Source organism: Rhineura floridana, chromosome 2 (genome assembly GCF_030035675.1).
Source record: "Rhineura floridana isolate rRhiFlo1 chromosome 2, rRhiFlo1.hap2, whole genome shotgun sequence".
Classification (NCBI taxonomy): domain Eukaryota; kingdom Metazoa; phylum Chordata; class Lepidosauria; order Squamata; family Rhineuridae; genus Rhineura; species Rhineura floridana.
This window is the reverse complement of record NC_084481.1, coordinates 218,959,055-219,223,674: the sequence shown is the minus strand read 5'-3', so window position 1 is coordinate 219,223,674 and position 264,620 is coordinate 218,959,055. Positions and strand designations below refer to the sequence as shown.

The 264,620-nt window shown below is 41.4% G+C and overlaps 5 protein-coding genes, 1 long non-coding RNA gene and 1 pseudogene across 21 annotated transcripts; 3 read left to right on the top strand and 4 right to left on the bottom strand.

The window, feature by feature from the left end:
* Window positions 1–41,272: 41,272 nt before the first annotated feature.
* PPP1R13B (protein phosphatase 1 regulatory subunit 13B) lies at window positions 41,273–131,397 on the top strand. 4 transcript variants are annotated; one of them, XM_061612253.1, is made up of 18 exons: window positions 41,273–41,759; window positions 69,839–69,986; window positions 72,562–72,681; window positions 80,535–80,599; window positions 110,064–110,165; window positions 111,560–111,734; window positions 113,060–113,256; window positions 115,199–115,339; window positions 116,110–116,290; window positions 119,627–119,728; window positions 122,599–122,768; window positions 123,012–123,513; window positions 124,997–125,754; window positions 127,134–127,271; window positions 127,368–127,501; window positions 127,641–127,807; window positions 129,596–129,795; window positions 130,998–131,397. In XM_061612253.1, exons 1-18 carry the CDS (start codon window positions 41,751–41,753, stop codon window positions 131,037–131,039), a joined length of 3,351 nt encoding a protein of 1,116 aa, XP_061468237.1. In that variant the 5' UTR covers window positions 41,273–41,750; the 3' UTR covers window positions 131,040–131,397. The 4 variants fall into 4 exon arrangements, with proteins under 4 accessions (XP_061468237.1, XP_061468236.1, XP_061468240.1 ...); XM_061612252.1 differs by having other exon boundaries at window positions 41,274–41,759; window positions 115,199–115,366; XM_061612256.1 differs by lacking the exon at window positions 119,627–119,728 and having other exon boundaries at window positions 41,279–41,759.
* LOC133378557 (5S ribosomal RNA) lies at window positions 67,900–68,017 on the bottom strand (annotated as a pseudogene).
* A 1,663-nt stretch (window positions 131,398–133,060) lies between the features above and the next one.
* ZFYVE21 (zinc finger FYVE-type containing 21) lies at window positions 133,061–153,165 on the bottom strand. Of its 6 annotated transcripts, XM_061612277.1 has the most exons (9): window positions 152,473–152,560; window positions 151,740–151,841; window positions 150,290–150,340; window positions 146,373–146,541; window positions 144,465–144,540; window positions 142,309–142,400; window positions 138,745–138,798; window positions 134,278–134,420; window positions 133,061–133,788 (listed from the first exon to the last, which is right to left on the bottom strand). In XM_061612277.1, the coding sequence occupies exons 3-9, from the start codon at window positions 150,326–150,328 to the stop codon at window positions 133,753–133,755; spliced, it is 609 nt and encodes a 202-aa protein (XP_061468261.1). In that variant the 5' UTR covers window positions 150,329–150,340; window positions 151,740–151,841; window positions 152,473–152,560; the 3' UTR covers window positions 133,061–133,752. The 6 variants fall into 6 exon arrangements, with proteins under 6 accessions (XP_061468261.1, XP_061468256.1, XP_061468257.1 ...); XM_061612272.1 differs by lacking the exon at window positions 151,740–151,841 and having other exon boundaries at window positions 152,464–153,165; XM_061612273.1 differs by lacking the exon at window positions 151,740–151,841 and having other exon boundaries at window positions 152,473–153,162.
* On the top strand, window positions 152,767–156,591 carry FANCF (FA complementation group F). Of its 3 annotated transcripts, none has more exons than XM_061612267.1 (2): window positions 152,767–153,020; window positions 155,203–156,591. In XM_061612267.1, the coding sequence occupies exon 2, from the start codon at window positions 155,400–155,402 to the stop codon at window positions 156,495–156,497; it is 1,098 nt and encodes a 365-aa protein (XP_061468251.1). In that variant the 5' UTR covers window positions 152,767–153,020; window positions 155,203–155,399; the 3' UTR covers window positions 156,498–156,591. The 3 variants fall into 3 exon arrangements, with proteins under 3 accessions (XP_061468251.1, XP_061468250.1, XP_061468253.1); XM_061612266.1 differs by having other exon boundaries at window positions 152,767–153,186; XM_061612269.1 differs by lacking the exon at window positions 152,767–153,020 and adding an exon at window positions 153,297–153,387.
* Window positions 155,137–167,886, bottom strand: LOC133377716 (uncharacterized). The gene is made up of 3 exons (XR_009760781.1): window positions 167,608–167,886; window positions 166,310–166,360; window positions 155,137–156,493 (listed from the first exon to the last, which is right to left on the bottom strand). It is a non-coding gene; the product is annotated as an uncharacterized LOC133377716 (long non-coding RNA).
* Window positions 167,887–167,896: 10 nt separating this feature from the next.
* XRCC3 (X-ray repair cross complementing 3) lies at window positions 167,897–185,952 on the top strand. Of its 2 annotated transcripts, none has more exons than XM_061612270.1 (8): window positions 167,897–168,442; window positions 169,958–170,038; window positions 171,120–171,257; window positions 172,703–172,915; window positions 176,322–176,476; window positions 179,565–179,777; window positions 182,443–182,492; window positions 184,821–185,952. In XM_061612270.1, exons 2-8 carry the CDS (start codon window positions 169,984–169,986, stop codon window positions 185,086–185,088), a joined length of 1,092 nt encoding a protein of 363 aa, XP_061468254.1. In that variant the 5' UTR covers window positions 167,897–168,442; window positions 169,958–169,983; the 3' UTR covers window positions 185,089–185,952. The 2 variants fall into 2 exon arrangements, with proteins under 2 accessions (XP_061468254.1, XP_061468255.1); XM_061612271.1 differs by lacking the exon at window positions 167,897–168,442 and adding an exon at window positions 168,544–168,646.
* Window positions 185,953–190,203: 4,251 nt separating this feature from the next.
* KLC1 (kinesin light chain 1) lies at window positions 190,204–252,206 on the bottom strand. Of its 5 annotated transcripts, none has more exons than XM_061612258.1 (16): window positions 252,012–252,206; window positions 225,159–225,420; window positions 224,742–224,972; window positions 222,791–222,869; window positions 221,548–221,773; window positions 220,789–220,876; window positions 219,752–219,853; window positions 218,391–218,564; window positions 217,723–217,822; window positions 215,540–215,589; window positions 215,390–215,457; window positions 214,248–214,356; window positions 212,224–212,358; window positions 202,968–203,098; window positions 195,574–195,640; window positions 190,204–192,091 (listed from the first exon to the last, which is right to left on the bottom strand). In XM_061612258.1, the coding sequence occupies exons 2-16, from the start codon at window positions 225,417–225,419 to the stop codon at window positions 192,026–192,028; spliced, it is 1,887 nt and encodes a 628-aa protein (XP_061468242.1). In that variant the 5' UTR covers window position 225,420; window positions 252,012–252,206; the 3' UTR covers window positions 190,204–192,025. The 5 variants fall into 5 exon arrangements, with proteins under 5 accessions (XP_061468242.1, XP_061468241.1, XP_061468245.1 ...); XM_061612257.1 differs by having other exon boundaries at window positions 212,197–212,358; window positions 252,012–252,205; XM_061612261.1 differs by lacking the exon at window positions 195,574–195,640 and having other exon boundaries at window positions 212,197–212,358; window positions 252,012–252,205.
* Window positions 252,207–264,620: the final 12,414 nt, after the last annotated feature.

Here is a 264,620-nt window from a genome sequence, read left to right as displayed (position 1 = left end):
AAAGTTATTATGTGTGCTTGGCTTTGCAAACAGGTTTGACCTTCAACTGTTTGGCATCTGTATTAAAGGCACCAGATAAATCTGAATGCAAAAGAAACAAAGCCCATGTTCAAGCATTGCATAGCTATAGTGCATGAAAGTAAATTATACTGTTGATTCACTTAGGTATTCCCCACCACCACCACCCCTTGATTTAGCACTGCTCTGGTTGTGTAAGATGCTGAGCTGATGCAGATTTTTGCCTTTTATACTAAATTAAAAAAGAAAAACTTCTGAACTTTCAGCATTTTCTTAAAATATATTTGGACCGTTCTAACTGGGAGTATTCCAATCTGTCAAGTTTCCCTCTCCCCCATAGTCAACTGGATAAGGTAGACTTAATTTCCTTTCCTAAGTTACTGGGAGCATTTTGTGCAGCTATTAGCTTCTCATTCCTGCACGTTTCAGGATGTAAAGCCATTATGTAAACAGACTGTGAAAAGACTATCTGATGAAACCCCTAGGCTGTGCATCGTACATTAACCCCTGCATACCTTTGAGGATAATTACTCTACCACCTGTCAGCTGATATGCAGGGTTTCATAGGGTTCAGTTTTGTCATCAATATTGTTTAATACCTACAGCAGGGATGAGGAACCTGTAACCTTCCAAATGAATCCAATGATAATCAGCCCAAGCCAACACAGCTAGCGGTGAGGAATTATGAAATTTGTAGTCCAACAGCATCTGGAGGGCCACACATTCCCCATCCCTAATCTATATGAAGCCACAGAGAGGGATCATCTGGCCCATTGTAGCATGGTGTTGCAAGTATTCTGAAGACACACAGTACTATATTGTTGTTGTTGTTGTGTGCCTTCAAGTCGATTATGACATGGCAACCCTATGAATCAGCGGCCTCCAATAGCATTTGTTATAAACCACCCTGTTCAGATCTTGTAAGTTCAGGTTTGTGGCTTCCTTTATGCAATCAATCCGTCTCTTGTTTGGCCTTCCTCTTTTTGTCTCCCTTCTGATTTTCCCAGCATCATTGTCTTTTCTAGTGAATCATGTCTTCTCATGATGTGTCCAAAGTAGGATAATCTCAGTTTCATCATTTCAGCTTCTAGTGATAGTTCTGGTTTAATTTGTTCTAACACTGTATTTTTCGCAGTCCATGGTATGCTCAAAGCTCTCCTCGAACACTACATTTCAAATGAGTTGATTTTTCTCTTATCCACTTTTTTCACTGTCCAGCCTTCACATCCATACACAGAGATCAGGCATACCATGGTCTGAATGATCCTGACTTTGGTGTTCAGTAATACATATTTGAATTTGAAGCCTTTTTCTAGTTCTCTCATAACTGCCCTCCTCAGTCCTAGCCTTCTTCTGATTTCTTGACTATTGTCTCCATTTTGGTTAATGGATGTGCCAAGACAAGTTCAATGTTCTCATTGTCAACTTGATGACTATTGTAAGATGTCTCAAAACATAAGGGTCTTCTTTCCAGGACAGGCTGGGAGATAAGAACATCTACAACCTTGATTTCAAGGTGTTGGCTTTAACTTTTAAAGCACTTCATGGACAGCAATTGTATATATCAGACACTGTTAACATAATGTTTCCTCCTCCTCTGCAAAAAAGCTGTATAGGGCTTTGTACACCAAAACCAGAACCTTGAACTTGGTCCAGTAGCTAGTGGGCAGCCAGGGAATTCTTTCAGCAGTGGGGTGACATGCTGGAGATACCCTGCCCCAGCGAGCAGTCACACTGCCACATAATAAATAAATAAATAATATTAATATTAAAAAACCTTGCAGCCAATCAGCCAAGGTCACAGATATCCCCATGCAGCACAACCTGACCCAAGGGCTGCAGTTAGTGCAGAATGCTGCAGCACGATTGCTGACATGAGTGAGACCCTGTCAGCACATAATACCTCTGCCTTGAAATCTGCACTGGTTGTCGATTTGCTACCACTGAGCCACAACCCTTACCCTTAAAAATATTTTCTCCTAGAACTCATTTTTCACAGAAATACAAGAGTTAGGGCTTTGAATAATTGTTTCCACTTCTTTATCCACCTCCAGACTCCTTTTATTGAACTGAACTTCAAGCATGTGTAAGCACTGTCTTTTACACAGTAGAAGAGGTCAGGTGGAAAATTGTGTTTGCTTTAAAATTCCAACCCCGTTGATATTTTTTTTAAAAAAGGAAAATTGTACACAATCCCTTTAGCAAGCTTCCAATCAGCCCAGTCCTGCTGTATAATCCAGCAGAAGGAGTTTAGCTAAATTAAAGTCAAGTGGTACTCTCTAAATTACATGTTCTTTAAGGTAACCAGTCATATCCTCCTTGAATACAATCTGGTACTGTAAATAGTTGTTCATTTAGGGCCCAAGAGATAAAAATAGAAAACAGAGATAAACACATCTATGGAAAGGGAGTCTGTGTGCCAGTGTTGATTAAATCATTTTCTCTATTCACTTGGTGCTGGCAATTACAGCACTCTGCCTTATAGTGCAGAGGTGTCTAACCTGTGGCCCTCTAGAAGTTGTAGAAATCCCAACTTCCATCAGCCACCCCCCCCAGCCCGCATGGCCAATGTTCAGGGATGATTCGAGTCGGACTCCAAATACAGCATCTGGAGAGCCATAGATTGTATTTTATTGTACATTCTGTATGGACTGATCCTTGACCGTAATAAATAAATACAATATAATGCAGTAGCTGAAAAGCTAGTCACAGATGAAGCGAAATGGATGTCAAGTGGTAAAAGCTTAAAAGGATATGGAACAGGGAATAAGAAAAAATGCAGTTGCACAAGCAAGGGGACAAATTGAGGGCCCGTCCATCCGACAGTATAATCTAAAATGTTACAGCTTTGTGTCCTCATTAATTCACCGTCATCCATATGGCGTTGCAAGCTAGTACAGAGTTTTTCATTCACAAATCTGCATTAGAAGTACCACCAAAAAACCAATATGTTTCCTGTACCAATAATTACATTAACATCCGTGCGCTTGGCCGCAATGCTGCAGACTTTCCTGCAATAGGTGGTCCATGGGCTTTCCTTCATCATAGGCCAAGCCCCTTGTCTCCTTCCCACCTAATAGCACATCCACAAACCTGTGCATGTGTAAGAATTTTTTTAAAAAGATATATGTTTCTGCGCTCTTCTGAAAAAGCATGTGAAAAACAAACAACCATTATGGACCAATCACTGAAAAGGGGTGGGCTTAGGGAAGAGGCCAATGCTAAAGTAAAACAAAAAAAGCCCATACATATGAACACTTGATACTTGGGTTTTCACAATAATCCGACCACAAACAGGACATGTATGGATCTCGAGTCCACCAAATAAGTATGGAAAACGTGGATTTTGCAGTTAGATATGGATGGGCCCTTTGCTGGAGAAGGATACTAGAGGAATGAAGAGAACTAGAAAAGGGGGAGGCAGATAAGAGAGTAGCCAGGTAAATGGAAGCAAAAGAATGACAATATTTGAAAGGATGTTGAATCAGATCTACTGTTCTTTCCTATCCAGGATCCAACTGCATATTAAATAATTTTCTGTGGATCTCCAGCAGTGAATGCCAGCTCCATTTATGCATGCAGAACAAATTGTGTATAATGCTTGCTTCCCTGCATCCATGCAGTGGTAAATAGTCTTTCTTCTTCTTCTTCCTCTTCTTCTGTGCATGGGTGCACAGTCCTTCTCTGGACCGAGTCAAATTACTTTATGTGGTGTTTAGCTGATTAATTCATCTGCTTTAAAGTGGGATTAGTCAGTTTGCATTCAGTGCACCTGCTAAGATTTATATTGCATTAGTACCATTTTCTAGGTTCCTAATTCAGGCTTATTTTGGAAAATTATTTTCAATTGCAACAGTGTTTTTTGGCTTGCAGCCTAGGCCTGAAATTTTGCATCCTTTTAAAATTAGTGAGAGTTTGCCAATTAACTTTCACAGAGGCAAGATTTCGCATTCATCTTGCAGAGCTTTCGGCTTTTGCTCTCTCTCTCTGTCCATTTGCCATTTACTTTTGAGATGGTGATGTGGTGCCTTTTTTACCCAATTATATAAAAAGGGAGGAACAAGTTAAAAACTGTGTTTATGTAACACCCCACAATAACTCTCTTACACACAGACCACCTACTGCACATGTTGATCATTTCCCTACCAGGCTAACGGTCTTAGAAGTCTGTAAATCTAATATAGGGATTTCCTTTGTTCTAAATTCATGTTTTCAACATCACATGCCCAGGATTATCCACACAATTGACTGTATTCATAGGAATTACATCCCATTGCCAATTAATCCAGAAAGTAGGGTCATAGTTATTAGAGAGAGTTGTGATTGTTGCACTGGTCTACAAAATACATGTTGATGGGAAGGGGAGAACTACTTCACAGCTGCACCTCAGTATTTAATATTTATACATGTCCTCCCAGGACAAGTGCTGGGTTACCAGGAACAATATAGTTCTTGCTAAAAGACTAGCATCAGATGGAGACTATTCTCTTAGGAGTTGTGTGTGTGCTCTCTTCCTCCCAGACCTGAGGAGGAAATCTGCAACTTTGTGTGGTGTGGGTGTTCCTTTCCTTAAAAGGAATACCTAGGGCAGCTGGGCAGACCCAGGCTGTTACTACACCAGCTATTAAGTATGTGTTTGGCACACCTCTAAAACAATATGCTGACATACAGCAGAAGTGCTGTGCTTCTACATTTGTTTCTTGGTAGTGATTTTGCCAAGTTGATTGGTCTCAACTCCCACATCACACAATGGTCTGACACATTCTGTTTGAATAAAGCTATTTATACACACATACATCTAATTTTCCCCTTGGGATTATAGAAGATAGTAGAAAAAATGAAATGGACTGCCTTCAAGTCGATTCTGACTTATGGTGACCCTACGAATAGCGTTTTCATGGTAAGCAGTATTCAGAGGGGGGTTACCACTGCCTTCCTCTGAGGCTGAGGGGCAGTGACTGGCCCAAGGTCACCCAGTGAGCTTCATGACTGTGTGGGGATTCGAACCCTGGTCTCCCAGGTCATAGTCCAACACCTTAACCACTACACCACACCAGCTCTCATTGAAGACAGTAGAGATATACTCTTATTATCAGAGGCAGTATGCCTTTGAATATCAGTTGCTTGGACAGGTGCAGGCGACCACTTCTGCTCTGGACCCTTGCCCCTCATGGCTAATAAAAGCTAGCAGGAATGGAACGGCCGGTTGGGCCAAGGAGGTGATTAATGCCTCTTTACGAGAGGGAGTGGTCCCACCCTGCCTGAAACAGGCGGTGGTGAGACCGCTTCTAAAAAAGCCCTCCTTGGACCCCGATAATTTCAACAACTATAGACCAGTAGCAAATGTTCCATTCCTGGGCAAGGTTCTAGAGCGCGTGGTCGCTCACCAACTCCAAGCTCTCTTGGATGAAACTGATTATCTGGACCCATTTCAATCGGGCTTTCGGCCGTGGTTTGGTACAGAAACGGCCTTGGTCGCCCTGTATGATGACCTCTGTCGGGAGAAAGACAGAGGGAGTGTAACTCTGTTGGTTCTCCTTGACCTCTCGGCGGCTTTTGATACCATCGACCATGGTATCCTTCTGGGGCGACTCACGGATTTAGGAATTGGAGGCACTGCTTGGCGGTAGCTGCGTTCCTATCTTGGGAATCGTCTCCAGAAGGTTATGCTTGGGGAGCACTACTCGAGTCCCTGGGTACTCCAATATGGGGTCCCGCAGGGTTCAGTTCTGTCCCCCATGCTCTTTAATATCTATATGAAGCCGCTGGGTGAGGTCATCAGGAGTTTTGGAGTGCGTTTTCAGCAATATGCTGATGATATGCAACTCTACTTCTCCTTTTCATCTTCCTCAGGTGAGGCTGTCGATGTACTGAACCGCTGCCTGGCCGCGATAATGGACTGGATGAGAGCCAATAAACTGAAACTCAATCCTGACAAGACTGAGATGCTGTTGGTGGAGGGGCACTCTGCCCAGATGGTTGATGTCAGACCTGCCCTGGATGGGGTTACACTCCCCCTAAAGGAGCAGGTCCATAGTTTGGGGGTCTTATTAGATCCGCTCCTGTCACTTGAGGCTCAGGTAGCCTCGGTGGCACGGAATGCGTTCTACTAGCTTCGGCTGGTAGCCCAACTACAACCCTATCTGGACAGGGAGAACCTCGCCTCAGTTATTCACGCTCTGGTAACCTCTAGATTGGATTACTGTAATGCACTCTACGTAGGGTTACCTTTGAAGACGATTCGGAAACTTCAGCTAGTGCAGAATGCTGCGGCCAGAGTTCTTACTGGGACAAAGAAATTCGACCATATAACACCTATTCTGGCCCAACTGCACTGGCTACCAATATGTTTCCGGGCCAGATTCAAAGTGTTGGTTCTTACCTATAAAGCCCTTAACGGCATCAGACCGCAATATCTGATGGAACGCCTCTCTCGCTATGTACCTACCCGTTCACTGCGCTCGACATCTAAGGCCCTTCTCCGGGTCCCAACTCATAAGGAGGCCCGGAGATCAGCAACTAGATCTAGGGCCTTTTCAGTGGTGGCCCCCGAATTATGGAATGCCCTCCCAGATGAGATACGCCTGGCGCCTTCTTTGTTATCCTTTCAGCGCCAGGTAAAAACCTACCTCTTTGCCCAGGCATTTTAACCTTAATTTAATTTTAATTTTAAATTTAATTTTATTGTATTTTTTATTTTTAATGCTGTATTTTAATTTTGTTTTTAATATGTTTTATAACCTACACTTGTTTGTATTTTAATTGTGGTTTTATCTTGTTGTACACCGCCCTGAGAGCTTGTTGCTATAGGGCGGTTTAGAAATGTAATTAAATAAATAAATAAATAAATAATCACAAGTAAAGAGAAGGCTGTTGCACTCAGGTCCTGTTTGTGGGCTTCCCATTGGCATCTGGCTGGCCACTGTGAGAAAAGAATCCTGCACTAGAGGGGCCACTGGCCTGATCCAGCAGGGCAGTTCTTAGGTTCCTGTTTTCTCTGTGCACTGCAGATCTAGCTGCCTTGCTAGACAACGTGGCTCCTTCACCCATCCATCCCACAGACTCATCAGGTAGGACATAGTGAGGGGATAGCACTAACCTCAGCCAGTTTCTCTCTCCCCTCTGTAGTCACACATGTGTAGTGAGTTGTCATCCCAGGGCTGCCTGATGCCCATTTCAGCTGGAGAAGAAAGGCAGGGAGACCAGCAGAAGGTGCAGCCAGAGCCAAAGACAGGTAGAGCCAACCAATTTTAACGCTATCCTCCTCCCTGCTGAGTTCTACTAGGGGCAGCACATCCACACCATACATTTAAAGCACAAAGAATCCTGAGAACCGTAGTTTGCGAAAGATGCTGGGGACTACTGCTCTGTGAGGGATAAACAATCCAGTTCCCAGGATCCTCTGGGATAAGCCATGTGCTTTAAATTGACTCTTTGGGGGAAGCCACGTGCTTTAGAAGTGTGGTGTGGATGTGATCCATCAAAGAGGAAGTGGACAGGCAGTGCCTCCCGTCAGTAATTAAAACAGGCGGGTAGGGACTGCCTGGGAGCTGGCTGAGGACAGACTAAGGTTGATGGGGCAGCACACCCATTTGTCCAAACAGACCAGCCTCCACTGACTCATGCCTCACTTCAGCAGAAGTCTTGCTCAGTATTCTGCTGTCTTTCTACGTCAGAAAGCATGACTTAACACCAGTCACCCAACAGAAACCATTGTAATACCCCTGGATGCCACTGCCATCCATCCCTTTGGATTTACTCAAGAGGCAGCATTTGCAACACCCTTGACACACTTTTTAAAGAGGATCCCAGGAACCAGAACCTGCCCATTACTGGCTTCAATGAGGGGCGGGAAGGGGGGAGAATACAGATGTACCAACATACAATCACAGTATGGAAAGATTTGTCAATTTAGGTTTTCTCATTTTTCCACTCTTAAATTCAGTTCTCCACATTTCTGCAGCAATTAGTGATTTTTTTAAAAAGCCCTCATAAAAATTCTCCAGCATTTTAGTACAAATTTCTCCTAATAAGTACATTTTTCTAGGCAGTTTTGACTAAAGTTAGATGTTTTTGCAAGACATTTCTTGACATATCATGAATTTTTGGATGTTATTTTCACTCATATTCATTTGCATGCACACGTTCCCCATATATATATATATATACGCATTTTTGTAAACACTGGTTAGAATACTACATTGCAAAATTCAGACGAGTAGGAATTTCGAAGGATGGCTGTGTTTCGGTTCTCATATTGTTCCAGAAAGTGCGAATTTGATAGATTCAGCTGGAAATGTGAACTGCATCAAAATTCTTGCCCATCCCTACAATACACTGAAGCACATTTTCCCCCATTGAGGCGCCCCCCAGTTTCTTCCAGTATTTGGAAAGCGAATGACAGACCTACTAGTATGTGAATCAAATGCTGAGAGTCTCTTGTCCTTTTTTCTATTCCTAAAGCACTGCATGAACACTGATTAAATGTATTTTCATCTACTACTGCTTTTGGGCTGCAATCTTATATGTACTTACCTGGGACTAAGCCCTTCTTAAACTCAAGGGGCTTACGTCTTTGGATAGGATTGCACTTTTTTAAAAAAAGAACAGTAGCATTTCAAGTGGTTGAAAACTCATACTGGAAAAGGGGCTTGGGACTGTCTCTCTGCTATTTTCTTGCTCAAAATCAGCCACTCCCTAATTGCTGATTACTCTAGGGGGAGCAGCTTGGTGGCAATATTTGTAAACCACTTAATATTTAAGAAAATTCCATGGCAGTGTATAGATTTGTACAACTACAATATACAACAGGAATGCCAACAGGATATCCTGGATACCTGAACCCCCCCACCCCAATCTATTGGCAAGAAGTGCTGCTTATATACATATATTAACTTAGCCTAGCCTACCTCACAGGGCTGTTGCAAAGATAAAAGGCAGGGGAGGGAAGGATAATGCACACAGCCTTGAGCTCCTGGAGGGAAAAATCGAGATAGAAGTATAAAACAACCAGCACAACAAGCTAAAAAAATGTTTTTACCATATTTGCAATGTCACAATTTTTTCTCAATAGGAAGGAAATCTCATTTATTTCAAGGGAGTTACTTATGAGTGAAACACACCAAAGTCAGCCAATTATGTTTTATTCTGTAAAGGTAGTGTACTTGGGGAGTGAATGAAATAACACGGACATAGAGAAAGGTGCTTAAACAAACATACCCCACAGTGTCCACCTCCATCCAGCATCAGGCTAGCAGCAACAAGGAGCTTCTTCATTTTTTTCCGGCTGCACTGGGTGCCACCCTCTCCTGAGCTGCAACTGGTGGTAGTCAGCATTCCTTCTTCTGATTGCTTAGCAACAGGGATTAAATGATTAAGTGCTCTCAGCAATGGGGCTACCTGCCAAGAGCCAAAGCCTTAGAGCTGCCTCTGAGTTTTGCTGTCTAACTTCCTTTAGAAATGTCTGATTTACTTACTTAAAAAAACAAAACACTGCGACTGTGGCCTCTGCTGGCTTAGGGCCCAGTGCATGTATATCTCCCATAAACGCAATAAAATAAGACACAATTTCTGAAATCCTTATTGACTATATGGCAGCCGATGTTGCTATTATGGGCTTGTGCAAACAGAAATGTCTTGAACATGCACACTAAAGATAGCCATGTCTAATGTCAGGAGGGAGAATATTCCACATAGCGGGACACCACTATGCTAAGTGCTCTTCTCTGAGGAACTGCAGAGTGGACCTCAGGAGCATGTGGCACCACCAGGAGGGCCTCCCCAGATGACTCAGTGATTGAGCAGGTCTATAAGGGAGAGGACAGACCTCTAGTAACCAAATCCAAAGTTGTTTAGGGCTTTATGTACTAACAACAAAACCAAATTGGCCGCCAGTGCAGCTCCTTTAACAGGCATCTTAGGACATCTCCAGACTGTCAGTATTTTCTGGGAGGGCTTCAAGCACATGCCGGGAAATTTGGGTTTGTGTAGTTAAAGTGTATTAAAGCACTCTTCGCCCTAGTGGAACAAGTCCTCTTTTAAAAAGAAGCAAGCATCTCACGGTTAGGAAAGTGACGTGGAAATGCACTGAAAAATGTGGAGTGAATGAAAGATTGCCAGGAAAATATATAAACACCCTGTAAGCAAATCAGAATACAATCTAACATGCATGTAACTCTGTGCAAGCAAATCAAGATGAATGCTCAATAAAAAGATCATCTAGAAGAGTCCTTAAATTTCGGCAATAGGTTGTTCCACTCAGCAGCCTAGCTAACCACAATATTCTGTACCAGCTGCAGCTTCTGGATCAACCTGAAGGGCAGCCTCACAGAACATGTTGCAGTAGTCTAATCTTGAGGTTACCAATGCTTGAACCACATTTAGTGGGGAATTGAAAAGGGTAAAGCAGCCCGTCACTTTTCTCTTTCTCTACACTCCCCCCCAATTCCTAAGCTTAAAAAAAATGTAAACGTAAAGTTGCACCCAATTGCATATAACATCTGGTTTAAGTTTGAGTCACTTTTACTTTATTTTGTATATTACGTAGCCAAATGCTTTACTCCCACACTATAAGAAAGAGAGTAAGTTTTAAGACATTAGTGGTCTCTCCTAGTAAACATGTCATTTCCTTCTGTGTTGTCTTTTAAACACTACTTTTTTTGTTGTTCTTCTACTGGAAAACTACAGAGCCGGTGACAAAATGCTTCCTTTTCCATGTATGTTTTTGTTGAGCTAACTGGGCAGGGGTCTAATACAAAGGCAGGCCAAGAACAGATGATAGATTACCAGTGGGGTAGTAACCAAATTCTAGTAGATTCTATAGGACACAGGTGGCCAACCTGTGGGCCACATACGGCCCAGGTTTTCATCCCATACTCCCTTCCAGTTGACCATCGTAGGCAAATTTGCCACCCAATGAAAGTGTACCCCCCCAACCCACCACTGCAAGAAGCCCTTTTGGCCAAAAAGGTTGCCCACACTTGCTTTAGCATCTGCCTGGATCCTAAGATTCTTACAAAAAATGTTGACCTGATGGGCCTGCTCTCACCCAGCAAGGTCCTAAGTTATTAAGCAAGAGGGATCATGTGGTGTCACAGATAAATTGTATGTCTCATCTCTTCCCTTCAAATGAGCACTTGGGAAATATAGAATTTTAATTCTCACATTAGGATTTGCTATCTCTGATTATGAAGCCCTCTGTAATGATGCCATACTCTTCCTTACATCCATCAACATCACAATGAGCACACTGGGTCCTTCTCATCCACTCAGCAATTTTTGTTATATGTTTGATTTCCCAGTTCCCAATGTTATTGGCAAACCCATCTGCCTCTTTTCTTTTTGTCTTAAAACAATGAGAAGATTTACCTAACCATTTTATTTACTTAAGGAGACCAACTCTGACATACACCAAGAACCACAGTCTTAGGGCGCTTGCAGACAGTCACTATTTTCAGTTGAGATTCAATCACAAAGCAGCAAATTCACATTGTACAATTATAGTTGATTGGGAGGTCTTGCACAACAACAAACCTTCTTCTCCAAAATAGACTGTTATACGTATCTTGGCTGCCAACCAAAGAAGCAGACTAAGGACCACAAGACTGGTTTCTTTTCTGCATGAAGTTTTATTCAGGAAGTCAATACAGGAACACAGCATCACACTCTAGGCATGAATCAGAATACCAGAATATGTTTCAGGATACCAAACAGTCTAGGCCTATCTCAGGAACAGGAGTTGCCACAACAGCACTAAACAGACATTACTAAACTTTTATATCAAAGAGGGGTGGGGACTTACATCTACAGGTTAATTCTAGGCCTTTCTTGCCGTTGCTACAAGGAAAAGGCTCTTTCTAGGAGCTAAGAGCATCTTCCAAAGCCATCTCATCTAATCTCCTTGACCATGACAAGAGTGTAAACTCCGGCTCAGATTGACTGCTTTTACTTTGCTCTCTCAGCTGTTCATTGAGTTATAACTCAATGAAGTTATAAAAGTAGAAGAAGGAACAAGGGGATCGGCAATCCTGGACCTGATCTTAACTAACACGGACAAATTGGTCACGGGAATTAAAGCGGTCGGTACCTTGGGGGAAAGTGACCACGTAATGCTGGAATTCGTGATTCTGGGGAAAGCCAAAGAAAAATATAGTCAAATATGGACCTTGGATTTCAGGAAAGCCGATTTTAGCAAGCTCAGGGAAAGATGGGTACGATCCCGTGGCTAGACAGACTAAAGAAAAAAGGAGCCCAAGAAGCGTGGGAGTTCATGAAGAACGTATTACAAAAAGCGCAATCGCAAACAATTCTGAAGAGGAAGAAAAACGGAAGACATCGGGAAAAGCCAATGTGGCTACACGGAAGACTAGTGGAGGAGGTAAAAATAAAAAAGAGCATGTATAAAGAATGGAAGGAAGGACACATCTCCAAGGAAGAGTACCGACGAGCGGCTCGGGCTTGCAGGAATAGTGTAAGGAAAGCTAAAACCCAGAATGAGCTGAGGCTGGCGAGGGAAGCGAGGAACAACAAAAAGGGGTTTTTCAGATATGTTCAAAGCAAGAGAAAGACCAAGGAAACGGTGGGACTGCTGCTCAATGAGGAGGGCAAAATGTTGACAGATAACAAGGAAAAAGCAGAACTGCTCAACGCCTATTTTGCCTCTGTTTTCTCCCAAAAAGGGAACAGTGTGCAACCTTGCATCGGTAGCAATCTCAGTAAGGGGTCGGGATTGCAGTTCAAGACTGATAAGGAGATAGTCAGGAAATACCTAGTTAACCTAAATGAGTTCAAATCTCAAGGGCCTGATGAACTGCATCCCAGAGTATTGAAGCAACTTGCGGATGTACTCTCGGAACCTCTTGCCATCATCTTTGAGAAATCCTGGAGAACGGGAGAGGTGCCGGACGATTGGAGACGGGCAAACGTCGTCTTGCTCTTTAAAAAGGGTAAAAAAGAAGATCCGGGGAATTACAGGCCGGTCAGTCTGACTTCAATACCGGGAAAGATATTAGAACAGATAATAAAAGAGTCCATTGGCAACTATCTAGATGACAATGCTATGATTAGTAGGAGCCAGCATGGGTTTGTGAAGAAAAAATCCTGTCAAAATAATCTCATCTCTTTTTTTGATCGGGTCACTAGCTTAGTAGATGGTGGAAATGCTGTAGATGTCATCTATCTAGATTTTAGCAAAGCGTTTGACAAAGTCCCCCATGACCTTTTGATTAGCAAACTGGTCAAATGCGGACTAGATGGAAATACTGTCAGGTGGATTCACAACTGGTTGGAAAACTGTACTCAAAGAGTGGTCGTCGGTGGCCCTGCTTCGGACTGGAAGGAGGTTTCGAGTGGAGTGCCACAGGGTTCTGTCCTGGGGCCGATACTCTTCAACATTTTTATCAATGACTTAGATGACAGGGTGGAGGGAAGCCTTATGAAGTTTGTGGATGATACGAAACTGGGAGGGATAGCTAACACAACAGAAGACAAGAATAAAATCCAAAGGGACCTGGATAAACTAGAAAATTGGGCTGAAATTAATAAAATGAAATTTAATAAAGACAAAAGCAAGATTCTGCATTTAGGCCACAAAAACAAAATGCACGGGTACAGGATGGGAAATACCCGGCTTAGCAGTAGTGCGTGTGAGAAGGACCTTGGAATTGTAGTGGATCGCAAGTTGAACATGACCCAGCAGTGTGATGCTGCGGCAAAAAAGGCAAACGCAGTTTTGGGATGCATAAACAGAGCTATAGTTTCCAGGTTGAGGGAAGTAATAGCCCCACTATATTCTGCATTAGTCAGGCCTCATCTGGAATACTGTGTTCGGTTCTGGGCGCCTTGTTTTAAGAAAGATATAGACAAGTTAGAGTGGGTTCAGAAGAGGGCGACGAGGATGATAGCCAGTATGGAGAACAAGTCTTATGAACAAAGGCTGAAGGAACTTGGCATGTTCAGTCTGGTGAAGAGAAGGCTGAGGGGTGACATGATTGCACTCGTTAAGTACCTGAAGGGCTGTCACATAGAGGAGGGTACAGATTTGTTCTCTGCTGCCCCAGAGGGTAGGACTAGGTCTAATGGTTTTAAGTTGCAGGAGCGTAGATTCAGATTGGACATTAGAAGGAACTTCTTGACAGTAAGGGCAGTTTGGCAATGGAACCGACTGCCTAGGGAGGTGGTGGGATTCCCTTCGCTGGATGTCTTCAAGCAGAGGCTGGACAGCTATCTGCGGGAGATGCTCTAGCTGTGGATTTCCTGCTGTGAGCAGGGGGTTGGACTTGATGGCCTACAAGGCCCCTTCCAACTCTATGATTCTATGAACTATTCCACAGCTAAATCTGGGCTGGGTGCCATCATTAAATGGTTCAGAAGAAAGGGCAAGGGGTTCTGGGCTTTTCTCACTAATTCTATTAACAAGCCCAGACACTTTTAAAGACCTTTCCCCTGTGTGTCCTTCATTCCTTTCTGCAGTACTAGCAACCCACTCCTCAAGATATGTACCCCACTCTTCATCCTCCCACTCTTGCCAAAGATCCTCCTTGGGGCCCATGACAATAAGGAGAGTGTTCTGGCAAGTGTACAGGGAACATGCACTGGAAATTGTGGGATAACACTTGCTTTGATGCAACATTATCTAACCTCCCTGCAAATACTTAATACACAGATCATCTGGAAGCAACCCAAAATTATCTATCCCAAATTTCACCTTATAATTAGGATACAATGAAACACATAACCCCACATGTGGACACATCAATTCTGATTAAGATTTAATTCACCAAGCAAAGAATCCCAAAACAGCCCAGTCTGGACTGAGCTGGTCACATGTTGTTTGGGAGAGGGGGGGTAAGACAAAAAATGTAATGGAATATTCTGGAAGTTGGCATGGCTGGCTAGTTGGAAACATGAACAAAAGTACTCTATGCTGCAACATTTTGTTGCAGATCCCACGTATACGATAGATTGCCTAAACTCCCCTCAGATTCAGAAGCAAACTGCAATGCTTGTAGACAAAAAAAAATTCTCCTGGGTTCCTGCTATTTGTCTGGGCTGGCTCTAGGTTAGAGGGGGCCTTCAACAAAGAGCCCTGCTGGTGGGCCCTTTCCTATGTTGGTGGGCTTTCCTTGCAGTAGCGAATATCCCAATGCACCATTTAAATTTCCCAGAATGGCTTGGAGAGATGCTACATTGGAAGCATTGTAGGAGACTAGATGAACACTCCCAGACCACTACTGGAGGCTGCCCAGTGCTCGTAGTGTGTGTATGAGAGGGAGGGGAGACACAATGCAGTCAACAGCAAGCCTAGCAGCTATCCAAGGATGTTGTCATGTGTTGAAACAGGGCCTGGTAGTTCCAGGATTCTTTTGCCTATACATTTTTAAAAACCCATTCAGCACAGAGAAGTGTAGTATACTCGCAGAGCTTGGAAAAGTTACTTTTTTTGAACTACAACTCCCATCAGCCCAATCCAGTGGCCATGCTGGCTGGGGCTGATGGGAGCTGTAGTTCAAAAAAGTAACTATTCCAAGCTCTAAGGCAGCCTTCCCAAACCTGTAGCCCCTCCCCCACAGTGGTTTGAATGAGCAGCTGTGCTGGTTAAGGTTCATGGGTGTTATAGTCCAAACGTCTATCTGGAAGGCACCAGAGTGAGGAATGCTGTTTTAAGGTATATTCATTATGGATAAGTAATATGTTTAATTGCACAGAGAATTTACATTTCAATAAATCTTAACTTCTTTCTAGCATCCTATCTTGCCCCTTCATAAAAATATGTTCTAGGTGCATTGGGATTATATTTTACCATAACATTTTTATTAACACATGTAACATATTGGATGGGATCCAAATAGCTATTTCTAAGCACGTCCAAGAACTTGGGTGTGCCTAGTTGAAATCTTTTGACATGTTTCATTTGAACAGTGATACTCAAATCCATATTATGTAATACCTTTACCTCTTTAGGATAGAAAGCAGCTTACATGGCCAGTTTTCAGCAGAAAAATGGACTACCGGGGAAGTGAGGAAGGTGCCTTACATAGTCAGTCCATTGGGCCATCTACCTTAGTATTGTCTACACTATCAGACAGCGGTATCTCCCAGCCTTATTTGGAAATGCCAAGGACTGAACCTGGGACCTTCTGCATGCAAAGCAGATGCTCTGCCACTAAGCAATGCTCCATCCTTTCTCACTATCTTACAGCTGTTCCTCACTTAAGCCTGCAGCCTTCAAAAGCCATATTTGGATTTTAGAAGAGCACACCATGGGAATAATTATTATTAATTATATTTATTAGTCACATTTTTGGACTAAGACATCTCAAAGCAACTTACAACAATAAAAACAGGAAAAACAAAGACATTAACATCAGATATAGAAACTGCATTAAAGAAAAACTAAAATACTCATCCAAAAATATATTTAAAAGGAACAAGTCCTATCCACCCCCCTTAAAGGATGAGCACAAAAAGGCTACCGACACAGTTAACTACACACCCAATTAAAAACCAAAGCCCCAGGTAAATAAATATTTTTTTTCCTTGTGCCTAAAAAAAACCAGACAATGATGGGGCCAAGTCTGCTTCCTTGTGGAGAGCATTCCACAAATCGAATGACTGACAAGCATGTCATGATGACTTTTGATGCAACTATTCCCTGATTAATCTGTACCTGGGCTACAAGGAAATCCAAGCAAGCTCTGACTGTTTAGAACAAGGAGAAAACTATGAGGAACATGGGGGCTCCTTCAACAGACTAAGAACATAAGAAGTGCCTGCTGGATCTGGCCAATGCCCCAGCACTCTGTTCTCACAGTGGTCAACCACATGTCCCAATGGGAAGCCTACAAGCAGGACCTAAGCGAAAGAGCATTCTCCCTTCCTCTGGTTTCCAGCAACTGATATTGAGAAGTATACAGCCTCCAGCTATGGAGGCAGAACATAGCCACTATGCCTAGTAGCCTAGCCAATGCATGACACCATCCAGTGTTAAAAGATCTGCAATGGCCTCCCATCTGCTACCGGGCCAGATTCAAGGTTCTTATACTAGTGTACAAAGCCCTGACAAACTAAGGGCCAGGATACCTCAAGGTCCACCTTACCCTGTCCGTCCAAAGTCAATCAATGAGATATAAATACAATCAATCAATCAATCAATCAATCTGGGAGAGCTCTATTAGTGGTTCCCCATAGACCAGAAGCACAACTAGTGTTGCCAGGTCAAAAGCATCCCAAACCCTTTCAGGGGTGGGCCTTAGTGATGTCATGGGGTGGGCCCTAGTGATGTCATTAAGCATGATACATTAAGCATCAACCACAGTTGCTTGGACCATACTACTCAAACAAAAAAAATTCTGACTGGAAATTAAGATAGAAATCTTAGCTAAATGAGGGTATTTCCAGGTCCAGCTGAAGTGACAGGATCATTCCTTCTCACCTGCTCAGACAGCTTGTGTAAGGAACATTTAATCTAGCCTACTTGCTTCTGGCAATAAGGGTTTAAGTGCCCTCAGGCCAGGCCAGTCACCAGAAGGCCATTGCAGGAAGAAAGCCTAGTGTTGTGGAGGTGTTAGATGGGAGCACTCAGGAGTAAAGATGAATGCCCCTGAAGGCTGCGATTCTAAACACACTGAGGGACTAAGCTCCATAGAACTCAACAGCACTTACTTCTGAGTAAATATTGTTAGGATTGTGCTGTTAGTAAGGCTTGACTAGTGATCCTCTGCAATGATATCCATATCAAAGCAGGGTTGGCAACTCCCTGCCTGGAATGCCCTGCCTGCTTTTTAATGTGGCTGCTTCAAACTTGACCCTTCACTTCAGAAAGAGGTCTGAGAAATGAGTAGGAATAAGAAGATTCTCTACCTTCTTCTGTCTACCCTGTGGGCTGCTATAAACTCGCTTTGATAGCCAACCCAATTCCACTGAGTAATAATTGACAGAGAGAAAATGCACATGGTTTGGTCTATCTTCACAGGCAGCAGCTTAGGAACAACAATTGCAGCCACACTTCCCAGTATGTGAATTCTCTTTTACAACTAATGGGCATGAAACAAACCATCATGCAGAGCTTGGAAAAGTTACTTTTTTAAACTACAGCTCCCATCAGTCCCAGCCAGCATGGCCACTGGATTGGGCTGATGGGAGTTGCAGTTCAAAAAAGTAACTTTTCCAAGCTCTGCCATCATGCAAATAACAAGGTGCATCATCAGTGGGTTTCAGTGGGTTGAACTGACCACATGGAACCACTGTTGTTGCTTCTATGGATGTAAGGGAGTAAGGTCAGAGGTAACTGAAATGCAAAAAGAAAAAGAAAAAGACAGTGAGGATTTCCTAAATGGAATACCATACCAACCACAACAAGATTCCTATGAGTAAGACAGAAAACTCAGCATCCCACAACCAGTCAGGGTTCCTAACCAAAACTAAAAAAATCCTGGCAGCCAGTCGGCCAAGGTCACCGAAATCCCCATGCAGCACAACCTGACTCTGGGGCTGCAGTTAGTGCAGAATACTGTGGCACGACTGCTGACATGAGTGAGCCCCTCATGCTGAATTTCTACTTCTTACAGCTGTTCAGCAACTCTGTTGCTGAAGTCATTTGACAACTCCAGGCTATTAACAAGGGAGAGCAGCACCTATTATGCCGTCTGTGTTGGAATTGCTTTTAAAGATTTTTTAATTTTTTTAAAAAGATGTTTTGTTCTAATATGTTTTAAAGTCTGTTGTTTTTAAGATGATTTAAAGTGCTTTTAGTGTTTTTTGTTTGCCCTGGGCTCCTTCTGGGAGGAAAAGTAGGATATGAATTTAATAAATAAATAAATAAATAAATATTTTCTACTGTAGTAATGAGTCCCCCTTCCTCACATGACATATGCGCAGAGCTTGGAAGATTACTTTTAAAAAGTAATAAATTACAGTTACAGTTACTTGGCCCAAAAAAGTAGTAATTACCGTTACAATTACAATTGCTCTGAAAGTAACTGATTACTTTACTTTTTCTCAAAAGTAATCACTACAGTTACATTTCAGTTACTTTTTTTTAAAAAAACTCCTACAAAGTGCTGGCCTTGGCTGCTGCACATCTAAGTAGCCTAAAACAATATTAAAAATAAACACACACACACACACACAGGGGATAGTAGAATAAAAAAAATTATCCATAAGATTAACAGAATGGCATAACAGAATCTTACATCCCCCCACCCCGACCTCACATTTCAGGGTAGTTGGGTTGATCCAGTGGGCTGTTACCCCAAAGAGGGAGAGAGCAGAGACAAATGTGTCTCCTCTCTCTCAGACAGTCGAAGAAGAGAAGAGGGGGAAAGGGTGGAAGGAGGAAGGACAGATAAGCTTCCCTAAGCATATCAGTCTGCAAGGGAAGGAAGTCAGGCAGAGCATCACAGGTAAAGGCAGGCAAGCCTAGCCAGGAGTTTTATCTAAGAATTATGGCTTCTAAGAGCTGGTTGTTGGGAGAGCAAGAAAAGTTATATCTTGGAAGCAAGCTTTGTTGTTGTTATTATGTGCTTTCAAGTCAATTATGACTTATGGCGACCCTATGAATCAGTGACCTCCAAGAGCATCTGTCATGAACCACCCTGTTCAGATCTTGTAAGTTCAGGTCTGTGGCTTCCTTTATGGAATCAATCCATCTCTTGTTTGGCCTTCCTCTTTTTCTACTCCCTTCTGTTTTCTCCAGCATTATTGTCTTTTTTAGTGAAACATGTCTTCTCATTATGTGTCCAAAGTATGATAACCTCAGTTTCACTATTTTAGCTTCTAGTGACAGTTCTGGTTTAATTTATTCAAACACCCAATTATCTGTCTTTTTTGCAGTCCGTGGTATGCAAAATGTGTGTGTTGTACCAATCTTTCAGTAACAGTTCCACAAAGAATTTTCTGAAGCTTGCTTGCTTTCTTTTGACAGATGCTCATTCACTTGAAGTGAATTTTTTTAGTCAATAGATTCCTACAAGTCTGAACAGAAGTGAGAAATCAATACATCTTATTGTCAAATTAACATTGTCACAAGGTCTTCAGCTGCAGTTTCCCATAATAAAACCTCCATATGAGGAGGGCGTGGAATGAGTTTCTCCTATGAAATACTAATTTTATTTAGCACAGAATAGACTTAAGCTCAAAGTTCTCTTGCTGAATAGTATCTTAGATCCAGGCAGCAGTGTGGGGGTTTGTCTCTAGCTTCGCAAAAATGCTAGTCATGGTAGTTGGAGGGAAAGAGGTGCAGGTAAGGGTAGAAACAAAGCAGAACTAATCTTAATGATTTTAAGACAGCAGGTGCTAATGACTTACACCTCAGGGTGCTGAAGGCACAGGCAGTGGAAATATCTAAACTGTTAGCAACTATATTTGAACATCTGTGGAAGACAGTATAAATCTCTGATGACTGTGAAAGAATGAACAATATATTTTTTCAAGAACAAGATTTGGTGATTTACAAATCAATGCATATAACTCATTTGGAAAGTAGTTTGAAAAACTGTTTTAAGAAACCTAATCATTAGCTTATAGAGGGAAAACAGACAATCACTAGAAACTCAGGGAGGTTTGAAATAGTTACAACTTGCTTTGGAAACATTGACACATCATGTACACGCTGATCTTTCCCTATATTCTTTCCTTATGACTTACATCTTTAAAAATGTATTTCTGACCAGTCTCAGGGCATGGTCTGAGATCACATGATGCAACAACCTGAAGCCTGGGGTCTGGTCACTGCCTGAATGGGAATCGTTTGTGAGATCACTGAAAATATTTTTAAAGCTATTACAGGATAAGCTTGCTGTATATTTTAAAGACCTCTGGAACTGTTATCTAAAGTGGCACCCTTGCTTTTCCCATTTTGGTCCAGCCAAAACTCTCTGGAGATGGAGCCAGGAGCTATGCCCATGAACAAAATTCTAGTTTGGGACTGAAACAACCTATTGGGCATATTGAAGATGACTTTGTTGAGTGGGTGGGAGTTTGTTGATAGCTTGAGTCTTCAGACAGAGATTCTGGCTTCATACACAGACTTGCTTTGTCATGCATTAAAAAGTCTTTTTAGCTTTTGGGAGTGACAAGAGTTTTGACAGCACAATCCTGTGCATGCTACTCAGATATAAATCCCACTGAGTCCAATCCTGTATATAAGATTCAGCCTAACTACACAAACCTTGGAAATCAGTCTTGTTTTCTCCAGTGGGTCTTACTTCCTAGTAAGTGTGTTTAGGATTGCAGCCTGAGCGTAACTATTCAAACAGCTAACTGGTCAAGTGCACAAAATTCTTCGCAACATAATCAAGCTGATCTTACTGATGAATGCAGGTGTTGTGTTGGAACCAGAAAATGTGGGGGAACACTCTTGATCTTAGCTTTCAAAGCAGACACATGAAAAGGTAAATGCAGAAAATCCTCATATTACATGTTCCCCAATTTGTCAAGTCATGGAATTTGCCAACAAAAATGGAAGCCGCTTGAGTGTCTTTAGAAGGTATTTGCCCAGTTCATGGATGTGTGTATGGATGATACCCAATGCTGATGACACTCAGGTAGACCTATTGAAATCAGTGGACTTAAGGAACTTACATCTATTCATTTTAACTCCTCTGACACACACAGACACACACGTGTATGTAACATCCAACATACAAACACACATACCCTGATTAAAAGTCTGCCTTCCTTATCAACAAAGGTCAACTTGGGTCAAGTTGTGTCACTAAAAGAATATGATTCCGCTTCCACACACACAGAGCCACCCACCCACATCAGTAAAAAAAAAAAATCCATCTGTGAACAGGGGTGTACAAGAACTAGGATGAAGCGGACTCCTTGGCACACCCACAGACCGGCCACCTGCCTTGCGGCGGAGACTGCATGGGGTGGTGGCTGTCTGCATGTGTTCCCTCGCCTGAGAAGAGAGAAAGGTGCACTCTGGCACAGCAGCTGTGAGGCAAGCCACCGTGGGGAGCTCTGACTGGGCGAGCTGGGGAGTGGAGGGAAAGCATTGCCGTCGCCCACTGTTTGCTCGGCCGGCAAAAGAGACTCTGCGGAGGAGCGTTATGCAGCTCTACATGCCTGGGAGCCGCAGCGGGACAAGGCACAGCCGGCTTGGGTTGTTCGAGGCACGTGTTTCGGCGGCAGCAGAAAGTAGTTGCCGAGCGCCACAAGGGGAGACGGCATGAAGGCTGGTGCCCCAGGATGCCCTCCTCAGCCTTCCTGAGAAAGAAGGGGAATGGCGGCGGCGGCTCCAAGAGGAAGTGTGGCGCAGTGGCGGCGGAGGGGCGCACGGTGGCAGGGGCAGGAGCAGGACACGCGGTGGGGACGGCAGAAGCTGCGGGGGTATGAGCAGTGGGGGGGCGGCAGGACACATGGGGCACACGCGCACACACCATCCTCACTCACCTCCACAGCTCTCTTCCCCTCCATTCTGCTGCCGCCTTCTCCATCCATTTTTTTCTCTCTCCAGCGCTCCAGCTGCGGAGACCTCCAGTGTGAGGCACATGTCTTCTGTCCACCAATCACATGAGCAGAAGACTTGCTCTTCCTCTCGCCCCTAGTAACGTCCAAATATAACGTCAGAAACATTACAGTTACTGCTAAAAAGTAGGGAAATTGCTAGTTGTTCTATTACTAGCAAAATGTAGTGAAGTTACGCCCTCGTTACTTAAAAAAGGAACGAATTACAAGTAACTCGTTATTTTTAACGAGTTACTTCCAAGCTCTGCATATGCGCCATAGATAGACCAACAGAAGGGCCTGCTTCATAATTTTTGAGAAGGGATTGAAAGTCCTGTTGGTGTTCTTATATGCCTTCAAGTCGATTACGACTTATGGTGACCTTATGAATCAGTGACCTCCAAGAGCATCTGTCATGAACCACCCTGTTTAGATCTTGTAAGTTCAGGTCTGTGGCTTCCTTGATGGAATCAATCCATCTCTTGTTCGGCCTTCCTCTTTTTCGTCTCCCTTCTGTTTTTCCCAGCGTTATTTTCTTTTCTAGTGAATCATGTCTTCTCATTATGTGTCCAAAGTATGATAACCTCAATTTCATCATTTTCGCTTCTAGCCATAGTTCTGGTTTAATTTGTTCTAACACCCAATTTTGTCTTTTTCACAGTCCATGGTATGCACAAAGCTCTCTTCCAACACCACATTTCTACCAGCACATAATACCTCTGCTCTGAAATCTGCACTGGTTGCCGATTTGCTACCAGGCCAAGTTCAAGGTGTGCTTTCCATGTTATGGGTTCCACATAGTACTTGTTCTGCTCTTGTAAGAAATCAATCCTTCAGTGTGGCAATACCTATGCTTTGGAACTCCTTGCTGATTTACATTAAGCAGGCACCTTCATTGTACTCATTTTGGCACCTGCTAAAAACATTTTTGTTTGGGCAAGCCTACCCAGGCATGTAGAAGCTATTATGTTTTTTATCTGTTTTTAACTCATTGTTGGTTTTATTATTTTGAATGTTTTTAAATGCCTGTCTGTTTTTGCCAATACTTTTATTGTTTTAATTCCTTCTATAAACCGCATTGAGGTTTTTTCAATAAAGTGGTATATAAATGTTGTGAATTAAATACATAAATAAATTTCAGAGTGACTATGGCCCTTGGGTCTCTTTCCTCTTTTATACCAAGTCAGGCCATTTGATACCATCTAGCTCAGTAGTTATGTGACATGGACTGGCATTGGCTCTCCAGGATTCCGGGCAGTAGTCTCTTCCAGGGATTGAATTTTGGACTTTTGCATGCAAAGCATGTACCCTACCACTGAGCTACAGCCCTGTTTAAAAAAGTATCTTTTAAAATGGTTCTTTTCAATTCACTAATGAATGCACAGCGATGGGAACTATAACTGTGAGGGGGAAACTACACTTCTTGGGATTCTTTGGGGGAAGCCGTGCTCTTTAAGTGTGAGTTGGATGTACTTTAAATGTATTGTGTGGATCTGCATTACTTCATAATCTTTGCCTGCTTACAAATCATTTTAATTAAATTTTAAAATGCAAACCAGCTGTTATGTTTACTGGGTGACCATGGACTACGTACCGTCTCTTAGCCTAATCTGCCCCTCAGGGTGAAAACAACAGAGGGGGACCATGACCACCCCAAGGAAGAAGGGCACACTTCAAATGTAGAGGAAATAATAATTTGTAAATAATAATTTACAACTGTAGTATGAAATCAGATACATATCAAGACATAGTATGAAGAAATATTTATATAAGCATGAATGTCAAAGATGTTTATTATTTACACAACCTGTAAAGATATTTATAGTGCAATCCTATGCATGTTTACTCAGAAGCAAATCCCAATGTATTCAATGGGGCTTACTCAGACAGGGAAGCATGCACAGGGCTGCAATTCAGTGATAAGGAACTTCACTCACCTAATTCAAAATTCAGAATCATGCCACGTTAAGCTGTTTTGCAACTGTTTATACTTGTTTTATGGTTACTGGATTTTAAATGGCTTTATTTCTTGTTGTGAGCTGCCTTGGTCTCCAACCCTATCTTGCAGAGTTGTTGGAAATATTCCATATATATACACACACACTAGAGATGTAAAAATACATACATCCCATAGAATAGTTTATTGTCAAAACCAGTTGGCCATTGCAGAATTTTTTTTAAAAAAATAAGTATGAGTTTCCTGCCAAATAAAAGCAGTGACACCTAAGTAAGCCCTGCCTAACTGCTTAAAAAATGATTGGAGGAGAAGAGCAAGATTTACAACACAATCCTTTTCTATGTTCACTCAAAAGTCCCATTGGTTTTCAGCACAATCCTAACCATGACTACTCAAAAGTAAGTCCTACTGAATTCAGTGGGGTTACATCCCAGGTATGTGGAATTAGCATTGCAGCTTTACTTCCAGAAAAGCTTCATATTGGGAAGATTTTCAAAATAGGTTATAAGACAAATAGACTGCCCTCTTCAACAGTCCAGTAATATTTAAACTTGTTTGACTCCTTAATTAGAAAAGTATAACACTGCAGCATGTACTTTTTAAACCTTCTGTTCAAAAATTGAAAGATAAAATGTATGTTACCAGCAAGACTACCCCCTTGCCATTGTATGCATAGGGTCAAGGGTTCTTGCTTTCTCCCTTCCCCTGTATCTACACAGAGTCCTTGTATGTCGAATGTTAAGTCACTTAAGCTGACAGGTTATCAATAGCAGTCGTCTAGTGTAGGCTGAGAGTAGAATAGAGGAGACCCCACTCAGGAATTCATGAATCTTGGGAGGCACCAGAAATTTTCTGTTTGAGAGTCAGACTTCAGACAGCATAACAGTCTTTATAATATATGCTATTTATTCATATCTTGCACACTACAAGTAAAATGCATTCCAGGCAGCCTTAGCCATCAATGCAGAAACAGAAATATAGAAATATGTATATATATCAGCATAAAATAAATTGCTGGATATCCATTTAACATCAAAGTATAAAACTCTGAAGGCACATCTTATTTAAAACAAGTTACAATAATTGAAGGACTGCGTTAAACTCTAAGTCATATCACAGAGCCAAAGTACAAAGGACATAGGAATATAGGCGGGCCCCGCTTATATGGCAGGTTCCATTCTGGACCCCCGCTGTAAAGAGGAAATCGCCGTAAAGCGGAACCCCATTGAGTATAACGGGGCGCGTCACATGAAAATGATGCAAAAATGCCACAAAATCGGCTTTAAAATGGGGAATGAAAGCCACTGCATTAGCGGAATGCCGGGAAGCGAAGCACTGGTAAGCGGGGCCCTACCGTACATGGTATGATACATCACCCATCAGATGATATGGATGGAACAGATGGAAGGTTCTCCTGCTTTCTTCGACCCCCACTCTAGCAGAGCTGAGGGGGCCCTGAGTGCTATGAAACCTGGCTTTTTATGTACTAGCTGTACTATAGGAAGGTGTGCTCCTATGGTCTTTTCTCATAAATTCATTCCCACAGATTTGTCATAACCATTCTCATGTGACAGTTACAAACAAACACCTTTCCATTCTCACAGATTTCTGTATTATAAACACAGATATTCTCAGAGGTTGCTATCAATTCATAGATGTATTGGCCTGGTTACTGCTGGCCATCCAGAAAATCTTACACAGGTCTTTTCTGTTCTGTTCACTGTTTATGTTCTAACAGAGACTTGTTTATTTGGAATCTACTATCTTGGTTGTACACCCAGACTTCCTGAAGGTGGAGAGTGGGTAGAGAAGCTTGTCTTTTTAAAATGCTTTTTCTCTGACAATTTCAAGCTACTTCTGTTTTACTGTTGACTCTTGTACCTACAGCAAACTTTATACACTAATTCAATATGTCTTAAGCATCTTCTAAGACAATCTATGCATATGTAAATGATTTCAGCACATTACATGCATATTTTAAGCCATTATCTGGATCTTCCCATTACATGAATAATATACAATTTTTCACAAGTAATTAAAAAAACCCTGTATGTACACTTTTATGCCTACCAAGATCCCGCTGTGATCTTCTGTTGTAGTGCAATCCTATGCATGTTTACTCAGAAAATAATCCCAATCCTGTACAGAGAAAGTACTCTTTATGCTATTGAAAACTGTATACTGTATTTACTGAATTGCTGATGTGAGACAAGCAGGAAAAGAAAACTGAGTTTAACTATTGCCTGGGGGTCAACTAATCTTGTCAATCACAACCCTGACTTCACTTATTGGCTACAAACCTGAAAGGGCAGGGATTAGAGCAGCTGGTACTAACAGAAATTGCAGGGGGGAGCCTGACATTTTGGTTTATATCTTTTGAACGAGACCTAGAAACCTATTTTTTAAAAAAATTGAAATCTAAGAGTCCGGAATTAAGGTGACTCACCTGGAGACCCAGAGAGGACTCCCAAAAACTAGAGTCGCCGGGCAAAAACAGGAGACCTGGCAACCCTAAGCATAACTCATGTTAAGAAGTCATGCCTTCAGTGTCATGGGCCCAACTCTATGGAACTCCTTCCCACTAGAAGTCAGACAGGCACTGTCCTTGCTGAATTTCAGATGCCTCATTATTTATTTATTAATTTATTATTTGATTTACATCCCACCCTTCTTCCCAGTAGGAGCCCAGGGCAGCAAATATATATAAATGTATATATATTTAAGGAGGCCTTTCCATTGTGAATGCTTCTCTGCTGTTTTAAAATTGTCTCATGTTTGCTTGTTTACATTTTTGATATTTTAAATTTCTGAGGTTTAATTTACATTTTAAATTTTGTATATTGTCCACTTTTGTTGTTGGAAGCCACTTTTCAGTTAGATAATGGAAAGCAGGATAATTTTGTTTTAAATAAATAAACCTTCCATGAAAACTGACAAAGGTATTAGCTTAGCATACCTCAAAAACATAGTAAAAACGAAACAAAACTTATGAACCAACAGTCAAGGCGACATGAAGATTCTCACATAAGTTCTGCTTAACCAAGTGAGCTGCCATTTTTTTCTCTCCTAGGGCTCTTGTGGAGTTAACAGCTGTGTGACAGGCAGAGGTTCAACAGATGAAGACAGTGATACAGTTGGGAAAGTGTTACCTCTTAAAACCCCTCATGCAAGGAAACAATTTTAACTATAGGAAGCCTGCACAAATATACACACAACATAAAAATGGGAGCTATATAAATCACATCCAACACACATTTAAAGCACATGACTTCTCCCAAAGAGTCCTGGGAACTGTGGTTTCCCTCTCACAGATCTGCAGCTTGCCAGCACCCTTAACAAACTACAATTCCTATGATACTTTGGGGAAAGGCATGTGCTTTAAATGTGTGTTGGATGTGCTTTAAATGTATGGTGTGACTCTGCCCTCACAGTATATGCTTGCGTATTTATTGTCACTGAAAAACGGTTCAGACTAGTTTTTTTTAATGAAAACATGCAAGAAACACTTTACAAATCATTTTTTTGTAATTCAATTTTTTTTTTTACTATTTTCCAGAACTTCACATTTATTCATTTATTATTAAATTTATATCCCACCTTTCCTCCCTGTAGAACCTACGGCAGCAAACAAAAACACTAAAAATACTCTAAAACACCATAAAAGTAGACTTTAAAATATATTAAAACAAAACATCTTTAAAAATATCTTTTTTAAAAAAGCTTTAAAAACCATCTTAAAAAGCAATTCCAACACAGACACAGATTGGGATAAAGTCTGTAGTTAAAAGGCTTGTTGAAAGAGGAAAGCCTTCAGTAGGAGCTGAAAAGATAACAGAGATGGTGCCTGTCTAATATTTAAGGGGAGAGAATTCCAAGGGGTAGGGGTAGGTGCCACTACACTAAATGTCTGCTTCCTATTTTGTGCGGAATGGACCTCCTGATAAGATGGTACCTGCAGGAGGCCCTTGTGATGTTCCTATATATTAGTGTATTATGGTAAGTGCTGGTTATTTAGAGTATACATGGTAAGTAGTGAAAGAGGAGGGGGAGTGAATGGGCAATAGAATGCTTGATGATTGGCTGAATGTTTAAAATGGCTGACAGTATAAATGAAAGGATGACAGGTAAATCTGGGTGAATGTGAGGTGGTGAATTGTGGAATCTGGGGGGAGAAGAGAAAGAGTGGATTGCTTGGTGGGGTTTGAGAGAGTTGTTTGCCAGGAGAGAGTGAAGAAGGAGGGAGGTGGAGTTCGGATTAGTATTGAGTAAAACCATATGCTTATGTGCCTTAAGAAGAAATCTTGTTAATCTTGTTAGCTTTGTTATCTTTAATAAATACTTAATTTGGTTTACCAAAGGCCTGATCCTTGGCTGGAGTTTCACAGACCAGAAGGGAGGGTAAGGTAATGACCAAGGCTGAAGGGAAACTGTAACAAATGGTGGCAGCGGTGAAGAGAATAACAATACCAGTATTCAGAGTCTCTGGGAATACTAGTATTGGGACGTTACTGGTGGTTGCCTAGCAGGGGGATCTGTTGAGATCTGTGCTAGAGCGGATAGGTAAACCATAAGAGAGTGCGGTCCGGACTGGTGGAGTCCCTGGTGGTGCCTAGAGACAGGCAGTAACCACGAGCAGGAACCTGACAGGGAGAGCCAGGGAAGGACGCATCACATGTGGTGGCAGTAGCGGTGGGATACGAACAACAGAGAATCCAGATATGAACCAAAGAGAATCCCAAAGACACGTGGTGACAAAGGAGACTACGTCACAGGTGTTGGCTGCAGCAGAGATACGAATACTAGAGAATCCCTAACACTGGTGTGGCAAACAGAAATAACAAAACAAGATTACTTGTGAGAGTGACTGGCAAAGAGTGTGTGGCAAAGAGTGAGTGACCATGGCTGAATATATAAAAATGAAAAGAGAGGAGCTGGTGGAGAAGTGCATAACATTCAATTTACCTCACGCGGGTAAAGGTGTAGATGAATTGAGGGTAGCACTTATAGGATTTGCAACTGCCCAGCAAAAACAACCTGTCAGGGAAGAGACCCCAGAAGGATATTTAAGCAATCCCGCTTATATAGAGTACTTGAGAGAGAAGTTAAGACGGGAGGCTGAGGAAAAAGACAAGCAGAGGGAGTTGGAAGCTGAGAGATTGAGGATGGAAGCTGAGAGATTGAGGATGGAAGGTGCAGAGAAGGAAAAACAGAGGGAGTTGGAAATTGAGAGAATGAGATTGGGGTTTGAGGAGAGGGAGAAGCAACGAGCATTGGATGCTGAATTACAAGTAGAAAAGTTAAAATTTGATAGAGAGAAATTTCACTCTGAGGAGACAAGGAAAGACAGAGATGGAGCAAAAATAAAAATTACTCCAAAGGACTTTGCTGTCTATGAGCCTGGTCAAGATCCTCAAATTTACCTCAGCACCTTTGAAAAAGCAGGTCAGTTGTGGGGGCTACCTGAAGATAAATACATGCAGTATTTATCAAACCTGATTAAAGGGGAATTGGCTGAGGTATACCAATATTTCCCCTCAGACAGTCCCGTCACCTATGCTGAATTCAAAGAAGCAGTGTTTAAAAGATTCAGACTGGGGCCTGATCATTTTAGAAAGCTTTTCAGAAACTGCCACATACAGACAGGGAGGTCTTTTGTGGAACTGGGAGCAAAGTTGATGGATATATTTGGAAAGTGGATGAGTAGTGCCAAAGCTCAGTCAGTGGAAGAGGTGAAAAGCCTCATGATACTGGATCAATTATACCATCAGTTACCACCAGAAATAAGGCTCCTGGTCAAAGACCGTTCCCCTACATCTGTGCAGGAGGCCGCAGAGATGGCGGATCACTTCGCCTCCAGTAGAACTGGCTGGGTGGGGAAAACATCAAGAGAGTTTAAACCCAGACCATATAGTGCTGGCAGAAGGGATGTGGTACCACAGCGAGTGAGTCCTCCATTAAAATCTGAAGGGCACAGGACACCCCAGAGTGGATCTGTGTACCCTAAAAGTGAGGAGAAATTATGCTACAAATGTGGTAGACTGGGGCACCTACGTTTTCAATGTGAGGTTGCCAACCCCATTAGTAATCCTGCTCAGACAAGGGCAGTGAAAACAGAGCCCAAGGCTTTAGAAGCAGCGAAAAAGGTTCAGTTTTGCCAGATAAACTGGACAGAAGTAACAGACCTTGATTCAAGTCTGAGAGAGGAAGTGAGTGTACAAGGGGCAACTTATTGGGCATTGCTTGACACTGGTGCCGCTCAGACTTTATTGAGGCCAGATTTAATAAAATCTGAAGAAATATTACCTCAGGAAACAGTGACTATCCAAGGAGTGAGGGGTCAACCAGAGAGTTTGCCTGTGGCCCTAGTGAAAATGGAATGGAGAGGCCGAAAGGGCCAATATAAAGTTGGTATTAATGCCCAGCAACAAGAACCAGTAATACTGGGAAGAGATGTTATGGGGGCACAGGGGAAAATATATGTAGTGACCAGACAGCAAATTGGCAGAGAAAAAGAAGCCATATTAAGGGGGGCTGAAACAAACAGGGTGGAATCTGTTAACCAGCCTCAGGTCACCATAGCAACCACTAGCAGGCCTGCTGAAGAAGACAAACTGTATCAAGTGGTCTCTGGGGAAGAAGCAGATCAATTCAGGGAAGAGCTGCATAAAGATATAAGTCTGAAGCAGATAAAGGAACAAGCGCTGACCCAACAGATTCCTTTCACTGACAAACTGAGGAATCAAGTTGTGTGTGAGAATGGGATTTTATATAGACTGTGGATGCCCGCTGAGAGAAAGGATGAATGTGAACCAGTGAAACAAATGATGGAAGTGGTGAAAGAGAATCTCAGTCAAGCTCAGCAGAAGCAAAGTTACTGGTATGACAGAACAGCCAGAGAACGTGTGTATGATGTGGGAGATATGGTTATGGCGTTCATACCCAGGAAACATGACAAATTACAGGCTAACTGGGAAGGACCATATACCATCAGAGAAAGGCTTGACACAGTGACATATGTAATCACCACAGACCAATTAAACAAAAGCAAAGTGGTTCATGTAAATATGTTAAAGCCTTACCATACCAGGGATGCAAAGGTGTTGCAAGTTACCTTATTCCCTGAGGGAAGTGGGCCTGAACTTCCAGATTTGGTACAGGAAAGCAAAGACAAAGGAGGGGTAGATCAAGTGGAATGGTCAGAGGAGGTGAAGGAGGAAGTAAAAGAAGAGATTCTGAGAGTTTTGAAAACCTATAGGAATCTCTTTAGCAACAAACCTGGCCGAACCAGTATAGTTATACATTCCATTGATACTGGAGATCATGCCCCAATCAGATCTGTTCCGTACCGTGTGAATGGGAAAGTTTTGAATGAGATCAAAAAGGAGGTGGAAGATATGCTGGAATTAGGAGTGATCAGGGAATCCATCAGTCCCTGGGCCTCAAGTATTGTCCTGGTTCCGAAAAAAGATGGAACGACAAGGTTTTGCATTGATTATCGGCTAATCAATAAAATTACTGTCCCAGATGCGTATCCTATGCCTATGGTAGACGCTATGTTAGAGTTATTGGGGGCAGCAACCATTATCTCTACACTAGATCTCTGTAAAGGATTTTGGCAAATGGAACTAGACGAGCAATCCAGAGCCAAAACTGCCTTCAGTACACCAGATGGGTTATATGAGTTTGTGACCTTACCCATGGGACTAAGGAACTCACCAAGTTCATTTCAGAGGCTAATCAATACTGTGTTGCGAGGCATGTCAGATTTTGCAGTGGCCTGTATCGATGACGTGGCCATTTTTAGCAAGTCGGTGCCTGAGCATGTCCAACACCTGACAACAGTATTGGAGGCCTTAAGAAAAGCAGGCCTCACAATAAAAGCTAAGAAATGCCAGTTTGGACTAAAGGAAGTAATCTATTTAGGACATAAGGTGGGGAGTGGGAAAATCACCCCCTTATGGAGCAAGGTGGAGGCAATACAAGCGTGGCCGATCCCCTTAACCAAAAAACAAGTAAGGGCATTTCTGGGTGTGGCTGGATTTTATAGGAAGTTTGTGAGAAATTTTGGGGAAATAGCAACCCCCTTGCATGAATTAACAAAGAAGAAGTGTTCTGAGCGTGTGGTATGGACGGATGAATGTCAGAAGGCTTTTGATCTACTGAAGCAAGCCTTGTGCCAAGGACCCATATTAATAGCACCAGACTATGAGAAACCATTCATCGTGGCTACAGATGCGTCGGACCTCGCGCTGGGAGTCGTCTTGCTGCAGGAGAGAGAAGGCACCAGACATCCAGTGGCGTACCTGAGTCGCAAGCTGACGCCGAGGGAGAAAAACTATTCGTCGGTCCAGAAGGAGTGCCTAGCGGTCGTGTGGGGACTGAACAAGTTGCGCCCATACGTGTGGGGACGAAGATTCACAGTGACTACGGATCATCGGGCCTTGTTATGGTTGCAGACTATGAAAAACCATAACACTATGCTGCAGAGGTGGTCCTGGGCCCTACAGGACTATCAAGTGGACTTCCAGTTCATCACAGGCAAGGACAATGTACTGGCTGATGGACTTTCCAGGCAAGTGGCTGGGACTGCAGTGACGTGACCAGACAGAGGAACAAAGAAAGACATTTTCCCCATAGAGACTTTTATTTGTTAACGCGACGTATAAATCCTGGAACAGGAATAATACTCTGCCGTTGTTTAAGGGGGGGGAAATGTGATGTTCCTATATATTAGTGTATATATGGTAAGTGCTGGTTGTTTAGAGTATACATGGTAAGTAGTGAAAGAGGAGGGGGAGTGAATGGGCAATAGGATGCTTGATGATTGGCTGAATGTTTAAAATGGCTGACAGTATAAATGAAAGGATGACAGGTAAATCTGGTGAATGTGAGGTGGTGAATTGTGGAATCTGGGGGGAGAAGAGAAAGAGTGGATTGCTTGGTGGGGTTTAGAGAGTTGTTTACCAGGAGGGAGGTGGAGTTCGGATTAGTATTGAGTAAAACCATATGCTTATGTGCCTTAAGAAGAAATCTTGTTAATCTTGTTAGCTTTGTTATCTTTAATAAATACTTAATTTAGTTTACCAAAGGCCTGATCCTTGGCTGGGGTTTCACAGACCAGAAGGGAGGGTAAGGTAATGACCAAGGCTGAAGGGGAACTGTAACAAATGGTGGCAGCGGTGAAGAGAATAACAATACCAGTATTCAGAGTCTCTGGGAATACTAGTATTGGGACGTTACTGGTGGTTGCCTAGCAGGGGGATCTGTTGAGATCTGTGCTAGAGCGGGGAGAGAAATCATAAGAGAGAGCGGTCCGGACTGGTGGAGTCCCTGGTGGTGCCTAGAGACAGACAGTAGCCACGCGCAGGTAGGAACCTGACAGGGAGAGCCAGGGAAGGACGCCTCACACCTCCCTCTGAGGCTGAGAGGCAGTGACTGGCCCAAGGTCACCCAGTGAGCTTCATGGCTGTGTGGGGATTTGAACTCTGGCCTCCCAGGCCATAGTCCAGCACCACTACACCACACTGGTTCTCAACCATCCCTTGGTGTGTGAGTGTATATCGAAACTAGCTTATTGTAGAAAGCTACAAGGCCCCAGTGATATTGGCAGTGGCAAAAAAGGAAAAAGAAAAAGAAAGGAGGCACTGGGATGGTTGGAAAAGTTGCAGATCACACCTCCCTGGTCATCAGAGTGATCATTTGATGAGGGAGAAGAGGCGACAACCCCCCCAGCCTGTCTTCACAGATCACCTGAATGGGGTGTTCTGTGTGTTTGTGTGTGTATATGTGTGTGTGTGTGTGTGTGTGTGTGTGTGAGAGAGAGAGAGAGAGAGAGAGAGACTGTATATCTCTGATGTCATGCAAGAATGTCCAGTGTGTGCATGCAAGAGTGTGGGATGGCCACACATGACACAGGCATGTGCCCCTTGGAGGCTAAGATAAGGCTGAATGTGGCTTCTGGGCCAGAACCGTTATATCTCAGTTCAATCACTGAGATCATCTGCCAGAACATCATTGCTCATCCCCTGAGTTGGTGAGGCTCATCTGCCAACAACAAGAAATCAAGCCTTTAGTGACATTGGCCCAGCCCTGTGGAACGCTCTGTTCTAATTTTTAAATGACTGCTGAAAACTTTTCTATGGCTCATGCAAGCAACTGAGACAATATCTTTCTGCAATAGTTAACTGAGGACTGATTTTAAATTTTTATATGGTTTTATTCTTTGTTCCTATATGTTGTAAACCACTTCAATTTTTTTAAACAAACGAAGGGAAATATATAAAAATATTTTTATAAATAAATAAATGTAAATCACTTTGTGAGGTCCACCTGAAAAGCAACATATAGATGTCATAAATAAATAAATAAATAAATAAGGTTAGCTGCCCCTTGCTGTAGTTCAATCCTTTGGCCAAAGTTTGATGCATCACTTACAATCAGTGGTCTTCAACCGTGGGTCCCCAGATGTTGTTGGACTACAGCTCCCATCAGCCCTCACCATTGGCTAGCGATTATGGGAGTTGTAGTCCAACAACATCTGGGAATCCAGTGTTGAAGAACTCTGACTTAGATCACAGCTTCAGGACCTGTGGAGGGTCTGTGTCATCTTACCAGCTGAAGTGCAACAAGTAGAGATGTTGGAGAATTCCGATGGAAACAGAAAAGGAAGAGGAAATTGTGGAAACTAAGTTCAAGCTCCCAAGGACTTCATATAGATGTTAAACAGCAGTACCCTGCGGCATCCCACAGCACAACTGCCAGGGGGCCTCACCCAATGCTATTATCTGAAAATGACTCTGGGGATAAGATCAGAACTACTGTAAAACAGTGCCTCCAAGACTCATCTCACTAAGTCGGCTCAGAAGGATACCGTGGTCAATAGTATCAAAAGCTGCCAGGAGATCAAGTGAGAATAACAGGGTCACCCTCCTCTTGTCCTTCTCCCGATAAAGGTCATCCATTAGGGCATCCAAGGCCGATTCATTCCCATAACCAGGCCTGAACCCAGATTGGAATGGGTCAAGTTAATCTGTACTTGCAATTGCTGTGCCACATCCAACACAAGGGGCAATATCCCCCACAGAAAAGAACGGCAATTCAATGTTCGTTGATCAGAAGTCCCTTCAGTAATACATACATAGAAGGTAGCCAGCAACTTCTCATGTCCTCCACTTTATTAAAGAGCAACCTTAGCTTAACGCTGTGTACTTGTTCCCTCTTAAAACTTTTTTGAAAAACTGTCCTCCAGGCAGTTCAAACGTCATTCTCCTTGTCACCTCATAACCTCCGCCTTAAAGGGAACGCCAAGTAGAAGGCTTTGCAGAGGAATCTGCATTTCATACTGGAAGGAAACGCGGTGACAGGAAACCCAGGGAAGGGGGCGTGGCCCCCGCCATCTGCATTCCATGCATACCACAAGTCAGTGCAGAGCCTGACAGCTGTGGTGGAAAAGCCCTTTTTAAAAATGGCTTTTGTCTGCCATCCAGAGGGAATGAAATGGACGTAGGGGTGAGGAGGAGGAGGAGGAAAAGGAAGAATGTCCTTACTCTAGCAACCCTATTTTTAAACCACCATTATATATCTCACCAGGAAAAGCAGCAGGAGAGGGCAGGCCCAACGAAAAGGGGAAACTGTTTTATATTTTTTACAGTGCCTAGCAATTATAAAGAGTAATATGCAGTAGAGCAGTGGCAAATTCAGAAATACAGCATTTCTTCATGTTAGTCACAGCCCCTCCCCCTTTTTTTGCTGTGGGTTTGAGAATGAGATCCTCATTAATACCTTCTCCCACAAAAACAGACATCCCTAGGTGCCAATAAGCTTGAAAGAGGAGAGTGTCAGCTATTGAAAAGAGTCTTCTCAGTGGCTGACTCACCTCCTTTCACTCTTGACAGACTCCAATCAGCAAGAAGGTAGAAGGAAGCATGTTAGAAGACTCTTCTCAGTGGCTAACACATCCCTTTCATGCTGATTGGCTTGTAGGATGCTAGAAACATAGGGACCCTGCTCCCAAAAAAGTAAGGGATCTAAGACCCCCTGAGACCCTGGACGACTACACCCCAGTAATAAGAAGGAGCAAACGGCAAGATGGAAGTCTGAATCATTAAGGATGCAATCATTACAGCCATGGTGGGTGCATGCAGAAGTCCCAGGTCCAAGCTCTGGGATCTCTAGATAGGGCTCGGAAAGTCTCCTGCCAGAGACATCGGAGAAAAACTGACCATCAGAGGAGGCAGTCCTCAGAAACATAGTTATATTTCTGTAGAGCAGCCTGCTGTTACCGACAAGGCTTGTTGAAAAAGAAAGGTCTTCCACAGGATACCATATGATAGGGGTGGGCATGGCCAGAGGCAAAAGTGGGTAGATCGGCAAATGTAAAATTTGCCTTTGTACAGTAGGCTAGTTTCTACACACACTCGCACATCCCTTTCTATCCTTCCATGCAGGCAAGCAGGGATGGCATCAGGAAGGCTAAACCTGAGAATGAGCTGAGGTTAAGTGAGGGATGCTAAAAGCAACAAAAAAGCTTTTCTTCAGGTACATGCACAGTAAAAGACAAGAGAAAAATGGTGGTACAGCTACTCCGTGAGAATGGCAAAATCATAGCATGACAAAGAAAAGGCAGAAGTGCTCAATTCCTACTTTGGCTCAATCTTCTCCCAAAAGAAGGTCTATGACCCTCCTGGGAAGTGTGAAGTACAAATTGAAGGGGCAGGATTGTAGCTTGATAGACAAATGGCCAAAGAATATCTAATAATTTTGAACTAGTTCAAATCGGCAGGGCCCGATGAACTGCATCCTAGAGTATTGAAGGAACTGGCTGAAGAACTCTCAGAACCACTGTCTATAATCTTTACAAAATTGTGGAGATGGGTGAAGTGCCAGATGATTGGAGGAGGGCTAATGTTGTCCCTATCTTCAAAAAGAGTGAAAAGGAGGAACCTGGGAACTACAGACCAGTCACCCTGACATTAATCCCTGGGAAAATTCTGGGCAGATTATAAAGCGGTCAGTCTGTAAGCACCTTGAAAACAGTGCTGTGATCACTAGGAACCAACATGGATTTATCAAGAATAAATCTTGCCAGACTAACCTTGTATCATGTTTTGATTGTGTAACCCCTCAGGTAGACTGTGGGAACGCTGTGGACATAATACATCTTGACTTCAGCAAAGCTTTTGACAGAATGCCATATGATATTCTGATTAGCAAGCTAGCTAAACGTGGGCTGGATAGAACAGTTATCAGGTGGACCTGCAGTTAGCTACCAGAATCGTACTCAAAGAGAGTTTATGAATTGTTCCTTCTCAAACGTGTGTGTGTGTGTGGGGGGGGGCACGGCTTGGTCCTGGGCCCAGTGCTCTTCAACATTTTTATTAAAGACTTGGATGAGGAGGTGCAGGGAATGCTTATAAAATGTGCAGATGATACAAAATTGGGAAGGATAGCTAATACCCTGGAGGACAGAAGCACAATTCAAAGTGATCTTGATAGGCTGCAGCATTGGGCTGAAAACAACAGAATGAAATTTAACAGGGGTAAATGCAAAGTTCTACACCTAGGAAAAGGAAATTAAATGCACAGTTATAAGATGGGGGATACCTCGCTCAGCATACCCCAGGCGAGAAGGATCTTGGAATAGTTGTGTTCACAAGCGGAATGTGAGCCAACAGTGCAATGTGGCTGCAAAAAAGGCAAATGCTATTTTAGGCTGCATTAACAGAAGTATGGTTTCCAAATCGCATGAAGTATTAGTCCCCCTCTATTCAGCACTGGTTAGATGTTTTTAGAGCTTTTAAAAATGTTTGTAACATTGTTTTGTTTTAATGTATTTAAGGTCTGTTTTTATGATGTTTTAAAGTGCTTTTAGTGCTTCCGTTTGCCACCCTGGGCTCCTGCTGGGAGGAAGGGCGGGATATAAATCAAATAATAAATAAAATAAAAATAAATAAGAATGCAGATAAACTGGAACAGGTTCAGAGGAGACCAACAAAGATTATCAGGGGACTGGAAACAAAGCCCTATGAGGAGAGACTGAAAGAACTGGGCTTGTTTAGCCTTGAGAAGAGAAGACTGAGGGGAGATATGATAGGACTCTTCAAGGTTGAAAGGTTGCCCCGCAGAGGGCCAGGATCTGTTCACGATCATTCTAGGGCACAGAATAATGGTCTCAAGTTGCAGGAAGCCAGACTCTGACTGAACATCAGGAAAAACGTCCTCACTGTTATGAGTGGTATGACAGTGGAACCACTTACCTAGGAAGGTGATTCCAGCCAGCAAAAACAACTCAAGGAGGGTGTGAAACCAGGCTAGAGAGGCACGTGGCCTAGAGACAGTCCAAACAGCCAGGCAGAGAGGCCTGGAGGACCACATTTTCCCACCAGGCCTGAGGTTCCCCACTCTGCAGTATAAATTTCATTTCCCATCAGAATTGGAGCACAGAACTGAATGTATGCCTCTGAATGTCAGTTGCTGGCAATCACAAGCGGGGAGAGCGCTGTTGCATTCAGATCCTACTTTGAGACTTCCCATGGGCATCTGGTTGGCCACTATGGGAAGAGGATACTGGATTAAGTGGGCCATTGGCCTGATCCAGCACAGCTCTTCTTATGTACTCAACTGGCAAATGGAGAAAGCCGTCCCAGGAGTGCACTTTCCCTCATTTTCTGCCGCTATTCAGTGCGGAGACTGATATGGAACATAGGGAAGATGATGCTCAATTGAAGCACCTTCATTCTGTTAACTGATGTGGATCTGAAAAGAGGTACTGCAAGAGGGAAGATCCAACACCAGGAAATACTGGATGACCCTCCCTTCTGAACTGCATCCAACGAGCTACAAAGGAAATTGGGGGAGGGGGGATGACAGCGAGAATCACCCTTGTTAGCATGTTTTTATAAAAGGTAAAGGTGATGTCTTGCGACATTTACTAGGCAGACCGTATATATGGGGTGGAATTGCCAGTTCCTTCTCCGGCCCTTCTTTACCCTCCAGCATATGCCGGGTACTCATTTTACTGACCACGGATGGATGGAAGGCTGAGTGGACCTCAACCCCTTTTACTGGAGATTCGACTTCCTTCCATTGGAATCGAACTCCGGCCGAGTAAGAGGGAATGGGAGGAAAAGGAAGAGATGAGAGGGAGGGAGAAAAAGACACTGTTAATCAGAAACAAACAGAACTGGATGAAACTACTGCCATGTGTTATTTGTGGGGCTGCCTTTGAAGACAGTTCGGAAACACCAGCTAGTGCAGAACCCGGTGGCCAGATTGCTGACCAGGGTAGCTCACTTCACACATGTAACACCAATTCTGGCATGACTGCACTGTCTACTGATTAGTTTCCGGGCTTAATTCAAAGTGCTAGTTTTGACCTATAAAGCCTAATGTGACTCAGCACCTCAGTATCTCAAGAGCCACCTCTCCCCGTACGAACTGACCCGGACCCTGCTTTCGTCATCTGTGTGTGCCCCCTCCAAGAAAGGGACTTGGTGCCCCCCCCAGCTGTGGAATGCTCTCCCCAGGGAGGCACACCTGGCACCTTCTCTATCCACCTTTAGGTGTCAGGCAAAAACCTTCCTTTTCCCTTAGCCCTTTTTGTTTGGGTTTCAATTTTTTATATATCGTATAAATTTGTTTTACATTGTATGTTTTTAAAATGTAAATCGCCTTGAGGCCACAGAGTATGAGGCGACTTAACAAATTAAACAACAGCAATTCAGGCTTTCCTTCAGGTAGAGTGGCCAGATTTTTTTGGGGGGGGGAAGGGGAAGAGAACAGAGCTTCAATCTGCACCTTTAATAGTTAAGAAAAACAGAGCAATGTCCTCTTCTGCACAACTATGAAAGGTTTAGGAACATAGGAAGCTATTTTTATACTGAGTCAATGTAGCTTAGTACTGTCTACACTGACTGGCAGCAGCTCACCAGGATTATCAGATAGGCAACATTCCTACCCTACCTGGAGATGCCAGGGATTAAATTTGCGATTCCTCCTGCATTCAGAGCAGATGCTCTAGGGCTCTTTCCTCTCCTCTAAGAACATAAGAAGAGCCTGCTGGATCAGGCCAGTGGCCCATCTAGTCCAGCAACCTGTTCTCACAGTGGCCAACCAGGGGCCTGGGGGAAGCCCGCAAGCAGGACCCGAGTGCAAGAACACTCTCCCCTCCTGAGGCTTCCGGCAACTGGTTTTCAGAAGCATGCTGCCTCTGACTAGGGTGGCAGAGCACAGCCATCATGGCTAGTAGCCATTGATAGCCCTGTCCTCCATGAATTTGTCTAATCTTCTTTTAAAGCCATCCAAGCTGGTGGCCATTACTGCATCTTGTGGGAGCAAATTCCATAGTTTAACTATGCGCTGAGTAAAGAAGTACTTCCTTTTGTCTGTCCTGAATCTTCCAACATTCAGCTTCTTTGAATGTCCACCAGTTCTCGTATTGTGAGAGAGGGAGAAGACCTTTTCTCTATCCACTTTCTCAATGCCATGCATAATTTTATACACTTCTATCTATAAAAATTCTATAAAATGTGGGGGTGGGGAAAGTTGCCTCCCCACTCACGCAAAGCCCGTAACAAAACCAGCAAAAACATTCCGCCCGAGACAAGAAAATTATTAATTCTAACAAATTTAACAAACAAATAAAACGAATGCATCCAACCAATAATAATAATTAAAAAAATCGCTGCCACCCGCTCGCTAAAAAGAGAGAAAGAAGAAAAATAATTAAAATCCCTGCTCACTGGCTTGGATCTGTGCATCACGTGGGGAACCAAAGACCAGGCAAGCGCGCGCCCGCTCCCAACCCACATTCCATTCTGTGCTCTCCCTCCGCCCCCTTCTTATTCCATACAGTATACGCTCGGGGAGCCCCTCCCCCTTTTCGCTCCTGCCTCGGCCAATGCGGAGGTGCCATCATTAACCCCTGGCAGAGCGGAACAGAGCCGAGCTGTGTGAGGGCAGAAAAAAAACTCTGAGGAGAAAAAGAGGCGGCGGCAGTAGGAGCAGCAGCGGCGGAGGAGGCCGCGGTTTGGTTTGCCCGTCGTCGGCACTAGCGCTACCACACCACCACCGACGCTGTCGCCCGGGTGGCGACTAGAAGGGAGGCCACCACTATCACCACCACCACCGTCGGGAAGGAACCGAGCGTGTGGAGAAAACGAGTCTCAGGCTGGCTGCCGCCGCCGTCGGAGTCACCCTCCCTCCGGTCGGGATTGGCAGCGCAGCCTTCAGGCCTCATCCGTGGTCACCGTGTGCCCGTGCCCCGTTTCCTTCGTTCCCTCAGAGCGGCGGCCTGGCTTGACCGACTCGGGCGGCAGCGCCGGAGATGATGCCGGTAAGCTGGACTTAAGGGGGGCGGCAGAGGAAACGTGGACGGCTTCTCTCTCGCGCGCGTGTGTGGTGGGATAATCCTTTCCTGTCCCGGCCGTGGCGGAGAAAGGGCGCTCAAAGGCAGCCGTCTTCGCAACAGCAGCAGCTATCGAGTAACCTCATGCCTCTCCCCTTCTTCTTGGCAGATCCTGATCCGATGGGGGGGGGTAGAGGAAGGAAGGAGATGGCACAAACTGTTCTCTCTCTCCCCCCCCCCGAATATAAAATACACACCAGGAAAGCTTGCCTCTTCTAATTCTGCTTTTCCCTGCCCACTAGCCCAGCTGGTTGTGACAGGGCCAGGCAAGCTGCTGAGGGTTTTTCCTGTGGCTGTCAGGTTTGGATAACCTCTTTTGCTGGAGACAGGAAAAGCTTACATCTGCTCTGTGCGTGTGTGTGTGTGTGTAGGTTAGTTTCTCTCTTTCGATCTCTTTCACTCCCCCCCCCACATCCCTAACCCTTTGATGGGTCAGGCTGGGAGGAGGATTTAAGCGGTTACTCTAAAAACACAAAAAAGACTAATCCTTTATGATTGCAAGCACGGGCCTTTGGGATCTATGCTTCGTTAAACGTTAATAATGACACTATTTTAATGTCACTGTGATTTGTAGAATGACCTGTTTAGTTACTTAAGTATTTACTGACACTGTCATTTTTTGTGGTGTAATCCAGACGAAGCAACTGTGAGGTGTGTAAGCTTTTTGGCCTTCCCTCAGGCATTGTCTCTGTTTCTGAATGTGCACCAAAGAAGCACCTGGAGATGAATGATGAAAAAGGCCAGAGTGTGACGCTCACAGACACTGCAATTCTATGCATACTTGTGTGAGAGTAAACCCCACTGAGCATAGTTAGATTGCTACAGTATGTATAAACATACATAAGGGCAGGGTTGCAGAGTTGCTTGTTAACCCTTCTATGCATGCTTTATTTATTTATTTAAATGTGTGTTGTGTGCCCTCCTCTGGGAGACACATCTTGTGCTTGCAGCTTGTGTTGCTACTGCTCATCTCATGATAAACAAATACAGCCTTGCTTTGACTTTTGTTAGATTGGTAGAATATTTTATTTTAAAATGGTTGTTTTTCTAATGACAGGCATGCTATCTGTGGTGGTGTAAATTTTGTTTTAATGCAGCGGGGGAAAGAATGTACTGCTTCATAGTCATATGTGGCTTATTTGTAACTAGTTCTTAATATTGGTTAATGCATTTTTCATTTGTTTGGTTCAAAATATTGTTTTCCTGAATTCCTTCCCAATACTTGAAAGAGAACTAGGAGGAAATGTACCAAATTAAAAATTCCAAAATAATTTGCCCTCCTAAAACTAAGGGTGGGATTCCCTGCAGTGCTTAACCATATGGAAGCAAGGTAATGCTTGGAAATGAGACGATGAAGCAAAGAAAATCAGCCATGAATGAGTATTTTATATATTTTTTTCTTCATGCTGGGAAGGATGCAGGAAGTAATATAAAGGGGATTTGTGTGTTGTGTTTTGCAGTGATAATATATGGCTCAAAATGCCCCTTTCAGCATACATTGTAGGACAAATACACATTCCCCGCCCCCCTTGTTGGAAATCTTTTAAAATAATCTGTTAGAGCTGGGAGAAATAGAGACACTACAATTAATGGATTTAGATAACCTGTTTATGACCTAGGCCCCTGAAGTGGAAAATATATACATGTACGTCATCTGACTATAGCTGCAGTCCATTAAGTACTTCCTTTAAAAGAATATCTGCCATGATTTCACTCAGTCTTTTCCAGTATAAGGGTTCTGGGGCTTTTTGTACTATAAGATGTAAACCAAGACAGGATACAGTTCTAGTATGCTCATATAAGAATCTTTGCTGTCAAGACCTTAGTTTATGAATTTAAGACCATTGTGTATGTCTTGGGGGTTGGACTTGATGGCCTTATATAGGTCCCTTCCAACGCTATGACTTTATGTTATTAGAAGGTAGCTGTAAAACGGGCATAGTCAGTTTTACAGGCATAGCATGCAAGCTGAAATATGTCTTACAATCCATAGACAGTGCTCAGAAGGTGTATGTGATTTTTAGGCATAACTCATAAGACAGTGATTCAGTTGTTATTTTGCTCCCCATTTTAAATTAGTGATTTATTATTGTCTATGTTTTGTATTCATTTCATTCCAGTATTAAATATTGTATTGTTTCTTGAGGCCATAAAAGACTGAATTTACATCAACAATTTTTGAATGTTACTTCAATACTTTTCAGAAATATTTTAGTAGTAATGATCAGTCTTTGTAAAATTGATGTAATTGCTTCTTAAACTGCATTTTCAGTTATATTTTGTTTCAGCCAAGTCCTAAATTGGGTTTGTTTTCCTTACATTATGTGAAGTAGTAAAACAATGTTCTTAATTTTATTCTAGTTTTATATCTGTCATAATTGCAGAATTGTGCATAGAAAGCTTGAAATAGTTACTATGAATCTCAGTCCTGATCTGCAGACCATGATTCTCCAGTTCTAGGTTTGAGCATAAATGGCGCATGTACAGAAGTGTGTCCAATTGTTTGATGCCTAGCTTTGTGAATGAGGAACTGAATACAAACAGAGTTACTTTGAATTGACCACAGCAGTTTTAAGCCTATGGCAGCAGGCCACAGACCACATAAAATGATTTAATCCCATTCAAGCCACTGTGGCAAGCTTTATTAAGTGCATACACTTACGTTCTGTAATAAAAAGCTCAGTATCGTCAGGTATTGTGATTGTTAGGGCTAATTCACATATACACTTCAAAGTGCCTTCAAAGTGGTATTTGTACCACATAGAAATTTGCCTACTAGGAGGGGAATGGGATTGAAGGGAGGTTCTGCACAGAGCTCCGTCCTGCTCATTTCAGTGTGGTTCCTTTGAAAGGTACTTTACTACCAGCCGTCCAGTCAGCTGCAGCTTTCTCTAACTAAGACCCCCATCCACCCAACTGCAGCGCTCTCCAGTTCCTTGCCCATCCCATACCTTACAGACCTAAGGTTGTGGGATTCACATAAGGTGGGACTGAGACTGGAAGGATGCTGGGGAGGAGCAGAGCTGCAATGGATGTTTACTGAGATGAAAACCCTAATAGATGCGGATGAGATTTCCAGGAGAGGGAAACTGCAATGAAAGAAAAAAATCCAATTTTGTCCAAGCCCTTTTTCACGTAAGGCCTCTCCTACTAGTCTGAGGCTATGTCCGTATGGGAGCACATTGGAACTGATTGAGTTCTCTCCCCCCTCCCCAGTGAGGAGATATGAATGCTGATGTATTGCTGTTGAACGATAGGTAGGTGATTTTTCAGTTGTTCAGAATGTAATTCCTCTCCTCTTTCCCCCTGCTTTTTGCTGGCATGTTATCTAGCATTACAAATCTGGGGAAGCCAGACAACTTTAAAGTGCTAAGGGGGAAGGAAGTTGTGGATGCTGTCATTATGAGTGCTGTACCCAGTGTGGTATAGTGGTTAAGGTGTTGGACTAAGACCTGGGAGACCAGGGTTCGAATCCCCACATAGCCATGAAGCTCACTGGGTGACCTTGGGCCAGTCACTGCCTTTCAGCCTCACGCTACTATCTTTTCGGCGCCAGGTGAAAACCTTTTTATACTCCCAGGCATTTTAAAGTGTATTTTAAACAGCATTTCCGTATTTTGGATGTTGTTTGGTTCGTTATTGTTTTTTTTAAATTATTATTATTATTATTTATTGTATTTATTGTATTTATATATTGTGCTTGTTTTTATCTTTTTGTACACCGCCCAGAGAGCCTTCGGGCTTAGGGCGGTATATAAATTAAACCAAATAAATAAATAAATAAATAAATGAAAACCCTATTCATAGGGTCGCCATAAGTCGGAATCGACTTGAAGGCAGTACATTTACATTTTTACCCAGGTTGTATGTTATGGTTAGCAGATCATAGGGGTTTCAGAACACTGAGAGGTAACATGGGGATAAACCCAAAAGGGACAAACTTAATTTTGTGGAATAGTTTTGGAAAAAAATTGTAAATGTTATCAGAACAGTATTGTTTGAGGTACTTGTCACTGTGCTTTATTGATTTGTATTTATAAAGCATGTGCATTAAAGGAAATGCAAACGTCAATTCCTACTCTAGTATCATGTCAGCAATGGAACCCAGAGGGTGGAGATATGCAGGTGAAGGGTGAGCTGTGGTCAGTAGTTCAGTGGAGATAAATGAACAGGCTGCCATTTGGGACATTGCTGAGTGGGGAAAACTTGCCTTCTGGCACAGACATTGGTGTTGCCAGGAGAGGGGCAGGATTAGTTCTTGGCTCAAGGGCTACCACATGTACCCTACTGGTTATAGTCATAGGCATCTTAATAGAACAGAGAACTGTTTTGTTTTTAATCTTTGTACATATATATTTTTAAAACTCGTCTGTGTTTGTCACACCCCAACATTTACATTTTTGTCATGCCAAACTATGACAAATGGGATCTGCTTCAACTCTGTGCAGAATCCACAAATCCACAGTGCCTGCCTCCCTTTTATTAGCTTTATTTTTGTTTATCCACCACTTCATCATCCACCACTCCGTTGCTTCTTCCCTTATGGATGGGAAAGGCTAGACAAGATAGCACCAACTTTACCTAGGGCAAGATAACATCTTAAACAAGATGGTGCCATCTTGTCCAATACCTTATCTTGAACTTCATGTTACAGTATTTGTTGTTATGTGCCTTCACGTCTGTTATGACTTATGGCAGCCCTATGAATCGGCGACCTCCAATAGCATCTGTCATGAACCACTCTGCTCAGATTTTGTAAGTTCAGGTCTGTGGTTTCCTTTATGGAATCAATCCATCTCTTGTTTGGTCTTCCTAAATTTCTATTCTCTTCTGTTTTCCCCAGCATTATTATCTTTTCTAATGAATCATGTCTTCTCATGATGTGTCCAAAGTATGATAACCTCAGTTTCATCATTTTAGCTTCTAGTGATAGTTCTGGTTTAATTTGTTCCAACACCCAATTTGTCTTTTTTGCAATCCATGGTATGTGCAAAGCTCTCCAACACCACATTTCAAATGAGTTGATTTTTCTCTTATCCACTTTTTTCACCGTCCAACGTTCACATCGGACTTGATCATGTGGTCACTACAGTAAGTTTGTTTACTACCAGTTACTGGGGAACATATGGAGGAAGAGTGCTATTGCACTCATGTCCTCTTGTGTTTTTTTCGTAGTCATCTGAGTGGCCTCTGTGGGAACAGGATGCTGGACTAGATGAGCCTTTGATATTGAATTTCAAAGCACTAAATCTCATTTTTTTGACTTTTCAATACAGTATGCTGGTATTTGGAAGTAGTTTTCTTAAAAGTAAAATTACTATTGACTTTCTTAGTCATTTTTTCATGCGTTGGGTAAAAAGCAGAAGCAAAGCTATTTTAGATTAAATTTACAATGCCATTCTGTCCACCTCTTGGGAAGTAACAGTACCTACCTATTTATTTCTAGGTTGACCTTGTGAGTAATACATACTGTAGTTTGGGGGGTCAAATTTTTAACAACAATGTTCACACACCAGAGGGGATTTAGAAGCAATGAAGATGATGGGTTTCAGATGGAAGTCACATCCAGAAAAATAGAAGACACCACACTGGTTGCCTTTTGAGCTGAGAGGGTTGAGGAAATAATTACAAGTCAGTTTTTAAAAGGCATGAATATTTTTGTTGGTGACACTGACGTATGACAAGACTAAACAAATTTACTGCAGGAAGATAAATAAGTCAAAATATTGCTGAGCTGTTTTATAAAAATGACCATCTTGACTGCAAGAGTGGTAGAAGAAGAAATTAATTGCCAAGGGAAGCTTTAAATGTCCTTCATTTGAGTATTTCTTTAACAGGCCTGTATAAAAGTGATTCAACCATTTGGACTACATTGCCCATCAGGTAATGCTCTGTATTGCTGCCATACCAAAACAGGAATCCAAGAACCCTAGATTCTGGGTTTATAATCTTGATCCATTCCAATCTCAGTTTAGGCCAGGCTATGGGACTGAATTGGCCTTGGTCGCCCTAATGGATGACCTTTATTGGGAGAAGGACAGGGAGTGTGACCCTATTATTCTTGATCTCTCAGCAGCTTTTCATACCATTGACCATGGTATCCTTCTGAGCTGATTTAGTGAGATGGGTATTGGAGGCATTGTTTTACAGTGGTCCCGATCCTATATCCAGGGTCTTTTTCAGATAATAGTATTGGGTGATTGTCTTTCAGCCCCATGGCAGTTGTACTTTGGGGTGCCACAGGGTACCATCTTGTTCCCCGTGCTGTTTAACATCTATATGAAGCACTTGGGAGCGGTCATAAGAAGATCTGGAGTGAGGTGTCAGCAGTACGCTGATGATACCCCATGCTATTTCTCTGTAACATTTAAATCACGAGAGGCCATGCAAGCCCTGGACCAGTGCCTGGACAAAGCCAAAAAACTGAGTCTGAATCCTAGCAAAATAGAGGCGCTGTGGGTTGGTGGTTCCTGAGTTTGGAGAGTTGGTCAATTGTCTGCTTTGAATGGGGTCATACTCCCTCTGAAAGAGCAGGTTCATAGTCTGGGGGTGCTCCTGCATCCATCTTTGTCGCTAGAGGCCCAGGTGACCTCAGTGGCTAGAAGTGACTTTTACCAGCTTCGGCTGGTAAGACAGCTGCAACTGTTTCTGGACCAGGATAGCCTGACTACTATTGTCCATGCATATTGTAATGTGCTCTATGTGGGGCTGCCCTTGAGGGCGCTCCAGAAGCTGCAGCTGGTGCAAAATGCAGCAGTGTGACTACTCACTGGGGAGGATATCACCAACATGTCACCCCACTGCTGAAAGAACTACACTGGCTGCCCATTAACTACTGGGCCAAGTTTAAGGTTCTAGTTTTGGTGTAGAAATCCCTATACAGCTTGGGACCAGGATACCTGAAAGATTGTCTTACCCCTTATATACCCAGTTGATCACTGTGTTCTGCAGGTGAGGGCCTCCTGAAGATACCATCTTATCAGGAGGTCCGTTCTGCACAACATAGGAAGCAGACATTTAATGTTGTGCCATCTATCCTTTGGACTTCCCTCCCCAAATATTAGACAGGTACTATATGTTATCTTTTTGGTGCCTACTGAAGACTTTCCTCTTTCAACAAGCCTTTTAAGTAGAGACTTTATCTCAGTCTGAATCTGTGCCGGAATTGCTTTTTAAGATGTTTAAAGGTTTTTTAAAAAAAAGTTTTTAATATGTTTTTAAAGATGCTTTAGAGTGTTTTAAGTGCTTTATTTGCCACCCTGGGCTCCTTCTGGAAGGAAGGGCGGGATGTAAATTTATTAATAAATAAATAAGCAAATACCTAGTAAGCCTAAATCTTATTTGGACTGATTAAAATGGCCACAAATAGTGAGCAAACTTCTAAGTTCTGTAGTGCTCTTTTGTCCCCCAGAATGTTAAGCACAGAGAGAGAGAGAAAGAGAGAGAGAATACTTTATATACTATTATTATATGTTAATTTTATATTATTGTTTGCTGCCTTTGAGGAATTTTCTAAAAGGCAAGATTTAAATTTATTACATAATTAATCAAATAATAATAGACATTAAGGAGGAACGCAAACAGTATTTGCAATGAGCATATGAAGCAAGTCAGAGAGCAGTAGCCATGAGAGACAGGGGGTCCGTGCAGATGTAACACTACTGATAATCTTGATAGAAGATTGGAAGCAGGTCTCACAAGATCATGCATTTTCCTTCTCCCCAAATACCAACCCTTTACCAACTTTAACCACAATTAAGGGTTCCTCAGCACCAATGTTAATGATGACTAATGCAAAGTAGAGTGGAACTAAACATTATGAGGGTAACACCATTCCTTTTCTGACCCTTTGTTTCCCTTTTGACATGAATGTAGTGGTGGGGATATTAGCAGAAAGAAATTGGCAGGTCTGAGGGGAAAGGGAGAAAATAGATTCTTGCACATGTATTCAAGAGGTGTATTTTTGGACATGTATAGTGTCTTTTTAATGCATTTTCACTCTTCTTCCAGGAAAAAGTGAGTGAGCAGTGTACTAAATGCCCTCCATGAGTCATTCATGGAGTTACATATAGGATTTCCCCCCAATATCATCAGCCATTGTACCAGAGTTGGCTGGCCAGCCATACGAAATAAGGGCAAAATTCAACAGTACGTACTGGTTGTACAATGGGACTTTCCCTTCTTCCCCTCCAGTAAACAACAAAACCTGTTCCAGAGAGTTGGGGGACCCTTTGGAGCACACTTGTGTGCGTAGCAGGAGACCACAGTGGGGAAAGAGAAGAAGGGGAAAATCCTGTTGTGCAAGTAAGGGTAGAAACACACTCATTGTTCTGCAGGTTCTAGTGCACCACCACCTCTCTCTTCTGAAAATGGGGCACACACAACACTAGTCAAACCCTGCCCCTTTTTACAGTAAAACTGGTAGGAGTAGCTTGAGTATTTTTTTATTCAGCTTCACAGAGATTTCACAACTGATCAGCAGATCAACGTGTTTCCCCTACAGATGTGGCTAATGGAATTCTTCGCTCTGGCAACTAGTGTGTTCACAGCCTAAGAGTCTGCTTGTGTGACACTGGAAATTGCCTTATGCTGATTTATCATGGGTTACTTTTATGAATAGTGTGGGCTCCTCCTGGGGAAGGGCGCATTGAAGACACCTTGTTTTGTTGGTTTTCATGGGGAGTAGGCCCTAAACATGAGTCCCAAATTATTTTTATTCCATTTTATTTATTTATTTATTTATTACATTTAATACCGCCCCATAGCCGAAGCACTCTGGGCGGTTTACAGCAATTAAAAACATTACCACCACAATCAATAGATGTGCAGCAGGTCTAACCTTATTGAAGTTTTAGCACTTACTACAGAATCCCACTCCCATCCCCCTCACACCACAAGTCTAAATCCCCATACATGAAATCACAACAAGTCTTTCTCAAGGCCTTTTACCTGTACTTGGACCTTACTGGGGTTTTCTCCTGAGATACCCTGAGTTCCAGTTGTTTCCCACTTCTTTGGTGGGCTAGGGTTGGGGTTTCCTTTATTTCTGAGTCATGTGACTTCCTGGTAGCCACATTCTCATGGGTATATGGCTTAGAAAGGGTTAAGTCCAGAAGTCTTCTGTCTCGCCCTAGGATCACTCTCAGTGGGCCAGTCTCACGGTATCCTTGCCCAGAGAGTTTGGGTAGTAAGGGAAGCTTCTTCTCCAAGTTTCCTGTACCTTCCAGTTGGCGGAAGAAGTAGTACCAGTAGCTCTTCAGGGATTCACTCGTTCTTCACAACAGCCTGTATCCTGACTGCTCGCTCTGGACTGCAGTAATGGCCACCAGCTTGGACGGCTTTAAAAGAAGATTAGACAAATTCATGGAGGACAGGGCTATCAATGGCTACTAGCCATGATGGCTGTGCTCTGCCACCCTAGTCAGAGGCAGCATGCTTCTGAAAACCAGTTGCCGGAAGCCTCAGGAGGGGAGAGTGTTCTTGCACTCGGGTCCTGCTTGCGGGCTTCCCCCAGGCACCTGGTTGGCCACTGTGAGAACAGGATGCTGGACTAGATGGGCCACTGGCCTGATCCAGCAGGCTCTTCTTATGTTCTTATGACTATTTATGCTCAGTAGTGCCAGGAGATCTTCATCAGTCCCAGGCATTAGCAGTTGCTCCCTTCCCACTCATCTCTTGGCTTGGATGATTGAGATGCTACCTTGGTTCCTACAAAAGTGAATTGGGACCCTCTTAAAGGGGCCATGCTGCCAGGAGGCCTTTGCCCCAAGGCGATTCCCTGTGGACCTTCAAAAATACATATTCCAAACAATAAGCTTGAACAAGCACCTGGACAATTCTGTAAAATTAATTGGTAGTTAATGCCAGAAAGTTCATTTTTCCACAATCCTAAAGATAATGAAGTAATTACCAAAGTCTTTCTAATGAAATGGGGAAATTCAGAGTATTAGGTTTTTGAGTGGTTTTATTTGCATGATTAAAACCTGTTATAAGCCACTTCGATAATTCATTCAGTTGAAAGGTGGAGTATGAAAGGACAGCTTGACGTTCAGAAATTGGCAGGTGAAACTTTTTATAGTATGGATAAAAACATTATCTAATGTCCACACAGCTGGAAAAATTGGCAGTCCTGTTCACAATCACTTTGAAAAGTGTGCCCACCTTGCTGATTGAAAAGTAACATCCATGACATTTATTTATTTAAAAAAATTACTCTTTTTTACTGCATCTGGGTCTCAAAACAGTTTACAAAATAAAAAGCATATAATATATTTTTGTAGAAAGAATGGAAGCAACTATTTACGGCAAAAGTAGACAGACAAGCTGGGAAATGGCTAAGGATAGGTGTAATTATTAATGCATGAATCTCTGACTTGATTTAGGACACCTGTTCATAACATTAATTGGGAAACCCTTCAATCAGGGGTGTAGGGAGCGAAGGCAGAACTAAATTTGATTACATCTAGGCTCAGGAATTGGCATTGTCAGGTAAAGAGCCTTTGATCAGAGCTTCAGGGCATTGCACAAAAAGGGGCTCTGTAAGCTAAGTAACTACCCCCACCACCTAAGGGCAAGATATCAGTATGAAGGGAGCATGATGCAAGTAAGGCCTAAACTGTTGTTCAGGTAAAGTCCTAGCATGATCTGGAAACATTTATAGCTAGTCAGTCTCAAGACAAGTCAATGAACTATCTAGTGGGTGAAGCCGTGCTAGAGCCTGAAGGGGATAATACTGTACTGCCCTTTAGCCTTCCATTGTGTAGCCTTCAGTGTCTAATCATAAGGGGTGTCGGCATGCAAAATAACAGACTCCTGGTTGATATGACCCCTACCCTGTCTGACCATAATTCTCCTTTTACTTGAATAGAGCATTTGGGGCTTGTTCACAAACATTTATCCTGAGATGAAAACCCCTTATCTTGTTTTACTCTGGAATTTGCTTAAAGTATCAAGGGATTACATAAGGTCTTAAGCGAGCTGACATTGAGGTAGTGATATATAGAAGTTTTTCTCTTTCCTGAGCTTCGATAACTGATGGTGTATGCAAAGGTGGATGAAATTCACAAATGACCTAGCAGTGAGATAATGAGGAAGGATGTACAGTTGAAAATCTCCTGTCTTGGGATACAACACTTGCTGATTCATGGTAACAATCCCGAGTTAACAACCATCGGGTATCCTTGTTTGTGTAAACAAGCCCTTAAAGTTGGTGAGTGGATCCTGTGGTTAACTTTAACTGAACTCATTTTTTAAAATGTTGTGCAATACCTCTTTGTGGCTAAATAATAGCCCAATGAATAGATAGATATTTTCTATATACTTATCTAAGAAATACTAAAGGAGATTTATATGTTGCAAATTTGTGTTCATAGAGTGAACAACATAAATGCAGTTTGAGGTATGACACCAATATATGAAGGTATTATGTTTAAAATATCCTTCTCCATGGTTACAAGCTTTCATTTTTAATTCTATAGACTGTTTCAGTCATGAGTGTGAAAACTAGTGCTTGGACTCAAACCCAATATCATTTTTCATTTAGTATAATTTGCTGCCATGCTGTGTTGAAGGCACTAATGTAAATGCCTTGAACCATTGCTTAAATAAACCATGAAATCCACTTCAACATATGCCTCTGAATGTCTTGGAAGGTTTGCAGCTTCATTTGTTCATTTATATATCTACTTTGCCGCCTTCTTTGTCTGCAAACACAATTTTAGACTCCTTGATGCAGAAAAGGACTGTAGTAGGGGACAAAGTCTGTGGGGTGAGTGATTGTGTATGTACATCTCAGCTAAAGGGAACTGTGTGCATATAAAATCTTTGTGCATGTATAATTTGCTAGATTGGGAATCACAGGTGCAAATCCTATGCCCATTCAAAGTGCAATCCTACATACAGTATATCTGCTCTGAAGTAAGCTTTTGATTTCACTAGAATTAGTGATTAGATTAGAATTAGATTTAGGTAAGTATGTACAGGTGTAGTTTTAGACGCACCCAAGTGAGGATATGCATTTTATCCATAGTGTGTTCCTTTGAATGGAAGCGCATCCACATTGTTGTACAAATATTAGCATGTTTTCAGATTACCTGTGTATGACCAGAGTTGGATTATGGCCAATATGTTCTAGGAAAATAAAAAATACTGAGGGACTGCCCTTGGTGCTTGATTCAACTCTTGTTTGCTACCATTATCACCAAGGAAGCAACTAATGTAACTATTTTGCAGGATATATTAGACTAGCATACCACCCTACCCTTGGTATGTATCACGTGGTTCCACTTTAGGAAGTGTGAGGAAACATTTTGTGGTTTTGTATCTCTCAGCCATCAACAGATCAATTAGTGTGTCAGTGTAGACCTGCTTTCTAAAAAGTGTATGAAAATGTTCTTATTTCCAAAACTTTAACTTAATTATAAATTAACAGATCAATCTTCTACATATTACAGAAGTAAGTTGCATGAGTTCAGTGGGGCTTATTCCCATATAAATGTGCAAAGGATTACAGCCTAAGTGTAACTCTTTGCGTTTCATGTCCAAAAGTGTGGAGAAAATTGGAAAATAAAACTTTATTGCTTGTGTAAAATAAGTAGAACTTGGTATCAAGTAAAATGAAAAGACCTGCTGTACCAATAATGTTGTTCAGTCTTTTACTATTTTTATAACACCAGCCTCAGTGTAGATCTGTTTTTGAGTGAGATCCATAGGCATTGCAAGCCTTAAAAAAAAACACCACTAAAGTGTTTCTAAAACATTACATTTTTAAAAGCCTGTTTGAAGCTGCTTAAGGAGCGACTTCCGGGAAGGATTGCTTCGCTTGTGCTGCCTCTGAGGCGAGCTCTCGTCTCAGAGGAAGCTTTTTCAGTTTTAAAACCAATCAAAAGGTTTTTTTTGACTGGTAAAAACTTTCTCCCAGGCAAGGGAGAAACGAAGAGATCATCCACAAGCTTTGTTGTGTTTGTTGGGGGACTTGAATTCATTAGGATCGCCTATGAACGAAGGTCCAGCCAGCAGCATCGGACGGAGCCAGGGAACTTCAAGCAAGCTCAAACTGATTAAGCGAGACGTTTTTCTTTTCTTCAAAGAAAAACAGATTTTAACAGGCAAGCATTCTTCTGTCTATCCTTATCATTTGGCTTAAATTGTTGCAGTAAAAGAGATTTGTTAAAAGAACCAGCAGTAAAGAATCCCTGGGTGAGTTATAACTTTTCTCTTTTATACACGGAATTAAGGCGGAAGGAAATCGAAATAGCTTATCTTTGTTTTTATTGCAAAAAGCTGGCCTGGAATTGAGCATTATAAAGATATAAACGGATGAGGGGCATCTAATCTGAAGAGAAAAATTTTGATTTATATGAACTTTTGAGTATTATATGTCTGGGACTATTTTTTCTGGTCTACTTCATTTTGACGAATCTGCTTGTTCTTTTATGCCACTAACTATTTGGACGCTGTGAACTAAATTTGTTTTGCATTCTTGGACACACAAGAGATAAGGCAGTTTGTGCTGTCTACATTATGATGACAGCAGGTTTGGAATATTAACTCCTTTGTTGCTGGAAAAAGAAATAAATTGCTGTTTGCTTTGGAATAGTGCTATATTGGAAATTGAAGGGGTTTTTTTTCTTCTTGGTTTTAAGAATGACAATCAAGAAAGTGGCTGAGACCCTGGATGTAAATATGTTTCAGAAAATAATGGATGAGATTGAGATAACGAAACAAGAACTGAGACATGGCAATCAAGAGATGAAAATTGAATTTGGCAAAATGAAGCAGGAGGTGAAAGAAATAGGGGATTTTATGAGAGAGGAGGTTGATGAGATCAAAGATATAACTGAACAAGCAATAGAAGAAGAAAGAAAAATTAAAGGGAAGATGCAAGTCCTGGAGATTGGAACAGATATATCAAATGTGGAACTGGAAAAAGATTTGGAGTTTATGGATCCTAGAGATAAAGATTACTGTTTGGAATTCAGCGTTGTCCCTGAAGAAATTGATGAAGATATCAGAGATAAAGCTATCAATGTTTCGATAAAATTTCTGGACTGGAATGATGTGATGGAGCTTGAAATAGAGAAAATTTATAGAATTAATTACAGATATGTGACAATGGAAAAATTCTCAAGAGATGTGCTAGTGCATTTCGTAAAAAAGAGGAACAGAGATATGACTTTACAACAACATTTCAGTAACACATTCAGAATTGATGGCAAGGAAATATCTGTGAGGAAGGAAATTCCCATTAGACTCTTATTATATGACTATGACAGCAAGATTATTATGGGTGCAAGGATGGAAGATGGAAGATGGAATTAACACTGATAATGGAAGAATGGCTATTGAAATTACTGGACCTAGCAGACTTGATGAGATGGATTAATTGACATGTTTATTTGGAGAAAAATTGATGGATATATTTCTCAAGGAGTGGAAACCTCTCTTTGATTTTTTGCGGAAAGAATAAAGTGATGTTAATGAGATTTGATGATTAATTAAGATAACTACTGGAGGAAAGTGATTTTGTAATATATTAAGAGACAGGTTTGTTATATATTATAGACCTATAACTGATCTGCGACAAATCGGAAGTCAACATTTTATTTTATTGTATTAGTTATTAATTTGTTTTTGTTTGTTTGTTTGTTTTTGTTTTGTTTTGTTCTGTTTTGTTTTTTGAAACTTTGAATAAAAATTAATGATAAAAAAAGAAGCTGCTTAAGGAGCAGGAATGCAAAATATAAACTATTAGTCCTTGGGGTGAACTGTGTCACCTATTCATTTATGGTACTAAATGAATCATAGTATAATATTGCATGGTAGGCTGAGTGGCTATGAAGCTTCCTACTTTGAGAATTTTTGCATCAACTCATGAACCTGGCTTTCCTTTGTCCATATTTTTCTAAATGATTTTTAAACTATGGTTGAACATGAACAAACAGCACACTGTGCATTCTGCTCAAGACTCCCCACTTTGTTCCTGTTGCCACTCCTGGCTATGCCGCAGCAGGAGCAACAAACCGTATGTCTGTTGTCTGTTGTGGGCTTGTGGTTTGTGTCTCTCCAAAACACGAATGGTAGCCAAGGTTTATTCTTGTCTTAACGCTTGTGGCTTGTTTAAGAAAAAACATACCATGAGCGGATGACATGACAAGCCAAGACTTGTTGTGAAATTGAGACTTTTGGGCAGCTTGCACCAATGTGCCTCTTATTCATGTTAAACCACAGTTAAACATTTATGGTTTAATGTGAGCACAGCCTACCACTTTTGAGCAAAAGTAATCAAAGCATGACTGAAATGCAATTGCATTTCTATTTTGTTTTTTAAAAACCTAAAATCTTGAAAATCTGGTATTCCCATCTGTATGTATGGATGTGAAAGTTGGACAGTGAAAAAAGCAGATAAGAGAAAAATCAACTCCTTTGAAATGTGATGTTGGAGGAGAGCTTTGTGCATACCATGGACCGCGAAAAAGACAAATAATTGGGTGTTAGAACAAATTAAACCAGAACTATCACTAGAAGCTAAAATGATGAAACTGAGGTTATCATACTTTGGACACATAATGAGAAGACATGATTCACTAGAAAAGACAATAATGCTGGGAAAAACAGAAGGGAATAGAAAAAGAGGAAGACCAAACAAGAGATGGATTGATTCCATAAAGGAAGCCACAGACCTGAACTTACCAGTTCTGAACAGGGTGGTTCATGACAGATGCTCTTGGAGGTCACTGATTCATAGGGTCACCATAAGTCGTAATCAACTTGAAGGCACATAACAACAAAAGCAACTATTTCCCCCTTCAACAGATCACTTTCAAGAATTCTGGTTTCCTAATAGTTTAATGTGGTCTTTTGGGGCATATGTACTGAAATAAATTGATACTGTCCTAAAAATAATTACTTTGACTATATGTGCAGCATACATGAAGGAACCGACTGTTCCTAAGTAGATGTCAGTAGTATTTTGTTATATGTTAGTAGTATTTGTTATTCACAGGCAACTTTCATTTCCCATTCATCCCCATCATATGAAGCAGATTAGTTCTAGGTTTTGCAAATATTGTTCTTGGGGCAAGAGAATATTCTTAGGTAGTCCTTACCAAGTGAGTCTGTGGTTAAGCTGAAGTTTAAATCTAGGTTTTCTAGTTCTGTTCTCCAGTCTTTACTACATGCCTGTACCTTCTTGTTGGGTTGTATAAAGCACTCAAAGTGTACCTTTAGAATCAACAAGGAATAGGGTAGATACCCTGTGCCAATAAGTCTTAAAATTAGGGCTGGACCCTAATGTAGGAGCCTCTGCTCATGTTCCATGAAAGGTTGATACAGGTCTTACAGATGAGGTTGATGTCATACTAAAAGCAATCTGATACAATTTAATAGGTACAGATCATAGGGGGAGGGATTGCTTGAACCTGTGTGGAAGTAAGGAGAAGAGCTAATTTGTGCGCTGAGATTTCCTGACCTTTGTATAAATGCTTACCATTGCTGCTGTTCCATTGTCACTGCAGAATGTTAGCACTTTTAACCAGGGAGATACACTCAATGATTGCCACGGGAAATAATTACTGCTGTTGGTATTCTATTGATTTATGTAACTGGTAGCCTGAGCTATCTTGTACACAGCATGTAAAACTAGGCTAAATGATTCAGAGACTTTTCCAAAGAGGGGAAATATTTTAGTTTCTCTACTTATGTATGCAATTATCACTTCAAAATTTGCCAATTGTTACAAATGTGACACTTCTTAAATGGAGGCAGCAGTTAGTACAACTACATACTTGATGAACTCCTGTGTAAGCTTACCTAAGGTGAAACTCAATCCACCATATCTACTTGCTGTCACAACTGTGCTCTGTCTTGTTTCATTAGGTTGTCTTATCTTGACATGTCATTACCTCTTGTATTCATATAGCTGGAGACCAGAGCAGAATATCCATTTAAGTAGATTCTTGCACTGTAGCCTGTGCACAGAAACTATTTTAGATTCCAGCTTTCACTTTGTAAGTTCATTATTAAACTTACTGTGTGTGTGTGGCTTTACACATGAGAAACGTTTTAAGAATGGTTCTTCAAAGTGTTTTAAACACATCAAAAGAGAACATTTGGCAACTGGGAAGGAGTGGCCTGAAGCAGAGAAATAGGAAAATGGGCAAAATAATGAAAAGAAAGGTGAGAGCAAATTAACATAACTCTTGTTTTATTATTGTGTTTCTTTTGTAGCATTCTTTTCTAGGAGTGAACCAGGGCTGTGGAGTTGGTATGCCAAACCTTCGACTCCAACTCTTATATTTTTCTACTGTCCGAATCTGACTCCACCCAAAATTGCTTCCGACTCCACAACTCGAACTCCAACTCCACAGCCATGGAAAGTGCTGTAAATGTCTTTTTACATTGGAAGCTCTCATAGGAGCATTTTTATCGCTGCCTGAATATGCACTGATCTTGGCATCACAGCATTTGTCTTCATCTGGGTCCTGTGTCATCATACACTGACACACAAAATGTTTTCCATCTTGAGTTATGGTGAAATGCTCAAATACAACTGACTTCATGGGAAGCTTCTTTGACATTGTGAATTTATATTTTTAAAAATTTGTCAATCAAAATTTATTTTGAAGTCGGAGTTGGTACATTTCTACCGACTCCGACTCCACCCAAAATTGCTTCCGACTCCACGACTCTGACTCCACAGCCCTGGAGTGAACATTATTTTGTGATTCTGAGCTTTTAAGGGAACAGCACTAGTTTCATCTTTGATGTTTACATCTCTCCACTGATGCTATCTTTGTATATGTACTCATTTGAAATGTTACTGCACTTGCATGTTTGCGTTATGTGCTTTTGAATTTCTTTAAGCAAAAGCAAATTTTAGAATTTGCTTACAATCATATCTTTTCTTACTGTTCTCCTAGCTTGCATGTTACAGAATTATATTTCAAATATTATGCAGAAGTTGGTGAGAAACAGCTGTCCTCAGCATACATCTGTATATGTTTCTCCTACTTATAGCAAAGTCATTCTGCAAATGAAATACCTTACAATTTTCTTGGTGGGAGTAGTTCAACCTTTTGCTGCTGTTCATAAAAAGAAATTGCTGCTATTAATCCTGTTATTGATACCTGTGAATAAATGTTTTGGGGAAAATACAGTTGCCTAGTGTAGAGGGACCTTCATTTATTGTACTGAAATTGGTGCTTATCTGGCGAATTTAGAAGTGACCTTGGCAGTTGCTTTCTGTACAAGAAAAGACTCAAGAGATCACTATTAGCTTTGTGGGTTTTTTTTACAAATATTTGTAAGTTGAAAAAGCAGTGCACCAGGTTGCAGTGAACAAGAAACTACAGCTGAGAAATTTGAAAAGTTAGTTTGCATAGTTTAACCTTGCAGCACTGATTTCCAAGGTTATGCCTTAGGCTCTTTTCACAAGTGATAGTCAAAACAATTTTTGTATTTCCTGTGTCTATAAATGGAATAAAAGATTTGTATTACCTAGAAGAGTCATTCAATTTTAAAATGGTGTCTCATTTTTAACGCCATATTAACTGTTACAAGTGTCACATTTCAATGGGAAAGTCACCCTTTTCCTTACTTGTGAAAACACCCTTAAGGTCATTTCATGTGATAATTGTTTTGTGTAGCTGTTACTAATTTGTTGTGTGTGATTCATGTTCTCCCTTCCATAGATTTTTCTAAGTAAATATTTCTATTCCACTTAGTGAAACGTGTACCAAATTGTATGGGGACACTATCTCGGGCTTGATTGGGAATGTGTTATCCTTAGATGACCTAATTAGGGCTCCAGTTGGCTCCAGTTTGAATTAAAGTTTTAAATTCAGCCATGTTCCAAGCTAAGGGGCCGTCATTTGTGATGGGGCTTTCATCAGTATGGCAGCATATTAGGTGCAAGTACCATAGAATTGTTGGTAGCAGGAGATATAGTTCTTGTGCATCATGACATCCTAGGATCCATGATAACTATGTCCCCATGGATGTTTGTGTCCAAGATGCTACCATGACATCTAGTAACCCTACTAGGATATTAGGATCATCAGGCTTACATGTGTCACAAATCTTGTGGCTGGGATGCTGCCATGAAAGTGCTGAAGATCTGGTGGAAGTTCTAAGCAAGACCTCCCTGTTGCAGCTGCATGATAAATTTGAATGGAAAAAGGAAGTGGTGGCAGTATTGGGGAAGACTGACATTAACCTATGCCAGACTTTTGAAGGATGGCTCTTATATTAGCTTGAAAGTGGGGAAATGTTTATTTATTTATTAAATTTATATCCCACCCTTCATCCCAGAAGATGGTACCCTGCGGCACCCCACAGCACAATGGCCAGGGGGCTGAAAGACGAATCACTCAGTGCTATTATCTGAAAATGACCCTGGAGATAGGATCAGGACCCAGGGCTGTGGAGTCGGTACACCAAACCTTCGACTCCGACTCCTCTATTTTTCTACTGTCCGACCCCGACTTCACCCAAAATTGCTTCTTGTCAATCAAAATTTATTTGGAAGTCGGAGTCGGTAGAAATGTACCTCCCAGAATTGCTCCTGACTCCGACTCCACCCAAAATCGCTTCTGACTCCACAACTCCGACTCCACAGCCCTGTTGGGACCCCTGTAAAACAGTGCCTCTGATACCCATCTTGCCAAGTTGACTCAGAAGGTTATCATGGTCAATGGTATCAAAAGCAGCTGAGAGATCAAGTAAGAATAACAGGGTCACACTCTGCCATCCTTCTCCCAATAAAGGTCATGGGCGCTTAAGGCCAATTCAGTCCCATAACCAGGCCTGAACCTAGAATGGAATGGGTCAAGATAATCTGTTTCATCCAAGAGTGCTTGCAATTGCTGCGCCACAACCCTCTCAATCACCTTCCCTAAAAAGGAGGTATTTGGGTGGGCTTTTTCAGAAGTGGTCGGATCACCGCCTCTTTCAGGCCAGTTGGGACCACTCCCTCCCCAAAAATGTGTTGACCACACGCTGGATCCATTCGGTCAGGGTGTTCCAAACTTGGACACTATCATTAGTGGAAATGTGTATGGAAATATGGCCATAAAAATGATAGCCGTAACTTCACTTCCCAGATGGCTTTGCCAATATTTCACCCCTCTGGCAGCTGCTTCTTTCCTCGCTCATGCTGGAATCCTGTGCATGCTGACTTGGGAATAAGCCCCATTGAATGCAGTGGGATTTACTTTTGAATAGATATGCACAGGATTCTGCTCGCCAGTCTCCTTTCCTTCTTTTTATTTAGCTGCAACATGCGTCTATGTGAAGTGTACAGTATTAATTTTTACACAGTCCTTTGGATATCAGAAATGGGAATAGGTTTGTAATAAAGATGGGCATTGGACTAATAATTTCTGTTGGTACTGAAGCATGCCTAAAGAAGAAGAAAGCAGTGCTTATCTCCTGGGTATCTTAGGGAGCACCTCCTCACATGTAATCCTGCCCACTTCCTAAGATTCTGATGGAGAAGCCATTCTTTGTTTCCTGCCTAATATGGAAGTGTAATTGGGTTGCACAAGAGAGAGAGTCTTCTTCATAGTCACACCCAGGTTATGAAACACCCATAATCCCATGCTGTTTTTTCCTGATTGTTGAAGACCTTATGAGTCTAACAGGTCTTTTGTTCGGGGTGTGTGTGTGATGGTTTTTGCCATTTGGTTTTAATTGCTGGCCCCTTTTTTCATTAGATGCTTTACAGAATGTTTTTATGGAGTTGTGATTTTCAACTGAGGAATACTTTTGCACTACAAGGAACAGGATATAAGTAGCTAAATAAATAAAAACTCCCCTTTATAGGTTCTCTCTCAAGTAAAATTTTGCATGTCCCACCCACTCTAGTCTATTACCTTCTCCTCTCTCAGCTTTTCAGTAGTACATAGTTCAGGTGGAGAAGGTGGGCTACAAAATTGCAGAGGTGTGGAAAACAAAAATCGTTGTGGATCGTTTATACGTGCTTAAAGCATCTTCTATTTGTGTAGTACTGTTCTGCAGCAACCTAATGGATGCTTGTGACCAGTGCCTCATACAATAAAATCCACATTATCCTTCCCTTCCTCCTTTTTTGAGGACAAGAGGCAAGAAGCAATTGTTCTGTTTTTGCAATCTAGAAGAATACTGGGGCAATAAGTGAGGCAATTCACTTTGGCAATGAGAAGCTGGCACAGAAAAGTGTTGACTCCATCTGGTGCCCAAGACTCCCAAGCATCAGGACTGCACCTGATGCAGGACAGAATAGAGAATGGAGTAAGTGATTTTTGTGGGCAGTGAAAACCATTTTATGTGAAATGCACCATATCCAAGTAGCAAACCTAATTCATCAGAGATGGTTTCTGGGAGCAGAATTAAATATAGCTACGACGAAGTAGCTTTATTGTTCGTTACAAGGAAGCCTGATTTTCATGGTTTTCTGTAAACATTAAGCCATAGAAAATGTCTTCTTTCCTAGCAATCCTAATAACAAGGAAATCTGTTAAAAGTTCAGGAAATCTATTTAAATGTAACTGTCAATTTATTTTTCTTTAAGCACTGTTCGTGGAAAAGAGTTATTTCAGAATATTTCTGTTGCTTTTTGATAGCTTGTTCATAAGGAATTTCTTTTTGCTGATAATAAGGACATTGTAAAGAAGGTATTTGGATTGAAATACATTGAAGCATGAAAACCCAGTCCTCTCCCAATCAGAAAGGGTGTAAGACGGGTACATTTTATCACCCTATTTGTATAATCTATACTCAGAACATATCATATGGAAAGCGGGATTGGACCAAGATGAAGGAAATGTGAAAATTGGAGGGAGAAATATCCATAATTTAAGATATGTAGATGATACCATACTACTGAAACCAGTAATGATTTGAAACGAATGCCGATGAAAGTTCAAGAGGAAAGCACAAAAGCAGGTCTACGGCTGAACATCAAGAAGACTAAAGTAATGACAACAGAAGATTTATGTAACTTTACAGTTGACAATGAGGACATTGAATTGGCAAGGATTATCAATACCTCGGCACAGTAATTAACCAAAATGGAGACAATAGTCAAGAAATCAGAAGATGGCTAGGACTGGGGAGGGCAGCTATGAGTAAACTAGAAAAGGTCCTCAAATGTAAAGATGTATCACTAAACACTAAAGTCAGGATCATTCAGACCATGGTATTCCTGATCTCTGTGTATGGATGTGACAGCTGGACAGTGAAAAAAGCGGATTAGAGAAAAATCAACTCCTTTGAAATGTGGTGTTGGAGGAGAGCTTTGTGCATACCATGGACTGCAGAAAAGACAAAGTCATAATCGACTTGAAGGCACATAACAACAAACATTGAAGCATGAAAACCCAGTCCTCTCCCATGTGAAGTCAGAGGGAAATTGGGGGGAAGAGATAATAAATTATTATATCCTTACTAAAGTTGGAGATAAAGTTTTCATTTTCCCAAATACTAGAAGAATGCTGTTTGTGTTTGATTTTTTTCTTTTTAGATGAAGAAGTGTTCTCCTTTGAAAATTGTAATGAAAATGGCAGTCCCACTATAAAACTGGAGCTAGGTCTGAAGTGTTACAGATCCAAATAAATTAATTAGGTGTACTTGAGGGCTTAGACACATGCCCAAGGATATTTTTTACTCTCCCTGCTCTTCAGGCTCCCCTAGCCAGATCACAGAGTGCTTTTCAAAGACCTCAAAGTTTGAAAGAAGCTTGTCATGTGGCACAAGGAAGCTGCTGTTCAAGAAACATCATCCCCAAGTCCTCTTGGACATGCAGAAATAGTTATGTCATTGTCTGGATTTTGGCCAGTGTCTGCTTTTTTTGTTCTTGGTAATAAAGCAATTATCATTTCATTAATACTGGGACAGTGGCAAGAGAGAAGGATTTCCCTCTGAAGCTAAGGTTTGTGTTTGCTTTTGATTATTTTTGGAAAGTATACCATCCATCAACAACACTTTCCTTCCTGCCTCTTCTAGATTCCCAATAAGCACAGTTCCACCAGGCTGTATTATGTGGCATACGTTAAAAGATGTACCATTAACATGTGCTTGATTATACCTCATGTTGGTAACACCTGTTCATTGTGTTAATTAGCTGAGACCAAGCCTAGTGTTGCATAGTGATGAAGAGCATGAACTATGAACTGGAAGTTCAGGTTCAGCCATGAAGTTGCTTGGTGGCTTTAGTCAAGTTCGCTGTCCCTCATTCTCACCACTCCATCTCTAGAGATAATGTTGTCTTAACTTGAAGGCTGTTTTAAGTATTACTGATGGCTGACAGGTGTATACATAGGAAGCTGCCTTACACTGAGTCAGCTCATTTGTCCATTTAGCTCAGTATCATCTACACTGACTGGCAGAGGCTCTCCAGGGTTTGAGGCAGGAATCTCTTCCAGCCATATCTGGAGATGCTGGGGATTGAACCTGGGACCTTACGCGTGCAAAGCAGATGTTCTACCACTGAGCAATAGCCCTTCCCCTAGTAGATACTAGTCTATGCATAATACAGTCCTTTCTGGACTCTAGAGCTTTAAATAGCAGGAAGGTGGGTGGTGGTGAGATGCATATTTGAATGGCCCCTTATGTATTACTGTGTTGCTATGGTTATGCCACCATGACCAAGAGAAGGTAAGGCTGAATGTTGGCTTTTTCATTTCAGTTGACCTTGAGATACTGAATGTGAAGCATTTTGAGTACTAAGTGCTGCATAACTATGCTGTGCCCAGGATCAAAAGGACAATGTGAATGTGTACATCAGGGCTCTTCTAGTAACACTTTCCTACTGCAATTCTTTGTACCCCATGAAAATCTGATCCTGGAGCAGCATTCGATACATAGTAAAGGGACAGAGCCAAAAGAAAAAAATTGCAACCCCCAATTCCACATGATTTCTGTTTGCACATAAGGTTTTTTGGATCCCAATCTAATATAGTGCATGCAACTAATATATATTGCAACACCTTTCCATCTACACAAGACTTTAACATGCTTTTTGCTATTGTTTGTAAGCATGCCTTCCAACAACATTCTCTGTAGGTATTGTATGCCATTCAGGATTGCAGAGTTTTAATAAAGGAAAAACATAATAATGGTCCCATCCTGAAGAGTCCAAGCATGTGGTTTGGCGCAAGAGAGCAAATTCCCTTTCTCCCATTACTAGATAATATTATAGGTTGGGATAATATTAAAATGTCTCCTCAGGTTCAGAAGCCCAACCTATTACTTAAAATGGAACAAGTACAAGTTTTGGAGTAGGAGCAATATGTTTGGTATATTTTTGTGATATTCTGTGCCACTTTATTTCCCATATCATGCAATTCATAATGGTAATTTCCATAGCTTTAGAGTGAACCATAATGGTTAGGAAAAAGAAACGTATTCACACATGCAGTAATTTTGCCACTGTGAATATGTACTAGAATTAATAGCTTCTCCATGTTCAACCTCTCTGTTAAGTAGATTTTTATTAAGATATAAAATTAGCTGTGGGCTTCAGCTATGCTTTTCTAACAACAAAAAATTAATTCTCTACTTTGAAAACAGTAGTTTTGACAAGGCACATGCTTTCTTCCCAATGAGTCATCTGCATAAAAACATATTTGCCTCACATTTTAATACTGCAGTAGCCTCAGCAGTATTTTCATCAATACATAATTAGAGCCTGAATTTTGTTGACAGAATGAAAGTAGCTCTTACATATAGCTCTAGCTCAGACTTGCCCAACCTGCTACCCTTCAGATGTTGTTGGACTCCAGCTCCCATCAGCCGCAGCCACCGTGTCCCATGGTTGGGCATTGTGGGAGTTCCAAAGCATCTGGGGTCACCAGGTTGTGGAAGGCTGGGGTAGAACATTCTAACACAGCTGTGAGATACATCACTTTAAACAATAATAAAAGATATTAGTATGGAAAAGAATGCAGATCTAATCCACAAAGTATGTCCCTGCGAGTCTTTCTGAAGTCATACAAGTTTCTGCTGATGCCTGCCCACATAAATATTTTTTAAAAAACTTGTGAGGCATGGCGATTGAGGTGGCACTCCCATCAGCCCCAGCTAGCATGATCTGTGTTCAGGGATGATGCAAGCTATATTAAAAAACATCTGGACGGCACCAGGTTGGGGAAGGCTACTCTTGCCCAAGCTGCACAGCTTGTTAGCCATGTAATCTACTACAGCCCATCAACCTCTTCATAAACCTCTGCTTTTGCTGTCTGCCAGAGCCTACAAAAATGGTGGGCAACATTACACGGCTGATGGTAGCATTTGGCCTGGTGAGTCACAAGTGGGGGCACTGTTTTGCACTGGTTCTGATCCTATCACCAGGATTGGTTTTAGAGAATAGGATTGGGTGATTATCTTTTGACCCCCTAGCAGTTGTGCTGTGGGTGCTACAATGATTCATTTGGTTCCCACTGCTGTTTCACATCTTCATGAAATTGTTGGAAGTGGTCATTAGGAGATTTGGGGTGAGGTGTCATCAGGATGCTCTGTTTCTCTGTAATATCTGAATCGGGAGAAGATGTGCAAGTCCTGGACCAGTGCCTGGACTTGGTGGTAGATTGGATGAGGGCAACAAACTTGAGTCTGAATCCTGTCAAGGTTCAGCAACAGTATTCGTAGTCTGGAGGTACTCCTGGATCCATCTATACCACTAGAGGCCCAGGTGACTTCAGTGGCTAGGGGTGCCTTTTATCAGCTTCAGCTAGTAAGACAGCTACAGACCAGGATAGTCTGACCACTGTCATCCATGTATTGGTAACCTTCAGATTGGATTACTGCAATATTCTGTATGTGGGTTTGGCCTGGAAGCTGCAGCTACTGCAAAATGAAGCAGCTCAACTACTCACTGGAACAGAGCATTGGCATCATGTTACACTGCTGCTGAAGAAATAACACTGACTGTCAACCAGGTTCAGGGCTAAGATCAAGGTGCTGGTTTTTGTTGTTATATGCTTTCAAGTCGATTACGATTTATGGCGACCCTATGAATCTTTTTATATATATATATTCATAGGGTTTACATGGTAAGAGGTATTCAGAGGTGGTTTTCCATTGCCTTCCTTTAAGCCTAAGCACCCCGTATTCCCAGGCAGTCTCCTATCCAAGTACTAACCAGGTCTGACCCTGCTTAGCTTCCGAGATCAGACACAGTCAGGTGTGTTCAGGGTAGTATGGCCATAGGCAAGGTGCTGGTATTGGTGTACAAACCTGCATACAGCTTGGGTCCAGGATACCAGAAGATTTCTCGCCTCTTATATATCCAACCTGTTACTGGGTTCTGTGGGAAAGGAACCTCTGCAGATTCCATCTCAACAGGTGGTCCTTAATAGTTGGGATGCACCACGGTCCTCCAGTCTGCAACAGCACTCCATTGGAAGACGCTTGCTATTTCTGCTTGCTGCAAGAATTGCACTGGCTTCCCATTAGCTACCAGGTCAAGTTCAAGGTTCAGGTTTTAGTGTAAAATGCTCTGTGCAGCTTGGACCAGGGTACCTAAAATATCATCTTATCCCTTGTATACCTAGTCGATCACTGTGCTTTGCAGGTGAGGGCCTCCTGCAGATACCATCTTATCAGGAGGTCCGTTCCACACAACATAGGAAGCGGACATTTAGTGTTGTGGTATTTGCACTTTAGAATTCCCTCCCCTTAAATATTAGACAGGCACCATCTCTTAAATATTAGACAAGTTATTTTTGTGGCGCCTACTAAAGAGCTTCCTCTTTCAACAAGCCTTTTAAGTAGAGACCTTATCCTAGTCTGTGTCTGTATTAGTATTGCTTTTTCGATGTTTTTAAAGTTTTTTTTAAAAAAATGTTTTTAAGATGTTTTAGAATGTTTTTAGTGTTTTTGTTTGCTGCCCTGGGCTCCTTCTGGGAGGAAGGGTGGGATATAAATGTTAATAATAATAATTGCAAACAAGCATGGCCACTGTCAATCCTCAAGTCCTGAGTGTAAAGCAAGCATGGTTTTCCACTGAGGAGCTGTTTGCATTCCTGCCATTCCAGCTTACTTTTGTGCTTTGGGATTTAGAGTGGCTTGCTTGCATGCAAGCAGAGCTTGGAAAAGTTACATTTTTTGAACTACAACTCCCATCAGCCCCAGCCAGCATGGCCACTGGATTGGGCTGATGGGAGTTGTAGTTCAAAAAAGTAACTTTTCCAAGCTCTGCATGCAAGTGGCTGCTGCGAGCACTTTACAATATGAAACTGTGTCTAGGTATTAGGGTTTGCCAAAGGGGAACTGCATGCACCCCATGTACGGACATGTAGTTGTGCGATCTCTTCACATACTCTTATGAAGCTCCAAGTACTTTTTTTACATAAAATCTTCCACTTGTGTTGTGTTGTGGAACTTGTTCTACTCACTTTTTTTATTCAACCCATTAGTTATTTTAAGGCCCTACTGTATTTTAAGAGGCTACATTAATGCTTATATTTTTATGAAGGTGTTTTGAAATGTAAGGTTGTCAATAGAAAAAAAATCTCTTCAATTTTTGAAAAAGTGTTTTCTGTTAAAGTTGTTGAAGAGCAGGCAATGTGGCATGTTTTGGTCCCTTGATTATCGGTATAGTAGAATTATCTCCCCTTGCTGTTTACAGTTTACTTTGGTAGTGGAAAGAAAATACTTCCAGTCCAGCCATGCTTTAACCATGAATTACCCATGTTGCCAGTGTGTGGGTATTTATAAGGTACTGGTGAAAACAGATGGGGAAAGTGATTTATTGTTTCTGTTTGTCTCTGGGCAGATCTTTATCTGTTATTGTTTTAGTTCTAAGGCAATGTATTTTCTAGTTTAAAGTTTCGCATTATTCAACTACTGGGAGTCAGAAACCCCTGCAGATCTATTGCAAATCACCCAGGCCTATGAGTAGATTCTGATCTGTCTTGTGCCTAGCCCTCATGAAAAGGCAATGTACCAAATTGTGTTTATGAGACTTTATGCAAACCAAATCTGTGCCACATTAAAAGGTTGGCTCTACATAGTGTTATCTTGTTTTTCAGATGATATTAACTGTGTTCCTGAGTAACAATGAACAGATTTTGACTGAAGTGCCAATTACACCTGAAACAACCTGTCGAGATGTAGTGGAATTTTGCAAAGAACCTGGGGAAGGTAGCTGCCATCTTTCTGAAGTGTGGCGTGGAAATGGTAAGCAATTTCTTGGTATCCCGAACAAGTTACTTTATACTGTAATTTTTACTTTTGCATTAATGTAGTATTATGCCAGGTTTTTATTGTTTCATTTTCACTTCAGACAGATGCAAGCTTTCTGGCTTTCACCCGCTCTAGCACCCTCAACCTTAGGGAAACACTTTCTTATGCTTTCACCTGCAGTCCCCTCCTTAGACTCAAAAGGAGGAGGAGTTATTTACAGGATGTAGGGAGTTTGTTAATAATATGAAAATTGGCAAATTAATACAAATAGGATTTTAGTAAAAAAATGGTTTCTGTATTATGTGAATATTTAATATTTTAATCTTTCTTTATATATTTCAAATAAAAAACATATTTTAAAAAATACAAGTAGGATTTTCAGACATGTGGGCATAACTTTAGGATATTGTGCTCTCCCCTCGGTAGTCGTTATATTACCTCTTCCTCTCTAATTGTTGTTAGAAGAGGCATGTATTCAAAATTGGTTTAGTAGCTTCTGTTTATGAAGATGGTGTACAAATAACATGGACTTGCATGTAGTTAAATGTGCACATTTAGCCTTAAACCTATGGCTAATAAAATATATGAGTTTCTCGGAATGGAAGAAGTTGCCCACTCAATTACTTTTGGCACAAGGAAAAGGCTTAATTACTATAAATTAGCTCTATCTATGGGAGTACATTGTAGACTGGCATGATCCCAGGAAACTGGTGAAGAGCAAACAAATAATTAAAGACCAGTATACCTGAAGAGGATTGATTGATTGGTTGATTGATTGATTGCATTTGTATACCGCCCCATAGCTGAAGCTCTCTGGGTGGTTTACAATTAAAAACATTAAAAACAAATTTAAAAACATATTTTAAAAAAACAATTTAAAAACACATGCTAAAATGCCTGGGAGAAGAGGAAAGTCTTGACCTGGTGCCGAAAAGATAACAGTGTTGGTGCCAGGCACACCTCATCAGGAAGATCATTCTGTAATTTGGGGGCCACCACTGAGAAGCTTAGAGCAGATACTGAAGCAGTCAGAGAGCTAATGTAACAAAGAGCCTCATTTAACCAAGGTTAAGAGATTGAGAATGCATATTAAGGGGTATATTAACTTCAACTTCAACCATGATCAAGGCTCACCAGGTCTTAACCAGAATTCTAGATTCAGCTTCAAATTTTTGTTAACACTAGTTAAATGGGAGATCTGTTGGTTAATGCCAGTGTCATCATATCCATAACTTGTTAAAGTGGGAGAGGGGGGAGAGGAAGGAATACATCAGGAGAGTGGAAATAGAGCCCGCTCCCCATTTGTTACATCAGCAGCCCAGAATGATTGTTAGAACTCATGAACTATAAAGAAGAAGATGTGTCATCAGACCAGCTTAGTTGCCTCTTTGGAAAAATTGAAAAACAGAACTGTTAATACAGTATGATACCTTTACTTTAGCACAGCTCTTGACTAAAGGTGTATTATACCCTTTTCTATCTTGTTTTTTGAAAGCTCGAGAAACATGGAATAGAAGAGTAAGTAATGTGGTACCTTCCAAATGTTATTTGACTCCATCAGCCTTAGCCAGTATGACCAATAGTTGGGGCTGATGGGAGTTGTAATCCAATAATGTGTAGGGCACCATGTTGGCTATCTATCACTGGAGATGGCAATGCAATGAAGAGAAATAATATTGCTGAGGGCAGTGATTAACGGTTTGGTATTATTCTGCAGAAGTCATTTCTTAGTTTGGTGTTATTTTATATCTTCATCAACTTATTTATTTCAGCAGTATATATGCTGCTTCACACCTTGGTTCACAGCAGTGACTTGGATGAAGTAGTAATATGCTTACTGTCTGGGCTAACAGAACTTGTGATCTATCATGGTAAGCACCTACCATGTACTGTGACCTACCAGGACCATGACATCCCCCATGTTTTTGCAGTGTTCAGCAGGCAGTAAAAACAGGAGACTTAATGAGCCCCTGATGGTCTGTTGTACTTGGCTGGTGGGCTGTGTTGAGTTTTTTGGCTCACAAGTTGTTCATCTTTATAATCTGTTGGACTATAGCCAGGGTAGCCAATATGGAGCTCATCGATGTTATGGACTACAGTTCCCATCAGCTCCAGCCTGCATGGTCACTGGTCAGGAATGATGAGAGTTGGAATACAACAACATTTAAAGGGCACCACATTGGCTACCCCAGGCTGCAGCATTGATATGTAAAGCAAACATATATGCTAATGACTCAGTGGTATGAAAGCCTGGCCGTTGTCAAAACCCAGAGCTAGTAAGACATTGTTTTGAGTAGTACTTCAGAAGGTTGTAGAATCTTATTCCTTGAAGATTTTTGCCCTCAAAAAAGCTGGTAAAGCAAATGTTTGAAAAACCTTAAGAAATTATATTCTGGGGTTTGGGGAGCAAGGGGGTGTCTAGATAATCCATTTAGACCCCATTAACATTGTGATTTAGAAAAAAGTTAATAGGTGACAGAACAGTAAGTTAAAGTGTAATATTTTCTTAGTGCAAATAAATGTCCAATGAGTTGCTCCAATAAGAAACATTTGATTTTCCTATATTTAGAACGGCACATACCCTTTGATCACATGATGTACGACCATCTACAGAAGTGGGGACCCCGTAGGGAGGAGGTAAAGTTTTTTCTTCGGCATGAAGAATCCCCAACAGAAAGTAGTGAACAGGGTGTGTATACTTTACTCTAAATTGTTTGTTACTCTCTTAACAGCTCTCCTTTATGTTACTCAGTTTTTGTAAAAACAAATAAAAGGTGCCAATATGATGATAAATAAATGTTGTATTGATGACTCCATAGAATTGATGGATAAAGCCACATATAAGCATTACTATAGGGGAATACCCCCTGCCAAGGCCTCTACCACTGCTGCTTATTCCTCTCCATTTCCTGTCCAACCCTCTACAGCATTATTTTGCTCATTCTTACAGATGCTGTTTTTGTCTGGTCGTTATCCCAGTCCCCACTCTGTCCCCTTGTTTCTTACCCTCTTTGTTACCACCCAAGTCATAAGAAGAGCCTGCTGGATCTGGCCAGTGGCCCATCTAGGCCACCATCCTGTTGTCACAGTGGCCAACCAGATGCCAATGTTGATGTGTGTGCGTTGTTGCGTGAAACAGCATACGTTACGTTGGAGTTAAGTTGCTCAAGAAACTTCTCAGATGCATTAGATCAGGTTAAGAGTCTTTTATTAAGACATTATGGCTTAAGGCTTTAAGATCCCCCCCTCTAGGAGAGAAGTTCTCAGTTCAAAGACATTACACAGAAGACACAGCTCAACACAGATAACTGCTAGAACTCTCCCAGTCTATCTTGATGCTGCCATGACAACGGCCTTGGCTATCCGTTCCCAGACTGGGCAAAGACATAACTTCTCTTAGCTACAGATTTCCACACTTTCAGACTTGATGGAAAAACACTCAGTGACAGTGTGGTTCAATGGTCAACAGCCAAGTCCTTAGACTTTCCTTTTCTGCTCTCCACCACTTCCTTCCATCTACCCACCCAGCTAGGCTCATGAATGGTAAGAACCTCTTACCTTTAGGCACTATGATCATTTTGCCATCTCCTCCTGTTCCCAAGCTCTGCCCAATAATAATCTCAATTTTAATTCTTAGAAGTAAGCTGTTGGTTATCATGGCTGCAGAGTAAATTTCAAAAACTGTTGGAAATACCTTGAAGGCCAACCCCCCCCCCCCAACCCTGTATTAATAATTTTAAAATAATGTCAGGATTTTGTTGGGGCCTGACAATGATGTGTAAAGTAACTGGGTTTGCAAACACCCCAAAACAATATCCTTAAACTGTCTTCCTCTAGCTGAGTATTTTTCCTTATCCAAGTAAGCCCCACTATTCTGTACAGTTATTTCTCTCTTTCTTAATTGTGGTTGCTTTGGCACTGAAGACTACATTCAGAAGATTTGCTTTTATACATTCCTCTCCACACCAAGACTTTTATGCTATCTGATATTTCCCCATTATATTTAAACAGCCACTTGGGCATCAGTGTACTCTCTTAGCCCTCCTGCCGGTTAGCCCTTTTCTGACAACCTAATCTGAAGGGAATACAAAGGAAGGCTTTTGTTTTTTGTTTGGCTATTTTTTTGGTATGCGCGTTTGCTGTTTAAGGCTGGGAGAGACTGGGGCAGTCACAAAACCCTTTTTGGCATCACAGAATTCATTCATTGGCGATCACTTGTGGCTGAGTAAGATTGTCTTCCAGGGTAAGGTCTTTAACAGTGGGTCCGTACGTGACTGTGAAGGCCAATTCTGGATCCACACAGCCTCCCACAGTGAGGACATAGGTTTCCAGATGGAAGATGGTCACGATGAGGATTTGCTTGACGTGCCTTCCACTTAGCTCGTTTGTCCCTTTCGCCCTGTACTTGTGCTTCTTCAAAGTCCATAGCACCTTTGATAATGGCTGACTTCCAATTGGGACGCTCATGGGCCAAGACTTCCCAGTTCTCAATGTTCATGTTACATGTTTTTAGATTAGCTTTGAGAACATCTTTAAACCTCTTTTGCTGTCCACCGATATTCTGTTTTCCATCCTTAAATTGGGAGTAAAGTAGCTGCTTTGGGAGACTGTGATCAGGCATTTGAACAACATGGCTGCTCCAGCGAAGTTGATGTTGGAGGATCATTGTTTCAACACTGGTCTTTGCTTCTTCCAATACGCTAACATTAGTCCGCCCATCTTCCCAAGTAATTTTCCGAATTTTCCAGAGACAGCGTTGGTGGAATCTTTCAAGAAGTTGGGAGTGGCATTTATAGATGGTCCATGTTTCACAGGCATACAGTAAGGTCGGTAGTACAATGGCTTTGTAAATAAGCATTTTGATCTCCCTGTGAATATCCCAATCCTCGAACACTCTATGCTTCATTTGGGAGAATGTGGCACTCGCAGAGCTCAGACGATGCTGAATTTCAGCGTCGATGTCAGCTTTTACAGAGAGATGGCTGCCAAGATAAGAAAAGTGATTGACATTCTCCAGTGTCGCACCATTAAGCTGGATTGATGGTGCTACAGAGGGATTGGTTCACACTTGCTGATGAAGCACTTTGGTTTTTTTTATGTTAAGCGAGAGGCCAAGCTTTTCATATGCTTCTGCAAAGACATTTAGGATAGTTTGAAGATCTTCCTCTGAATGTGCAGAGACTACATTATCATCGGCATATTGAAGTTCTATGACAGAGGTTGACATTACCTTACTTTTTGCTTTCAGCCTACTGAGATTAAAAAGTTTTCCAACTGTTCAATATGTGATTTCCACGCCAGTGGGAAGTTTCCCCTCAACAAGGTGTAGAATCATGGCGATGAAAATAGCGAATAAAGTTGGAGCAATGACACATCCCTGTTTGACGCCTGATCCCACTTTGAATGGATCACTTTGAGAGCCATTGTTGTCCAAAATTGTTGCCATCATGTTGTCATGGAGGAGTCACAAAATATTCACAAATTTATCAGGGCATCCAATTTTCAGAAGGATGGTCCAGAGAGCAGTTCGATTTACAGTATCAAAGACCTTAGTCAGATCAATAAACGCCATATACAGAGGTCGGTTTTGCTCCCTGCATTTTTCTTGAAGCTGTCGTGCAGTGAAGATCATGTCCACTGTCCCCCTGGAAGGGCGGAAACCATTTTGGGATTCAAGGAGGATGTCTTCTGAAATAAGTAGGAGGCGATTTGCGAGGATCCTTGCAAGGATTTTACCTGTGGTAGCTAGAAGAGAGATGCCTCGGTAGTTTCCACAATCTGTTTTATCACCCTTCTTGAAAAGAGTGATAATTATGGCATCCCTAAAGTCTTCTGGGATCTCCTCCCTCATCCAGATTTTTTCGATGAGCTTATGAAGTTGTTGTGTAAGTTCAGGCCCACCTTCTTTAAAGACTTCAGCAGGAATCCCATCAGGTCCACTAGCTTTGTTATTCTTCATTGATTAATGGCTTTACTGACTTCATCCAAATTAGGGGATACTGCAAGCTCATCTCTAATTTGTTGTTGTGGGATTTGCGAGAAGACCTCATCAGCCACAATCGAGTTACGATTAAGGAGGTTGTGGTAATGCTCTTTCCAACGCAGTGCAATAGACTCTTTGTCCTTTAAAAGTTTGGTACCATCTATTGAACATAAGGGATTTGTACCATAATTTGTTGGTCCATAGATGGCCTTTGTGGCATTAAAAAAGCCCCGTGCATCATGAGCATCTGCGAAATGCTGGATTTCTTGAGCTTTCTTTATCCACCAGGCATTCTTAAATTCTCTAGTTCTTCTTTGGACCTCAGCCTTTGCACTGGCACAGATTTTTTTTCTTAGCAGCACAATTAATGTCTTTTTGCCATATCTGGAAGGCTTTCCTTTTCTTGTCAATGATATGTTCAATCTCACTATCATTCTCATCAAACCAGTCCTGATGTTTCTTAGTTTGGTATCCAATAGTTTGTTCATATGCTGCAGTAATGGAAGTCTTCAGTTTAATCCAGTGTTCCTCAACGTTTTCAGGGAGTTCCATAGGTAGATGCTTCTTGAGAGTTGTTTGAAAGCAAGCTCGCTTAATAGGATCTTGAAAGGTGCAGATGTTCATTTTACGCCTTGGTTTTCTTCCTTGGAGCCTACATTGAGGAACTATATTAATGGCTATAGTGGATCGAATTAATCGGTGATCTGTCCAGCAGTCATCGGCACTCTTCATGGCCCTGGTGAGGAGTACATCACGACGATCTCTGGCACGGACAATTACATAATCCAGGAGATGCCAGTGCTTCGACCGAGGGTGCTTCCATGATGTTTTAAATTTATCTTTCTGGCGAAAGAGTGTGTTTATAATAACAAGATTATGCTCTGCACATTTAGTCAGAAGTAGAATGCCATTCAGGTTGCTATTGCCAACTCCTTCTTTCCCAATGGTTTCATGCCATAAATCGAAATCACGCCCAACTCTTGCATTGAAACCGCCCAAGAGGATAATTTTATCCTCCTTAGGTATTGTGACGTCCTTCCCTGGTTCTCCCTGTCAGGTTCCCACCTGCTTGTGGCTACTGCCTTTCACTAGGCACCACCAGGGACACCACCAGTCAGGAACGTCCTTTATATGGTTTCTCACTCCGCTGTAGCACAGATCTCACTAGATCCCACTGCTAGGCAGCACCACCAGTCACTTCCTGTAACCAATACTTCCAGAGACTTTGCCTAAGCCTCTCTATGGCTTGTTACTTTGTGACTGTGTGCCTATGCTGTTCCCAACCCCCTTGTATCTGTATATATAAAGCATACAACTCTGGGTTGCTCTGGATACTTGACTTGTTACAATATCTCCCTTCACCGCTGCCACCATTAGATACAGTTTCTGTTCAGCCTTGGTAATTACCTTGCCCTCCCTTCTGGTATGTATATCCCCCAGCCAAGGATCAGGCCTTGGGTAAACCAAATAAGTATTTATTTACTAACAACAGGAAATAACAAGATTACTTTAGGAATGTTTCACAAGCGTATGGTTTCATATATGGTCACTCTTTATGTTTGTGTTCATATATATACTCTTTAAATATCAGCCAAATACAATCCAAACTTCCTTCAGAACTCTGCCAACCACTCTCACCAAACGACCTCACTCCAACCAACTCAACAACTTCTCTCTCCCTCATCACTCACAAACCTCCATTTATACCTTCAGCCAGCCAGCCACTCAGCCAATCATCATCCAGCATACTTCAGCTTCTCACCCATGTACTCCCCCTTTCTTTCTCAGTCAATTACCATACATCACCTAATAGACCTGCACTTACCATATTTACAGATGCTTAACCTACAGGAACATCACAGGTATCTCTGATAAGATGGTGTCCAGCTGGGTGTAAAAAAATTTCCTTGATGTCTTCATCAGCATCTAATGTTGGTGCATAAGCACTTACAATAGTTGCCTGCTGGTTTTTGGCAAGTTTTAATCGGAGAAACTTCTGACAAGAGCTTCACAAGATCATTTTTAATAGCAAAGCCTACTCCATGTATTCGTCATTCTTGTTCAGGCAGTCCTTTCCAGAAGAAGGTATAACCTCCTTTTTCTTCCTTCAGTTGTCCCTCTCCTGCTCTTCGAGTTTCTTGGAGTGCTGCTATGTCAATATTAAAACGTCTCAACTCCCTCGCGATGATGGCAGTCCTGCATTCAGGACATTCACTATCTATATTGTCCAGCAATGTCCGTATATTCCACGTTCCAAAGTTAATTTCTCTTTTGCGACCGCTAAGTGGTGACCCCACTGGACATGGTGATCCAGTCGGGGAGAGAGATGAGGCAGACTATGTTTAGGGCACCTTTTCTAGCCCCCTCCCCATACGGGGTGAGCAGAGTGGATCCTGAATAGGACTGCTCAGTCGTGGATACAGCTGCCAAACTACTCAACTGCCTCAGTCCTTGAGCCAGGACAACTGAGTCTGTATCCACCGCCCATGTGCTGGTCCATGACTAGTAACTTCTGGATTTCACAGTCCTGCCCTCGATGCCATTCGCCGATCGCCATGGGACTTTTGGTTTGGTTTGGTTGGAAGACGCCTGTGCGTGAATTTGTTTTGTGTGGGGAGATCGGTGGACGACGATCAACACACAATCTTGACAGAGGGGACCTGCTGGGGAGTGTTAGCTATCCCAAGAGATGCAAACATTTCCACTTCAGACATTACACCCAAAGTGCAAAAAGCCAGTACATAAATCACCCTCTTGCATCTGTTTGCCAGCGCTTCTAACATTCAAAGCCACCGTTAGGCTCCTTCCTGAACTAATTATCTGGCCCTTTCTTTGTCCTCCTCATCCCAAATACTACTTGTATGTACTGTTGCCTTTACAACAGCATGCTGTACTTGGACTTTTCTGCAGTTATGCTTTCAATCCCTGTGTTTTTGTATGCCTTTGCTACTTGTTCTTCTCTAAATTGCACATTCCTTCTTCCCACCCTACCTCTTCTTCCAAAGTCATTACTAGGTCAGTCACTCCCAGTGTTATTATAGAGTGCAGCTGCATCCCCAAGCAGCTTGGCTGCCAGTATGTGGCAGCAATAGCCAATCAAGCTGGGTTTCATTTACATTCATATTGGTGTTAAAATTAAGCTCTCTCAAGCTTAACTATAAATAGGGATACACAAGCTAAAATTGGAAGAAAGTGTTTCAAATATATAAAGTTATATCTGAGGCTAGTGCTTAATGTGCATTTGCCTGAACTCTGCTCTTAAATGCCTAATAAAGAGATAATCCAAACAGTCTTATTTGGAAGCAGACTCCATTGGGAACCCATATCAAACCTGGGTTTGTTATGGAGCTGTGTTCAGTCACAACCCTCAACAGTAGTTTGTTTAGCTTAACTGTGGCTTGTTTGTGCATCTGAATCTGCCCCAGCCAACTAACCATGAAATTATTACTTAAGTTGACTTGTGAATCTTGGCTTGTGTTAACTGTGGTTTCTCAATGCATCCAGTTAAACTAGAATCCTGACTTAATTCTAGTTTGTAAGACTTCTCTCTTCAAATCCACAGCTAGTCCCATTAGAGTGGGGGTGGGAACCCTCTTAGCCCAAGGGCTTCATTCCATTGCAGGCAAAGTCATAGGCCCACATGCTGCGGGGGGGGGGGGAGGCAAAAGCAGACAGAGCAAAGAATGTGAATTTTACCTATGTACAGTAGGCTACTCTCTGCACACACTCACACACCAGTCTCTAACCTCCATCCAGACAAGCAAGAGGCATTTTCAGAGTTCATAGCCAACATTCCAGCCAAGACAGTGGGCACAAAGCAGGAACAGTGGAGAGTATGAACTGACTTGGTGGGATAGGGGTGGGGTGGGGTGGTATGGGAGAGTTTTGAGAGCCAGATAAAGAGACCTAGAGGACTGCATTTGGCCCGAGGTTTCCCATCCCTGCTCTAGAGTTTCCAAGGAAAAAAATTGTTCAACTTATTAAACCTCTCATCAGATTCAATAGATTTGTTTTCTTACTCCATGGAACACCACCAACAATGGTGGGTGAGTTCTTACAGGTGAGGGATGGGCTGGCACAGTTCCCCTAATGGCTGGTGGAAATTCTAGTTAAAGGGAGCAATGGCTTTACTCCCTTGGTCAAGCAGCAGTGACAGTGGTGAGTGGTCTTTACACAAAGTGGGATGCTGGTTGAAATTCCCTCCAGCAGTAGCAGTGGTGGGTTGTCAAGGGAAGGGAACAGTGGGTGAAGCTATCTCTCCTATATTTCTGTGCAAAGCAAGAGGATAATTACTAGATGTTTACCCCAGAGTAGTATTCAGATTACATTGGTTTCAGCAGTCATTATGTTGCTCTTAACTGAGCTTCAAATAGGCTTGGAAAAACAAACACCTGTACCACCAAAACATTTACTCATCTGCTCTTCAACATCATACATTATTTTGACCAAATCAAAATGAGTTGTTCTTGTTTTGAGGAAATGTTTTTTTAAAGCTGTCCAAGCTTTTACTGATGCTATTTCAGTGAAAATATATTTTAAATTGTAACTATTTTCCTCAGGCCGTCAGACTCAAAATCAGAGGAATGGAATCAGTATACCTGGGGAGAAACGTACTGAAAATGGGGTATGTGGCAAATTGTGGAGAAAAGATTTTCCCCCCAGTTTATTTGTATCTCTAAAACATTTATCTATACACTTTAAAAAATGTTATCTATACATTTTGAAACACTGCTGTGTAATTCTGAGCCCTAAATATTTTATAATGTTTAATGTTATGGGGGATAACTTTTTCATAGGAAATTGTACAAAGGACTTCTTTTATGAAACTTAGAACATTATATTTTTTCCCAGATTACTCACTCTTCCTGATAATGATCACAATTGTAAAAATGGATAGATAATATAGCACATAATGTGGAATGGGTTGTTTGTCTGTTGATCAGTTATGCCTGTCTTATTAACTTTATTAATAATTTAAGTCAGATTCTGTTCAGTTCAGATTGTGAGGAGCTTGAAAGGGATCTCTCTAAACTGGATTAATGGGCACTAAAATGCCAAATGCAATTCAGTGTAAGCAGTGTAAAGTGATGCACTTTGGGCGAAAAAATTAACAGTGCCATTATATAAATCTGTGGTGTGGCTGCACTTGGAATACTGTGTTCAGTTCTGGTTGGTGCACCTCAGAAATGATATTATAGAAGTAGAAAGGAGTAACAAAATGATCAGGGGCAATCAAAACGATCAAGAGGCTGGAGCAATATTTCTACGAGGAAACACTACAACATTTGGAGCTTTTTAGTCTAGAAAAAAAGGTGAGGGGGAGACATGATACAGGTGTTTAAAATTATTCATAGTGTGGAGAAAGTGGATAGAGAGACATTTTTCTCCCTTTTTCACAATACTGGAACCCAGGGTCACTGGTTTTCTGTCTAACATGACTGTTTCAACACAGACCCTAGTTCTTAGTTTAGGTCTTTCTTCATTCTACAATACCTGTGAGGATTGAATGTGTTGATATGTCCATGTTAGTAAAATGTTGGGAAGTGTTCAGTATATGCTACCCCAAAAGGGCATATCTTCTGAACTGGTATTCAGAGCACTTTCTGATAGCTGCAATTGTTCATTAATAGAGTCACTTTTTTCAAACAAGAAAATACACTTTTTTGTACTCTGTGCTAAACTGTGTTTTTTGTGCTTGTCATTTTACAGCAAATTACCAAATTTTATATGTTGCAATAGAACTGTTGTGTTTGGACTGTATGGTATCTGCTTTTATTGAATTCCCTGTAGTCTTCAGTTTATAATCCCTTGGAAATGCCACATGTTTCTGCTGTATACCCAGAATGAAAAGACATGCCGCTACCTTACACATTTACATAAGGAGGCTTGCTGGATCAGGCCAAAGACCTGTCTAGTCTAGTTTCATTAGTTTTGGCAGTCGGATGACCCCCCCCCCCCAATTTTAATCTTTGTGAACCTGGTGGATTTTAAGGGTGATGGTCTTATCTTAAAATAGGAGGTGGACATGTTTTTACAAAAAGCCCATTTTTTCTTGCTTCTTTCTCCAAAAGCCTTGGCTACTCAGTCACATTTCTGGCACGTGTTCCCATTGAAGTAGTCATAAAAATGCCCCTGTGTACAGACATGCTACGTTGGTAGTAGCCAATATGTTGTTTTCCAGATGTTGTTTGATGGCAACTGACATTAGTCCCAACTACAATGGCCAGTGGTCAGGGATGTTGACAATTGTAGTCCAACATCATCTGGAGGGTGCAAGGTGGGCTACCAGTGTGCGACATCATGACATAGTGGTGTTTGGGACTTTCTGTCCCAGGAACATGGTAGAGCAGCCAAGCCATTGTTTGAAGTGGTAGTACACCTTTTGTGTGTGTGTGTAAAAAAAGAAAAGAAGAACTGTTATTTACTTCATACGTTTAAGGCAAGACCTCCCCAATTCTCAAACTTTTACACCACCCCAAAACGTCTCTGAATATCTGTCCCACTTTCATAGGGAACTATTGGCTCTGTGAAACGGTGGAGTGAGGAGGATTTTCATCCCAGCTTTTCTAGACTGACTTTAAAGCTAAGATGAAAATCTTCCTCACTCTACCCTTTCACAGGGCCAATAGTTCCCTGTGAAACTGGGACACATATTCGGTGGCCAGCCAGATGTCACTTGGGATGGTCACAAGCAGGATATGAGTCCTCTCCTGCTGGCGTTCCTAGAGGGCAAACACATACTTGGAAGTAAGTACCATTGAATAAAGTGGTAAGAGCTGGGTTATTAATCTTCAGTGGATTCTAGTGCATCCTGGAAAGCAGCCCATTTGTAGGGCTGGGCTAAATTGCTGCAGTGCATTGAAAAGTAGGCAGGCTAACATTTAATTATTTGAACATGCCAATTTAATAAGTTTGTTCTCATCTTCTGGCAAGAAGGCAAACGTGGATTTACAGACTTAAGTAATTAATCAATTTACAGTTGTGTAATTGATTAGGATTATTTATTGTTAATGGAATGCTGAATATTTTGCTAGTACAAGAATAAAATGTAAAAAACAGTATTACTTCCAAATGTTTTTCAAAGATAAATATTAAAAACCATTCTGTAAAATGTATGTGATCCATTCATATTGTATGGAGCAGTAAAAAACATTGCAGTGAGTATGTGTGTAGAGCTCAGGGGCTTTGTGGGTATGATTATAATAGTTTGTTTATTTATTAAATTTATATCCCGTCCTTACCAGAAGGAGCTGTGTGGCAAACAAACATCTAAACTCTAAAAATATCTAAAAAAATCTTAAAAACAAAGCATCTTTAAAAAAATCTTAAAAACAAAACATTTTAAAAACAGTTCCAACACAGATGAGGACTGAGATAAGGTCTCCACTTAAGAGCTTTGTTGAAAGGCCACATTGGTGACCTATTATTATTATTTGTCACTTGACACCCAAAAGTCTCCAAGCGACTTACACAAAGTTAAAACAAAAAACAAAAAGTAAAGTAAAGGTGTCCTCGCACTTATAGTGCGAGTCATTTCTGACTCTTAGGGTGACGTCTTGCGACGTTTACTAGGCAGACCGTATATACGGGGTGGGATTGCCAGTTCCTTCCCCGGCCTTTCTTTACCCCCCAGCATATGCCGGGTACTCATTTTACTGACCACGGATGCAATAAACAACAACAAAACAATAGCAATAGCACCCCCATGCAGCTACAGGAAAGTTTGGCAGCATATTAAAACAAAATATCATCTCAACATATCAAATGGGAGAAAAGGTACGCCTTTATCTGGCAGTGAAAAGATGACAACGATGGCGCCAGGCTAACCTCAATGGGGAGCATATTCCATAGATGAGGAGCCACAACTGAAAGGACCTCTCCCTTGTCACCACCCTCTGAGCTTCCCTCAGAGGGGGGACCTGGAGAAGGGCCTCAAAGGAAGATCTAAGGATCTGGGTGGCTTCATATCGGGAGAGGTGTTCCAAAAGATATTAGGGTCCTGAGCCGTAAAGAGCTTTATAGGTCAAAACCAGCACTTTGAGTTTGGCTCAGAAGTATAAATTACAGGGCCATAGGACTGATTACAGGGTCATCAGACTATAGGAATCTACCTATATCAGGTCAGACTGAAACAACTACATATTCCTTCCCTCGCCTTCTTCTGTTGTAGGTTTATTCAATGTGGTGCCCTCCAGATGCTATGGATCACAACTCCCATCAGCCCTAACCATCATGGCCATGGCCAGTGGTCAAGGATGATGGGAGTTGTATGCCAAACATCTGCAGGGCACTACGTTGTCTGTCCTGGACTGGTGTTTCCCCAGTGCTGAATTTTAAATTGTTACCTGGAAGCAGAGACCTAGCCCTCTCCGCTCTATAAACCACCTTGTGTACTGATGGCATTGGTGTCATAATAAGTAAATAATGATAAAAGCCAAAGGCCCCGTGCAGTAAAATTATCTTCTTGTCCTGAAGGCCAGTAAAGATGGAGTCAGGCCTTTCTTGAAGGGGTGTTCCAAACACTCACTGCACTGACACAGAAGGCCCTGCTTTTTATGCCCACCCACCTCACTGATGATGATGGGGAAAGACTGGACAGGGCCTCAGATATGAATCTCTGTGTTCAGGCAGTGTCACATGGGAGGAGATTATTCTTAGTGTAGCTTGGCCCCAGGCCATTGAGGGTCTGTGTAAAAAAAACAGCACTTTGAATTAGGACCCAGAGCTTGATTGCTGTAATCTGATCTGCTAGTCTGAGATAGTATTCTGCTGACCACATTTTGAAGTTTTCACACCATTTGCAAAGGCAATCTCACACAGTATGCATTACAGTTATCTGCTCTTGATGTTACTAGGGTATGAACGATTGAGGCCATCATCTCCTGAACTGTCAGAAGATCAAACCTAATGATATAAGAAGAAATATTTTCAATATTTATATGGTACCAGGTTTGTCGGTGAAAATTGGGGTGGCTTTCTATGTATTTCTGTGGTTTTACCATGGTTTTGCTTCAGTTTTTAGTCTTATTTAGCCTATTTATTTTAAAACCATTTCTGTAGTATTTTAAATTTAAAAATGAATTCCAAGATAGTTTATAAAAATAAAATAATAATCTAGAAAGATTTTAAGTTAAATATGATACCCCATCTTGGAAACACTTTACATTGTGTTTTGCCATAGCTTCATGGGTAAACACTCCTTTAGATGGTAACATCAATGGAGAAGAGGGAAGCCTCATAAGAGCAGGAATCTGATGGTCTGGTGTGCATAGAGCTTGTCATGATAATCTTCATATAATGAATGGGGGCAGGGTCTTACTAAAAGAGACAAAGATAGGGAAGAATGTCTTAGCTTTTTGTTGTTTGCATCTTTGATTATTAACAGTCAAGGCAATAAAATGCAAATATTGGCAGTAACCAGGTTTAAGAGAGCATATACTACTTGCCCAAAGAATTTGCACCACAAATTCTATAATCATAAATAATATAAAAAAGCCACACACAAATCTCTGTCCATCCCCACTTTTCAGTAGAGGTGACTGAAATGAGTAGAAAATAAGATGAGCTGGGAAGGGTAATAGTGAACAGAGAGAAAATGAAGGATGGGATTGGGGTGGTGGAGGGTGGTTCAGACATGGAGTAATTTAATGCAAATTACTCTAAAAGGGGCACCCATGTTTCTTTTAATGCTTTACTGATCTTGTAGACTTTCTGTAGGAAAAAATAGTTCTGTGGTTTTTTATTTTGATTGACAAAGAACATAACAATGAAAAGTTTAATCCATGATGGCACACATTGCCTTGCCATTTATTTGGATATAAATTCCTTCTGTAAAAATATAATTAGGTTCACGTACTAATAAAATCAAAAAGCTACATATTTTGAGGCGCTCCGTGTCTGCATCATCTTTTTCTTTTTAAAAATAAATGGAGCTGGATGAACACTACTGGCTTTCATTACTACAGCACTGGCTGATTAATCTTCGTTTATTTTGTTGCTTTGTTCACTGAACTATTAGCATAAATTGTGGAATATGTGCAGTGTTAGAGGCCTTTAGCAGAGCAACGATGCTCAGGTCTTTTGCCATTGGTACAAACATGCATAATTTGCTCAGTATTGTATCTACATTGAGAAGTACAATATAACATTTGCACAAAATATTTGCAGTGGTAACAATAAAGTGAGATATACTTGAATATTATAAATTGTTGCCTTCTACTGGAGACTCTTTATTTTTTAGGAAATGTGATGTTAACTGAGTGAATGCGATCTGAGTTTCTATTTCCCCCCTTCCCTGATCCCCGGCACATGCTCATGCAATTGCATTACTTTGTACCTAGATCCCAATTTGCTGCACCACTGCAAGCTTTGGAATGAGAGCTGGCATGGGAAAGTTGGCCATATAATGAAAACAGCATCTGGGTCACACTTCCAAATGTCCAAAGAGGAGAGAGAACTTGAACTGCATTTATTCAAGCCGTATCTTACCTAGGCATGGACAAATCAATGTTTTTCTTGTCTATGTCACTTTCACTTGTATTTACTCATATCTGTTCTCTTCTGTTTACACATTAATCTGTAAGTTTTAGAAATCTGGATGAAAGTTCACACTTAAGCAAGTATATTTGAATATGTTTTTCTCTCAGTGTAGCAAATCCGAACATATTTTGTCTCTAAATACGGATTTTAATTAATTTTGATGATGACATTTTAGCAAAAGTTGCATCGCAGTACTTGTATGCATTTGAGTTTGCACTTCTACATTAGTCTGTATGCATCATGCAGTTTTGAGGCATACATTAGTCCAAGCCGTGCAGATCACACCAGCTAAAAATGGTCAACCTTGCCTAATAGTGTCAAAGTTCTCTCTAACTCTTAGTCCAGACTTCTTATTTTGTAAAAGAGGGACGGAGAACCTGTGGCTTTCTCAGATGATGTTGGACTCCAATTCCCTTCAGCTTCAACAGTTTAGTGAGTGGTCAGAGATGGTGGGAGCTGGAGACCAACATCTGGAGGGCAACAGGTTGCCTGTCCTGTCTCAAAATGTTTATATCTTCAGAAGAGCTCAAGGTTTCTGACAGAGGTAAAACTAGATTTTAAAATATCATTTTAAAGCAGCAGCAAGAAAATAACAAAATACAGCATCAATAAAACTATATAAAAACCAGAAATGGCTAAAACCAATTACTAAAGCAACCATATACAATCAAAAATCTTTCCTAAAAGGGAAAATTCTTCCTCAGTTTTATTTAGTCGAGTTTATACAATAATTAGAATCAAGTGAAAAAGTTTTTCCTGGACTGTTAAGGCTGTGAAGGAGGAATAGCAGGCAGAGGGATGCATACATGCTCCTTTCTATTCAAAAAGAAAAAAAATCCCTTGATGTAAGAAAACAGTATGTTAGAGAGAAGGATGAGCCCTTCTGCTTCATATGCATATCTTCTGTGTGCAGGAGTCTCGTCCCCCCATGGATGTAACCATACCATCCTTCAACCTGAAGTACTATAGTCCAGCAAAATCTTTTCCACTTTATTCTGCTGTTTGAATAATCTAGTTCTCAAGAGAGATTCTGGGGATTGAACCTTCAGCCCTGTACATAACAAAGCATGTTCTGTTTTGCCCATCCCTGTTCTGATGACATAAGTCTGCAAACAATATGCCTATAACCCATCATTCTGATGGAAATGGTATAAACAGATGAAGTGTTTTGTTTAAAAGCAGCGTGGAGGTATGAGGGAAATGGAGTCTATTTTTAGGATGTTGAAATGAAAGTATGCCTTTAGCTCCACTCTTTGATACCGAAGGGCCTTTTCTGTCTACAAAAACTGATGTTTTCCTTTCAGTGTTGTATTCTTACTAGTGTGGAACCAGATCCAGTAACATGATGCTGTATCACTACTGCAATCCTCGTCATTGTTTTTTAGAATGCAATGGGGGCAGGAATTCACAGTGTTCAAATAATATAAAACAAAACAATCACCCTTCTATTTCCAATGTTCAGGCTGAGTGTTGGTCCTTCTTTAGCCAAAAAAACCACCAATCCATACACAAGAGGAAGGTATCAGCATACTTCAGAGAACCTCAAGGTTGGCAGAGCTACAAAATATTTTTTGGGACCTCCCCCAATACCCCATTGAGGGCTGGGCATGCTTAGTGACCATGGAATGTTGGGAGGAAAACCAAAAACCAAGAGGAGTGGAATCGAGAATCTTGAATCCTGAACCCTAAATTGAATCCTAAATGGTTTTTAAAAAAATGTTTTTAAATTTGTATATTTGTTTTTAATGTTTTAATTGCTGTAAACCGCCCAGAGAGCTTCGGCTATGGGGCGGTATTTAAATGTAATAAATAAATAATAAATAAACAGGCATACTCCACATTGTTTCAGATCCCACTTGTATAAATGTAAAAATAAATAGTTCACAGGGCAGATGTATGCAGATGAAGGAGTGGAGCTGGTTCAAAGTGGATTCTGTGGGCAAAAGAGGCTTTGGTATGGAACACAGTTTAGAGGGGACAATACTTGACCTTCACCTCAGATATTAGGCCTCTTTCATGTAGCCAAATTCTGTATAGTGCTCACAGATGCAAAATATGTTACCTGGGAGACAATAGGATAGCTCCAAAAATGTCTTCCACTCATGAAACTAGCTTTCAAGGGAGACTGAAAAATGGTCATCTGGAAGAGGCATAAGCACATGCTGTTCGTATACTAACAATTGTACTTATTTTGTTTGCATCACTCAATATAGTTGCTATCTGTAGGCTATACTATAGTATGCAGTAAAAGCTATTTTGATCAAATTGCTTGAACCTGTATAGCCTATTGTATTAAAAGTTATTTGTTATTACAAGGCTCTGTATTAGCTTGTAAACATGTAAAATAATTGGTTTTTAAATAAATGAAGAACCCACTGCAAAGATAGTTGTAGCATCTGAAAGGTTGTGATACACTAAGGATAGAAAAATTTAAAATAAGCAAAGCATTCAAGAGGAAAAATATTTAAGAACTTAGCTCTGTACAGACAGAGATAAAGATAACATGGTTCAGCCACAAAGTTGTCAGGAATAGCAAGTGAAGAAAATAGATTGGGGGAGAGGCAAAGGTGAGTGGTATAATAATAAAGACCCTGAGATTGATTGATTGATTGATTGATTGATTTATATCCCACCCTTCCGTCCAGTAGGAGCCCAAGGCGGCAAACAAAAACACTAAAAACCACTCTAAAATATCATAAAAACAGACTTTAAAATATATTAAAATTTTATAAGATTTTATATAGAAGAAGATATCTTACAAATTTGGCTTAAAGCCAAGCTGGATCAGACAAAAGGCCTATCTAGTCTAGAATCCTGTTTTACACACAGGTGAACCATATGCCTAAGGGATGTCCACAAGCAGGACATAAGTGAAATAGCCTTTACTCTCTGTTCTTCTCCAGTGACTGATATTTGGAAGTATATCGTCTCTGATCCTGGAGGGTAGTACACATTCATCTTAACTAGTAGCCATTGATAGCCTTATCCTCCATGAATTTGTGTGATACCCTTTTAAAGCCATCCAGGTTGGTGGCCATCACCACATCCTGTGGTAGCAAAGTCAGCCAATGAACTCAACAAGACTTGCTTCTGATAAAGCATGCATAAGATTGGGTTGTTATGTGCCTTCAAGTTGATTACAACTTATGGAGACCCTATGAATCAGTGACCTGTAAGAGCATCTGTCGTGAACCGCCCTGTTCAGATCTTGTAAGTTCAGGTCTATGGCTTCCTTTATGGAATCAATCCATCTCTTGTTTGGCCTTCCTCTTTTTCTACTCCCTTCTGTTTTTTTCCAGCATTATTGTCATTTCTAGTGAATCAGGTCTTCTCATGGTCAAATATGTGTTCTCTTAGGACAGAGTGCATTATATTCGCAGTGGTCCCACAATCCTCAGTAACACATTTCTGAGGGCTGCAGAGGTAGGAAAGCCCCATTCTCTGAACGCAACTCTTTTCTGAGAAAATAAGATCAATGCCATTGGTTGTAAATGATGGAGAATAGAATGTGAAACACTTATCATCCAAATGGCAATCACTTAGAGACTTTTTTATACTTGAAAGTAATGGGATAGTTTATATGTGTGGTTGTATGGTCTTAAGCAGAGAAATTACTGTTCTTATTTTTAAGATTCTTTTGACAATTTTAACTCCCTTTTTCTTTTCAAAACACATTAGACTTTTAAAACATGTTATAGTTTTGTTATGCTGCTGGAGGGGAAGACAGTTTCTTGAAAAAAAAACCCCTATGTGTCAGATTTTGTGATTCAGAATTGAATGTGCTTTACTAATTCTATTCATCTTTTATCAGTACTATTTCCAGCTGCATCTCTTTTGCTAATACCTCTCCACCACACTCACACCTGCTTACAAATACAGTTAAAAATATCTATGTAGAGCTCTATTTGCTGGTTTGTAATTATTAGGCACCACATGCCCTGCTTTATTTTTTTAAGATGACCAGAAGTATTCAGTTATAAGTCATTCCTGGGTGTTATAAATTTACCATTGCCTTTTTATTTATTTTTCCTCTTCTGTTGTTTGAAAGCAAATAATTCTAAAAGACAAGCAAGATTCAGAGTTAGGATACGGATGGGTGGGAAATGAATTTATTGAAACTGACTGATGCTTTTGCCTCATTGTATCTCAGTGACACATCCCTTTGGGTTTAATATTATTGCTTGTGTGCTATATCGTTAGCTGGTTTATGTGTTGTTCTGGTTCAGTTTGAAAATGTAGCAGTGTCCTTCAGTTAATAAATATTTTTCTATTTTATATTTATCTTGTACAGTCTGCTTCTCTGATAAGATGGCTGGTTTCAGTGCATGCCAGTCAGCATGGCTCCCTGTTATTCTGAACAGCAAAGATTGGTGCAGTGTGAGAAGGGGATGCAGTAATGGCCTCCTACTTTGTTTTAAAAGTAGTTTCACACAGCTAGTTAATATCACAAAAAGAGACAAATTTAAAGCTTTCTCTTACGGACTAAATGCAAAGTGTTTGTATTTTGAACTTAAATCCATAATCAGCTGCAAAAACCTGCTCAACATTCTTCATTGAATATGAAAAGTGCAATGCATCATGCTGATTCAACCTGACAGCTGGGTTGATCTTGTCATGATTAAGTATTTCACTGCTGGCAAAATCCACTACCCTTTTCCGTTTGCTGATTGCTGATGAATGCAGAGAGACAGCTTTCCATATCGATAAATGATTTTTGTGATGGGGGAGGGGGATGACGAGGGGGGTTCTGTGCATGGTAGAAAAAGGTACAAAACTTACCTGATATTGATTAGTTCTTCACAAATTGAGAATGAGGGTTATTCTCCTGTAAATATTGAGGACTATGTGCCAACTTGGCTTGTAGAAAGCAGTTATCACAGTTGTTGTAGTTGGGAAATCCAAGGGGGGAAATGAAGTTGAAGCACGTTGAAGCAATGCAAGAGTTTACAGCTGATGGGCAATGGAGCAAAATAAAAGTATGCTCTTTTACAATTACATGGGAAAATTGCCAGCAGGTAATTACTCTTTTTTTAAAGTAATAATTTATTTTCACTCTTGACATATTGTGTTGTTTCCTGTTGAATTTTAATGGTATAGAAACAAATTGTTTTACTAACAATAGTTAACTTTGGAAATATGTGCTAAATACAGAAGTTGGGAGCATATCAGTTGTATACAAGATTAGGGTTGCATATTATAAAGTTTTGTATCATTCTTTATTAGCTCTCAGCTAAACTGTTGAAAGAGAGCTGTGTTGGTGATGTGTATGGACCTGAAAGTTTTATAGTGCCTCACAGTAGCGTCTTCAATTGCATGTTGTTTTCAGTGTCTTTGTTTGTTTTCTAAAATACCTTTATGGCTTTCATGCATTGCATCATCTTCATTAACATTTCCTTAAAACAGCCATGTCAGGAAAAAGAAATGATAAAGTAATAACTATGTTGTTTAGGAATCATGTAATGAATCTTAACCTTAGTGGGCTAGAGCATATCAAGGTATATAAGGCGGTATTGTTTCCTTTTAAAATCCAGAAAAATCCAGTTTCAAAGGTCTCTATTTAAAGAAATGGTATCTGTTTGTAATGCTTGATGAGACATCTCTGTTATTCATATAACTCCTCTTGAATAAAGAATCATGGTAAACAAGTCAGAACATTCACATCTTTTGGTCTGTGCTTTTTCTAAAGTTAGGTAAATTGAGAATGAAAACTACATATTTTCCAGTTTCAATTCTCAGTACCTTTATAAATATCACTTTACAAAGCAATGTAAACAGCCCACATGCAGTCTGTAAATGAACCTCTCTCTTCAGATGTGTTAGAACAACTAATTTGTTTACATTTTTTTTAACCATTGGAACTGATTACCGGATATTCTTCTTTGTCTGTGCTGTGGACACTTGTCAGAGAGACATTCTAGTTTTGTTTTTTTCAAAAACTTTATGCCCTAGAAGCTATAGTTCCCCCTTTCAAAAGAGATGGGGAAGGGCCATAGCTCAGTGGCAGAGCATCTGCCTTGCAAGCAGAAGGTACCAGGCTCAATCTCCAGCTGAGAAACGCTCCTGCCTGACACCCTGGAGAGTTAGTTAGTGTATAGACAGTACTGAGCTAGATGGTCCGATGGTCTAATTCAGTATAAAGCAGCTTCCTGTTTTCCTAAAAGACACTGTATTTACAACTTTTTATGCTGAACAAAAGCTGTAGATGGTAAGATATCTGAAGGATGGAATCAGAAGACTTCTGCTTGTTCTCAGTGGCTCTAAGTTTTTATTATGTAGACAGATCTAAGAGTGTGGTAGGTGATGCTAATAGGATGGCTGCCCTTAAGGAGATTTTGTGACTTGATTCATATAAGGAATTGCATAGCTTGCAGATAAAATCTGATATAAGCAGGAATGGGTTGATGTTTTTCTGAATAGTAAAGAGTCCAAATTAGCTAGCACAAGTTAAATAATTGCATATTTCTTGTTATAGTTTTCTAAATAAAGTGGCCAGTCTAGGTGTAAAATGTTAATATATGACAATAGTTGATTGGATTATACACTGTGTGTAATATTTTTATTTTTAATTCCAAAAACTGTGCTTGATTTATTTGAATTTAATCAGCCTGTTTCTTTCTGTGAATCTAAGAAGAAGCCATTGATGTTATCATTGGCTTTCCAAATGGATTCTGCTGCTGGCATTTTCTGACCTAATTAAAAAAATGAAAGACAGAATTGTGGATGAAACCATTACGCTATCAGTGTCATGTATACAGAGATCAGATAGCGTCCTAGTTCCAGCAGAACTAGATATTCCTTCCATAAGATTTAAACACTGATAGCATGGTCTGCTTGCTATAGGAAATGCAGCTGGGGAGTTACAGAAGATGAAATTCTAGTTTTGACCTTAAAAAGGAATTCTTCGTTTTTTACTTGGTGAGGTCTCCTTCATTCAGTCTGAAGGGCAAGGCTTAATTTATTCAAGAGTTCAGTCTGTTTTGAGTATCAGTATATAGTTCCAGGAGTGGAGAGAGAAGTCATAGTACATGAGCTTTGAGCACAGTCAAAGTAAATTTTGTGCAAAACAGAGTGACCGTGAAGAGCTCCCATACTTTCGAGATAAGCTTTGTAGACACAGAGTGTGTTTAAGGCCCAGCAAATGTCTGCCTTTTTAGTGGCTTGGATCCTACAAAGCCTTGATGGAGTGGAGGCTGGAAATGTGTTTCTGATTTCTGTACACCAGGGGTAGGGAATCTCAGGCTTGGGGGCCAAATTGAGGCCCTCCAGGCCCATCTGTCCAGCCCATATCCCTCACCCCAGGTCACACCCTTGCTCACAAGCCCTGCTCTGCATCCTCCTTGAGTGCTTTTGTCTGGCTGGACTATCTTCAAACTGTGATAATGTCTTTTGCTTGCCTCTGACCTTTGTGTGGATGAAATGTAACCTACTGTACAAAGGTAAAAGTTATATATTTTGCTCCACCCACTTTTGACTGTGGCCCTTTCCACCACTGACATGCAGCCCTGAAAGATTGCCCATGAGGCAATGTGGCCCTCAGGCTAGAAAAAGCTCCCTACCCCTGCTATACGTGCTGGAACATAGGAGCTGCTTTATGATGATTCAGACAAATTGGTTCATCTAGCTTGGTACTGAATATCTTCCCTGACTGGCAGTGGCTCTCTAGGGTTTCAGAAAAAAGGCTTTCCCAGCCCTACCTGGAGATGTCAGGGATTGAAACTGAGACCTTTTGCATGAAAAGGGCTGCATCTCCAGTTTCTCTGAGCATCTCAAAGGATGTTCTGGAGGGGAACCCAACTCTTAGGAACATCTTTTGGGGGTTTGAGGGACAGTCTTTGCTTATGGTTCTTAAGATCTAAGCAGACATTATTCACTACTGCTCCAGATACTGCAGAAAACGTAAATGAAAATACTGTTTTAGGATGGTGCATCTCCACCACAAGATTCATCTGTTTTTCATTCCTATTTTGCTCATAGAGAAGAAACCAGTTGCATCTCCCAAATGAAAGCTTGAATGTAGCTCTGCACCACTTGCATAGAATGGAGAACCTAAATGGCATATTTAGAATAAATACCTGTTTATCCTTCCATGATCCCTTAAAGAGTAAAGGAGATTTTGTTTTTTTTAATGTTTCCTTTCTTCAGCTACTTCAAGTTGTTGTTAGACTTGGCAGCATCTCTGTCTGTTTCCTCAAACAAGGAAGGCTGAAGCTTGGAAGAGAGCGGTTGCTTCAGCAATGAAGCCGCTAGGTTTAGGAGTTTATATAGGAGATGAAGACTCCACCATTCCCAGCTGAGCCAGGCCCTTATCCAAGCAGCTACTTCCATACATTTCCTCTCCTCCTGAGTAGCTTCATGTGCAAATGCTTTTGTGGTGGTTTTGAAGCTCCTGCCTGTCTACCTGTTTCCTTTGCTTTGTCACCCTGGGGGAGATTAGGTGGGGTCTGAGAGACAAACAGGAACCCAGGCTGAGGTATTTGGACCTCCATTTCTGGGGCAGGGATATCTAGATCCACTAGCTCTTCAGGATCACTGGCAGTGTAGAGATTTACTGGAGGGTCCTGCTCCACTGGTTCCTCCTCTGAGGAGCTTAGGTTTGTGGTTTGGGCAGGAATCCTGGCAATCTCATAACCTTGGCAACTAGGCCCCTTGAAATTTAGTTCTTAGGAATTAGTAATATAGTCACAAGTGCTGAAACCTGCTTTTATACAGGGCTTTAAAAATATTTTTATGATGGCATAAATATAGAACTTACTATCCTTGCATCATTTTGTATTATGAAAAAAATATTTCTGATTTATTTATTTTTTTAAAAAAAATTGTATCTAGAGAATAGATTTTCCATATTTGTGATTGCAGAAGCCGGCTTAAAATACCAGTGTCTGTTGAAGGTTTCCAACCAGAAAAGAATTGAACTTCCAGTGCAGGGCTTTTGGATCCTGAACAGCTCTGTCTGATACTCCTCTCCCATCATTATTAGTAGACCTGTCTTGCCTCTACCCTGTTGCATTCCATTCCTTTCTGCCACCATTTATGTTATTCTATTTTTGTAAAGCAAACAATCCTATTAATTGGTAATGCTGGGGTTTGTCACAACAATGCCTCACTTTTAATGTACATATTTTTAATGAGTTTTGTTCTCAGGAGCCCCCCATCCTTATCTTAGATACATGTTCTGGGCTCACATGATAACACTAATGTAGTCTGCCAGTTTCCAGACATCGGGATAAGCAAGTAAATGACAAGTTCAGTAGCCCTCTTTCCTAAGCCATCATTAACCTCAGAGAAATTTAGGATGGTTCCAGATGGGGGTCTTATATGATAGACATGTCATAAAGACCTGGTTTTCCCCATATGTATGTTTGATGTGTTAGCTTCCAACACATTCCCATATTTTCATTCCTGGATATTCATTGCTATTCTGGTGCCACACCAGTGGGCAAAGCATTACAGAATGTGTCTGTGCTGTGTTGTTCTGCCCCTCGCCTCAGTCACTCCTCCGCTGCCCTCTACTACCTTTTTCCATTCTGAGCATGCAGACAAATATTTCTGTACTGGTGTGTACACACATAAAAAAGAATCCCAGGAGGTGTGCAAGACTACATGTTACCAGTAATAGGGTGGTATTCAATTTAGACCCATTGAAGGTAATAGACATGTCTAACTTAGGGTCATTAATTTCAGTGTGTCTACTCTGAGTAGGGTGTAGTTGACTATAATCCTTAGTTGCCATGTGTTGTCTTTTTTGGGGGGGAGGGACAATTTCAGTTTTAATGCTAAGGTCTTGCACAACAGTGATATTTATATGACTTGTATAAGGCTTGCACAGAAGTGCTTGTTGTTGTTATGTGCTTCCAAGTCGACTACGACTTATGGCAACCCTATGAATCAGCGACCTCCAAGAGCATCTGTCATGAACCACCCTGTTCAGATCTTTCTGTTTTCCCCAGCATCATTATCTTTTCTAATGAATCATGTCTTCTCATTATGTGTCCAAAGTATGATAACCTCAGTTTCATCATTTTAGCTTCTAGTGATAGTTCTGGTTTAATTTGTTCTAACACCCAATTATTTGTCTTTTTCACAATCCATGGTATGCGTAAAGCTTTCCTCCAGCACCACATTTCAAATGAGTTGATTTTTCTCTTACCCGCTTTTTCCACTGTCCACCTTTCACATCCATACATAGAGTGCTAAAGATTAAATTTTATTTTGTTAAAAAGTCCAATTCCAATTACATTCGCCAAGGTAATTCCTCACATGCACTATGTAGAGACCATTTCAAACATGACTTCAGCATGTCGGTGGAAATAGGCATGCCATATTGTTTGGGCTACCAGAAGCAAAACAGTTAGGTTGTGCTTGGGTGAGGAGCAAATGGATGTAGGGGTGTGGTAATAGAAGCCACTCACTGAAACGTCACTATATGCATACTAAACAAATTGTACTAACGAGCTTTCCCACCAGCAGAGGCAGTGGATGTTTAATGGGTTATTTTACTTATTGGATGCTCTACATTAAGAGGAAAATCAGATGAAAAAAAATTATGAAAAGGACAGGCTGACATTTTGATGGTGACAATGTTGGGCAGCAATTGTGGGGGGAAATGTGCATGAGCACAACAGACTGTCGTCTGGAAGTATCCTTAAACTGCTTCCTTTTCCTTAACACAAGTTCTACACCTATTCTACAGATGTAGAAGCCTGTGACACATTATTTGTGCCAATGCCATGCATCTAGTATGCGGGTCATATCTGCATTTTGTCAGGAGCTATACTGTTACTTGGTTGTGTGGCGAGACATTATTCCTCTGTGAATGGGCATGTTCTGTCATGTGATGCTTCAACAGCACCAACACAGCTGCAGGGGGAAACACGGCCTGAAAGACCTGTATGAGAGGGACAAAGAATTATGATTCATACTTTATATGACACGGGTGTTTGCTGCATATACAGTGTTATCTGGAAAGGCAAACATTACAAAGCATGAAGCAGGATTACATATTTATAAACCACATGGACACATGCCAGGGAACTGCTTATTTGTGAATCCACATTTCCACTTCAAGTTATGTTGTTTGCTGCTCCAAATGCTGGCACATGCTTAGCAAGCATATTTTTGGCAAACATAACAAGTGTAAATCATCCCTTAGTGGGGTTCTCCCCCCCCCCCGAAAACAAATATATGTACAGGGCATTCTGTGGCAGCCCTCTGTTGACTCACAGTTTAGCAGATCCTTCCTCAACCTTGGGTCCCCAGGTATTGTTGAACTAGAAACCACATCATTCCCAGGCAGCATGGCCAATGATCAGGGATGGTGGATATTATAATCCAACAATACCTGGTGGTCCAAGTTAAAGAAAACATGGGACATGGATAGTAGGCTCAGTGACAGCATAACTATTTTAATAATTTCTATGAAAAATGGAAATGGACTGCCTTCAAGTTGATCCCGACTTATGGTGATCCTATGAATAGGGTTTTCATGGTAAGTGGTATTCAGAGGGGGGTTACATTGCCTCCCTCTGAAGCTGAGAGGCAGTGACTGGCCCAAGATCAACCAGTGAGCTTCATGGCTGTGTGGGGATTCAAACCCTGGTCTCCCAGGTCATAGTCCAGCACCTTAACTACTACACCACACTGGCTCTCAATAATTTCTATAGCACTCTTCATTATATAAAGTCCAGTCCTTTTTCACGAGGATATGTTGAAACTCAAAAAATGTGAGGTTTCATTGGATATGCTCTGAGCAAATGAGGTATACATCATCTAGGAATTTTGCCTAGATGTAGTGGCAGGCAGAAAGAAACACTTAAAAGCTTGGGAACAATTTCCTTGTGGGATCGCCTTACTCCGTATGAGCCCACTTGATTGCTTCAGTCTGCGGAACTGGCACCGTTACAGATGCTACATAATACTCATTTTGCACTTGTAAGAAATCATTCTTCTGGTGTGGCAGTACCTGCACTTTGGAACTCCCTGCCCATTGACATCAGGCGGGTACCCTCGCTGTACTCTTTTCAGTGCCTACTTAAAATATTTTTGTTTAGACAAGTCTACCCAGACATGTAGGAGAATAAAGCACATGTCTTTTTAGCTGCTTGTTGTTTTTAATTTCTTTTTAATGTTTTAAATATCTGTTTTTAACAGCCTTTTATTGATAATGTCAAATGTTTTTTGTAAACTGTTTAGAGGATTATTACAGTCAACTGGTATATCAATTTGGTTAAATAAATAATAAATACAATTTTTATAAAAGGGCTTTCTTAATTGCTACCAAACTAGTGTCATTTTATGTTTTCTGTTGTGGAGCAAGATTTCTAATATTTCAAAGAAAAATGAAATTTGTATTAGTCATTAGAATGTTAAGCCCGGAGTGAATTTGTGGAATCTGTGGGAGTAGATATTTTTGCAGAAGGTCTTTTGTTTATTTTAAGTATATGTTTAAAAGTAGGAGGTTCATTTTTCTGTTGGTGGGAGGAAGGAGAATGTTTTATGTCTTGCATGTGATAGGCTCAAATTTGTTGTGAAAGGTGAGTGATGTCATTTGGAGAGCTACTAATAGCCAGTGTGAGTACAGTGGGAAGTTAGTTACCAAAGCTCTGAAAAGCTAACATCAAGAAACATTTAGTGCTGTTCTCATTGAGCATGATCTAATAGAAAGCTTTAGTTGGATTAGCAGGATTGCAAACTTTCCTGGATTCTATCAGCATTTTTGTTTGAATTTATTTGCGAATTATAATGAATGAGATTAAAAGCCTGAACTTCAGTGATTAAGTAGACCTTTCAAGAAAGAGCTGTCGGCTGGAGAGTGCTTTCATAACAAGTTATCTGATCTTTAAAAGCTTAGCTGCCCTTCTTTGGTGGCCTAAAACAGTGGCTCTGATCTCAAAATCACAGTTCAGAGGCTGAACTTGCTTGTTCTCCCTCAACCATCCTTTGCCATGTGGATGAGAAAGAAGCAGCCAAGAGCAAAGCTACAGGTTTAAATCTGTTTGTTTTTCCTCTCCCCCCCCTTCCACAGTACTGAATAATCATTGTGAAAGGCACTGTTAAAGATTTGTTGCCAAAATAAATAATGTTATAGAATTTATGTTTGTAAATAGCAGCAATTGTCATGGTTTGATGCTTTGATTTATGTTGACAAGAGTGTGAAATTGTGCTGTCTGTAAATTGTTCAGGTTAGCTACTTTGTATTGTGAAGAATTTTACAGTATAAATTAATTCCATAGACAAATATTGTGAAGGTATTTTTAGCCAAACGCTGATGAGTTTTGTTTTGCCCTTCTGTTGTACAGTATATAATGAAAGTTATATAATAGTAATATGATGTTTATTAACATTGTACAACTTTTATTATATACAACTGGAGAGTGGTACTGGAAGAATTAAAGAGAATAACTTGATTCATTGAGAACTTCGTAAAAGAGATACTTGATATGAGACTAGCACTTAGAATAATTTTTTAAGGACAGAATGGTACTCATTTTAAAAGTCAACATTCCTGGCTTTCAGTGTATATAACATGATGCTCTTCAGCTGCATCTTGGTTTGCTAGAATCCCATCAATATTTCCTAGTCTGACTGTAACTGGTGATCTATACTGAAAGCCTAGTTAGCAGTCAGATGGCATCAGGACCCCACCATGACAAGCAATGGAGCTCTGAGTATGGCCTATGAGTAGTCAAGCAGACTTGCAGTGGAATATGAATATCAGATTTTGATAGTGTGCATGAACTGCTAGAAACAGTTTGTTCTTTAGGCATCTCACATAAGAATATCTTGGTTTTTGTTGATGGAATTTGTAAATGCTCCATAGCTTTGCTTTTGGAAAAAGAACACACAATTCAAGCTCTGCTTAGCAGAAACATTATAAGATTTCAGGTAGTAGTGAGGATTAACTGTGTGAGCTCCTTGTAAAATGGTAACTGTAGGAATAACTGAAGGGGGAAAGCCTTCATTACACATAACTTAACAATAAAAGCAGACTGTGAGGTTTCTCCCACCAGATTTTAGATCCTTCATGACAGATGCTCATGGAGGTCGCTGATTCATAGGGTCGCCATAAGTCGTAGTGGACTTGGAGGCACTTAACAACAACAAACTTTTCTTATGCTTCATTGGGGGGGAGGAGGGAGGTTTACTTTAGCTGTTAACCTTTGTTAATTGCATGATGGGTGCCTAAGTTAGCCGACTGTCGGGTTTTAACACCACCCACTACTTATTTTTGTGTGAGGAATGTGTGTAGTCCGGTGTTGTAAATAAGTCCACACAAGTGAATAGCCCTCAAAAATGTTTTCTAGCCAGCTGAGAGCTGACAGGAGAGGGATGGAGAGGTTTGCCTCTTGTGCAGCAGCCTGCTGCATTTCTGTGTTAAGAGGGGAAGTGGTGGCTTACCTCCTGGGGCAGTCCACTTGGTTTATATGCCGGGTGTAGTGGATGCACAGAGCACTCTTGCCCACTCACTCTCCTGCATGCAGTTTCATGCACTCGATGCCTGTGGAAATACATCTCGTGGCACCTGGGAGGAGGGCTTTCTCTGTTCTATAAACTGGATGCCACAACAATCTCCTCCTGGAAACAACTGGGCACCAACCCTGTTGAGTCCTTGGCGCCTCCTGGAAACAGATTTATTCACTTTTGGGAGTTATTGTCGCATGGCCTTGAGAACTATATAATGTATAGTTGCATTTAATTTGTATTTATTGTAATGTGTTTACTGGTTTAAAAATTGTTTGATGGATTGTATGTTAAGGTTGTAAACTGCCTTGGGATTGGTATATAAACATTTTTTAAAAATAAATATAAAACCACAATTCTTGATTTGGATGTCAAGGACAGACAAAAGTTGTAGACCACTGCATAAGACTTCATCTGAAGACTAAGGCAGCAATCCTAACCCCCACATTTCACGGTTGGGAGGAGGTTAAGATGGGGCAGTGCCTCTCTGGTAGCAGAGATTAGTGGCACTGGCAGGGAGGTGGCAGTTACACCTGAGGAAAACTCTGCAAGCATAGATGTACCACCAGCTCTGTTTCCGCTGGCAGTAAGCCCAAAATTGGAGTATCCCAAAGGTGGGATAGAGGCAGTCTTGGATCTGCTGGATCCAAAGGTCCTTCATTACCCTGAAGGCCCCTCACTTGTGCTAGTCTGGAGCTGCTGCAGTTAAAAACTAATGCGGGTGGGAATTTTAAAAAAGAGCTGCTGGGAGAAAAGGTGTGGGAATCACCATCTCTGCCCTGGCTTATGACAGCTCACAGGTTTTGGAAGTGGCAGATCATACACACTTCACACCCACACATGCTTGGTAGGATAAGAGAATAATCCATCAAGCTTCACTGCAAGTCTCACAACTGTGGTCTTGTATCATGGCCATTTTATTTCATTTTTTTAGCAGGTGCTGGCAGCATGATCTGCTTAAATTTAAGAATGAAAATCAGAAACATTGAGGGTTTTAACTTTTGGTGTTGTCTTTAATCAGATATATAGCATTATACAGGTTTGGTTTCATTTCAGTTGTGCATTCCATCCACAGAAGCCCAATATGTATAACAATATTATACCAAAAATGCAAGCACAATCATGTCAAAACAATATGATACTGTTTTGGATTTGGTTGAGAATTGATGTGTGAAAAACAGTAAAAATAAAAACACTTCCACTAAAATACCTAAGAACGAAAAATAGTACACTCAATAAATAAAAAATAGTGTCCAAGAATGATCCTTCAAGAAAAGGGCTACACAGCTCTTTAGCTCACACCTGGCAACAGAAGTCAATCTTATAGGTATGAGTGGGAGGAGCAAACAGCTACCTCGGGTGCAATCAGTCTTTGCAATTACTTTCTCCCTGTTTTGTGCTGCTTTTCTGAGATGGGAAATTCATATAGTAGCAGGTCCTATGCATACATGCAGCCCTGTAGCTAGGGTGGGGCAAATGGGTACATGGCTCCTCCCCAAGCTGTACTCCCCCTCCCCTGGATTTTTTTTGGGGGGGGAATTGTCTTTTTAATTTGTGACATTATAGGCAATGACAGCCTCCATTTATAGAATGGAATTGCTTTGAGAACAGGAGCAATTTAATAATAGGAACCTCTGAAAAAGTCAGTGAATAAGGCAAGGAGAATGCACAATAAAAGCCTCATCTGAAAGGCCCCCCCAAAGTCTGCTTACTCAAGACTTTCCCTAAAACAGGGTGGGTTTTTCATTATCACAATCACCCTGTAATTCAGGGGTCACCAAACGATTGCTCACAGGCATCATGGGACCCACAAAGGCCTTCAGAGCTTTCATTTTTTAAAAAAAATAAGTCTCTAGTCCTCCTTGAAAATACGTTATGGAGCAAAATGTGAAGCTATCCTTCTAAGTAATTTGTGTGAAGTGAGCCAGCCTGGCGGTTCCTACTTGTTACTGTTATTAGCCAAGGAATGAAGTAAGAGCTGTGATTGATAAGTAAGTTGTTTGGACAGCAGGCAATAGGAATCCCTGGGGTGCTAAAGAGCTGCTGTTTTACCCTCCCCTTTAGTGCACTTTTCCTGCTTCTGTCTTTTTTTTCTAGTCCTTGAAATTGCCATAGTTTGCCCTTCCTTTTTTCTCTTTTCTAGGTTGGGTTCACCTGAGATCAGGTAGTGCCTAGCAGGGATGGGGTTCGCTGCATGGTGCTGATCCGCATGCAGTTCGATAGTCTGTCGTTTCTTTACCGGTCCATTCTTTTTTTGTTTCTGCTTTCTCTGGCGCTTGCCGATTTGATCTGCTGCTCGCATTTTTCAGCTATTCGATCTGCAGGGTTTTTTTGGGTTCCCCCCCCCAAAAAAATTACATAATTATTTTCATACATACTTATGTAAATTACAGCATTCAACATAGTTTTCTGGTGGCGGGAAAAAAATTGCATAATTTTCAGGTCACTGACGTGAATGAATTGATCACAGCGTTCCACATGATGGTTTTTCCTATTTTTACATATCAGTGAGGCAGATAATTGCCTTTGAGTCTGTCTTGCCTCAGGCTTACTCTCTTTTGGATATGGTCTGTGCCAGTTTGGAAGCACTGATATCTCATAGAGAAGAGAACAGTACACCCACCGCTTTCCCGGGATGAATGAATGATTGATTGCTACCTGCACTGAACTGAGCAGTTGGTGGGCAGCACAGTGTGTATGTGCGTTGTTCATAATAATTATTTTTTACAAAAGAACAGGGGTCCTGAAGAACCCTTTGGGAGAAGAGATAATAACGATAATGCGATAATAACAATTTTTTTTGTAATATATAATGGACAAATGGAAATCCTGTGGTTGACACAACATCTTCATTATGGAAAAAATTACTTAAAATAGGGAGACAATTTCAAAAAAGAAATTCATGCCGATTGCAGTCGTGGCCCCAAAGTCTGTGTTGCTTACAGCCGCGACTCGCCACAAGAGATCTGTGCCTCTTCAAGGGAATAGCAAACTAGTAAATTCAGTTAGGATCCAGTACTAGGTTTGATTTTTTTCAAATATTCTCCCCCATCCCTAGTGCCTTGCAATAATTTTAAGTGTGGGTGAATGTGAAAGAATTCCCTTCTTCTCAAAAGCATGGCTCCTGCTCTGCAGAAGCTAAAGACTAGGGACTCATTAAGAAATCACAGTATAGTTAACTACAATGATATACATGCCTACTCAGAAGTAAGTCTTTTTGTGTTTAATGGGCTTACTTCCAGGTCATCAAAATGACGGGGAGCCGGTGGGAGAGGGGCCAGCAGGTGGGGGGCTGGCAGAGGAGGAGTCAGAGGAAAGCCCTGCGGCATGCACTCACATTTGAGAGCTGCCAGCCTGGCTGAGCATAGGCTTAGTTGGGAGCTGTGCACAGGAGCTGGAAGGGAAGAGCTGGCTCCCATAAACAGGCCTATCAGAGAGTAAGTGATCCCCGTAGGCTGCCATGGGAATATTTTTACTCCATCAGCCTATTAGCTGGTGGAATTTTTGTGGGGATCAGGACCAGCAGGAGTGCTCTCAGGGGGACTTGGATGTCATGTAAGTCCCCCTGTGGCTTCACCCCTGCCACGCCCCCAGAATGTGTACACTAAGTAGCTGGCTACCTAGACTGTAGCTCAAGCATAATTTCTGATTTTCCCCAATGTGTGCTGCTCATGCCTTTCCAGAGCTTCTGGGCAGAAAAAACACCAATCCAGCAACCAGCTAAAAGCATTCCAGTTGCTTTCCACAATTAATTTCCAGTCTCTTAGTTAGTCCTTTGTATAGCAACCAGTTAAAATTTCCCCCCCTTGATTGCCCAACAGGAAGGCAAATCTAAAGGTCAGGAATAAGACTAGATGGAGGGACCTTCAAGGAGGAGTTAACAAACACATCTTGAAGTATTTATTTTCTCTCTGACCTTCCCTAAACTTGTAGTATAAACCAAGTTTGTTTTTGGGTGGAAACTAAAACTGAGATCATAGAATAGTAGAGTTGGAAGGGGTCTGTAAGGCCATCAAGTCCAACCCCCTGCTCAATGCAGGAATCCAAATCAAAGCAAAGATACCTAATCCAACATCAAAGCTATGCTCAGGAACTCACTCTCATTACCAAAGTAGTTCAGTTCATAAAGAATTAGAACACACCACAGGTAAAAGAGGTCTGTAGCTATAGGCAAAGTCAGCTTTTGAATCTGGTATTCCTGGGGATCTCTCAACAAAGAGTAAGACAATTCAGATTAAACTTCATCCATGTAAATTAGCACACTCTCTGCATAGAGAAATAGTGGCTGGAGAAGTCACTGCCTTTCCTTCCCCCTGGCCTGGCCCTCACATACTCTCCACCAGTGTGTGTGGGGGGGGTTGGATGGTGCTATGCACCTCCCCCCCAGTGCCCCACCTAGAAATGTGGCTGACCCACTTAACAAGGAAGGCTGGCTATAGTGCTGCCCCCATGCTGTGCTTTAAAACACGAAGCATCCCTATATTTATGTGCACATGATTATGGGCTATTAGTAGATTAAGGGATTCTGGAAGTGATGGGTTGGGACTCCATTGCTTTATGCACCTCCCTCTAAGGGAAAGCTTTATTTTTCTACAGCTGTATCTCCTTTTGAAAATCCAAAACAAAACCAAATGATTAGCTTTTATCAGACTTGACCCCAACCCAGCTCCTGGGTCAGTGCTTAAGCCTGGAGCCTTTTGAACTTGTGACGTTCCAAGACCAAGTCCTGCTGTACTCCTGCTTGGAATGGATTTTGGCTTGAATGCACTAGATAACCTCCAAGTAGCACTGCAGTGTCCATTGGGGGCCCACAGTGATACTTTTTATTATTTTTTGGTCTCTCCTCCCCAATCTTTATCTCGCTTTCTTTCTGCCTCTTTACTATCTTCCATAAAAGCAAGTGCTCCAGCACATCGTGTGAGCTTCAGGAATGAAAAATGTCAGTTCTGCCCAAGATTTTCCTTGGTGATCTTCTCTGCTCATAGTACCTTTTTGTGTATTTCCTAATTTTGTTAACTGTTGTACGTGGGTTGAAATTCCAGTGCCTATTTTATTTATTTACTTACTTGTGTATTTATGGGCTATATAGGAAACTGTTCACAAAGCGCATTTGCCATCAGAAAATTACATTTCCCTGCATGCTCCTTAATCATTGAAAAAATGGAAATGGGCTGCCTTCAAGTCGATCCCGACTTATGACGATCCTATGAATAGGATGTTCATGGTAAGCGGTATTCAGACACGAGCAGGGATTTGAACTCACAGACTCTGGACTCCCAGCCAGGCTTTCCTCCCCACTGTGGTATACCAGCTGTCCTTAACCATTACATATTTTTAATTTCTAAAATTTGGATTTGGGGGAAACATGATTTGAGGCCTGCAAGTACAATATCAATTGCTTTTAAACTATTGTTTAACTCCTGCTTTTTTATTTTTACATTATGTAAAATGTTGTCACACTATCTTGAGTATTTTATAGCAAGTATATAGAAATATAAACAAAACTCTATAATGTCCTGTATAGTTCATTTCTACTATTTGTTTTAATTTAACTCCACATTTTTGTCCTTTTATTTGTCTGTATTTTATCCACTCACTGTTTTCTTCCACTTACATTGTTGAACTTTCTTTTCCTTTTAGTAGAAATTTCGAGAATGGGTTGGGGGAACTTGTAAAGGAACAACTAGCTTTTTCTTGAAGAATGGGATTTGCTGTGATCCTTATTAGAAGCTGCATTTTGGAGTCCTGTTGTCTCAGTAGTGAACTGTCTCTAACAGCTTGCAAGGAAGCTCATGCCATTGGGACACTATTTGTGAAGGCCCCAATGGCTCTCTGATAGAATCAGTTCTATAAGAAATTCCTCACTTGAGAAACTTTTGCTGTCAACTTTAAGAGTTTGTGTTTTTTCTAGGAATTGTGGAAGTAGAATAGAAGGAATCTGGGGTTGTCAAGACAGTATATATTAAATGTTAATCACTGGGGGACACACCAAGAGGAAATTATACAGTCCTGAGAGTGGCTGTATACTATAGCCAGCATGGATTTTTTGCACTCTGCAATGTTAAATTGAAAATACTCCCCAAGCCATTCTGATGCTTCCCATAAGCTCATTTCAAAACAAAACTTTACAAAACGTATAGTCCTGAACTGAGAAACCCTTGCTTAACAACCCTTTAAATTTTCATGGTGATACACAAAACAGTCAGAGAGAATCAAGAGTTCAAAGTGTAAAAAGAGAGGGGGGGGAATAAGACCCCTTTTGGATTTTTTTCTGTTAGAGTACTTATAACATTGAAATTAATAAAAAATGAGCCATGTTCACAGAATACCTGTAATCCTATTACTGACCTTGCCCCATACTCTGACCTTCATCTTCGGCAGTTTAAAAGTAAAAAAAAACAACACCTGGCTGATTTATAATTAATTTAAGAAATTTAGTATTGAACTCAGTCATAATGTCAGGCATGCTCAGGAAGAACCAACTGTCAGTGTTCTAAAAGCCAGACTCACAGCTGCTGGGCTTGCCTAATCAGGGGGCCTTTATTTCACTTTAGACAGTCATGGCTTCCCACAAAGAATCCTGGGAAGTGTAGCTTGTGAAGGATTCTGAGAGGAGACTTCTATTCCCCTGACAGAGCTCCAGTGGCCAGAGTGGTTTAACAGTCAGCCACTCTCATTGAAGCTCTGTAAGGGGAACAGAGCGTCTCCTAGCAAGTCTCAGCACCCTTCACCAACTGCACTTCCCAGGATTCTTTGGGAGAAGCCATGACTGTCTTAAGTGAAATAAAGGTCTGATGTGAATGTGGCCAGTGACTGCTTTGGTTTAAATTTGGGTGGGAGACTATATGTGCCTGCTGTAGAATAAAAAGGTGGGGGAAACACTGAAAAAGAATGATACTGTTCACAGTGTTTTCCTTATGGAAAGGAAAGGGGCTTCCCCTCTGCCCAGTGCCCGCCCACCCACCCAAATTCCTCCTGTCCTGCTCCCTCCCTCTTCCCCCCTCCCTGCCCCCCCAGGTTAGTTTCACCTATCCTAAGCATGATTGCACAGAAGTAAATCCCATTGAACTCTAACAGCATGCAAATGATAAAACCTGCCCTTCCCTCCTCCTCACTCCTATCCCCTCCCTCTTGCCCCTCCCCTCCCCTTCTTTGCCCCCCTCCCCTTCCAATCCCCTCCTTCCCCCTCCCCATCATTCCGCTCCCCTCTCCCCTCCCTCTTTCCCTTTCCTCTTCCCTCCCCCATATTCAGTTTTACCTATCCTAACCATGATTTTACAGGAGTAAATCCCATTGAACTCAAGCATGCAAATGATCAGACCTGCCTTTCCCCTCCTTCCCTTCTCTTCTCCCTTCTTCCTCCCCTCCCCTCTTCCTCCTTCCTCCTCCCCTGCACACTCCAGCCCGCCCTCCCTTTTCTCCTCCCCCCCCCATGGTCAGTTTTACATATCCTAAGCATGATTGCACAGGAGTAAATCCCACTGAAATCAGTAAGCATGCAAATGATCAAACCTGACCTCTCCGCCTTCTCCCTCCCATCACCTCCCTTTTGCCCCTTCTCATCTCCTTCATTTGCTCCTCCCCCTCCCCTTCCAATCTCCTCCTTCCCCTCCCCTTCCTTCCACTCCCCTCTCCCCTCCCTCCCTTTCCTATCCCTTCATGTTACCAAATTATTTTCCAAGAGATACATATTACCAAATTCCTTCAAACTACACAGGAAACAAATTGGACTGTGAAAGACCAATCCAAATTGTATTTGCACTTTTACACATTTATAGGGCAGTACAGTATCTCAGAGAGGAGGTCAGGTCTCCTGCTCCCCCAGTGCATTCGCTGTAGCTCCCCAGTTTCCCTGCTTTTTAAAGTTTGATAGGAATATCTATTGGCTATAGGTACGTTCTTAAACTGCAAGGGTTTTTTGCCTATTAGTGAATAACCTCTTAATACAAAGACAAAAAAAGTGTGCACGTTTAGGAACAAAAACTGTGAGAACCTGAATATATTTTGAAACAAATTACACTTTGTGAAATGTTAATATTTTCAGTACTTCCTAATGGCATCTTTCTCTGTAATATATAAAGGCCAATTCCTTGGTTTTTGTGGCCTGGCCACGCTGGACTCCTTGTGAGGTGTGTTCACCTACCCCTCTAGATTTGTAAACACAATTCTGCTTTTCTTTTTCCCCATTGAATTAAATAGCAGATGTTTACTTAAGTGGCAAAAAGTAAAGCATTGAATTCAGAGAAAATATTGAGGCAAATATGCATTGCACCAATGACTCCAGTGTTGGGGAGAAGCAGAATGTGCTCCACCTACAGTATGTTGCTTCAGCGGATAAGACTTGGACATTCTGTCCTTGGAATACATGGCTCTTTCTGTCTGGCCTTCTTCAGTACCAAGCACATAATGACAAGCATTCCACTAGTGTGGTATTTCATGAATGTTTGGTAGCTAAGGCTTAGTGTTTTTCTAGATTAAATGGAGGAACATTTATCTCTATGCTGTTATGGCCACAGGTTGCCCCAGTCAAAATTGCCTCATTGCTTTCCACCTTCACTGTGGCCCAGTCAGCTAGGGTCCTGGATCAGGGAGAGAGATGTGCTTTCTGGGCAGTGATGGTTGTATGGATTAAATTGCTTTCTTATTTATTGTAATCTACCCAGATAATTTTTTTGTTAAGCAAATAAATTCTGGGTCCCCTGTGCCCATCAGCTGTAGTGTGGGCTGCATTGAGTAAGTCCAGTGTTTCTTTGCTTGGTCACTGGGGATGATGCCTATAACTATGTATTAGCAGAAAAGGTGGGATCAGTACTGCATGGGACTTTCCTGCTCTGAGAGCACCAGATGCATCCTCCTTCAGCCTCTGCTGCAGCACAGTAGCACAATAAAACACACTTGTTAGACTAACTTACTGTATATATTGAAGAATATGCAAAGAGACAGAGAATATGCTGCTTTCCAAACTTTATTAAGGACAGTTTATTATAGAGCATGGTAAACAGTTGAAAAGTGGCATCTAAAATGTGGAAAAATTATGAGCATTCATAGAGGAATAATAACATTATAGTGTTGCACTTCTTCATTCTCTGCAGGTTGGGAATCCACGTGTTGAACTAACACTTTCAGAACTTCAGGATATGGCTGCCAGGCAACAGCAGCAAATTGAAAATCAGCAGCAAATGTTGGTTGCCAAGGTAAACTGCACTTCCAGTAATAACGAAAGGAAGGAAAGAACTGAAAATGTGCTGTTTTCACAGAAGACTCTAAATCCCAGCAGTATAGAAAATTTGCTAATTGAGAATTTATATGGTATTAATCCTGTGTGATGCCCTATTACCCTAGATTTGTTTTATCAATCCATCCAATTCTGTCCTATCCTATTTTTTTAAAAATAGTATAGTTTATAGTATAGTATAGACAAAAAATGTTGTCAATAGGGAGACACAGTCTGATCTTATGGCACAAGTTGGGTTTTTTTAAGTGGACCAGTTCTTTCGCAAAGAGTCTAGCATGAGTGGAGTACCAGACTTTTGGTATTATACTACTGCTGCAAAGCAGAATATTGCACTGTTGCAGCAACACAAGACAGCACAGCCACATTGTATGAGGGGTGTTTTTTGTTTGTACAATGTCATCAATCTTTTGCACTATCCTATTGGAGTGGACTGCCCAGCTGATTTTCATTTTTTTAAAAACAACCACTACCATGTGGTCTCACATCTAGGCTCACATTGTCCACAGTGATTCAAGCTTTCTTGATATCAACAGTTTCATCTATTTATTTGAACAGAGTCAAAATTTCAGTGCTAGTATTCTTAACACTTCTGTAATAACAAAATATTCAGTGTTGATAACTATAATGATTTTTTTTACCCAGTAGAGTCATTACATAAATGCCATTTGGGTGTGTTTTTATGAAGTATTTAATCAAGCATCTTAATAAAACAATATACACAAGGTGAAGTCTCTCTTGAATTAGAGGACAAAAGTGAATTGGGGAGGGTTTAGGTTATAGCAGTTGATTTTTAAAAAATCTTCCAGAGAAAAAGGAAGCATTTCCCGTATTTGTTCAGTCCATAGGCTGTCATTCTAAAGAAGTGGCATTTATCTTGCTCTAGATCTCCTTATCTTTGCCTGTTTGTAGTCCTCTGCTGGTCATTGTTTCCTTTCGGAAATTATGTAATGGAGGGTTGGGAGCCATTTTGCTGAAGGAGGAAGTATGTTCGAGGAGCAGGAAGTACAAGTTGCAGGAAACATCACAGATGTGTTGGAATGAATGTTTCAGCTGCAACTTGTTTTTGTGTACACGAGAGGTTAGATCTTGCAGCTTCAGAACTGAAAGGTCTAGTATCTTTTGGAGGAAACAACCTAGATGCACACAAAACTTTACATAATAGGTTCTTAAAAATAATTTCATGCTATTGTTTAATTTCCAGACTAAAAAAAAACTATGCAGGTACGAAACCATTACTCATGTAAAGACTGACTGTCTCGCTGTGATTTTTTTTGGAGAGGTAATAGGCAAGTGAATGGTAATGCTTTTCTAAAAATAAAACAGCATGATTACATGTTCTGCTTGTTTTGATAGGAACAACGTTTACGTTATCTCAAGCAGCAAGAACGCCGTCAGCAGCAGTCTGTGTCTGAGAGTGAAAAGCTTCAGAAACTTAAAGAGCGAGTGGAAACCCAGGAGACAAAGCTGAAAAAAATCCGTGCCATGAGAGGACAAGTGGATTACAGCAAGATTATGAATGGCAATTTGTGTATGAGTGGTTTCTTCCCCCTTTTTTAGCTCTTCTCATTTGAGCTTCTTGAACCAGTAGTTGATTCTGGGCTTGGGCACACAGTATGATGCCTCATAATTCACAGTATGAATTATTGCTGTCTTCCAGTTGTATGAGGAAACATTAACATGAGGCATTCTGAACATGGAGTCATCTGGAAGCCATTTTCACTTTTGTGACTGCACTTTTTCTGGCTGCCATGATGAAGGGAACAGCTGCAGTTGTATCCATGTATAGCCTGTTTCACACTAATGTTTCCCCATGTCATTCTGAGTATATGTTAGGCCGAGAGAGTGATGTGGCCAACCCTCACCAACCTGGTGCTCTCCAGATGTTTTGGACTACAACTCCCATCAGCCCCAGTCAGGGAGGCTGTTCACCACCTCTGGAGAATATTATTTGTCTGTCTTTAAGACTTAACTTACAAATGTACATGACAGTCTTCTGAAGCCTCTCTAGTAGAAACAGGTTGTGGCCTAATAAGCATCCTGCGCTAGGCATGTGGGCAGAAACATGCAGTTCTGTAGCATTTCAGCTGTTTTTTTAGCTTTCTCTTCTCTCATGTTTGCTCCTTATTAATGTGAGTTGCTTCTATAATGTTGTGCTGACTGTAGGGAGCAGAAATTCATTGACCTCACATTCTGATCTTTCAGGGACTCTGGAATATGATCCAGGAAACTCATAGCTTGAGCCTATCCTTGTTACTTACCTGAGATTGTGTGAGCTAAGGCCTTAGAACCTTCATCAGTTGCAGAAGGGAATATGTGTATTCAACTCTGTCCCTGCAGTTGACTTGTGCTAGATCTGGTCAGCTGACCAGTGCCTTCTGCTTGCTACACTTCAAACTCCAGCAGCTGATCCTGGGAACCGTGGGCTGGACAACACACAGTCTAAGTCCAGATTTAGGTGTAACCATTCACAGCCTTATCTGGATAAGAACATAAGAACAAAAAGAAGAGCCTGCTGGATCAGGCCAGTGGCCCATCTAGTCCAGCATCCTGTTCTCACAGTGGCCAACCAGGTGCCTGGGGGAAGCCCGCAAGCAGGACCCGAGTGCAAGAACACTCTCCCCTCCTGAGGCTTCCGGCAACTGGTTTTCAGAAGCATGCTGCCTCTGACTAGGGTGGCAGAGCACAATCAACCACTGCCATAGCTTCTCCCTTCATCCCTCCAAACTATTTTGCTCTTAAGTTCGAATGTGCAGAGGCTGAGAGAAAACACTGGAAAGGCATTGCTTATGGCCTCTCATGCTTATTTCTCTGTGTGTGTGTGTTTGCATTTCATTTAGTATTTTTTAATTGCAGCTACTGAAATTGAACATATCAGTGCCATGTTCCAGGAAAAGCAACAAGAGTTACAAGCTGCAGTGTTAAAGGTTGACCAGCTTACTCAGCAGCTAGAGGACCTGAGGAAAGGGAAGTTGAATGGCTTCCAGTCTTACAATGGACAGATGACAGGGCCTGCAGCTGTAGAATTAAAAAAACTGTACCAAGAGCTACAGGTAACAATTAAGACATGCATTTTTCATAGTGTTTATTAACAAAACTGAGGTTTCCCCCTTTTTAGTTCCATTGGTACATTTGATCTTTTTGAAAACTCATTCTCCAAATCAAAATGTTTAGGATCCACCAACAAATAAGCTATGCTTTAATGATAAAGAGCAGTGTACTAGTACACCCACCTAATCCAGTGTTTGTTCCGCTACTCCCCCACTCCTGCTGTTTCTGTCCTGCTGGGAAACAAGCCAGAGTCTGGCTTGTCACGATGTCCGAACCTGGACTTGTGGCTTATTTCTCACCAAACAAATGGCAGCCAGATTTGGAAGCCATTTGTTCTTGGCTTACTGCTTGTGGTTTGCTTGGAGAAAACAAACCATGAGCTCAGCTTCAGACATCACAACAAGCTAGACTTACTTGTTTCCTGGCAGCAGCAGGAGAGCAGCAAAGCAAGTGCTGTATTAGCAGCATGCGCCAACATGCAGCTCGTTCATGTTAAATCATGGTTTATTTTTCATTTTAGTTAATTAAAATTTGGCTTTATTATACAGCCACAAGAGTGGCTGTATACTATAGCCAGCGTGGATTTTTCACATTCTGCAATGTTAAATTGAAAATACTCCCCATGCCATTCTGATGCTTCCCATAAGCTCATTTCAAAACAAAACTTTACAAAACTTATAGTCCTGAACTCAGAAACGCTTGCTTAACAACCCTCTCAATTTTCACGGCGATACACAAAACAGTCAGAGAGAATAGAGAGTTCAAAGTGTAAAAAGAGAGAAAAAAAACCCAGAGCCCTTTTGGACATTTTTTTCTGAGAGTTCTCATAATCTGTTGAAATTCATTAAAAATCAGCCATGTTCACAGAGGACTTGTAATCCTAATACTGACGTTGCTCCATATTCTGACCATCTTCTGCAGTTTAAAAGTAAAAAAAAATGTGTGGCTGATTTTTAATTAATTTAAGAAATTTTGGCTGGAACCCTGTGATAACGCAGGACAAGCTCAGTAAGAACCAACTGTCAGTGTTCTAAAAGCCTCACAGCTGCTGGGCTTGGCTAATTGGGGTCACACCCACACCAGACTCTGATCTCACGTGAGACAGTCATGGCTTCCCTCAGAGAATCCTGGGAAGTGTAGTTTGTGAAGGGTGCTGAGAGGAGACTCCTATTCCACTGACAGAGCTCCAGTGGCCAGACTGGTTTAACAGTCAGCCACTCTGATTGAAGGTCTGTGAGGGGAACAGGGCATCTCCTAGCAACTCTCAGCACCCTTCACTAACTACACTTCCCAGGATTCTTTGAGAGAAGCCATGATTGGCTTTGAGCCATGGCTTTGAGAGAAGCCATGATAAATTATTTTAAATTGTTTTTAAAAGATGTTTTTAAATTTGTATATTTGTTTTTAATGTTTTTAGTTATTGTAAACCACCCAGAGAGCTTCAGCTATGGGGCGGTATATAAATACACTAAATAAATAGATAAATAAATAATGATTGTCCAAAGTGTAATAGAGGCCTGGTGTGGATGTGGCCAGGGACAGCTTTGGTTTAAATTTGGGTGGGAGGCTACATGTGCCTGCTGTAGAATAAAAAGGTGAGGGAAATGCTGAAAACAATGATACTGTTCACAATGTTTTCCTTTTGGAAAGGGAAGCGTTTTCCTTTCTGCCCAGTGCCACCCACCCAATCACCCAACAGAGCTTTGGGCTTGTTTTTATTATATAGCAGTCCTTCACTAAACCTCTTGAGTTTCAAGGCAGCTTGTGATATAGCATGACACTCTGCTATTCAAATGAAAAACAATTCCACAGAGCACACCCATCCCCTTGGGCATAGCTAAAGTTGCTCTTTGCCTATGGATGCTTATGTTTTTTACCTTTTAAGAAACAACTGCAACTTGAAGTAGTGTCTACTTTGAATGATAACCGCTATGTCCTTTACAGATTCGTAACAGGCTTAATCAGGAGCAGAACACCAAGCTTCAGCAGCAGAAAGACCTTCTGAATAAACGTAACATGGAGGTAGCCATGATGGACAAGCGTATCAATGAGCTACGTGAGCGCCTATACAAGAAAAAAGTTGAGGCACGTCAAAAAGAAAACATCCCTGCTGTAAGATAAACTATTAAAAGGATGCCACATTTCAGTGACTTTTACAAAGCTCATCAAGCTTCTTAAAGTTTCCATTTCCTCCACTCCAGACCCATAGAAATCTTAAACTAAAAGTGCATTACTTGTGTTTTGCCAAAATCTGCTGGTATTTATGTTCCGGTTGCCATAGAAGATTGCAACAGCTGCTGTAATGAGAGTATAAAATGAATGTAGGGTCACGCAGACATAACTTGAAATTTAATGGCAAAATATTATTTCCTGTACAGGAATACTATGGTGACCAGGCTAGGAATAGTAAAATGTTGATTTAACGTTTTTTAATTGAATTTGCTGGATCATATTAGCAGTTGAAACTGCCTTAATTTCCTAGTAATCTCATGAGTTGCGTGTTATGCAAGCTTTACAGCTCTTTTGCATGGAGCCAATAGGGAGAAGGGAGTGTTTCAGATAATGCTTCCCAAAGCCTTCTGAGATTAAAGGGACACTCAGTTAGTTGTTCATGCTTTCTGTCATTCAAGAAATCACAGTAGTTCGGAATAGAAAATCATAAAAGGGAACTGGGATGATCATTAACATGGTGTATGAACGCAAACAGAAAATGTCCAAGGCAGGAGAGCAGGAAGGGCTAACAGGTTTTGAACTGCCGAGAAGCATACTGTAGTTGGTAATTGTTCCTTTAAACATGTTGCAAAAGTGTAGATGGATATTGATGTTTACACACCTTTTGATATGTCATTCTTTAGTTAAACCGGATAAATGGAACATCTTCACCTCAGGCGTCACTGAATGCTTCAGGCAGAGTTGCAGCAGTGGGGCCATACATTCAAGTTCCTAGTTCCAGCAGCTATGCTATGCCAGTTGACCCAGTGAAACCACAGTCCCTTACCATTACTACTAGCGCAACTCACGGAAGATCCAAATCTGGTAAGCAGTTCACAATAACAGATACTGTTGTTTTGTACAGCAGGGTGACAGAGGAGTAGTCTTGGAGATGGTCCTCTGTCCCTTCTGTTAAACTGGAATGGATTAGGATCCCCATAGCTCTCTTTCATATTGAACAAATACAACAAAAGCATTTGACAAAATGTTTGGCAAAAACATGAGTCAAGATGCTTTCTCCTTTGTCCCACAGTTACTATTAGATGTCTTTGTGGTTTGCAGCTCTTACATTAAATATGGTTTTGATTAAAAGTTCATACTTAATCTCAAGACAATCAGTTCAGATGTGAGTATCATTTCTGGAGATGCAAAAACAGTACAATGTGCATTTTCACATGTATTTATGTGAATACTTCCTGCAGCTTGCTATTTCATTTCACATAGGTTATCTTTAAAAAACAAACAGTTGGCACTTACTAGTCATAACAAACTCTGCTTGCACTTTCTGCAAAACAAAGTCCTTCTAAATATTTTGTTGACTTCAGCCTTGTACAACTTTTGGCTATCTAGCTAATAGTTTGTGTTTGGTTATGAGGCCTTGGCTGTAGCAACCAAGTACAATATATGCTGAATGCACTTTAGTCATATACATATGCACATCTTTTAAAAAGTTGACCTTTTCTCCACAGGAGCTTAACTTGAAAATTGTTTCCACCCAGATTTCATATGAGATACAGCATGAGGGCTCTTGTTTAATATGTCGTGTCAAACTTTTATCCCTGTATTTTTTTGTTCCCTTTTACATTTTGATATCTCTCTGGTCATTTATGTTGTAATTTTTTCCCCATATCCTATGTTTTTCTTTTCTTTTTCTGTGTGACTGGATCTGATTGTCTCCTGTAGATACAGACTATGGGTGTGTGAAAAAATCTCCAGATCCCTGGAAGATTTCTGATTTAGACATTATAGTGGATCCTATTCTGTCACCTCCCTCTCTTCAATCTGCTGTTCACACTGTCATCCATTCATCAGCTACTCTTTCTGAGATCCTACACTGTGAGTCCATAGAAGATCTCTGGCAAGCTAAGAAATCCCATTTTAATATGGTCATCTGAGCTCTAGCATACAGATGCATATTAAACAGGAATTTTTAGAACCTGTGTATCTGTATTGTAGATACTTGCATGTGAGTGTGTGTTTTATTGTATTTGAGCATTTTAGCAAGTAAACAAAACTTTAATGCTCTCCTTTGCATATCTAGAAAAAGCTACATATTTATCTAGTAAATAATCAGTTATGCTGGTACCTTGAGTCAAGAAAGTTCATACAAGGCCACACTGTATATATTTTGGCTTAAGCAGGTATTGTTTTTGGTGATCTCTAGTCTTGTCTTTCAGTTGATTTACTGTGGAGCTGTGAACAAGTCACTTAGGCTGCAATCCTGCAATTACCTGGCAGTAAGTCCCACTGAACTCAGTGGGACGTTCATATGAGTAACATACAGTATATAGATTTATATGGTCAGGCTGCATTCCTAAACACACTTATTAATGAGTAAATCCTATAGAACACAGTGGGACTTACTTCTGAGTATACAGAAACATATACAGACCCCACTGTTACCTCTTATCCAGTTTTTTTTCCAAAAAGAAATTGAACTTCACTATCACATCATTTTCATCTGCTTAGAGCAGAGGTGGGGAACTGGATTTATTCCCTCACCTGATTGACATGTGTCAAGGTTCAGGTTATTGAAATCTGTCTCCTGATTGACACCTGCTGACGTTCAAAAGAGGTCACAGTAATTGTTGATCAACTGATGGGTGGTTACAGCAACTTCCTTTAATGCATTTTCAGCACCAATCAGCTGATTGTCACTTGGAGCAGGTCTTCAAAGGGGATTGCTGTAACCACCAATCAGATGATTGGTGTTTATGGACAGCACCTTCAACGCCTGTTTGGAGGAAGCAGTTTGGATTCAACTGCTTTTTTCGAATTAAGCATTTCTCTCTCTAGACATCTGCAGAGGAAACGATGTGTTTGGAAGAAGTGGTTTGAATCCAAGCTGCTTTCTCCAAACAGAGAAAGTGAGTCTGTTTGGCTGCTAGTACAGCCAGTCCTATCCAGGATCCCTGTTAGAGCCGATCAGAGACAGGGAGCCCTGCTTGCAAAGTAACAGGCAAGAGCTCACTTTGAATTCAGAGTAGTTTAAGGAGCAGTTTGGGGAAAGTTTTTGAAATGGAAACAAAAATAAAATGAAGTGTACATATGCCATTCTGGATCCCAGTTTGCCAGGAATCATACAAATAATTCTGCATGCTCAATCTGACTTTGGTCTTGTGGGCTTTTAACAGCAGTTTTTGATATGGCTTTGGGGTGAGAGGCATGTGTGCGTGCACGTCTACGCCTATTATTCAAGGGTGGGGGGAATCAAACCACTCAGGCATGCTCTTTGTATCATGGCCTATATAATGAAATTGCATCCTAGAAACAGATGTTGCTGCCGATGTTTATTTTTAGATTAAATGCTTTCTTTCTGTTTGCAACTAACAGTAGCAAGTGAATCAAACTGGGTATCTTACTTCTGGTTATAACTTTTATGTAATACTGGATTCTTGCTGTACTTGTAACTACGGAAACTGAAATGCATGAATAGGGAAAGCAGTCACAAAAGAACCTCCTTTTTACACATATAACAAAGGACAATATTTCTCTGTTTGAAGAGTAACCATTATTATTCATGAACAGTTAATTCTTCAGGACTTTGATAACATCTTCAGGAGGTGGTTTGGTTCAAAAAAGAAAATGTTTGGTTTTTTGAGCTTCTGGTTTTGTGTTACAATATTCTGCTCTTTGAAGTCTATTTTTATTACTAAATGGTGAGAATGTTTCTATACAGGGCAGGTTTTGTGGCACTTTGAAGAGGATTCTTAAAGTGTGCATGCAAACAAACCCAGCTACTTCTGTAGTCCCCTGACTGCTCCTCCCCCCTCCAAAATTGGGAAAATCACAAAACTCTAAAACTAAAGACGCCTTCCAATATTAAAGTGGACTGTGAAACTGCAGCATGGATACGTGAGCTAGAGGTTCAAAATGAATCTTTCAGATGAGTACTTCAGCTCAAAACAATCTTGTCAGCCCAGTTCAAAGAATCACACGACTAGCAGATCCATCTGTGGAAACTTGCTCCTAAATGCATTTCCTTGATTGGTGTGCTTATGAACACAAAGTGCATTTGCTTGATTGGGGTGTTTTTCATATAATCTACAGAAAAAATCGCATTTAGAAAGTTTACCCTTATTTTCTAGGTGGGCATGAAGTCTGGGTGTGTTGGGGAAATAATGTCTTCACTTGACTTTCTGATCCTTTGTACTACCCCAGATGATGGTAATAGAAGGTCATGGACAGTGTCAGACCTTGATGTCGGGCCTGAAGGCTGCTCTTCACAACATTCAGGAAACAAAAAACAGCAGTTTTTGAACTGTATGTTGCATAAACCACAATGCATTTGCAATGATCATAACTTTCTAATCAGAAATCAAAAGGCATTTTAATCTAAACTAATTATCGTTAAGCAAATACATCTGTAGAATTCAGTTAAAATTGAAATGGCATGTTTAATTTACATTGCAATGTATTTTTATTTTATTATACTTTCCCTATCCTGTGGGCTCAGGACAACATATAGAAATAGGAACATAGGAAGCTGCCTTATACCGAGTCAGGCCATTGGTCTGTCTAGCTCAGTATTGTCTACACTGACTGGCAGTGGCTTTCCAGGGTTTCAGACAGGAGTCTCTCTCAGTTCTGCCTGGAGATGTCAGGGATTAAACTTGTGACCTACTGCATGCAAAGCAGATGCTCTACCAATGAACAACCTTTCCCCATATGGGTGATATCCAGCTGTGGCATCCTGATTGTGCAGCAGATGTCTGTTTGTATGAACAGGAATTTCCCTTCCACCCCTGAAGTCCCTGTGCACCTCCAAAATCTGTTGGAGGATCCTCCAGGGCAGATAGGAAACACAGGGGTCTGCAGAGGGAAGGAGAAACGTCAAACTTCACCAGGAAGTGATCTGACCATGACAAGGGGGTGACATCCACCAACCTCATTTCCAGACCAGCCCCTCCTCCCATCTGGAGCAAAAACCAGATCGAGGGTGTGCCCTGCCCTATGTGTCAGAGCAGTGACAACTTAAGATAGCTTCATGGCTGTCATGGAGAACAGGATGCTAGCCACTGGCCCAATCCAACAGGCTCTTCTTATGTTCTTATAATTCTGGGTCCTCCAACACCACAGTTGAGATGGCCTCTGCAAGCTCGGTAAGAGAAGCTGCTGGCAGCAGAGTGGACGGTACACCAGTAGCAACCCTAGTTTACTGTCTCCTGTGCCCAACACCAGATGCAGGCCCTCACAGCCAGCTCTAAGAAAGAGAGGTTTCCTGGTGACAGAGATGGAAGTTCTGTGGACCCAACAACCCCTCCTCATGTCCCTGTAGCACATGCTGATGTTGCACTGAGTATCCAGGTGGGCAAAGCTGGGTCAAATCAACTCCCCCCAGCTCATCCACCCAGGTCTCAGTAATACATATCTGATCGGCCTGTTTAATAACAAGAAGCTCTAGCATGTTCCATCCTTAAATGTACAGTATTTCTTTAAAAGCAGCAACAGGAACAACAATTATACTGAGTGACACATTTTGAGTTTCTTCTTTAGCAGAATCTTTTTTAGAATTTTGTTGCCATATAATATAATTCTGTTTGTGATGGTGAGTTGCAGCCCAGGTAGCTTGCTTCAGCATTCTTGTGACTCGATGGTCTGGTAATAAACCTTGGTTTATTAAGCCAATATATGCTTGAGCCTTGTACCTGCACATTCTGTCCTCATGCCACCCCTTCCCTCCTCCTTTTCCTGGTACACCATGATTCAACACTTCCTCTGTTAATTAATTATTGTTTTCCAAAATGTCCAAACTAGCCAGGATCTTAAACCATTCTCGCTTTCTCTGATTCTCATAACCATACCTTCCACATTTGGAGACCATGGGAAATGATGGTTAATTAAACCAATAAATGTTGGTGCCAGAAAAAGGGGGGAGAGAAGGGTGGCACCAAAAGAGCACATAAGCACAAGGCTTGTGCACATCTTGGTTAATAAGCTAAGATGTGTATACCCAAATAGGACTAATGGCACTATACAATACTACGCCTGTGATCAATATATAGCGCAGCCTTTCCCAACCAGTGTGCGTCCAGATGTTGTTGGACCACAACTCCCATCTTTCCTGACCATTGGCAATGCTGGCTGAGGTTGGGAAAGGCTGATATAGGGTGTTCTTGAGCAAGTTAGACAAAATGCATTAGTTGGGCCTCTGGGGCTAAACTGGGTTGTGTTTTCTAACATATTAAAACAACCACGTGTCAAGGATGCTTTATATATTAGGCATTGAGATGGCTCAGATGTGAAGTCATTTTCAATTTTTCATGATATGAAAGGGAAGTCCCTTTCTAATCAGCTGGTCCTATCATAATTTCAATGTGTAGTTTTCTTTTTAAAAAAAAATATATACATGTGTTCACTTTTCAAGTCAAGGGATGGTTAGATTTTACATCTAAGTTTTCATTTATTTTTTATATTTCTCTGTTACTTTTCTGTTATCAAAATACTGAAAGCAGTGCCACTTCTAAACATGCTTGCCCAAAAGTCTCACTTTTTTTCTATGGGACTTTCTTCTAAAAGCGCACTGACCACATGTGATTTTTCATATGGCAGACCGTAAGCAGACTTTTCCTGGCATTCTTTGTTTTTCCAAAATACAAAAATTAGATCCTGAAAAAGAGATGCCTTTTAATTATGTAAATTTTGTTAGCTTTTTATATGCAAAATAAAATGTATAATTGCATATAAAGAATAATGATGACTTGGCGGTGCAATTTTCACATGATTTTAAAGTGAAGAAATTTTTTTGAAGAGAATACACTGTAATAAGGGCAAGGGACCCTCAGTGACCCAGTGAATTAGTAATTGCTTGCATGTTTGTGTATCTCCAAATAACTTCTTTTGCCTTATGGATAAGCTTGTGATTCAATCATTGTAGCTCTTGTGATTCAATCATCTTAGCCACCTTGGGGACCTAGTTCAGAAAGGAGGGGTAGAAATTTAAATAATAAAATATATAAATTATAACTCTTTTAGATTAAACACATTTAATCAATTTTGGCATCTCTGATCCTACTCTGATTTCATTAATCTGAATAATTAATTTTGCTTCATCTTTTAGTCAAAATTTTGTGTTCTCTTTACAAATGTAGGCATCCATAACCTTTTAATAAAACGTTTTCCTTTGTTTCAAGCTAATGATGGGACCTGGTCAGCACTTAAGCAGAGCTCTGCTCCTGTGGTGAAGCCACCACAAATCTCCAATGCAGACTGGAAGGAATCAAACATGGATGCAGCTTTAAAACAAGGAACTATATCGAGTCAGCCTTTGTCGTCTTCAGTATTAGGAAGCACTGATAAGCTAGTAAGTTTTAATCCTCCCCCCCCTCTTTTTTTTTGCTGCTGCATGCAGTATCAAATATCCCTTGCTTTTGCATGTTTGTATACATTGTTTCTGTATATGCTAAAATGCTGGACCGTGCTTTAGGCCCCTGGCAAGATTTTGTGTATTTCATCATTGGCTTCCAGGGGATTTTGCTTTCTCTACAGTATAGAAGAGCAGCCTTCCCAGCTTTTCAAGCCTTTTTTTCTATTTTGCTTTTTTCAGGGTCTTGATGTGGGGAAAATACCACCAACCATCCCTGGAGTAAATAAGCAGTTGCCTCAGAACTATGGGACCTATCCAAGCTCTATTCCACTAGGAACAGGTTCTACCAATTCCCTGGAAAGGCGGAAAGATGGCAGCCTACCAAGACCTGGCTCCACAGCAGCAAACCGGCAAAGGCCTGTTCCGTTACCACCAGCAAGCAGCATTCATCAGCCAAGCTCCTCCCAACAAATACAGCAGAGAATATCTGTGCCTCCAAGTCCCACATATCAACCTTCTGGTGCCCCATTGTTTCCAGGTGGAGACAGTAGGCCTGATCTCCCCTTAACTGTGGCCATCAGGCCTTTCTTAGCTGACAAAGGCTCAAGGCCCCAGTCTCCAAGGAAAGGGCCCCAAACTGTGAACTCCAGTTCCATCTATTCCATGTACCTTCAGCAAGCGGCACCACCAAAGAACTACCAACAAGCTGTATACAATACCCTAAATAAGTCTGTTAAAGCAGGTAGAACAATTTGATGTTTCCTTTCTCTTTTAAACATGTTTTAAGAGCTGCTTTATGCTTATTTAAATTAAGTTTGAGCTCCATTAGGCTTTTGCTCTAAGGTGCTGTTTATTTCAGTTGGTAGAAAAGAACTTGGGCATTCTGCTAACCTAGGATTTCTTACTTAATGACAGTACTTTACAGGTTTGCAGCATTGCATCAAATTGGGAGGAAGCAACTCTCAGAAGAGGGGTTATGCTTTGCTTCAAATCTAAAATTAAGCTTTGTGGTCTGGAAATGTTTGAGTGTGTCTCATCCTTTCTCCTGACTAGTCTGAGGGGGGTGAGCAATATATGCTTACCTTTAAAAACAAAACTTTTTAGAACCACTTAGAAGCGGCTTGCCAAAGCAGCCTGGCAGGTGCGTCTGTGTTGCTTACTAGGAGGGAGAAGGGTGAGGCGGCAGGCCAGCGTGGTGGAGGCATACTGGTGGAGCCAATCTGGCACGCTTGTGCATCCACAGTGTGCCAGCCTCACCATCCCAGTAAGCAGCAGCAACACACCTGCTGGGAAGCTGATGTTGCAGCTCCATCCCATCCGAGCCACCTCAGAGATTACTTTTGGGACCTGTTCTAATCAATATTTTCATGGGTGATTGTGTGGAATAAACTAGTTCAGATTAGGTTTATTAGTGCATTTTTAGAAGAGACATGGAGATTTTAGCATAGTGATAAAAGGCATTATAGAAGGATTAAAACCCTCTTGACCTGTTTAGCCCCAGAGTGAGACGGAATACAGTTGCACTCTGCAAACATTAGAGAAGGCCAGTGAGAGAATGACATTCCATGCATTTATGTTGAAAATTACAGTAGATAGAAGAACTAAGAGCTGTCAATTTACCACTAATAAATTCATGGTGCAAATTGGTGTGCAACAAAATTCTAAATTATCCTTAATTCTTTTGCCAATTCTGTTTTGAAATCTCTAATGTTCTTTGATCCCTCAAATAAATTGATCCCATTACAGAATTTTATTCTTCAGTTGCCAGTTAGCTGTCACTATATCTGCTTAGTGGGTACCTTTGGTGTGGTACCCTTCATTCTCTTTTATTTGCTGTTTAAAGCACATCGTGTCTATATTTCATAAGGGGGCTTGCTTGCTTGCGGGGAATCTCACACAGGAGGGATGGTTAGGCTTCTTGGTGTCGTGTCCTTCCTTTTGTAGACATCTGTCTGTGTTTCTGGTAACTTGGTATAGATACCCAAGAACCATGACCCCTCTTCTGAATCACCTCCATGTTTGCAGTGTGTTCACAACTGATATATATATGAAAATATCTGTACTTGCCAAAAAAGATTGGTTGCTCTTTTTGTAGTTTTCTCTTGCACTGGAAGCTACAAAATTAACAACTGCCATCATTTAGCGTTTCATGATTTTAAACAGACCAGTAACACTTACACCATGTTACTTTAGAACCATCCCTCACTACTACTTTTTCCTCTCAGTTTATGGGAAGCCTGTTGTGCAATCTGGGTCAACTTCTCCTTCGCCATTGCCATTCCTTCACGGCTCTTTGCCTGCCAACCCATCACAGCCCCCGCCTCTGAATGACTATAGTGAAAAAGATCAAGAACTGGAAAGCATCCCGCCCTCTGGGGATAACAGCAATGTGGAAAACATTCCTCGCCCCCTCAGTCCCACCAAGCTCACGCCCATTGTTCATTCGCCCCTTCGCTACCAAAGTGATGCCGATCTGGAGGCCCTTCGCAGGAAATTCGCCAATGCTCCCAGGCCCTTGAAGAAGCGAAGTTCGATCACTGAGCCGGAAGGCCCCAATGGACCAAACATTCAGAAGCTTTTGTATCAACGCTTTAATACCCTGGCAGGAGGAATAGAAGGTGCTCCTTTTTATCAACCAAGCAACTCACAGGATTTTATAGGCACCTTGGCAGATGTTGACAATGGGAACACAAGCACCAATGGGAATATCGAGGAACCCATATCCATTCCCCCCACTGCTCCTCTTCCTGATGAGCCTTCATCAGATGCCAATGATAATGAACTACCTTCTCCTGCAACTGAAGAACTGATCAATGAAGAAACAACAAATCAAGCCCCAGAGACAACCGAGGACGATAACAACAACAATCCTCCTGTAGCCCCTTCTGTTGAGCGGCCACCTAGTCCGACACCAGAGGGCGATTCCCAAGAAGATGACGAAGTGCAGCTGCCACCTGCTCTTCCTCCTCCTCCACTTCCTGTGGTAAGTGATCTGGGAGGCTTACAAGTAATGCTTCTGTATAAATGTATCTCTACCACATCATGGAATTTGCCAGTCTTTGTATCCAGCTTAGGATGAGCGTCTCAGTCCATCCTACAGCAAATCCACCCCCTATGGGCCTTCCTTAGTATATTCTGAATTTTTCCTAAGCAAATGGCTAATTAATCTAATATACATTTTGTATATAGGACAAAAGTGTTACTTAAGGCAGGTCTGGCAGATACAAAAACAAGATTTGGATGTGTTCTGATGTGTATCTGTCTTGGTCAAGCGCACTTTTGCAAAACTTGTGACCCCCCAAGCTGAGAGCAGCATAGCAGCCAGATAGCGTGGCCTTCCAAGTGCTTGACAACCTTTCCAGTTTTGAATTCCCAGACATGCAGATAAAACAGGTGGTTTATCAAGCTGTTGGTGGCCTGAATTTAGCTTTATGTTGTGCAGGTCTTTCTTTTAAAGCCTTGGTCTTCAGTTGGTGGGTTAGAATCATGCCACCCAGGGCTGGCACCAGAAGGCAGCCAGCTCAGGCCAGCTCAGGGTGGGTGGGTAGTGCTCTCATACCACGATCCATGGCAGCGTCTGCTCCCAATTCTGCTCCCAATTCTGCCATGGATCAGAGGGAGATCCCAGGCACTCCCCCTACCACCGTGCAGGCCTGCGACGCCCGCCTGTATGCCCCACCTACCTCTCTTATTGTGGTGAATGCTGGCCACACGTGCGCATGCCTGCCATCAACCAAGATGGCGGCAGAGGTATTAGCACCTTAGGGAAGCCTCGGCTGTCATCTTGGTTGACGCATAGCACCCTTGCGTGCCGTCAACCAAGTTGGTGGCGGAGGCATCAGCCCCTTAGGGATGCCTTGGCTGCCATCTTGGTTGATGGCAGGCATGTGTATGCAGTGCAGCCAGGATTTACCGCAGCAGGAGAGGTAGGTGCCGCCAGTTAGGTGCCCAAGTGCCCAGTCATGCCTAGTGCCAGCTCCGATGCCATCAGCACTGCACATTTTTTGGGAGGGAGGGAGGGAGCTGGACATGTACAATTAAAAGTTGGATCTTGGGTCTGAAAATATTGAAGCCTATTGTCCTTAAGTACAGGAATACACCTAGTAGATTCCCTTTTGGTTACATTATGTAAGGGGAATGGTGGTGATAGTGTGAATGTTACATACATTAAAGGAAAGCCAGAGATGAAACTGGGACAGTTCTCACATTTCTGCTAGTACCGGAAAACATATTAAGTTTAGAATGAAAATAGCGAGCCATAATTAGCCCCAGAATAAATTTTACTTGGATAAATCAGTTCAAAATCTTCTGATGTTGATTGTATTGATGCAGTTTGAAATTAACTGTCACCTTGTTACTCAGACCAAAAGGACTAACCTGAAGAAACCGAACTCAGAGAGAACTGGTCACAGCTTGAGGGTCAAGTTCAATCCCTTGGCTCTGCTGCTGGATGCCTCACTGGAGGGAGAGTTTGACCTCGTGCAAAGGATCATATATGAGGTGAACTTGGAAATACAGTTAAGACCCTCCTACTATGTTCTAATACTGGAAAATATTGAAGTTAATGCAGTCAGTTCTTGTTTTCCCTCAACTTAGGTGGATGATCCCAGCAAACCTAACGATGAAGGAATCACTCCTCTGCACAATGCGGTGTGTGCTGGCCATCATCACATAGTTAAATTCCTGCTGGATTTTGGTGTCAATGTGAATGCAGCAGATAGTGATGGATGGTAAGAGACAAAGCAGAGCCCACCTTTCTGCTGGGTGCAGAACAAAAGCTAATAACCAATTACTAGTTTAACTCCATCTTAGCATGTGTGATTGCATATTTTGTTTCACCTTATGTTGAGTCTTCTGCTTTGTTTTCAGGACTCCTTTGCATTGTGCTGCCTCTTGCAATAGTGTTCACCTCTGTAAGCTTCTTGTTGAATCTGGAGCAGCAATTTTTGCTTCAACTATAAGTGACATAGAAACTGCAGCGGACAAATGCGAGGAAATGGAAGAAGGTTATATTCAGTGTTCCCAGTTCCTGTATGGTAGGTTTCAGGACTGCTTATCTAGACGTTTTAGAGCTTTGCTTGAATTTGCCCTTCTGAATTTGTTTCAGGGTCTACAGCATAGCAGTGCTTACCTTACAATGAAAATCTATGTGTTTGATTTATTATGAAGATTTATACCTCACCTTTCAGTTGATTCTCAAAGCACCGTACAGAAACTTGAAAAATACTGAAACAATAATTGCAAAATTACATATATTTGTAAAGTCAACAGCAACTGTGGATAATCTTTCAGATTACTTACCTCATTATTTGTCTTTCTACAGTAGTATCAAATTAAAAGTGCAAGACATGCAGAGTTGCTAGTCCTCCCCAAATCAGATAATAAAGGGGAAAAAACTAAGGCTGTAGTCTTTGAAATCTCATTATTGCCAAAGCTCTTCCAGCCAGTAAGTTGACTGAAATGAAAAACACCCCTTTTGTCCATTGCCCCAACTATTGAGAAGATATGAAGTACCCCAACTGCTCGGATGTTTTTTAAAAAAATGTTGGCCTGTTAGGCCGTGGAATTGGGCTGTGTGCAGTTAGTAGAAACATTCTGTGGGTGGTGGGTGTATTCAAGTGGCATGTCAGTGTGAAGGGATGGGGGGATGGAGAAGGTATTAGACGCAAACACCTGCAGATTTTGTCTTCATTTATTTATTTTATTATTATTATTTATTTTATTTATTTATACTTTTCTAACTTGCACCTGATGAAGTCTGGCTTTGGAATAGTTGCTTTTCTCACCATGAGCACTGGGACTCATTTTAGGCTTCTTTGGAGCAGAAACAGTTGTGTTACAAAAGGATAGTTGGGTGGTTCTGGTAGAATCCATAGTATAGTAGCCTACTAAGGCCTTTCCTGGCCACAGAAGCTGTAGAGATGTGCACTTATCATATTTTATTTATTTATTATTTGATTTATATCCCGCCCTTCCTCCCAGCAAGAGCCTATATCAAATAATAAGGGAAGGAATAGTTGTTTCCTATTGATTATGCTCAAGATAGTGCAATATAAATTAGTGCTTGTGCTGCTGTAGGTTAAGCTAATTTATAAAATTCACTCCCCATAGCTTGATCAGGACCACACTGAGCTGGGTGTCTATTGGCTTTAGTCAAGTTTCCTTTTTTCATGGGACCTGTGCTTCTGTACCTCAGCCAAGTTGGCCTCTTTCATATTAGTGCTGGTAGAGCAGGGTACTCAGGACAAATATATAATTGAGCATAACCTCCAGTATTGGCGGGGTGGTGGTGGTAATGTAACTATTTTTTGCCTTTTCCTATGACTAAACTAGGAATCAAGCTTTGATGACTGTGGTGGGATTTGATAAGAAGCAGGACCTTCTTGCTGAGGATGGACAGATCAGTTTATTTCTGGTCCATGTCAGTTTTATATGTGTTTATTCATATGTCTGTTCCATCCTGTTTTCATAACTAAATATTTTATCATGATGTACACATTCCCAAACATTTTATCAAAAAATGCACTTTTAAAAACACACATTGGTACATTTCTTGAGCTGAGAATTGTATCACAAAATTTGGAGAACTGCAAAATCCAAAGGATAAATACATTCTGATCCATAGATTAGTCTGGGAGGTGCAAATTAGATCAGTTTGCTTAAACATATGAACCAAACAGAATTACCCTCCATATCTATCTATTACTGGGACAAGCTGTATCAAGTCTCCATTGCACATGAGGGCCAGGAGTGCCATGATCACAGGATTCATTTTCCATATTGCTTATTCATGTCATGTAAACACAGTTGCTTCTTGGTAACAGGTGTACAGGAGAAGTTGGGAGTAATGAACAAAGGAGTAATATATGCACTATGGGATTACGAAGCTCAGAACAATGATGAGTTGTCATTCCATGAAGGAGATGCAATTACCATTCTGAGGCGCAAAGATGATAATGAGACAGACTGGTGGTGGGCTCGTCTCAATGACAAGGAAGGCTATGTGCCTAAAAATCTCTTGGGGGTAAGTCTGACACACTTCTCATCTTGAACCTGTATCTGATTCCAGCATAATACAATGATTTTCAGAAATCTTCCAAATCACTCAGCTAGGAATAATTAGACAGGGATACTGATTGCTTTGCAATGGGAGGGGGAAATACTAGACTGTATAACTCAGAGTGCAGGATGGACTAAAAAGCAAGAACAATTTAAAAAAAGTGGCTGATCATTTTAATCTCACAGACAGTGTTGCAGACCCCAGAATAACTGTTCTTAAGGTCAAATCATGTGGATGTATATAAGATAGACAAATAAGGAATCATACAGAAATTTGTCTATTAATCTGGAGCTCAACAGAGAGAATTATTTCTTTACACATTATAAAGACTATATAACCTGTACTGTTACCATCCCTATAAGCTTTTAACTGCTTTCCCCTGCTCCACTTTAGCATTGGAAGTAGGTTGTCACCTACAAAAGCTCATCATTTTGAAATGCAAAGCTTAAGAGGTTATGTTCAATAGTACCTTGAGCATAATGTATCTTTTATATTGCATAATTATGTTCAATAGTACCTTGAGCATAATGTATCTTTAATATTGCATAAATTTGCACATAATGAAAACAAGTGTTAACCTTCCATTTTATCATACTTGAAGTTTGAGTCAAAACTTTCCCAGCATGTTGCACAGGATGCTGTTGGATCCTTTCCTATACATGTTAAGTACTTGTTCATGGTGGGTTATCAAAAATCAGGAAGATGGAGGGCTCAAATAATGAAAGAGCAGTCTCTTTTGTAGAGTGGGTCAATACGGAGTCAGAAGATAGTGTGCCTTGTAGCCCTCAATAGATTTGAAAGTAAATTCAACTGATGGCAGTAGAATTTGCTTCCAAATTTGTGTATTAAGTTCAGGATGTTAGAATTAGTCCAACGCATGAAATTATGTGGAACAATCTGTTTTTAAGAGAAACATTTTCTAATACAGTGGTTTGAACAGTTATTAATGTTCCTTTTGAGAACTGAGTATTGCCATTGTTGAAGATTAACTATCACCCTAAAACACAGCAGCTCAATTGAAAAGATTCTAGCAGAGATCAACAGAAATAACTATGTATGATAGTTCTGCATAAAAGCTGCTTTTGAATGCATTAGTAGAGTTGTACAAACCTAGTAATTCTTTAGCAATTATAAAGCCTATGTTTAATTTTATTATTTTATTGCAGTTATACCCAAGAATAAAACCTAGGCAACGAACTCTTGCTTGAATACCATCATTTGGCAATACAGTATCTTGCTGGCAACTGGAAGTATACACTGGACACATTTTCAATCACATTTCAACAGAAGTAAAGTTGTACTTGTTTTAAATGGTGCTCTTGTTTAATATGATGGACAGCATTTGAGATGTTTGATCTGCAATTTGTGAGATCTCTTCCGTGTTAACCCACCCAGTCATTGGAACAGATACTCAACACAGCCTACAGTATTTTTGCCAAATCAATTAAAAGAACAAAAGATGTGCTAGATGTTAAAAACTTTTGCAAAATGCAGATACGCTGTCTGATCTGTTCTAGTCCACAGTAACTGTCAAGACCTTTATTAAAATTGCCAACTGAATGTTGAGTTTGCTGTGTAAATCCTTAAACATTGGTAAGAGTTGACATGTGGAAAGTACCAACAATCCTCAAAAAAAAGTGTTACTGACGAGAAACATTAGTGCTGAATGGATTTTTGCACATTTCTCAAAACCGCACTTGTTCCTTCACTTGGATTTTTTTTATTGATATTCTGTTTACAGCACCACTAACTTCCACATTATTCCATTACACTTTCTCAAACACACACACTAAATTCCATCTTCTGAACAAACCTGCATTCATATTTAACGGATCTGTATGTCTATATGAAAGAAAAGTGCAATAGTTGAGAAGGTAAGAGTCAGGTTATAAAAAGCTAAGAGGTTCAACTTTAATGACCTTTAAATCTTATCTGTGAAAGTAGGAGGGAGTCTGAAGGACTGAATAAAGGCTCAGCTGTTTATGTGTAGAATGAAGGGGAGAAAGGTGATGACGACTTGCTGATTTGACTGGGAAAGCATTTGTGGTTCTTGCCAGCCCTGCATTGTGTGCCAGGGTGAGTTATGCAATAACTTAATCCGCTATCTACTTTCAAGCAAAAAAACAAAAAGCACTTCACTGGAATATTGGTTGTACATGATTTTATATACAGAAGTCTATTTTGAACTTCCCATTATGTTGTAGCCATACGTGTTTTATAAGTTCCTCCCAGTAAACTGTAGGCCATTTGGCTTTATTCATGTACACGGTGTGCATAATTTATATATCCATTGATGCAGTGCTGTAACTTGCTTTTACCACTGTTTAGCATTAATTGTATATATTGTGGTGACAAGAAGTGGAAGGGTATTGTAAAAGAATATTTGCTAAATGAATGTGAGTTAAAAGCCTATGATACACTGCTAATCCAGTGTGCACAATAAAACTACTGCTAAAGTAGAGTTGTGTTTGCAGGTGCTTTTTTTTGAAAAACATTTTTTAAAAACTGTCTTTGTAACTAAAGCCCCTGAGACACTTATTGCACATGTCGTGACTGTATGCTGGTTTTTTTTATATATGTTCAGTATACTATGTATATTTCCTATAAGTAGGCAGGCTATCTCACTGAATTCCTGAGGGGTTCTTACTGGTATTCTGCAGAACTGAGGCCATGTGTAGCCAGTGGCCTTAAAGGATGAAGTATGAAGTCTTAGCTTACAGAAGAGCATTAAATTCATTTCTGTAGCACAGTGTTTTAAAAACTATGGTCCTAGGACTCATGGCAATCCCCCTTGGAAACTTAAGAGGCTTCCTCAGTGAGAGGATCAGCAGTGGTGTACTAGTTTCCCATAGTGACAAATGACCCACTCTGCTGCATTGGGGGGGGGGAGCATTCTAGACTGTGCCTTCAACTCATGTAGGGTAACAGTGAATAGAACACTGTGCAGGGTTCCTCAGCAGACAAGTCAGTGTGGAAAGAGTTCACAGAAGTAGAACATTTGAAAACTACTAATTAAGCTCAGTGTGGTTGCTGTGTAACTTTACTGTGAAGAAAAGGCCACGACAATCTTGTAACAGTCCTGTGCCCTGCTGCTCTAGTACAATCCTTCGTGCTTGTCTTTGTTTCATATCTACACAGCAGCCAATCTGAGCATGGCATGAAATCTAGTGCCAACCACCAGCATGGTCATTGCTCTAACTAGTCAACTTCTAGCACAGACAAGTCTATATAGTATTTAATCAGGTTTTATTAGCCAAAGCTAGAATTACCACAAAATGCATGAATACAAAACTTCAAAAATCAATCTTGAGCTTCATTCAAAAAGATCAACTTATTACACAGGACAATTTGTGGTATTTGGTAAATTGTATTTTACAAAAGAAATTATCATGATACAAATCCCCCACCACAAGAAAGAGTGGCTTCTATAAAATGACACCTAAGGCAGATTTTCATAGATCATTTGGATACGAGGAGAGAAAGAACCTGAGATCTACACACCTGAAAAGCTATTACTTGCTGGAGCATTAAATAAAGTTGGTTTTTCCTTTTTTTTTTAAATGAATTACATAGTATACATAATTTGTACTACAAAAAAGTTGTGCTATACACTTAGCAGTAGTGCAGGTCACACTTCATTTTACGTATTAAGTGCAGACAAGATTTAACAAAATATAAAGTCATGGATGCAAGGCTATATTTAAAGCATTAATAAACTGTTTACATATTGCACACTAAACTGAATACTTATAGGTCAAATACTCACATTGTAGTTGGCCAGTGCTCACATGATGAACCACGTTTAGGACAGGAAGGGGCAGGGGGATCCCTATTACCAAATACTTATTACCATGTGTCAACTAGCAAGTAGTAAGAAGCTTATTCTTAGAGCTGATCTTTTCCCTCAAGTTGGAGAAGCTGTTATTGGTCCCGAGATTCATACAGAAGTTTTGCTGCCTACAGTAAGACAAAACAACAAGGAGAAATGCTGATAGTGGAAAAAGTGCTGCTTAACTTGAACTAAATTCTTACAGTCTAATCTTACTGGAAGGTATAAATACATTAGGTATAAAAACTATTTCTCAATGTATTAGAAAGTGCCACAATATGGAATGAATGCAATCAGACATCTAGATACGCTAAATACAAGATTTCACAATTTGGAAAAGGAAAAATGAGCTGTTCTAGAATATTTTGTCCTAGGACAAATAGTTTGCCTTTGAAAGTTTTTCCTATTCCTTTCAAACAACAAAGATACACACTGCATGAACATGCTACACACCTATCCATCTTTTGTTTTCAAAGAGGTAAACTAGCTTTCTCTGTTTGTGTTGATCTTGCTACAGCTGGACAAGGTACCAGTTAACCTGGAGGGCAATGATCCAGCAAAATTGCTCTTATGGAGACTTGAGGCACAAGACTTGCTTTAACATTTCATCTAGTTACCTTATGCATGGCCGCTAGCCAAGTAGCTGATAGCTTCTTGTTGGAATTGAAGTCTTCACCAGCAGTAAACTTGAACTGTCTGAGTTCCTCCAGCCCTGGTACCTTGTACTGAAGGAGCATACCTGTAGCACGAGCATTGCCTCCTAAGGAAGAAAAGTAACAATTGAAGAAAGGGTTTGTTTTTGTAGTGCAAATACTAGGTCTGACTCCAGTCTACTCTTAACGCATGGGTGCTATAAATCCATACATTATTTGTCTAGTTAATTTACCTCTCTTCCTGTCCCCAAGCAGTGATATATGCAGCAAAGAACATTGGACACAGGTGGGTAATTAGATTCAAGTAGTAATATGGGAAAGACCACATGCCAAAAGCCTGTGGCAAAACAAATATGCAGATCTCCTAGCTCTGGGTTGCACATTCTGTTATGGGGGTTGTAATTAACATGTTTAATGCTCAACAGAAAGGAATTCTGTATTTCCAATATTGTGTACTGTGGAGAAGTTATACACTGTACAGAGCATTCCTTTTGATGAGGTGGGGTTGGGGAGTCTAGAGCCTTGCACTAAACTGTGTTGGGCAAATAGCAGCCACCTGACTCCACAGCATTATTTATTAAATTTATATGCTGCCTTTCCTCCCAGAAGGAGCCCATGGCAGCAAACAAAAACACTAAAAGCACTTTAAAAACATCTTAAAAACAAAAGACTTTAAAACACGGTAAAACAAATAATCTTAAAAACATATTTAAAAAACAACTTAAAAAGCAATTCCAACATAGATGCAGACTGGGATAAAGTTTTCTCTACTTCAAAGGCTTGTTGAAAGAAGAAGGTCTTCAACAGGTGCCGACAAGGTAACAGAGATGGTGCCTGTCTAATATTTAAGGGGAGGGAATTCCAAAGGGTAGGTATCGCAACACTGAGTCTCCTTCTTATGTTGTGTGGAATGGACCTTCTGATAAGATGGCATCTGTAGGAGGCCCTCACCTGCAGGGTGCAGTGAGCAACTGGGTACGGGGTAAAACAGTCTTTCAGATATCCTGGTCCCAAGCTATATAGGGCTTTGTACACAAAAACCAGAACCTTGAACTTGGCCTGGTAGCTAACGAGCAGCCAGTGCAATTCTTGCAGCAGTGGGGTGACATGTTGGTGATACTCTGCCCCAGTAAGCAGTTGCACCGCCGCATTTTGCACCAGCTGCAGCTTCTGGACCAACCTTAAGGGCAGCTCCACATAGAGCACATTATAGTAATCCAGCCTGGAGGTTACAAGTGCATGGACAACAGTGGTTAGGCTATCCCGGTCCCGAAACAGCTGCAGCTGGTAAAAGGCACTCCTTGTCACTGAGGTCACCTGGGCCTAGCAACAAAGATGGATCCAGGAGCACCCCAGACTACAGACCTGCTTTTTCAGAGGGAGTACGATCCTATCCAAAGCAGGCAATTGACCAATTATCTGAACTTAGGAACCATCAACCCACAGCACCTCCATCTTGCTAGGATTCAGACTCAGTTTACTCGTCCTCATCCAGCTCACCACTGAGTCTAGGCACTGGTCCAGGACTTGCACAGCCTCTCAGATGTTACAAATAGAGCTGGGTATCATCAGTGCACTGTTGACACCTCACCCCTGATGTTCTGATGACCACTCCCAAGAGCTTCATATAGATGTGAAACAGCATTGGGGACAAGGTGACATCTCACAGCACAACTGCCAGAGGGCCAAAAGACAAACATCCAAAGCTGTTCTCTGAAAACAACCCTGGAGATAGGATTGGAACCACTGTAAAACAGTGCTGCCAACACTCATCTCACCAAGTTGGCTCAGAAGGATAGCCACTGAGAAGCCACTGAGAGATCAAGTAAGAATAACAGGGTCATGCTCCTCTTATCCTTCTGATAAAGGTCATCCATCAGGGCAACCAACGCTGATTCAGTCCCATAATCAGACCTGAACTCAGATTGGAATGGGTCACGATAATCTGTTTCATCTAACAGTTCTTGCAATTGCTGTGCCACAACCCTCTTGATCACCAACAGAAATGCTATATGCAGACTAGGTGTTAGTTTTCAGTAGACTTTTTGTCGCAGATTAACAAAAGGGACGAGGCCTACTCTGCACTATATTCTGTATCCCAAAGATAGTACTGCTTGAAAAAGAAATGGGGGCCTAAAGGCTGTGGCTCACAAAACACCAGCACTATCACCCTCTTCTCTACCACACTCTCAATTCTGTAATAAGCACAATGCAAGTTGACCAAATGTATTTTGGAGGGTTAATGTACATGATTTGGAATCCTGAGGTCAGGTTTATTTTTTGCGGCTGGGGATTCAATTGAAGCTAGTGAATTCTTTCATCCAACATCTCTTTCCACAGCCTGCATTATACCACAAGAACTTACACAAAGCATTGGTCATGTCCCAATGCTAGATAAAGTTACACTTCATTTGTTTTACTTCAATCTTGCTCGGATCAGTTTTTCCAGCTTCTGAAAAAACATGCAGTTCCAAGGCCTTAACTTGTTTCATATTGTTGCAAAATACAGACAGTCTGACCTGATTCAAGAGCAAGCAAGCAAGCAAGCACATTCGGCAGGAGGTTGCATAAGCCTCGTGGAACCAGACAAGACAAAAGAGTGGGATAGGAGGGGGGAGCAGATGCGGTTGCCACTGCCTGATTAGCTCAGCAATGAGCAGTGATGTGGGGTTGGAACTCTTCTTGAAAAATTTTCCGTTGCTGTATTTTTCTGTGGAAAAAAAATTCTATTTCCAAAAATTGTGTGCTTCGTAACAATTAGTAACATGATACAACCGTGGTCAAACAGAGCAGCTTTTAAATTCTAACTAGCTTTTTTCAGATGGCTATACCCAATGGATATCTACATATCTAATCCACAGTTCCTTGGCCATGCTAAGATTAGTATCCCTTCAACTATTTTCTTTTAAAATTTAAATGGCGTGTGATATGCAATCTTGTCTCAATCGTATTTGGGAAGAAATTGGGGGGAGGGGTTAGGATTGCCAACAACTGCCTCCCTTGCCCATTCTGCTAATGGATGAGTTCCAGTGGAAGACGGATACTTGACACTACCCAGAGTAAACCAAGTACATGCTACTGAACAGGCATGTTTTTAAATATTTTAAGTATTTCAATAAAAATAGGTTCTTAATATGATTCAAACTTAAAGCTTCCCTTAAGCATGCTTTATTAGATTTCTTCAGCACAGCACAAACTACCAAAGACCTGGAAGTGGTTTTCTAAATAGCCTCTAGCAGGACTTTGGAACAGCAGCTTAGTTTACAGCACTACATTTGGATAAAACACACACACATGACAATTCCTTACTTACTGCACTGCTGAACAACAGCCAGGAACCTCTGCTGGTTTCAATAAAATCTCTCAAATATATGAAACTGCATCACTTTTAAAGTTATTTGGACTTACTAGGTTGGGTAAACCCACCTAGCTCCTACAAATCCCTGGATTAAAAAATCTATATTGATTCACTGCATTAAGCGTTGCATTTTAACACTTAGAACAGACTTCCCCAACCTGGTGCCCTCCACATTATCCAGGACTCCAATTCCCATCAGCCCCAGCCAGTATGGGCAATGGTGAGGGATGTTATGAGTTGAGTCCAGCAACCTCTGGAAGACACAAAGTTGGGGAAGGCTGACCTAGAACATCAGCTCCATTTGCTCTTCTTCACGTGGGTAGTGGCAGCCATATGCTACTGGGCCTCATAATGGGAGCTTAGCTAAGTAGCCCACTGCATCCCTCTCTCCTCCCCACAGCAAGCGAAAGTTGAAACTATGAGGGTAGCAGCTATGATACATGCATCCTTTGCAGGACTAGTGACATTCATCCAGTGAACAGGCCTGGCCTATTCAATGAAGCAAGCTTTCAGCTTTCACCATTCCATCTCACTTGCAATTACAACCGAAAAACCTTGTCTTACAAAAACAACTGAAGAAATGTAAGTCGCATAGGCCCTTTTCACAATAGTTTGGAATATGTACTTAGCTTTGGAAGAACCCTGGAAAAGGCATAGACTCCTTGTCAGTAGGGAGGTCCAAAATGTACTGACGTGCACAGGGCCTCTGTGATCCATGGGAATACAGGGACAGAACCCACTGTTTGTACCCTATTCCATCAAGCTCAAGCCATGGGTCTTCCCTTCCCAGCACTACCTTTTGTCTGATAGAATCTCTCTCTGCCCAAGCCTGGCTGACACAGGATGAGAAGAATATGCAGAGGTTAACTGCTAGCTGGTTCAGGCTCAAACTGAATAGAAAAAATAGAACTTGACCTTCCCCAGAACATCAGGCAATGTACAAATTTCAAATCTAGCACTAAGCAATTCTCCACCTCACCCAGGTACATTCGCACTAAAGCCTGCAGGAGGGAACATGCATTGAACAGGAGGTACAAAAAGCATGCTTAGGAGAACTGAGCTGCAATGCTGACCTTCCATAATGTGTTCATTTTCCAAGAGGCTCGTGTAAGTATGAATGTCTTTTTCTACATCAAGGAGGCAGGCAAGCAGTGAGGAGAAAGATCAATCAAAAGAAATGAGTAAGGAAGTGCTCAGTTTCAAAATGAAGATTCAGAATACAGCCAAAGTATTAAGGGACTTACAAATTATGTTACAAATAGGATTAAAGCATTTGGAAGAAACATACAGCAAGCTATAAGTCAGTGATGTGCATCAATGCAATCAAAATCCATTGAACAAGACACTGCTTGTTCCAGATTTTAGTACACGTTTGCTCATTTTCCCCCCTCCGCTTCATTCCTCTATAACTAAAACTACTTGAGTTTAAAAGTTCAGCCAGGTCCCAAAGGAGTTTGACATGCTTCTGGGCTAGCTAGGTTTCGAGCTTGAGAAAGTGGCAATTGCCCTCATTTAGTAGCCATCTAATCATACTTCTTAAGAGCCAGTAATGAGCAGGCTACCATTTCATGAAGCAGTGGGTAGCCTGTTCCCTGTTCAGGGCAGCATTCCCCCAGGAGTAATATGTTGAGGACTGCATGCCGGCAATGAATGGAGCCAAAGCCAAAAGTCGACAGGCCCAACTCCCCCCCCTCTTTCTCTCTGCCAGCCCCTTTTCTCTACCTTCTTTTTCCTTCACACCCAGCAGGCTTAAACCACCCCCAATTTCAAACTTGTTTTAAAAAATCAATTTCTGTTAATAATGTTCTATCTCAACATCTGTTTAGAATTAATCACTACGTTAGCCCAAGACCCAACAAAATGAAACTACATCATGAATAGAAGCACCAAAGATTTTAGGTGCATTATGACCAATATATTTTTCATTAACATTGTCAACATTGTCATTAGCAAGTAACCCTGTTGCTACTGGCAACTAGAAATAGTTCCGAGGCATCCAAATGGTGACTCAGAGCTCCTGATTTGCAGCATATTTTCAAGCACAAGTCCAGCCTTTTGTGAAACCCATTGGACATGCTCAGTTAATTGTTTATTAAATCATCAAGCTAGCAGTATCATAACAAACCTCCTGCTTTAGGTTTGCAAAACTCCACTGTTTGTATATCTTTTTTAAAACACAGATCAAGACCTAATAAATTATTATGAGTCATCAGCTATGTCAATGTGCACTGACAGGAGTGCTTATCGTCAATCTTTTATCTTTTTCCTTGCCCCAAGATTATAGTAAAGGAGTCAAAGTAAACTCTAATTAGTTGTTTGCCTTTGATGCAGAAGCTGCCACTGCTTAAAATAAACTGTTTTTTATGGAGTTTCTATGAGGACTATGTAAGGATGCTTATAGTTACTTGGCAAATAAAACAAAAAGGCTTTACTAATGATCAGAAACATGTGATTACTTCAAAGGGGGTGGGGAATGGGGAGAAAGAGAGGGGATGATGACGTAATGATGTTCACCTCCAAGATCCTGTAGTTTTGTAAATAGGTGCCAGTTTGGGCAAATAGTGTTTTTGCTTTGTCTCTGGACCGTTAAGAACAGGGCTGTGGAGTCGGTACGCCAGACCTTCGACTCCGACTCCTCTATTTTTCTACTGTCCGACTCCGACTCCTTCATAAATGGCAAATGTATATTAACTAGTAATAACAAATTTACTGTAGTAAAATGGTAGCACAAGGCGTTTCATCATCACCATGTGAATCCAGAGCTTGGAAAAGTTACTTTTTTGAACTACAACTCCCACGAGCCCAATCCCTGGGGCTGATGGGAGTTGTAGTTTAAAAAAGTAACTTTCCCAAGCTCTGGATTCACGTGGTGGTGATGAAATGCCTTGTGCTACCATTTTACTACAGTACATTTGTTATTACTAGTTAATATATATTTGCCACTTATGAAGGAGTCAAAGTCGGAGTCGGTACATTTCTACCGACTCAGACTCCACCCAAAATTGCTCCCGACTTGACTCCACAGCCCTGGTTAAGAATCTATGAATCAGTACCAGCAAGAAAAGACAAACTATGCAACAGGGCCATGTTTTTAATATGTTCTTTTTAAGTCATTGCAAGGAAAAAAAGATAGTTCTTAAATTCATCTATATATAAATAAATACATACATACATACACAGGCTACTAAAAATGTTGTAGGTTTGTAACTTCTGTGAACTTTTGCAATGTCTAGCATGGCAGACACTACATCGGGTAAACAATGCATGTATTCTGCAATACTCTCATCACCCACAAATGGGAAAACCACAAGTTAACAGATGAATATATCTTGATGTACAGGCAACTCAGAAGGGTTGAAGAAAAATTCCTGGTCTCCAATCCTTTCGCTTCAGTTGGCATCATATTAATCTGCCATCATGAGGGCTAGAAACATTTTTCTAAATAACATGAAAAATAAGTTGCTAGCAACCAGTCAGACTGCAGACAAATGCCCTACATGCTCTCTGTGACTCTATAATTGCCTACCATTGCGTTAACCACTGCCAGCCAATTACATCTCATACTTCTCAGAGTAGATGCTTCAGGATTATGATCTACATTTACAGGGCCAACGGCTGTTCCCAGCCTCCTCACAACAAAGGTGCCTTCTGAAAAGAGACTAAGAGTTCTTCTCCAGAGCACTTGCCATCTGTATTGTTTTGTGCTTGTGGTGGTGAAGCCTCTAGAACTGATTAGATAACGCTGTGTGATGGCTTGAATTGATTGAGTAGCTCTCTGCAGTCCAGTTTATGTGAGGGAAAGGAGATTGGGTTGTGGGGTTTTTTTGGAATTCAGACTTCACAACAAAGACTGGAAAGAGTCCCAGAAGGTACAGAATGGTAGGGACATGGAACTCAGAAGCAAAAGGGTTAATGTACAGTTGAGAATGGACTGAGAAAGAACCTAAAAGGTTAACTAGAGAAAGAGGCTAGAGGAGACAGGAAACTAAAGGCAAGAAGGTGATCTGGAGAAACCTGACAGTGCCTGAAGGGGCACAACTAAAGGGAAGAGAAAACTAGGAGTCCTAGGATAGCTGATGAAGGGAGAAGATAGCTAAAGAAAGTGGGACAAGGGAGGCAGTGACCTGAAAAGCAAAGGGGAAAAATAGGTGACAGAGTTTTAAAAAAGGAGTCAAGGAGAAAGGAGGAGTGAGACATGTACTATCGGCAAGAAGGGCACAATGAAGAGACTTAACAGTATGCAGCGTTGCTAAGTCTGGAGTACAGACCCTGATAGGGGGATTCTGCTTACTTGTGGCCTCTACTGTCACTGGAGCATTGTGACCTGCCAACCCTAAGGCAACCAGGAAATCCAAAAAGGAGTGGAGTGGATTGTAGGGTCAGGGGCAAACTTCATATACTGATTTAGATTAACCAGTCATTGCCTGCAGGCTTCTAGGTTTCATTTAAGTTAACATAGAATCCCACTGAACTAGAGATCACTCCCAGGACTGAGTTTCCATTCTATACTCACATCTACAAAAAGCGCAACCCAGGCTCCCAGAATTAAGTTAACAGAGACACAGCCCTGCCTTCACTGTAGGTCAAAACAGTACCAGCGGCTACATAAACATAACTTAATTCAGTGCAAGGTTTACCTCCAGGAGTAAATCCCTCAGTAAGTATCTGGACTGTTGAAATCTGTGCAATTTCAATTTCATAATGGCTCTCCCCATCCAGAAATAGGTATCTGAGCACAAAAGATGAGAACACCGCTTTTACATATGTCAATTTACAAGTCTCGTAATACTAAGATCCACACCGGAAATACACATGTTTTTAGTAATACAGATTCCTTAACTTTTTAAGGCGTGGTCGCTCATTAGATCAACTGTTAGCAAGGTGGCTATCCTATATTTGGGCTTCACCTCTTCAGTACACAAATACAGGACTTGTGATGTAATGTTCCTTCCTTTGACACAACACATCCCCCACATACAGAAACTAGATGTCACTGAGAAACATTCTAGCTTAGCAAACTAGCAGGCCAGGGAGAAGGCTATGTGCAGGGGCTTTGCTTATACAGAGGAGCAGTGAACTTGCGAGTCCCCACTTGACGCATAAAGTAGCATTGCTGAGATCTCAGCAAGTATTAGGTCACAGTTTCCGCACATTACTCACTGCTGTGCTTCTGGCCAGCTCTGAAATATGAAAAATGGTTGAAAGTGGATGGAAAGCCTAAGAAATATAGTCAAGTCCCTCACAACTATTTCTTCCAGGAGGAAGGCACAGAAATGTTGCTACTCACTATCACTGCCCACCAGAAATTATTCTAATGATTATCTTCCCCCCCAAATATCTAAAAGCATAGATAAGATTCCATTGCCCAATATGATTCACACACACCCCCAAAAAGTTCTATGTAACTATTAGTTAATTATTCACTTTCTGGCAAATGCATTTCTAAAAACAGTCATGATCTGCTCTGCAAGGAAAGTCTTCTCAGCTTTCCCACAATAATCCCACACTTGTGAACGAATTACTACAACTAGTTAAAGATGCTGTACTATAAAACAAGGAATGGACTTTATCCATGCTTAGTGGGACTGTCCCTGAGTGTAAAATATTGGTTAGGGGTCATTAAGACCATTTTTGAAACACTGACTCCACTAGGTCCAGTATAATTTAAGAGTTAAATTAATGAAAAATCTGTACAGTGCGAATATTAGAAGGTGATACTGTACCCATTCCCTATAGCAAGAATGGTGCATGGGAGACATGGGAAAGATGCAGCCAAATACTCAAAAGAAGGAAGAATGTGGGAGATCATGAAACTGGTTAAATTGTTATGAAAAAAAGCAGGGGGTGGCTAGCATCCAAAAGAGAAACCAAAAAAGGGGTCAAAGACCAAGATGCTGGAAAATAGGAACTTTTATTATAGATAAAACCCAACGTATTTCAGCCTATTATCTGCAGGCTTTCATCAGGGGCTATGGTAAATCAAACAAGAGGGACAAGTTAACTCTACACACATATAAAATCATAGACACATACATAGTACATATAAGTCTTTAGGACAATCTGATACTCACATGATGGCTTATAAGATTATAAGACCAGCAAATCGCTTTCTGTACTGTGTCAAAGTCAAATGTCTCAATGAGTAATGCAACTGGATTGTCTGTGTATATACACAAGCAGTCCAAAGCGAAGTACGGGTGAATGCAATAATGTTCCCTGTAGCATGAGGAACAGCTAACACCTGGATGCAAGAAACAAATGAGGGACTGAGGGAAATTTTCAAAATTTACAGTAGGGGGAGAAGCTCAAAATCTTCATTTAACCCACTGGGGTTATAAGCCATCATGTGAGTATCAGATTGTCCTAAAGACTTGTATGTACTATGTATGTATCTATGATTTTATATGTGTGTAGAGTTAACTTGTCCCTCTTGTTTGATTTACCATAGCCCCTGATGAAAGCCTGCAGATAATAGGCTGAAACGCATTGGGTTTTATCTATAATAAAAGTTCCTATTTTCCAGCATCTTGGTCTTTGACCCCTTTTTTGGTTTCTAAATTGTTATGAAAACAGCTTATAGATGTCAATTAGGTTGGGAGACTGGCAATTCAATACATTATAAGAAAATAGAACTTGTTTTGGTTGGTTGGTTTGAACAATGCTCTCATATTACTGAATTACAAATGGTACATTGTAATTTCGTTCTTCCCAGTTTATGCAGCAGCTGTAACATTACGGAGACTGAGATTAAACGATGAGCAAGTCCTAGCAACCAACATAACACACTTTTTACCTCTGGTTGTTGGAAAGCCGGCAAACCATCGTCTCTGACTTTTCTGATGTCCCTGGAGTTACAAAGAATGTAGCACCTTGATATCCAGGAAAGGGGAAGTGGAAAGAGAAGGACAAATATGTATTTAATATGCCTAGAATTTATAATGAAGAGAATCACCTTGAAACGTTCTGGTTCATTAAATATTCTCAGACCTACTTTAAGTGAAAAAGTAGCAACACCATGGTCTATCATGATAAATCAGATACAAGAATCCACATTTGCTCCAGCGACAGAAAAAAGGACACTGCAATTGACCTATATTATCTTTCATTCTCATTATAGAACAGTGAATGTGAAGGCTGCTGTCATACACTTCAAATTAAAAGTAATTAGAAAAATCACTGAAAAAAATATTTCTACAGCTGTTTCTATACAGCAGCGCAGGACAAATGACTTTCTGAAGGTGGAGCTAAGCATTACATGATTCCACCAAAACTAGCAGACCTAAGTTCCTCATCCTCAGCTTCATCACACTTTGAGTTCCTCCACCTCACTTCATTGGCTGCTCCTTACAGATGCAGGAAACCTAAGTGACTTCCTTGATGGCACAATACATATTAATATTTGACACCGCGAGGGTGTAGTTTGTGGTGGGAATAGTGGACTTCCAATTTTGTCATAAAACAAATTTTGGCACAACATAGGAGAGAGGTAGGCTCATTTAAATGAGTCCCAAACACCAAAAGGGAGCTCCGCCTGTCAAGGTCTAGGAGAGCTGAGCACATAAAAAGCAGAATGGAGCTGTATTGTTGTGAATGAAGTTGTAAATCAAACTTTAGACACACTGTATACAAGGTAACCGTCACTCCAAGAAACACAATACACATTCAGATATGTATGAAATTATCTCAAGGTAAGAAAAACTTTCTAGAGAAGGCATCAACACAGTATGAATCTTTCTTTCTCACACTTAAGTCACTGGTCCCTTGTAGTATCCTGCAAGTTATGCAAGCCTCAGATTGACACCTAACTTGTAGCCTTCTTACTCAATACTGTTATCCCTTAAGTTTGATTGTCTTTATAGTTAATGGCACATACCAATATGAAGTCAATTAGGAGTTTAAGCTACCATTCAGACCAACCAGGAGGTTTCTGACTACGCTTAAGGTTTTATATATTTGTATTGAAAAGAGTGCCTTCTAGGCTACATTTCCAATATTAATGAACAAGAAATCCCTTAATTTGTTTATGCTGAAAATTCTTCAGTTATTAAACTAAATATTCTGAAAGAGCTGAAACAAAATACTGCACAGATTGAAAGAGGTATTAAAATCAGATAACGCTCTTTAAATCTATTGTGCATGTTACAATTTGGGCAAGAATTGTAGGTAATAGATACTGGGATGTGAATGATGTAGAAAGTGACACTATTACATAAGAATAATCTTTCAAACTACCATCATAGATGTCATGTTTACTGTACTTATAACTGACTTGGTAAGGATTCCTGAATGTCAAATTAAGCTGAACACACAGAACAGGCATTAGAAAGTGTCAAAGAACAGTTCCAAGAAAAATAATCTTGACAAAACATGGTAGCTTCCACTATAGACAGACTGAGGTTTGCCATTTAATTTTCATAATCTGACAACATACGAAGATTTCCAAGCTGAAGCAATGCATATGTATTTAGCACAATTTTTTTTTAAAAATGCCTTTTTTCTAATTCTTAAAACAATTTATTGAAAAAGCAGCAGACTATTAACTGCCCAAATTAAACACAAATTCTATAGAATCAAAAAGCAAACCACATCGTCACTTCTATGCTAGATTTAATTCACAACTCCAAAGTCAACTTTTCTATCCCCATGCCTACTGACAATAGTGAAAAATTTGATCTACGGACACCCCATGCTCAGCACTTACCATTCATAAGCACTTTGAGCTGCTTGTCATAGAACTCAGTTTCCTTTTGAGAAATGAGAGCACATTCGGCACACTGGCGCACAGGATCAACAAAGTACATACGAGGCAGAGGCACTTTCTTGCTGCAGCATTTGTCACAAAAGCACTTTCCACATCTCCTGCAGTGGTGCTAGAGGCAGGGCAGGGAGAAACAAAGAAAAAATGTTTCAGCAAAGTTGGAGCTTTGGGTTAAAAACTGATGGCCCTGGCATACGACTGAAATGCAGATGAGAGATAAATGTAACATATGTTTGTTGGAGGTGGTAGCAAACCTTGAGATGGCTAGTCAGAGTGCCAGACTGATAGTCTAAATGAATACCCCCGAGAAAAAGGAGTTTTGATGGGTGGGTTTCATATGACTTAGGAAGCTCTAGCTTCTCCCTCTTCTACTTACTGTGTTGTCCTAGTAATCAGCTCAGCTTCTTAGACATTGGTACTACAAGCACATTAAACTCTTCTCCCTTTTCCATTTTGATATAGCATGCAGCATTGAGTATGTGTCAACACTGTGAAATTCATATTTAGGCATTCAACTTCATTACAAGGGTTATATTTTATGACAATTTTTTTAAAAAAAGATGTACTAAGGATCACCGGTTTCCCACATTTTTACTTAATACCTTGGTCCACCACAGAACTTCTATAAACTGTTCTATTTAGCTCTTTTTTTCATTCCTCTTAAACAGTAAAGCACTCTGCTCAGCCGCAAAGAGCCTTGCTTCTGTTTCACAGAATCATTTCAACATAGACAGTTGGAACCAATCTTCTTGGTAACCTTCCCTTCCATCAGGATTCCTTCCCAAGCTATCTTTGTCAAACCAAATCTCCTCATATCAATTGATGGGCACACCCTTATATCTAAGGGGTCTCCGATACAGTTTGGGCAATAGTCACACAAGAGATCAACAAGGTATAGCCTTTGTATTACAGTAACATTATTGGGTCTCGTGGCTCATTCACGTTTTACTAAATGATGCCCAATGACAATGGCGGTGACTGAAACATGTACATAGTGAGAGGCCTTCAATACAATTCACAATGCAACAGCTCTAAGAGTAAGATGGACAAGTCTGTCGGGAATGCTTTGATTTAGATTCCTGCACTGAGCAGGGGGTTGGACTTGATGGCCTTGTAGGCCCCTTCCAACTCTACTATTCTATGATTCTATGTCATATTTACAGTTAGAGACGGGATTTTAATCCCTGGCTATTAGAAATACTCTGTCAAAAACTATTCTTCTCACCCCACAAAAAACCCAACCCAGTTGTACCAAGGATCACTTAAGAACATAAGAACATAAGAGCCTGCTGGATCAGGCCAGTGGCCCATCTAGTCCAGCATCCTGTTCTCACAGTGGCCAACCAGGGGCCTGGGGGAAGCCCGCAAGCAGGACCCGAGTGCAAGAACACTCTCCCCTCCTGAGGCTTCCGCCAACTGGTTTTCAGAAGCATGCTGCCTCTGACTAGGGTGGCAGAGCACAGCCATCACGGCTAGTAGCCATTGATAGCCCTGTCCTCCATGAATTTGTCTAATCTTCTTTTAAAGCCATCCAAGCTGGTGGCCATTACTGCATCTTGTGGGAGCAAATTCCATAGTTTGACTATGCGCTGAGTAAAGAAGTACTTCCTTTTGTCTGTCCTGAATCTTCCAACATTCAGCTTCTTTGAATGTCCACGAGTTCTAGTATTATGAGAGAGGGAGAAGAACTTTTCTCTATCCACTTTCTCAATGCCATGCATAATTTTATACACTTCTATCATGTCTCCTCTGACCCGCCTTTTCTCTAAACTAAAAAGCCCCAAATGCTGCAACCTTTCCTCGTAAGGGAGTCGCTCCATCCCCTTGATCATTCTGGTTGCCCTCTTCTGAACCTTTTCCAACTCTATAATATCCTTTTTGAGATGAGGCGACCAGAACTGTACACAGTATTCCAAATGCGGCCGCACCATAGATTTATACAACGGCATTATGATATCGGCTGTTTTATTTTCAATACCTTTCCTAATTATCCCTAGCATGGAATTTGCCTTTTTCACAGCTGTCGCACACTGGGTCGACATTTTCATTATGCTGTCCACTACAACCCTGAGGTCTCTCTCCTGGTCGGTCACCGCCAGTTCAGACCCCATGAGCGTATATGTGAAATTAAGATTGTTTGCTCCAATATGCATAATTTTACACTTGTTTATATTGAATTGCATTTGCCATTTTTCCACCCATTCACTCAGTTTGGAGAGGTCTTTTTGGAGCACTTCGCAATCCCTTTTTAACAACCCTGAACAATTTAGTGTTGTCAGCAAACTTGGCCACTTCACTGCTCACTCCTAATTCTAGGTCATTAATGAACAAGTTGAAAAGTACAGGTCCCAATACCGATCCTTGAGGGACTCCACTTTCTACAGCCCTCCATTGGGAGAACTGTCCGTTTATTCCTACTCTCTGCTTTCTGCTTCTCAACCAATTCCTTATCCACAAGAGGACCTCTCCTCTTATTCCATGACTGCTAAGCTTCCTCAGAAGTCTTTGGTGAGGTACCTTGTCAAAAGCTTTTTGAAAGTCTAAGTACACTATGTCCACTGGATCACCTCTATCTATATCCTTGTTGACACTCTCAAAGAATTCTAATAGGTTACTGAGACAGGACTTTCCCTTGCAGAAGCCATGCTGGCTCTGCTTCAGCAAGGCTTGTTCTTCTATGTGCTTAGTTAATCTAGCTTTAATAATACTTTCTACCAGTTTCCCAGGGACAGAAGTTAAGCTAACTGGCCTGTAATTTCCGGGATCCCCTCTGGATCCCTTTTTGAAGATTGGCGTTACATTTGCCACTTTCCAGTCCTCAGGCACGGAGGAGAACCCGAGGGACAAGTTACATATTTTAGTTAGCAGATCAGCAATTTCACATTTGAGTTCTTTGAGAACTCTCGGGTGGATGCCATCCGGGCCCGGTGATTTGTCAGTTTTTATATTGTCCATTAAGCTTAGAACTTCCTCTCTCGTTACCACTATTTGTCTCAGTTCCTCAGAATCCCTTCTTGCAAATGTTAGTTCAGGTTCAGGGATCTGCCTTATATCTTCCACTGTGAAGACAGATGCAAAGAATTCATTTAGCTTCTCTGCAATCTCCTTATCGTTCTTTAGTACACCTTGGACTCCCTTATCATCCAAGGGTCCAATCGCCTCCCTAGATGGTCTCCTGCTTTGAATGTATTTATAGAATTTTTTGTTGTTGGTTTTTATGTTCTTAGCAATGTGCTCCTCAAATTCTTTTTTAGCATCCCTTATTGTCTTCTTGCATTTCTTTTGCCAGAGTTTGTGTTCTTTTTTATTTTCTTCATTCGGATAAGACTTCCATTTCCTGAAGGAAGACTTTTTGCCTCTAAGAGCTTCCTTGACTTTGCTTGTTAACCATGCTGGCATCTTCTTGGCCCTGGCGGTACCTTTTCTGATCTGCGGTATGCACTCCAGTTGAGCTTCTAATAGAGTGTTTTTAAACAACTTCCAAGCATTTTCGAGTGATGTGACCCTCTGGACTTTGTTTTTCAGCTTTCTTTTTACCAATCCCCTCATTTTTGTGAAGTTTCCTCTTTTGAAGTCAAATGTGACCGTGTTGGATTTTCTAGGCAATTGGCCATTTATATGTATGTTTAATTTAATAGCACTATGGTCACTGCTCCCAATCGGTTCAACAACACTTACATCTCGCACCAGGTCCCGGTCCCCACTGAGGATTAAGTCCAGGGTTGCCGTCCCTCTGGTCGGTTCCATGACCAACTGGTCTAAGGAATAGTCATTTAGAATGGATAACTCTGGATCACAGCCAGTGACCTTGCCAAGGACATTTCAATTGTTTAATATTTCAGTTCGCGTTATTTTCTTACCTTTCTGGTTATAAAGTCAAACTTTGTACTGCACTGCATGCATCTGGGACACTGGAAGATAGTAATGCAAAAGATGGGAAGATCTGACAGTCTGTGCCAAAGACTGAAAGAATTCACCACATACTACATAATGCAACTCTCGCTGCTTAATTAACACAGTTATATATATCCTCCTCCGACCTCTGCATTTGGACTGACTCCCTCCTGACTGCCTGTCTTCGAGCATTTCGGCTGTGAAATTCTGCCTTTCAACGTGACTCCTTTACACATGTCCTACTCTTCTCACACTGGCTTTTGATCCTTTCATGATTTCAGGTAGCAGCTATCTCTGATGCCTTGTCTGCTCTTCTGTGACTTCTGCCTACTTCTGAGACTCTGCAGCTTCTACCTTCAATTTTCCTTCAGTCTTGACTTGATCATGAGTCAATAAAACATAAAATAATTCATTACCTAAACCGGATGATGCCTACACATCTCCTTAGATCTTTGCTCTGGCTTCCCATCAGTTCCTATATCCAGCACAAACTCCTGGTCCTTACCTTCAAAGCCCACCATAGCCTTGACTTTCCTTATCTCTCCTTTCCAGTAGCGGCTGTGTGGCAGGCAGAGCCACAGAGCTACACTCTCAACACTGGCATCACTACAGCTGGGGAGGATGGACAGGGCAGCGTCAAGATTGGGGCTGCACAGACACACCAGCAGAGGCAATCTGTTACATCCAAGAAGAAACAGCAGAACCAATCTGGTACATCCACACAGCCCTCACCTCACCACTGCCACTCACCACTCTGTAAGCTGCAGTGACGTCAGCATTGGGAGGGCAGCTTTGCAACTCTGGCTCACCACACTGGCCACTATTGCTATCCATGTATCCTGAAATATCCCAGACTGTGACCTTGACTCCTCCAACTCCAGCACTTCCAGCTATCTGGACAGCTCATGTAGCTGTTACGATTCCACATATTTTCCCTTGCTGCCCTTTATACCTGGAACCCCTTCCCAGATGCTTTCCTTAGATCAGTGTTTTTCAACTTTGGGTCCCCAGATGTTCTTGGACTACAGCTCTCATGATATCTTGCCCAGTAGCTAAGCCGGCTGGGGATGATGGGTGTTGTAGTCCAACAATATCTGGGGGCACAAAGTTGAAGAACAGTGCCTTAGATGATGCCCCCCCTCAGGTATGCTTTAAATTGGGTTCCTGCATTAAGCAGGGGGCTGGACTCGGTGGCCTTATATGCCCCCTCCAACTCTACAACTCCTCCAACTCTCCTTGAAATTCACCTATTCTGTGAGGCCTCTGGCTTAACCCTTAGCCCCTAGTGAAACAAAGCCTATGTGCCTGTAACTGAACTAAATGTCTATTCTTCCCGGGTCTTTTCTCCATTTCTCTGCTGACTCCGCTCTTCCAATATCACATTTTGACTGCATGCTACTTATGGTAGGGACTTGCCTTTTTATTTGCTATTCTACGTAAAACACCATGCACATTGATGGGGCAAAGTTGAGAGAGATGCAGAGAGGGAGGTGGTATGCATGATCTTCAGAGCTGGTTCTGGTGAGGATGGGGCCAGACAAAAACACATTGCAGAGTAAGGTGGAGAAAATAATAGACTAGGTTACCACCACAACAGACTTCAGATTACAGGTGAGATATACAGCTTTTGAATACTCCTCCACTAAAACACGCAGGCACACACAGATTTCTCCCCACTCAAAAAAACCTGCAGACAAAAAGCTAGCACATCAGTTTCAAGTCCAGGAATGAGAAATCTGTGGCTCTCCAGACGTTGCTGAGCTCCAAGTGGCTGGGGATGACAGGAACTCGAGCCCAACAACACTTCGAAGGCCATATGCTCCCCCCCCCCAGCTCTAGCACAAACCCGGCATGCAGTGCTGTTGGCTTTCTACTTGCGGGGAGTTAAAACGCATCCAGATACGCGAATATTCCGAAAAGGGCTCCTACGCCAACAAATAGAACAGGCCCTTCTTTCCAGCCGAGGAAGGGAAGAAACCCGGGACGAGGAAACTCTGAGGTGGAAAACCCGGAGATAGAGAGCGCAATTAGGGTCGGGGGGCTCCTCTCCTTTCTGGGAAAGCTTCGGCGGGAGACAGGACATCAGTGAGGGGAAGGAGAGGGTTCGGTCCCTCGCTCTGCCCCAGCTGCCCTGCCCCACCTCCGATACCTCCTTGTCGGGCACCCACGGCGGCTCTTCCAATCCAAAGGGGCTCCGCGCGGCCCGGCTCTCGGGTACCATCCGGAGACCGCTAGGCGAACGAACCAACTTCTTGCCATCGAGGGCCTCGCGGCCCGACATTTTCGCCTCACAGCCACCGCAGCCGCCCCACGGCGACTTGCCCAAAGCCACTCGCTCACAGCAGCTACCCAATAGGCGTCGCCTCGGTTAAGGATGAACCAATGAAAGCAGATGAGACTTCCTCCCCTCTCATCTGTTGTTCTTTCCACCGCAAGGTGGGGCTCAGGAACATCTCCTCCCTCCCACGTTGATGTCAGGCGTCTCAACCAATCCCGTTATCCGTGTGCCGCACGTAAAACAGGAACGTGAAAGGGGAAGAAAGGAAAAGGGGACAGAAGAGTGATAGCGGGCGCAGCTTTGGGTAGGACGTCCGTCGGTCCCAGGACTCGAGCGAGGAACGTTCTTCAGGGGCGGGGAAGAGAGGGAGAGCCATTTCCTCGTTTCCGATTGGCTGCGAACTCCGCTATGCACGTTCTGTGAGTGGCTCATTCCTTGCGCGGGCTCTGCTGTCTTCTGGCCAATGGGTTGAGCCCGTTTCGCTGTGGACGTTGCTGAGCGCGGTACTCGCGCTCAGTGGCGTTGCGTGACCGAGGCTGCAGTTACAGCGTAGTAGGTCGTCGCGTGTGGTAACGCGGTTGTTCTGTAAGTACAGAGGGACAAAAAGCCATTTAACGTTGTTTATTCATTTATTATATTTCAATATCACTTTTCTTCTAAGGAGCTCAAGGAGGCGCATATGGCTCTCTCCTTCATTTCATCTTCACAACAACCCCGTAAGGGAGGCTAGCCTGAGAGACAGAGACTGGCCCAGGACATGGCTGAGTTCGAACCCTGGTATCTCAGGTCATAATCCGCCACTCTTAACTGTTGCACTACACTGGCACTTGGATTTCTCTTGGTGGGGCGTGAGTTTGCTGGCTTCTGCGTGGCTGCCACGTTGTTCATCTTCACTTTGTTTTAAATAAATCCTTGATATTTGCGGTTGTTCATGCATGCTTAAATTATATTCCTGTGCTGTGGGGACTAACAAATGGATAACAAAAGTGAAGTTCGTGAACCCTTATCATGGCTAAGAGATTTTGTATTATAAGGTTGGGAGGACAAACATCTACAACCTGCCACTTAATAGTCAGAAGATCTCACTGCTCTTTCTTTGTTCAAATGTATGGCTTCTTGTTGTCGATCTGAGCCTCCCACTTTGTATGAATTCTCTGCTGGTCCCCTTTCTGGATCAGTTGAATAAAATGCAACTTTGGATGGAAAAAGGTGAACCAGAAATAATGTCACATGAGTTGACATCCAAAAAAAGTATGTCATTCTTGCTGGCTTGCAAATCACCTGTCAATGCTGTTCTTTCTCTTCTGAATCATTTTAGTGCTTCATTTATTCTAAGACAAAAACTACAACACTTTGCAATACCAGAAGCTAAGCCTAGTTTTAGATGGCATTCCCCTTACTGGAATTACTGAAATTTCTGGGAAAAGCCCTGCTGGGAAGACCCAAATTGGTTTGCAGCTCTGCCTTTCTCTGCAATATCCGTACAAGTACGGCAGACCCAATTCTGTTGAGAAATATACTTCTACGCATGTGTTTCATGGGTCTCTAGGAGATGTGGAGTTTATCCATGGCTACATGCATGTTGAAAAATATGAGCCCCAATAAATCAGTTCTGCAAGTGGTGCATCTGGTTTCTCTAATTTTGCATATTTGTGCACTACACTTATTCCGCAAAATTTTAATTCTGATTTTTTGGGGGAAGAGCAAGATGCTCCGCTTCATGAAGCTATGTCTTTGTTGGGGAGGGCATGAGGCTCCAGTGGGCGTTGCTAACCCACTTTGAAATGTATTGTCAGTCCCTGCCCCCTCTCTCAGTCCCAAGGACCGTCAGACCCTCAGAGGGTATCTTACTTTCTGAGACCATCTGGCCGGTGCCTTGCTCTCACATGGCTGGGCGCTCATTTCACCATTGATCCTGTCAGTTTGTATTCTTTATTCCCTCCAATAAGTACTTTTACCCTTCCCTGGCTTTTCTTTAGCCTAACTTCCCTGTTTTATGTAATCCATTCTCCACTCCCTGAAGCCCACTGCTGCAGGCTTCCTAGCCTCCAGAGTTCCTTACCAACTCCTGATACTTCTGTTCTCCCCCTCTGGGGTAGAGCTTCCCACCAGCTTTCCCCTCTGTCTCTGTTTTCTGCTTCTCTTCCTTCCAGACTCTTTCTTTTGGGATATCTCTCCCCCTCCCTTTTCTGGCTCTCCCCTTCCCAAAGCTATCCCCTCTACCTGCTTTCTCTCTCTGTTCAGGAGCATCCCTGGAAAGGCCGTCAGGTGCCTTTTTATTCTTTAGTTGTGTGCCTTCCTCAGAGAAGGATTCCTCCCTTTCAGTAAACTAATTAATCCTGCTGGCAGCTGCCAAGTCAGCTCGTGACATGTGTCTTTTTACTTGAAATCTATTTTGTACCCCTTGCCTTACCCATAAAATCCAAGTAATCTTTAATGTTGCAAATTCCCATATTTTGATATACCACTGCATACAATATCCAAACTGATTTTGAAGTCTCTGTGCAGTTACCCCCATGAAAACCAACACTGTTGATATAGCCTTCAGCCTGGTTGCCATAAGAAGCCTGTCATTCCAGAGTTCTCTTCTTTAATTTGCAGGCATTGCTTACATTTGCACAGAAGATGCTTTCCCAAGTAAGTGCCTGTACTGACTGATAGAGCAGCAGCCCAAACTGAGAGCTGACGTTTCACCCAACGTGGTGCAGAAGATAAAGTTTGGATTTGACATTTTTGTGGAGCATGCAGCAGACCTAGTGAGCATCGGAGCAACTTGCTGTCTGGGGTTCACTGGAAACATGAAGGTTGGGCCTGTTGCCATGGAGACGCTGCTTTCACAAGCCGAGCAGTTGCCCAGTCTCTTGGCGGCATCTCGCTTGGGCCTGGTGCAAAGCTGGGACCCGGCAACTCTGAAGCGAGCTCTGAGCTGGGGGCGCTTCTTCCACCAACTCCACAGCCGCCTCCCTGCTCAGCCCGGGCTCCAGGCAGCTTTGGAGCGACGCCTACGCCGGGCAGGCCCTCTCAGCCTCAGCCATTTGAAGCGCTGCCCAGAGCTAATGGGATTGGCGCTGTTGGAAAACCGGGCGCTGCCCTCCACTGCCCGCTACCAGCTCTTACGCATCCTCTTGCTCCCAGCAGCAGGAGGGGAGGAGCCCTTCATCCCCCTCTTGGCAAGGCGGAGGGCTGCCTCCCAGCTTCTCCTCTCTTTGGTGCCTCCTACTGAGGCATCCACCGCTGAGCAGTGGAAATACCTACCAGTTAGATCCCAGGCTCAACTGTTGCTTTCACGGCTGCAGGAGGAAGGCTATAAGGATGGTGAAGGAAGCTGCAACATTTCTCCTTCTGCCTCGACCCTCCTGGAGCAGCTGCCCTGTGGTCCCACTCTATATAAGGCTGTGGCAGTGGCGCTGTTGGAGCCCGGAGGGGAAGTGGAAGCCAAAGCAACGCTGCTCCCATGGCTGCTGCTGGGAGGAGACCCAGTCCGCCTTGCTACTTTTTGCCGCCTGCTGCCTGCCACGTGGGTGGCCTCACTTTGTGGCCGTTACCCTGAGCTGTGCACCCCCTACTTGACCCTCTTATCCACCTGGGGAAGCCGCCTCAGTTATGACCCACTGCATGGGGAGTGGAGGGCCAGCGGCCTAGAAAAGGATGAAGTGCCTTGGCAGGAGATGAGGGAACGTATTGGCTGCCTCTACCAGGAGTCGGAGCCTCTTAAGAATACAATACTGACCCAGCTAAGACACCTGAAAGCTCAGGATGGAGATTTTGAAGTCCGAGGCTTGAGTGTTTGGACTGACCTCCTCCTGGATGTGGAGAAGCCTGCATCAGAGAAGAAGCTCAGGAGAACTCTTCCCCAGTCATTTGTGAGGACCCAGCCAACAGCATTGAAAACCTAGAAGGAAAAACGAAGATCTAATTCAGCATCTTGTTTGTGGCAATTTATGGCAAGGCTAGAAAAATTAAAAACTTCAGTACTGGATGCAGAATTTAGTTTCTTGTGAACTTGAGTTGTCCTGGTTTACTGTTTTTCTTTCAAAAAACAAATGTCTCTGTATGTCAGGGCTGTGAAGATGGGCTTGGAAGTGTGCAAGTGTTCTTGCTGAAGTCTCAGAAGTCAGGAAGTGATTGGTTGAGGCTTCTGGTGTCCTACATAACTCCTTGCTTCTCCCTGGGACTAGCAACATCAGAATAAATTGTTGTAAAAGAAATTAGGATTGCATGCAAAATTTAAAACAGAACTGTTCAAACTTGCAGAATTTCAATTGCAGTATTTTTTTAATGTGGAGTCTAAAATGTCTTGAATTAAAAAAAAAACCTCTGGACATTAGCACTCAAATTCTAGTCTCCCCAGTTCTAGTTAGCATTAAACTTCCCAGTCCCTCTCTTCTTTAACATCAGGCCAATTAAGTCCAAAGCAGGCTGCTTCACCATGTTAGAGTAGATTATCTACTCACTGCTGGATGATATTGGCTGCTTGTGGGCTGTGATTATGCAAAGCTGCAGATTTGTTTGCCAGAATAAAGGCTACAGCAAGGCACCTGTCAGCTGTGGACAGAATCATAGAGGCTTAGGTCATAAAGGGAATCAAGTAAGAGAAAACAAACATGACATAATACATTAATGCTGCTTCAGTAATACCACTGATCTAGGTGGGACTTGTTATAGTCAATACTAATTCAGTCCCATTGCTCATAGCTCAACACTGGGAGGGCCACAGGTTTGCTCCCCTCCTCTGTCCACTTTACACCCAGGGGTGGAACTTGTGGCCCTCCAGGCATTGTTGGGCCTAAACCAGCCCCAGTCAACATGGCCAATGGTCAGGGATTATGGAAGTTGACGTCTAGCACCATCTGGATGGCCACAGGTTTGCCATTCCTGCTTTAGACTCATCTCTCCCAACTCAAAGATCATGGCAACTTGGGGACTATATTTTAAAAAGTATAGCAATGGCCAGATTAACAGCAAAATTCCTCTTCCTGGTCACTAGAAAGGAAATACGGGTACTGAATGGCTTTACCTTTTGAACTTAGATCTGCAACCCTGAGGACTAGGACATTTTTTTTACCCCCAAAAGCAGAAAGCTCTGATTTTTAGGAATGTAATGGGTATACAACTTAGTGGCCATTATAAGAACTTGTCTTCCCCTTCCCACCTTGTTCCTTTTTCTTTGGGTCCCATTTCTTTTAGAACATAAGCCTGAGGGCAAGGGCTGCCTTGTTTGTTTTTGATCTTGTGTAAGTTGTTGTGGGAGCCTTAAGAACATAAGAACATAAGAAGAGCCTGCTGGATCAGGCCAGTGGCCCATCTAGTCCAGCATCCTGTTCTCACAGTGGCCAACCAGGTGCCTGGGGGAAGCCCGCAAGCAGGACCCGAGTGCAAGAACACTCTCCCCTCCTGAGGCTTCCGGCAACTGGTTTTCAGAAGCATGCTGCCTCTGACTAGGGTGGCACAGCACAGCCATCTTGGCTAGTAGCCATTGATAGCCCTGTCCTCCATGAATTTGTCTAATCTTCTTTTAAAGCCATCCAAGCTGGTGGCCATTACTGCATCTTGTGGGAGCAAATTCCATAGTTTAACTATGCGCTGAGTAAAGAAGTACTTCCTTTTGTCTGTCCTGAATCTTCCAACATTCAGCTTCTTTGAATGTCCACGAGTTCTAGTATTATGAGAGAGGGAGAAGAACTTTTGTCTATCCACTTTCTCAATGCCATGCATAATTTGATACACTTCTATCATGTCTCCTCTGACCCGCCTTTTCTCTAAACTAAAAAGCCCCAAATGCTGCAACCTTTCCTCGTAAGGGAGTCACTCCATCCCCTTGATCATTCTGGTTGCCCTCTTCTGAACCTTTTCCAACTCTATAATATCCTTTTTGAGATGAGGCGACCAGAACTGTACACAGTATTCCAAATGCGGCCGCACCATAGATTTATACAACGGCATTATGATATTGGCTGTTTTATTTTCAATACCTTTCCTAATTATTGCTAGCATGGAATTTGCCTTTTTCACAGCTGCCGCACACTGGGTCGACATTTTCATCGTGCTGTCCACTACAACCCCGAGGTCTCTCTCCTGGTCGGTCACCGCCAGTTCAGACCCCATGAGCGTATATGTGAAATTAAGATTTTTTGCTCCAATATGCATAATTTTACACTTGTTTATATTGAATTGCATTTGCCATTTTTCCGCCCATTCACTCAGTTTGGAGAGGTCTTTTTGGAGCTCTTCGCAATCCCTTTTTGTTTTAACAACCCTGAACAATTTAGTGTCGTCAGCAAACTTGGCCACTTCACTGCTCACTCCTAATTCTAGGTCATTAATGAACAAGTTGAAAAGTACAGGTCCCAATACCGATCCTTGAGGGACTCCACTTTCTACAGCCCTCCATTGGGAGAACTGTCCGTTTATTCCTACTCTCTGCTTTCTGCTTCTTAACCAATTCCTTATCCACAAGAGGACCTCTCCTCTTATTCCATGACTGCTAAGCTTCCTCAGAAGCCTTTGGTGAGGTACCTTGTCAAACGCTTTTTGAAAGTCTAAGTACACTATGTCCACTGGATCACCTCTATCTATATGCTTGTTGACACTCTCAAAGAATTCTAATAGGTTACTGAGACAGGACTTTCCCTTGCAGAAGCCATGCTGGCTCTGCTTCAGCAAGGCTTGTTCTTCTATGTGCTTAGTTAATCTAGCTTTAATAATACTTTCTACCAGTTTCCCAGGGACAGAAGTTAAGCTAACTGGCCTGTAATTTCCGGGATCCCCTTTGGATCCCTTTTTGAAGATTGGCGTTACATTTGCCACTTTCCAGTCCTCAGGCACGGAGGAGGACCCGAGGGACAAGTTACATATTTTAGTTAGCAGATCAGCAATTTCACCTTTGAGTTCTTTGAGAACTCTCGGGTGGATGCCATCCGGGCCCGGTGATTTGTCAGTTTTTATATTGTCCATTAAGCTTAGAACTTCCTCTCTCGTTACCACTATTTGTCTTAGTTCCTCAGAATCCCTTCTTGCAAATGTTAGTTCAGGTTCAGGGATCTGCCTTATATCTTCCACTGTGAAGACAGATGCAAAGAATTTATTTAGCTTCTCTGCAATCTCCTTATCGTTCTTTAGTACACCTTTGACTCCCTTATCATCCAAGGGTCCAATTGTCTCCCTAGATGGTCTCCTGCTTTGAATGTATTTATAGAATTTTTTGTTGTTGGTTTTTATGTTCTTAGCAATGTGCTCCTCAAATTCTTTTTCAGCATCCCTTATTGTCTTTTCTACTGAAGAACAAAATTTAAAGGCTATAAACAAAACAGGAAACTATTGTATTAATTCATACATAATTCATGCATTATTAATTAATATATACACTGTTTCATGAAAGTGTTTTTTACAATTTCTTCTGCGAGTTTACTAGCACAATTTAAGATGCCTTTGAGGAGAGACTGTAGGTAGGCCGCGTTTGCACGCCACACAAAGCCAAACTATGGCTTAGGACAAATGCCTTGAGGAGATGGCACCCACTTTACTTCTCCCTGGGCTTTTTGGTGAGGCAGCTAAGCCAAGGTAGCAAACGTTTGTCCTGTGGTTACAGGTGATGGCAGCAGACACTGGTTCATGTCAGCTTCCTCCTTGGTTTCAGTGTTGCCCTTGTAAAACTCAGCAAGGAAAAGAATGTAGACAAAACTAGAATTAGTTCACTTTGCCTGTTAACAGTAGAGGGAAAGTAGAGGAAGTATAACATAAGATGGAACTTCTGTATTTTATTTATTAAATTTATATCCCACCCTTCCTCCCAGGAGCCCAGACATCTCACATGAAACTCCCTGATGAAGAGATGAAGAACCTGAGAGGTCTAAAATGCATTGGATATTATTATTTTTTCCCTACTCCTTTGCTTCCTGCTCTCTCTCTCCCCTCCCTATTTTGCCCAGGGTTCTCCCATTTTGCTGCACCTTGTAGAGGTCAGCAGGGAAAAGAATGGACAAAACTGGAATGAGTTGGCTCTGGCCCTACCTACTGCTTGGCCTCTCTGCCTTCTGCCCTACCAGCCACCCCTGGCCATGGTTAAGGAGGAGAGACTTTAACCACAATCCCAGATTTGGATGATACACTGGGCTTAACTTTGGCTTAGCTGCCACTCCGTATTGTCCTAAAAATCCCTGGGAGGACCTAAGTGGAGGCAAACTCCTCTCAGGAAGCCAGCACATTCACACAGTCAAGGTAAGCCATATGTGGTGTGAACCAGGCTTGCACACTAAAGGTCCAAGACCCAGACCCTGGAACTGGATCCAGGATCCAGATGGATCAGAGTTGGTGTACGTTGAGCTTCATATGTTCAGTTTTCCAAAAGGCAACAAGAGAACCTAGCTAATCCCTGGGCTAAACTAGGAAGTTACTCCAAAGGAGAGAGCTTTGGTAACAAAGAACAATGTTGTGCAGGGCAGTCCTGCCTGCTGCTGCTTCCAAATAACATTCTGTTGTCCCCGCTTGAGGTGCATTTAAGCACAAGGTAAAAACTTTTCTGTTTGTATTTTTTAATCTATTGGCATTTTTAAAAAAATAATCCTATGGTTTTTGCCATCTCTACTATTGTTACTCAGTTCCGCTTTCATATCTAGTTATGATACAACGCTAACGGTATTTTGCTGTTGAGTGCTATTTTGATATTGTTAACAGCTCTGTACTCCTTTTGAGAGGAGGGGCAGGATGCAAGAATTAAGAAATAAATTCTACTATGGCATGTTCTAACTCAGAAATTAAGTTCCATTGAGTTAAGTGAGGCTTATTCCAAAGTTAATGTCCATGGGCTTGCAGCATTACAGTCTCAACTTGCTGAGTCAATCACTCGCTCCTTGAACACTGCTTTGGCATGTTGTTACACTGACATCTCAAGCAAGTGCAACCACAGAAATGCTTCGGCTCAAAATGGTTTCAGCTATTGCCTAAAATACAATAGAACAGACCCAATGAGGTTACAGGCAAATCTCCTGCAATGGTACAGGGCTCGTCCTCCACCTTGATCTGGTTTTTGACGGTTACTTCTTATTGCAGGACACTTTCCACGAGTGTTGTTACTAAGAGGAACCAGCCTTCTTGATTACCTTTCCTTCCAGCAGGATTCCTTCCCAAGCAATCTTTATCAAACCAAATCTCCACACAGCAAGTGATGGGCACACCCTTATATCCGAGTTTTGGCAATAGTCATGTAAAGGATCAGCAAGGTACAGCCTCTATAGTACAGTGAGATTATTGGGTTTTACAAGGCTCAGTGGAAAAGCAGAAACCTGTACGTTAGTGTCACAATGTAACATGCTATGGTGTGTGCTGTATCTCAGCCTCTGCACATCTAGTTATCACACTATAAGGGAGGGGTCACTGCTTCCCAGGGTGATTTAAAAGCAACAACTTATGTGTTGCAAGTCTTAAAAAAAGCTGATTAGAGATTAATAATAATAATAATAAACTTTATTTCTACCCCGCCCTTTTTCCAATAGGACTCAGAGCGGCTTACAACTAAAAACAACACCATTAAAACATACAGAAATATACAATTAAAATAGAATTAAACTATGAGAAAAATTAAAAACCATAAAACATACGTTAAAAACAGCGGACAATTTAAAATAATAAAATCATATACTGTAGACACCAATCCTATGCCATTTAATCTTGGTCGTTCTCTATCCCAAATGCCCGTTGAAATAAAACAGTCTTTACTTGTCGCCGGAAAGACGGCAAGGAGGGAGCTAATCGCACCTCACTTGGAAGGGAGTTCCATAGCCTAGGGGCAGCCACCGAAAAGGCGAATTCTTAAGAGATTAAGAATGTACCAAAGTTACCCACTCCACAATTTTTAAAAAAGCCAAAGATGTTGTGTGACAATACTTACTAATTAATGTGGTCTGGCTAGTGGTCACAGTTGTGAGTCACCCTAAACAATAGCTTAACAATAACATATTGCAATGTGCTTCTGACTCATGCTTGCCACTCTTCCTTTCCCACAGATGGGAGTTGGAAAGTTTCTGTTTTGTTTAACCACATTTTGTCATTTGGTCTCAACGAGCAAACTATGCTTAAGAGTAATTACGGTTTCACTGAACCAAACCCTAGTTAACGTTCACCACAGTTTGTCCAGATGAAACAACAAACTGCAGTTAAAGAAAAGTGAACAGTTTCCAAACTCCTTCTCCTGGCCACACAGGAAGTGATTTTGGGTAGGGCAGGGAGATGGGAATAACAGCACAAGTTCAAAGCTCATTGTGGTTCATTCATGTTTTGCTAAAGGATGCCCACTGACAATGGCTGTGACTGAAATGTGCACACAGTGTGTGGGGCTTTCAATATAGTTCACACTGCAGCAGCTCTAAGAGTAAAATGGACAAGTCATATTTAAAATTAGAGAGGAGCTTCTATCACTGTCTATTAGCAGTACTCTGAAAAACTGTCATCGTCGTCCCCCCCAAAAAACCCAGCCCAGTTGTAGCAAGGCAGACGCCGGAGTGGTACTGAGGGCAGACCATGCCAGATTAGGGGAACGCAGGATAGATGCTTAGTACCCATCCCATGTTCCGGGTCTGTCCAAAACCAGACGATAACTGGGGGAGGCACGTTTCCTACCAACCTTCGACTGTTGTTGTGTAATGCCAGGTCTGTGGTACAAAAAACATAACACATCCATGATACAATCTTGGATGGACAGGCAGACCTGGCATGTATTACGGAGACCTGGTTGGATGAGGCCACAGCTGCCATTCTTGAGGCCATGTGTCCACCTGGTTTCCGTTATGCACAGCAGCCGAGGGTGGGAAGGCGGGGAGGGGGTGTGGCAGTCATCTACCGGGAGTCTTTAGTTTTTACCAGACCTCCTCTACATAGGACTAAGTTTGTTGATTGCATGTACTGGAGGTTGGGCCCGAAGGGCAGTTTGGGGATCCTGCTGGTGTACCGCCCACCCCGCTGCACAGCAGACTCCCTGGCCAAGGTGCTCGAGGTGGTCTCGGCTGTACGGGCGTTGTCCCCAGAATTATTGGTGCTGAGTGACTTCAACGTGCATGCCGAGACCACTCTCACTGGGGCCCCTCGGGATTTCCTGGAAACCATGGCTTCCTGGGAACTGCACCTTAGTAATACTGGGCCCACCCATGTAGCCGGTCATGCTCTCGACCTTATGTTTGTCCTGAGAGGGGAGGGAAGTGCTCTGAAGTTGGGGGTTGCTTCTTTCACCCCTGTGTCATGGTCAGATCACTACCTGGTAAATATAGACTTCTTGATGCCTCACACCCTCCGCAGGGGAAAAGGACCTATTAGAATGGTCCGCCCCAGACGCCTGATGGATCCAGAAGGATTCCTGACTGCGCTTGGGGAATTGGAACCTGCTGAAGGCCGCTCGGTTGACTCCCTGGTGTTAGAGTGGAATGAAGGGATCACCAGGGCTCTGGACCGGGTGGCACCGAAACGTCCTCTCCCCCTGAACAGAACTCAGTTAGCACCATGGTACACACCACGGTTGCGTAATCTGAGACAGGAGGTGAGACAACTAGAGCGCCGGTGGCGGAAATCCCGTTCCGAAGATGTCCGGACACAGGTTAGAGCAGCAGTAACTGCCTATCAAGTGGCAATAAAGGCAGAAAAGAAGTTCTTTGCTACCTCTATTGCGTCAGCAGAGTGCTGTCCCAGGAGGTTGTTCCAAGTGGTCCGAAGCCTGGTCGGTCCAGTTGCTCAGGAACCCTTGGAGCAGTCCAAGACCTCCTGTGACAAGTTAGCAAAGCACTTTGCTGACAAAATCGAACATTTACGGAGCTCGATCCCGTACGCCGTGGATGCAGTGAGTGAATCAGAGTTGGCCAGTTGCAAGCCAGTCAAGTGGGATCGGTTTCGGCCTCTCCCTTCTGAGGATGTGGACAAGGTGCTCTCGACTGAAGCCTACCACCTGTCTAAATGATCCTTGTCCATCGTGGCTCCTGGTGAGCTGCAAAGAGAAACTGGGCGAGGGGATCAAGGCGGTGGTCAATGCATCCTTGAAGGAGGGTGTAATGCCATTAGCCCTCAAGGAGGCAATTGTAAAGCCCATCTTAAAGAAGCCCTCCTTGGATCCCCAGGTTTTGAATAACTTTCACCCAATTTCGAATTTACCATTCTTGGGCAAGGTCATTGAGCGAGTGGTGGCTAATCAGTTGTCGACACACTTGGATGAAACGGATTATTTGGATCCATACCAATCGGGTTTCAGGACTGGACATGGAACTGAAACAGCCTTGGTCGCTCTGGTTGATGATATGAGGAGGGCATTAGATAGGGGAGAATTCACCTTTTGTTGTCCTCCTCGATCTTTCAGCGGCTTTTGATACTGTTGACCACAGTATCCTTTTACATCGCCTGGAGGGATTGGGAATGGGAGGCACTGTATTACGGTGGTTCCATTCCTTTCTCTCTGATAGGCATCAACAGGTAGCATTGGGGGAGGAGGTTTCAGACCCTTGGCCTCTCAATTGTGGTGTGCCACAGGGCTCTATCCTCTCTCCCATGCTATTTAATATCTATATGAAGCTGCTGGGAACAATCATTAGGAGATTTGGGCTGCAGTGTCACCAATATGCGGATGACATTCACCTCTATCTCTCGTTTAAATCTTCGCCAGAGTTGGCTGTGGAGACCATGTCCAAGTGCCTGGAATCCGTGAGTGGATGGATGGGAAGGAACAGGTTGAAGTTGAATCCCGATAAGACTGAGGTGCTGCTTGTGGGAGACAAGGGAAGGTTGGGAGATGTTGACCTGATGTTCAATGGGGTAAGATTGCCCCTAAAGGACCAGGTCTGCAGCCTTGGGGTTGTTCTTGATTCCAGGCTGTCCATGGAGGCTCAGATTTCAGCAGTGAGCCGGGCAGCCTGGTATCAATTACACCTCATTCGTAGGCTGCAACCCTACTTCCCTGCTCATCAGCTCCCACTGGTAGTACATGCCCTGGTCACCTCTCGTTTAGACTACTGCAATGCGTTCTACGTGGGGTTACCCTTGAAAACGGTCCGGAAATTACAACTTATACAAAATGCTGCGGCTCGACTACTTACAAATTGTCGCCGCCGGGAAGACATCACTCCAGTGTTATTCGATCTACACTGGCTTCCAGTTATTTTCCGGGCTCAATTCAAGGTGTTGGTACTAACCTTTAAATCCCTACACGGTTTCGGACCAGTTTACCTGATGGAGCGCCTCCAGCGTCACCAATTATGCCGCCCGACAAGATCAGCCACTCAGGGCCTTCTCTCAGTCCCACCAACTAAAACAGCTAGGTTGGTGGGGACTAGAGACAGGGCATTCTCAGTGGCGGCCCCCACTCTCTGGAACTCCCTCCTGTACGATCTTCGGCATGCCCCTTCCCTGAATGTATTCCGCAAAGCCTTGAAGACCTGGCTGTTCAGACAGGCCTTCGGGACTTCCGGGGAGGGTTAATTTTCAGGACTAATTGCCTATTACTCTGAACTGTTATCATTTCTATTTATAGTTTCTTTGTTATATTGTATTTTATGTATATTTTATTGTGCTGCATTTACTGCAACTGATTTGTACGTCGCCTAGAGTGGCCATTGGCCAGATAGGCGACACATAAATTAAATTATTATTATTTTATTATTAAGGATCACTTCATATGGATCACAGCCTTGCCAAGGACATTTCAATTGTTTAATATTTCAGTTTGCATTCATTTTCTTACCTTTCTGGTTATAAAGTCAAACTTTGTACTGCACTGCATGCATCTGGGACACTGGAAGATAGTAATGCAAAAGATGGGAAGATCTGACAGTTTGTGCCAAAGACTGAAAGAATTCACCACATACTACATAATGCAACTTTCGCTGCTTAATTAACACAGTTACATGTTACTTCAACGGTATCCTAATCTTTTCTCTAGAAAAACAATCCAATGAGCTCTTTCTGAGAGGAAGGGTGGGATATAAATTTAATAAATAAAATAAGCTCTGTTGTTATTTTTGACATTTAAACAACCACCTCCTTTCTGTGACTTTTGAAACAGAAGATTTCATAGTACATTGAAACTGTGGCCCTCCAGATTTGTTGAACTACAGCTCCCATCACCTCTGACACTGGTCACACTGTCTGGGGCTAATGAGACTTGGGAGTCCAGTCCAACATCACCATCAAGCTCAGATTCCCCACCCTTGCTTTAGAGTATATTCCAACCATGCAAAACAGACTGCGAACATGCAAACAAACATGAAATTTATCTATGACTCTCCTTTCTAGAAGAGTCCCCTTTTCATTGCGAGCTGTTAATATGTATTTCGATCACAGTGATGCAGAGAACCAGCATTATACCGTCTCATGGTCAAATGTATGAGATATTGAGAAACTGTGATAACCAAGAAATACATTGCACCTGCCCTTTTGTCTCTCACACACTTGAAGGTCCTGGAGAATCTGCCTCCCTTCTTTACATAGTATTGTGAGCAAGAGAAAAAGCCATCTTTCTTCCAAGCAGGTGCAGAAGACTCGAAGCTCATGCCTACCTTACATTTCTACAGAATATGGGACAGCATCATCTGTGACCCAGCCTTAGCTCCTCTTCTCTCTCCCATATCATCCAACCACTGCATTTGGACTGACTCCCTCGGGCACTGCCTTGAGCATTTCTGCTGTGAAATTCCCTCTTTCAGCTTGACTCCTTTACACATGTCCTACCCTTCTCACGCTCTGGCTTTTGATCCTTCCATGATTTCAGGTAACAGCTATCTCGGATGCCTTGTCTGCTCTTCTGTCACTTCTGCCTACTTCTCAGACTCTGCAGCTTCTACCATCAATTTTCCTCAAGTCTTGACTTGATCATGAGTCAATAAAACATGGCCATTCCTTCCACCTTCTTGTTGAAAATTGGTATAGGCTCCGGTCATCTCCCATCTCAACTACAGCAACTGCCTTCTCCCTGGCCTTCTGTTAGCACACCTCAAACTTCTCACCTCTATCCAGAAATCTGATGTCAAAATAATTCATTACCTAAACTGGATGATGCCAACACCCAGTAACAGCTGGTGGTTCTGATGTCAGTGGGGAAGTGATCCACTCCTGGGTTTAGTCTGAAGTTTCAAGGAAGTCCCCAAGATGCTGAAAGATATTTCCAAAATATATGAAATGAAAGTACCTTGACAGTTTCTTGGAAGTTCAGACTAAAACCTGGAGCGGATTCACTGCCCCACTGACATCGGAGTCACCAACGTCAGCTACCAATTTCTCTCCTTAAATTTCTGCTCGTCTTCCCATCAGCCTACTGTCTAATTCCGCCCAATCGGAAGCCGCTGGACCGCACCAGCTGCCCAATCGACGTCGTCTCAGTTACAGATGAACGTCCCGACCAGCCAATTAAAGGAGATGAACGATCCACATTTCCCACCTCTTCTTAACCTTTGCTGAGGAACGTCACCTCCCCCCACTGACGTCAGTCTTCTCAACCAATGCTGTTATCCTAAGGAGTTAAAGGGGGAGAGAAGGATAAGTGGACAGAAGAATGATATTGGGCGCAGTTCAAAGTAGGACGTCCGTCGGTCCTAGGAGACGAGCGGAGGAACGTTCTTCAGGGGCGGGGAAGAGAGGGAACGCCTTCCTGGGATTGGTTTTGGAAAACCATTTCCTCGTTTCCGATTGGCTGCGAGCTCCCCTATGCACGTTCTGTGAGTGGCTCATTCCTTGCGCGGGCTCTGCTGTCTTCTGGCCAATGGGTTGAGCCCCGTTTCGCTGTGGACGTTGCTGAATTTGCTGCTGGCGCTCGGAGGCGTTGCGTGACCGAGGCTGCAGTTACAGCGTAGTAGGTCGTCGCGTGTGGTACCGCGGTTCTGTAAGTACAGGGGGACAAAAAGCCATTTAACGTTGTTTATTCATTTATTATATTTCAATATCACTTTTCTTCTAAGGAGCTCAAGGAGGCGCATATGGCTCTCCTCCTCTCCATTTCATCTTCACAACAACCCCGTAAGGGAGGCTAGCCTGAGAGACAGAGACTGGCCCAGGACATGGCTGAGTTCGAACCCTGGTATCTCAGGTCATAATCCGCCACTCTTAACTGTTGCACTACACTGGCACTTGGATTTTTCTTGGTGGGGCGTAAATTTGCTGGCTTCTGGATGGCTGCCACATTGTCAAGAGTTTTGGTGTAGCATTGCTGACTGGCTAATTTTGGTGTCTATGGCCACGGTCCAGGGGTAGCCAACATGGTGCCCTCCAGATGTTACTGGACTGTAGGTTCCACCGTCCTTGGCCATGCTGACTGTGGCTCATGGGAGTTGTATTCCAACAGCACCTGGAGGGCACCACGTTGGCTAGCCCTGCTGTGGTTCTACACATCCTTGCAGCTGGATAATCTTAGAAGGAAGTCATCCCTGTTAACTTCACTAGGACATCTCCAGAGAGGAGTGTTTAGGATTGCAGACTTACTTGAGTTAAGTAGAGTAGGGAGCCTTTTTCAGCTCAAGGGCGACATTCTCTTCTGAGCAACCTTCTGAGACTACATGGTAGTGGTGAGCGAGGCCAGAGGTAAAAGTGGGCAAAGCAACACATGTAAATTTTGCCTCTTTGTATGGTTTGTTGTTTCTACACACACCTCTCTGTTCTCCATCCGGGCAAGAAAAAGGCACTGTCAGTCCAAGGGCACATTGCAGCCAGGAAAAGTACTTAAGGAGGGTGAAAGTAGATTTGGTGAGGGGTATAGCCTGGGGAGAGGGAGTGGATTTTTTGGCTATCATTGAACCCAAGGTGACATACATGCTGCTCCCATGAAGTCTCCCATCCAGGCACTGACCAGTCTCAGGCCTGCTTAGCTTCATCAAGGTGGTGGACTCATCTGCCTTCAGACCGTGCACTGTGCATATGTGTATTCACTAATAGGCCAAAAACCTTGCGGTTTAAGAATGTACCTATAGCCAACAGATATTTCTATCAAACTTTAAAAAGTGGGGAAATTGGGCAGCTATAGTGAATGCACCAGGGGAGCAGGAGACCTGAACTCCTCTCTGAGATATTGTACTGCCCTACAAATTTGTCAAAATGCAAACACAATTTGAGTTGGTTTTTCGCAGTCCAATTCACTTTCTGTGTACCTTGGAAGAATTTGGTAACATGGGGGTATTTTCAATTTAACATTGCAGAATGCGAAAAATCCACACTGGCTATAGTATACAGCCGTTCTCATGGCTGTATAATAGAATCCAGTGTTCGGTCTCAGAGCAAAGGGCAGTGATGTTCAGATCTGGAAATGATGCTGACAAGGAAGGTTATTGTCACTTTCTGGTGGTATCTTTCTAACTTACCTCTTATTCATATTCTTCTCCACACATCTGTGTCTGCCTTGTTGCAGGAGATTGGCTCAGTATTTGCAAAGAAATGGACTGGGATCAACTTGACATGAACCCCAGAGTGATTGCGGCAATTAAGAAAGGTAATTTGTCTGTGTATCCCTGTTCTGCATTTGGTGATGGGAATTGCCCTCAGAAGACTAGATAGAGTATTGTTGTTGCTGCCGGGTAAATACATTATAACCTGTTTAGCCCAAACCTCTTAGAAACGTTCCACTGACTTTCAATAGGACTTGCTTATAGGTAGCTGCGTATAGGATTACAGCTTTGCAGCCCAAATCCTACTGATTTCAATGGGATTCAGCATACCTAGGTCTATATTGGGTTCTTGATAAAGCAGCCTTCCCCAGCCTGTGCCTTTCAAATGTTGTTGGGCTATTATTGTCATCATCCCTAGCCATTGGATGTGTTAGGGGGAGGGGGAGTCCAAAACATCTGGAAGACAGGCTACTGTAAAAAAATGCAGATTGCAGTCCTCTGGATTTTCTGAGAGTAAGCTCCATTGAACACATGGACCCTTACTTCTGAGTAAATAGGCTCAGGATTGAGTTATAACACTAGCTAATTGACATCAGGGAGGCACCTTTGCTGTATTCTTTTCAGCACCTGCTTAAAACTTTTTTGTTTAGGTAAGCCTGTCCAGATGCATAAATGCTGATGTGTTTGATGTCTTTTGTCTGCTGTTGTTTTAAATTCATTTTTAATTGTTTTAAATTCATTTTTAATTGTTTTAAATTCATTTTTAATTGTTTTAAATTATTTTATTGATAATTTTAATGTCTCTTGTAAGTGCTTAGAGGGTTTTTTTTTACAATCAAGTGGTATATAAATTAATAAATAATGTGTAGAAAAGGGGACTAAAGTGGCAAATGCAACTTTCTGTCAAAACAATAATTGACAGTGCAATCCTATAAATGTCTTCTCAGAAATAAGCCCTATGAATTCAGTGTGACTTTCTCCCAGTTTCGGCTGCAATCCAATACATGTCTACTCAAAAGTAAACTCCATTGGGTTCAATGGGACTTAGTTCCAGGTAAGTGTGTGTAGGATTGCAGCCTTGTGGCCTAAAACGGAACACATGTACAACCCGTGTTCTACTGCTACTATATTTCAAGGGAGGCAGGGAACTAAGCAGGTTATATTCAATCACTTTTCTCCTTTCAGCAAACATAAAATCTATCAAAGAGATTTTGAGTCTTTCCGGAGCAGATTTGCAGAGGCTGACAAAACTATCCAGTATGGATGTACAGTACCTTCTCAGAACAGTTTCTGGTGCATTGAGAAAAAATTCTGTCCTCACAGGTAAATGCACTCAGGGGGGGGGGAGTACTGTGTAGTGTAGATGTGGGGAACAGAGGAAGCTGCCTTCTACTGAGGCCCCATCTGCCCCATACATTTAAAGCGGTATCATACCATTTTAAATAGTCATGGCTTCCCAAAGAATCCCAGGAAGTGTAGTTTGTTAAGGATGCAGAGAATTGTTAGGAGACCCCTAGTCCTCTCACAGAGCTGCAATTCCCAGGGTTACCTGGGAAGAGGGATTGATTGTTAAATCACTCTGGGAACTGGAGCTCTGTGAGGGGAATTGGGTTCTCCTAACAATTCTCAGCACCCTTAAACTACACTTCCAAGATTCTGTGGGGAAGCCATGACTGTTTAAAATGGCATGCTTTATCTGCATAGTGCAGCTGAGACCTGAATCAGACCGTTGGTCCGTGTAGTTCAGCATTGTCTGCATGTCGACTGACAGCACTTCTCTGGGATTTCAAACGGGTCTTTCCTAGTCCTACCTGGAGATTCTGGTGATTGAACCTGGGACCTTCTGCATGCAAAGCAAGTGCTCTAGCACAGAGCTATGGTCTTCCCCATGAGGAATAAGGTTTTCCAGAATTTTGTTATAAGACTTGATCGCCCATTTAGTTATTGTCAGATAAAAGATATTTAACTTGTTTTAAATAATATACTTGCATCATAACAGGTCAACAAGAGTTTAATAAAAAGGGTGATGAGAGTTTAAAGCAGGTTAATGAGAATATCAGACAAGCCTGCTTGGTCAGGCCAACGGCCCATCTAGTCCAGCATCCTCTTCTCATAGTGGCCAACCAGATGTTTATGGGAAGCCGCAAGCAGGACTTGGGCACAAGAGCACTCTCCCCTACTGCAGTTTCCAGCAACTGGTATTTGGAAACATGTTGCCTCCGACTGTGAAGGCAGAGCGTAGCCATCAGGGCTAGATTGAGTGAGGGGGAAAGCCCTTGGGAGGGTGGGGTGGGGTCTTGACATATTTTTTCAGATTGGGACAGATGACTGTGTTCCCCATCCCTGATCTCCAGGGCTCCTTGCTGTGTTTAAAAAACTCTTGGAATATAACTATAAATCTGCAACCACAAATAGCAAGTTGTTAAAAACAAACAAACTACTCCTTAAACACCTTTTTGGTATCGTTGCATTACAAGGCTGAGAGTACAAACACCCACAATCTGCTACTTTGTGGGTCAGAAGATCTCACTGCTCTTTATCTGTTTGAATGCATGGCTTATAATTGTTGATCTGAGCATCCCCTTTGGATAAATTCTGTGCTCATTCCCTTTCCAGATCAGCTGCATAAAATGTGACATTGTTTGGACGGAAAAGAGCGAACTAGGTGTTATGGCTCATGGATTGACATTTTTTTAAAAAGTACATCATTCTTTGATTTCTTGCAGATCAGCTGTCAAGGCTGTTCTTTCTCTTCTGAATCCTTTTAGCACTTCAGTTATTCCAAGACAAAAACCACAACACTTCCCAGCACCAGAGGCTAAGCCTGGGCTGCCCAGTTCTGGACAGCTTGCTACGAGGGGGCATTCCCCGTACAGGAATTACCGAAATTTCTGGCAAAAGCTCTGTTGGGAAGACCCAAATTGGTTTGCAGCTCTGCCTTTCTGTGCAATATCCGTACAAGTATGGCGGACTTGAATCTGGTGAGAAATATACTTCTACACTTGTATTTGGTGGGTCTCTAGGAGATATGGCGGATTATCCAGAGCTGTGTGCATGCTGAAAAATCTGTGCCCAGATAAGTCAGTTCTGCAGCTGGCACATCTGATTTCTCTAATTTTGCATATTGGGGTACCAAATATATTCTGCATAATTTTAATTCTAATTTTCATTGGGAAGAGCAAGATGCTCTGCTTCAGCTACTTTTTTTATCGGAGGGGGGGAAATGAGGCTCCAGTGGGCGTTGCCAACACACTTTGAAACATCTTTTTCCATTCTGCTGTAAATCGGTTGTGTACCCCTTGCTGTCCCCATAATATCCAACTAATTGTGTTTAATATTAGCTGCCCCAGAGCTTGGAAGATTACTTTTTAAAAGTAATAAATTACAGTTACAATTACTTGGCCCAAAAAGTAGTAATTACCGTTACAATTACAATTGCTCTGAAAGTAACTGATTACTTTACTTTTTCTCAAAAGTAATCACTACAATTACATTTCAGTTACTTTTTTAAAAAACTCCTGCAAGGTGCTGGCCTTGGCTGCTGCACATCTAAGAAGCCTAAAACAATATTAAAAATAAACACACACACAGGGGGTAGTAGAATAAAAAAATGTATCCATAAGATTAACATAATGGCATAACAGAATCTCACATCCCCCCAAGCAATGAAGATACCCCAACTCTTGAAATCAAATTTTACACTTGAAATGCTTTTATAATATGTTTCTGTTATCTCTCAAAAGAACAAGATGCTCAAAGAGCATGTCAGACAAGGAATGTCTTTTTACAGTCATTACGTTGCCACCAGTACTGAACAGGCGTTCTACTGCGGTGCTTGAAGGCATGCCTGTGTCGTGCTGCAAAAAGCACCGCAGCACACGTGGAAAGCCATGGAGTGATGACACTTCCCTGCTGGGAGACCTCAGGGTACCTCACCAGTTCCTCCTCAGCAGTGTCCACTGCTGACTTCTTGCCCTGGGGCAGAAAGTTAAAGAAGTCATCTTCTAAGTCATCTCCTTCCTGGTCTTTATCTGAAGACTGATCACTGTCCTCATTAAGTACACCCATCTTTATTTCAGCTTTCAACAAGGCTTCCATTGTGTATCTAAGAGAGAGGATATGTTAACACATATATGTTCAAATCCCCACATAGCCATGAAGCTCACTGGGTGACCTTGGGCCAGTCACTGCCTCTCAGCCTCATGAAAACCCTATTCATAGGGTCACCATAAGTTGGAATCAACTTGAAGGCGGTACATATATTTTTTATTTTGAATATGATGATTATGATAATAAATATGCAGCATTTCAAATTAATTCTGTATGAGAAGCATTCCATGCCAAGCTTGGAAAACCAAGGATGAGGTATAAAATGTAGACAAAAATACTTTTGACAAAATGCCGTTTATCTTTTATATCTATATATATAATTAGCAATACAGCTGAATGATGTATGTAAAGTATTTTTTCTTTCCCTTTTCTTTTTTATTAATATTTTAGTACTACTGCTAAAGTTCTGATGAAAGAATAAAGCATTCATTAGCCAAATTCAAATGATTAGAACACATCACATAAATTCCACTGAAGTTGGAGTTTTTGCCATAGAAAATGAAAAAAACATATAACCTATGATAGCCCAATAGACAATCAGAACTAATATAAAACCCTATTGCTTCTCATTTGCAAATCTTGCAAGATCTAAGGTAACTCTAGATCATGTGAGTTCAGGTGATGCATGTTATGTACATTTGTATAGATATTAGCAGAGATTGTCAACAGTCTATTTCTCTCTGGGACTGGGAATCTCTCTCTTTCTCACAGAACATGAGTTTGAGAGCTGGGGGACTGAGAGGAGGAGCTGCAAGGACCCTACTTCTCACCTCATCTCTGCCAAGAACAAAAAAATCAGCCTTAAGCCATTTATTATATGCCTAATGATTTTTTATTATTATTATTATTATTATTACTGAGACAGTTTTTGTCCCACATACAATTCAGTCTTGTGATTAAACAGGACAAAAATACAAATAAAAAGAAAGATGGAGTTCAAATAAATATACAATAAAAAGCAAGCCGGCATTTTAAAAGGCAGGAGTGCTCTGTCTGGATAAATACAGTACACAGCTATGCATGGGAACAAGGGGGAGAGTTCAAAAAGGGGGGGAAGGAAGAGAAGTAGGCCGAAGTTTCAGAAGTGCCTTGTGATTGATGGAGGGGGCAGCAACGAGGCAAGGAGAGGCAGTGGGGGGGCAGAAGGGGCCGCGGGGGGGCAAAAATGCCACGGGGGGGCACACACACACAAATAAATCATCGTCACTCACCTCCACAGCTCTTTGCCATTCTGCTGCTGCCTTCTCCTCCATTGTCCTTGCCCTGGCTTTTTCCTCCAGCGTCCATTTTTTCCTCTCAGACGCTAGCAGTCCCTGCCTATTCACCTCTTCCCTCGTGCCTCCTAACACAGATCACGAGGGAAGAGACAGTCTGCGCAGAGGTCCAATCAGTGTGAGGCACATGTCTTGTGTTAACCAATCACAGCCAGGAGCTGACTTCCCCTTGTTCCCGCCCCCAAGTAACATCCAACCTAACGTGGAAATGTTAAAGTTGCAGCTGAAAAGTAGGGAATTTACTAGTCATTCCGTCACTTGCCAAATGTAATGGAATTACCCACTCGTTATTTAAAATTGTAACAAATTACAAGTAACTCGTTAAAAATAACAAGTTACTTCCAAGCTCTGAGCTGCCCATTAGCTACTGGGCCAAGTTCGAGGTTCTAGTTCTGGTGTACAAAGCCCTATTCAGCTTGGGACCGGGATACCTGAAAGACCGTCTTACCCCTTATATACCCAGTAGATCACTGTGCTTTCCAGGTGAGGGCCTCCTGCAGATGCCATCTCATTAAGTCTGTTCTGCATAAAATAGGAAGTAGACCTTTAGGGTTGTGGCGCCTACTCCTTGGAATTCCCTTCCGTTAAATATTAGACAGGCACCATCCGTAATTTTTTTGGCGCCTACTCTTTCAGCAAGCTTATTAAGTAGAGACTTATCCCAGTCTGCATCTGCATTGTAATTGCTTTTTAAGATAATTTGTCAAGCTTTTTTTTAAAGATGCATTGTTTTAATACATTTTAAAGTCTGTTTTTAAGATGCTTTAGAGTGTTTTTAGTGTTTTGTTTGCTGCCCTGGGCTCCTTCTGGGTTGAAGGGTGGGGGTATACATTTAATAAATAAATAAATAAAATTTCAAATTCCCATAGTTTAATATGCCATTGTTCATTCTGATTGTCTTTGTGTAGTGGCCCTTGAAAACTAACCCTGTTGATATATTCTTCAGCCTGGCTGGCATTATGAGAAGCCTGTTGTTCCAGACGTTTGCTTCTTTATTTTGCAGGCGCTGTATACATTTGTACAGAAGATGTTTTCCCAAATAAGCGTCTGCAGCAACTGATCGAGCAACAGCCCACATTGAGGGATTATGTTCCACCTGACGTGGTGCAGAAAATAAAATTTGGAAATGGTATTTTTGTTGAGCATGCAGCAGACCTGGTGAGTAGCAAAGCAACTTCTGTTTGGGGTTACTTGGAAATATTGGGTTGGATCTAGATAGGAAAGCTGAATTTGAATCCTATTGAAGTCAGTGGTATAAGTTAGTTATGACTTGATTTGGTTCTCATTCAAATCAATGGCACTGAAATTCAACTGATCAGATTTACATGGATGTAACTAAATGATGGAGACAGCCCAGTTGCAATAGGAGAAAAGGCTGTAAATAAAATGTCAGTTGTTTCTTATGTATCTGTTATATTGTCTTGTGTAAACTGTTTGCTGAATACATAAAACCAGTTATTTGTATATATTCTCCAATATCCTAGCACTGTCTGATCGGTCTCCATAGTTACCATCTCATAGTAAATATCAGTGAGAAAACTCAGGAGATCTTTTCAGAATGTATTATATTTGTATTTCCCAAATTCCACCAAAACTATCCTCATGTCAAAAAGGCAATGGTGCACAGTGTTTACTCCAGGGGTGGGGAATCTGTGGCTCACCAGATGTTGCTGGACTATGACTCCTTATCATCCATGTATATTGGCCATGTTCGCTGGGGATAAAGGGAGTTGATCCAGCAACATCTGGAGGCCCACAGATTCCCCATTTGTGCTGTGTGCAACTCTCAAAAAAGCAGTGTTGCTCAAATGCCTACAGCTGGGTGACAGTACTTCTGCAACTTGGTTGGGGTGGTAATTCATGGCAAGGCTAGAAATGTAAAAAGTTCAGTATTGGATGCAGAATTTAGTTTCTTGAGAACCTGAGTTATCATTGTTTACAGTTTTTCTTTAAAAGAAAGACAAGTTTCTAGACATCAGGTCTGGAAGATGTGCTTTGGAGTATGTAATTGTTCTTGCTGAAATCTCAGAAGCCAGGAAGTGATTGGTTAAGGTTTCTGGTGTCCTACATTAACTCCTTGCTTCTTTTGATTTTGATAGCAAAATCATAATTATTTGTGCATTTTTTAATTATACAGAAATTTTCAAAATTGCAGAATATCAATTGCAGTTTTTTAATGCAGAGTTTACACTGTCTTTAATTTTTTAAAAAGCTCTGGACATTAGTACTCAAATTCTACAGTCTCCTCAGTCCTAGAAAGCACTAAACTAAATTAAGCCAAAAGCAATCTGCTTTGTCATGCTATATTAGAGTAGATTGTCCACTCACTGCTGGATGACATTGGATGTTTGTGGGCCTCTGCAAATCTTTTTGCCAGAATCAAGGTTGCAGCAAGGCACCTGCCAGCTGCGGATAGAATCACAGAGGCTTAAGTCATAAAGGGAATCGAGCAAGAGAGAGCAAGCATCTGTATGAAAGGTAAAGAGAGAGCAAGGGAGGTGGGGGCTGAATTGTATTACAATCCGCTCCACTACAGTAACTGCACAGCTTTTCTTTCCTATTGTAGCTGTTGTATTACATCATCCTGCTTGCAAAGAGAAAGCGATCTTGCATAATCAATTGCTTGGCAAAACAACTTTCCCTTTGGTGTGTTCAATACTCCCTTTTCGTAAGCACAACAAAGAGATCAATTTGATTTTCCAACAGTTTTATTTTTGCCTAAGCTTTATAGCTTTTGTTCTCTGTTTACAAAATGCCATATTGTATTTTTACTGGCCACAGGTTTAGTATAAAATCTGCATGTGGATTGATGTTGTTTTTGTTTTTAAAAATATTCAGGCGTGAAATGCAGCAAGGGTATATGTACTTGAAATAATCTGGCCTGGGACTGTGGAGTAGATGGGGCTATAGACTGTAATTATGTTAATACATTCTGAATTTCATTTAAATCTGTTTCTGTGTTAGCACTGATCATGGTGGGGCTTGTTAGTCAATACTAATTCAGTCTCCTGTTGCTTTCAGAGGGGCTTAGTCTTGACTTACCTTAGCAGATGTTGCTGGAGTCCCAACTCTCATCAGCCCAGCCTGCATTACTGATGGTCAGGGATGATTGGTGTTATAGGTCAGCAACATCAGGAGGGCCATGGGTTTGTGCCCCCATCCACTTTAGACCAGGAGTGGCGAACCTGAATTAGTTGGCTCTGGCTTCACCTAGTTTTTTCTCCCTTCCTGCTGCCCTACCAGTGCCAATGGGCACCAGCCACCACAGGCTATAGTTAAGGAAGAGAGACCTTAACCACAATTCTGGATTTGGATGACACACTCACACAAACCTTGGCTTAGCTGCCATTCTGTGTTGACCTACAAATCCTGGGGAGGAGCTGAGCAGGTGCAACCTCCTCTCCGGGAGCCAGCACATTCACACGGTAACAGGAAGCTACACTCTGGCACAAACCAGGCTACACAGTGTACATTTTGATCACCAAAGGTCCTAGGCTTATTCCCTAGAATTGTACCCCTGCTGGAGAGATGCTGCCAGTCCAAGAGTCAAGAGTAGATAGTTCTGGCCTAGATGAATCAATGTTCAGTATTAATGTACATTCAATTTCGTATATTCAGTTTTCCAAAGTGCAACAAAAAGAGAACCTACCTCATTCCTAGGCCTTGATAACATTCTGTTGTCTCCCACTTGGGCTGCATTTAGGCACAAGGTAAAAACTTTTCTATTTGCATTTTTTTAATCTGTTGGCATTATTTTAAACCCAACTATAGTTTTTGTTACTCTATTCTACTTTCATATCTGGTTATGATATGATGTGAACAGTATTTGCTGTTGAGTACTGCTATTTTTGATCTGGTCTTGTTAGTTGCTCTGTGCTGTCTTTGGGAGGAGAGGCAGGATGCAAGTAAGAGGAAACAAATCCTTCTATGGCATGTTTAACTCCAAAATAAGTCCCATTGAGTTCAGTGAGGCTTACTCCCAAGTTAATTAATGTCCATGGGCTTGCAGCATTACAGTCTCAACTTGCTGAGTCAATAACTCGCTCTTTGAACACTGTCTTAGCATGTTCTTATGCGGACATCTCAAGCAAATGCAACCACGGAAATGCTTAGGCTAAAGATGATTCCAGTTATTGCCTAAAATGCTACAGATCAGACCCAGTGAGGTTACAGGTAAATCTCTTGCAGCTGTGCAGGGCTTGACCTCCACCATGATCTGCTTTTTGAAGATTCCTTCTTATTGCAGGACACTTTCCATGAGTGTGTTACTCAGAGGATTAACTTGCTGATCTCCAGAGGCATGGTGCGCCTGGTCATTGTCGATTCCATTGCTGCCTTATTCAGATGCGAGTTTGGTGCTAAGGATTCCGTCCTGAAAGCAAAATATTTGCAGATGTTTGGAGCAAAACTTCGCAGGCTAAGCAGCAAGTTCCGGACCCCAATAGTATGCATTAATCAGGTAAAGCATAGGATTTATTTGGCTTAGCTGTTACGGCCACTATTTCAGTTGATCTAAATGTGTCCGACTGCATTTTGGCTTATGTGTGGGCCTGGGCTAGCCGTCTGGAAGTTCTGGAAAAGCTAGAGCAGCAGTTGCATTCAAAGGCCAGTTTTTATGAAAAATAATATATATATTAGACGGGTTGTGCGAGAGGATGGCATGTCTATACATGCACACAGTCCTTGGTTTTGTTTCTTGCATTTTTGGCTGGTCTTTTGGCAAATAGCAGGTAGAGGTGAGATTTTTTCCCCTTACCCATCATTTACTAACTATGGAAATTATAATATTTAGTGCATGCTATCCTAGCTTACTTGGGACAATGCTTATATGGGGGGAAGACTGAGGCATGAGGGAAAAGGGGGTTTCTTTGCTGCAAATTCTAGAGCAGGTGTGGGGAACCTTTGGCTCTCCAGATGTTGCTGAACTACAACTCCCATCAACTCTGGCTGTTGGCCATGCTTGTTGAGGCTGGGAGTTGTAGTTCAGCAACAACTGGCCAAAGATTCCCCACACCTGTTTCAGAGAACTCTAGAGAGAGAGCACAGAGGTGATGTTGCTGGGTATACTATACAAAGCTACAGTTAAATGGAAGCACTCATAGTTAACTTTTATCATCTGATCTTAAATACTACTGATTTAGGAAGAAGCCCCATGGAACTTTCTTCCAGCATAATCTCCTTAGTATCACAGCCTCAGTGGTCTTGAATTGAAATGGTTTGACTTGATTGGAGGTTGCTAGGAGATTAAATTCCTTCCTTGTCTTTTATTCTGGTTGGAGGCAGCAAATAAACTGATCATTGTGAGAGTTCAACAGAAGACAACTTCTCTTCCTCCCTTCCCCCAACTCAAATTCCTTTATTTGCTAAAACACACACATTTGCAATTTCCCAAGACAGGTCTAGGGAACCTTTGGTACCATTTGGCTATGTTTGCTGGACCTGATGGGAATTGTAGTTCAGCAACTGGAGAGCCAACAGTTCCCCACACCTGACCTAAAATTAGGAAGCTGGGGCTGGGAGCTCAAAGTTTGCTAGATAGTGCCTGGGGAAAAGGTGCACCCTCGGTTTTCACTTGAAGTTAAAAAAAGGGGGGGATGCATAAAAAGAGCAATAATCAACATGCACAATTTTAGGGGTTAAATTGTAGGCAAATGTATTCATTATCATATGCATCACAAAGACCACTTCTTAACTGTTTGGAAGGGACAGAATCTTTTCTTTGCTTAAATCAGGAGAAAATGATTTGAAGTGCAAACTTCAGGCCCCACATAGTGGGCTTAGAAGGGGAAACCATATGCAGCAGTTTTCCTGTTTCTTCTTATGCTAGTTCTCAGTGGAGTTTTGCAAGAGTAGCATTAGAAATTGGTACAACCAATAAAAATAAAAAGTGGGATATTAAAGGATTGATTGAATTAATGATTACATTAACTAGTTAATTGCTATGCAAGTAAAGGCTCATTTAAGCCAGTGACATGGAACTAATCACCCCCTCTCCCCCTCCATTCTTTTCTTTTTTTAAACACCCATAATTTTTATTTAGGATGCAGAGCCTTTTGCATGTTCATTCAAAAGTCCTACCAGTATGATTGCACCTGCATCACTCACTTCCCTATGTCACTGCAGTCTCTTACTGCCACGTGGTCTGTTTAGGAATTGAATGAGCTCGTTTACTTTGAAAGCAAGTCTCAGTGATCTTCACGCCCCATGTCAAAAGTGTTTAAGTGCAACTAGCCCCATCTAAACATGCACCACGGTACATTGATCCCAGTGAAACTTGCTTCAAAAAAACTTGCCAGTATGTACAGGAATACCCCGCATTAACGTACGCAATGGGTCCTGAGCGAGTACGTAAACCGAAAATGTCCTTAAAGTGAAGCACTACCTTTTTTCACTTGAGCCGCCACTGTGCCACCTCTCCTTCACACAGAGCCTCAAAGCCCCGCGCTAAAGCCTCTGCTGCTGCGCTGCGGCACCTCCCAGCTGATTCGCAGTCACGCGATCACGTCTCTTTCCACCACCACCCCACGCACCGAAAGAACAGGCTACAACCAAAGGTTAAGTGTCCGTTCTTGTGAAGCGAGCGTACGTAAACGGGAATGGTGCTACTGTATGTCCGTACTCGCGACTGTCCTTAAAGTGAAGGTCCGTTTAGCGGGGTATTCCTGTAGAGGCTTTTTCCCAATACTTCAACTGGGACTGTGGCTCAGAAGTGTTCCATAAAGGGAAGTTACACTCTCTATATAATTTCTTGTCCTATGGACTAACTTAAGGTGCAATCTCTCAGTATTTCTAGCATAGCCTGAATTTGGGCCAGTATATTTTAAACGCCAGGGATGATTTGTAGTCTTAGTACACCACTGCTTATGTGCAAACCTTGTATTTAAACATTTCCTTAGTAGCCATAGGAAACTGGGAATAGAATGCAGATACTAACATTTTGATATGGGCTGCGAGAATTGGGTCTTGTTGCCTGCCACACGTGCCCCATCCCTCTAGCGGATGGGGACATTTTTTACAGCCTGTCCAAAATCCTTTATTGCAGAGGGAATACTTTCTTCCCCATCACTTCTTCTCTGACAATGTGCTCTGTAAACCTTTTGCTTGCTTTCTCTTTTGCATTCTAGGTCACTGACACAATGGATGAGAGAGGAGGTGCTGTTCAGAATAGTCTTGGGTGAGTACAACACAAAATAAAACATGCACACCCCCACGGGGAGAAGAAGGCTTTAGACCACACACCCCAAACCACATACTTGAAGAGCACATGAAGGCTAGTCTTGCCCCTACCCTGATAAGCCCGGCAGCCACTCATTTGGCACATAAATGCCAATGTACACTGTGACGTCTCCACCCACCTATCCCTGCCTTCCTGCAGCAGATGCGGGGAATGTCTGCTTTTCGGCGTTCCGCTAATACAGCAGTGCCAGCTGTTGCGCTCCAGCTGGCAGCGATCAGCTGTAGTGTGGGGAGCTCGTGCGCTGCAGCTGATTGCTGTCAGCTGGAGTGCAGCGGCTGGAGCTCCAGCTGATCAGCTGTAGCGTGTAATCAGCTGCAGTGCGGGGAGCTCACGTGCTACAGCTTATCGCTGCCAGCTGGAGCGTGGCAGCTGCAATACGGTAGGGCCCCACTTTCCGGCGGGGGCCTGGAACGTAACCTGCCATACGAGTGAGGAGCTACTGTATACTGTAAAATCTACCTTTTACGCATTTGCAGAGGCTATTCAGCAACTGCCAATCTTTATGTGCAATATTTTCACTCACAGCCTGGGCACTCCACAATATCCCACCCTTAACTTTGAGTGAACCTGGATACCCCAAACCCACTGTGGTTATATTTATTGCTAGGTTATGGTATAACTTAGCATGGTATAAATGGCATGGTATAAAGCTGCCACCAGTTTCAGAATGAAACAAGTTTAAAGTATTTACCAAGAGACTGAAGATTGTATTAGATTCAGTGTCATTTGTTATTATACCTCCTCCCTGACTGATATTTATTTGGTATACTGTAATCAAGCTTAGGCATGAGTATGGAACAAGACAAACCAAATGACACTTTATTACTTACATAAGAGTGTGGAATTAAGATGGAATTAAGCTCTGTATACAATATCACTACACTAACTCACTATCCTCCTCAGACCAACTTCCACCCTCTGCCCCAATTCCTATTCTAACTATCCTGTCCCCAGAATAAAACCAACTGACTTAGCTGACACAACCTCCCCTAGACAGCAGGGCCCCACTCATACGGTAGGTTATGTTCCGGACCCCCGCTGTAAAGCGAAAACCACTGTAAAGTGGAACTCATTGAATAGAATGGCGCGTGATGCCCGAAAACTGCCGTAAGAGCGGAACAAGCGCCGTATGAGTGGGGCTTTAGTCTAATTGAGACCGCTGTATTAGCGAATCGCCGTAAAGCAGGGCCCTACTGTATTTAAAAACAAACCCTCACTCATTCCCTCCTCCCAACCAGAGAATCCAGTAACCAATCGGAGACATTCACGCCAAAAACTCATTCCCTAACATTCCATTTTACCCCTCCACTCTCTACTTATCAAATAAGGGCATTTATTAACAAATAAACAGCAACTTGGATACCATATTTACAACGTCTTGTAATGTCACATACAAACCAAGAAGAGGTCCCGATTGGGCTCTACAGCCCCTTTTTGCAAATCCCAAATGCATTGGGGGGAGGGGTCATCTGTCACCAAGGTGACATATTTTGAGTGCATGTTTTGTAGGGGGCTGTTTTGGCCTGCCCAAAACCCCAGTCAAGGTTACATACCTGATGTTAAGCCAGAGCTGGGGAACCTGTGGCTCTCCATATGCTGTTGGACGCAAGCTCCCAGTGGCAAATGGTCAGTGCTGATGGGAGTTGCAGTCCCAACAACAGGAAGGCCATAGGTTCCCCATCCCTGATTTAAATAGGCTGTTCCACAAGGGCAAGACCCTAGCCCCTCTCTTTTGGGTTAGGAGTTCCTAAATTTAGTGACATTTCCCAGGCTTTTGCCAAGACAAGCAACTCTAACAGTTTACCATTTTAATATTGGTATGAGGGTAGAGTCTGCTTCTTCCTTAATGCTGTGTTTGTTTTAAAGACACTGTCCAATAGTGGCTGTGGTATCATCAGCGATGTGCTCACTACAGATTATTTTAAGCTTGTTTTCGTTAATCAGTTGACAGGTCACAAGAAGTAAAGGCTGTTTTTATTACTTGTTCCTTTTAGAACACCTTTTAAAAAAAACAAATGAAGCACTTTCCCTTGCTTCTTGGTCAACTCAGACTTTACCATAGGGATGGAGAACTCGCATCCTCTAGTGCTGTTGGACTCTGCCTCTCATCAGCCCCAGCCAGCATGACCAATGGTAAGGGATGATGGGAGTTGGTCCAGCAACACCTGGAGGGCTACAGGTTCCCAAGCCCTGCTTTAACTGGTGGATGTGCTGTCTCAAACATAGCAGAATCTTTTGTGAGATACTGGCTTTATTGTGTTTCAGCTGCACAACCAAGAGTATCGTTCCAGCACTTGGAATAACTTGGTCCAATCAGCTGTTGATGAGGGTGATGGCCAGCCGCACGATAGACTTATTACCAGCTTCTGAGGATGCATTACACAGTCATGGAAGTGCATTGCGGACGTTGAGGGTTATATTTGCTCCTCATCTGCCCCAGTCGTTTTGCTACTACACAGTAAACTTGGAAGGTGTAAAAGGAATAAAGGAGGATATGCCAAATGTGTTTGCGAAGAAACCTGTGAAGCACTAAGTCTTTTCCTTCTTGATTACTGGCATGTTTAAAAAAATCTCTGCATTTATTCATGCCACAGTATTACCCAATTTAGCTGCTGCATCGCCATAGCAGAATCAGCAGCAAACCTTCTATCATGTTACTTGGTCTGGACTGCATTCCTGGTGAAAAGCTGGGAAATGTCAACAAAACAAGGGAGAAAGTATAGGACGAGACCAGCACCGTTTTAAAGTGAATGCAGAGTTAAAGCTAGAGCGAAGAACTATCGGAATCCTTTGGAGAATTAATTCATTAAAATTTGTCAAGAGGAGCTCTAATGAATAACAGCCTGAAGCTAGCAAGCCTTATATTCTGTGGTTGTAAAGTAAGAATGTCCTTTGGATGTGTGGGGGGGGCGCGGGGAGAGAGAAAACATTGACAGAAGTGTATTTTTCCCTTCTGAATCAAGTTCTCTTTGAAGCTGGACGTGAGAGGCATCTATAATGGTTGTTTTAAATGTCAGCAGCTTGGTTAAGTGTGTCTAGATTAGTGTGCAGATGCAACTCCCATTGTCCCTGGCCACTGACTAAGCTGGCTGGGGATGATGGGAGTTATAGCCCAAGAACATCTAGAGAACCCAAGGTTGAAGAACACTGATCTAGATTGTAGTGTTGCGATACCCAGCCTTGTAGAAAGTAGGCGGCATCCAGTCTGCTGCTGTAAACCTAGAGGTGTATAGGAGGCTGCTCACACAATCTTGGGCCCTTCTCTGAGTTCTCCTGTCTTGGATGTTAAGGTGGCAGATTTTGGAGAGACTTGCTGTCCATTCTGTTCACCCAAGCTTTTAATACTTTTTCATCTGCTTTTAATGCTAATTTATAGAACAACATAGACTACCCTGAAGACTGGTGTAGTTCTAAGTTACTTTAAGGAAAGCTCTCCCACTGGTGGTTGCAAGTGTCTTTACAACCAAATGAAAAAAAATCACTGTCATGCTTCCCATAAGTCATGTGTTGTAAGAACCATACCCAAGTGCAGCAGCTGTAGGCAAAATGTACTGTTTGACGCTAGTACTGTTACTTAGGTGCAGGATTCTGTTTATTTAATGCAGAATATCCAGTTTATGTAAGCCTCATACTTAAGCTTCATTGAACACCCCAACATCACAGTATTATTTCAGTTCACAAATACTAGCAACCACTTCAACAGGGGAAAGAAAAGTTGTGTTACAAAACAACAAAAGTTACGCACTTTTGAGCCTCTTTGCTTTAAAATGGGAAGAGTTAAGAATGTTTAAATATTTCCCATTAAAGTCAGTGGGACTTAGGAGATTTAACAATGGCTGGAGTGTTCCTCTAAAAAAAGAGTAACCTATAACTTGTAGTATTACCAGATATACCTACATGTGGAGAGATTTAACTAGTTTTATAAATCAATCTTTAGTGGTTTCATCTGTTGAGGCAGAACTTAAGAGTTGGTACAAGAGACACTATTCTAAATCCAACTTAAGTCTCATTAGCTTTGGAATTGTGTACCCACTAAGTAGCCCCTTTTGTAGTTTCCTTGCATGTCCAGGGGAACTTATCAAAGCCTTGTCTTATATGCTGCTATCTATATGATATCTGATATCTATCTATATGATATCTAAAATTTGCTTTTCAACATAGAACTACTTTTGTAACACTAACATACATAAAGAAGCCACATTTGCACAGGTGTATATTTCAGTATTTTATTTTTACACTTTGAAAATATCAAGGAAGCTTTACATGTTAAACACTCTCCTAACAGACCACAACTCTGTAATAGGCTTAAAAGAGAAAGTTCAGGAATTTCATGGAAATCTGCTATACACAACTGGAACAAGATTGCTGTTTTCCAAATAGCACAACATAAGTTTTATCTTTTGTACTACATTCTAATGCTGCTTTCTATGAAGAGACATGTATTTAGAAAAGTAAAGTGGCAATTTGAAAGCACAATAATTCTAGTTAGAAATCTTGAATATTTGAGCTTTTAAAAAGTCAATGAGTTAGCTATTACCCTAATCTACAAATTTTGTAGGTCTTGGAAGAACAGGATTCAGAATTTGGAATCTGAGCAGATGACTCAAATCCAGCTAAACTCAACGTGTAAAATTCTTAAATCATTCTTTAAGAATTTAAACAAATTGACTATATTGGTTTTTAAAGGATATTTCCAATTTAAAACTGAAGTGCAACTTAACATGTCCAATCAAAGACTTCCCTTTTTTAAGAAACATATTGCTACCTTGTGAACCCCTCACTGACCACAGTTGCCTCAGTGCTTTAAAGTGATTTTTATTTTATTTTTTAATTTAACAATATTTATATACCGCTTGAATGTAGACCTCTAAGCAGTTTACTCAGCTGTCTGTTTAGACTGAACATCAAACGGTAAGTGATCCAGCTATTCCACCCTGCTCTAATCAAAAGGATAGAACTTCCTATTACAAGAAGCACAGGGCTGCCATCAAAACAGCAGCCCAATGCCACATTCTCCATCCTAATTAGCAGCACAATTGACCCAAATAGCCTGATGTTACACTAAGCCTTCATCAGCTGCACCACCAAGCATAGGAGAGGAGACCAAGCATATGTATATATGTTTGGACTTTGGGTAAGCTGTAGAAGGAGCTGGACTCTGCCCTTTTGGGCAGCAGCCCTATGCTTGTTATGTGCAGACTGAGAACAAATGTGTCCTTAGTTTAGTACAATAGGACCCTTCTTTTCGGCAGCCCACTTTTCAGCGTTCCGCTAAAACGGCAGCTTTTAATTACAGTAGGGCCCCAGTCATACGGCACTTGTTCCGTTTTTACAGCATTTTTGGGGTGTGGCACCATTCTATTGAACGAGTTCCGCTTTTAGGCGGGGGTCTGGAACGTAACCCACTATATGAGTGGGGCCCTACTGTACTTCAAAGTTTCTCTGTACACTTTGTCTAGAAACGCCACAAAAACAAGTTCCATATTCTTACAGGGCAGTATTTTGGGCTTTTCTGAAGTATGCATAGGATCAAGTGGTGAGATATTTTCATACCAGCTTGCTTTATTTGCATGTTTCATAGGCCTTGAGGACAACATAGCAGCATTCAGGTAGAAATATACACGTGGCCTAGTAAACAAGTTTGTACATTTCAACTCAACATTGTAAACCATTTCAGTAAAGCACTACACATTCCATTTTCAGCTCGTGTACAAAATAACCATATTCATATAGTATAATTCATATACCAAAGTCAGTGGAATCTTTTTAGTTTTAACTCCAAATAACCCTCAGTTTTTTCCAGCTTGATTATTTGCATTCATCTCATTGCCCTCCATTATCCACTGGTGTGTTCTAATTCATCCCTGGTCAAACTATATTTTGTAAGCATCAGCAGAAATTAAGTACACGTTGCAGCCCTACTGGCTTCAATATTGTTTGTCCACCAGACCAGAGCTTGCACTGGAAGAACACTTTAGTCTTTTATAGATTTGATCTTTATGTCCACGGAATCTCTCGTAAAAGGAATGCTTGCATGAAACTTTGTGAGATTCATCTATGTGGATTGTCTGGGAAAAAAGCAGATTTTTGCTGGCTCCTGCTTAAGGAACCATCCCACAACCTACATATTAGTGACCAATCCCAGTTTGCACATATTCTGAGTTATAAAGGCAAGCATTCTGTCCAGGAGTTACTCCACTTCCAATTCCCACTTCAAGGAGCTTTGCACCAAAAGTAGGTCCTGTGATATTAACGGCATATTAAAGCAAATAATGTGCTTTAAAGAAATGACCGTATTTCATATTGTGAGTTGAGCACTTGTTTAAATTATTGCCTAGATGACACATCACAATAGGTAGTCTGTGATTGCCACCACCTGTATAGTTAATTTGAAATGACAGAACATGGATTTTCATGGACTTAATTTACAAGGTTACAGTTTTGTGCACAGGAGGCAGATCATTATTTAGACAAGTCGTTATTCAGACAAAGATGCTTACTGCAAAGAGGGCAACCACATTAGTGTTGCCATTTGTGCTATTTTGACTAATCCCCGATACAATTGCTTGGGGAAAATGCATAAAGCTTCAGAGTATTGTGCTCACTGGGAATATCAATTAATACTTCTAGGGGGCATGATTTAACCAATCAGCATAAATAAAAGCTATCAGATGAAGTCTTGTGGGAAGGGAAGGGCAATCATGTTTTGAAGTTGATGCGGTGCAATGAAAGTTTATTTATTATTAGATTTATATCCTGCTCTTCCTCCCCGTAGGAGGAAGGAGTTATAACTCAACTGCTTTTTCATCTGATAAGAGCACTGTGGCTTACCATGGGGGGCTTTTGCAAATGGTCAAGGATCACAGTCCATCACGCATATACTGTATTTGCACAACTTCAAATGGAAATTACTCCTGCACCCAACACAAGACCCTGGTGAAGGGAATGAAGCATTTAGTAGATGGCATGTTTATATTCTAACTATGGCCAGTTGTACAAATAAAAAGGCTGAACTGAAGCTTGTTTCTTCATATGCTGTATTCTTTCGGTCATTTCAGTGTTGTGCATATAGTGACCTATATTTGCTACCATTTTGCCATTTTCAGCTGCCTTGGTCTGTTTTGTCCACTCACCTAATAGTATTCTTCATTTAGTGCCTGGTGACTTTTTTAAAAAACACTAATTTGTATATGCCATTGTTTTTCCCGTTATGCTTGAGTATATCTAGAAGATCATTGTTGAAGGCACTAAAGGATTTTTCCCTATACACCTCTGCGGCCAACCACACACATGTTCAGTTTACCACCCCAAGTCTGTTTCATTCTTAAAGTGCATGGCAAATTGATCAGCTGCAAAATGGTACCAATTTAAAAGTGAAAATATCCCATTTGAAAACAAAAGTGATGTGCAACAAAATAATCCCCAACCAACACAAACAAGGCTCCATGTTTTATTTCACTTGAAGCTACGTTTCTGCAACTTCCCATCCTCAACCCCCCCCCCCAAACAATTCATCTGAGAGGAGTAAAGAGATAAGCAGACTGAAGGAATGGATTCCCCACCACCACCGCCATTCCTTTGTAGCAGATACCTTGTAAATATAGAATAGACTAGCCAGCACTAGCCTAAATGAATTTCATTCTGAAGAGAATATAAAGAACTAGTTTTACTTTAATGTTACAACCAGGTCATAACATATTTTCTTCAAAGTGTAACGCTTTTCAGATGTGTGACATTTCTGCCGTTGTACCACATGAACCAAACATCTCAGCTACAAGAAAGCATAGGCATACTGGAAATATCTGTAGCCTTCAGAGGCTGGAATGCCAAATGGAGACATCAAAGAAAAAATTGGGGTGATTAATAATCCAAGCATACTACATTTGAAATTTAGGGATGGAATGTTTGTATTAGACAATAAGTACAATTAGTTTGTCCCATTCCACCAACTTTCCAGAGCCAATTTAAACTATATGCAGAACTAGAATGGTGAAGAATGGAAGAATCTCCATTATGAATGTGCACATACAATTCTCTGAAGATCACAAATGGTTTGCAAAAATCTGCCCCCAAACTCTACCCATTTAGCAGCACTGGGTCTCAGACCATTAACACACAGCTACTGTCATGTAAAGATTCAATATTCTTCAACACACAAACCTTGTCAGATGCGCTCTGTGTAGACAACTTAAGTTTCTTGCTTATAAAAACAAGAATTCTGCAGAATAGGTAAGCACTTTTAGTGACATCAAATCTCTGCAGCTCAATCTAATAAAATTGCTTCCTTTCCTCTTCTCCTATGACCAAAGAATGCTAATCTTGCTTTATTACTCTTACTGGCCAGAGGAACTTTTGCTACCATGTAGCCATGACTTATATACTCTCTCTCCATTCTGCCTTTAAGTAATAGCTTTGCAAAAGGGAGACAGACTTAAAAATATGCATTTTATTGGACTGACTAAAACTGAAAGGCTAAAACATTTATTCTTCCCAACCTGGTCCCCTGAGAATAGTGCATCACCTAAGTGTTTATCAAGCAACTGGATGCTTAAGGAACAAACAGCCTGCCAGTAGCAGCTATCCAGGACAACATTCACTTGTACATTGCTTGTTGCAAGTTTCTCACGAGGCCTCTAGGCACTGCAGCTACTTCACAGTGTAATAGTCCAGTAAGCTTTATTTTCCTCCTATTTCTATTCCAAACATGGCATAAGTTGAAACTCAAGAGACAACAGTAACAGTATTTCCATCTTAGAGAAAACGGGAACGCTGTGATGATGGAAAAGGCTTTCCAGCCAGATTACTCCTTGTGCTCCTCCCTTCCCAGTTTTAAAATAATTGCACCGCTTCCATTGATTTTTTTAGGCCAAGACGGCTATCAAGTGCAACACTCTGAAGTCTTCTCTTAAGTTTCTCCTTTCTGTTAGTAACTTGTTTTATTAGTTAAAGAACCCTGAAGTCCAATCACAAGTCAGACAAACTCCATGCAAATTCTGATAGCCGATGGTGCAAGGCTAACTATACACAATCCTGGTTTTTATACAGTGATAAACTTGATTTAGCTCTATTTCATTCTATCAACTTTTCATAAAGTCACTAAAACACCCTCCTTGTAACAGTTTTTAAAACACCCTATCCAAAGACAATTTGCACTCCTTTAGTTTTCAATATATTTTCAATTGGGGGAGACGGTTCCCCTGTTTTTGGGCGCTGCAATATGTGGATCTGTAACACAACTCCAAAGAACTAGCAACATGCTCTGTATTTGACGAAGATGCGAGTCAACTAACTCCAGGTTCTTTTAAAAATGCCACATTTTAAGGCAGCCTAGAAGCAGCAGTTCATTCAACGATGTCTCTAACCTAAATGGTTCTAGAAAGACAATGACGTAAACCAAAACCTTTGAACCTCAGTGCTTTGTAATTCGCAAGGGATTTTTTTTTTTTTTAGCTAGCATCTGTCCCAGAACCTCAGTGGGCCAAATCAGTGTGACTGGCACTCAGAACTCTTGAGTCTGTCAGACAATTAGCTCGTCCCTGCATGGGGAAAGAGAATGGAAAGAGTTTATGCACAGTTTCAAATCATTCCATCACTTAAAATACAAACATTGGAGAAAAACATAAAAACAATGAATAATAATCAAGAATAAAAGCATAACAGAGATTGGTAAGTACTCTGTATTTACAATTAGTTTTAGAATTTTTAAACCAGGTTTCCAAGTGGTTCATAGTTTAATATATAAGTAGGAAACTTTGTTCCAGTTCGCAATGGGAATATTTCCTACCACCTCTATAACTGGCTCATCCCAGTACTTAAGCTGGAATATAAAGAGCCCCCAACATGAGCAGAAAGCTTTTCTCCTCGCACTACCACCACAGCAGCAGCCTGGTTTAGACATGCTGAGTCATGGTTTAGCATGACATACACACTCCATTTCCTTTCCCTCTGCCAGTACAGCAACACTAGCATCCACTTCCATTTTCAACTAAGGGTAGTTCGGTCTAAACCAGAACTGTGGTTTGTCTTTAACTATGGTTTACCTGAATAGGCCAGGATCAAAAATTATAGTTAGAAATTGGCTTGTCTGGACAGGCCTTAGAATTGTTTGATCTGGCTTGGATGAAACAAAATGCTGTTGGTTGAAAATGTATGCTTCTGATCTCATGGCCAGACTAAAGAGAAGAGGGGAGAAGGAGATGCACATGCCCAAGACAGCATGTGCACATATGAATGAGAACAGTTTTTTTCAAGGTCTGGAGGAGCAGTAGAAGAGCCCTACTACACACAGCCCTTTGTGTCACAGCCTTTATGTATAAACGATTTCCTGCTATGGGATACTGATGCCTTCCAAGTGGTGAAATTTAGGGCAACCTTGGCTCAGTTAAGACAATACAAAATGTTGTATTCTGAAAGTAGTAACAGCTGACACTCAACCATAGCAAACATTGCAATAAATTGTCTTGGGTAAGTCACAAATATATATATATATATATTTCTATGTGGTGCAATGTATAATGTATTAGATCCAAGAAGTGAAATAGTGTGTCCATTCGGCATAAGGAGATGCATGTTGACTGGAATATGTGAAGAGTAGCACTGATTTCATCCATACCATGAGATCAGGCTGCCCCAGTGGTCACTTTCTGCGGGCAGGAATCCTTCCTATTGTGCCATTCTCTGGCCTTGTATTACACACTGATTAAAATGTTAAAAAGAAACTTCCCTTAATCTATTCTCCACACTTTACCCCTTATGCTAGTCTAGTCTATAGATGTTTCTTTTGTAATCCTGGAAGATAACCTGAAGAACAGAAGAATTTCTGTTCCTCAAAATATTTGGATTTGTGTTTTATACAAAAGTTTTAAAACTGTAGAGTTCAGGGTCTTAGTGGATATATTTTTGGACCTCATATTAATGCAAGAATATTTCGGACAACTGGAAATGCTGCTTTACAGACTCTTCCCTTTCTTTGTGTAAACTTTTTGACAAGTACAACAGGTTAGTACTGAAGAAGCAGTTGTTACTTCTTCACATGAGTTAGTTGCAGTTATTTGTTAGTTAACAGGCACAATACAGAACGCTGGTGATTTAGGTGAAGATGTTATATGAAATACTGGCAAGGATCACAGCACGTGAAGAGAACATTTAATGCAAACGATATGCAAGGGCTACTGTTTCATAGCCTTGGCTTCCCTAGCCTCAGCCTAATATGCCTTTTTATGAGCAACTGCTCAGTAGGCAAACTTCTAAAAGCAACTTTTTATTAAGATTCATGGCCTGGTTTCTAAAGATGCCTGTGTCAGCACAGAGTGTCTTCTGTATTCACTCAAGGAAGCAGCTGATATTCCCTTCCATTGATAGACTCTTGTGCTGAATCAAATGCTCTGGAGGATCAGCTTTTCAGGTGCAGGAAAGGGGAAACTGAAAAGCCCCAGTACCCGCATAGAATCCCAGCAACTGTCACTTAGAACAGCGGTTCCCAACCTTTTTTCCTAAGGACCACTTGAAAATTGCTGATGGCCTTGGCGAACCACTTAGTGTCATTTCTGCCTTTTGCAGCAATTGTCATGTGCTATGCTACACGTATCATTTTCAAATGTATTTTTACTGCTTCTTTTATTTCTTATATTGTACTGTATTACAATAAAATACAACAAAAGATGCAATAAAAATACAATAAATAATCAATATGAATATTTAATACAATCAACGTGCCATCCAATCTACAACCACAAATCCACAGACAAGCTGTGGACCACCCGAATGAAGCTCATAAGCCACTGGTGGTCTGCAGACCAGAGTTTGGGAAACCCCGACTTAGAACTTATTTTAGTTATTCAGCTCTTTAAGTCCCTGTCTATACTCTTATTTGGGAAGCTCGCAGCAACTATTGCTATTTGACATGTATTTAAGTTGCAACAATGTTCTGAGTGCTGTTCAGAGGCAGCATTTAATGTCATACACTATGGAAGAATATAACCAAGTGAAGCTCCAACAGCCACTAAAATTAAGGCATACCATCTTGCAACACCTTCAGAAAGGTGCTCATCTTTTCACAAAATTGAGAGGATATTCATTTCCTAAGTAGCCAAGTATAGTTTTCCATCTGTGCTTAATATTCAAAGCTGGGGACGGGGATTGTATCCTCAAGTGGGTGTTGCTGACTATCCTGAAAGGCCACAGCATGAAGTGAGCAATGGTGGCCTGGCATACAAGTGGGACTCAAGCTTTCAAGAGCTTCATAGGTCTCTGTGAGCCCTTTTAGTATGCTGCAGGCCATACCAGTAACACTGGTATGGTGCATCCCATCTGCCCCAATTTTGAGGAGACAGATAGATACTTCTATGCCAATTATCAGTCTCTGATCCCTTATTAAGGGCAGCTCCATGCAGAGCACATCACAGTAGTATAGGCTTAGGGGGGGAATGAATGCACAAGGAACATGTGTATTGATTCATGTGTAGCTGTTCACCTCCATGGGGTCTTTTTCAGAGTTCCCCATGAGGACAGGCAAAAAATGCCTATCCACAGGGTTTTCTCATCAGCAGGGGGTAGTAGATAAGAAGCATTCAACCATGCAACTCCCAGTTGTAGTATGAAGTTGTTCAGGGACAGTTTTGCTAACTTATCCACTATTTTTGTGAATAAGGTCAAAGCGTACCATGCATCCACCGATTTCTATGGGACTCTTAGGACAACATGGTTATAGGTGAGCAGGAATAGCTTTTAATTACTTGTAACATCAGTACATAACAAGAACCATTCACACGTGCAAGCAGCTGTTTAGAGCAGTCACTTCAAAAAGGAAAATTAAAGGAGTTTGGCTCCCATAGACAAGACTGCACAAAGCAGTTCAACATAGTGTCAGGGCAAACCGTCTCCAGACAGCCATGTGCATGTCTGAAATCAGATCCATTAATAAACCAAAACTACTGCCATACTATTGACAGATAAAACTCTTCAATCCAAGCCCTCCTAGTACCATCTACTTGCGTAAGAATATTATAGGGCTTCTTACTTGAGAGTGATCTTCAGTTGCCTTGCCACCCATGTTAAGAACATTCAATGAGCTGGCACGCTTCATGCTGGACAGTGAACATGCAAGGATAAACCAATCAGAAAGGCTGAAAATGGAGTGCTTTGAACACATGTGTATACAACAAGAAATTTATTGTAATGTAACTCCTAACATGTTTTATGAGAATGCTATTTAGATAATAAAGTTTATTACACATGCCTTTTCCTCTCTCTAAAATTTATCAAGATTAAGTCACCGAAAATATTCAACGTTTGCACAGGAAACTTTAAATGCCATCCCATCTGCAGAATGTCATACACTGAATCCTAACCTAAGAGTTCTTTTTAAAAAAATATGCAGTAAACTACTCAAGATATAGCTGTTTTAAGTTGCATTATCACCAAAAGCAGCATTTTACAAGTCCTTGGTGGGCTTCCATAGAACTGAGGCTTGGATTTTTAAAATTTTGGTATGATTACTCATTTTAATGGGACATGAGCCAGATAATACCATCTCTGCCTCACCTGGATTGTGGGTTGCAACTTGTACAAGGCAGTGAAAGCTGTGCCCTGATGCCCTAACAATAGTCAATTGAAGCTCTTAATCTTCAAAAGGCATTGTTAATAAACTGTCATATCAACTACCAACAAATTTATAGCTGCAACATTTGTGTTATAAAATATGTGAAATTATTTCCATGGTGGCTCAAGGTTTTTTTTAAGTTATCCAACGCTTAACCATAACATATTTTAGAGTGCCTCAAAATTAGCCATATTGTGGAGGAACACAATACTGTTTCTCCACACCATTCCAAGATTACATCACAATGCTTAATTGTTACTATTAAAAATAGCAAAATACTCACACTAATTCAGAAATGCATTAATTGCAGGCAGACCCTTAGGGACACACAGTGTATTATTCCCATATGCATTAGATCAAACCAGCCGTCCTAACTGAACAGCTCTGGGAAACAGAACCGACAATCTTGTAAAATGTAGGACAGAGACCTTTGCTGAGACACCTAGACTGAAATCCCATCCCTCTTTCACCATGAATTGGCAGAGCTAGAATATGGCAACCCATTCTGCCCATCTGTATCATACTGCAGGATGTAAAGCTCTAATCTCATAACAGCAGCCCTCTATGCCATGCAGACGACTCTTACAAGCCAGAGGTGAACAGGAGTTTGCTGTTCAAAGTAAAAATGCTCATTGGGTCTGCTCAGTTCGCTGGGTGCTTCCAATACAGTAGCTCTTTGATTTTGTCAGTGAGATCTCTCACCCTTAAATATTATGCAAACATTTGACTATAACAAATCTGAGTACTGGCAATCAAAATAAAGATTATACAAACTTGTATAACTTCAATCATAACTGGGCACAATCTGTATGACAGTACCCACACAGTGTCAGTGCCACTATGCAACCATTTAAGCAATATCTATTTTAAAGTCTAGAAAAACTACAAAGCATACATTTTAAAATACAGCACAAGTGTTAGCAAGGCAAAGAAGCAGTAAGTCATGCAGCATTGACATCTGTGTTATTTATTTATAACAAAAATACAATAAAGCATACACATTAATCTAAAAATACATAATACCACAAAGAGGATAAACACAAAACTAAAACTAAGCAAATAAAAATAAAAATTAACATACAATGCTGAAATATTAAATAATGAACAAAAAATACATGCCCATGAATTGTCTTCATATACATTTAGTAATTTTAGAACATAATTAATTAATTAATTATTGCACGTGCACATTTTTCAAGTTTGAAGCAGGACTGCAGAGAATCAGTTATTTATGATTTTCAGCATTTCCCTTTGCATTAGAATCTACAATTGGTCCCACTAGATGGAAAGCGTCTGCATTTTTGCCTTAATTGTTCACTAGAAAAGTGATCCAAATGTTACTTGTGAAACAAGTTCCAGCTTTGGTTTGAAAGATTAGTAGATAATCAGAAAATTATAACATTACAGCAGTGATAGTAGTTAAAAGTTAATTGGGTAATAGTTGATTATAGACATGAAGGTGCTGGGAGAGACAGCTTATCTGGCTACTCATTCAATTCAAGCAATTTCCCCTCTGCAATAATATGGCTTGGGTCCAAAGAACCATACAGCTTTTTATCATGCCCATGGGCATGGACTTGGGTTGTTCACCCACGGCCACAAAAGCAGCAGTAAGTCCCCCAAACAGCCAGCTGCTTCCAAAGCAGTTTGTATGATATGGCTTGGGAATCTGCTGATCAAACCTCCCAGCGGGAGTGTCTACATGCTTCAGATATGTGTAGGGTGGCTCTTCGTATTCCAGGCTATAACTGAGCATGTTGAGAAAAGTGTGAAAGCCTCAGGCTGCCCAAGGGCAGCCACGGGTGGGGGCTCGATAATGTTTAGTTACAATTCTTCAGAGCAGCACAAATGTGCATCTGTTCAGATAATAATTGTAGTAGAATGCCACCTTTATTAGGACAAATCAATATTCACAATGCAAAGTGCAAAACTAAAGTTACACACTGGATGATATAGAACTGACCCATCCAACTTTTTCCCCTTATCAAAAACTAAAGATTTTTCATTATCTTTAACAGATATACACAACTATAAATTAGAATGAAAACTCAGAAATTTTGGAAAACAGACCTATCCCTTTGGGTGGTACAAAACTCTAGAGGAGGCTTCTAAATTGTTTAATTATGTTCTCATGGTTACACTCTTAGCCTCTGACCAGTTATTTAAAAATCCAGTCAGATAAAAGAAGATGTGGAACAAGACGGGGGCAGGGGTGGGGCACAGGGAGAGGAGATTCAGATTCATGTCCACTGGCTGAAATTTTGGAAGTCAAGCACTATCAAAACGAAAATTTAATCAGTTATAAAAACTGAGGACAACCAAGTTGTTCCAAAGCAAAGAGGACATTATGGGCCTTGAGAAGCATTTTTCTTAAGTGCCATCTCAAACTCCAGCAGACAATGGGGACCTAGGGGAAGAAGAAGCACATCCAGGTCACTACCAAGTAAAGAGCGTCACCTGGTTTGGTTTTGCTACCTGGCTTCGTAGTCAGTCTGTAATTTTAAAATTAACCTTCAGCTTTGCTAACATAGCCAGAGAGAAGCGCACTGAAGAGGGTCAGTGGAAGTGGACTTCCTGCCCCAGGCAGCCCACCAGCACCCCCCTGCCGCAAAGGGCTGGGCAATATGCAAACACTTGGGTCTACTGGCATGACTTAACTAGATATCAATAGTCAGGGGACCATGTCAATGGATAAAGATCACTCTTCCACCCCATCCAACAGGGTTGTCTGACACTTGGTAAAGGCTTTGAGGTAAGTCCGCTTTCATCAGTATCTCTGGAGTCAATATTCTTATTTATTGCTAGTATTATGGGTTTGGGGGCTGAGATGGATGATTTCTATGAGTCCCTTTCCAGCCTCTGATTTGGAACCCTGCACCTGGAGGTGGGCTCTGCAGCGGAGAAACCTGCTCCGCTGGTCGGATGAGTCTCTTTTGTTAGTCTAATAGAGTGGCCAGCTGAGCTATCAAGGTCCATCAAGTGCCCATTTACTGGGTCAGGGAGATCCCACTGTTATTGAAACTCTTCAGGAGAGCCCCCCCCCCCCGAAAAAGAGGTTTGTGTTTTTGAGTTGAGTCAGAAAAAAGGCTGGGAGCTGGAGGCAGGCAGAGAGTCTGGCTCTCTGCACCCTGGCTTTAGGGTGCCTCTTGTAAGCCTGATGGAAAAGAAAGATCTATTGGACTGCTGATGCTTTGAACCCCTCCAACTTAAGCTCAGGTTGGAATGTGTGTAAATAAACCATATTTCATAAAGACACCACAGACTCTGCTGACATTCTTTCCAAGGAAACCAACCACCTGGTTAAGCACAGGGACCCCTGGAAATCTCTCACCGCTCAGAGACTGGGGTGACGCGCAACACTATTATCAGTCTTATAAAGGGACCTGTGCACTCTAATCAATGCTACAGGCAGACATGGCTCTACTCGTTTTTGTATTTTCAAATATATGTGTACATCTGGGTTTGCTGCTTGAGTGTTCTCTCCCACTCTCCCACACAGGTATTTGTTTCAGCTTCACTCTTGTGGGAGATGCAGGCCAAAGTGCAAGGCGGCCCACCCTTCTTTGCATCTCAGACAACAGTACTGCTCAAACGCGGATGCTTGGGACCACTTAGATATGCAGCACTGAAATGGGGGAGGACTGAGCTGACAGTGACATTTGGAGTAATCACTGGGGGGGGAGGCAATCTTGATGTGTGTTTTGTGTTTGCGACCATATGTCTGTGCCTGTTTGTTTTGTGGATACTGGTTATTTGTCATGTGGTGGGTTCCCAATTTTGTTGCTGGGAGTTACTGGAGCAAAATCGTTTTACCCCCCACCCGCAAGGTGAGAGCCTGCTCTGATACAGAGGAGAACAGAGAGAACCTCGCTTCAGTTGTTCATGCTCTGGTAACCTCTAAATTAGATTACTGCAATGCGCTCTACATGGGGCTGCCTTTGAAGACGGTTCGAAAACTGCAGCTCGTGCAAAATGCAGTGGCCAGATTGATAACAGGGACCCGGCGGTCCGAACATATAACACCGATTCTGGCCCGCTTGCATTGGCTGCCTATATGTTTCCGGGCCCGGTTCAAAGTGCTGGTGTTAACCTATAAAACCTTATACAGCTCGGGACCACAATACGTGATGGAACGCCTCTCCCGATATGAACCAATCCGTACACTACGCTCAACATCGAAGACCCTCCTCCAGGTCCCTACTCATAGGGAAGCTCGGAGGGTATCAACAAGAAAAAGGGCCTTCTCAGTGGTGGCCCCCGAATTATGGAACAATCTTCCTGATGAGGTACGCCTGGCGCCAACATTATTATCCTTTCGGCGCCAGGTTAAAACTCTCCTCTTCTCCCAGGCATTTTAGTATGTGTTAAAATTGTTTTTTAACTTTTTAAGAATTTAAAAATTTTAAAGATGTTTTAAATTGTCTAAATATGTGGTTTATTGTATTTGATGTATGACTGTTGTGAACTGCCCAGAGAGCTTCGGCTATGGGGCGGTATATAAATTTAATAAAATAAATAAATAAATAAATACAGAACCAGGCCCTTCCCAGGTGAGAGTATTTGATAGTTCAGTGGGTGTCTGACATGAGCCCATTAAACCTGTCGAGCGCAGATCCTATGGAAGGAGGACACAAACGTGTATGGGTTGTAGTATTGTTGCAAGTGGTTTGGGTTATGAATGGTTGTAGTGGATGGCAAGAGCAATATTGCACGAGTGGCTGTGTGAATAGCGTGTTTAATGTTGGTTGGGAGTTTGGTAGTAATTTTCTCTGATCATAATTACACACATACGGATATTGTGTATTTAGGTATTTGAATTTTTCTTAATGTAAATCATATGAAATTGTGATTATTGTATATCTATGTATTTTTGGTTAAGTATTTTCGTTTTCCTTATTGTAAACTGATTAAAGATAGATGGATACTAATATGTCTATAAATGGACATAATAATAAAAGTGAGGGTCTCCATTGCTCTTGTTCCAACTTGATTTTCTGTAACTTAAGACCTAAACACTTGACAAAATTCTAACCTAATGAAGTCCCCACTTGTGTTTCCTAGGTGTAAAGGACCAGCTAAAGATCACCCCCACAGGGAGTGGCTCAGAGATAACGTGCCCTGCCACCTGTGCAGCCATGGGCAAGTTGCATAGTCCCAAGGAGCCCAGTTGCCCCCCAGTTGGCACTTGCGGACAAGGAAGGGGCTGGCTTGTGCAGCTGTGGCAAGCTGAGCAGACCCCAGCCAGCTGAGGAGGACTAGCCTCAGAGGGAGGCAATGGTAAACCCCCTCTGAATACCGCTTACCATGAAATCCCTATTCATAGGGTAGCCATAAGTCGGGATTGACTTGAAGGCAGTCCATTTCCATTTTCATAATGGCCATCTTCAAATGCTTGAAGAGCTGTCACACAGATGGACCAGATTAATTTTCTGTTGCTCCAGAGGTTCAAATTACAAGTGGATTTGGGCTAAACATTAGGAAGGACTTCCTGGCAGTATGAGCTGTTCAACAGAGAAATAGACTGCCTTAGACGATAGTGGACTCTCCTTCATTAGAGGCTTTTAAATAGTGGATGGATGGCCATCTATCAGATATGCTGCCATACTAGGTTTCCTACATTGGCAGGGGGCTGAACTAGATGACCTTCAAGGTCCCTCCAACTGTATGATTCTATGAACTTCCATTACCATAAAGACTGAAAGTCTGCAGATGTGGACTGAACACCACAACCCATCTTAAAACAATTTTTCCCTTTTAGAAGACCCCTCCTCCTCGAACGTTGAACCTGCATTAAGTTCTGTGTAACTCTAGAACTTGCACACTACATTAGGAGCATCAGTTTGTCATCAAGCAGTTATTTTACTGCGCGAGTTATTTTACAAGTACACGAGTGATAGTTTTAATGCTTGTATGACACACTGGAGTTTTTCAAGTTTTCTGAAAAAGTTTCATATTAACACTGATAAGCCACCTAAAACCTGATTCCAGAGAATAGTGGTTATTTACCCTGCTATTGCAGTTCTTCAGAAATTAATCTATGCACATACACATTTTAATGGAAAAACAAAACATGGATAGTTGATGCTCTTGCACAACAGATCTAGTCACATGATCCATGCATGATAATAAGCAAAGGTTTTAAGAGGACCTATTAGTACTAATACTAACTAAGCACATCTACTGTGTATCTATGGCAAGGAGTGGCTAATGTATTCTGTTCCATTTTCATTAACAATAGTTTATTCATAGGTATTCTAGGAAGAAAGGAAGTAAAATGGCTGGTATTAGTATGTAAAAACATGTTTAGTGAGAAGTGCAAATGTTTATCCAGTTAACTAAACATGAAGTTTTAATAAGCTAATGTAACTGCATTTTATGCATATTTGTAAATGTATGTAATTTCTCCTGAACCAAATATGACCTAATCCTGTTCCCAGAACGAATGTATTTATATTTTATTGTTCAAGAGGAAACTGCTGAAATTCAGCCAAGTGTATCAATAATTTCCCCGTGTGGGAAGACAGAACAAGTATTCCTGGGGTGACTCTTTCTGGAGTTTACAAGTTTTGCTTTTACAAAGCCGCTACATTGTTTACAATCAAACTGTTCAAATACAGAGATCAAATTTTCCAGTTGTTAGGACTATCTTTTCACAAGTGCCATTAACATCCTTTGTATTACAATTCTGTGAGAATTGCTGTCAGGTTTATGTTTTGCAATTTACACACCATATAGTTATACAGCAGAAAAAGGCTATTACACAGCACGACGGGGACAACACCAAGCATTCCAGCACATCTAGAAATAATTACCCAGGGTTCTTTGGTTCACTCTCTCGTGAACTTCCTCCCTTCAGCTTTCTCACCAGCTTCTCACTGCTGCGTCTAATTGAAGCACGGAGTTTGCTAAAAGAGCCACTGCGTTTTAGAGATCCAGTGCCATCCTGAAAAAAATGAGCACACTTAAAACTGCAAAGCTTTTGCCCTTCTGTCACAATTTAGCAGTTAAACAACTACCGAGACAAAATTCTTAGTTTGCTGCCATTAAGTGATAACAGCAAAATTATATCACTTAATTCCAAGCAAAGTTTAATTTAGCGTGCTTGTGTAATTATTACTACCCTCCCTAGTACTCTAGGATGAGCACTAGAAATCCATTATTTAATCAAATATTCCTCTACACCCAGTCCAGGCATGATCTTCTCCTACACCAGCTGCACTGACATAAGTCGTTATGCAATTCCCTTACATTTCAATGAGACATACTCAGGAGAAGGTCCTGATGGACTGTGCCCCCTCCTCCCTCAAAGAAACAACTGAGCTAAATACTGCTTAGTCTCCAACAGTAAAGGTAAAATAAACAAATGTATACCAAAACCTTATGGACAGGTGCAGTTTCTCGCAGAATATATGAAATTTCTCTTAGCAGGATAGATAATTATGTAGACCACCACACCACTCCATGCTATACATGATGCAGTCATAGGAACACAGTAAAAGACCACCACCAAGCAGTAGCATTATACATTTAATAAATTTGTTCCATCTAACCTGGGCAATACTAACAGACATGCATAGGTTATTCAAGAACAAAAGCGTATGCAATCACTAAATGCCATATTGAAAGTTCTTGTACTTTGTGCCCTTAATTGTGTTCCAGAAAGATACCATGTGAATCTAGAGCTTGTTTCATGTTACGTTAATACATTTTATAGCACAGTATTTGGAGACAGATTTGTTGTTTTAGTTCTTGTTTTTACAGAAAGTCAAATTTGCAAAACCTATTATCATCATTGTTTCTGAAGGGAAAAAACCCATGTGTACATAACTGCAAGTTAATCATGCCTTGCCGTTTCTAGAAAGCCTTCTTTACTGTAATAGTTACGCAGAATTGAAAGCACTACTCAGCAGACAGAGACAGGCATCAGTTGGAGTGAGTTTATTAGAATTTAGAAAGACAAATACACTAAGTCACCCAACACCGAGATTAGTAGAGAAAAGCATTACTGCGGAGGTTTCACATGAAGACTAAACAGCACTGCTACTTTAGAATAAGCATAAGTGAAGACATCCAGAGTTCCATATTGATGTTAACCCATGTTATAGGTCTCTAAATATACTTTAAAGCACTGTGAGCACATGCCTTACTTTTTTTTTAAAACTGTTCATTCTGTAAAGGTCACCATCATGCCATTTTAATAATACCTTGTGTGATATTTTAACTACCTTTCATCATAGTGAAACAGCTACTTATAAAGTTCATTCTTAGTTTTATTAATTCTCATCTGTTACACAGCAAATGGTTATTAACACCACATTTTGAAAGACTAGATACATATCTGGCAAAGCTACACATGTACAGGAAAAAAGAGGAATCCCTGTCCCAAAGAAAGAGAGACACCAGCACTGAAGAAGTGGCCTTTTTACAAGAAGTGTAGCTCTGACAAGGATCCTAAGGGATTGCTAAATACACGGCAGTCAGTAGCGGAGAGAAGTTAGAGCTTGAAGATGGTGCACGCCCGCCATGCAGGAAGGAGACAGTGTAAGAATCAGAAAAGGCAGCTAGGCCTGTCAGACAGAAATGGAGAGAGAAAAAACTGAATGAAACTGTTGTGGGTAGAAGTTCAACAGTTTTCAATTCCAAGCTCATTAGTCTTTAACAGTATTTCTAGGTCACACAACAGTGTTGGGTATAAATCCTCAAAGTCAACAGAGACAACAGCTTAAAATTTTCAGTATCCATAAGGCAAAACAATCCAATGGAGGATGGCAAGCCTTCAGGCCAGGTTCTCTTGTCTTTTATTCTATGTTCTATATTGCACAGCATTTTGTACTTTTAAGCGCATAAGTAATCAGTATCTTTTCCTTAAAAACTGTCTTTAAAAAAACACCTATTCCTGTGCACAACAAAGGCAGGCAGATAGATACATTTTAATTGAAAACAAAGATGTATATTATGGCAAGTGAGATTTTAGTTTTAAGAAACACACAAACCAAAATAAAAAGTGATGAAAAGAAATAAATCAGAACAAGGTATATTAAGCTTTAATGTCTATGAAATATGTGAGATGTGCCCATACAAAAAGCATTGTTAACCAATCCACATTACCAAACTTTAACATTTTATTAGAACAAGCATTTTCAAACCTTGTTCCTAGGATACATGGGGTTCCTTAGAAACTGATCGGGGGTTCTTTAATGAGATTAGTAATTGCAAACAAGCTTCCCTGCTCACCATTACTGATTTTCCCCTGCATTGTGCAGATACAGAACACAGCTGGTATAGCACAGTGGGGAGGACAGCCTGGCTGGGAGTCCAGAGTCTGTGAGTTCAAATCCCCACTAGTGTCTCCTGGGTGTCAAGGGCCAGCTAAAGATCACCCCCACAGGGAGTGGCTCAGGAGTTATGTGTCCTACCACCTGTGCAGCCGTGGGCAAGCTGCATAGTCCCAAGCAGCGCAGTTGCCCCCCAGTTGGCAGTTGTGGACAAGGAAGAGGCTGGCTTGTGCAGCTGTGGCAAGCTGAGCAGGCCCTAGCTAGCTGGGGAGGACTAGCCTCAGGGGGAGGCAATGGTAACCCACCTGTGAATACCGCTTACCATGAAAACCCTATTCATAGGGTAGCCATAAGTCAGGATCAACTTGAAGGCAGTCCATTATTCATGTAGATACAGGAGAGTACTGAATGTATTCTGAGCACATATGAACCAACAGTGAGTTCTAATGGGCCTGTCCAGTGCTTCTCATTTAACTGAGGGTGCATCTAAGAACATGCCACATAGTTATCTAGTGCACAGGTGTTTCTTTGTGGAGAAGATCTTTTGAATAGCATACTGAGATGAGATTATCCAAGATCATAAAATGATGGATGTCCATGAAGAGAACTGTTATCTACGGCTAGGATCCCAAGAGCCTTTTGAAAACAGCTGAGGCTCTTCCACCCATACATGGAAGGTTCTATACAGTGGTTATCAAAGCACTAGCAGTAATCATTAAACCTGGGGTAGCCAACATGATGCCCTTTGTGTTGTGTACTCCAACTCCCATAATCCCTGAAGACTGGTCATGTTGGCTGGGGATCCACAAAATCTGCATAGCACCACGTTGGACTGGCTCTGTGAGATGGGAGTTGGGGGCCCTGTACTTCAGTGGTTCTCCTTCCTACCTGCAGGGTTGATTTTAGAGAGCAGCATTGGGGAACTGCCTGTCAGCCCCCTGGCAACTACGCTATAGGATGCCACAGGATTCCATCTTGTCCCCCATGCTGTTTAGCACTGATATACAGCTGTTGGAATCAGTCATTAGGAGATTGGGAAAGAAGTTTGATCCAAATACTGACAACACTCAACTATTTATCTATGACACCCACATTAAGTGTGGCTGTGCAATCCCCAGACTAGTCTTTGGATGCAGTAACAGGCTAGATAATATCCAGGTAACAGACAATCCTGGCAAGACAGAGGCCCTGTGGGGTAATGGCTCAAGTGTCCAGGATATAGGCCACTGACCTGTTCTGGATGGGGCTGCATTCCTTCTTGAGGAACAGGTACGTAGTTTGAGAGTACTCCTTGATCCATCATTAGAGGCCTTAGTACCTAGGAGTGCTTTTTACACAGATTCAGCTGGTACGCCAACTACAGCCATTCCTAATAGGGACAGCCTGGCTTCAGTGGTCCATGCTCTGGCAACCTCAACACTGCATTATCGCAATGTGCTCTATGTGGGGCTGCCCTTATGCTTGGTCTGGAAGCTGCAGCTCGTGTAGAATGTGGCAACGTGGCTTGTAGCTGATGCTTTTCCACAACACTTAATGCTGGTACAGAGAGAACTGCACTGGCTGCCAATATGTTACTGAGCTGAGTTTAAGGTTTTGTTGTTTGCATACAAAGTATACAAAATCCTCAAGTGATTGGGCCCCAGATTCCCTATATGCCTGCCAGATCACTACAGTAATCTGTGGGGGCCCTCCTTGTGGTGCTGCATTTGCTGGAGGTTGGCGGTGTGCAGCGGGGCTCCTGTCCTGTGGAACATGCTTCCCTGTGACATTCAAAGGCATCGACGATCTACACTTTTTGTTGTATAGTCGCAATATATATACACATTTCTGCAGGCGTTCCCAGAAGGATGAGCCTATTCATTGATAGGAATGCGTTGGCAGCTTTTTATGAAAAAAAGTTTTACTGTATTTTATTATTGTATTGATCTTTTATTGTTTTTAACTGTATTTACAGCTAGTTTAATACTGCAAGCCACTTTGTGAAGGCTTTTCTCTCTCTTTTTGCTTTGAAAAGACCAGAAGTTACTAAATAAATCAAAGTGGAAAGGGAGAAGAACTGTTAACTAAGTTATCAAATACTTACTTGGAATTTTGTCAGTAATCCTTTTTTTAAAAAAACAAGTGGCATTCCTGAAACACGGCGTGCTTTGGATTTAAAATGTACACACTAAGTAACTCAATGCTGTAGCAAAGAACTGTGTGTGCAAGAAGAATTTCTACCCTTTCCTCCCCGCCGCAGCTTCCTGCGCTTCCCAAAAAGCCTCTTCTGAGGGGATAGAAATTCCTGTTTCATGAGTGTCCTTCAACAAGTGCATCTTCAGATGCAATCCCTTACATTTCGGAGATACACACACGTACTTCTATGCATATTTTAAAATTTATTCACTATTTCAAGCAAAGGCAGCACTTTAAGAGAACACGGTTTAGTCTCCATGCTTCAGCAAAGTGTGTTTGACAATTGTATAATGAATACACAGGACACAAAGACCTAATGAATTCTACCAATGTCTTCTGGGCCGATTTTAAGAAGGCTTTATATGTGTAGAGCCTGCACCTGGCAGGGAAGCAGGACTCCACCCATCTTATTCACTGGGTCCTATGGAGCTATCCACTGATCTACGCCTGGTGTGCAGTGTTTATATGTAGCCTGTTTGTATGAAGTCTGCTGAACCTCAGCCCTTTGCAAGTAGTTTGTAAGGCTGGACCAGTGGCAGGGCAGGTGAAGTCAATGAAAGTAATACTGCTTTACAACAATTGAGCCCTACGTCACATTTTAAAATGCTGACAACTACACATATTTGCTTGCTCAACTCCCATATTTTGAATCTTCTGTTCTGGCTTGGCTATCAAATTTTATGTGATAGACCCAAGATGGGAGGAAACTCTATCTCTGGCAGCCCAGCCGAGCCCCTGGAATGAGAAGGCAATTTGTGAAATGCAGAATGTATCAGCTGGTGAGACAGCTGTGGCCGTTTCTGGATTGGGATAGCCTGACCATTGCTGTTCACGCACTGGTAACCTCCAGGCTTGATTACTGTAATGTGCTCTATATGTGGGGCTGCCCTTGGGGTTGGTCCAGAAGCTGCAGCTGGTGCAAAATGCGGCGACGAGACTGCTCACTGGGGCAGGGTATCGCCAACATGTCACCCCGCTGCTGAAAGAATTGCACTGGCTGCCCATTTGCTACCGGGCCAGTTCAAGGTTCTAGTTTTGGTGTACAAAGCCCTATACAGCTCTGGACCAGGATACCTGAAAGACCGTCTTACCCTTATATACCGAATCGATCACTGCGCTGTGCAGGTGAGGGCCTCCTGCAGATACCATCTTATCAGGAGGTTCGTTCTGCACAATATAGGAAATGGACCTTTAGTGTGGTGGCACCTACCCTGTGGAATTCTCTCCCTTTGAATATTAGGCGCCATCTCTGCTATCTTTTCGGCGCCTTTTGAAGACTTTCCTCTTTCAACAAACCTTTTATGTGCAGACCTATCCCAGTCTGCATCTGTGTTAGAATTGCTTAATATGTTTTTTAATAATGTTTTTAACCCTTTTTTAAAGTTGTTTTTTTGAAAATATTTTTAATGCTGTTTGTTTTAATGTATTTTAAGATCTGTTTTTATGATGTTTTAAAGTGTTTTTAGCGCTTTGTTTGCCGCCCTGGGCTCCTGCTGGGAGGAAGGGCGGGATATATATATATAATAAATAAAGTTAATTCAAAATCTGAGTTAAACACTTCTGGAATCACATCTCTACAAACAAAACAGCATGTTAAATTTGTACTGCCATTTCCAATTTAACAATTCACCTAGACTATCTCAAGTCACTCAGACAGTAAGAACTTCCATGTCTTCTATGATTTTTTCCCTAGAAACCAAAGTAGCTGACTGCTCTGCATCGATAGCAAAAAGGCATATAGAAGTTTGCAACATCTTCACTGGAACTTCTACTTATGTAAATTAGGACTGCAAATAACCACTCAGCTGTGGCAAGTTAGGATTGCTTCCAGGTAGAGAAGTTTCTGTACTTGGCTGAGAATGTCTGAGGGTGTGCCATGCCCAGCTGCTGACATTTTATCTTGCTTTTTCTCCATGGAAGTCACGCCAGCACGCACCAGATTCCCGGGCTGTCTGCCACCCAAGTACTGACTGGACCCAGATCTGCTCAGCTCCAGCAAGGTAGCTGCATCACGTGCCTTCTGAACAAGCCCTCAGATCAAATAGCTGACACTTCTATGAGTTTAGTAAGTTTCATGGGCTTGGATGGCTAGGCTGCTCTAAATATTCAAAACTCAAATGAAACACCAGTCAATGAGAGAGTGGCCAGCTTACCTGCTGCTTGTTATCTCTAATCACCAGTTTTACCAAAGTTGAATTGTTCCCTCAGCAAAGTGTAGCTGCTGAAACCCACACGAAGTCTGTGAACTCCTATAGATATTAATGGACCAAGTATGCATCCTGTTCCTCAACAAAATTTACTGAGAACTAGATTTCACTGACTTAAAACAAACTTGCATGTGCTTACTTAGGCTTTGATCCTAAGTAATGCTGTCTGTGAAAAGCAATAATGCCTGGATGAGAGTTTGTATGCTGAAGTAGATACCGGATAAATTATCAGTCTTGGACTAGGGAGACCAGAGTTCAAATCCCCACTCAGCTATAATTAGCTTTTTGAGACCTATCCCAGTTTGCGTCTGTGTTAGAATTGCTTTTCATATGTCTTTTAATATCTTTAACCCTTTTTTAAAAAGATGTTTTTAAAGTTTTTGTTTTTAATGTTTTATTTTAAAGTATTTTAAGGTCTTTTTATGATGTTTCAAAGTGTTTTTAGTGTTTCTGTTTGCTGCCCTGGGCTCCTGCTGGAGGGAAGGGCGAGGTATAAATAAAATAATAAATAAATAATTAATAAATAATTAAGATCACTTGGTTATCTTGAGCCACTCTTTCACGCACAGTCTAATCTACCTCACAAGGATGTAACCGGGTAACTCACATGAGCTCCTTGAATGAAGTGTGGGACACAAAATATTACTCAATAATTGTTGGTAGATTATTATTGTGGTGAAGAAATGTAAAGTGAGCACCTGTAGAATTATCAAATTAAGAATGTCAACATGATATGGAATGCTGTGGAAGAAAGAAAAATCATCCGCAGTTTAGAACTTGAACATAAAATAACTAACCAAAAAAGAGGATTTGAGATTCAGCCCTTAAGTGAACAAGAAAACTCATTAATGCCACATGCTTCTCAAAGTGGAGGATTCCACTCTGGAAAAGTTCACTTTTTTATCTGAGTTTTATCAAATGTGAATGTCACTGACCTAGAAATACTGTTTAGTTATTGTCTTGAGTGTCCCAATCAACTCCAAACCTGCATGCTTTTAAATTAAAAGACAAATCAAATGGAAAAAATGCTTCCCACCCCACCCCACTTGAAAATTTGAAGGCATGCCAACTACAGAAGAAAAAGAAAATCAGGGAAGAGTACAGTACACAGTTCCAGTACCAAAGAGACAAATCAAGGCAGTATTAAGGAAATAATATTTGCATTATATGCTGATTGACTGTCTTAGCACAACAAACACCAAAGCCAACCTAATAAATAGCAGAAACAGAAAACATTTCCCGTATCAAAAGAGCAAAAGTAAACAGCTACAGCAGCCTTTAGGATCCCAAATCTCTGGCAAGTGACAAAGAATTATAGCTCCAGCAGCAAAAGCTTGAGAAATATTCCAGTATGGAATGTAACCCACATCACAAATGAAACTTGGAAAAACCTATGACTACTGCAAACCTGCCTTATGTAACTAAATCCCCACAAGGCTGACATTGGCAATTTGCACATCAGAGCACCTAATGCATGTGCTCAGGGCCCAATGTGACAGAAATCAAGAGTAGCAAACCATGTCAGTACTACTAAAAGCTTGAACTGGTTTCACTTATAAAAAGCACCAAATTAAAAGCAAGAAGGCAGGCTCACAGTTACATGTTAAAAAATGATGGCAGTTTTAGAAGGGTCTTGTTACTGTAACTTGTGTGGTGCACCTTCTACATTAAGCAATGAAACTAGATGTCATGGGATAGGAAAGGTCTCACTTTAATCAAGGATCTGACAGGCTTCCCATGGTAAAGGAAAGCAGTAAGTTTTCATCTGCAGATGGGTGGATTTTCTTTTTGCACCATCACGATGCTGTGAAACAGCAAGACTGTTGGATACAGAAGCCAGGGTCTGCAGCATGTCTCATGACACCTGGAACCAAAGCTGAGGTGGGAAGAGAGGTGCAGATGCATCTCTTATAACAGAAACCACTTTCTCCTTATAGTTAGAGCTTTTGGTTCATTTCTGTGTACCAATTCCATTTAATTACACAGTAGTGCTTCCTACTGAACCAGAGAAAAGGAAACCTTTTGAAATAAAGGGGAAATATAGAAAAGGGGAAATAGAGAGAACAAGCAAAGTAAACCAATTGCCATCCCATTGCTTTCAGTAACAAAACAAACCACTGGTAAGGATTAGGCCCTAGCCTCTAACCAGGACATTCAATCAGCATTCAAGCACTTCTAACTAAATCCAAATTTTATTTTCTAGCAAAATTTTCCCTCATTTGAGCTTAATTGGTCAGAACATATCCCCAAAAGCAAGGTATTTGTTTTGCTTTCATTCAAATCTACAGATACTGATGAGCCAAGAACAATGGTGAACACACAACAGAATAACTTAACTGCTATGCCAGTCTAGGCTATTTTCTTACACTGTGTACTGTACTTACCCCATTCCATTCTACGCTCATACTCACTTCCTCTCCTCCATCAGGGCCACTCTCATACTTTACCACGTCGACATTGAGGCTCTCGCGGCTTCGTCGTCTCTCTATACTTTCTGGGTCATTGAGCACTTCAGCAACTCTCTGTTTGTGAACATTATCAAGACCCTGTGAGCCAAGTAAAGAAAAACATATTTTACTTTGCACCAAGCAGTTCTGCATTATGAGTGAGAACAACAAATATCAAGGTAACAGGGAGTCTACAAAACATTCCTTCGTAATAAGTGTTCATTAGTTGTATATAAAGCATAAATGTACAGCAGATGTCATACATCTGAAAGCCAAATACTAGGTTCAGAATTATTAGGAAGGGCTTGAAAATAAAAACAGCCAGTACTGTAATAGATCTGTATTTGCAATACCGTATATAGCTCTGGTTGACCACCTCAAAAAGAATGGACTGAAATTGCTAAGGTCAGAAATCCTTCAAACTGTCTTTAGTGGAACAATAATTTGTAAACTAGGGAAATAAATAAGGCCAGGTTCCAAACAGCACCAAGCACTACCACTTGAGGAGAGGGGTTTGCTGTTGTTACCTCCTCTAACTGCAGTTCTTCATACCATGTTCAGTCCTGCCCTGAAGGTTCTTTTGACCTTCAGGAACAACTTCGGACTGTGCGCGCATGTTCCTTCATGGGTGCTGCAGTGGGGAGGGGGGCAGAAAAGCCTGGTTTGCACAGAACTCCATCTTTAGCCCCTTGAACCCTGGCCTAAGTTAACAAAATTGTCAAATTTAGAATACATTTAATCATATGACTGAATCTTTATCAATCAGAGCCATATGCCACCACAATTCAACACATATAGAAATGCAGAATACATAGGGAAGTAGTGAGAATTCAGTGCGTTGTTACAGAAATTACCTCCTTCAGACAACATTGCCTAAGTATGTTACTTTAGTGGAACAACTTTATTTGGATAGATAATACAGAAATACTACTCTTCTAAAAGCTCCAGCTGGTGCAAAATGCTACATATATACCCAGTCAATCACTGTGCTCTGCAGGTGAGGGCCTCCTGCAGATATCATCTTATCAGGAGGTCCGTTCCGCACAACACAGGAAGCAGACCTAGTGTAGTGGTACCTACCTTTTGCAATTTCCTCCCCTTAAATATTAGACAGGCACCAACTTTGTTATTTTTTCAGCACCTACTGAAGACCATCCTCTTTCAACAAGCCTTTTAAGTAGAGACCTTATCCCAGTCTGTGTTGGAATTGCTTTTCAAGATGTTTTTAAAGCTTCTTTAAAAAATGTTTTCTTTTAATATGTTTTTAATGATATTTTGTTTTAGTATATTTTAAAGACTGTTTTTGAGACGTTTTAGAGTGTTTTTTGTGTTTTGTTTGATACCCTGGGCTCCTTCTGGGAGGAAGGGTGGGATATGAATGTAATTAATAAATAAACTTATATTTATAATTTTCACCAGAAAGGATTCTTTTGCCAAGAAAAAAAAGTGCTTCTGAAAAACAATACAGCAGGGGCAGACATAACTTTCCTGATCTCCTGACCTTGGCATTCCCTCCATGCTCATTATATAAGTCCACCCTCTTCCATGATTTGTTTTAACCAGGATGTAGCAGTTCTGCTGGATCATGGCTAGCACTAAAGCAGGCTCTCTTACAATCAGGGATGCAAAGTCATTTAAGAAAGAGCATCTGGACAGCTCAGATTCAACACTACACTCTGTTTAATCCAAAGCACAGCATGGAGCAGGGAGAAAACATAGGAAGCTGTATACCATAACATCTAATCATAATTAGGAAAGTCTCATAGAAAATATGGGCATTCCATGGCTACATACACTGGTGGCGGCAGCTTCTAATTACCCAAAGCCTAGGGTAAACGTGAAAGGGTTTGTTTCTTTTTTTGATTTTAGGAGTGTGAGCAATAAAAGTACCACCATTTAGTCAATTCAAATTCTTTGTTACAAAATAGCATGCTATTTGTTAATTGTAACATATCAAAAGTGAAAAACTTGATGAACAAAGCACTTGCCTGTTTACGAGACCTCATTGCTGCCTCTTCTAATGTTTCAGCAGCTTCAAACTTGCCTTGACGTCTGTAAAGTGCCCCAAGATTCTTTAAGGTAGTTGTGACTGTTGGACTACAAAATACGCATTAAAATTAGTTTGACAACAGACTATGGCATCCCTAACATGAAACAATTATGTCTAATAGTACAGTAGACTATTCCATTAAAAGCCAATGCTCATCATAAATTTATATAATGGGCACTTATTGCTCACAAAGACTTCTGAATAGCTCAGCAAATAGATAAAAGCAGTTATTTGCTAGAAAGATAAATTGCCAAGGAGTATCAAGCATTTTTTATTGCTATCTGTTACATAACCAGGCTAGTTCTGAAGCAGTAACCTTGAAAAAGTCACAGATCCTATATTCTATTTCTTCTCCTTATCAGCTCTGCTCAATTTTCCAGTCCCGAAGGATTAAAAAAAAATCTGGTACATAACACTGAATTCTGATGCATGATTCTCTGGTTCTTGTTACTTGGTATACCAGGTCTGAAATCGGAGTTTTTATTCCAATGCAAGAGGGAGGGGGGATTGTCACATATCTCACAACACAGAGATATTAGAAGAAACAGAAGGGATATGGCAGCAGTGCTAGAACTAGGATTACTGAAACTGTGGCAAGTACCAGTTCCTCTGGTACCTCTTTCCACTCTCTGAAGAAGGGCAAGTCCCTCCATGCCTCAAGATACTGTCACCCATGGAAAAATGTAGACATCAGCCCCTTTGAAAAACCTGTCCTGTGTTATCTGTAACTATTCGGGCTATTTAGTCATCTAAAGCCTCCAATGCCCCGATAAATCCAACACCCTGAACCCATTCAGAAGTTTGGAAATGCAGAAATGCTGGGCTTCACTTGCAACTAGTGACTGCAAACAGCCACCTCTGTAAAAGTACAGCCACCAGAGTTTTAAGCAGCTACTAATCTTCCCAAACAAAAAATCTACATCAGGTTCCATCAGAAAGCAGAGTGCATGATAGTGTGACTTCACACTGTTAAATAATTTATGAATTTTCTTCACTATGGGGATTTTTTCCTAAATTTCAGAATTCAGTGCAGAATTTCAGAACTTTTGTAACACTTTAAATGCTTTGAAATGTACCTACCTATCAACTTTGCAAGCTTTGTACCAGCCTCCATATTCACCAAAAGTAGTGCCATCTTTTTGCTTTCCCTAAATTGAAAACGGTATGTTAAATTTGTTATCTTTAATGCTGCAAGGGAGAAAAAAAAATCTGCTTCAGACTTCATCTTACTTTGCATTCTTCTCTCTCTTCAGCATGCATCCAGATGGGTTTGTTTTCATCTATGTAAAAATAAGGTAAGGGATACTGCGTGAAATAAAATTCCCATGTTTGACTTGACCAGCATTGCAGAAGAATGCTGAAGGCTGCAATTCCACTTATGAGGGAGGAAGCCCCACTGAACTCAATAGAGAAAACTTCTGAGTGGATATGTATAGGACTACGATCTAAGGAGATATTATGGAAAGCTGCAGAGAGATCCACCTCCAATGTTTACAGTTCTAGGACATCTTGTTCACTCACCAATAGCCACTCTGTAAATTTATTAGGTAATCCTTAATTTTCTCAAGTAAGCTAAACGTCACAAAAAGTAATCTTATCATACTGTGTCAGAACCAAGATATAGTACAAGTAGGTGCCTTATGTTTCCACAGGCTATAAGAGGGAAAAGGTACCTATAAATCAGAGTTACAAGACTGTAAGAATTGTTCTTTCAAGGCAGCTTGATGTCAATGGAAATGCAAATAGCACATGCTGTCAGAAGCGTAGCTGTTTGCTAGAACATATGCAGACTTCACTTTTATCACAGTGATACTTTTGACATCTCATGCAAGCTGCTTACATAATTAACTCATCAAATGAAGCCACGGCTGTACAACTGCTGCTTGCAAACTGTATGAACAACCCAACAAATTACTTAAATTGTCTAATTAAAAGCATATGATTCGGAATGCCAGCCTTGCCATTCTTTTTATTATCATGATGACCTAAGACCCTGTGAAGAATTCTGCAATGACTTGTAAAGATAGATAAAGATAGAGCCAAAGAGCTACTGTAAGCACGCCCAATGGGATTTTGTTTTGTTTTGATTAGATAGCAGGTGCTCTCCACTTCCCCTAACAGGCTGAGCTCACATACAACGCCAAACCATGACTTAGCGCTACATGCACAAGGTAGAATATGCACATGCTGAGGTGAGCCCAAGACAGCCTTTGGCTTGCACTCCCCACTTGCACCCTCCATCCCTTCCGTAGAGCTTAATTTCACTTTCCACATATCTCAGCTTGTGGTTAACATATAAACTAGAGATTATGGTTTAAAACAAGTTCTGGGCAGTTTCTAAACCATCAAACTTCAAGCCATAAATTACAAATCTGGCTTGTTTGTTTGTTACATTTGTATACCACCCCATAGCCGAAGCTCTCTGGGAGGTTTACAACAATTAAAAACAAATATACAAATACACAAATTTAAAAACACTTAAAAATTTTTAAAAACACATCCTAAAATGCTTGGGAGAAGAAGTCTTGACCTGGCGCCAAGAATATAACAGTGTCGGCGCCAGGTGCACCTCGTCAAAATAATCATTCCATAATTTGGGGGCCACCACTGAGAAAGCCCTCTCCCTTGTTGCCAGACTCTGAGTTTCCCTCGGAGTAGGCACCTGGAGGAGGGCCTTGGATGTTGAGCGTAGTGTACGGGTGGGTTCACATCGGGAGAGGCATTCCATCAGGAATTGTGGTCCCAAGCCGTGTAAGGCTTTATAGGTTAAAACCAGCACTTTGAATCGAGCTCGGAAATATACAGGCAGCCAATGGAAGCGGGCCAGAATCGGTTTTATATGTTCGAACTGTCTGGTCCCTGTTACCAATCTGGCCACTGCATTTTGCACAAGCTGCAGTTTCCAAACCCCTTTGTTTCAAAGCACAATCTCTGGTTTGTACTTTAAACAGGCCAGGATGTATGAAAAGTGAAATTAAATTTTGCAGAAGACCTTCTCCCAGCAGCACTAGGGGAGGAGAGCAGAAGTTCAAGGCCTTGTTCAGGTTTTTTCCAGCTCATGCACATAGCGTTAAAACAGGATTTAGCATTACATGCTAGTGAGCCCAATATCATTATCAAAAACAGCTTTGGAAAATTTCCCTCAATTTTAAAGGTGGTTGCCATGCAGCATGAAAAAAAAACTACTTTTGAAGAACAAGTATTGTGCAACACACAAAATTTTGTTGTTCTTCAAAGTCTGGCTTAACAATTTATGACAAAGCATTTTATATAAGAATTTCTAAAATGATTTCTAAATATGTTGTGCCATCATTTGAAATGAAAACAACCATGGCCTTTTAAAATTAACATTACTCCACAACCCGCAATTACTCCACTATGAACTAACTTTCCTTCATAATACAAATATTTACCATCCACAGAGCCAAATTCCCTTTCATGGGCACGAGTAAGGATCTCTTTGTATAAAGTTTCTGCTTGCTTAAATTTGCCTTGTTTCAAGTAGCAGGATGCCTGGAAGAGATGACACAAGTGTAGTAAGTTTTAAATGATCTGTATCCAGAAACATTTATTATCTGAAGGTAACTTGCTCAGCACGTAACAATGGGTTGGATCCAAATGTGCTTTTCTGCCTGCACAAGGTTTATCGGAAGCTGACTAAGGCTGCAATCCAATACACACTTATCTGGGAGTAAGTCCCTTGAGCCCAATGGAGCTGACTTCTGAGTAGACATGTATTGGATTGCAGCCTAAGTAAGACCATTGGGTCCATCTAGCTCAGTACACTAATTGGCAGCACTACAGAAGGTCTATGTTACATGCCACACTAGAGTATGGTATGAAAAAAATGAAACTAGATCCAAAGATGTATTTTCACCTGTGCAAGCAGAAGCACAAAAACTGCAACACACTCTATATAACTGCTCAAACTTGAGCGCCTGTACAAGTGTTAGCAAGACAGTACTAGCACTATCAACTATTTTAGTACTGCTCATAGTTCTTTGGCTCCAAGCCCATGTTTTCAGCAAATGAGAAATACAGCAGCTCACTTATTATTTTAAACTCCACTCTGCAGACGTACCAAGTTATTCTTTGTTTTTGCTACATTTGGATCATCCGGCCCCAGTTTAGTTTGGTAGATCTCAAGTGCCCGTTGATAGTAGTATTCCACTTCTTCATATTTACCCTGGTTCTGACATAGCAATGCCAGATTATTTAACTGTTTGGCAACATCTGGATGGTCTTTGCCAAGTACCTAGAAATAAAAGCATGCCATATTTACACCTGTGTCACCTGTTTTTTTTTTTTACTATATACTTTTTTTGAAAAGCAGTCAACTGTACTATTTACACTAGCACCAATTCAACTAGATTCAAAGCCCCTATTTATACTCCGCCTCCAAAAACATTATATCCAATTTAGCTACTATTATTTACACCCATCATAGGCGTCTGGGAAATATTCTATATCACAACTTTGCTGTTAGAAATCCTTCATACTTCCACTAGAAACTTCACAGAATTGCTTCATGAAATGTGTGCATAAAACTGAGAATGGTACATGCCTGCCAAGTACAGCCTCAGTATGGAAACCCTAAGCAGGATCGAAAATGGTAGTTGTTATGTGCCTTCAAGTCGATTACGACTTATGGCAACCCTATGAATCAGCAACCTCCAATAGCATCTGATGTGAACCACCCTGTTCAGATCTTGTAAGTTCAGGTCTGTAGCTTCCTTGATGGAATCAATCCATCTCCTGTTTGGCCTTCCTCTTTTTCTACTCCCTTCTGTTTTCCCCAGCATTATTATCTTTTCTAATGAATCATGTCTTCTCATTATGTGTCCAAAGTATGATAACCTCAGTTTCATCATTTTAACTTCTAGTGATAGTTCTGGTTTAATTCGTTCTAACACCCAATTATTTGTCGTTTTCGCAGTGGTATGCACAAAGTCTCCTCCAACACCACATTTCAAATGGGTTGATTTTTCTCTTATTTGCTTTTTTCTCTGTCCAACCTTCACATCCATACACAGAGATCGAGAATACCATGGTCTGAATGATCCTGAAGAAAAGTTTTTGTATCTATCTCTACTCAATATATTTGGGAATCCTAGCAAATTTTACAGGACAGTTGTGAGATGTGAAATGGTCCAGAAATGCCATGTGCTACAGCTGACATGGTCCTGCAGGAAGAAAAAAAATGTTCCTCAGCACCTGATCAAATTACAAAGATACTTTTTTCTGTCCTTTGAGAGTAGGTTGTGACTCAACTTCTAAATATAGCTAATTGATTTCTAAAACTTGAGAAATTATTTCAAATCCTAAACGTACACAAATATACACCTAATCTCTACTTTAACACACAAGTAGTCAATACCATGAGAAGTTTGAGATTTGAAAAGCAGAAGTTAGCAAAAATAAAACATAGCTGTTCCAAGTTACCTTCTCTCTGATTTCCAAAGCTCTCTTGCATAAGGGTTCAGCTTCCTTGTATTTTCCTCTTTTTCCATAAAGCACTGCAAGGTTGTTTAAAGTTGCTGCTACCTGCAAAATGAGAACAAGATAATCTATCTAATAACATATCTGCTGAAATTATTTGGAAAAAATTAAGCAGCTCCTAGAGCATTCATTTATTTGCAATTCAAATGTTGAATACTTGTGAAATTAAGAAAGAAAATGTGAAATATGTCTTAACTAGCACAGTGATGCCCAACCTTTGGTAGCCTACAAATAATACTAGCATTTTTTGTTGTTGGAAGGTGCCGATTTCACCTTATGGTTAATTGAACAAAAACTAAGATTCAGAAATGGAAATATATCCTCTCAAGCTTATCTAGTGAAATCTAGCAAGCATGGAATAAATCTTCCAAAGGACTAGAACCAGTTTTTTGTAAGCCCTGGCCCAGAGCTAAAAGCCTCATGGGGACAATCTTCTGGACATTAGATTAGTTACAACATACTGGTTGGGAAACACTGGGCTGGAAATATTAGGAAATGCACAATTTTGTTCTTGATAAAGTAAAATACTATTGTCAAAAGCAGCATAAATTAGGAAGTAAAATAATTTCAGATGTCCTTTCTATAGTGCAGAACTATCATTAGAGATTATTTACTAAACTGCTGACATTGAGCAAATGTTTTTACTATTTCGTATGAATGAGCATAGCTCCAAAGAAATCCAAAAATACATTTGAAATATTTCAGAGTTTGGGGTAAATTCAAATCATGTAAATTATTCAGAATCAGACAAGTGTGCAAGAAAGCAATTTAAGTGGACCAATATGGAAGAGATTTGTGCTTAAGTATTAGAAGTGCAAGACATTATTTTGAGGGTTACCTACCTGAATGAAGTTAACGATAAGCCAGGGTTTAAAAACCTTCCTGTTGAGTTTAATATTAAAATGAGTTTCAAAGGGAAACAAAAGGACTTAGTAACTACAGGGAAGGGAGAAACAAAAAACCCTATCTGATATACAAACCGCTGGATGATCTTTGCCCAAGGTCTTCTCACGAATCGCCAAGGCATCATTCAGTAAGTTTGCTGCATCTTTATATTTATTTTGGTCCCTAAATTAGATAAGAGTCATGATTAACAACCATATTTCATAAATGTATTATTTAAGGATTCAGTCACTGAAATAGCAAGAATTGACTTCAGAATCTTCTTAAGGATAAAAATTGTCAGTACCCAATGCAGATTCTGCTCTTTTTATTTCTGTACCCATGATGCTCCCATTATTCAGTGGAGCTACAGCGTAGTGGCTAGCTGCTAGAACAGAGCATCAAAACTAGAAGACAGGCCAGGGTGATGGGCTTAGGCTGCCACCCACACCTCTTTGAAGCACAGTTGCAAGATACTATGGGACAGCACATCCAGCTCTCCTCCCTCTCCCCACCAGTCAACAGGCACCAAAGCCAATCTAGGGCCACCACATACAACCAGCGTGAAAGCAAAGGGCGGATTCAGGTCATAGGCCATGAGTTGCCAATTAATGCTAAAGCAAGATTGCCTGCTACCCAGCTCAAAAACCTGTAAATATTATTCAAGTTGCATAATTATCTCCTTCAAAAAACCATGATCAGAACTTTTATAAAGAGGCAGCAAACTTTCCTAAAACTAAAATACCTTGTTACTTGACATCATGAGTAACTCCTCAAAACACACAAACACTTTTATTTAATTATAGTTGTAGCATTAAATCATTTAGAAAATAAAAAGGGTTTTAAAAATTACCAACCTGTATACCAATGCAAGTATGTTCAACATAGTGGCAACATCAGGGTGATCATGACCTGATGTCTTCTCCAGGTCTTCAAGTGCTTGTTTACAGAGGGGTACAGCAACCTCATATCTGCCTTGGGAGGCATACTGAATGACAAGGTTATGAAGGGTCCTTAATCGTGCTGGAATTTCGTAGCCACCCTGTTGGGCAGCAGCTGCTGCACTGCTATGTGGCTGTTGAACTAGGAAGAAGAAAGCAGGGAAAGTACATTCAACTTCATTAAGATCACACTCTCAAGTTGGCAAGGCTCATTTAACATTGACACGAAATCGAGCCTTCAGTGTCATTGGCCCAGTTTTCTGGAATGCTCTGCCAACAGAGATTCAGCAGGTGCCTTCTGTCTTAACATTTAAACACCTGCTGAAAATCTTTATGTTACACCAGGCTTATGCAAGCAATTAAGAAGATGTCTTTTCGCAATAGTTGACCTTTGTTTTTACTGTATTTTTAATGTTTTAATTGTATGGTTGCTTTTAACTTGTTAAAAACATGAAAGTGGTATATAACAAAATAGTGGAATACAAATACATTTATAAATAAAGAATACATAAATAAACGTTTTAACTATCAAACTATTGTTGTGTGCCATGAGTCTATTATAACTAATGATATACATTGAATCTATTCTGAAAAATGTTTTGTAAGCAATTTATATTTCTTTGATTCCAGGTACCCTTGAAAGTATGTTTCCAGGAGAATGGAATGGGATGGGATGCAGCCCAACAGAAAAAGCAGGGATCAGAAAGTTCATCCACTATGGTTGCCACTGAGAGTGTTCTTCTCTTATCTCAGCTTGGGGAGGGGGTCCAAACCTATGACCTTAGGGGAGGCTTGTTCCTTGCATGCTTAGCTTCAGAACTGGATCCCAGCTTCAGTCTAATTTGAGTCACATATGGCCAGCAGTAACTATAATTTCTCCAATTCAGACATGGTTATAACTAACTGGGAAAAGGAGAAAGGAATTTGCATATGGGTATACCCTCATCACCTCTAAAATCTTCACATAAGTAGGGCTTGTGATTGCCCACCAGAGGTTTCAAGTCTATTGTTTCCATTGGTTCTGGCAAGTCAGCTACCAGGCTTCAATGCTGCAGCTGTCCCTTTACGCTGTGTATTGAGCACAAATGACTTATAGCAGGAGCTAAAGCTCACCTAGTACCCACTCTACACATACAAAAAATATATTAAAAAAACTTACTTCCTTGCCCTTGGTCATCTTCATCATTGGGGAATAAGTCATCCAGTGGCTCTTTGGTAGAATCGGTGTCTTTATCTTCCTAAGCAATCCCCCAGAAATAACACTGTTACAATTACTGAATCATTATGGATAAAACACCTTTACTCTTCCTCCTTTCCCCCTCTACTTGTGAAACTAAGACTGTTACTGAAAATTGTATTACTTACTAATATTTAAGAACAGCATAAGTCTACACTTATGACTAGAGGAAGGTCTTTAGAAGAGGGCAACAAAGGGTGATCACAGGGCTGTGACGAAAAGTTGCAAGATTTGGGGCTTTTAGTTTAGAAAAAAGGCAAGAAAAAAGGAAAACATGATAGCGGTGTATAAAATTATGCATGGTGTGGAGAAAGAGAGAGTTTTTTCTCACTCTCATAGAACATCAGAACTCAGGATCATCCAATGAAGCTCAATGTTGGAAGTTACAAAACATACAGCAGGAGGTATTTTTTCACATAGCGCATAGTTAAACTATGGAACTTGATGGCCCCCAACATGGATGGCTTTTAAAGAGGTTTAGACAAATTCATGGAGGACAAGGCTGTCAATGGATGCTTGTCATGATGGCTGTGTACTACCTAGAGATGTAAAGGCCTAGAAAAAAAATCAGAAAAAATGATGTGTGTGTGTGTGTTTCCAACTCCCCCCCCTGCCTTTTTTTCTTTCTTCTGAGCCTTCACATCTCTAGTACTACCCTCCAGCATCAGAGGGAGTCTACCTCTGAATATCAGCTGCTGGGAGTATATGTGGGGAGAGTGTTGTGCCATGGCCTGGATGCAAGCTTCTCATCAGCATTTGGTTAGCCACTGAGAGAACAGGATGCTGGACTAGATGAGCCTCTGGCACGATCCAGCAGGGATATTGTATCTCGAACAAAGTTATAGTCTTCATCAAGGCAATAAATACACACACTACCAAAAAGGTAGCTTGATTTGTTGTAATAGTAGGGAAACTCCAAGAATTATGGACAGAAGTGTTACTGCATTGTTAACAATACCTTATGCATATTTATTCAGATGTGCAGTTCCACTGAATCCAGCGTGATTTACTCCCAGTAAGTGTGCATACGTAGGATTTACAGCCTTAGTGACTATGTATTTGAATATGTTATATTGACCATGTACTTGAGATCACTGCAATATGTGGGAGTGAGGGAGATTAGGTCATTACTTGGAAATTTCTCAGGCTCTGAACTTCACCAGGATTAAAACAAGGGGGGGGTGGAATCCTTCCAATGGATCCAATAACAGGATCCAACTGGTTTTGAATGGGTTCAAATGGTGTCCAAACTGTCCTTGGGTATTTTACAATTGCCTATCTAGCTGTTCCGTTAAAGCACAGGTCAATGTGTGGATGAAGTGTGTTTGTAAGCTGCTTTGGGCACCAATTATTTGGCTGGGAAAGCAGATTTAAGTGTAAAAGACAGTAATATACTACTTTACCAAGGTCAAACCAAGTATGTACAGTGGAAATCTAGCAGGTTTGCAAGAGTATCCTAAATATTATGTATCACAGTAAGATTATGAGGCTCACAGTCTTTACATGTACCTATCCATATAAAACATTTAGTCTGCCTCAAGTGCTACAAACATTGACAGCAGGGCTGTCAAATCAGCCGCAGCCCTCCATGCCGCTCTGCCTGGCTCTCAGAAAGACTCTCCCCAGGCCTCACCGCTCACTAGCCCTGCTTCATGCCCTCCAGCTGGCTTGAATGTGCTCTGGAACTGTAATAATGTCTCTCACCTGTCTGAACAGAATACAGAGAGATTGGGATGGTGGCATAGAAGCTTCTGCATTGCTGTTATGTAATCTACTGTACATAGGTAAGAGTCATAATCATTTTACAGGGTAACAGTCCTTAACAAACAGAAATTAGAAAGAATAAAATGCATTTTAAAGTGCAGTTACTTACTGAAGGAGATATGTCATCGTCATACTTTTTTAACTGATTCATAAATTCTAGGTGCTTCTTTTCTTCTTCCAGTTGAGCCACTGACTGCTCACTCTTTTGTAATTTCTGCTGCGTATTGGCTAGCTCATCCCTTAGCCACTGATTTTCCTGGCATAGCCTGCGAACCTGAGCACGTAATTTCTGCTTCTCTGATTCCACTGCATTTAAGTGATTTGACAAGGCCATCATTACCTAGAAAGGACCAGAGATTAAGACAATTCTTCCTGTTGAACTCACAGCGTTTGAATGTATACTTGGGTCAGCATCAACTGCATCACTGCTTTACAATCCCAACATTTAAGATTTTTAATTGTTAAAATCTTGTATCAAAGCAAGATAATATTTTGATACTAGACTAAACAGAGCTGGCTTTTTTACCTGTGCTTCACTGAGGCCAAGTTCCAGCATTTCCAAAGATTTGCGAATCATGTTTGATTTTTCTTCCACCAAATTGGTCTCATCGTCTTTCTTCAAACATTTCAGTGTCTCCAGTAAACTTTGTAAGATGGAATTGTGCTCATTCTTCAAAGCTTCTAGTCCTTGAATCACTTGCTTAGTCTTAGAAATAATTTCATCTTGAGTGAGTTTCTCCAACTTGTCTTCCTTTAGATATACCATTGTGGACATGTTGTCATACATTCTGGGAAAACACAAAAATGTTTACAGACATTCATAATGTTTAAGTATTACAGCTTTAGATTAAAGCCTCATAATGCAAATTACAACTTTCATTGCCCTTACTTTAGAACAAAGCATGCCTAAGTGGCATACAAAATCTTGCTTACCACACACACTCTAGATTTTGAACGTAAATGACACAATAACCTGTGAAATTTCCTACTCAAACTAAAGACCAGCATTTTCTATAATATGAAAACATTACTCTAATATTTCCTTTCTTGTACACTGCTACCAGATTCATGCAATAAAATACTGCCCATATATTTGAAGTAAATATCACTATTACAAAAAAGCTAAGCAGCAAACAATATTTTAATTGCTGAAAGGTTTAGGTAATCTCAGATAAGCTTCAATTATAAGATGTCCAGTTAATTGTGGAACTAAAGGTCACTCATGCATATCACTACACAGAGGACATTCTTTCTGTATTGCATGCCTGCAAGAAACTTGTGGTGGTCTATGAAGTATGAATCCAAAGGACTTTCCTAAGATGCTTTCTCACAATGTCTTTGGTCAGGAAGTTTCCGATTTCCAGGATAGAGGTGACCAATCTCCCATCAAGCTTCTACTTCTGCTGTATAGAAAATTGCATTTTCCAAAAATGAAAATACTCATATTTTTTTTGTTCTTTGGCACAATGCAGTTCTTTTCCCATGTACTCATTACTATTTGGATTATGATATGGAACGTAACTACAGAAGTACCAAGAACATCTACTGAGTATTATTTGTGACTTTTTTTGCTGTCAACTACTGTTTAAATTTCCACTGCCACCTTTTGGAGAATGTGCATGTTGGTCAGTGAGGCATGCTGTGAGACTCACAGACAGGGTTTTTAGCAGAGAGAGTAAAACCTGAAGCAGAAGGGTTAAGCTGTGAGAACAGAGCGCCAGGTTTGCCAAGGTCAGCAGCTGGCTGGGAAGCCTGATAAGGTGGGATTCTTGCAAAAACTCAGTGTGGGGGAAAAGTCGTCTGTGAAGAGAACTGTGTCTAATGTCTTTGCCTAGTAAAGACTCTTACAAGAAACTTGCCTGGCCTGGCTTATTTCCTGTTCTATGCGACTCTTGGATTCCATCCTTGTATGATCTCTATATGCACACACGCCAACAGGGGTTATGGGCCCAGCTTATCATACAAGGTAACGGGTTCGAGAGCCGTTGACGTGACGTTGTTGCAGAGGGAAACAAAGTGCAAGTAAGAGGCAAGTAAGAGTGGGCAACATGGCTGTAAACCTGTTATCTGGGATGCCGATGGAGAGACTGAATGCTGTAAACTACTCCAGCTGGAAGTGGAGAATGAGAGCAGTTCTGATTAAAGAAGATTTGAATGATGTCGTAGAAAACCCCCCTCCGACAGCTCCTTCAGCAGCGTGGTTGAAGAAAGACGAGAAAGCGAAGGCTTTTATTACTCTGGGGCTGTCTGATTCTCAACTGTTGCTGGTGAGTAATGAGCCGACAGCTAATCAGATGTGGGAGAAGCTAAGAGCCGCTCATGTGCAGCAAACTACGGGGAGCAGGCTGTGTTTAGCACGGAAACTTTATCAGATGCGTTTTACAGATGAAGTGACTATGACAGAGCATCTGGCTGAATTTCGTAGATTAAATGCTGAGCTGCAAGATAGAGGAGTGCATCATAGTGACATTCAGATGGTCTATATACTGTTATCTTCATTTGATCAAAAATGGGATGTCATGGTCTCTAGTCTGGAGACTTTACCAGACGGAAACCTGAATTTGGACTTTGTAGAACAGAAACTTCAACAAGAGTGGAATAGAAGACAAGAAAGTAAGAAAACAGAGTTAAAAGAGACTGTGGCTGTACAACAACAACAAGATCAAAGAAGCAGGCAAGAGAATAAAATATGTTATTTTTGTGGGTCCCGTGGACATATACAGAGACATTGTTTAAAGAAGAGAAATAACAGGGACTTTGAAAGTCAGAGAACAAGCGTGAACTTTGTTACTAAGGAGGACAATAAACTAATTAACTCTAAGTGGCTTCTCGACAGCGGAGCGTCTAATTGCCTAATCACAGACTCTAGTTTATTTTACACTTCAAAGCCGGCGCAGGAGAAGCTTTATCTGGCTGACGGATCGACTCAGGACGCGATTGCAAAAGGCACGCTCAGGTTGGGTAATCTGGGAACTATATTAACAGATGTGTTATTGGTTTCTGGTTTAAAATATAACATTCTATCAGTAAGAAAATTGGCTCAAATAGGTTGTAAAATTACATTTGAAGGGGATAGATGTTTTGTGAGAAAGGATGGTGAAATATGCATGCAAGGGAAATTACAGAACCAAATGTTTATGGTTGAGTGCAATCTTGATAAACCCACGTGTGCCTGGATAGGAGTTAATAAAAATAAACATGATAATTGTTTACATGAATGGCACAGAAAATTAGCACACGCACATTTTGAAAAGGTACAAAACACCCCAAAGCATAGTCAAGATTTGAAATTAACACATTGTGAGCATGTGGATGAGTGTGAGGTATGCTATAAAACAAAAATGACTGTGACTCCTGTCAATAAGAGCTGTGAAAGCACGACCACTGAACCCTATCAGCTCATACATGTGGATTTGGCTGGACCTTTCCAGTGCTCAAAAGGTGGAGCAAGGTTTTATTTAGTGATTGTGGATGATTTCTCCAGATTTACACATGTATTCTTATTGAAAAACAAAAGTGAAGCAGAAGAGAAATTAAAGGCATTTATACAGAGGACAGAGACACAATATGGGGTTGTTATCAAAAATATCAAATCAGATCAAGGTGGGGAATTTACCAGTAATTCATTTAAAACATATTTGGAAAAGAAGGGAATAATACAAAGTCTTACTGCTCCCTTCAGCCCATCCTCCAACGGAACTGCAGAGAGGAGGAACCGGTCATTGCAGGATTCAATGAGAGCCATGCTAGCAGATGCAGATATGAATAACACTTATTGGGGTGAATGTATTCTGTACACTGTTTATATTCAGAACCGTCTTATGCACAGAACAATAGGCATGTCTCCCTATGAGAAGTTGACTGGAAGAAAGCCCAGGGTGAAACACATAGAACGTTTTGGGGCAAAATGCTGGGTACATGTTGCAAAACAGAAAAGGCATGGCAAATTAGGCTCAAGAGCTCAGGCAGGACGCGTTTTGGGATTTCAGAATTCATATTATAGAGTTTGGTTGCCTGAGAAACAACAATTAGTGTTAAGCAGAAGCATAAAGGTGATAGATAAACCTTGGAGAGACAGTCAAACAGTGATACTTGAGGGTGCAAGCAAGCAGGAAGCAGCAGATGTTCCTTTTGGGCAGCAAATTCCATTAAAAACTGCATTGACTGATCTAATACACGGTGGCAAACGTACTGTAAAAAGACTGAGAAGTGAAGACATGGCAATGCAGGATACAGAAATGCCAAGTACAAGTGCAGGAACAGGTGCAGGTCCAAGTAAAATTGAAAGTGAGGAAGAAATGGAAATAGATAATGTTAGAAAGTCAGAAAGAAAAACGAAAGGTCAACCACCTCAGAGATTCACATTTAATGTTACACATAAAAATGATGAGACAGATGAATATCCAGTAGAATGGGAAAAAGAAGGACCAATAGACAAAGAAACAATGGATCTCATGTGGAAGTTTTGTGTTGAGGAATGAAATATAAATGTGTTATCAAATAAAAGTGAACAAACATGACTCTGTAAAACTTGTGTGAATAAAGAAATAAAGAAACAAAAACCTGAACTGAACTGAAAAATGTAAATAGAAACTGTAAGGAAACAAACTGATATGTATTGTAATGAATAGTTAATATTGTAGAAATGTAAGTTTTGTAATCTGTGCGTCTCAGGTGGGGGCTGTTGGTCAGTGAGGCATGCTGTGAGACTCACAGACAGGGTTTTTAGCAGAGAGAGTAAAACCTGAAGCAGAAGGGTTAAGCTGTGAGAACAGAGCGCCAGGTTTGCCAAGGTCAGCAGCTGGCTGGGAAGCCTGATAAGGTGGGATTCTTGCAAAAACTCAGTGTGGGGGAAAAGTCGTCTGTGAAGAGAACTGTGTCTAATGTCTTTGCCTAGTAAAGACTCTTACAAGAAACTTGCCTGGCCTGGCTTATTTCCTGTTCTATGCGACTCTTGGATTCCATCCTTGTATGATCTCTATACGCACACACGCCAACAGTGCATACCCCTGCAATATAACTCTAGTATGGGATCTTTCATTTAGCCATATTTTACTAGAACTTACTACCACAAAATTGTCTAGGGGCAGAAAGGGTGATGCGTTATTAAGGCAGGGCTGTGGAGTCGTTATGTCAAATCTTCAACTCCAATGCTATTTTTCTACTGTCCGACTCAGACTCCTTCATAAATGGCAAATGTATATTAATTTATTAATATTAATAAATTAATATTAATATTTAAACATTAATTTTTTTTGAAGCCAGAGTCGGAACATTTCTACCGACTCCGACTCCACCCAAAATTGCTTCCGACTCTGACTCCACGACTTCAACTCCACAGCCCTGATTGAAGGGAAGAGTATGAATAAGCCTTTCGCATGCTTCCACTTTTCCAACACAGGGAGGTCCCAATATACAGTGCCTTGCAAAAATAATCAGACCCCTGACCAATGCTCTCATATTACTGAATTACAAATGATACATTGTAATTTCATTCTGTATGATACTTTATTTTGAAACACAAACTCAAAATAAATTATGTTGTGCAATGTTTGTAAGAAACATAAAAAACTGAATCATGTTCGTTGCTTAAGTATTCAACCCCCACACATTAATAATTGGTAGAGCTACCTTTCACTGCAATAACAGCTTTAAGTCTTTTGGGGTAGGTACGTACCAGCCTTTGCACACAGCATCGGAAGGATTTTGGCCCATTCTTCTTGGCAGATTTGCTACAGGTCGTTCAAGTTGGTTGGACAGCGCTGGTGGACCGCAATTTTCAAATAGTGCCACAGATGCTCAGTGGGATTGAGATCAGGACTTTGACTGGGCCACTGTAGGACATTCACCTTTTTGTTCTTGAGCCACTCCAGTGTTGCTTTTGCCTTGTGCTTGGGATCACTGTTCTGCTGAAAAGTGAATTTCCTCCCAAGCTTCAGTCTTTTAGTGGACTGAGGCAGGTTCTCTTGCAGTATTTCCCTGTATTTTGCTCCATCCATTCTACCTTCAATTTTAACACGATGCCCAGTCCCTGCTGATGAGAAGCATCCCCACAGCATGATACTGCCACCACCATTTCACTGTAGGGATGATGTGTCTTGAGACATGGGCAGTGTTAGGTTTGTGCTACACATAGAGCTTTTTGGCCAAAACTCAAAGTGCTATCTTGGTTTCATCTGACCACAAAACCTTTTCCTACATTACAGCTGGGGTACTCTCATGCTTTCAGGTAAACTCCAGACATGCTTTCAGATGGTACTTTTTGAGTAATGGCTTCTTCCTTGCCACCCTCCCATGCAGGCCAGTGTTACGCAGAGCTCTTGATATGGTTGCCTGGTGCACCATTACTCCACTCCCAGCCACCAAACTCTGTAGCTCCTTCAAAGTGATTGTTGGCCTCTCTGTGGCTTCTCTCACGAGTCTTCTTGTTCAAGTGGTGAGTTTTGAGGAACGGCCTTTTCTTGGCAGTGCCTGGGTTCCTTCCTGATTATTGATCCAACTGTGCTCACTGGGATATCCAAACACTTGGATATTAATCTGTACCCTTTTCCTAATCTACATTTATATTACATTATCTCTCACTCTGTAGAATGCTCTTTGGTCTTCATTTTCCTTCAGATCCACAGCCTGATCAACAGTGGGGGTTTTATCCTGACAATGTGACAGCAACTTTAATGGGTCACAGGTGGAGGCCAATGGTAAAGTAACTGTGTCCTCGATAGGGCAATTTCTTTCATATGTGTAAACTGGGAGCTTCCACAGCACAGGGGTTGAATACTAATACAGCAACATGTTTCAGTTTTTTATGTTTCTTACAAACACTTCCCAACATGAAACCAATGTCACCTAACAATTGATTTTGAGTTTCAGTGTTTCAAAATAAAGTATCACACAGAACAAAATTACAATGTATCATTTGTAATTCAGTAATATGAGAGCTTTATTCTGTTAACACTGAACTGCATTTCAGTCTGCTATACATATCCTTCACAACAGGTTGTAGTGCAGTATAGAGTTCAGAGTGTGAATGGAAGCATGTGTATGTATGTACGTATTATTTATTTATTTATTAGATTTATATCCCACCCTTCCTCCCAGTAGGAGCCCAAGACAGCTACTATAATTGGTAGTAACTGAGAACTACCAATTATATCAAACAAATAAAAGGAAAAGTTAGGAAACAGCTACTTTCATGTTTAACAGACGCTAATATGTTAATACACTTTCTTTTAAAAAACAACAACAGGGGAATTCAATGATAAAAAGCCTGCCGGGCCCAGACACTCCATCCTCCCCATTCCAACCTGGGTATGAAAGACCAAGGAGAAGTGTGGGTACATGGAGGTTAAGTTATAAGCAAGCAGGATTTATGACAATGACCAACATAATTGTTGATCACGGTATATCTGTTACAGCATTCACCTCAGTTTCCAATTTCCCAGCTTTCTGGAGCTCAAGCCAACGTGACATAGCCTTAACACACACACACACACACACACACACACTCACTCTCACACACTCACTCTCACACTCTCTCTCTCTCACACACACACACACACACACTCTCACACACACACTCTCACACACACTCTCACACACACACACTCACACACACACTCTCACACACACACTCTCACACACACACTCTCACACACACAAACACTCACACACAAACACTCACTCTCACACTCACTCACTCTCACACTCACTCACTCTCTCTCTCTCTCTCACACACACACACACACACACACACTCACTCTCTCACTCTCTATATATAACTGAATATGTATACAATACAGCTATAGTCCCTGTCTCATGAATAGAGAGCCACTTACACTGGAGAATATTGGATCCAGACAATCAATTCAAATTACTTCAAGTCAAAATAAAAATGTCTGTACCTCCTGTTTTAATCTCATGCCAAATGCCCCTATATACAAAACAGACCCCACCTACATATTGTTTATGAAAGTAATATAGCTAACCATCAACAACAAACATTCCCTGGATAGCATATAACAAAACAATGTTTAAAATACAAGATATATAAACAATAAAGAAAGGAAAAACCCTTCCTTACAACAGGGACAGCATAATTTACAACCCTGATTTAAAACACAATTAAAATAGTATCTATGGACTCAAAGCTTGAGAATTCTGATATCCCTCCTGTGAGTGCGCACACGCACACACACCTAAGAGTTTTCATCCAAACTGTGAAATATGCATGTATTAACCCTATTTTGCAGGCATACATTGTTTACCCAGCCCACAAAGGGATAAGAACTTTCATAAATTAAAAAGTCAAAAACAAAAACTTGGAAATAGCTGAATTAATAAGGGAAACTAATGGAAGACAGATATAAAGGAGGGTTTCCTGTTACGCCATAATACAGCAAACGAGTGAATCCAGCTGCTTAAACTTGCTGACAGCAGCACTTCTAAATGACTTACATGGGTCAAAAGCAATTTACTGCTCTTTCAGTAACCTGTAAAGCCTGCTCAGGTCCAGAAGCAAGTTCATTTAATTAGTTCTTCCACAGATTTACCATTTCAGAGAGACATTCTTGAATATTCAAATTCCCAAGGTAGGAAAAAACACTAGCAAATGTAACCACTTCTTGAAGGCATGCTTACGAGGAGGGAAGCTAGGAAATAGGTGGTTACCAAGAGAAAACAAAATAGTCAATGCACTCTACATGGGGTTGCCCTTGAAGACAACAGAAACTCCAACTGGTGCAGTAGCCAGATTACTGGCTGGGGTTGCTTTCAGAACTCCTACAACCCCTGTTCTAAAACAGTTGCACTGATTGCCTGTGGTTTCTGGACCCAATTCAAGGTGCTCAAGTTAGTGTTTAAAGCCTTAGGTGCCAAATATCTCAGAGACAGTCTCCTTCCCTACAGTAGGATTCCTACACTGATCAGGGGGTTGATGGCTTTTTAGGCCCCTTCCAACTCTACTATTCTCTGATTCTATGGCCCTCTCCGGTGTTAAGATCAGCAGGGGGGGTCTTCTTGGTAGTTCTGCCACCCTCAGAATTTCAGAGGATGGTGGCCTGGGAGAAGGCTTTCTCTGTGACAGCTCCTACGTTGCGGAATTTCCTCCCTACATAGGTGCGTCTGGCACCTTCCCTATACAGTTTCCAGTGAATGCTAAAGATGCACCTCTTTACCCTGACCTTCAGCACCTGAAATGAATGTTTTCAGGCCCACCCTACTCCTGTGAATGTAATATGTTTTAATGGTTTTTAATACTGTCTTTTAAATTTCTGTAACCCGCACTAGGACCTAATGGAGAAGAGCGGACAATAAAAATATTATTATTTTGATTAACAATATCAAGGTAGTTAGTCACCTCCACAGACCTGAAACCAAAAAGAAGAGCTGAGAGACTTGTCACACTTCTCTAAACTGCCAGGAACTGTTTCCTGAAAAATAAATGTTCACACTGCACAGTCAAATACACATGACTCATGGGGGTGGGGTGGAGAGAGACAGAGATTGCAACTGAATTTTGAAAAGGCACAGCAAAAAAAATGGGCATTTCCAACCTATTCAACACAGCATACATTCTCATTATAAAGAACCTCTTTTTGGCAATTAATCAATTTTCTTTTTCCATTACGATACCAAACTGCCACATGAATGACAAGTGCTATGGGCATGCACATTCACCAGCCATAGCTAGTACACACAAAGGCTTGGATCCAAAGAGGTCTCGCGAAAGCAGAAAGGCACTTGTGCTTGCACAAGGGCGCCTTAAATTCTCTCATACCAACTCCCCAAAATTATATGTTTTGGGATAAAAAAAGAGACATTACTTTCCTACTCATGAAACAAAGCAAGATTGTTCACCTACATTTTTATTACGAAAATAGTGTACCACTTGTTATGGTTTTTAAAACAAATTGTTAAAAATACCAAACATTTTGCATGCCCAAGAACCCGCCTATTTTTATATTCCTTTATTTTTTAAATCAGTCATGAAAACACTGAAAAATTAACATACAACCCCCAGAAAACCCCAATACAAACTTTGGTCCCGCTCATACTCAACCTCAAACCACCTATCATTTTCTAATCATTATGCAACTTTGTAAGGTAATGGTACATGGAGCCAATAAAAACAGAAAATTTAATAAAACAAATAATTAGCCTCCGTCCATCATCACTTTGGATGCATTTCTCTATTTTATCAGCTTTGTGAGATGGTATTGAGGTATCATGATCCATGTACTTGAAGATTTCAAGAGATGGGGTTCTTGATTGCCATCAAACATCTCTGCTGTGCAATATGATTCTCAGTATTCCATCAGTAGTCCTGTGGTTTGGACAACAGAGGTCTGTTTTGTGTAGTTTGGATTCAATTCCATAAATACATTTGTCTGCAATATTTTCTACTGAATGATTTGCATGGTAACCCTCTAGGATGCACACCTTAACGTGGTGAGGGGGTTTGAGAGTGTTGAAGAAGCTAAGAGCAATGCCATCAGGAGTCTAGACCAAGAGGCTAGACTCCTAGCAGGGGCACCCAAGGCGGAATGGTCAAAGCTGAAACACCAGACTAAGATGCATCCAAACTCAGAGGAAGGCAATGGTAAACCACCTCTGAATATCTCTTACCACCAAAACCCTATGAACAGAGTATCCAAAATGCAACAAGAAAGTGCTGGAAGATGAGACCCCCAGGTCAGAAGGCACTCGCCGAGCTACTGGGGAAGAACAAAGGACAAGTACGAGTAGCGCTGTGACTAATGACGCAGCTGGGTCAAAGCCAAAAGGAAGGCCAGAGACTGATGCGCACAGATGCGAAAGGAGAGTCCAGAGTTGTACGACACACACAATAGGAACATGGAATGTGAGTAGCACGAACCAGGGAAAGTTAGAAATTGTCAAGCAAGAAATGGAATGCATCAACATTACAATACTTGGTGTGAGCGAACTAAAATGGACAGGAATGGGACATTTCCAATCAGGCAACTACAAAATATTTTATGCAGGAAATGAGAAATTAAGAAGAAATGGGGTTGCTTTAATAGTGAGAAGTGATGTAGCAAGAGCAAGTAGAAGCTACAACTCAAGGTCTGAGCGAGTGATATTAATGAGATTAAACGGGAAACCTATCAACATAACCATCATTCAAGTCTATGCTCCAACGGCAAATGCAGAAGATGAGAAATTGGAGAGATTTTATGCAGAAGTACAGGAAGAAATTGATCACACACCAAAACAAGATGTGCTGATAATCATGGGGGATTGGAATGCAAAAGTAGGGAACAGGGAAGAATTAGGAATTGTGGGGAAATGGGGCTTAGGAGACAGAAATGAAGTAGGAGAAAGACTTATTGAATTCTGTGAAGCCAATAATTTGTTTCTTGCAAACACATTTTTTGAGAAACCAAAAAGACGACTGTACACATGGACATCATCAAATGGTCAATATAGGAATCAAATTGATTACATAATAGGTAGCAGAAGATAGAGAATTTCCATACTTTCTGCAAAAACAAGACCAGGAGCAGACTGCGGTACAGATCATGAACTGGTCGTATCGAAAATCAGAGTAAAGCTAAAGAAGATCAACAAAGCAATCATAATGCCAAACTACAATTTAAATAACATCCAAGAAGCATATAAAGATCAAATAAGGAACAGGTTTGAGGTTTTCAACTTAGTTGACAGAGAACCAGAAGAACTATGGAATGAAGTCAGAGACATTACCAGGGAAGAATGCAAAAAGAGAATACCTCTGGTTAAAAAGAGAGAAAGACCTCAATGGATGACTGAAGAAACTCTTTAAATGGTTAAAGAGAGAAGGAAAGCAAAAGGAGCTAGAAACAGAGTCAGAACCCTAAATGCAACAATACAGCGACTAGTACGTAGGGACAAAGAGAACTATTACAATAGTTACTGTACACAAACAGGACAAAAAAGGTAGAACAAGAGCCCTGTTCCAAAAGATTAGAGAAATGAAAGGGAAATTTAAACCAAGCGTAGGGATGTTGAATAATCAACAGAGGAACACACTGACTGACAGAAATGAAATGAAAGGAAGATGGAAGCAATACACTGAAGAACTCTATAAAAGAGATGCCAGGATGACAGATTCATTCACGGAGGAACTATATGATGAAGAACCAGAAATTTTAGAATGCGAGGTGAAAGCTGCTCTTAAAATACTTGGAACAAAACAAATCACCAGGAATAGATGGCATGCCAATAGAGTTGCTACAAGCTACTGAGATGGAATCTGTCCAAACGTTGACAAAAATTTGTCAAGAAACATGGAAAACTAAACAATGGCCCACAGACTGGAAGCATTTCATATACATCCCAATTCCAAAGGGGATCCGAGGGAAGGCAGTAATTATCGAACTATTGCCTTAATATCCCATGCAAGTAAAGTAATGCTCAAGATTCTACAACAAAGGCTCTTACCATATATGGGGTGACAAATGCCAGACGTCCAAGCTGGATTTAGAAAGGGAAGAGGCACCAGAGATCATGTCACAAACATACGTTGGATAATGGAACAGACCAAGGAATTTCAGAAGGAAATCACCCTGTGCTTTATAGATTACAGCAAAGCCTTTGATTGTGTAGGTCACAAAAAACTATGGAATGCCTTAAAAGAAATGGGGGTGCCACAGCATCTGATTGTTCTGATGTGCAACCTATACTCTGGACAAGAGGCTACTGTAAGGACAGAATATGGAGAAACCGATTAGTTGCCAATCAGAAAAGTTGTGAGACAGGGGTATATTTTAACACCCTATTTGTTTAATCTATATGCATATCATACAGAAAGTGGGATTGGACCAAGATGAAGGAGGTGTGAAAATTGGAGGGAGAAATATCAATAATTTAAAATATACAGACAATACCATACTATTAGCAGAAACCAGTAACGATTTGAAATGAATGCTGTTGAAAGTTAAAGAAGAAAGCACAAAAGCAGGACTACAGCTGAATGTCAAGAAGACTAAAGTAATGACAACAGAAGATTTATGTAACTTTAAAGTTGACAACGAGGACATTGACCTTGTCAAGGATTATCAATACTTAGGCACAGGCGTTAACCAAAATGGAGATAATAGTCAAGAAATTAGAAGAAGGCTAGGACTGGGGAGGGCAGCTATGAGAGGACTAGAGAAGGTCCTCAAATGATTGAACACTAAAGTCAGGATCATTCAGACCATGGTATTCCCAATCTCTATGTATGGATGTGAAAGTTGGACAGTGAAAAAAGTGGAGAAAAATAAATTCATTTGAAATGTGGTGTTGGAGGAGAGCTTTGCGGATACCATGGACAGCCAAAAAGACAAATAATTGGGTGTTAGAACAAATTAAACCAGAACTATCATTAGAAGCTAAAATGATGAAACTGAGGTAATCAATCATACTTTGGAAACATAGTGAGAAGACATGATTCACTAAAAAAGACAATAATGCTGGGGAAAACAGAATGGAGTAGAAAAAGAGGAAGACCAAACAAGAGATGGATTGATTCCATAAAGGAAACCACAGACCTGAACTTACAAGATCTGAACAGGGTGGTTTATAACAGATGCTACTGGAGGTCACCAATTCATAGGGTCACCATAAGTCATAATCGACTTGAAGGCCCATAATAACAAACACTACTACTAAGAGTTTTAAAAGAATGTGTCTTGCAATGCCTCCAAAATGCTAAAAAAACTCACTTACACAGTGTAAGAACATAAGAACCCTGTTAGATCAGACCAAAGGCCCGTCTAGTCTAGCTTCCTATTTTCACAGTGCCTAACCAGATGCCTGTCGAAAGTCTACTTACAGATCCCAAGTGCAACAGAAGTATCTTTCTTGCTCATGATCCCCAACTACTGGTATTAACTGCCTCAGAGAGTGCAGAGAAAAGGTAGCCTTATCCTTCCTGAATTTGTCCCCTTTTAAATCCATTCAGGTTGGTGGCTGTCACTACATCTTGTGGGAGTGAATTCCATAGTTTAACTATGTCCTGGGCAAAGAAGTACCTCTTTCTGTCTGTCCTGAACATTTGTCTTCATTGGCTGCCCCCAAGTTCTAGGCTACTCTCTGTCGACTATCTCCACACCATGCATAATTTTCTAAACTAAAATGCCCCAAATGTAGTACTCTTTCCTCATAGGGAAGTTGTGCCATCTCTTTGATCATTCTTGTTGCCCTCTTCTGAACCCTTTCCAGTGCTACAATATCCTTTCTGAGATGAGGCAACCAGAACTGTACACAGTATTTCAAGTCTCACCACAGGTTTATATAATGGCATTACGATATTGACAGTTTTATTTTCAATCCATTTCCTAATGATCCCTAACAAGAAATTTGCCTTTCATAGCTGCTACACATTTTCACAGCTGTTGACTGTGAGGCGTCCTTCCCTGGCTCTCCCTGTCAGGTTCCTACCTGCTCGTGGTTACTGCCTGTCACTAGGCACCACCAGGGACTCCACCAGTCCAGACTGTCCTTTTTTTATTGTTTCTCTCCCCGCTCTAGCACAGATCTCAACAGATCCCCCTGCTAGGCAACCACCAGTCACGTCCTAATACTAGTATTCTCAGAGACTCTGAATACTGGTATTGTTATTCTCTTCACCACTGCCACCATTTGTTACAGTTCCCCTTCAGCCTTGGTCATTACCTTACCCTCCCTTCTGGTCTGTGAAACCCCAGCCAAGGATCAGGCCTTTGGTAAACCAAATTAAGTATTTATTAAAGATAACAAAGCTAACAAGATTAACAAGATTTCTTCTTAAGGCACATAAGCATATGGTTTTACTCAATACTAATCCGAACTCCACCTCCCTCCTGGCAAACAACTCTCTAAACCCCACCAAGCAACCCACTCAGTTCTCTTCTCCCCCCCGATTCCACTCTCACTCTTCCTTTTATACATTCAGCCATTTTAAACACTCAGCCAATCATCTCGCATTCTACTGCCCATTCACTCCCCCTCCTCTTTCACTCCACTTACCATGTATCTTCTAAAACAACAACACTTACCATATATACATTAATATAGGAACATCACATTTCCCCCCCCCCTTAAACAACAGCAGAGTATTATTCCTGTTCCAGGATTTATACGTCGCGTTAACAAATAAAAGTCTCTATGGGGAAAATGTCTTTCTTTGTTCCTCTGTCTGGTCACGTCACTGCAGTCCCAGCCACTTGCCTGGAAAGTCCATCGGCCAGTACATTGTCCTTGCCTTTGATGGAAGTCCACTTGATAGTCCTGTAGGGCCCAGGACCACCTCTGCAGCATAGTGTTATGGTTTTTCATAGTCTGCAACCATAACAAGGCCCGATGATCCGTAGTCACTGTGAATCTTCGTCCCCACACGTATGGGCGCAACATGTTCAGTCCCCACACGACCGCTAGGCACTCCTTCTGGACCGACAAATAGTTTTTCTCCCTCGGCGTCAGCTTGCGACTCAGGTACGCCACTGGATGTCTGGTGCCTTCTCTCTCCTGTAGCAAGACGACTCCCAGCACGAGGTCTGACGCATCTGTAGCCACGATGAATGGTTGCTCATAGTCTGGTGCTATTAATATGGGTCCTTGGCACAAGGCTTGCTTCAGCAGATCAAAAGCCTTCTGACATTCATCCGTCCATACCACACGCTCAGAACACTTCTTCTTGGTCAATTCATGCAAGGGGGTTGCTATTTCCCCAAAATTTCTCACAAACTTCCTATAAAATCCAGCCACACCCAGAAATGCCCTTACTTGTTTTTTGGTTAAGGGGATCGGCCACACTTGTACTGCCTCCACCTTGCTCCATAAGGGGGTGATTTTCCCACTCCCCACCTTGTGTCCTATATAGATTACTTCCTTTAGTCCAAACTGGCATTTCTTAGCTTTTATTTTGAGGCCTGCTTTTCTTAAGGCCTCCAATACTGTTGTCAGGTGTTGGACATGCTCAGGCACTGACTTGCTAAAAATGGCCACGTCATCGATATAGGCCACTGCAAAATCTGACATGCCTCGCAACACAGTATTGATTAGCCTCTGAAATGAACTTGGTGAGTTCCTTAGTCCCATCGGTAAGGTCACAAACTCATATAACCCATCTGGTGTACTGAAGGCAGTTTTGGCTCTGGATTGCTCGTCTAGTTCCATTTGCCAAAATCCTTTACAGAGATCTAGTGTAGAGATAACGGTTGCTGCCCCCAATAACTCTAACATTACGTCTACCCTAGGCATAGGATACGCATCTGGGACAGTAATTTTATTGATTAGCCGATAATCAATACAAAACCTTGTCATTCCATCTTTTTTCGGAACCAGGACAATACTTGAGGCCCAGGGACTGATGGATTCCCTGATCACTCCTAATTCCAGCATATCTTCCACCTCCGTTTTGATCTCATTCAAAACTTTCCCATTCACACGGTCCGGAACAGATCTGATTGGGGCATGATCTCCAGTATCAATGGAATGTATAACTATACTGGTTCGGCCAGGTTTGTTGCTAAAGAGGTTCCTATAGGTTTTCAAAACTCTCAGAATCTCTTCTTTTACTTCCTCCTTCACGTCCTCTGACCATTCCACTTGATCTACCCCTCCTTTGTCTTTGCTTTCCTGTACCAAATCTGGAAGTTCAGGCCCACTTCCCTCAGGGAATAAGGTAACTTGCAACACCTGTGCATCCCTGGTATGGTAAGGCTTCAACATATTTACATGAACCACTTTGCTTTTGTTTAATTGGTCTGTGGTGATTACATACGTCACTGTGTCAAGCCTTTCTCTGATGGTATATGGTCCTTCCCAGTTAGCCTGTAATTTGTCATGTTTCCTGGGTATGAACGCCATAACCATATCTCCCACATTATACACACGTTCCCTGGCTGTTCTGTCATACCAGTAACGTTGCTTCTGCTGAGCTTGACTGAGATTCTCTTTCACCACTTCCATCATTGATGTTAATTTATTGCGGAATTCCAATACAAAATCTACTACAGATGTTTTGTACTCTCCCAGGGTTCCTTCCCATGAATTTTTTAATAGTTCCAAAGGTCCCCTCACTTTTCTAGTGAACATGAGTTCAAAGGGTGAGAAGCCTGTTGACTCCTGAGGGACTTCTCTGTATGCAAATAAGAAGCATCCCAACCGTTCATCCCAGTCTTGTGGGTGACCTTGAACATAGCTTCTGATCATGCCCTTCAAAATGCCATTGAATCTCTCTGTTAACCCATTAGTGGCAGGATGGTAAGTAGTGGTCTTTAGATGTTTTAGACCACAACATTTCCACATACATTGCATCACTTCTCCCATGAATACACTGCCTTGATCCGTCAGCACTTCATGAGGGAAACCCAGCCTCATAAAGATTTTTAATAAAGCCTCTGCCACTACAGGGGCTTCCACGGATCTTAGTGCTTCTGCGTCTGGGAACCTGGTGGCAAAATCCACCACCACCACTAGATATTTCTTGCCATGCCTTGTGGGTTTGGAAAAAGGGCCCACCAAATCTATCCCCACTCTATAAAAGGGTTGTCCAATTATAGGAAGGGGCTTTAAGGGTGCCTTAGTCTTTACTCCACTTTTTCCCACCTTTTGGCATATTCCACAAGATAGACAATGTTGTTTTACATCTTCGGAGATGTTTGGCCAATAATAGTGTGCTGCCAATCTCCTCTTGGTCTTTTTTATTCCCAGATGTCCTGCACATGGGACATCGTGGGCTACCTCTAGCAATCTGGGTCTGTATTTGCTAGGTACTATCAATTGCTTCACTGGTTCACATTCATCCTTTCTCTCAGCAGGCATCCACAGTCTATATAAAATCCCATTCTCACACACAACTTGATTCCTCAGTTTGTCAGTGAAAGGAATCTGTTGGGTCAGAGCTTGTTCCTTTATCTGCTTCAAACTGATATCTTTATGCAGCTCTTCCCTGAATTGATCTGCCTCATCATTATCAGAGACTTGATACAGTTTGTCTCCTTCAGCAGGCCTGCTAGTGGTTGCTATGGTGACCTGAGGCTGGTTAACAGATTCCACCCTGTTTGTTTCAACCCCCCTTAATATGGCTTCTTTTTCTCTGCCAATTTGCTGTCTGGTCACTACATAGATCTTTCCTTGGGCTCCCATTACATCTCTTCCCAGTATTACTAGTTCTTGTTGCTGGGCATTAATGCCTACTTTATATCGGCCCTCTCGGCCTCTCCAAGTCATATCCACCAGGGCCACAGGCAAACTTTCTGGTTGACCCCTCACTCCTTGGATAGTCACAGTTTCCTGAGGTAATATTACCTCAGATTTTATTAAATCTGGCCTCAGTAATGTCTGAGCGGCACCAGTATCAAGCAATGCCCAATAAGTTGCCCCTTGTACACTCACTTCCTCTCTCAGACTTGAATCAAGGTCTGTTACTTCTGTCCAGTTTATCTGGCAAAACTGAACCTTTTTCGCTGTTTCTAAAGCCTTGGGCTCTGTTTTCACTGCCCTTGTCTGAGCAGGATTACTAATGGGGTTGGCAACCTCACATTGAAAACGTAGGTGCCCCGGTCTACCACATTTGTAGCATAATTTCTCCTCACTTTTAGGGTACACAGATCCACTCTGGGGTGTCCTGTGCCCTTCAGATTTTACTGGAGGACTCACTCGCTGTGGTACCACATCCCTTCTGCCAGCATTATATGGTCTGGGTTTAAAATCTCTTGATGTTTTCCCCACCCAGCCAGTTCTGTTGGAGGCGAAGTGATCTGCCATCTCTGCGGCCTCCTGCACCGATGTAGGGGAACGGTCTTTGACCAGGAGCCTTATTTCTGGTGGTAACTGATGGTATAATTGATCCAATATCATGAGGTTTTTCACCTCCTCCACAGACTGAGCTTTGGCACTACTCATCCACTTTCCAAATATATCCATCAACTTTGCTCCCAGTTCCACAAAAGACCTCCCTGTCTGTATCTGGCAGTTTCTGAAAAGCTTTCTAAAATAATCAGGCCCCAGTCTGAATCTTTTAAACACTGCTTCTTTGAATTCAGCATAGGTGACGGGCCTGTCTGAGGGGAAATATTGGTATACCTCAGCCAATTCCCCTTTAATCAGGTTTGATAAATACTGCATGTATTTATCTTCAGGTAGCCCCCACAACTGACCTGCTTTTTCAAAGGTGCTGAGGTAAATTTGAGGATCTTGACCAGGCTCATAGACAGCAAAGTCCTTTGGAGTAATTTTTATTTTTGCTCCATCTCTGTCCTTTCTTGTTTCATCAGAATGAAACTTCTCTCTTTCAAATTTTAACTTTTCTGCCTGTAATTCCGCATCCACTCTCATTCTCTCAGTTTCCATCCGCAATCTCTCAGTTTCCAACTCTCACTGTTTATCTTTTTCCTCAGCCTCAAAGACCCGCTGCTTTTCTTTCTCATCAGCCTCCCTTCTCAATCTCTCAGCTTCCAACTCCCTCTGCTTGTCTTTCCCATCAGCTTCCATCCTCAATCTCTCAGCTTCCAACTCCCTCTGCTTGTCTTCTTCCTCAGCCTCCCATCTTAACTTCTCTCTCAAGTACTCTATATAAGCGGGATTGCTTAAATATCCTTCTGGGCTCTCTTCTCTGACAGGTTGTTTTTGCTGGACAGTAGCAAATCCTATAAGTGCTACCCTCAATTCATCTACCCCTTTACCCTCGTGAGGTAAATTGAATGTTATGCACTTCTCCACCAGCTCCTCTCTTTTCATTTTTATGTATTCAGCCATGGTGTTTGAGTTCACTCACTCTTTGCCACACACTCTTTGCCAGTCACTCTCACAAGTAATCTTGTTTTGTTATTTCTGTTTGCCACACAACTATTAGGGATTGTCTAGTATTCGTATCTCACTGCTACAGCCAACACCTGTGACGTAGTCTCCTTTGTCACCACGTGTCTTTGGGACTCTCTTTGGTTCGTATCTGGATTCTCTGTTGTTCGTATCCCACCGCTACTGCCACCACATGTGAGGCGTCCTTCCCTGGCTCTCCCTGTCAGGTTCCTACCTGCTCGTGGTTACTGCCTGTCACTAAGCACCACCAGGGACTCCAACAGTCCAGACTGTCCTTTTTTATTGTTTCTCTCCCCGCTCTAGCACAGATCTCAACAGATCCCCCTGCTAGGCAACCACCAGTCACGTCCTAATACTAGTATTCTCAGAGACTCTGAATACTGGTATTGTTATTCTCTTCACCGCTGCCACCATTTGTTACAGTTCCCCTTCAGCCTTGGTCATTACCTTACCCTCCCTTCTGGTCTGTGAAACCCCAGCCAAGGATCAGGCCTTTGGTAAACCAAATTAAGTATTTATTAAAGATAACAAAGCTAACAAGATTAACAAGATTTCTTCTTAAGGCACATAAGCATATGGTTTTACTCAATACTAATCCGAACTCCACCTCCCTCCTGGCAAACAACTCTCTAAACCCCACCAAGCAACCCACTCAGTTCTCTTCTCCCCCCCGATTCCACTCTCTTCCTTTTATACATTCAGCCATTTTAAACACTCAGCCAATCATCTCGCATTCTACTGCCCATTCACTCCCCCTCCTCTTTCACTCCACTTACCATGTATCTTCTAAAACAACAACACTTACCATATATACATTAATATAGGAACATCACATTGACATCTTCAGTGAGCTATTCACTGTGACCCCAAGGTCTCATTCCCCGTCAAAGTCACTGCCAGTGCAGATCCTTTTGGCATATATATGGAAAGAAGGAAAATTCCATCAACCCATATGCCATCTTAGATAGATGGCTTCCAACTGTTAATTTTGCTTTCCAGTGTCTTCCTGAAAACTGACAGTTTAAAACATGGCTGCATCTATACAACCAAGTCAAAGGAACTAGGATCAGGGCATATGACAACGCTACCTTTTTTTGTGTAGTGATAGATACAGGAGTCGTACCATTAAAAAAAAAATTCTTCTGAATGTTGCTCCTTCAGAAGCAAAAGGTGCTTATTTTACACCTTGTAATTGGTTGGTTGAAATACAATAGATGTTCATAGGAGTGTTCAATGAAGTTGTCATAAGTGTTATTTCCCTTGTGGAACATGTTCAACAGGAAATCAGCTATAGAGGATTATGTAGCTTTCCCATAGCTTGTTTAGAACAATGAAAGATTGATGTTTGATTCAAATGGATACAGACTTTTTCCCATCTTTCTTTGACCTTTACCATGAAAATCTACTGTGCATGATCTTTTCTCATGTTAGTTGCAGTTCAGGAGTAACACCTTCCTGTCTGTGGTATCCATGTTCACTAAATTTTGGTTTTGCCCAAAATGCTTCTTCTTATTAAATGATTTCATGTTGATCTTTGTCTGATAGAAATGGGTTGGCGAGTGCTAACATTTCTGAAAATTACTTGCTGCCTTAGTATTGATTGCCTGTTTCAATGTAATGTCAACAGCAGATACTAAGATTTTTTCCCCCTGTTCAACGCATGAACAGAACTCTTTGTCAAGGTGAGGCTCCTCCATTTTCACCATGTTGTCTTAGTCACACAAGCCATGTTGCATAGGTGTGCTGACTGAAGACAAAGAAGAAGATGAAGATCTGACCAAGGTAATATGCAAACAAGCTATAGTTGCCAATGTGTATGTTACAGGAAAATATGAAAAAATAAGCAAATTATTCTGACACAGGCAAACCAGTATGGTGCCATTTCACCATGTCCACCTGACACTATTTTCCTTTAGAATTCCACATGTGCATTGATGAAGTTTCTCATTTAATCAGTCAAATCTTTCTGTCTGAAGGCATGTCACAAACAGCAAAGCTTAGCTATTTCAGAAGGAGAGATGCCAAAATATGCTGTGGTGTATTTCAGAAGAAGAGGTTTTAAATAGGCTCATCTCACCATGGGCAATTCCTATAGTATATACTAGCAACATTACACACTTTGTGTTATACAATGTTGATTATTTTCCCCGACCATTCTAATTGTGCAGAGAATTAACCTATATTGGTGTACTTATTTCAGTATAAGTACAATTTGTGTAGCTATTTAACACTAATACTATGGTCTCAAACCATCTCTAGTCATGGTGTCAGGTGAGAACATGCAGAGTTATCAAAAGATGCATCTGACTGGTCCAATGGGGCCCAAATGAACATGTCTGTGGATGGCAATGCACATCCTCATCAACTATGAGTGTGCAAGCCTGATTCTATATGCAGCTCTCCTTTGTTGGAGCAAGGTGTAATGAAACTCTCCAGACACTTAAGTACCTAAAAAATGAAAATACATGTGCAATACATCTGTATCCCAATGAAGCCAGAGAGATGCCTATACATAATGGGTGATATCCATTATTAAACCCACTGAGATTAATGGAAATCAATTTTCATTTCAGTAAGTCTATACTGAATATGACTTAGATGGACACAGAAATGAGTTTTCAGGTTAAGATTTCACATGTACAGAACTATTCCACATTAAGCAAGCTGTTTCCCCCTTAAACATACACAAATCTCATACATATATTCATGATGGGTCAATTACCAACATATTTGGATTAGACTTTTTTCCTTGATCAGCAAAGAAAGTAGGTCAGTGCTACTGAACACAGTATTTAAATTGTAAAACCACCTTTATACAAGTTTATTGAAATATTGATCAACTCTTAAAGTACAGATATTTTTAAACCTGCAAGTGTACAGCATTCCTTACTCAAATCAAAACTACTGAATATTCTTATTTCCATTATATTAATCTTTTTGCATAATTAAGGGAGAACAGGCAAAAGTAAGTAGGTGAGGATTCATCAAGGCTAGATAATAACAGGGTGTGATCAAGAAGGTCATGAACCTCATGGATGGCAATTTAGCACATATAAGTTGACCAAATAATGTTTTAGCCCTGAAGGTTAGTGAGGCAGACAAATAAATTAATAGGAATCATTCAAAGGGATATCTGAGAGTTACAGGACCTTGTAAAGCAGATTGAAGGGCACAGGGGGCTGCAGAGGGGGAAGAGAGGAAAGTAAAGTTGATCACACTACGTTGGATATAACCCTACGAATCTAAAAATCATGCCTTGTACTGTTCCCTGTTACATCCAAACTGGGACACTGTGGTTTAATCTTGGCTTATTAACCAGCATATGATAGTTTCATAAGATAGTTACCAAAGTGGTTAGTAAAACTAGTTATTAAGTTTAGTAAAACAAGTTCCTCATTTGAATGTAATGGGAAACTACAATTTAAATGAGCCATTATGTCCATGCTGAAGTCAGCACGTGAAGATTTCTTCCAATGTTTTGCTGATAGACAAAATGTTAGGAAGATACACTGTTACTGGACCAAATTTTATGGGTGAAAAAAGAGGATTTTTAAAAAAAGGTGTATAAAGACTCCTTTGACAACATAGAAAGTTAGCCAATTCTCAGCTACACAAACACAAAAATTAGTTTAAAGGAAGATGCTTTAGTAATTTCAGGTATACATATTGGTCCCCTAATTATCTTTGAAACTTTATGTTGTGTTGAATTACTCAACATATGATGGCGTATTAGAAATGAAAAAAATATGAAAAAAATATGTTGACAACTGTTTAATTTGCTAAGGGAACAGAAGCCATCAAGTAAAAATATACAAAATTGACTTCTTTGCATTTATGTATATAGCATATTGAATGTTCAAAGTATTTCAAATATGCTCTCAATAATCCTTACAACAATAATCCTTATTTAACAATAAGACAGCATCATCCTAGAAAATGTACCAGCTCACAGTCCTAGCCATTACAATAGTTTCAATTTTTATCTAATTACAATTTCATCTTCGATCTGAAAAAGCCTAAAATAGCTTATCTGTAGCCACAAAAGGTTATTTTTAATGGGTAACAGGAAAATAGCACTTATAACACAAGCTGAGTTAAAACGGAAACAAACCAAAGAAACTCTTCACTATATCAATGAGTGGTGCTGCTTAGAGACATTTGCCAAAACAATTAATTGTTTCCTGTCTAATTTGTCATTTTATATTTATTTAATTTTTTTAAAATATCAATATATTTTACATGTACATCAGCAACAAGGCATGGAAAATGTGATATGGTAATAGGGGCATACCTCCTTAAGAGATCTTGTTTCCTATGCTGTTTTACGTGTAAGCTTATGAGCAGTACATCTGCCTAAGAAAAAATGGGGGGCGGGGCTCCATTTCATGAAGATTCTAAAAACTGATGCTCATTTCCTACTCTAAGAAAAGTGTCTTTTTTCCAGCACAGTATATCTTTCAGACAGCTTTTGATTCATATTGCTTCATATACTGGTTATTTTAAATGTTAAAACAAACCTAAAACAGAAGAGCCATATTGTCACACTAAACAGGGTTAAGATTCAGAGTAAAAACACATTCTGAGCTAACTGCGCCTCAGAGAAAGATCAGAAATGTGGAGACTGAGGAGAAGCTGAACTAATCCTCATGTCCAAAGGGAATTTAGCCTGCAGTAAAAAGCCAGAGACTGCATTAGAGGGTACAATGAAACATCCCAAGGGCACTGTGACAAAGCCTAATGGAAAACTCTTCAGACATAAGGCTAACAGCAACGGATTCTTTCCTTATATCGATATATATTACCACATTACACTGATTTTATATTATAACCCACTTCATCTTTCTTTAATGTTCAGATATTGTTCTATATTCTTATGAAATATTTAGAGGCTTCCTTTGAGGTTGCAAGTACTATTACTCTTATGCCAGTGACCTAGTTTTCATTTTTAACTTCTCCATTCTAAACTACTTCTGCTTTTTACTCTGTGTTAATGAGGCAGCAAGCATAAATATTGTTAAGTGGTGGGTAGAAGGTAGATCTGGATCTACTGGTAGATTTCTGGGTGATATACAGTAGATTGGCAAGGATTTCTGACTTCCAATTGCTTAACAAATGCAACAACAAAATGATGCCACCTGCCCTAAATTATACTGTTGAAATGAAGAAAGCTTTGGGTAATTAGGAGTAGATTGTTGTGTGGAAGGACTGTGAGCTCTGTTGAGTTCTGGTACTCAGAACAAATTCCTGAGGTCAGAATTCTTTAAAGGTATCTCTTTCACACCAGGCTGTGGTTGGTAGACATCAGGGCACTAGTACAAACAAAACAGTTCACTCAAGCCTGAAATCTGCCCACGCCTGCTGTCAACTGAAAATATTTCACAATTACTTTAGATTCCTTCTTTTACAACATGCATTTTTAAACAGCACATAGATTTAATAATATCATGATTAATGTATGGATCTGTTCTATTTTCACGCTTACAAGAATACAGGCACACATTTTTTGATATAAAAATGTCAATGGACTGAAAAAATTGACCATTTTTAAGTTTTTGGCTTCTAAACACTTCTAAATTGAGCTACATTATTATCACACAGTTCGAGCCTTCTTCAAATATGAAATCATTTCAGAACAGTTTCCTGTTTAGTAACATATGTGTTACAGCACAGTTGTTCTGGCTCATAGCAAGCTATAGCTCTGCCTAGTGGAACTGCTTTAACTTCACTGCTGATGAATGTTGAATTTATTATTCCAGATGCATTTAAGTGCTATGACTAATATCTTCTGTCATGGTGCAATCTAGTTTTCTAAGTTCTTAGAAAAAACTTCTAAGTGAGATATTTAAGATCAAAAGTAAAATTAAAATATTTTTCATAACATTTTAAACAAGTGTTCCTCAGGAAAGCTTAGAACACAATTCATGCAGGTATTCAGTAAGTAGATGGTTTGCCTGATTTCTGTAGTACTTAGCTCAGAAACACATACTTAGTCTATTCACAGAACAATTCTATTTATGTCTACTTATAAGTAAAACTATTGAGTTCAAAAGTATTTACTCCCAGCTGTGTATGTAGTACAGGATTGTAGCCTTAATCTTGTTTGTGTTTCATTCTACTGTCATACTGCGGTGCTTGAATTGCAAGTACCACAAGAGAATTTTTTCCCCAGTCAGGATACAAAAATGAAAACAGCTTCCTAGATTTTTTTTTTAAGTTTCCTACAATTCTATCCAAATCATTTGGCATATTTCCTGTACAGGGTTGGTCCTGTGTATCTCCGGCAAAGAACACTCTTGGAAGGCCTTTTACTCATCAGTAGTCCAAAACTGAATGCACTTATCCACATGTATTTTTAACCAAGAAAAATTAAGGCTAATCAGACTATAATCCTAATTACCAGGAAATAAGCAACAATGAATACAGTGGGATTTATTTCTGAGTAGACACATTTAGGACTGCAGCCTTACTAATTGACTTGAAATCTGGTTATCATGGTCATCCTGCTTTCCATACATAAAGAGAAGTGTCAAAGCATTGCTTCAAAACGTTTTCACAGTCCAAAATCATGTAAGTAGTTGAAAAGACTGAAAAGAAAGACAGGAGACAGCAGGCTGACAGCCCTGTCTTAACAGATTCCAGAACATGGGAAAGAGGACTGCCCCACCCCCTCTTCCTTCCTTGTTTCCAAGAAGGATCAAATGCACCCCGCACCTAAAAATGTAAAGGAGAAAACAGGGGCAAGAAGCATCCCTATTAATCTACCGATTTCCTTACTCCTGGGTGCTGCTATCTGGCCTCAAACCACAACACAAATGTGAAAAGTAGAGAAGGAAGGAAGAAAAGGGGGTCGGGTTAAGGAAGCGCATCTCCTACATGCCGACCAATTCCTTCCTCTCCTGCATCCTTCCCCCAGGAGTCGTGTTGGCCAGTTCCTCTTTACGAATCAGATTGAACAGCAGCAGCAGCAGCCGCCTAATGGAGCTGGCTGTTGCCACCAGGGACCAACCCGGGACTCACAGGAGCCTGGTTCAGCCTTTTGTTCTGGATGAGTAATTGGGGATGGGAAAAAGAGACACCTCGGAGGGAAGAGATACAGTACATACACGCTTTCTTCACGCGAGTGGTCGGAAAAAAATCTGGTCGCTGCCCACCTCTTATTACTTCTTCCCCCACTAACGCCTGTCTCTGTTCCCCATCTTCTGAGCTCCTCCCCAGCGTTTCACCCCTCCTCCATTTGCCACGATAACCCCCTCCAACCCACACCGTGTCTGCCCCTCCCTCAGAGGCTGCCCATCTTCCGAGGTGCTCTTGGTCAGCAGCACCTTGGTCACCACCTGATTCCTCCTCCAATCCCCCCTCAGATCCAGCATCGTTCCCCAGGACACCCCTTCCGCCTCACACCTTCCTGTTGGTGGCGCCCTTTCTCGGGGCATCCACAGCTGCCCTCCTCCCTTGACCAGTCAGAGACAGTATTTCTGACGTGAGGGGCGGCTGGCCGCTGGGGATGGGCGGCAGGCCGCGGGGGGAGGGGTGGCAGGAGAGAAGGCGGAACAAGGATGCCAGGAGAACGAAGGGGATTCATGTCAATACTCACCCCAGCAATGACCTCTCCGCCCAGACCGGAACAGCCGGCTGACAGTCACGGAGAAGAGGCTGGGCTCCCCAGAGCCGCCGCTGCCGCTGTTGTTGTTACCACAGCCGCCGAGAGGTAAGTCTTTCCCGGCTTCCCAAGCCTGACTGAGCGGCCTTGGCTCCGCCCCTCTCCTCACCGAAAATGGCGGCCCCTCCCGGCCCACAATCCTCTGCGCGCCAGGAGCAATGATGTCACTGCTGTACGAGGGAGGGGAGGAGGAAGACCGTGTAGGCGAAGAGAAAGGAACGGGTGGGAGGCTCGCGCGGAAGATTTGTTTCCTCAATGCGCATGTGCCAACCAGGTTTGCCGGGGAAACGTCTTCTGGCAGAGCGCTGTTTCTACCGATTGGTTGGGCCTTTCCTTCGCCTCATGGACTTACCATGGGATGTTCCAGTACCCAAGCTAGATTGATTGTTCAGTTGGGCTGTTTGGAGCCCGCCAAAAAAGCGGCTGGGAACACTAAAAACAAAAGAGCGTTTTGTTCGTTTGTTTATTAAATTTAGATTCCGCTCTTTCTCCTTGAACATGCAAAGTAGTGAAGCAATAACTTTAAATTAAACCAGTCTACACGAAGGAAAAGCAAAACAAAAACAGATCAGAAAGGAAGGGAAGAAGAGATCCAGGAGCGCAGCTTCTAATGATCTCTGGAAATTTAAAAAAAAATTTTTAAACATTTTTATGCTTCTTTTCCAGGCAACATCCTCCTAGCGAGGCTTACACCAGAACGATAATACAGTCAAAACTGATAGAACTGTAATCCAAAATTTGCAACATCAAAACAGCAGCAGTTAAAAGTAGTTTTTGCCTGGCTCAGGCTGCAATTCGATGCACCCTTAACATACGAGTAAGCCCTAATGAGCGTAGAGCAGGGGCTCCAGAACTGTAGTCCATAGACTACCAGTGGCCTGTGAGCATCATTCAGGTGGTCTGTGGCATGTTTGTCAAAATACCATTAAAAATCAAAGCATCTAGGATGGTGCATTACAATTGCTACAACAGGCAGAAAAAACATTAAGTGGTCTGCCAAGACTCTCAGCAATTTTCAAGCAGTCCATGGGGGAAATGTTTGGGAACCACTGGCTTAGAGGATCTCCCAAGTAGATCTTTATAGGATTGTTCTGCATGAAAAGCCAGGAGGAAAGGTCTGAAAGTATACTTCACTAACCCCACAATGTTAGGGCAAACCCCCATGAGCTTAAGACACTTGGTTCATGCTAGAGGCATAGGATTGGGGTTGACAGGGAAAGCAAAGCTGCTCTGATCCCTGGGGGAGACAGAAAGCTGGAGCTGAATCTGCTCTCCTAAACTGAGAAGGTTATTGGTGGAGGCTTAGCAAGTTCCTTTCTCCTCAGGAAGGGCCAATTTGTTTGACCCAAGAGCAACAGACTGCCCTCCCATCTGGGAACTGGGCGAAAAAGGGTTGTGGCAGTGATTAGCAGATAGTTTGGGATGTAATGGGCCCCTCTGCAGGGGAGGTGGGTAGTAGTTGGGCAAGGAAAAGTGTAAGCAGCCTCTCTTGGCCTCTCCCATCATAGGTGGTGTGGTACATAATCATTTTAAAATAAATAAAAATGAAATATCTCCCTATCAACTATTGCTGTGCAAACTGAATTTGCTGCTTTGTGATTGAATCCCACCCAAAAGTAGTGACATTATTTATTTATTTCTTACATTTATATCCCACCTTTCCTCCAAGGAGCCCAAGGTGATGCATGTGGTTCTCCTCCCTCTCTATTTTATCCTCTCAACAACCCTGTGAGGTAAGTTAGGCTGAGAGACTGTGACTGGCCCAAGGTCACCTAGCAAGCTTCATGGCGGAGTGGGGATTTGAACCCTAGTGTCTCAGGTCCTAGTCCAGCACTCTGACCACTGTACCACACTGTCTCTCTTAGAAGTGCCCTGGGTTATTTCTTTCTTTTTGGGGGGAGTGCAGGCCAAGAGGCCTAGTTCCAACTCAGTCCCTGCTTCCCTGTTGGAGAATTTGGCATGTGAAAGTGTTTCCAATATTACCTCCTGCCATATCGGGGAATACTTTCCCTGTTGAATTACTGATTATTTATTTATTATTTGTTTATTAGATTTATATCCCACCCTTCCAGTAGTTGCCCAGGGTGTGATTGTCATGCAACTGTTCCAGCAAGTGCTCTGCCAGAAAAAAAGGCAAGAAGAAAATATCAAAAAGTGGGTATCGACTATCTTTAGTAGAAAATGGCAGATTCCTCATTAGTTCAAGACAGTATTCTCTGAATTCAAGAGGAAAATTAAAATACAATAATTCTTTATATAAAAATACTTTAAAATAACTGAATGGATAGAAATATTTAATTAAATTTATTTATTTATTTATTTAAGGCATTTATATACTTCTTTTCAGGCGGACCTCACAAAGCAGTTTACATAAGATTATTACAACAATAAGTAATGATTTTTTTAAAAAGTTACAATAAAATGGGAAAGACAGCTTGTTTAAGAAGAATCTGTTACTGCTTCTCCTCCTCTCCCCTCTGGTCAAGATGGTTCTACTGCAGATGCCCCTGCGGTGGCAGTTGGGGGAGGGAAGGGTCACTAGGGCAGCTGGATGGTGACAGTTTGTCAGCTTCTTCTCCTGCCCATCAACATTGTTTTATTACATTGCATGTGCTAATACAGTAATATTGCTATATCATCACCCCTCAGGAAAAGACTAGGTGAACAGATGACATTTAAGCAGGCACCTGAATGCCAGTATGAGAGGTGCCTGCCTGATGTCCATTGGGAGTGCATTTCAAAGGGCAGATGCTGCCACTCTAAAGGCCCTGGTCTTAATGGATATAAGGCAAACCTTGGAAGCATATGGCACTACTAGGAGGCTCTCTCTTGAGGACAGAAGTGACTGGGAAGGGTATACTGTACTGTGTAAAGTGTTCCTGAAGATAACCTGGTCCCAAGTTGTTCAGGGTTTCATGTGCCAATAGCAAGACGTATCAACTTGGTCTGGTAGCATATAGGCAGCCAATGTAGCTCTTTCAGCCCAGGTATTATGCACTATCAATAGGGCAGCCTCTTTGACAGCCTTGCTGTGTCATTTTGCTGTAGCTGCAGCTTCCAGACTGACCTTGAGGGAAGCCCCACACAGAGCACAGAGCAGTAATCCAATCTGGAGGTTACTAATGCCTGCAATGCTGCAGCTAGGCTAATTGCTGCAGATTAATGTTTAGTGCTATGTCAATTAAATCCAACATCTAACTGAAATATCGTTAACAGTGCAATCCAGTCAATAAGTTACATCTATGGGAGGATGATGGGTTAATTCCTGACCAAGTTGAAGTTTGGTAATTGATGTTGGCAACCCCCAGTGGCACCCTTGAGGTCTTCCCCTGGTGCCTGCAAAGTCTCTGAGACACCCCACTGACTTCCCCCCTTGGTCATGAGGTGGTGAGAGTAGTTGCCTTTTTTTCTTTCGAAAACAGTTGACCTTTGTTTTTATTGTATTTTTAATATTTTTATTCTATGGTGGTGGCGGTCGTTTTTAAAGTTCTGTAAACCACTTTGATGTTTTTAACAAAATAGTGGTATGCAAATATTTTCATAAATAAATAAAAGTGCATAGAGCTGAAGGAGAAAGCTTTTCAAGGCTCAGTTTAATTCTGTTGCATCTCGTCTTTGCCTGGATCCCTTGGAGAAATGAGCATGTGTGTACACTTTATTTAGGTCTCTGTGAAGGTGGGATGATCTGGGGTGGGGGAGGAAGAGAAATTGCCAGAAGGGGTGGCACCCACAGCACTCACTCAAAAATCCAAATGTATCTGTGGGACTGACTGGCGATCCCTGCTAATTTAGGGTATAGTAAGGGGGCCTTGGGGAAAGAGTCGTAGTTCAGTGGCAGAGCACATACTTTGCATCCAGGTGCCGCGGTCCAGCTGACAGTGATCAGCTGTAGCGTGGGGAGCATGGTGGCTAGAGCTCCCCACACTCCAGGTGATCACTCGCTATAGCTGATCGCTCAGCTGTAGCGCGGTGGCTGTATTACTGTATTCTTCCTCTGGTTACTCCTGCCACCATTTCCCTCTCCTTCCTCTGTTGTTTCCCTGTGCCCGTTTTAGATTGCAAGCCCCTTGGGGTAAGGACCTGTCAGACCTGTTATTTGTAAAACACCACATACCTAGAAGGCACAGCAGGAACTAATAACAAGCCTCCTTGTAGTTGTTGAACACAAAGATATACCAGTATAGCCGATTTACACCAGTGTAACCAATGTGCTGACATGACACTGGCAGCATAAGGGGCAAAGATGATGCATGGGCTGCTCGGTGTCTTGTGTGTGCTTTGACTTGTTTTGTGCTTGGTGCCCACTTGAGTCTGTGTCATCTGGTGTCTGTTCATATCCTCTGTTATGGTAACTGTTTTGGTATCTGCTAAGTTAGGGGTTCCCAAACTGTAGTCCATGTGCTTCATTCTGGTGTCCTGCAGCGTGTCTGTAAAAATACAGTTAAAAACCATACAGCATCTAGCACAATTGCTACAAGCAGAATAATCATTAAGTGATCCGCCAAGACCCTCAGCAATTTTCAAGTGGTCCATGGGGAGTTGGGGAACTGCTGTGCTAGGGGTTTCTGATCTTTATTTTATTTAAGGCAGGGGTGGGGAGCCAAATGTGGCCCTCCAGGCTCTGTCTGACCCTTGGGACTCTCCCCAGATCACACTCCTTACTGGCACTGCTTCTCATCCTCCTTGAATATTTTTGCCTGGCTGGAATGCGTCCTTCAATTCTGATAATGCCTCTTGCTTGCCTGGATGGAGGGTAGAGAGGAATGTGTGAGACTGTGTCAATATTAACATTTACGTTAATCTTACGTTCTGCTTGCTTTTCCCTCAGGCCCTGCCTGCTGCTGCCCAGAAGGTCGCCCAGAAGGGAATGCGGCCCTCAGACTGGTAAAGGGCCCTGATTTAAGGTATTTGTATCAATCCATTCATTCAAATATATCCTAGGGCAGTATACATATATATGCTCACTTGGTGTCTGCTTGTGTGTGCTCAGCGCCACATCCCTTTATGTTCACTCTGTCCATGCTTGTGGTAATCTGCTTTGTGTTTGCCTGGTGTCAGTTCATGTCATCTGATGTCTGCTTATGTGTCTGTGTCTGAATTTACTTTTATAAAAGTAACATGAATATTTTATACATCCACATACTGGCAAATAAATAAAAAAGGTAAGTAAGAATCTAGAGTCTGTGTTGCAGGATCAGGATATTCTAACAGTTAGTGTATGCAAGTGGAGTAGCTGGATTTTGATTCAAAAAAGGGGGGGAACAAAATGATAACAGGAAAACAATGCAAGTATGTTACATTTGCCTATTCTGTGGGCCCCTTCTCTGGCAGAACTCCAGACAGAGGAACTCTGTCTGTCACCAACCATATCTGTCTACATCTGACAACACCTCTGTAGCCTAGCAGATGTAAGAGCAGGTCTAGAAAGGCTTGTACTAGCCATGTCTGGCTCCCACTAAAGTTTTAAGTACCATCAGACTTCACCCTTTCCCAGAGTGATCTGGTGATGGCTGAAAATAGGCCTTGCTATTGGCAAAACTCCAGGACTTGCAGGGAATAAATATCTGTTTTCTCAAAGAAAGAAAGAAAGAAAGAAAGAAAGAAAGAAAGAAAGAAAGAAAGAAAGAAAGAAAGAAAGAAAGAAAGAAAGAAAGAAAGAAAGAAAGAAAGAAAGAAAGAAAGAAAGAAAGAAAGAAAGAAAGAAAGAAAGAAAGAAAGAAAGAAAGAAAGAAATCTAACTGTTTTTAGAATGTTTTAAACTGTTTTTAGAATGCTTTTTCAAAAATTGTTTTGTTGATGTGTTTGCTGCCCTGGGCTCCTTTGGGAGAAAGAGTGGGATATAAATTCAAGAAATAACAACAGGAACAACCAGCACCTTGAATTGAGCCCAGAAAACTATAGAAAGCTAGTACAACTGCTGAATTGAAGCAGTAAGGGCAGATAATCTAATCCATACCATACATGTAAAGCACATGGTTTCTCCGAAAGAATCCTGGGAACTGTAGTATACCCCTCACAGAACTACAATATCCAGCACCCTTTTCACTGGGCAGTGCTTTAAATGTATGGTGTGACACATGGCTTGGCCAGCTAAAATGTCCTTCAGGTTCTCACACCACTTCTAACTCCCCTCTTTCCTGCACGCATCATATGATCTGATTCCCTTTGGAGCTTCTTGATTAATTTCCAGTTCTGGTTTTGAAGTAAACTAAGGTTTGGAGTATTGAGGAAGCCCAAGAGGTCAAAAAAAGCACATTCCTAATGGTTAAACCATGACTTGTTGGCTCTGATGTCTGACTTGGATCATACTAGATATTTTGTTTTGTTTTGTTATGTGCCTTCAAGTCGACTACAATTTATGGTGACCCTATGAATCAGCTACCTCCAATACAGTCTGTCATGAACCAGATCTTGTAAGTTCAGGTCTGTGGCTTCCTTTATGGGATCATTCCATCTCTTGTTTGGCCTTCCTCTATTTTAATCAGAGCTTGGAAGTAACTCATTATTTTTAACGAGTTACTTTTAATTCGTTACAATTTTAAATACCGAGTGGGTAATTCCATTACATTTGGCAAGTAACGGAACGAATAGTAATTTCCCTACTTTTCAGCTTCAACTTTAACGTTTCCACGCTAGGTTGGACGTTACTTGGGGGCGGGAACAAGGGGAAGTCAGCTCCTGGCTGTGATTGGTTAACACAAGACATGTGCCTCACACTGATTGGACCTCTGAGCAGACTGTCTCTTCCCTCGTGATCTGTGTTAGGAGGCACGAGGGAAGAGATGAATAGGCAGGGGGAGCCTGCTAGCGTCTGACTCTGAGAGGAAAAAATGGACGCCGGAGGAAAAAGCCAGGGCAAGGACAACAATGGAGAAGGCTGATGCAGAATGGCGAAGAGCTGTGGAGGTGAGTGACGATGATTTGTGTGTGTGTGTGCCCCGGTGTGTGTGTTTTCGGCTGAAGTCTCTGGTTTTGGGGGGGGGGTCCGGCTCTCTGGCTACCACCCCTTACTCTCTGGACTCTCCGCTTCAATTAAAAAAAAAATTAAGTTTCTAGGTGGTCTAATTCCCGAGATATACACCAAAACGTAACCCCCCCCGCACAACTTTTTTTTAAACAGATCATGCTCTAGCTACAACTCCCATCAGCCCAAACCAGTGGCCATACTGGCTGGGGCTGATGGGAGTTGTAGTTTAAAGTAACTTTTCAAAGCTCTGGCTGCAACCCCGCCCTTTCATGATTGTGAGTAAAGTGCAGACTTGTGTTTGTGTTGTAAATCTCTCTCCCTCCAACCCTATTTTTAAAGAAATTAGGCAGGGTTTATCACAGTTTTTATTATGTAGGAAACTAATACTCATTTTTTAAAAAAATGAATGAAGTTTATTTATTTATTTTTATTATTTTATTTATATCCCACCCTTCCTCCCAGGAGGAGCCCAGGGCAGCAAACAAAAGCACTAAAAACGCTTTAAAAATCATAAAAACAGACTTTAAAATATATTAAAACATCTTTACAAACATTTTTAAAAGCTTTAAAAACATTTTTTTTAAGAAAAAGTTTAAAAACATATTAAAAAGCAATTTCAACACAGACGCAGACTGGGATAAGCTCTCAACTTAAAGGACTTGTTAAAAGAACAAGTTCCTTATCACTTGAGGCTGCAGTTTTCCCTGGTTGAGTAAGCCCCATTGAATACATTGGGACTTGCTTCTGAGTAAACAAACATAGGATTGCACTATAAATATCTTTACAGGTTATATAAATAAACATATTTGATAGTCATGCTTATATAAATATTTTCATAGAATCATAGAATAGTAGAGTTGGAAGGGGCCTATAATGCCATCAAGTCCAACCCCCTGCTCAATGCCGGAATCCAAATCAAAGCATTCCCGACAGATGGCTGTCCAGCTGCCTCTTGAATGCCTCCAGTGTCGGAGATCCCACTACCTCTCTAGTAATTAGTTCCATTGTTGTATGGCTCTAACAGTTAGGAAGCTTTTCCTGATGTCCAGTCGAAATCTGGCTTCTTGCAACTAGAGCCCATTATTCTGTGTCCTGCACTCTGGGATCATTGAGAAGAGATCCCGGCCCTCCTCTGTGTGGCAACCTTTCAAGTACTTGAAGAGTGCTATCATATCTCCCCTCAGTCTTCTCTTCTCCAGGTTAAATATGCCCAGTTCCTTCAGTCTCTCCTCATAGGGCGTTGTTTCCAGTCCCCTGATCATCCTTGTTGCCCTCTTTTGAACCTGTTCCAGTTTGTCTGCATCCTTCTTGAAGTGCAGAGACCAGAACTAGACACAGCACTCAAGATGAGGCCTAACCAGTGCTGAATAGAGGGGAACTAATACTTCACATGATTTGGACACTATACTTCTGTTAATGCAGCCTGATATAGCATTTGCCTTTTTTGCAGCCACATCACACTGTTGGCTCATATTCAGCTTGTGATCAACAACAATTCCAAGATCCTTCTTGCATGTCGTACTGCTGAGCCAAGTATCCCCCATCTTATAACTGTGCATTTGGTTTCTTTTTCCTAAGTGTAGAACTTTTACTTCCACCCAGTTTTGTCATGCTGTGTCCCTATAAGTATCCAATTGCATACTATGGTTGTACAATACTTCCTTTACATTTTAAGTATGCCTTGGGGTAGTCATGGTTCTCCATTGTTTTCATCCTGAGGGGCAGATAGGCTGAGAAATGGTGAGTAGCCCATGGTCACCCACTACACTTTATAGCTTATTTTCATTTTGAAAAATTAATTAAAACAATTTACATGCAGGCAAAATTTATTAAGCAGATTCACACAATATGTGTAAAGCACATCCAACTCGCATTTAAAGCGCATGACTTCCCCTAAAGAATTCTGGGAAGTGTCATTTCCCCCTCACAGTTATAGTTCTCACCACTCTTAACAAACTGCAGTTCCCATGATTCTGTGGTGGGATTCATGTGCTTCAAATGGGTGTTGAATGTGCTTTAAAGGAATGCCCTAGGTATGATGTTCATTCAAGAGTGAATTGAAAAGAACAATTTTAAAAGATACTTCTTACTCTTACTCATTTTTCAGACCTCTTTCTGAAGTAAAGGGTCAAATCTGTAAAAACATTTGGAGCAACCACATTAAAAGATAAGGGCAGGGTATTCCAGGCAGGGGGTTGCCAACCCTGCTTGGATATGGATGTCTTTGCAGAAGAACCCTAGTCAAGGTTTACCAACAGCACAGTCCAAACTATATCTACTTAGAAGTCAGTCCTGTTGAGTTCTATGGGGCTTAATCCCTTAGTAAGTGTGTTTAGAATTGCAGCCTTCAGGAGCCTCCATCTTTACTCCCCAAAGCTCCCATCTAACATCTCCACAACACTAGGCTCCTTTGTCTCTGCTGTGGCCTTCTGGTGACTGCCCTAGCCTGAAGGCACTTAACCCTTCTTGCTGAAAGCAGGTAGGCTAGATTAAATGTTCCCTACCCAGGCTCATATATATAAAATATAAACGGCATTTTGTCAAAAGTATTTTTGTCTACATTTTATACCTCATCCTTGGTTTTCCAAGCTTGGCATGGAATGCTTCTCATACAGAATTAATTTGAAATGCTGCATATTTATTATCATAATCATCATATTCAAAATAAAAAATATATGTACCGCCTTCAAGTTGATTCCAACTTATGGTGACCCTATGAATAGGGTTTTCATGAGGCTGAGAGGCAGTGACTGGCCCAAGGTCACTCAGTGAGCTTCATGGCTATGTGGGGATTTGAACCCTAGTCTCATTTTGTTCTCACAACAACCCTGTGAGATAGTAGGTTAGACTGGCCCAGGCAGGGTTATTTAGTGAGCAAAAATGATGCAAATAGGATCTCTTTTAATTGTGCTATCGACCTGCTTACTTCCACTCTGACTGGGGCATCTTGCAGCATGGGGAAGAGATGGGGGCACATCACAGCTGAAGTTCACCCACATAGGAACATTATCTCTTGTTTATTACAGAGATGCCTGTTGCAGGTTTTGCTGCTGAGAGCAGCAGTCAGTTAGTGCGGCCACTTGCGTCACAGCTTGTTGATCCTGAGGAGGCAAAACTAGAAAGTGAGGTTCAGAAAGGAGGCCCTGTGCACGAGGAGGAGGAGGGCATGAAGCAGTGCCAGTTGCCCACAGCCACATCTGCAGAACAGCAAGTACCATGGTTTGGCTTTGAGAAAGCTTGTACATTTGTGAGCCAGAGTGGGGAAAATGTTGTTGTATGATGCAATTACTGCCTTCCAAGGATCAAAAATCTGAGATCAGCTGTTTCCTCCTCATCCAATGTGAAGAAACATTTTGAGGTAAGCCTTTGTCATGCTGGTCCTCAAAGAGTGTCCATTGTCTATTTATGTTTAAATTGTGAAGTTCCTCTTCCATTTTTTCTTGGATTCATGCTTTGTTCTTCTTCCTCAGAGGGCACACCCTGAGAAGCTGAGAGCAATTGAAGAAGCAATAAAGGCAAGGAGACGTGGCCTTCCTGAACCAATGCATGACACCCCTCCTCCCAAAATGCTGAAGCAGCAGCAGACAACCCTTGAGAGGTAGGGATCTGGCAGGGATCTGCTTCTTCTGGCAGCCTGCGTACACCCTCGCTTCAAACTAGATTGGCTGGAATCGTGTCAGGCCACCACCCATACCAACAAGTAAGAACATTAGGGAAGCCCTTTGGGTGGATTACTCCAAGGGAAATGTTGTCTCAAGGGAGGCATCAGAGGGCTTAAGGTGGTAGGCAGGGGCTGGGCCTTTTCTTCCTGGGGCTCCTCATCACAACCTTGGGTTGCTGCAGGTAATCCTTAAGGGTCTGCTGTGCTGCCCCATGAGTGTGGTGACTTGGTCACCTTCCTACCTTCCATGTCATCATCCACAGGCTCAGGCTGAACCCTGAACCAGGGGACATGACAAGCATCAGGAAATGAAGAGCAGATGATGGTTTCCTAACATCCGTATTTTTAAATTTTTGTCGTATTGTGTTTTTGTAGTGTTTTTTGTTGTTTGTTTGTATATGTTTTTATGATTTTTATTATGATATATTGTATTTTATCTTGTTTGTTCACCGCCCTGAGAGCTATTCTGCTAAGGGCGGTATATAAATTGAAATAAATAAATAAATAAATAAATAAATAACATATATGTGTTAACATATCCTCTCTCTTTCTTAGATACACAATGGAAGCCTTGTTGAAAGCTGAAATAAAGATGGGTGTACTTAATGAGGCCAGTGATCAGTCTTCAGATAAAGACCAGGAAGGAGATGACTTAGAAGATGACTTCTTTAACTTTCTGCCCCAGGGCAAGAAGTCAGCAGTGGACACTGCTGAGGAGGAACTGGTGAGGTACCTGAGGTCTCCCAGCAGGGAAGTGTCATCACTCCATGGCTTTCCACGTGTGCTGCGGTGTTTTTTGCAGCACAACACAGGCATGCCTTCAAGCGCCGCAGTAGAACGCCTGTTTAGTACTGGTGGCAACGTAATGACTGTAAAAAGACATTCCTTGTCTGACATGCTCTTTGAGCATCTTGTTCTTTTGAGACATAACAGAAACATATTATAAAAGCATTTCAGGTCTAAAATCTGATTTCAAGAGTTGGGGTATCTTCATTGCTTGGGGGATGTGAGATTCTGTTATGCCATTATGTTAATCTTAAGGATAAATTTTTTTATTCTACTACCCCCTGTGTGTGTGTGTTTATTTTTAATATTGTTTTAGGCTTCTTAGATGTGCAGCAGCCAAGGCCATCACCTTGTAGGAGTTTTTTAAAAAAAGTAACTGAAATGTAATTGTAGTGATTACTTTTGAGAAAAAGTAAAGTAATCAGTTACTTTCAGAGCAATTGTAATTGTAACGGTAATTACTACTTTTTGGGCCAAGTAATTGTAACTGTAATTTATTACTTTTTAAAAGTAATCTTCCAAGCTCTGATTTTAATAATGTGCATTCCTATAACAATAAGAGGCAATGGCTAGTATGAGCCGGAAACAGTAGGTGCTAGGTCTACTTAGAGTAAAGCCATTGGAATTAATAGACATGGCTAATTTAGGCTCATTAATTTCAGTGGGTATCCTCTGAATAAAATTTAGTTGAATACAAGCCCATCTTTTCATGTAGATCAAGGGTAGCCAATCTTTTTAGGGCAGTGGGCACATCTGGAATTTTGAGAAACTGCCATGGAGCACTACCCCCTGGTTGCTTCTCCACCCCTCACCCCACCCCCGTTCAGACATTCTCAGTCTTTGGTTAACACCTGCCTGCCAAAGTCAGCCAGTCCAGCACTGTAACCTACAAGCAACCTGAGATCCATGCCAGAATTCTTTACTGTTACTTTGGAAGCTGAACTTGGGATTGCTACAAATATTAAAAACAGAAGAAGGGCAGAGGAAGGGAGCAATCAATTATTTTACCTTTTCTTAAGTTGGAGAATTAAACCATAAATATGCATTTTCATAGAAAATTGCATTTTTTCCTTTAAAAATATTCAATCAAAAATCAGTTAAGAATCAAATTATACGGAGTTAGAATATG

Excerpts from the sequence above, each read along its gene's own strand:
- PPP1R13B (XM_061612252.1), top strand. Across the intron at positions 72,682-80,534 it reads AACAGAAAGTAGTGAACAGG|GCCGTCAGACTCAAAATCAG; the intron begins GTGTGTATACTT and ends TATTTTCCTCAG. Across the intron at positions 80,600-110,063 it reads AGAAACGTACTGAAAATGGG|GTTGGGAATCCACGTGTTGA; the intron begins GTATGTGGCAAA and ends CATTCTCTGCAG.
- ZFYVE21 (XM_061612272.1), bottom strand. The coding sequence starts at position 152,604 with ATGTCGGGCCGCGAGGCCCTCGATGGCAAGAAGTTGGTTCGTTCGCCT. Across the intron at positions 144,541-146,372 it reads GCTCAAAGTGCTTATGAATG|GTGCTACATTCTTTGTAACT; the intron begins GTAAGTGCTGAG and ends CTGGATATCAAG. Across the intron at positions 142,401-144,464 it reads CGGCTTTCCAACAACCAGAG|ATACCTATTTCTGGATGGGG; the intron begins GTAAAAAGTGTG and ends TTTTGTGCTCAG.
- FANCF (XM_061612267.1), top strand. The coding sequence starts at position 155,400 with ATGAAGGTTGGGCCTGTTGCCATGGAGACGCTGCTTTCACAAGCCGAG.
- XRCC3 (XM_061612270.1), top strand. The coding sequence starts at position 169,984 with ATGGACTGGGATCAACTTGACATGAACCCCAGAGTGATTGCGGCAATT. Across the intron at positions 176,477-179,564 it reads TTGAGCATGCAGCAGACCTG|GACACTTTCCATGAGTGTGT; the intron begins GTGAGTAGCAAA and ends TTCTTATTGCAG. Across the intron at positions 179,778-182,442 it reads CAATAGTATGCATTAATCAG|GTCACTGACACAATGGATGA; the intron begins GTAAAGCATAGG and ends TTTGCATTCTAG.
- KLC1 (XM_061612257.1), bottom strand. The coding sequence starts at position 225,419 with ATGTATGACAACATGTCCACAATGGTATATCTAAAGGAAGACAAGTTG. Across the intron at positions 219,854-220,788 it reads TGGGCAAAGATCATCCAGCG|GTAGCAGCAACTTTAAACAA; the intron begins GTTTGTATATCA and ends CTCATTTTGCAG. Across the intron at positions 217,823-218,390 it reads CAAAAACAAAGAATAACTTG|GCATCCTGCTACTTGAAACA; the intron begins GTACGTCTGCAG and ends CATCTCTTCCAG.